General features: G+C 43.3%; 6 protein-coding genes and 2 long non-coding RNA genes across 20 annotated transcripts; 5 read left to right on the plus strand and 3 right to left on the minus strand.

Annotated features, from left to right (window-relative positions):
• The first annotated feature begins 5,803 nt into the window (after window positions 1-5,803).
• TMED10 (transmembrane p24 trafficking protein 10) lies at window positions 5,804-63,501 on the plus strand. The gene is made up of 5 exons (XM_004455178.5): window positions 5,804-10,325; window positions 34,716-34,827; window positions 46,842-46,915; window positions 59,758-59,884; window positions 60,323-63,501. Exons 1-5 carry the CDS (start codon window positions 10,101-10,103, stop codon window positions 60,442-60,444), a joined length of 660 nt encoding a protein of 219 aa, XP_004455235.1. The 5' UTR covers window positions 5,804-10,100; the 3' UTR covers window positions 60,445-63,501.
• Window positions 63,502-67,617: 4,116 nt separating this feature from the next.
• Window positions 67,618-109,743, plus strand: NEK9 (NIMA related kinase 9). 3 transcript variants are annotated; one of them, XR_002796224.3, is made up of 23 exons: window positions 67,845-68,233; window positions 70,453-70,630; window positions 72,488-72,543; window positions 75,310-75,380; window positions 76,284-76,389; window positions 78,208-78,339; window positions 80,419-80,529; window positions 81,347-81,411; window positions 84,271-84,321; window positions 84,735-84,927; window positions 87,795-87,939; window positions 88,579-88,779; window positions 88,967-89,013; window positions 90,500-90,655; window positions 92,054-92,162; window positions 92,651-92,812; window positions 96,489-96,659; window positions 97,469-97,528; window positions 100,202-100,392; window positions 101,492-101,653; window positions 102,895-103,104; window positions 105,775-106,037; window positions 109,345-109,743. XR_002796224.3 is itself a non-coding variant. In XM_004455177.5 (22 exons), the coding sequence occupies exons 1-22, from the start codon at window positions 68,015-68,017 to the stop codon at window positions 105,895-105,897; spliced, it is 2,919 nt and encodes a 972-aa protein (XP_004455234.1). In that variant the 5' UTR covers window positions 67,618-68,014; the 3' UTR covers window positions 105,898-108,413. The 3 variants fall into 3 exon arrangements, 1 of the variants encoding a protein (XP_004455234.1); XR_011648301.1 differs by having other exon boundaries at window positions 109,485-109,743; XM_004455177.5 differs by lacking the exon at window positions 109,345-109,743 and having other exon boundaries at window positions 67,618-68,233; window positions 105,775-108,413.
• A 1,337-nt stretch (window positions 109,744-111,080) lies between these two features.
• Window positions 111,081-118,373, minus strand: ZC2HC1C (zinc finger C2HC-type containing 1C). The gene is made up of 3 exons (XM_004455176.4): window positions 118,265-118,373; window positions 116,075-117,422; window positions 111,081-111,449 (listed from the first exon to the last, which is right to left on the minus strand). The coding sequence occupies exons 2-3, from the start codon at window positions 117,401-117,403 to the stop codon at window positions 111,186-111,188; spliced, it is 1,593 nt and encodes a 530-aa protein (XP_004455233.1). The 5' UTR covers window positions 117,404-117,422; window positions 118,265-118,373; the 3' UTR covers window positions 111,081-111,185.
• Window positions 118,374-138,600: 20,227 nt separating this feature from the next.
• MLH3 (mutL homolog 3) lies at window positions 138,601-174,990 on the plus strand. Of its 3 annotated transcripts, XM_004455169.4 has the most exons (13): window positions 138,609-138,728; window positions 140,112-143,462; window positions 151,988-152,086; window positions 152,766-152,851; window positions 153,569-153,673; window positions 154,769-154,841; window positions 158,933-159,004; window positions 161,171-161,282; window positions 162,255-162,414; window positions 170,449-170,472; window positions 170,576-170,654; window positions 173,010-173,161; window positions 174,571-174,990. In XM_004455169.4, the coding sequence occupies exons 2-13, from the start codon at window positions 140,174-140,176 to the stop codon at window positions 174,691-174,693; spliced, it is 4,374 nt and encodes a 1,457-aa protein (XP_004455226.1). In that variant the 5' UTR covers window positions 138,609-138,728; window positions 140,112-140,173; the 3' UTR covers window positions 174,694-174,990. The 3 variants fall into 3 exon arrangements, with proteins under 3 accessions (XP_004455227.1, XP_004455226.1, XP_004455228.1); XM_004455170.3 differs by lacking the exon at window positions 151,988-152,086 and having other exon boundaries at window positions 138,601-138,728; XM_004455171.4 differs by lacking the exons at window positions 151,988-152,086; window positions 152,766-152,851; window positions 153,569-153,673; window positions 154,769-154,841.
• A 6,960-nt stretch (window positions 174,991-181,950) lies between these two features.
• EIF2B2 (eukaryotic translation initiation factor 2B subunit beta) lies at window positions 181,951-192,804 on the minus strand. The gene is made up of 8 exons (XM_058293063.2): window positions 189,028-192,804; window positions 188,799-188,919; window positions 188,492-188,640; window positions 186,116-186,279; window positions 184,986-185,081; window positions 184,260-184,397; window positions 183,720-183,786; window positions 181,951-182,517 (listed from the first exon to the last, which is right to left on the minus strand). The coding sequence occupies exons 1-8, from the start codon at window positions 189,341-189,343 to the stop codon at window positions 182,360-182,362; spliced, it is 1,209 nt and encodes a 402-aa protein (XP_058149046.1). The 5' UTR covers window positions 189,344-192,804; the 3' UTR covers window positions 181,951-182,359.
• A 3,086-nt stretch (window positions 192,805-195,890) lies between these two features.
• LOC101427695 (uncharacterized) lies at window positions 195,891-207,143 on the minus strand. 2 transcript variants are annotated; one of them, XR_011648302.1, is made up of 7 exons: window positions 207,072-207,143; window positions 203,330-203,542; window positions 202,789-202,909; window positions 199,220-199,328; window positions 198,997-199,117; window positions 198,202-198,437; window positions 195,891-197,553 (listed from the first exon to the last, which is right to left on the minus strand). It is a non-coding gene; the product is annotated as an uncharacterized lncRNA (long non-coding RNA). The 2 variants fall into 2 exon arrangements; XR_188070.3 differs by having other exon boundaries at window positions 202,789-203,542.
• Window positions 207,144-211,887: 4,744 nt separating this feature from the next.
• LOC101427386 (uncharacterized) lies at window positions 211,888-221,982 on the plus strand. The gene is made up of 3 exons (XR_188069.4): window positions 211,888-212,305; window positions 217,317-218,251; window positions 218,978-221,982. It is a non-coding gene; the product is annotated as an uncharacterized lncRNA (long non-coding RNA).
• Window positions 221,983-224,247: 2,265 nt separating this feature from the next.
• PGF (placental growth factor) lies at window positions 224,248-236,879 on the plus strand. Of its 8 annotated transcripts, none has more exons than XM_023587859.3 (8): window positions 224,248-224,410; window positions 225,436-225,539; window positions 226,688-226,730; window positions 230,218-230,414; window positions 231,074-231,150; window positions 233,183-233,212; window positions 233,318-233,380; window positions 233,633-233,898. In XM_023587859.3, exons 1-8 carry the CDS (start codon window positions 224,317-224,319, stop codon window positions 233,715-233,717), a joined length of 693 nt encoding a protein of 230 aa, XP_023443627.2. In that variant the 5' UTR covers window positions 224,248-224,316; the 3' UTR covers window positions 233,718-233,898. The 8 variants fall into 8 exon arrangements, with proteins under 8 accessions (XP_023443627.2, XP_023443629.2, XP_058149047.1 ...); XM_058293064.1 differs by lacking the exon at window positions 233,633-233,898 and adding an exon at window positions 234,580-235,340 and having other exon boundaries at window positions 224,249-224,410; XM_058293065.1 differs by lacking the exon at window positions 233,633-233,898 and adding an exon at window positions 233,989-234,346 and having other exon boundaries at window positions 224,249-224,410.
• Window positions 236,880-249,344: the final 12,465 nt, after the last annotated feature.

The following is a 249,344-nucleotide window of genomic DNA, read 5'->3' on the forward strand; positions in this document are numbered from 1 at the left end:
CCATCTGTCATAGAACCCATGTGAAGATGGAACGAGATAAAGCATGGACTATGCTTAGCATGGTGCCCGGAAGAGATTCAGTAATATTAGCAATAATTGATCAAGGAAAGTTTCTGGAAGGGAAGGATCTAGGAATATAGTGAAAAAGTAGCCCATTGCCAACCCGTTCTATTTTTACTATACATAATTTACTGAGGGCTTGCTGTGTGCCAGACACTGTTCGAAGTGTTTCACATGCTTTATTTCATCTAATCCTTACCACAACCGTACAAAAGTAGGTGCATTTACATGAGGAAGCAGAGATACAGAGAGTTTGGGTAACTTGCCTGAAGTCAAACACTGGTAGGTAGCAGAACTGGGTTTGAACTCAGGCATTCTGACTCCAGGGCCCACAAACTTAAATTCTGCTTCCCATTAGCTTCAATAAATTTAAGATATGTAGGGATACAGTTGAGAATCAGTTATGGAAGTCACATACGACATGGTAGTTCTCAAACTTCAGATACATAACAATCTACCCAGGGAGATGATTTAAAATGCACACTTCTGGACCCCATTCTTAAAGAGTCTGACTCATTGGCAACAGTGGCACTAGGCAGTGTGGGGGACAGAAATTTGTACTTCTAACCAGCACCTTAGGTGATTCTGAGGCAGGTGGTCTAGAGGTAGGGGGAGAAGAAATGGACAGTACATGAATGACTAGATGGCATGGCAGGAAGTGTTCATGACCAAAAAAGTGGCACAGTTAGAATGCTGGAGTCGTCTAGGATGGCAATCATATCTGGGTGGTAGGAAGTGGCAAGGCCTCCCAGACAAGGGAGGATTTGACCTGGGCTTTAAGGATGGGTAGGATTTTGTATATTCCTCTACCCTTCTCCATTTGGAGGTTGTATTGGCATAAATTGTGTCCCCCCAAAAAGATATGCCCACATCCTAACACCCTGGGACCTGTGAATGGGACCTTATTTGGAAAAAGCACCTCTGTAGATGGAACTAAATTAAGGATCTTGAGATCATCCTCAATTATCCTCAAGGGCCCAGAATCCAATGACAAGTTGAAGAGACACATGGAGGAAAGACAAGGAGAGAAGAGGAGGCCATGTGAAAACAGAGGCAGAGATTAAAGTGAGCAGCCACAAACCAAGAAATGTCTGGAGGTACCAGAAGCTGAAGAGGCAAGGTAAGCTTCCCTAGCGCTTTAGGAACAAGCAAGTCCCTGTCAACACATTGATTTCACATTTCTAGCCTTCAAACTAAGAGAGAATAAATTTCTGATATTCTAAGCCACCAGTTATGTGTTGATTCGTTTCAGCACCCACAGGACATTAATACAGAGGCTGTCATACTGGTCCCACCATTTGCCTGGGGAGGTCTTTGTGATTAGACACTGAGCTGCAGAGGTCAAAGGCTCAGCTGTGCGTGCCTAATCCCCAACCAGGACACCAGACACTGAAAGAGGGTGATGAGGCACAGTGGTTAATGATGGAGAGTTCTTGCCTTTGTGAACTTGTTACTTTTCCACTTCTCTTTGGAAGCATGCTTTTGAGCAGCCAAACAAACAAAGCCTCTCTCCTTAGTCTCAGGCTTGTGGATGCTTTGGCTGTTAAAGCTCATCTAGTTAAGGCTTCACGTTTTCCAAAGGAGGAAGCTGAGCCTTAGAAAGGGTAAATATCAGCCCAAGGTTACCCAGTGAGTTGAGGGCAGGGCAGGGCAGAGCCAGAACCCCTGTATCTTTTGATGCCCACCCAGCTCATAGTTCGTAATTTGGACTTGCCATGTATCTCTGGTCGTTGTAAGGTTATTTTAATTTCATTCCCAGGAGTTGATCTCTAATGGTTTTGCTTGATGGTTTTCTTGTCCCTGACCAACATGTGGGTAGTGGCTTTTGACCTCTGGCTTAGAGACTCTGATGGTCCTCTTCCCCATAGCTGGGTCTTCTCTTTTAGGAGGCAGGTTGAGCTGTCTTCGGAAGCTGCCATCCAAAATGCAGAAGTTGGCCATCTGTAGAACTGACACGGGTTGTGGTCTGTGAGACACCAAATCTTGGAGAAGTATCTCTTTAGAAAGATTATTAATACTTCCTTTGTCCACGTGCCATGATGACTTTCTGCAAGGGAGAAGAAAAAGGCTCCCTCATGTGCTTGCAGAGAGCAGAGAGCTTCCTCCTCATCTGAAGCCTTCGCTTCCCTTTCCTACTTCTTTGCTAACCCCTGAGCTGGTAGCATGTGGCCAGCACAGGAATGAACCTTGTCCTTAAGCTGATGTTCCAACTACTCTACTTACCCAGACTTATTTCACGTTATGTTGTGGTAGAAAGGGCAGCAGTGCTTCAGCAGGAGAGAAAGAGATGTAAATCAAACTGAGAAATCTTTACTGAGAGCCTGCTACTTGAAAAGTTAGGTGCTGAAGTAGGAATGGGCAAGGGTTAGCTTGGAGCATTAGTTTTCAATCTTGCTCACTGGATCATCTGGGGAGTTTGAAAAAATCCCAGTGCCCAGATTGTTCCCCATACCAATTAAAACAATGTTTGAAGTTAAGAGCCACACATTAGTATTTTTTAAAGATCCCCAGATGATTCTAATGTGCAGCAAAGTTAGGGAGCCACTTATGATACTATTCCCAGGCACTTGGTTTCCAGGGTCTGGGTTGGATCCTAGGTGAATCGGGCATTGGTAGTTTTTAAAAAGCTACTCAGGTGATTCTTGTGTGCAGAGGCTATTCAAGCAGATAATAAAGGGAAAATATGCATTCAGGCAATATCAAGGTGCCTTCAGCTGGTGCTCTTTTCTCATCTGTATTATCTGTCTCTCTCACAGGATAGAGTTTTTGTTGAAGTATGGATGAATTTTGGTGTATTTCAGAGAGAGCCAGTGATGGTGACCACCAGATACTGACCACTCAATGGCCTGGCAAGAAAAAATGCACCAGAGAGGAAACCAAAACTTCCTCAGAACTGGGGTGAAGTCCTAAAACAGTGCAGTTCTCCACTATAGGTCACCAAGCCCTAAGGCCTTAGAGTACTTTCGAAGTAAGTCCAAGCTTTCTGTGGATCTGCATGAGCTCAGGCTTCAGGCATGGCTCTGTCCAGTTACGGAGCAGAGCTAATAGTTAGGGATAGATGCCATTTGGTCCTCCAGTAACTTTGGAGGGGCTTAACTCTGGAGCCACTTCAAGAGTACTTTTCCCCATTTCTTCCTTTCTCAATGCTTTTTTTTCTTCTTTGTAGCATGTGGGTACAAATCCATCTTTCTTTTTTTTTTTTTTAAGATTTATTTTTATTTATTTAATTCCCCTCCCCTCCCCCGGTTGTCTGTTTTCTGTGTCTTTTTGCTGCGTCTTGTTTCTTTGTCCGCTTCTGTTGTCCTCAGCGGTACGGGAAGTGTGGGCGGCGCCATTCCTCGGCAGGCTGCTCCCTCCTTCCGCTGGGCGGCTCTCCTTATGGGTGCACTCCTTGTGCATGGGTGCACTCCTTGCGCGTGGGGCTCCCCTACGCGGGGGACACCCCTGTGTAGCACGGCACTCCTTGCGCGCATCAGCACTGAGCATGGGCCAGCTGCACACGGGTCAAGGAGGCCCGGGGCTTGAACCGCGGACCTCCCATGTGGTAGACGGACGCCCTAACCACTGGGCCAAAGTCCGTTTCCCCAAATCCATCTTTCTTGCCTGACTCTCCTCCTTTCTCACCTACAGTCCTATCTTTACAATTCTGTCTTCCATTTTGTCCCTTGTGTCCTCCATTTCGGCTAGCACAGGGGACCCACTTTCCATTTTTATCTCATTTCTGCCTTGGGATTCTGTCTTCCTAGCCTCCAGGACTTCATCTCTGCAAAGGGCTCTGGGACAGGTTTCACTGTAAGCAAACAGTGCTTGTGGGGCAGAGACCACCTCCCTTCTCCTAGTCCTTTTCAACTTTGGTTTGTTCTCAAGGTATGTGGGCAGTGGTCATGGTTCATGTGATAGTTCTTAAATCTTCTGAAACTTGTTCTTTTGGGACCCATTCTGTATCTTTTGCTTGATGCATCTTTAAAATCCTTTCTAATAAAATTGTTGTTAAATCCAGACTTCTGAGTGATCTCAGCCACAGATATCACTAGAACTTTGATCCTGGCTATTAGGACTTACAGGCTTTAGCATAAACCACAGGGTCCTGATAGTTTATCTTGTCAATGTTCTATAGACAATATTGATGAAGGGCATTGATTGCCATAGGTCGTTGGGGAGGGGTTCAGGTTTCCCATCTAGGAAGATGAAAATTTAGCACCATGGAAATCCGAAAAGATAAATCCTGTATTTCTAAGCAGAGTTAAGGGGAGGTGCTAGTGGATGTTACAAATTTCAACATTAACATTTTAATGGATGTTCTGAAAGACTTAAATTCACTTTTATGCCACAAAAACTGTATTCTAAATATAAGTGAAAGAAGAGAAAGACTACCCAAGAATCTACAACTTCTTAGTAGAATGGGAACTAAATACAAACACCAAGTTTTATCAAATATACTGACAATTAGATCAGATAACTGGTCTGTAGTTAGGAATTCTTTTTTCTGTTCTTAGCTCTAACACACTAACTCATTTTATGGCTTGAGGCAAGTCATTTAACAGCTTTGGACCTCAGTTTCTCCATCTGAAAAGTGGCGATCAAAATATTTACTGGGGGAAGCAGATGTGGCTCAAGCAGTTGGGTGCCTGCCTACTACATTGAAGGTCCCAGATTTGGTTCCCTGTGCTTCCTAAAAAAAAAAACAAAAACGAGCAGATATAGAGAGCACATAATGAGCAGTGAGTGCTAACAATGAAGGGGGGAGAAATAAATAAATCTTAAAAAAAACTGTACTAGTTGAAGGCACTAGCATTTATTGAGCAACTGCTCTGAGTTCATGTCCTAGGTACATTATATAAGATAAATTATTTCATTCATTTATTCAACAATTATTTGGTAAGCATCCACTAAGTGCAGGATTTTGTGCCTGGCCCCAAGGATACATCAGGCAAAAAAAAAAAGGCCCTGTTCTCCTGGAGCTTAAATTCCAGTGGGGTGGGGCAGTAAACAGAAAAATAAATACACAAGATACTCTCAAATAGTGATGAATGCCATGTAGATATTAAAACTAGATAATGTGAAAGGAAGTGGCCTGGGGAAGGAATTAGGTGGATGGGGTAGGCTCTCTAGGTGACACTGGAGTTGAGACCTCAATGACAGAAGTGCATGTGATAAGATCTGGGGAAGAAAGCTCTGGCTACATAGCAAAGGCAAAGGCCCTGATGCAGGTTAAAGTTTGAACTGTTTGGAAGGCCAAGGTAGCTGCAGAAGAACAAATGGGTGGGGTGGGGAAGATGGGAGGTTCAAGGAAGTGATCACTAGGTAAAATAAGATTAGAGAGGTAGGCAGGAGCCAGATCATGACAGCTTTTTGGACCACTGTAAGGTGTTTGGGTTTTGTTCCAAATGCAGCTAGAGCAAGGGTATACCATGTTCTGATTTTTTTTTTTTAAGGCGGTACCAGAGATTGAACCTGGGACCTCATAGATGGGAAGCAGGTGCTCAACCACTAAGCTATACGCACTTCCCACCTTTTTCTTTACTTTTTTTGTTTTTAAAGTACCTTGGGTGTACTGAGGAGCATGTTTATACTGGGGCAAGAAAGGAAGCAGAGGTAGGAGACTGCTGTCTAGGTGAGAGAAGAAAACTTTTCCTGTAAAGGGTCAGAAAGAAATATTTTAAGCTTTGTGATACCCACATAAGATCTCTGTTACAGGTTCTTCCTCCTCTCCTTCCTTCTTCCCTTCCCTTCCCTCTTTTTTTTTTCCCCTTCTTCTTAAGAACCTTCAAAATGTAAAAACCATTCTTATCTCTTGAACGATGCAAAAACAGGGAGCTGCAAGCTAGTGTTTTTTTTTTTAAGGTTTATTTCTCCACACCACCCCCATTATTTTGCATTCACTGTCTGCTCCCTGTGCGTTCTTCTGCGTTTGCTCGTCTTCTCTTTAGGCAGCACTGGGTACTGATCTGAGTGGGAGAGAGGTGCTCAATCTCTTGCACCACCTCAGCTCCCTGGTCTGCTGCCTCTCTCATTGTCTCTCCTCTGTGTGACTTTTTGTTTTGTCATCTTGCTGTGCCAGCTGTGTGTGCAGGCCAGATCTTCACACAGGCTAGAACTTTGTTCCAGCCAGTACTCCGCATGGGCTAGCTCTTCGCTCAGGCCAGCTTGCCACTTGGGTGAGCTAGCCCTTCACCAGGAGGCCCCGGAAATTGAACCCTGGACCAACTATATGGCACACGGGAGCCCAATTGCTTGAGCCACATCTGTTTCCTGCAAGCTAGTTTTGGCCTGCCTAGCTGGGCAGTTTACCAACGGCATTGTCAGCCAAAGGGGTGCTGATGCAAAATATCAGAAATTGGTTGGCTTTTATAAAGGGTATTTATTTGGGGTAGGAGCATATAGATTTCAGGCCACAAAGCATAAGTTACTTCCGTTACCAAAGTCTATTTCCACGTGTCGGAGTAAGATGGCTGCCAACATCTGACAGGGTTCAGGCTTCCTGGGTTCCTCTTTTCCCAGGTCTCCTTTCTGGGCTTAGGGTTCCTCTCTTCCCAGGGTTCCAGCTTCAGCATCAAAACTCCAATATTAAGAATTCTCAAAGCTGTTCTTTGACATACCTTTTATCTGTGAATTCCCACTCACTAAAGGGTGAGGACTCAATGCCTTACTGGCACAAGAGGTTTACATAATTAATCAAGTAAAACTATGAATCTGATATAATCTCATATGCCCAGAGGAAAAGATCAGTTTACAGACATAATCCAATATTTATTTTTGGAATTCATCCGTAATATCAAACTGCTACAATAACCTGGCTTAGAGAGAATTAGAAACTGATTAACATATATTTAGGACTTGGACAGATAAGACTTGCTAACGAACTAGCTCTGTGTGGGGAGGAGGAAAGAGAAAGAGGAAACAAGTACGGCAGGTGGTGCCATTTACTGAAATGGGATGAAGCAGATTTGGGAGTTGGGGAAGAGGGGAAATCAAGAGTTAAGTATGAGTTGTCTATCAGTCACCCAAGTGGAGATGCCCAGTAGGGAGCTCAATATAGACTCTGGAACTTAGGGGAGAGGTCACAGCTAGAGATACACGTTTGGGAGTTATCACCCTATGGATGGCATTTTAAGTCACAGGACTGGATGAGATCACCTACAGAACAGTGCAGAGGCTCTGGGACCAGGTCCTGGGAAAACTCCAGCATATAGAGGACCCATAAAAGTGACACCCACCCCCCCACGAATCACTACATGGGTCAAAGCATATGGCACATGACAGATATTGCTAAATTGCCTTCCAAAATAGTCTTTCGTATCTTCACAGAACACATCTAGTTTTAGCTATTTAAATATACCTTGAATGGAAGTATACACATGAATGGGCAGAGGCACTGGATTTAGGAATCCTTGACTGCTTTTGCACTGGAGCTGGGGAGCCTCAAGCCACACTAGGGGGTTTGGCTGGTTAAACAACGTGTCAGGAGAGGGCCCAAGGACTCCGAGTCACAGAATTGCCTAGGAAGCTTGTTACAAATGCAGATTTTTAACAAGAACTTCTGATGCACTATCTGGGGCCAGTTGTGTTTTAAATATACTCCCTCTTAGACAAACAGTTGAGGAACATGTGGCTTAGGCTGAAGGGTATTCCTTGTGACATCTCTTTATCTCCAGTACTTAAGGAATCTAAGGTGAGTCTGGCTGGGGAATTTTCAGGATGATGGGAATTCAGAGGATTGCAGGACCTCTAGTTGTTAGTCACTTTCCATTTATTCTTCAATTCAGAATAAGGCCTTTCTTGCATATGGATGTGAACTGCTACTTTCTTTAATGCAGACACAGTTTAGAAGTTTCAGTTCCCTAATCTATCTCATCTTCCCGCCCTGCTTCCACAATATAGAACGGAGATTTTGTTTTCTGTGTCCTTATATAGGACATTTTCCCAATTGAAAAAAAAAGGTATGCAAGTTGTTGGTGAAACCAAAATAATACCTACATTTAGATACATTATTTGTAAAAATAGTTAAGGAACAATGGAAGGAACTTGCCTTTAGGCATTCTGCAAGGAGCTAAGGAACCAGTCTTGCATTTACTGAAATAGTATTTATGTGCCAGGCACTATCTTAAGTTCTGAAGATAAAGCAGTGAACAAAATAGACAAAAATTCCTGCCCCCACAAAACAGGACATCTTAGGGAGACAGATGCTAAGGAGAGTGCTAAGGAGAAATATTTACCAAGAAGGGGACAGAAAGAGTTGGGGTCTGAGTACATAAGTGGTAATATAAAACAAAAGAGGGCTTGAGAGCTGTGACATAGAAAAGTAACTCAACTTCTGAGTCTCAGTTTCATCTTAAAATAAGAAATAATAGCCCCTTCCTGCAGAAGGCCAAGAATCTTAGAACTAATTCTGTCGCTTTTAAGCTATTGGACTTTGAGTATTAAAGTTCTTTACCTTCTCAGAACCTCAGTTTCCTCATCTGAAAAACAGAGCTTGCCCAGCCTATTTCACATGGTTTTGAAAATGTTAAATCATTAATATACGTAAAACATTTGAGAACTGTTATATAAATGTTAAGAAATTTAAAGAAAAAAACACACAGGAAAGCAAATATCTTGTTAAAGGTCAGAAGAGCTTCAGAACTGAAAGTAAACAATGAAATTAGATAACCATGTGTACAGATTCTCTGCATTGGCAGGGAAAAGGCCAATGCAAACTATCAGGATGTACTAAGTAGACAAGCAATCTTATCTTAGATTAGGAACAATCAAATGTTCCTAAGTGGACACCTCATAAAATAATTATTATATGGTATTTGTCAAGTTTTAAAATGCTTTACAGCTTATGTTTGTGGTTTTGTTGGTGGGACTTTAGTTCCAGGAAGAAAAAAACAACAACTAGATGGACGAAAAGGAGTTATAAATATAAAACAATCATTTAATTACTAAGGGCAGATAGTCTATCTTCTGGGTATTTCTGTAGATGCCCAATAAATATTAATCAAAATAAATGATTCCAAATACAGGCTGGTGTATTCCTCATTCGTTTTCACATATTAACTCTTCAGTCCCTAATATATGATAGCATCCTAACTGTGGTTTATTAAATCAATAAATGTGCTGATATGCATGCAGGGTATTGGCACACAGTAGGTACTCAATACGTATTTGTTAAATGAATGCATAAATGATTACTGTGCGATTTTGCTTAGTATAGACTAGCCAATTTAATCCCTAAAGTGTCTGCGTACAAATATCCCCCTCTCCTGACAACACTTATCTGTTAAACTCGTATTGTCTCTCTCTCAGGCTGAAGTAAAACACAATTCAAACTTAGTTTCAATATAACCTGGCAGGGTTAGAGATGTTTGCTAAACAAGTAAAATTCACATCCAGAAAGCGAAACAATTACTCCAGGCCAAATACCCGTCTCAGAGAACTGAACTGGACTACTGCCTAGCTCACATTCACCAGGTGACCTCAACACCTTCTTCTTTGCGGTACTGGCCTCCACTCGCCCAATAGCCAAGTTAGAATCTTTCCGCTCGGGTTCCCGGAGTTCTCAAGCGCTGTCACCAAAGCGTCAAGATGCAGAGGTAGTTGCAAAATGCCCCAATCCCAGGAGGTACAACTTCAGTCTTCATCTTGCGCGCTTGGCTGGGGCGGGCCCAGCGAAGGGACTTGTGGCCGTTCCCTATTGGAGCTTGGTTGCTTTGGTATCACCGACCTTAAAAGTCACGGGTACAGCTTCCGGAAGTTAAAGGATAATTACTTCCAGGGATGCCCATACTTGCTATGGCTGGTTCAGAAGTAACTCAGTTCCACAAAACCAAACTTTTGTATTAAAATTTCCACGAAGTCACTTTTAACCACTTTAACTTGTAGTTCTGAGCGGTACCACATCCTTTCCCCCCCTTTCATAAGATTCGCCATGTACTTTTCTTCTATTTGCCAGTCTCCAAAATGACGCCGACGGCCTTAGCGGGTCAGAGGTCAGTCACGTGGGCCCACCCGGTTCCGGCGCGGTTGAGGCCGTGGGTGGTTATCGAGTCTCCGACACCATGTCTGGTTTGTCTAGCCCTTTAGCCCAGCGTGGCCCTTGCCCGCTGGCGTTGCTACTCTTGCTCCTGCTCGTCCCCAGCTCGGTCCTCGCCATCTCCTTTCATCTTCCCGTTAACTCCCGCAAGTGCCTCCGCGAGGAAATCCACAAGGACCTGCTAGTGACGGGAGCGTACGAGATAACCGACCAGTCTGGGGGCGCTGGCGGCCTGCGCACCCACCTCAAGGTGCGGCACCGGGCGGCGCGGGGCGGGTCGGGAAGACCGCAGATGTAGGCCAGGGGAGGCTCGGGATCTAGAGGGTTCGGGCAGGCCCAGGCCCGGCGGGTGCGCAGGCCTCGCGGGATCGCGAAGGGCTTGTGGTCGAGACCGCCCCCTCACCCCACTGGTTGCGGTGCGCGGGGCGGGGCTGGGCGCCAAAGCCTGGGAACTCGTGGAAAGGCCTCAGCGCCTAACGGGGGTGGCGACAGCCGATGTGGGGTGATCTCGGCTTTTTCGGTCGTTGTCAGGGTCCTCTACTTGTTTTGGTCTCAAGTACTATGAGAGGTAACTTGGTTCTCCAAGAAAGTCTTTGGATGTTGAGTATTTGTGGGAAGCTGCAGGAAAGTGATGGAAACATTAAAGCTTAGTGTGAGCGATAAAACCTGTTATTTATTGAGCATCTGCTGTATGTGAGGGCCTGTGCTACTTTACATACATTACCGATTAAGTCTTAAACTATCCTTCGAAGTAGGTACTGTTAGTTCCATTGTACACCCGAGAAACCTGAGACTCAGGTAAAATAAACTGATAAGCATCAGAAGTGGAATTAATTTTTAGTTTGAGAGTTCAGTATGTTGAGGGGAATGTGCTGGAATATTCTCTCCTTGCCTTAATTTGTAATTCCTGTGATTGATTAAAGTCGATTATTGGTCACAAAATGGTCTCAGTCTCTAGTTCTTTCCCGTTGGTACCCCAGAGTCTGGACTTAGCTGCTGAGTTTTGCATCTGCTACACTTTTGGATAGTGACAACTGCTACCATAATGCCAGTTTGGTCCCATTTGCAGTTAGGGTGGACTGCTCTTTGGAATATTAAAATAAACAAGGTTTGATTGATTTTAGGTAATTTTATTTATGCATAAGCATGGTGGTGTGCATGTTGTTTCCTTCCTCCCTCCCTTTCTTCCACTAAATAGAGGGAAACATTTTTACTTTTTAATAGAGCTTCAGGTATAATCAGACCATAGCCTATGTTTAAGGTATTGGAACCTAGTAGTGGAGGAACAATTTAATAGATATAATTTGTTTCTACTTTATTCATGAGATAATAGGCACTTTTTAGAGCTATTGCCTAATGAGCCATACTTTATTATTCTCTTCAGCTGTCAAACTTTTGTCTCCCCAAGAAAGCGATGATGGCATGATTTTAGGGACTTACAGAAAACATTTTTGGGGTCATGTTTCTGGCTCTTTAAAGGATGTAGTGCATAGAATAAGAGAATTTGAGCGATGAAACAGGCTTTATAGATTATTTAATCCTATCTTATCTCCAGCGTTGCTCCCTCTGATTTGTTCTTACATTTTAAAATCCTTCAAAAGTTTTTCTGATAAAGTTTAAATTTCACAACATATGGGCCACCCTGAACAAAACCCTAAACGCATTTATTTCTATTTTATATCATAATTACTTACATTCATGCCTTGTCAGTATAGTGAGGACTAGAATTATTTTCATAGTCATGTTTTTCAGAGTGCCAAGCACACTGCCTTGCTTCTAGTAAACACTCAATAAATATAAAAACCATAATGTAGCAGGGCCATATGGGAATTACACCTGGATACAAGGCTACTGAAGGAACCACAAAAGCAGCAATTTGTGCATCTATATATTAATATAGCATTTTGCCATCAGTTGCTTTTCCCGTGTCTACTCTCTTCTCATCCTACCAGGCTTAATTTGACTACTCCTGGGATTTGAAACCCAAATGCCAGGTAGTTAGCAAATGAATGAATTGGGCCAGAAATAAGAAACGGCATGAGTAATAATAAATGGGGGGTAATTGGAAGTAGTGGAGACTGTTAATTTGAAGTGGCCAGTAATCAGCTCTTAATGAGGCTTGCCATGCAAGCATGTAGGCCTTTGTTTCCATTTCTGATGTTTCAAATGTAATCAGAAATCCAGAGTTTGATGTTAAAACTTCTGATTTTTTAAATGTCACCAATTCAAATTGGTTTTGGCATTGGTTTGTTTTCAATTTTGTGGAGACTGTTTGACCCCACCATACCAGATTCAACAATTTTTGGGGTCTTAAAATACTGGCTTCATCTTAACTGCTCCTCCCTCTCACTTTTTCAGGATCGTTTTAAAGTAAATCCCAGATTAAATGGTATGCCAGTCCTATATATTTACGCATGCATCTGTTTAAAAATGTGACCATAACCGCAATACTATCTAGATCACACCTCACAAAATTAACACTAATTCCTTAGTATGGAATACCCAGTCCATGTTCAGATTTCCCCTAGTACTGTCCAAGAATGATCTATTTAACATTAATTAATTGTATATCTCAAGTCTCTTTAATTTAGAGCAGTCTACTATTCCTCTTCCTTTTTTTAAAAAAGATTTCTTTTTTATTTATTTCTTTCCTGTCCCTGCCAGTTGTCTGCTCTCCATGTCCATTCACTGTGTGTTCTGTGTCCGCTTGTATTCTTGAAAGTGGCACCAGGAATCTGTGTCTCTTTTTGCTGCATTATCTTGCTGCATCAGCTCTCCCTGTGTGCAGCGCCACTCCTGGGCAGGCTGAACTTTCTTTGGCACATGGCGGCTCTCCTGACGGGGGGCGTACTCCTTGTGGGTGGGGCTCCCCAAGGCAGGGGACACCCCTGCGTGGCACAGCACTCCTTGTGCGCGTCAGTGCTGCATGTAGACCAACTCACCACATGGGTCAGGAGGCCCTGGGTTTGAACCCTGGACTTCCCATGTGGTAGGCAGACGTTCTATCCATTGAGCCAAGTCCGCTTCCCTTCCTCTTTTAATGCTTTTAGTTGTATTGTTGGAGTCAGTTGCCATTAAAGAATGTCCTGCATTTTGGATTTGTCTGCTTCTTCCAGTTATCTCCCCCATATTTATTATAAAAGGAGTCAGCAATAAAGATGTAATTAGATTCAAGTTATCTTTCTAGAGAGGGTGCTTCCTAGGCGGTGCTTTGTATTTCACGTGGCATCACAGCAGGAGCATACCATACTTGCAGCACCTTAGTGCTGCTAAGCTTGATGGGTGGATTTGGGAGTGCGTTAGTTTCCTACTGCTATAACAGATTTAGTGGCTTAAAACAACCTTTATTTTGTAGTTCTGGAGGTCAGAAGTCCTAAAATCAAGGTTTCAGCAGGCCTGTGTTCCTTCTGGAGGCTTTAGGGTAGAATCGGTTCCCTTGCCTTTTCCAGCTTCTAAAGGCCACTTAAATTCCTTGACTTGTGGCTCTTCCCGCCATCTTCAAAGCCAGTAGTTCCTCTAAATAAATAAGTAAAAATTTTTCCAAAAGGGGAGTGGGTGTAGCTCAGTGGTTGATTGCTTGCTTCCCTTGTATGAGGTCCTGGGTTCAGTCCCTGGTACCTCCTCTAAATAAATAAATAAAGCCAGGAGCATAGCCATCTTCATTTCTTTCTCTCTCTCTCTTTCTTTCTTACCTCTGTTCCCATCATTACATCTGCTTCCCTCTTTCCCATACAAGGATGCTTTTGATTACACTGGGTTTGGATAATCTCACCATCTTGAGGGTCTTAATTTATTCACACCTGCACAGTCCCTTTTGCCATGTAAGTGAACATATTTACAGGTTCTGGGAATTAGAATGTAGACATCTTTGGGGGACCATTATTCTGCCCAGAAGCAGCCTAAAGCCTCCAATGTAATACTTCCCCTTACTCTTTCACTTATGACTTGATCATAATAATACCATTATTTCATTAAGGTTCTAAGATGATGATTTTCTTATTCTGTTATCCCTTCCTTATTTATTAGCTGGAATTATTCTGTAAAGAATTCATCAGTTAAGGCCATTTAGTTAACCTAAAGTACAATTTACAATTCATGCTGGAAAGAAAAACCTTTACAATTCATATAAAAATTCATTCCTTTTAATTGACAATTTTCAGAGGTAGGAATTGTTGCCCTTGTCATTTCCAGTGTTGTCCAAAGGTTTTGTTATCTTTTTAAGAATTTCAGTGAATCCAGTTTTTCTTGTTTAGAGTCACTATGTTCCAATCAGTTGCATTCGTCCTTCACCTCCTCCATATTGCCACCTCTATCGTTTTGACACAGTTCCATTAGCCTTTTTTAAAAAAATTTATTTTATTTTATTCTTTCCCTGCCTTGCCACCTGTGCTCGCTGTCTGCTCTCTTTATTTGCTGCGTGTTCTTCTGTGTCTGCTTGTCTACTCATCTTCTCTTTAGGAGGCACTGGGAACTGATCCTGGGACTTCTGATGTGGGAGAGAGGTACTCTATCGCTCCTGCTCGCCTTCACTAGAAGGCCTCAGGAGCTGAACCCAGGACCCCCCATATGGTAGATGGGAGCCAAGTCACTTGAGCCATGTCCACCTCCCTCCATTAGCCTTTGATAGCTTCCTTGTTTTCTGGCACAAGAAGATGTCCTGGGCTCATCTTGTGTATGTCTACTTCCTGACCTGGAAGCAGTTCTTCCTCTAAGGGGTTCTGGTTCTTTTTGTGGGAGTGGTATTTAGAAACCACAAGCTGGGCATAATTTTTAAAAATGTAATATACTGTGCAGCCCACAGAACATATTGTGAGATAAAGCCATCCCTTAACATAATTTGCAACCTTTTTCATAGTTTCTATTTAGTGTCTGCTAAATGGCAGATGAATGCACAGCTGTGTGATTATACCAAATACCATTGATTGTATACTTTGGGTGAATTGTATGCCTTCTTAATATGTATCAGTAAAATTGATTTGTTTTCTTTAAAAAAAAAACACGTTTAAAAAGTACATACCTGGTGCTGGGGTTTAGTGTATACTCAGGGGACCTGAATCTCTGGACAGACCATGTGATAGCCAGGCCCTGAGCTTCAACAGACTTGCAACTCCTACACTCTGGTTTATTGGACTTGCCCCACTCAGCTAACATGGAGGTGAAGAAGGTCAACCACCACACCGGGGAGCCAAGAGTGCCTACAACTGAAAGCAGGAGAATTGCATCCAGCATCCATGTGGAATCTAAGTCCCCTCTTGATATAGATGTGGAGTGGACACAACCATTCTAAGGTCCATAGGATGGAGGAATAGAGTATGGATTAGAGTAGACTTACGGATATTCTATTCATGAACTATTGTGATTAGTAATTGAAGAAAATGTGGCATTGATGTGGAGAAAGTGGCCATGGTGGCTGCTTGGGGGTAGGGAGTGGGAGGATGAGATGTGATGTGGGGGCATTTTGGGGGGTTGGAGTTGTCCTGGGTGGTGCTGCAGGGACAGTTACCAGACATTGTTTGTCCTCCCATGGCCCACTGGGTGGGGAGAGTGTGGGCTATGGTGTGGACCATTGACCATGAGGTGCAGTGGTGCTCAGAGATATATTTCACCAAGTGCAATGAATGTCTCATGATGATGGAGGAGGTTGTCGTTTTGGGGGGAGGAGAGGGGTGAGGGGGGTAGGGGGTATATGGGGACCTCATATTTTTTTAATGTTACAAAAAAAATAAAAAGTACATACCCACAGTTGTAGGTAGTGATAAGTACTATAATGAAAAATCGAGCACTGAAGGGGTTGGGGAGATATTGATGAGGTAAGATGGTTTTGGTTAGGGAAGGCCTCTCTGAACAGAGGGATTGAAATGATGGAGAGGACTCTGCTGTGAAGATTTCTGCTTCAGGCCTACACTGGAGTTGTATTTTGTGGGGGATTTTTAACTGAGACTTTCCCATAAGTCCCTTTGCTTCTCATTTTATAAAATGAGACTAAAACGGTGCTAAATAGTATCAGATCTAAGGACTTTGCTGCACACAATTGAAGCAGGAAGTATCAGCTCGTTGTTCATAGTGAATATAGACTTTTCCCTATTACTTGTAATCCGGTCTGTAATAAACCTGTTGTACGGACTTTAAACTTTAAATCTCAGTTCTCTTGATTTTGAATTGAAACTTACATTTTCATTAAAACTAGATGATATTCTAATAGTTTAATAGAACCTAGGGCCTCCCCCCCCCCCGTTTTTTTTATTTTTAAGAATGCTTGTTAATAGTTAAAATTTGGGGATAATTTTAGGGGTTGACATGTGTTGCTGCCTTAAGAGTGGTTTATACTTTGAATATGTATTATAGAAGAAGAGTTGTGAGTTATCTTTTTTTTTTAAGATTTATTTATTTATTTCTCTCCCTCCCCCGCACCGGTTGTCTGTTCTCTGTGTCTATTTGCCGCGTCTTCTTAGTCCGCTTCTGCTGTCAGCAGCACTGGAATCTGTGTTTCTTTTGTTTGCGTCATCTTGTTGTGTCAGCTCTCCTTGTGGGAAGCGCTGTTCCTGGGCAGGCTGCACTTTCTTTCCTGCTGGGCGGCTCTCCTTACGCGTGAGGCTCCTCTATGCAGGGACACCCCTGCGTGGCAGGGCACTCCTTGCACGCATCAGCACTGCGCATAGGCCAGCTCCACACGGGACACACGGGTCAAGAAGCCCCGGGGTTTGAACCGCGGACCTCCCATGTGGTAGACGGGCGCCCTAACGGTTGTGAGTTACCATCATCACCACCAGAAAGGGCGGGGGAAAGCCTGATGGTAGTAATCTAAGTTATTTGTATACCTTTTTTCAACTTCTTTCAAATAATCTAATTGGTCTTTTTTTAATGGTCATTTTTGAAGAGTGCTAATACTAATAATTAATTTTGCTAAATGGCAGTTGGGAAATTATTGGCTTATAACTTTTTTTTTCCCCACCAGAAACTTATGAAAGAACAGTGTAAGTGCTATGGTTTTCAGGCGATTTAAGTTGGAACTATTATCTTTCAACTTATTACTGTTGTCTGTGCTGAGGGCTGTACTGTTTTGGAGAGAAGAAAAAGTAGAATGCTTGGAGCTCATCCTCCAAAAGTAGCCATCCTTTTTTATTAATAACTACCCTCTGGGCCCTACTTAGGATAATCTTTTGCTGTTGGGAAAAATTCGGCCCTTGCAAATTTTTTTGATGTGATAGTGGGTTAAAAACAGGTCAATAAATAGATGGTTCAATGGAGAAGGCTAATTGGTACATTAGCATTTTTTTTTTTTTTTAAGATTTATTTCTTATTTATTTAATTCCCCTCCCCTCCCCCGGTTGTCTGTTTTCTGTGTCTTTTTGCTGCGTCTTGTTTCTTGTTTCTTTGTCCGCTTCTGTTGTCGTCAGCGGCACGGGAAGTGTGGGCGGCGCCATTCCTGGGCAGGCTGCTCCCTCCTTCGCGCTGGGCGGCTCTCCTTACAGGGCGCACTCCTTGTGCGTGGGGCTCCCCTACGCGGGGGGACACCCCTGTGTGGCAGGGCACTCCTTGCGCGCATCAGCACTGCGCATGGCCAGCTCCACGCGGGTCAAGGAGGCCCGGGGCTTGAACCGCGGGCCTCCCATGTGGTAGACGGACGCCCTAACCACTGGGCCAAAGTCCGTTTCCCGACATTAGCATTTAATGGTGTTAAAATCTAGTTTCTTTTTGTAGTATATATTTTGTATTATATATATTGTATTGTAATACATATGAAATTTCTAGCTTTAAATTAAAACCTGACCTCAGGTTTCCTTCTCCATAAAAGGTAAAGTACAAAATTTTAAAGATAAAAAGTTAAAAGCACGTGTGACTTTGTTTAAACCTCTTTTCTTATTCATTGAACATCTCCACAGTCTTACCTTTTGAGCTGATCCAGAGAAGGGGGATGCACAGAGATTGCTGTACCGTTGTAATCTTTATGATGACTTCTGAAGACTGAGTCTAGAATCTAGGGAAATGGGAACAAATTTGTAAGATAACCTAGTGAAGTGCTGGGACTTCAATGCTGTTTCTTGAGGGAATTGCTGACTGGTGGTTGATCCCACGCCATTGCCCTGCGTATGCATATATGCAGCCTAGCACGGACAGTAGAGCCCTCTGTGAAGTTGGCCAGCTGGCCACAAACCAGAATTTGGGCTTCCAAACAAGCCTCCGACTTGAGGGAGGTTGATGTCATCTGCTTTATCCTGTGCCTCCAATCTTATTGTTCAGCATAACCGTGTGGGAAATCAAGGGACCAGTTGTTAAGAAAGAACAAGGCTTTGTTTGTGCCAGAAAGGGTCACGCTGAAGGTTTTTACCGTAAATAACTTTGGAGCAGTATGAAAAAAAAAAGTTGATCTGGCTTCACCCCCGCAGTAGTATTGTCAGGGCAGCAACTGTTCTTTCATTCTCATTCTTCTCTCTTCCTCCTTCTCTTTCCCCCCTTTTTATTCCCCCTCAACCCTCTAGTCAAGCATGACGTATTGCCTATATTAAGTTAATGTAGCAAATGCTGATAGAAACAGGAAGAGAACATCTATCTGTTATCATCCCAGTGCCTGGAAATTTTCCGTTTCTACTTTACAACACTTCTATGAAAAGAACCTCCCAGCCTCTTTGGTAATACTTTAGGTTAAGCAATACTTCTGTGCTATGCTATGCCATCACTGAATTATGTTGGAAACTTGAAATTTAGTGTTGTTAAATACTGCTTGTGGCCTCTCTTAGTTTGACTTTGTACTGGGTAAAATCTAGCTGTGATCTTTGATTTCAGGAATGTAGTTATAGATTTGGGATTTGTTCTAGTTTGAAGGATCAGGATAAATTTCATTTTAATCCCATTAAATGTAGCCTTTAGGCTCTTAGCTTACCAGTGTTCTTCATGTTTGAGGTATTGTGGTGCCTTTTGTTTTTTTGTTTGTTTGTTTAATTTTAAGATTTATTTATTTATTTCTCCTCCTCCCTCCATTGTCAGCTCTGTGTGTCCATTCCTGTGTGTTTTTCTGTGTCTGCTTGTATTCTCATTAGGCGGCTCCGGGAACCAATCCTGGGACCTTCCGGAGTGGGAGGGAGGCAATCATTCTCTTGCGCCACCTCAGCTTCCTGTTCTGCTACATGTTACTGTCTCTCCTCCGTGTCTCTTGCTGCGTCATCTTGCTGCACCAGCTCTCCACTGTTGGCCAGCACTCCTGCACAGTGCGGCATTCCTGTGTGGTCCAGCACTCTGTGTGGACCAGCTCACTGCGCGGACCAGCTTGCCCTCACCAGGAGGCCCTGGGCATTGAACTCTGGACCTCCCATTTGGTAGGCGGGAGCCCAACTGCTTGAGCTGCATCTGTTTCCCCAGTGGTGCCTTTTGAAAGGATTTTTAGTAATGGATTACTAGTCTAAAACGATAGCATCTTCAGTGATTTGGTGTTCCTTCTACTTTTTCATATGTTAAAGTTATAGGGCCCTTGACTTAATAGTCACAAGCAAACTCTCAATCAAGTAAATTGTCTAGACCCATACCCCTGATCATTATATACGCACACAGTCCTCTCTTCCCCTTTCCCTGGTGTCTAATGTTATTGGATCCTTCTTATGATTTATTACTTATCAGGTTTAAAACCACATGCTGGAAATGCCAAAGTCATCGCAGACACCTTACTATCTCTTGTCATCAGCTAGAGAGTTCCATTGAATACCTGTTTTGTTAGATATTTTGTATCCCCTCAAGTTTCTAAGTCTTGCTACTGTTTCCTTGAGAATTTAACTGCATATCCTTTTCTCTCTGTTTCCATGCAATAACCATTCAGACCCTAATCATCCCTGGATTTAGTTACTGTAGCCTAATTTATCGTTTGCCGTCCATTGGCTCTGTTAGATTGGAAGTATTGTTAGTGACCTAAATATTTAAGCGATTCTGTGTTATCAGTAACAAACAGTTATCAAAATAATAATTCAATAACATTTATTGAATATGTCAGAGACACTGTTCCAGGTACTTTACCTATATTAAATTTAATCCTCACAATAACCTTATGAAGTAAATACAGTTATTATCCTTATTTTACAATTGAGGCACACTACCACAGAGAGGTTAAGGAACATGCCTAAAGCTTTATAGCTAGTAAGTTGCAGAACTGTGATTTGAACACAAACCAGAGTCTGACTCTAGAACTTTCCATCATAACTGTTAAGCTCTACTGTCTCTCAAATGGAGAAAAGGATCGGTGTTTCTGTTTCAATTCATTCTTGTTGAGTATGTAGTGCTTCCATAAGGGACCTACTGCTTCTGAGTTAGTCATTTAGGAGCTACAAGGTTGGTGGTTATGCTTAAAATAATATGTATTCATTGTATCCTCAGAATTATACTACAGACTGATCACCAACCTAAAGAAGAGGGGCTGCAAGTAGGAGCCTATTTGAAGGAAATTGCATCTTCAAATTTTTACCAGCAACACCAAAGTCACAAGCTGGTTGCTCTGTTGTTACTGTAGCTCCTTCGAAAAGAAGTCTTTTATGTTTGTTTGTTTGTTTGTCTTGATGAACTAAAGGAAACATTCTTAACTGGGAGAATATGGTGGGAATGTGGAGCTGATTCAGCAAATAAAGCTATGTGTGACCTCTGCCAATGGAAAGACTTGCCACTTCCTTGCTTAGCTCCACATGAACTGTTTGCATACATCTATCTCATAAAAAATGGAAGGGCTTGTTTGTTTGCTTGGTTCTGAGTAGGTTAGATTTCTTGAACATCTGGAGATTTTGTTAGTGTGTTTGACTTCATCCTTCTGGGTAGTTTTTTTTTTTAATTGTAAATTTTGGAATTATTTTAGATTTACAGAAAAATTGTGAGGATAGTACAGAGACTTCCCATATAGCCCACACCCAGTTTCTCCATTGTTAACATCTTTTTTTTAAAAAAAGATTTATTTATTTATTTAATTTCCCCCCCTCCCCCGGTTGTCTGTTCTCTGAGTCTATTTGCTGCGTCTTGTTTCTTTGTCCGCTTCTGTTGTCGTCAGCGGTGCCATTCCTGGGCAGGCTGCTCTTTCTTTTCATGCTGGGCGGCTTTCCTCACGGGCGCACTCCTTGCGCGTGGGGCTCCCCCACGCGGGGGACACCCTTGCGTGGCACGGCACTCGTTGCGCGCATCAGCGCTGCGCATGGCCAGCTCCACACGGGTCAAGGAGGCCCGGGGTTTGAACCGCGGACGTCCCATATGGTAGATGGACGCCCTAACCACTGGGCCAAAGTCCGTTTCCCATCCATTGTTAACATCTTACATTAGTGTGGTGCACATTTGTCACAATGAATTAACCAATATCAATATATTATTATTAACTAAAGATCAGACTTTATTCAGATTTCCTTAGTTTTTACTTAATGGCCTTTTTTTAATTCCAGGGTGCCATCTTGGTACTAATTATAGTTGGTCATCATGTTTCCTTGGGCTCCTCTTAACTGTGACAGTATCTTAGATTTTCCTTTGCTGTTTTGAGGTCAGGTATTTTGTAGAATGTTCTTCCATTGGGATTTATCTGTTTTTCTTACGATGAGACTGGGATTATGGGTTTTGGAGAAGAAGTCCACAGAAGTAAAGTGCTGGTCTCTTCAAATCAAGTGTACATACTGTCAATATGAATTAACACTGCTGATGTTAACCTCAGTCACCTGGCTGAGGTAGTGTTTGTCAGGTTTCTCACCAGTAAAATTATGCTTTTTCATCCCATTCCATACTGTACTTTTTGGATGGAAGTCACTGTGCAAAGCCTACACATAAGGAGTGGCGAATCCTCTACCTCCTTGAGGGTAGGAGATTTACACAAATTATTTGGGATTTTTCTGCTCTGGAGAGTTGCCTCTTTTCTCCCATATATTTATTTATACCAATATGGATTCATGGGTATTTATTTTATACTTTTGGGTATATTCCAGTACTATATTTTATTGCTCAAATTGTTCCAGCTTTGGCCATTGGGAGCTCTTTGAGTTGGTTCCTGTGTTCCTTTGACAACCCCCAACCCTTTTTCTTTTTAGCATTTCTTTACCTCTGACCCGATAGTCTGGGTTTACCTTGTATATTTCCTGCCCTAGCCCTAGGATCTGCCATTTCTCCAGGGGAACCCTAGTTCCTTTTTTTGAAACATGGTATTAGAAACCAAGATCTAGGTGGATATTATTATTATTATTATTATTTTAAGATTTATTTTATTTATTTATTTCTCTCCCCATCCCCCTACCCCCCCGCCCCGGTTGTCTGTTCTCTGAGTCTATTTGCTGCGTCTTCTCCATCCGCTCCTTTTTTCTTGTCAGCAGCAAGGGAATCTGTGTTTCTTTCTGTTGCATCATCTTGTTGTGTCAGCTCTCCATGTGTGCGGCACCATTCCTGGGCAGGCTGCACTTTCTCTCGCGCTGGGTGGCTCTCCTTACGGGGCGCACTCCTTGCTCGTGGGGCTCCCCTGCACGGGGGACACCCCTGCATGGGGGACACCCCTGCGTGGCAGGGCACTCCTTGCGCGTATCACCACTGCTCATGGGCCAGCTCCACACGGGTCAAGGAGGCCCGGGGTTTGAACCACAGACCTCCCATGTGGTAGACGGATGCCCTAACCGCTGGGCCAAGTCTGCTTCCCAGTAATATTTTTAAGACATCTTTTTCCAGCACTCTTTTCCCTTTTTAACACAGCTGTGGTTACAGCAAGTGGCCGTAAGTAGCACCATCTTGTTTGTAGCTTGAAAGTAAGTGGTAAGCCTGTGAGCAGCAGAAAGTGGGCTCAGATGAGTAGAGAAGTAGTAATGCTGAGGGGTAGGGCAGAGAACCAGGACACAGGCATTCATCTCGTTCTTTCAGGTTCCATGTCTTCATTAGACCAGGCCATCAATTGTTAGGAAGGCTCACTAAAAGCACTCATTTGAACTTTAATAAGATCATGGTAGAAAATGAGGAGTCTACTATTGGTCACAGTTCTTTTACAAGGACTTTGCTGATAAATTGTTGCCCATGTTTAGTTCCAGGAAAATTGTTTCTGAAGATAAATTTGTGAGATTTCATCAGAAAACAAAATGATGTTTATGTAATCCAAGTTTGTTTCTCTTTTAGCCTTTTTTTTCTTGGCTTCCAGAAAACTTAGAGCCATATTTATTGTACTGATATCATTTGCTTAATTCAAGTTCTTGATAGCACCTAATTTGTTTCTTCCTTCAGATGAACTCTATGCTGTTTTATTCCTAATTGCTGTATTTGCCCAGCATTTTGGCCTCAGCTACTTAAGAGCCTTTTGAAGTAGGCAGGGTATTATCTTGAATGTTTGGTAAAGGAATGGAGACAGGCCTCAGGATAGGATCTATCTACTCAAGAACTTGTTTCTAGCCACTTCCTAGAATGATCCAAGAAAATCCAATTCTAAATGGATTAATTTTTCCAGTGACCTGTATTCTCACTCATTTGACAGTTTCACTGAGTATTCACATATTCTTGACATCAGCTACTCTGTATTTTCAATTATCACATTGCCCCTTGGCTTAAGTTATGAATTTTGGTTTGCTTTTATTCAGAAGGTGTTATCTAAAAACAAATCTTTATTACTTCCCGGTCCTTGGTGATGTATGGAGGAATCTTTAGGCTTGATATTACCTTTGTTTAATTAAAGAACTTTATGATAAATATTAAAAATTATTTTATTATTAAAAGGGAAGAAAAGAATCCTTAAGAGAGTGCTATTTTAGCAGTTATAAACTGCAATTATTTAGTATATTACCAAGATGGTTCTCTGGTAGGGTTCAAGAAGAAAAAACAAAACCTTTCAATTCTTGAGGGTGATCTGTAATCAGAACATTTTAACTAAAGGAAATGAAAAACCATCATTTCAGCCTATTAGACTTTGCCAGCTCTGGTTAATCCCTGAGCTTGGCCCAGTTTCCTATTCCCTAATTTTAGCTACCTGCTTGTTGATATAATTATGCTGGGGTTGGGGGAGGTGGGTATTTTTGAGGGGTAAGGGGGTTGGTAGTGTTTTTTTTTTTGAGGATCAATGGCTTGGCTCCGTAATAGCTACAAAGTTATATGAACTAGACTGCAAAACCTACTGACTTCTAGAAAATTTTAGGATCTGCTCAAATACCCAACAGTCCATGAGCTCACTCAACCCCAAATGTCCATTGTCAGGTTGCCTACCTGTATTTCCATATATCCAAATAAATACCCTAATATAGATGTGCCAGCTAGAGATTATAGGGAGTATAGAAATGTCGAGGCCATGAGGGCCCCATGGGCATTATTGCACACTATTCCTGAAGGTAAATTTCATGGTAAGCAAAGGTAAAGGCTGAAGTGGTAAGTCCTTTGCCTTCTGCCTTTGGTAATGCATTTGCATATTTGCCCTAGAGTGAATCATAAATAGTTTTGTAGATATCAGAGGGAACAAACAAAGTAAGTGGGTCTTCCATGACTGCAATTCTTGGGCATAATGTAGAAGAGGACAATTTAAACTCTTCTGCTCCTTCTGAATACCAATTAGAGGTACGGCTTGTAATGGAGTCTTTCAGAAAAACATGGTAGGCTTCTTAATTCATTTTGCAAAGTAATTAGTGAAGGATTTTTACCAAAGCCTTAATATTTCTGAACTGCACCTAGGCCTCTTTATCATCCAGAGAGGCACCTGTCCTTAGATTAAAAACAAAAAAACCATTGTTTTTGAAGGATTCTTTTTATAATTAACGAATGTAAAGGAGACTGTTATAATATAGTCTTCCAGGAAATAAGGTAGCTGGACAGTGTGTGCCAAATCTTGTAATCCCTAATAAGTTGGGTTGTTTGTCCTAGGCCAGTGACCTGGCCTTTTACCTTGGTTGAGTGTGGAGATGATGAAATCTGTGATGATTATATTCAGTGCTGTACCCTTGATGCTTATTGCCTGCTGTCTTCTACCAGTTTCATTTACATGTAAACATTTCTAGTAACCTGTAATACTTTTCTTCTCCCTTTAGAATTAAACTAGGGAAGCAGATGTGGCTTAAGTGACTGGGCTCCCGCCTACCACATGGGAGGTCCCAGGTTTGGTTCTGGGTACCTTCTAAAAAAGACAGTGATGCAACAGGATGACTCAACAAGAGACAAAAGAAGAAAAACATAATGAGAGACACAACAAAGCAGGGAACAGAGGTGGCTTAAGTTATTAGGCTCCTCCCTTCCTAATTGGAGGTCCCAGGTTCAGTTCCTGGTGCCTCTAAAAAGAAACAAAAGAAGACAGACACAGCAAGTGCAAGCAATAAGGGAGTGTGGAGAGGTAAATAAATGAAATAAATCTTTGAGGGAAAAAAAAAGTACTTAAACAGTTCCTTTATATTTAAAAAAAAAAAAAATGAGTGCAGTGAGCCAATCTGGAAACGTACATTGTCTGCAACTTTATTCATAGGTGGAAAATCCAAATTAAGTTTCTTACATCACCTCTGAATGTGAAAATCTGCCTTCCACCTTTTTGAACTTCCTCTTTACTCTTAAGAATTGTCTTTGTGCCTTGGGGGGCTAGCAGGTAGAGAAGTGAGTATCTAGGTGGATGAACTGATATGGAAGAGAGGAAGAGTGGCACATTTGTAACTGCATATTAGTTTTGGATTGATTAGTTTCCAGACCTTTTTCCCCTATAATATGTATGTATCTAAGGCTCTAAAGTAGTCCTTTGTTATGCTTTTTCTTCTTTTTGATGATTCAGAAAGAGTATCACATGAACAAGAGGTCTTTAGGAACCTTAAGGGGCTAAATTTTCCTCTGTAGATTGTTTAGCTATTGCCGATTTCACGACCTCTACTTTGTAGCCACCTGCTAATCTCTAAAGTGGAGAATGCTGGCAAGTGGATGTGGCTCAACCAATTGGGTGCCCACCTACCACATGGGAGGCCCCAGGTTTGGTACCTAGTACTTCCTAAAGAAGATGAGCAAAACAGCGAGCTGACGCAAGGGTCTGGCACAGTGAGCTGGCACAAGATGACGCAATAATGAGGCACAACAAGGAGACACAATGAGAGGCACAGCAAACAGGGAACAGATGTGGCTCAAGGGACTGGGCATCTCCCTCCCATGGGAGGTCCTGGATTCGGTTCCTGGTGCCTCCTAAATAAGACAAGCAGACACAGAGAGCACACAACAAAGATAGCATAAAAACCAAGGGGTAGGGTTAGAAATAAATAATAAAAATCTTTTTTAAAACCGTGGTGAACAGGCTCTCTGACTTGTACTGATCTAAAGAATCCATCAGATTCTCTGTCTTTCTTGGCACATTCCACTTCTGTCAGACATTGCTCATAAAATAGGGATAACAAAATTGACCTCAATGGGATTGTTGTGAGGATTAACAATTATGTATATAAAGTATATAGCCGGATTCCTTAATCAACCCTTTTTTATTTTTTAAGATTTATTTATTTATTTAATTTCCCCCCCTCCCCTGGTTGTCTGTTCTCTGTGTCTATTTGCTGCGTCTTGTTTCTTTGTCCGCTTCTGTTGTCGTCAGTGGCTCGGGAAGTGTGGGCGGCGCCATTCCTGGGCAGGCTGCACTTTCTTTCGCGCTGGGCGGCTCTCCTTACGGGCGCACTACATTGCGCATGGGGCTCCCCTACGCGAGGGACACCCCTGCGTGGCGCAGCACTCCTTGCGCGCATCAGCGCTGCGCATGGGCCAGCTCCACATGGGTCAAGGAGGCCCGGGGTTTGAACCGCGTACCTCCCATGTGGTAGACGGACGCCCTAACCACTGGGCCAAGTCTGTTTCCCTTAATCAACCCTTATCCTTCCAAACCACTCAGTTTCAGAACCCCAAACCTAGATCAGTTAGTAAATATTCCTTTTTCTTTGCGCTTGCGTCTTGGCTACTACGTGTTGCCAGTAGAAATTTGTGGTTCATCATCTCACCTGAGACTTTAGTGCTGCCATGTAATTTTCCTAAAATGAGATTTTAATCAGCTTTCTTCCTGTCCTGTACAGTGGTCATAAATTGGTGGCCTAGGAGAACTTGGTTCTGTGAACATGTTTTGTTTGGTCTTGAGATGTTTTTTCAAATATTGGGACTAGTTGCAAAAATTTAAAAATAAGGAGATTTTAAATAAAAGTTTAAAGTCTAGCTGCTTTTGAGAAATCGGATGTTCTGAAAACTGGGAGTGCCGTGGCAGTTGCTGTCTTTTCCCTGTCCTCCCAAGTTTGCTGCATTGTCCACCATTCCCTGCATACTTCTACTGGTCTAATTGTTAGATTCACTTGTATTTCTTACTTGATTCCTGTGGGCATTTGCTTTTTGGCCTTGTCCTGTAGGCTCTACCTCCTTCATATATAATCCTTCATATCTGTCACCTTCTCTCCATTCTTCAGACCCATAGCATTTTTCACCCAGAGTACTAGAATAGTGTTCCGTTCCATCTGTCTCTAGTGTTGTCTCTCAATTCTGTCTTCACAGTATATATCAAATTAATTTTTCTAAACTGCATATTGAATCATGTCACTCTCTTGTTTTGAATTCTTTATTGCCTCTATACTTTGTACTTAAGTATAAATTCCTTGGCATGGTGTTGAATTCTACATGATTTTGTCAATATCTCTCCAGCCACTTAATCTTTCTGTTCCTCAATTTTCTCTTCTGGAACATGGGAAAAATAATAGTTCTTAAATATTGGTTATAGTGAGGATTAAATATAAAGCACTTGGGGGAAGCAGACTTGGCCCAGTGGATAGGGCATCTGCCTACTACATGGGAGGTCTGCGATTCAAACCCCGGGCCTCCTTGACCCGTGTGGAGCTGGCCCATGCGCAGTGCTGATGCGTGCAAGGAGTGCCGTGCCACGCAGGGGTGTCCCCCGCATGGGGAGCCCCACACGCAAGGAATGCACCCTGTAAGGAGAGCTGCCCAGCACGAAAGTTCAGCCTGCCCAGGAATGGCACCACACACACGGAGAGCTGACACAACAAGATGATGCAAGAAAAAGAAACAGATTCCTGGTGCCGCTGATGGGGATAGAAGCAGTCACAGAAGAACATGCAGCGAATGGACACAGAAAGCAGAAAATTGGGGGGGGGGGATGGGGAGAGAAATAAGTAAAAAATAAATCTTAAAAAAATAAAGCACTTGGCACATAGTACTCAACACTGTAATTCGGTAAATACTAACTGTTAGTATTCTGATAATGATGTCATGTTTTTTGCTTTTTGCTTTTTGTTTTTTTTCTGGGTCCCAGCATTTCATACTTACTAGCTCTTCTACCTGAAACGTCTTTTTCTTTTTTTTTCTTTTTTTTTAACTTTTTATTGTAGTAATAAATATACAATTTGAAGCTTCCCATTTAACCACATTCAGGTATACAATTCAGTAACATTGATTCTGTTCACAATATTATACTGTCATCATTGATATCCCTACCTCAACTTTTTCATCACCCCATGCAGAAACTCTTCACACCCATTAAGCTATAGCTCTTTCTTCCTACTCCAGCTCCCTACCCTTGGGAACCTATAAACTATTACCTGTTTCTATGAAGTTTTTTTCTAAGTGTTTCATATAAATGAGATCATATAATACTTGTCTTTGTATGTCTGGCTCATTTCACTCAAGGTGTCTTCAGGGTTCATCCATATTGTAGCGTGATTAAAGCCTCATGCCTTTTTATGGCTGAATAATATTCCATTGTATATATATACCACATTTTTTTTATCCATTCACTTGTTGATGCACACTTTGGTTGCTTCCGCCCTTTGGCTATTGTGAATAATGCTGGTAAGAACATTGGTGTACAAATGTCTGAGTCCCTGCTTTCAATTATTTTGCGTAACTACAAAAGGTAGAATCGCTGGGTCATATGGTAATTCTGTTTTCAGTTTTCTGAGGAACTGCCAAACTGACTTCCATAGAAGCTGTACCAGTCTATAGTGCCACCACTCAGAAATAAAAATGCTTTTAATTAATTAGTTTATATGAGGGTGCTTCAATTTCTCTGCTTAAAATTCTACTTATAAAAGGATCCCATTTTAACAAATAACTCTAGAACATTCAGTTTAATGGAATGAAGCCCACTACTGTTTTGCTCCACATTGAGAAATAGCTTATTGTTTTTGGTAATGATATGTACTTTCTGATAAGACAACCGTATATATATGCTAGTGAAGAATCCTGGAATTCAATCTGTTGAATTACCGTATCATTGTGTTGTTTTATATGTGGCCATTCACTTACCAATATATGCCATTCCATCTGTGCTTACAGGCCATCTGTAGGAATGAAACAAATGTTTCAAGTTTTGGAAAACTAAAACTAGCAACCAAGAAGAAAGGAATGATCATTTGTGGAGGCCAGTGACGCCTTTTTTAAGGACAGACTTCTTGTTTATCTCCTAGCTCACTCCCACCCCATTTTACCAGTGATTCAGTTAGCATGAAATTTGCAGGAATAGATCACCAGACTTTCATCTCTGTGCTTGCTTTCTTTTCCTTCTGTCCTTATAGCAGATGTCCCATTTATACCCCCCACTCCTCATCCTGTCAAGATTTGTTTTATGGAAGAAATATGTTCTTATATGTCTTCCTCTTGTAGTATATTCTTTTTTAAAATTTATTTTAATTAATTTATTGAAGTATATCACCCATACATAAACATACATAAACAATAAGTGTATAATAATAGTTGCGAACTTACAAAACAAACATATATAACATTATACAGGACTCTCATAACTCACCCTACCACCAATAACTTGCACTGTTTTTTTTTTTTTAATATATATTAGGCTTCCTTTTTTTAAAAGGCATGACATTTTAAAAATATATTTATTTATTTATTTCTCTCCCCTTCCACCCACCCCAGTTCTCTGTTCTCTGTGTCTGTTTGTTGCGTCGTCTTTGTCCGCTCCTGTTGTTGTCAGCAGCATGGTAATCTGTGTTTCTTTTTGTTGCGTCATCTTGTGTCAGCTCTGTGTGTGCAGCGCCATTCCTGGGCAGGCTTCACTTTCTTCCCCGCTGGGCGGCTCTCCTTACGGGGCACACTCCTTGCACGTGGGGCCTCCCCTATGCGGGGGACACCCCTGCGTGGCAGGGCACTCCTTGTGCACATCAGCACTGCACATGGGCCAGCTCCACACGGGTCAAGGAGGCCCGGGGTTTGAACCACGGACCTGCCATGTGGTAGACGGATGCCCTAACCACTGGGCCAAGTCCACCGCCAACTTGCATTGTTGTTAAACCTTTTTAACTAATGATTAAAGAGCATGTCAGAATATTACTACTAAACAAAGTATTTTTCCTCCAAACCAACCCTATTAATATTATCTTTATATCATTTATGCATGAATATACATAAATAAGTGTATAGTAAAAGTTGTGAACTTACGAAGCCAACATGCATAACATCATACAGGGGTCCCATACATCAACCCTCCACCAACACCTTGCATTGTCGTGAGACAGTTGTTACAAATTATGAAAGAATATTGTTTAAAAATCTTACTACTAATCATAGTCCTTATCTTACATTTGGTGTGTTTTTTCCCCAACCCACCCTATTATTATTTTTAAATATATATATTTTTATGAGAGAAGTTGTAAACTTATAAAACAATCATGCACATGTGCAGAATTCCCAAACAACACCCCTCCATTAACACACCACACTGTGGCGGAACATTTGCTACAGATAAGATAATATCATCTGATTGTTACCATGTCCGTAGTGTACATTTGGCTCACATTTTCTGTACTGCCTTATTACCAACACAATACGTCTTTCGCATACACACAAGAACATTTTATTATTACTGCTAACCACCATCCATAGGTCACTCCAGCTGTTTTTTTCCCATGCTTTTCCACATTCCCAACACCCTGCAGTAGTGATATACATTTGCTCTAGCTCACAAAAGACACTTTTGCATCTGTACCAGCAACCATAATTCTCATCTACCTCTTGGTTTACTATGCTATCCAGTTACTAGATTATTCTCTAGCATTCTGTCAGTTGGCATTTACATACCTAGACTACCATTTCAGCCACATCTGCATTTATAAACTAGCTGTTACTCACTGTGCATTACCATCCTCTCTATGTATTTCCAGACGTTTACAGTAAAGCTAATTAAAATTTCTACATACATTAAACATCAGTAGTTCACTCAGTCTTCCTCTTACCTCCTTTAAGAATCCCGCCACCTACCACCAGGTCTTGAAGATATTTTCCTACAATTTCTTCTAGAAGTTTTATGGTTTTTTTATTTTTAGGTTTTTGATCCATTTTGAGTTAATTTTTGGATCAGGTATGAGGTACGGGTCCTCTTTCCTTCTTTTGGCTATGGATATCCAATTCTTTCAGCACCAATTTTCTGTCCGAGCTATTTGAGTTTGACAGGCTAGTCAAAAGTCACTTGACCATACATGTGAGGGTGTATTTCTGAATCATAAATTTGGTTCCATTGGTCTGTTGTATCTGTCCTCATGCCAGTACCATGCTATTTTTACCCTATAGCTAAGTAATATGATTTAAAGTCTGGAGATGAAAGTTTGCTTTTCCTTTTTATGATGTTTCTGGCTATTCAGGACCCCTTGTCCTTCCAAATAAATTTGATGATCACATTTTCAATTTTTTCTTTAATGCTGGTGGAATTTTTATTGGAATTGCATTAAATCTGTATATCAATTTGAGTAGAATGGACATCTTAATGATATTTAGTCTTCCAATCCATGAACATGGAATGTTCTTCCAGTTCTTTAGGCCTTTTTAAATTTCTTTTAACATTGAGTTGCAGTTTTCTGAATCCAAGTGCTTTACATCGTTGGTTAAGTTTATTTCTGACTATTTGAGTTTTATCTGTCATTTTTTATTTTCATCACTCTTTTTACACTTTTATTTACTTTTATTGATAAATACTCTTCATTTCTAGACTCTCTTCCAGGCCTCTCTCTCCTGTCTTTTCTTTTCAGGCTCTAGCACACCCTTAGTATTTCCTGAAAATCTGGTCTTTTGTTTAGAAATTCTCTCAGTTTGTCTGTGAATATTCTAATCTCACCCTCATTTTTGAAAGACAGTCTTGCTGAATACAAGATTCTTGGCTGGGGAGCAGACATGGCTCAATTGATAAGAGCATCTGCTCACCTTATGGAGGGTCCAGCGTTCGATCCCCAGGGCCTTCTGATCTGTGTGGTAAGGTGGCGCACATATAGTCATGCAGCGTGCAAGGAGTGCCGTGCCTTGCAGGGGCATCTCCACGTAGGGGTACCCCAAGCTCAAGGAGTTTGCCCCGCAAGGAGAGCCTCCCCGCATGAGAAAAGTGCAGTCTGCCTAGGAGTGGCACCGCACACATGGAAAGCTGATGCAAGATGACACAACCAAAAAGAGATTCAGTTTCCCAGCACTGCCAGATAATGCAAGCGGACACAGAAGAAAACACAGCAAATGGACACAGAGAGCAGACAATGGGGGAGGAAGGGGAGAGAAAAAAATAAATCTTAAAAAAAAAAAGATTTTTGGCTGGGAATTTTTCTCTTGTAGTATCTTAAATATATGAGACCATTGTCTTCTTGCCTCCATGGTTTCTGGTGAGAAATCACTTAATCTTGTTGGATATCCCTTATATGTTATGCTTTGCTTTTCTCTTGCTGATCTCAGAATTCTCTGTTTGTCTTTGGCATTTGACATTTTAATGAGTATGTGTCTTAGAGTTGATCTGTTCAGATTTTTTCAGATGGGAGTACTTTGTGCTTCTTGGACATGGGTATCTATGTCCTTCAATAGGGTTGGGAACTTTTTACCATTTTCTCTTCAAATATTCCTTCTTCCCCTTTTTCCTTCTCCTTCTGGGACACCCATGACACATATGTTTGCATGTCTTTTGCTGTCATTTACTTCCCTGAGACCTTGTTCATTTTTTCCATTCTTCATCTTTTCTTTTGTATGTTCACTTTCAGAGGCCATTTCTTCAAGCTCACCAATCCTTTCTTCTGCCTCCTCAAATCTGCCAAGCATGTAGTTGATGCTGTAAGCTGTGGAGGCTCAAGGTGCCCTCATTGTGCCAAGGGCCAATGAAGCTTCTTCCAACTTTCTCCTTTGCCATGGGTAGGGACAGAGTCACAGCTGTGTGGAATAATCCAAGTGCAGGCCCAGACTGTAGTTGCCAGGAGAGACTGCTAAAGCTTCACATTCCTTTCTTCCCTGCCTGTGGTGGGGGTGGAGCTGCAGGTATGAGCAGCAATCTATGCAGTGTGGGTCCAAGACCACAATTGCCCTAGTAGATCTCCAATTTCAGTCTGTGCCAAAGATACCTGCAGTTACCTGGATAGGCTGGTGCAGGGCTGCATGCCGATCTGGGTGAAACAAAGTGGTTCCTGCAGGCACTGAAATTTTCAGTCAGCCTGGCTTCCCCTCAGGCTGGGGGCGGAGTCAGAATGGCAGCTATCAGCCTCTTTCGGACTTGGGCAGATTCATCCCAGCTGTTCCCAGGGTTATATCTTAGCCAGCTGATTCTGCCAATCAGTAGCTGAAATTGACACAGCCAAATGTCTCCTCCTCCCCTCTTTGTGTGAAATGGAGCTTCCAATTCCAGCCACTGAATAGTTCCAGGGGGCAGTTTGTGCTGCCAGAGTAGGACAGTCACCGGCCACCGTGGCTTGGCCAGTAATTTCCCAGAGAGGCTGGCACAGGTCCCCACAGCTTCCCTGCTGGAGGTGGCACCGGGGCCTAGGCTAGAGCTGCAGTCTGACCTGGATTGAAAGAAGCTGGTCCCCACCACCACTGGGATTCTCAGTCCACCCTGCTTCCCCTTGTGTCTGGCGCAGAGTTAAGACGGCAGCTCTCCACCTCTTTCTGACTTGGACAGGCTCAGGCTTTAGCTCTTCTCAGGATTATACTTTGGCCCGCTGAATTTACTTCTCAGTAGCTGAAGTTGGTGCCCAACTATCTTTTCCTCACCTGTTTTTGGGAAGTAGAGCTTTCAGTTTCAGCCACGGAACAGCTTCTGAGGTGGCTTGTGCCTCCAGTGGAGGATGGGCACCAGCCTCCGTGGTGTGGAGTGCTCTACTTATGAGTCTTCTCTGCAGATGGGTGGTCTACTTCTTCCATTTCTTCAAGGATATTGCGGGATGCCCTTCTGGCCTCCTGAAGCCCCCAAACAGGTGCTTCAGCTAGTTCCAGAGAGTTCTGGCTGTTTACTAACTGCCCTGTAGCAGGAGCTGACTCTAAGAGTGCCTTACTCCGCCGCCATCTTGCTGGTTCTCTTGTAGTATATTCTTTTGATGATTGTCCATTTCTATATTTGTGACATGTCCCTTTATGGGAAATGATACTAGTCTACATTCTATTAAGTGTGATTTTGCCAATAAACCCTTTCTATATAACTTGGAACATTGTATTAATTTTTTGGTATTGTAAGACATCCTATAGAAACGACATATTTAGCTTGCAGTGTGGTTAGGCTGTTTGAATGTATGAAAATTGCTGTATTTGGGTTTCATCTTCTAATTCACTTCCTGTCTTGGGGGATGATCAGAACATAGTCATCATAATGAGAAAAATATAAATTGTCTCTTAAGGATGATGTTTCATTCCAGATCTCCAGTTTCTGTAAGCCTCCTTCCTAAATGTCAATTGCTGGCTATTCTTTTTAATTTTTACTTGATTTTTATTTTAGATCACAGATTCTGCTGGCCATATTCTATACTCCAAGGAGGACGCAACTAAGGGGAAATTTGCCTTTACCACTGAAGATTATGACATGTTTGAAGTATGTTTTGAGAGCAAGGGTAAGTCCTATTTTCCCTAGATTAAGCATCATCTCCTGACTCCATAGTACCTGCTGAAATTAGGCAGAGCATGAACTTCTGTCTCTTGGGCCTGAAGGAAGGGGAAATGAGAACTGTGTATTTGCTGAGGCTCATGCACATATAAGTGCAAGTTGGAACTCTTAATTTTGAAATTATTTCAAACACACCAGACGGTTGCAAAAATGATACAAAACCAAAGATAAAACACACACGCAAATGATATTAAACCAAAACAACAAACTCTAAGTAACATTTTCTCCCTCCCTCCCTTCCTTCCTTCTTCTTTCTCTCTTTCTTTCTATATTGATCCATCCATCTTTCTGTCTTCTAAACATGTGAGAGTAGGTTGCATGCATCATGCTCCTTGAAAGCTTAATATGTTCATGTATATATCCTAAGAACAAGGATATTCACTTATGTAACCTGATTGCATAAGATTAGTTATCAAGTTCCAGAAAGTAAACATTAATATAAAAGCATATAATCTATATCCTACTTTTTTCAGTTGTCCCAATAATGTCCTTTTGAGCTTTTTCTCTATTATTAGATCCAGTCCAAGATCATTACTCTTTCTCCTTTTTTTTTCTAATTATGAAAACATATATCAATGTAAACTTTCACCTCTCAGCTACTCTTAAGCATACAACTCAGTGGGACTAATCACATTTACAGTGTTTAGCTACCTTCACCACCGTCCATTACCCACACTTTTCCATCACCTCAAACAGAGATCCTACCCCCATTATGTATTGGCTCCGCATCGCCCCCCTCCCTTTTTATTGCACCTGGTAACTTTATTGTACTTTGTGTCTCTGTGAATTTCTATGTTCTGGTTATTTCATATAAGTGGAATCATACAATATCTGTCCTTTTGTGTCTGACTCATTTCATTCAACATGATATTTTCAAGGTTTATCCCATGTTGTAGTATGCATCAGAACGTTATTCCTTTTATAGCAGAATATTGTTCTATTGAATATATATACCACTTTTTTTTTTGTTTATCCACTCATCCGTTTTTGTACACTTGGGTTGCTTCTACCTTTTGACTATTGTGAATAATGTTGATATGAACATGGATGTACAGATATCTGAGTCCCTGATTTGATATTTGGTTAAATACCTAGGAGTGGGATTGCCAGGTCGTGTGGTAATTTATACATTTAACGTGTTGGCAAACTGCGAAACTGTTTCCCATTGCAGCTGCACTATTTTACATTTCCACCAACAATATACTAGGGTTCCCTTTTCTCTGCATCCTTGTCAACACTTATTTTCTGGTTTTTGTCTGTTTGTTTGTTTTAAATAATAGCCATCCTAGTGGATGTAAAGTAGTATTTCATTGTAGTTTTAATTTGCATTTCTCTGATGGTCAGTGATGCTGAGCATCTTTTCGTGAGTTTATTGGCCATTTGAATATCTTCTTTGGAGAAACGTCTATTCAGATCTTTCACCCATTTTTATATTGGGTATTTGTCTTTTTGTTATTCAGTTGTAGGAATTCTTTATTCTGAATATTTAATCCTTATCAGACACATGGTTCCAAATATTTTCTCCCATTCAGTAGGTTGTCTTTTCACTTTCTTGATAATGTTCTTTGATATACAAAAGTTTAAAATTTTGATGAAGTCTATTTTTCTATTTTTTTCTTTAGTTATTGGTGCTTTTAGTATAAAATCCAAAAATCCATTGCCTACTAGAAAGTCCTGAAGATATCTCCCTATGTTTTCTTCTAAGAGTTTTATAGTATTAGCTCTTATATTTAGTTGTGTTTTTTTTTAAGGATTTTTTTAAAAAATTTATTTCTCTCCCTTTCCCCCACCCCCCCCAGTTGTCTGCTCTCTGTGTCCATTCACTGTGTGTTTTTCTGTGACCGCTTCTGTCCTTATCAGCGGCACCAGGAATCTGTGTTTCTTTTTGTTGCGTCATCTTGTTGTGTCAGCTCTCTGTGTGTGCGGTGCCATTCTTGGGCAAGCTGCACTTTCTCTCACCCTGGGCGGCTCTCCTTACAGAGCGCACTCCTTGCGCGTGGGGCTCCCCTACGCGGGGGACACTCCTGCGTGGCATGGCACTCCTTGCGTGCATCAGCACGACGCATGGGCCAGCTCCACATGGGTCAAGGAGGCCCGGGGTTTGAACTGCGGACCTCCCATCTGGTAGGCAGACGCCCTATCCATTGGGCCAAGTCTGCTTCCCTTATATTTAGTTGTTGATCCATTTTGAATTAATTTTTGTATATGATGAGGGGTAAGGGTCCACCTTCATTCTTTTGCATGTGGACTTCCAGTTGTCCCAGCACTGTTGAGGAGACCTTTATTTCCACATTGAATGGATTTGGCACCTTTATAGAAAAGTGGCCATAGATGTGTGGGTTTATCTTTGGATTCTCAGTTCTATTCCACTGGTTTCTGTATGTCCATCTTTACGCCAGTACCACACTGTTTTAATTGTTGTAGCTTTGTAGTACCTTTTTTTCTTTTTTTTAAGATTTATTTATTCATTCCCCCCGTTGGCTGCTCTCTGTGTCCATTTGCTCTGTGTTCTCCTGTGTCTGCTTGTATTTTCATTAGGTGGCTCTGGGAACTGGTCCTGGGACCTTCTGGAGTGGGAGAGAGGCAGTCATTCTCTTGTACCACCTCAGCTCCCTGATTCACTGCGTCTCTTATTCTCTCTCCTGTGTAGCTGTTTTTTTTGGATCATCTTGCTGCACCAGCACTCCGCATGGGCCAGCTTGCCACACAGGCCAGCATGCCTGCATCAGTATGCCCTGGGCATCAAATCCTGGGCCTCCCTTATGGAAGATGGGTGCCCAATTTCTTGAGCAATATTCGCTTCCCTGTAGTACATTTTGAACTCAGGAAGTGTGAGTCTTCCAACTTTTTTTTTTTTTTTTAATGGAAAGATTAAGAGATTTATTATAGGAATTGACTCATGTGACCATGAGGATCAGCAAATCCGAATTCTGTAGGGCAGGCTGCAAGACTGGAACTCCATGAAGGTGATGTTGAATTCCTCAGGAGAAGCCTCAAGTAGGGAAGTCTGATGAAGGTGACAATTTCCTAGGAGAGGATGGCTGGAGTTCTGTGGCTATGAAAATGTCCAAATCAAGGCATCATTTGGCAATGCTTTCTCCCTGAAGATGGGCTGCTGGTGATCCTGGACTCCTCTGTCACATGGCAAGGAACATGGTGGCATCTGCTGGTCTCTCACTTCTCTTCCAGGTTTTGTGGTTTTCAGCTTCTGGCTTCTGTGGCTTTCTCAAGTCTTTCAACTTTGTTCTTCTTTTTCAAGATTGTTTTGGCTGTTCAGGGCCCCCATTCAGTTTCATATGAATTTGAGGATCATCTTTAACATGTATGCAAAAAGGATTGCTGGAATTTTGATAGGAATTGTATTGAATTCATAGAACACTTTTGGTAGTATTGACATCTTAACAATATTAAGTCTTCCAGTCCCTGAACATGGGATGTTTTTCTATGTATTTGGATCTTTAATTTCTTTCTATAGTGTTTTATAGTTTTCAATATACAAGTCTTTCACCTCATTGGTTAAATTTATTCCTAGGTCTTTTATTCATTTAGATGCTATTGTAGCTAGAATTTTTTATTTTATTTTATTTTATTTAAGTTTCCTTTTCAGATTGTTCATTCTGGTGTATAGAAACCCAGCTGACTTATGTGTGTTTATCTTTTATTGTAAAGTTTTGCTGAACTCAATTACTAGTTCTAGTAGCTTTCTTATGGATTTTTTGGAATTGTTTATATATATATATAGGCTCACACGTCTTAGGAATAGGAATAATTTGACTTCTTTCTTTCCAATTTGGATGCCTTTTATTTCTTTCTTTTGGCAGATTACTCTGGCTAGAATTTCCAGTACAATGTTGAATAACAGTGGTGAAAGTGGGCATCCTTGTGTTGTTCCCGATCTTAGGAGGAAAGCTTTCAATTTCTCACCATTGAGTCGATATATATGTATATATATATTTCTTCACAGATGCCCATGATCATGTTGAGATAGTTACCATCTCTCCTTGTTTTCTGAGTGCTTTTTATCATGAAAGGATTTTAGATTTTGTCGCATGCTTTTTCTATATTGAGATGAGCATGTGATTTTTTTTCTTCACTCTATTTTGTGGTGTATTACATTGGTTGATTTTTTTTATGTTGAGCCACCCTTGCATTCCTGGGATAAGTCCCACTTGATCTTGGTATGTAATCCTTTCGATGTATTGTTGGGTTTGGTTCGCTAGTATTTTGTTGAGGGTTTTTGCATCTATATTCATTAGAGATAATTGGTTTGTAATTTTTTTTTCTTGTGATATCTTTATCTGTCTTTGGTATTAGGGTGCTACTGGCCTCATAAAGTGAATTTGGAACTGTTCCCTCCTCTTAAATTTATTTGGAAAAGTTGAAAAGTATTGGTGTTAATTCTTTGCATGTTTGGTGAAATAAACCCTTGAAGCCATCTTGTTCTGAAATTTTCTTTATTGGGAGACTTTAAGTTACTGATCCAATCTCTATTTGCTAATGGTCTGTTGAAATCTTCTGTTTTTCTTATGTCAATTTAGTTAATTTTTGTGTTTCTAGGAATTTGCCCATTTTATTGATGTTGTTAATTTGTTGGCATTCATTTGTATATAGTATTCTTTCATAATCATTTTTATTTTGTTAGGTCAGTAGTAATGTCTCCCTTTTCATTTCTGATTCTAGTTATTTGTGTCTTTTTTTTCTTTGTTAGTCTAGCTAAAGGTTTGTCAATTTATTGATCATTTCAGAGAATCAACTTTTGGTTTTATTGGTTCTATATTTTTTTCTATTCTTTAATTATTTGTGTGTCCACTCTACTCACATTGGGTTTAGTTTTCTTGTCTTTTTCTCATTCCTCCAGGTGTGAGGTTAAGTTACTGGTTTGAGATCTTTCTTCTTTTTTAGTATAAGCATTTACAGCTTCAAATTTCCCACTGCCTTTTCTGCATCCCATAAATTTTAATAGGTTATGTTTTCCTTTTCATTAGTCCCAATATATTTCCTAATTTCCCTTGTGATTTCCACTCTGAGCCATTGGTTAGTCAGTTTCCACGTATTTGTGAATTTTCCAGGTCTCCTGCCATTGATTTGTAGCTTCATTCCATTGTGGTCAGAGATGATACTTTGAATGATTTCAATCTTTTTAAATTTTTTGAGGGAATTTTCTGTGTGTACTTGGGAAGGATGTAGAAATGGAAATTCTCTCTTCTGTCTGCTGAAATCATCACATCTCCTTTTAAGGCCTTCAGGTGATTGGATGAGACTTCTCTCATTGTTGAAGGCAGTCTCCTCAGTTGATTGTATAAACGATGTAATCAGCCATAGATGCAATCAACTTCCTGATGATTTAAATCCATGAAATATCCTCACTAACAGTCAGGCCAGTGCTTGCTTGACCAAACAACTGGACACCATAATCTGGCCAAACTGACACACGAACTTAACCATCTTTGTCTACTCCTTGTCAGTGTGGTAGTTATACGCATCTCCTTAAACCATAATTAATCTCTCAATAAAAGCATTAACAGTCATATTTTCTTCTGTCTTCAACTGCCCTGCATACAACAAGAAACACACTAATGTTCCCCAGAATGGGGTGCGAATCCTTGGGTAACATTCACTTTTAAACTTCATATCTTATAAAACTAAAATACTGCAACTTGAAGTTAATGCAATTTATGTCATATAAGAGGATAAGATAGGGAAGAAAACAAAGATATTTGCCTTATGTATATATAAAAACATACTCGAAACAAGGAAGAAATATTCATAACCATTATAGTCCTTATTTCTGCACCTGGTCAGTTGGTTGTAGGTCATATTTTTAACTACATTCTTCTACTACCCATTGTATATTCCCTTTACCCTGAGCGAAGATCTCAGCTGGCTGTGGTTATTTGCCTGGGGGAGGGGGATGACCCAAACTTTCATTCCTGAAGTTTCTGGGCTGTTAGATTCCTGAAGTTTCTGGGCCATTAGTAGTCTTGCCTGGATGGGGTTGTTGCAATTTTCCATTGACTTTAATCACAGGGAATGGTAGTACTAAGATAAACCCTAGGGAATCTCCGTATTTCAGGCAATCTCTCCCTTACCTTCATTATGTAGTTGTAATTCTATTTCCCTTGATAGTCAGCATCAGTTACCCCAGCCAATACAGTAATTCACTTCTTTGACTGTTGATTCAGAGGCATGAGGAGCTCAATCAAAGTGGCCAAGTGGAAGTCTTAACTTCCAGTTCATTAGAATCATTGTTTTTTCTCCTGGTGGAACCATTCCTTCTTTTGGAACTAAGAACTGTAGAAGAGCAGAACTTAAGATTGCAGGGACAGGAAGCAAAAATTTTTCTAGTGGATCACTTTGGATAATAGTAAGTGGTGCCACTCCCTTTACCACCCCTTGATTTCTGAACCCATGAATCTGGCTATAGGAGAAACACCACCATAGCGTGGATGCTAATTCATAGCATACACAGCTTCTTGGAAAACATTGCCCCACCCCTGCAAGGTAGTGTCATCCAGTTGGCACTGTAATTGAGTCTTCAAACAGCCATTCCATCATTCTATCAATATAGCTGCTTCAGGATGATGAGGAACATGGTAAGACCAGTGAATTTCATGAGCATGTGCCCATTCTCACACTTCTTTTGCCATGAAGTGGATTTTGTAATCAGAAATAATGCTGTATGGAATACCATGACAGTGAATAAGTCATTCTGTAAGTCCTTGGATGGTAGTTTTGGCAGATACATTGCATGCAGGGAAAGTAAATCCATATCTGGAGTATGTGTCTTTTACAGTTAGAACAAAACACTGCCCCTTCTATGATGGAATCTGTGTTTCTTTTTGTTGTGTCATCTTGTTATGTCAGCTCTCAATGTATGTGGCACCATTCCTGGGCAGGCTGCACTTTCTTTCGCCCTGGGCGGCTCTCCTTACGGGGTGCACTCCTTGCGCACGGGGCTCCCCTATGCGGGGACACCCCTGTGTGGCAGGGCACTCCTTACGCGCATCAGCACTGCGCATGGGCCAGCTCCACTCGGGTCAAGGAGGCCCGAGGTTTGAACCACGGACCTCCCATGTGGTAGGCAGATGCTCTAATCACTGAGCCAAGTCCGCTTCCCCCTCCCCAGGCTTTTTCTGAGCACGTGTCTTGTCCTGTGCATGCATACCTGGCCTTGGTAATTCCCTTATTTGCCCCAAGGAAATAGTGTTTCCTCATGATTCTTCTGGTCCTACACTGTATGTCCCACAGCCAACAATCTCTTGTCTGTCACCACACAAATTGGCAGAGACATCCATGCATCCTAGTAAGTGTACAGGACTTATTCTGCTACCCGGTGGACTGGGCCCAGGGATCCACACTGGGAGTGCAGAGCAGCGGTGAACCAAGCTAGGGAGGGGCGTGGGTGGAGCCAGCAAGGGCTGTGTAAGATTTTCCTGCTATTTGTAATTATCCTTTTTCTTCTTTTGGTGATTTATGGAGCTCTGAGAAAGGTGGTTCTACCAGTTTTTGTTTCTTTAAATCTTCTCTTAGGGGATAGAACCCTGGAATACCTCACTCTGCCGTTGTGGTGACGTTGTGACATACTTGCATTGAATGCTAGAGTTAAATTGATTACAGATGCTAGAAAATAGTGTGTTTACATGCTAATAACGTTTTCTCAGGGATTAGAAATAGGGATTATCTGACAAATAGTGTATGACAAAGTCATAAGCAGTTTTGTTCTCCAGAGAACTTGTTGTTTTTTAGTCCCAATATCTTGCTATTGATTCTTCTGTATGTTTCAAGGTCAAGATCCCATGATAACTTTCAGGCTGATTACATGGCTGAAATGGTGGGTGATTTCTTTTCACTGTTCTTTGACTTCGAGGACACTATACCTGGAAAGCTGTACACATTTATACCTGTTATTTTAGTTGATGCCCTTTTGGGCTGCAAGTCCTAGAAACCTTTTTAAAGATTTAAAGAAAAATGGGAGAGAGCAATTTTGACTCTTTAAACTCATAGGTCCATAATGTGATAGTGGCCTTAGGCATGACTTGATCTGGAGGTTTTAACAGTGGTTAGAATTCTGTGTATTTTTTCGTTTCCTGCTCTCCTCTTGTCTCCATTTGACTTTATCCTCAGGCTCTCTCCATATGGCAGCCAAAGAACTATTGGCAGTTTTAGGCTTATAGGAGGTTCAGAATGTATGATCCTAGTTGAAGAGAAAGTACCTTTTCCAATTGGGCCAGCAGATTCCCAGGAAAATTCCAAGCAGCACATCAACTATGCTTTTGACAGTTAACAAAGAATTGACTCCCTTGATCTAAAGCATGTCAACTTAGTTTAAAAGCTGAAGGAGTTCACCTGGATAAAATAGTAACAAAATAAACAGAATAGTAGGTTTAAGAATAGAAAATTAAAGGGTTTTAATAGTGATTTAATGATTGACATCTTTCTCCCTGCCCCCGCCCTTGCCAGTTCCATGATCTCCCAACAGTATTCTAGACATTTCTACATGGTTACCTCAGACCAAGATGTCTGAGACTTTATTCATGAACTTTTCTTTCACATTAGTCCCTTTTCTTTCATCAGCATTACCACCATCCTTCCAATTACTAAGGCTCACATTTTTGCCTTTTCTAGTTCGTCACCAAGTTATGCCGATACTTCTTTCAAAATATCTCTGTGTCTGTCACCACTCAAATCTGAACTCCAGTCTTTTAAATCATGGAGTATGTTACTAGCCTTCTGTTACTCCTGTTTTTTTTTTTTTAAATTATTTATTTATTTATTTTTTTAAATTACATTATGAAAAATATGAGGTCCCATTCAACCCCACCGCCCCCGCCCCCCACTCCCCCCACAGCAACACTCTCTCCCATCATCATGACACATCCATTGCACCTTACTCCTGTTTTTTGTATATACAAATAATGCTACCAGATTTATCTTCCAAAACACATCTTTCATCCCATCAGTCTCCTTTTCAAAAACTTTCTCTCCTCTATCATGGCAGTAATGTTTCTGTTCTATAGAATGAAACCTAGAAGGTTTCAATGAAACCTAGAGCTAGAAGGGATTTTAGCAACATGTCCTTCAATAATCCAGTGCAGCCTTATCTTCTGCTACTCATTAGCCTTATCTTCTGCTAGTCATTAGGTCTCAGCCAGCCTGTTTTAATCTGCCTTCTAAACATGTTATATTTATTCATTTGCCAGACCACCCTCTTCTTATACATGAGCTGACCTATAGTTCTTTTAGAGTACTTCCTTCAACCATTCTATCCTACTTAATTTTCATTGATTTGCTCATTCAGCAAATATTTATTAAGTGCCTCATATATGCCAGGATATATCAGTGAATAAAACAGAAGTCCCTGCTCTCATGGAGCTTACATTTTCATTGGGAGAGATAGCAAACAAATAAATATGTCTGATATGTATGTCAGATAGTGATGAAAGCTTTGGAGAAAAATAAAGCAAAGGCCTTGAGATACTAAGCATGTCTCAGAAACAGCAAGGAAGTTAGTGTGGCTTTCTGTAAATATTACATCACTTACTGATTGGATTATTTGGGAATTTAATTATATATATATTGCCTTGTATTGTTTAAATGTCTCATATATGTCTTTCTTTCCAAATTATATTTTAAACTCTTTGATGGTAGAAAATGTGTTTTGTTCCCTCTGAATTTCTTATATGCTGATACTGTGTGTGTAGATGATTTGGATATGTATGTATATATATATTTATATATATGCACATACACATGTCCACCCTATTTCTAGTTTCATTTGTGTTCTCTCTCTTTTCTGCCATGGAGACCTGATACCTTGTGGTATTTGGAGGACCTTTTAAAAAATTGTGTATTGGGGAGCTGATGTAGCTGGTGAGTGCTGGCTTCCCACATACAAGATCCCAGGTTGAATCTCTGGCCCTGGCACCTCAAAAAAAAAGTGTATTTATTTGCCAGGCAAATGCAGAGAGAAATTTCCAAAGTCCTTAAAAGAAAGACCCTTTCCAGCTGTGATGTCAGCTAAGGGGATGGGCTTACTGTTCTGTGCAAGAGACTGTATGGTCTGGACTCTGACCAGCCAGAGATTGTGGTTTCACTTGGGATTGAATGATGTGCTGTGGCAAACAGGGAGATGGGGGAAGAGTCTGTCAGGAAGAGGGTATGCTGATCATTTGGACCAAGTGGGGCTGTGAGCTACATGGATTTCACAACTTCTTAAATGAGGAAGGGGAAGCAAAAATTTGCATTGCATCTCTTATGGGCAATGCCATGATCAGTATTACACATCAGATTTGGGAGAAGTGACTTCGGTGGGTACCACTTTTTTGTTTTGTGCTTTGGAGAGTGTTGGTTTAATGCTCAGAAAGACCTTTGAGTCTTGTTTTAGTTTGTCCTTTATCTTACCCATCTTATATCTTTTGTTTTCAAATTCATCTTTCCAGTCTATCCAAAAAAAGTTCTTTACTGTTTTTTGAACTTGCCATTCTCATTTCGTATCTGAGCTTTTCCCGGTTCTTTGCCCTCTGCCAGAATACTTTGCTTCAAGTCCTCCCTTCACATTCTCCTTCAGTGAAGTCTGTTCACAACTAATCTCTTTTCTCTTACCATTGTTCCATATAACTTATATTGTCTGAACCAGTTGTTTTGGCTTAAAGTTTTATACTGCTTTGCATTCTTTTCTTTTTTTTTAAACAATTTTATTGAAATATACCTTACATGCCACAAAAAGTATACAATTCAAAGAGTTTTAGTAAATGTATAGAGATGAACAGCCATCACCATGATCTATTTTAGAACATTTCTCCACCCCAAAGAGTTCTTATTCTTATGCCCATTTACTGCTTTACTTTCTTAATGTAGCTATTATGTATATGTATGAGTTAGATCCCTATTGAATTATTTGAAGGCATAGACTGTACTTCTTAAAAATCTCCACCACAGTTCTAGTACCCAGTGAGTTCTCAATGAATAGTTGCTGAATTGACTTCAGACCATTTCAGAAAACCTTCCATGTCTCTCAGGCAGCAGAGGGTACGTACAGTTCCATCTCCTGCTTAACTCCAGGGCTTAAGTAACACTACTTTTCCCTAAATTTCTAATTTCATGCAGGCAATTTTTTATTTTATAGTTAAGCAAATGCCAGGGGATTGGGGTTGAGCATTTTTTAGAGTCCTTAGAGTCTTTGATTAGAATTAGAATTCCTTTTTAATTAAGCTGAATCAGATTAACTTTTCTAATATGAACATTACTGTGTTGGTCCTACTATCCCAAGTAGGCATTTTCCCTGAGAATTATACTCTTATTATAATTATAAAATATTTTCTTAGGCTGTTCTCTTAAGGTCTTTGTGGAAATAGCCCTATAACCGATTGTTTGCCTGTGAAGTGGGCTTTACATTGATCAAAATGTTTGAATTAAAATGAATGTTAGATAAAACCTATGTTATTTTCAGTACTCATGTTTGTATTAAGTAAATCTAAGCTTCGCATATATCTAAACAGTCCTAATTGAGCATGACCTCAGTTAGATGGGCAACCTTTTCACATGTGGAAATGTGCGTTTTCAACTTAAATTGGCACCCTCTACCTCTTGATCTATATGCAACTGGATTTCAGACTGTTTTGACTTTTGAGTGTTATTTCCTAATCCAATAAGCCTGTTTGTTTTCTCTTCCCCCATTCTATTCTCCTGTAATACCAGCTGCAGTATCTGTGTCCTGCCCACTCGGAGATGTGTGCCAGCAGCATGTTCTTGTTGCTTTCCGGCACTCCACACAGATAGGGGCTTTGTCTGGAATGCTTGTGATTTTAGCCAGAGCCAGGATTTTTCTGCAGCTGAGTAAGAGGAGGAGTTGGGTCTGTTTCCCTCTATTGAGGGGGTAGGGGTTAGGGGGGTGGGGTGGGCGGGTGATTTCCCGGAATTTTAAATATTCCACACAATGAATCTTTTGATTTTTTTTCTCAGGAACAGGGCGGATACCTGACCAACTCGTGACCCTAGACATGAAGCATGGAGTGGAGGCAAAAAATTATGAGGAGGTATGTTCTGCCATATCAGCCAAAGGAGGCAGTAGTGCTGTGCTATGAGGTTTCTCTGACCAAATCAGGCCAGTAGGCTGGGCATTCCCCAGAAGTCCATAATTTTCTCAGCAGTCACATGATAACTACAGTCTTATTGATGCAAAAACAATTATATTAACAGCCCTGAACAATTCAGCCAAAGGACTGAACCAATTGTCCAATGGAAGTGTTGGTGTTATAAAACCCTGAAGCATACTCTATTAGCTCTCTTGAGGCAAAAACCAGGTATATACAATTATAATTTTTTAAAGTTGAAATTCATTTATGTGTTAATGTCCAAGGTTAGGAAAAGTGATTGTTTTTAATTCCTAAGGCCTTTTTTCAGGACTGACAACTATGTATATTTCTAGGAGATAGATTCATTGCTATTTAGACTTAACTTATTCTCTCTTTGAGAAACAATAGTCAAAATTAGATTTTAGTTGAGATAATTTTAGACTCTTAATGAAGAGGACAGAATGGAGGAAAAAACTTTTAAGAGACTAGGTTTGGTGATCGTGAATAGAAATTTAATGCTGACAGAAAATATTACTGCATAGTAAAACTAACTTATTTATTTGGGTAATAGGAAGATGGAGGTGTGCATAGAATAAGGAGAAGGGGAACTGTGGTTTTTCATCTTTGTTATGAGAAACTTTGGGGGCAGCACAGAATGGTTCATCAAATGAAGAGCACCTTTAAAAAACCACAAGAACTATATATAAGACTGGAGGATTGATCTTTACAGAAAGATAAGAGTATTTTTACCCAGCAAAACGGTACCTTTTGGTATGAGGAAGAGGGAGAGAACAGGAAATGTAAATAGCTTTTTAAGAATGTAAACTAAATGAAGGAAGATTGTTTTAGGTCATTTAAGAGAATTTTTTAGGAATGATGGAACTGGAACAGACTTTGTTCATGTTTGATCAGGACTTTGGAAGGGAAATATCTTACAATGGAAGATTATTGGAAGTGACTGCTCATTCTGCAACAGGAAGTAGTAGTAGATCAGTTGCCCCTCTTGAGGTCTTTTCCCCCCTTTTCTTGTTCAAGTATTCAGTTAAATTGCATTATTTGTATGCAAATAAATAGGAGCCAATGAATGGAAATCTAATTCCTAGTAGAGATATAGAATTGTTGTTTGTCCCCAGGGCCTGGGCTAGTTTAACTAAAAGAAATAAAGCAAGAGACCTTCTTTATTTGATGTGTTTAAGAGTAAATTAAAAGAAAAAAAGAGAGTACATTGAAAAAAATTTTTAAGCCTTCATGATTCAGCAGAACTTGAATTATATTTTAAATATATATGGGTTAAAGTGCTATTGTAAGGTATAAAACAATAAAAAAACTTTTTGTGAGGAATAAGATATTAAAAGGTAGAAAAGTAGGTAAAATAATTTTTAGTTTGTGATTACTGCTGCTATATTCTAAACATACATTCATTGAATTCCTGCTATGTGGAATTTGACCTGTTATTACCTTTTTTCCTCCAACATGATGGCTATCATTAAGTGATATCTATTAAATAACAGGGCACCTGGTTCTCTATTAGATACTAGGCAAGGCTTCTTTCCCCTCTAAAACAAATGACATTATTTTGGGTATACATATAGAATGATGTGGACTAAATTATTGTATCACATTTTAGAATCCTAGTACATCTTGGAATTTCCATTGTCTTCAGGCTTCGTTGACATTGGGAGAGGGGCTTTATCTTTCCTGACCTTCTTCTCACCCAAAAGGGGAATCCCTAACAGAAAGGAAACCACGGCTCTTCCTTTGCCTGCTTCCTGCTTCGGATGTCTGGCACGTCCTAAGCCCGTCTTTGCGCACATGGTTACAACATAGCTCAAGCTTCTGCTTCTGAACCAAGAAACTCCTCCCCCTTACTTTTCTTTAACCTCCCCTAAACAGCAGACCAGAATGAGGCAAAAAAGGAGTGGTTATAACACAGGCCGAAGATAAAACCTTTCTCATTCTATGGCTAGACTCCCTTGAATCTTGCTTAGTAGAAAGAGCTGTTAATTGTCTCTGGGCTAATGCAGGTGACAAGAACATGAATAATAGAGCACTTGTTCCCCAGGTAATTACCAGAGAGCACGGAGCATATGTAGAGTTTTTGAGACCTTTAAAGTAATGAAGAACCTTTATCTCCAGAGGATTTGGGTCCCTTGGTTGTCACTGTTAAGATGTGGGAAGATGGCATATTTCTTTAATTTTCTTCAAATACAGCACATCTCTCCTTCAGTTTCTTTTTTTTTAAAGATTTATTTTATTTATTTCTCTTCCCTTCCCCCTGTTTTCTGCTCTTTGTGTTCATTTGCTGTGTGTTCTTCTGGTCTGCTTGCATTCTTGTCATGCGGCACCTGGAAACTCGCTTTTTCGTTGCGTCATTTTGCTGCGTCAGCTCTCCGTGTGTGTGGCGCCACTCCTAGGTGGGCTACGCTTTTGTTGCGTGGGACGCCTCTCCTTGTGGGGTTCACCCCTTGCACATGGGGCACTACTATGTAGGGAATACCCCTACATGGCATGGCACTTTTTGCGCATGGCATCACTGTGCTTGGGCCGGCTTACCACACAGGTCAGAGGCCCTGGGTTTGAACCCTGGACCCTCCATATGGTAGGAGGGTGCTCTTATCAGTTGAGCCACAACCACTTCCCTCTCCTTCACATTTATGGCCTTCATAATTCTGAAATCCTGTTAGGTCCTATAAAATTTAGTTGTAATCATTGTCTTAATAGTTGGGAAGAATACTGCACTGCCTCCCAAATTGTATGGAGGGTTTATTTAGTTAATGGACATGAAATTGCTACATAAAAAAAAAATTGCTATATAAAGAAAAAAGCAAAAGATATTATTTGGAAGACAGAATGCTTGTCATAATGTAAACAAGCATAAAGTCATAATTTGAACTCTTTAAAGAGTAAGAATGCTTATGTTCTCAGAAATAAAGCACGTTTGATTCCCTGTGGGTTTTTTTTGAAAGATTTGTTTATTTATTTCTCCCCCCTCCCCTAGTTGCTTGTACTCACTGTCTGCTCTCTATGTCTGTTGTGTGCTCTCTGTGTCTGCTCCTGGTGGTCACCTGGGACCTCCCATGTGGGAGGGAGGGGCCCAATTGCTTGAGGCACATCCACTCCCTGCTTGTTTTGTCGCTCCTTGTGTTTTCCTCTTTGTGTCTCTTATTTGCGTCATCTTGTTGCGTCATCTTGCCATGCCATGTCATGTCAGCTCACTCTCTTGCTCGTCTTATTTAGGAAGCACCAGGAACCAAACCCAAGGTCTCCCATGTGGTGGGTGGGTCCCCAGCAGCTTGAGCCACATCCACTTCCCCCTTGTGTTGTTTTTTAAGGACCTCTGACCACTATCTTGTTTTTGCCCTTCAGAGGGGGTCATCTTTGTAGAGTCAGTATGTGAATTGAGCTGTTTCTTTTAGTTTGTCTGTCAACTAGGGCAGCTATTTTCAGGGACTTACTGTCTGATCATGCAAATTTTGAGAATAATGGCAATTACTATCCCAAAAGAAGGAGCTACCTCTGACTCTAACTCTTGGAATGTGTATGTGCCTTGCTCTGAATGTCAGCATTTTCACCACTGGTAAAATCCTGCTTTGCCTAGGGATTCCATTAGACTGTCATTTGCTATCTACAGATAAATAAAAAACATAGTTGCCCTGATTAAAGCAACAGCTGAAGACTTTCCAAAAGTTTTGTTTCTCTGAATGCCCTCAGGAAGGAGGAACTCTGATTCCATTAACTAGACCCAAAAACCCCTTTCTGGATGAAAGTTAAATGAAATAACATGAGTAAGGCACCTGACACACAGTTGGTCACTTAGTAGGTTTTAGCTCCCTTCTCCTACCCTTTCTGGAAACTGTCAAATGCCATGAAAGAGTAAATAGAATCTTCACTTAAGTCCAAGATTGACAGCATTATCTGGACTTATTTTTGCACATTCTTGACCTTTCCAGCTTTACATACCCCCACTCCCAGGCACAAGTAGACTTAGATATAGGTCTGTCTTCTTTATCTTGATTTTATTATACTAGATTATTGCTGTACTACTGGAATTCATAGGAGGTGTGGTGGAGAGTAGAGATAACAGATTAACTTACTAAATTTGGTCTTGCCACAAGAAACCCCTCTTCTGGGTGCCAACGCTCCTCTAAGGAAAAGAATCTAAAGATTCTCAGGCTGGATTCACACATTTTTAGGAAACATTTTTTCAGAAAGTTAGCACTTTTCCTTGATAGACTTATATGTAACTCTATGAACTCTTAGGTTCTTCATCATTAAAGGAGTGGAAGGTTTGGAAATGGTTTAAGAAGAGTTTAATTTTACCGATATTTGGAAGATGTCATAGATCTACAGGGAAAGGTTTTATAACTTTAAGCTTTTCCAAGCAATGCCTACCACCACAGATGAGAGTGACAGCTGTTGTGGTAGAGAGGGCTTTCTCCTAGGCAGTAGGCCTCATGAAAATGAATGCTGAGTGAAAATAGATGGTGAGTGCTCTGAACCTACAAGAAGCACTTGCTTCAGGGAAGTAGCAGAACTTAATATCCACCGAGAAATGTGGTTCCTTTGAAGAAGGCATAGAATAGATGGAACGGGTCATTTACAAATATTTACTTACTATGTATCAGGTATATGGGATTATGCAAAGTATACGTTGTTTTAATTTCCTTGAGTTCAGGGGCCAAACTAGTTGTGGGAAATAGTATAGAAATCAAAACAAAAAATATGGAATTGCACAGTCCAGGTGCTATATAGGGCCTTAGGGGAGAGAGGGAGATCTGTGTGGACAAGAATGGTTGAAGAAGTGCTCCGTGGTTAAGGCTTGAAAGATAAGTGGGAGTTGGGTACACTGGGAGTGTGTATGATTTTGAAGTCAGGGATTCCCTTTGGCTCTCGTTTTACAGCAGAGCTTTACAGTTTTGGGGTGCCAAATAAATGCTTTGGTGACTTTGGGTAGGGAGTCAAGAGAGCATGGTGCTACTAGTTTTGGTCTGCCACCTAAAGAGAAGAGAAACTTTATGGAATACTATTTCCTCATTTGTAACATTCTCTGGTTATTTAAAGGCTAAATGCAGCCGATCAGGGAAGTACTACCCCCTAGAGGAGAGTCTTTGGTACACATTGTCATTCACATAGGCTTTAATTTTTATTGTTAACACACCACATCCCATCCTTCCAACCACAGAGAGGAGAAATAGACTAGAATAATGACCTCCCTTTATGAAACATGTATATAATATGCTGTTCTTATAGATATTTTGACCATTAAGACAGATGTTTAGAAGAGCAAGTGAACAATCGGGGGATTTTGATATTGTACTTTATTTTTTAGCTTTTTGTACATACTCTGATGTAAAGTCTTGGTAATATTCACTGAATGCTTAGTGCTGGGCAAGCAAAGAGCATCTTCTTAAGAATACTTAGCAGGAGCGAATGTAGTCAAGTGATTGAGCACCTGCTATCCATGTATAATAAGGTCCTGGGTTCCATCCCCTAGGACCTTAAACAAAAACACAAAACAAATGAAAAAGCCAACTCTCACTGGGGAGCAGATGTAGGTCAGTGGTTCTGTGCCAGCTTCCCATGATATGAGGTCCTGGGTTCAATCCCTGGTACCTCCTTAAAAAAATACTTACTGTAGTTTGCTTTAAAGTTTGGTCTTCACTGCCTGCAAAAATTAGAATAATAGCAATGTGAAATCTAGGAAGTTTTACTAATAAACTAGACAATTTATCCAGATTCTAATATACTTTGTTCATTTCACCTTTTATTCTGGAAAAAAATAGTCTAGTCATATAGTTTTCCTCCTTAAATTTCTAATACCTTCAGAATAAAGTTAGAAGTGAATAGTTTTGTATTCTAATCCCAGCTTCCCCAAACTGTAAGACCTTGGAAAAGTTATTTAACATGTTTGAGCCTTAGTGTCCTCATCTGAAAAATGTAAAGAAAATATTCACCTTACAGGGTTATAGAGGTTTAAATAAGATAAGATATAAAGCACATAGCGGGAAACGGACTTGGCCCAGTGGTTAGGGCATCCGTCTACCACATGGGAGGTCCACGGTTCAAACCCCGGGCCTCCTTGACCCGTGTGGAGCTGGCCCATGCGCAGTGCTGATGCACGCAAGGAGTGCCACACCACGCAGGGGTGTCCCCCGTGTAGGGGAGCCCCATGCGCAAGGAGTGCGCCCCGTAATGAGAGCCGCCCAGTGCGAAAGAAAGTGCAGCCTGCCCAGGAATGGCGCCGCCCACACTTCCTGTGCCGCTGAAGTGCCACTGATGACAAAGAAGTGGACAAAGAAACAAGACAGCAGCAAAGAGACACAGAGAACAGACAACCGGGGGGAGGGGAGGAATTAAAATAAATAAATAAATAAATCTTTAAAAAAAAACACAGGAAGAATTTGTAGTTTTAAAAAATAAATAAAGCACATAGCGCATTCTGGGCACACATTAGTAGGTCTAACTCATTGAACTACCTTCTTCATTCTCTTTCCCTATTTTCTTCAGCCTAACTTTTTAGCTTTATATTCTGTAATTACCCACCACTCTCCCCCAAGCATGTGAGTCTGCTGGAGCATGTGCATAGACACACATAAACCATCTTTATTCTAGTTTTAGCACATCAGACTATTTATGATTAGACTGCTCATGATCTCAAATATGGCCTGTACTTTCCTGCTTCCATGTCTTGATTTACAGATTCCCCTTAGCTTTGAATGTCATTCTTTCATCTCTTTCAACATCTGCCCAATTTAGGAGACTTAGACTGCTTTAAAGCTTCTATTTATCCTTCCAAGTAGAGTTAATCACTTCTTTCTTTCCAGTCTACTTTATTTTTTATTTATTTTTTATATTTTTTTAGGAGGCATTGGGGATTGAACCTGAGACCTCATACATGGGGAGCCACACTAAGCTATACCCGCTGCCCTCTATTCTATGTGTTTTTATTTTTCCTATTTGGTTATGTCATTATCTTTTTCGTGCGCCTCTCCACGCCATGTGGGGGCCTGTGCCTCTCTGCCCAGGATCGTCTTCCATATAGTAAACAGGAGCTCATTTGGTTGAGCCACAGCCACTTCCCTCTCTATTCTACTTTAAACTTGTACCTTAGTTGTAGAATATATTACATAGTGCTGTATGGTATGGCTAGCATTATATGTGAACCTCTCTGTAAGACTTGTTAACAAGTCTTGTTAACATCTTCAGAGCGGAGATCATACCTTATCTTGGTGCCTTGCACATAGTAAGCACTCAAAAAGCATTGTTGCTAGAGTCTTAAAATAGTAAAAACTTTTTATATTTGTTCAAATAACTCTTCATCAAAATCTGTAGCTAATTCTATATTGTAGTGCAAAGCTTTTTTTGTTTTTTCGTTTTTGTGTTTTTTGTGTTTTCTTTTTACAATTGATTGCCCCATTGAGTGGACTTGACTCCTGTGTCAAAAATCACTTGGGGGAGTGGATGTGGCTCATGCAATTGAGTGCCTGCTTTCCACAGGGGATGTCCTGGGTTCGGTTTTCAGTGCCTCCAAAAACAAACAAACAAACAAAACCAATGAGAAAACCAACTCAGGGGAGCCAATGTGGCTCCGTGGTTGAGCCCCACCTACCCACATAAGTCGTCCCAGGTTCAATCTCCGGGCCCTGGTACCTCAAAAAAAAAAAAAAAAAAAAAATCACTTGGTGATGTGTGGGGTTTTTTCTGTGCTCGTGGTTCTGTTCCATTGGTCTGTGTATCTTTTCTTATGTGCCAGTACCACTGACTACTTGACTTGACTTGTGCTTATGTGCTCTCCTCCCCCCACCCCACATCCTCAATATCAGTTTATCAGTTGCTGCTCTTTTCAGGTCTTCTTTATTTGTTTGTCAGTTTTTAATTTGGTATAGTGGAAGACTTTTATTCTTTTCTTTTTACAAGCAAACATTTTTAGAATTAGGAAGTCCCTCCTCTACCTCCCTCTTCCCTTTTTTTTTCTGCACAGAATTACTTTTTTAATACCATTTCATTGCTAAGTCACTTGGTGTTTGAACAGATTTTTTGTTCTTTGATTCCAAATATTCTTTTGATCTTTAGATTAAAACTACAAATATATACATTATTGTTTTGTTTGCCATTAAGTATCCATGGTGTATTAGGTGGTTGAAATGAAAAATTAGTTTTCAATATTGTTCAGTCTCTTGGAGTTTTAAGTTTTCTAGATTGTGAATTAATATTAATATAAAAAATAAAGAGGGAAGTGGATGTGACTCAAGCGATAAGCTTCTTCCTACCATATGGGAGAACCCATGTTCCACCCTTGGGGCCTCCTGGTGAAAAAGAAGAAGAGAAAGTGCCTGCGCGGTGAGCCAGTGCCCACGTGGCGAACTGAGTGCACGTGCGGTGAGCCAAGTACCCACATGGTGAGTTAAGTTCCTGTACAGTGAGCCGAGTGCGCATGTGGGGTGCCTGTGTGGTGAGCTGAGTGCCCACATTGGTGCTCATGTGGTGAGCCAGTGCCTGTGCGGTGTGCCAAGTGCCCGCGCAAGTACCTGCATGGTGAGCCCAGTGCCCACGTAGTGAGCCAGTGCCCTCATGGTGAGCCCAGTGCCCACGCAAGTGAGTCATGCAGCAAGATTATGGCACAACAGAAGAGAGACAAAGGGGAGAGTCAAGGTGAGACACAACAGAGACCAGGAACTGAGGTGACACAATTGACAGGGAACCTCTCTCCACATCAGAGGGCCCCAGGATCGAATCCCAGTGAATCCTAGAAGAGAAGACGAGAAGACAAAAAGAGAAATAGATACAGAAGATCACACGGCAAATGGACACAGCAAAAAAACAACAGAGTGGGGGGGGAGGGGAAGCAAAATAAAATAATGTTTTGTTGTTGTTTTTTTAAAGATAGTAACTAGGCGGGTATGTTTTTTAGGAAATAATATCTTTATCCCATTCACAGAAACCTAAAAATAGTTTGTTAGATGAAGGACAGACTTGAATAGAGATTTTGTTGAAGAAATAAAATAGATTTGGAAGTTAAGAAATGGGCTGTTTGGTTATAAATCAAGGTATAGTGATTGGGATAGGAGCTATACTAGAAAAAAGGTTCAGGGATTTAATGATTAAGTAAAAAATGGCCTATATACAGTATGGAATACTATGCAGGAGTTAAGAATGAGGTGAATCTATAAACAATGACATTTTTGGAAAAATCTTAAGATTACAGTATGATCCCATTTATAAAAGTATTCTTTACATTTTTCTGTGTACATTTATGTACATACATAAGCACAAATAATATATATCTTATAACAATGTCTGAAAAGATATACATCGAGTTTGTAACTATGGTTACCTCTGTAAAAGAATGTGGTGATCCGAGTAAGGGACTGAGGTGCTGTGAAGGTAGACTTTTTGTTTTTATTAGCTTCCTTTCTGAATAGTTTGAATTTTTTTTTTTACCAGGGTAGCATATATATATATATGTTGCTTGTACAACTGAAAATTAAATAGAACACTGGAAAGGAAAGGGAATGGGAATGGGTTTTTTGGGCTATAGTCTAAAAGGCCATCCTCCTCAATACTATATTTATTTTAGCTCCATCGTCCTTTCTTGGGTTTTAGGCCTTTGAGCTATTGCCATTTAATCAGAAAAAGCAGGTTAAAAGTCGTCTTCAAAATAATTTTTTAAAATATTATTTTCAGCTGGCAGAGACACAACCATAAGTTTCACTTCCAGTTCCTTTTGGCAAGTTTCTATTTAGGGAGACTTTCATTTATCTCAAGAATGTCGCTGCCTTTATACTATCTCATTCAGGAAGCTTTGGCGGTAAAAGTATAGAGCAGGAGGAAAGATGTGAAACAGACTGAGGTTCAGCTTGAACACATCATTGCATTAAGGCAGTTATATATTTTCTGTATTAGTCTCTTTTTCCACAGCTCTAAAGAATCAATCGACAGGTATATATTCTAGGTTAATGGCAAAAACTGGCATTTGGTAGATGCCAAAAGCTGGTAGAGTTAGCTCAGTGCATTAGTCATAGGTTAGAGCTTATAGTTACCTTTGTTCTGTTTTGCAACTGTCAGTCACAAGATTGACTTTAGCCAACACTTTTCAAATGGAAGAAACCATGTATTTTGTGAAAGAAAACTTAGGTGAATCATTGCAAATCCATCACATTTGTCCTTTTTTTTTTAATTGGTTGCATAGCATTTATTCCACTGTATGGAAAATATCATGATTTGGTTATGTATTTTAATTATTACTTTTTAAAAACTTTTTTTTTTACTACATTTTTATGTACCTAAATGTAAATTCAGTATATAAATATAAACTCAATTTTTATATCTCTATTTTAACAGCTGTTTCTCATTTTATTTTAAATAACTTTTGTCTATACATGCTCAGTGAAGAACATAGATAAGTAAAGAAGACATAAAAACCACCCTACACTCCTCCTACTCACCCCATGTGTTAACTACTATTAACATTTAACAAAGAACAAGGGGAGTGAATTGGAAAAAAGAAGAGTCTTCCGTAGAACATAATAGAATATAGGGAGGGAAGCAAATGTGGCACAAGCAGTTGGGCGCCTGCCTACCACATGGAGGTCCCGGGTTTGGTTCTTGGTGCCTCCTAGAGAAATCAAGCAAGACAGCGAGCAAGCTGACATGATAGGCTGGCAGTGCAAACTGACGCAACAAGCTGATGCAACAAGGAGACATAATGAGGAAACACAGTGAGAGACACAAGCACAAGCAGGGAGCAGAGGTAGCTCAAGTGGTTGGGTGCCTCCCTCCCATATGGGAGGTCCCATATTCAGTTTCCAGTGCCTCCTAAAAAGAAGACAAGCAGACACAGAGCACACAACAAACAGACACAGAGAGCAAACAGCAAGTGCAAACAACAAGGAGAGGAGGAGAAATAAATTAATTAATCTTAAAAAAATATATAGATAGGTATATATAAAAGAATGTAAGGCAAATAGGGAGTAAAGAAGCAAGTGTAGAAAGAATTACTGAAGAATTCCCTCTGTAGAAAAATTTTAAGAATTGGTATGTAAGAGTTTTAAGAGCTGGAAAACTTGGTATACCCCTATTTTAAAACAAGTCATAATCTAAGATTGATAAGAAAAAATACTTAAAATTATGAAATCCTGGTTCTTGTATGGTGTGCCTTTAGTTATTGGAGATTCTTGGCGATTTCATAGTCATGTATGTAGAGAAAGGCAAACAGTGTTTTTCTCACATCCTTCATTCATCTGCAGACAGGGAGGTTCCTGGAGATTTCTTTTGATTACTGGGCTATGTGATTCCAAAACAAACAAAAAACCTCAGTGTAATTTTTAAAGCATACCTTTGGCTCTTGGAGCTGTATATAAACCTTGAAGCTGTTGTAGGACATAATTGAGCAAACAAATTCGTTAATCTTGTATATTGAGTTATTAATGCTTCTAATGATAAATACTGGGAAGCAGATGTGGCTCAACTGATAGAGCGCTGCCTACCATATACGAGGTCCAGGGTTTGAACCTAGGACCTCCTGGCCTGTGTGGTGAGCTGGCCCACGCATAGTGCTGCTGTGTGCAAGGAGTGCCATGCCATGCAGGGGCACCCCCTGCCTAGGGGAGCCCCACGTGCAAGGAGTGCGCCCCCCAAGGAGAGCTGCCCCGCGTGAAAAAAGCGCATTCCACCCAGGAGTGACACCGCCCACAAGGAGAGCTGATGATGCAACAAAAAGAGACACAGATTCCCGGTGCCGCTGAGAATGCAAGTGGACACAGAAGAACACACAGCGAATGGACACAAGAGAACAGACAACGGGCAGGGGGGAAGGGGAGAGAAATAAATAAAATAAATCTTTTTTTTTTTTTAAAAAAAGGATAAATACTCATTCTTTTGCACTATTGGAAATGCAGTGGGTTTTTTTTTCTGAAACCAGGTTTGGTCAAATATCATGACTCTCACACTTATACTAATGATATTGTTTATTTCTTAGACATGAGTAGAAGGATAAAGTGGATTATAAAGTCAGAAATCATGGGAAAACAATATCTTATTTTACAGTTTACCGTATTATGGTACTTCACAAGTGATTTTCTGCTGCTAAAGTTTCTACATAGGTGCAAGAAAAAAGTTCCTTGCATTTTCTGTCTAGTTGTGACAGCCAATATTGAATGGGAGAATACAGGAAATTCTAAAAACATGGGAAGGGGAAAAAATCTTTGCAACTCAGAAATAAACTTGTAAATAGCGAATAGCCTTTTTACTCCAAAAAAAGTGATTTTAATCGAAGTGAAAGAGATATAAGTTTGATGAAAACTTTTTTTTTTAAAGATTATTTATTTCTCTCCCCTTCCCCCCACCCCGGTTGTCTACTCTCTGTGTCTATTTGCTGCATCGTCTTTGTCTGCTTCTGTTGTTGTCAGCGGGACGGGAATCTGTGTTTCTTTTTGTTGCGTCATCTTGTGTCAGCTCTCCGTGTGTACGGCACCATTCCTGGGCAGGCTGTACTTTCTTTCGCACTGGGCGGCTCTCCTTGCAGGGCACACTCCTTGCACGTGGGGCTCCCCTACACGGGGGACACCCCTGCGTGGCAGGGCACCCCTTGCGCGCATCAGCACTGCGCATGGGCCAGCTCCACATGGGTCAAGGAGGCCCGGGGTTTGAACCACGGACCTCCCATGTGGTAGACGGACGCCCTACCCACTGGGCCAAGTCCGCTGCCTGATGAAAACTTTTGAAAAGACTCCTCTATTGTCGTAGGTCCTTGATCAGCAATTTTTTTTTTCAGGGAATTGGTTCATAATTCTTTTTTTTTACAGATTGCAAAAGTTGAGAAGCTCAAACCTTTAGAAGTAGAGCTGCGACGCCTAGAGGACCTTTCAGAGTCCATCGTTAATGATTTTGCCTACATGAAGAAGCGAGAGGAAGAGATGCGTGATACCAATGGTGAGGGGGAGGTGGTGCTTGTTTTCTCAATAAGTGACTCATAAAGGGGATAGATCTCAAATTTTAAATTCTGGTGTACCCTTTTCTAAGTTTTGTTAAGAGGAGGTGGGGGGTGGGTGAAAGGAAGAAGGGAAATTGCTTGCTTTCACATTGTTGCTCCTAAAAGTAAATAAGCCTAGTTGGATTTTCAAGAGAATAGGAATTTATTCTGTGATAAGTAGTTGACTGTATTCTCAGTTAGTTTATAGCATATCAAATTGATAGTACTAATCTTTGTAATTTTTAATATTTTATATATTGGATTGCAAAAATTAAAATATGTATCTGAAATTCTGCTGTAAGACCTAGGGACAGAGTGAAATTGTCTCTTTTTCCTGTTCATTTTTTAGCCAGCTGAGTCTCACCTCATTACATTTACAATGCTTTTGTTTTCTTTAGAGTCAACAAACACTAGGGTCCTGTACTTCAGCATCTTTTCAATGTTCTGTCTCATTGGACTAGCCACCTGGCAGGTCTTCTACCTGCGTCGCTTCTTCAAGGCCAAGAAGTTGATTGAGTAATGAGGCACATTCCCCTCCCACCTTGTATCTCAGCCAGCAGAACATCGCTGGGATGTGCCTACCGTATGGCACCCTACCAACAGCACCATCAAGGCACGTTGGAGCTTTCTTGCCAGAACTGATCTCTCTCAGGGTGGGGGGACATGGGGTACCACCTAGACCCAACAAGCCAACGAGGGACTTCTTTTCAACTTGGTAGGATTTGGACTGATTTTGCAAAATTGGACTATTAAAAAAAAAGGGGGTAACCTAGATAATGCCAAAGCATTACTGTACTGGGTTTCCTCGTGTGAGCTGTTTGAACCATGTTTTCTTTTCTTCTCCCACCTGCCCACCAGCTTGGGATTCCACTCTAGTCCTTTTACCAAGATTTGTATGACCATGTTGAACTTGTTTCATTCTGATTGTCATCTTTGGGTTTCCTTGTGAAAACACCATTAACTTTCTCTGACCCTTAGCTGAGATGTTTAGGTACCTTGTGATATTCTTTCATAATTTTATGTCTCTTAAAAGGATAAAGGATATGACACTTCATGGATTTGAGGTTTGAACTGTAGATAACTCTAAAAGAAAATTTCATTTTGTTTAGAGAATTAAAATATTTGTGCTCAACTGCTTGAACTTTTTCTTTTTTGTGTTTGTATATTTAGTTCTATGCATTTTTATCACATGTGTAGATTTGTGTAGCTGCCACCACAAGATAAAAACAGCTCCATCACACGATTCCCTTGTGTTAACCCTTTATAGCCATAGCCACCTCCCGCATCACTGGCAGCCAATAATCTTTTCTTCATCACTATAATTTTGTCATTTCAAGAAGTGTGTAACCTTTTGAAATTGGGTTTTTTCTCTCAGCATAATTCCTTTGTGAACCATCAAACTTTTTGCAGGTATCAGTAGTTTGTTCCTTTTTATAACTGAATAGTATTCCATGGTATGGATTTACTACAATTTATTTAATCACCCATTAAAAGATAGCTGGATTGTTTTCACATTTTGGCCATTATGAATAAAGTTGCTGTGAACATTTGTGTACAAGTTTTTATGTAATCATAAATTTTCATTTCTCTGGGATAAATGCCTAAGAGGGCAATTGCTGGGTTATATGATAAGCACATGTTTATTTTTGTAAGAAACTACCCTACTCTTTTCCAGAGTAGCTGTACCATTTTACATTCCCACTAGCAATGTATGAGTGATACAGTTTCTCCACATCCTCACCAGCCTTTGGTATTACTATTTTTTATTTTAGCCATTCTGACAGCTGTGTGCAGTGATAGCTCATTATAGTTTTAATTTGCATTTCCCTTATGGCTAATGATGTTGACATCTTTTCACTTGCTAATTTGCCATCTACATATCCTTTTCAGTGAAATGTCTGTTCATATCTTTTGCCCAGATTGTTCTTTTTAATGTTGAGTTTTGAAAGTTCCTTATACATCTTAGATAGAAGTCTATTTCAGATAAGTGGTTGCTTAAAATTTTAACACAACTTCTACCAAGGAAAAAATAAGTAAAATTTACCTTCGTACATAGCCAGTTACTGACTTAATTCTTGTCCTTATGTGTTCTGTCTAGAGAATTAAGACATATGTGGTATAAAATAGTACATCTGTAAGGATCATGAAAAGAGTAAATACTTGAAATTACATGTTGCAAAAGCAAAACCAAGAGTCACTGTGGAAATGAAAATAAGGTAATTAGAGGTCAATGTTAATGTAAGAGAAAGTGTGGATACAAATGATGATGTTCATAAACAGTTATGAAAATACTGTCACCTGAAACTTGTTCTGCTTCTCTAGAAAGTGGGTAAGACTTATCCTTCCAGTAATCAAAATTTTTGAAAATATTTTTATTAGATAAATTGTAGATTTGCAGAAAATATGGTCCCCCATCCTTGACCCCATTATTAACACCTTACATTAACATGGTACCTTTATTATAGTTGATGAAAGACTATTATTATAATTGTGCTATCTGTAACCTCTTTAACCCTGCCTACTTTTAAAGGGCTTGTCTAATTGCAGTGGTAAGAATGGCAGGACTTAGGTTCTTGCAGCTTGCAGTTAAGAAGAGACATATTAGAATAAACAGAGAACACTGCCATGATGATCTGGTAAAGTACAAAGGTTAGAAGCAGCAGTGAGTTTTATTGTTAAAATCTCAGGCTATTTTGTTAATGTTCTAGTTACTGTGAACCCAGAAACTTTTTTTTCTTCAACTTCTATGAATTCTTGTGTGGCATAAAAGTGGTTCTTTGATTAACTTGTGCAACATTGCCCTCTGCTGTTAAGAATTGATAGGTACTGCTTTTGAGAAACTGGCAGTAGAATCCTTGCCATAGGACAGCAGATATTGAGAATGTCTGTCTGTCACTAAATGACAGAGGATACCTCCAAGTAGGAAAAAGAATGAACACATTTGTGGCTTAAGACCCATATTTAGACGTTTAAAGGTGAAAGTCTATCCTATACCATTAGCCTAATTAAGATGCTCTTTCATAAATTTCTGACTGGTGCCTTTCCCCTTTTTAGGAGCAATGAATGCTATTCCTTTGACTCTGGCCTTCTGTTCTGGCAAAATGTCAAAGAAGATAGGAATGGGGAATATTTTATTTTGTTAGTGTTGTTCCCAAACGCAACTCAAAATTTGAGCTTTGTGACCCTGAAATTTTTTCTTGTCCTTCCCTTTACTCATGCTAAAACTTGGGCATTTGTGCTTTTGTTTTCATTCTGATGATATTTAGATCTTGATTTTTCTAAAAAGTAAATTTGTTTGCCTAAAAGGGCAAGAGCAGATCAGTTTTAAAAATGAGGATGTTACCTGCTTTCCTCCATTTTTAAGCATATTATTCAACATTGTTGTCTATATAAAATAAATGAGGATGATACAGTTTAAGTAAGCTTTGTTATACTCTCCATCATCAAAAACCCTTGTCATGAAGCCATCTTTCTGTTTGTTTAATTGGAAAGAGGCATGTGGGATTTATACAGTTTCGCTTGTAAGGGATTGGGAATTTTTGTGTAAATTTTCTCAAATAAAGGCTAGTAGAAACCATCTTAGATGTGTTTTTTCTTTCACTCTTGAGTAGCTCTTTGCCTGGATTGACAATAATTACTCCATATCCCTCAGTTTTAAAGTATGGCAAATTATACCTGATGAATTAGAGAATAAATATTGTTATCCTTAATTCACTCTAGACTGATAAAGCTTATGTGAGCTAGTAAACTTTTAGTACATAATTATACATCTTCAGAAAAACCCAGTAGATTTTTGTAACTTCTCTGCAGCTTCTTTCATTAAGAAAATTCTCCCTTGCTTTTTTTTTTTTTTTTAAAGCATCCATGTAAAACCCTACCCTGGCAGGTAAAGACCATTTTCTCCTTTTACTTGCAGTTCAACATTTTTCAAAAAGCCTCTTTCAAAGAGTCAACATGAAGTGTTTTGTCCATTTGCTGTCTGATCTCTTAATGACTTCTGTTGCCCCAAAATCGGGTCATAAACATTTATCAGTGAAATCAATAGACTATAAAGTAGTGATTCCCAACATTTGAGTGTAAATTTTTAACATCAAAATGTTTCATTTTTCACAGATGTTTTACTTTTAGAGAAAATAATTCAGTAAAGCTTAAATTTAATTGCCTCAATAGCATCTCCATATATTTGATAAATGGTGGTACATGTTTTTTAAGTTATTTATTCAGTCAACCACAGCATTGTCCCATATAATGTAAGCCCTATGGGTAATTCTAAATTAAAACTTAAAACATTGCAAATGTTTTAAACATTTAAATACCACATTAAAAAAAAAAAGAGGAGAGGTACAATTAATTTTAATAATATATTTAACCCAATATATCCAAAATGTCATTTCAATATATAGTTAAAAATGATTGAGGTATTTTACATGCTCTTTTTCAGATAAAGTCTTTGGAATCTCGTGTTCCTTTTACCACTACAGCAATCTCAATTCAGTCTAGCTACAACTCGTGTATTCGTTAGCCACATATGGCTTGTGACTAACCGTATTAGACAGTACAGATAAAGACTTTGCTTGGACTTTGGTAGATTCATCTTTACAATAATTTTGTGACCCTTGGGGATCTGCCACTCACAAATTGGGAACTTTCGCTGCATAGCGTCCTAACTATATACTTGCTAAAATATAACTGCAAATAATCTGTGTTTGATCAAAGGCACTTTAAAATCAGTTATACCTTTAGAATAAATGTTGAGTATTTCTGAACCTAGTATGAATATTCAGAGGTCAAATATTTAGTTTCAGTTATGTCCAGTATAATGAAGAACTGAGTGTGTTTCTGTCCTGTATTCTCTAAGATGGAGTAGAACATATATCTGTTAAACTTATGATATTAATCCATTATTGCTAGATTCACAGTTTCAGGCTAACCAAGTTACAGAAAACTATCTAGTTCCTCATTGCAGAGCTGCCAGCAAAATGAATTTTGGCTTCAACTGAAACCTACTCAATCTCTCTAATTAATTATGTAATTGTTTTTTCCATTCTTACAATTAAATACTTCTTGAGCACCTATTGTGTTAAATGTGCTGAGGTAAGTTCTGTGAAATATCCAGATAAATAAGCCTACTTAATAAGAGGAGGTAGATGGAGTGGCCTCTATCTGGAGCAATCTCTGTACTTTGTCTAGCCATCTCTAACATAACGTTTTAGATATTTCTTCCTCCAGGAAGCCTTCGCTAATCCAGCAAATATGGCTTGGAAAAGTGCCCTTCCTATATTCCCTTCTAGAATCTTATACTTTCCTTATTTACTTGTAATTGCCCAGTTATTTTTATAGACTGTAAGCTCCATGAAAGTAAGGACCATGTTTTTTTGTTCTCTGTTATAATCTAGTGCATGACACCTGTTCGTACTCAGTGTTTGTTGATTGATTGAATGAAAAATTTTAAATATCTGTACAATCTAGAACTCTGGGATAAAATCAACAAAATACAATTTTTAAAAAAAGATTTATTTATGTATTTCTCTTCCCTCCCCCCCCCCACCCTGGTTATCTGTTCTCTGTGTCAATTTGCTGCGTCTTCTTTGTCCACTTCTGTTGTTCAGGTGGCACGGGAATCTGTGTTTCTTTTTGTTGGGTCATCTTGTTGTGTCAGCTCTCCGTGTGTGCAGCACCATTCCTGGGCAAGCTGCACTTTCTTTTGTGCTGGGCGGCTCTCCTTACGAGGTGCACTCCTTGCGCGTGGGGCTCCCCTACGTGGGGGACACCCCTGCATGGCAGGGCACTCCTTGCGCACATCAGTGCTGCGCATGGGCCAGCTCCACATGGGTCAAGGAGGCCCGGGGTTTGAACCGCGGACCTCCCATGTGGTAGATGGACACCCAAACCACTGGGCCAAGTCTGCCGCCAACAAAATACAATTTAATGGGTTATCAGTCAGTCTTTCATTTAGGTTAAAAAAAAAAAAAAAAGGTTACATACAGGATAATAATCTGATATTAACTGAACAAAATATTTGCATCTCTACTGTAGTGCTAGGCACATTTCTAGGCACTGATATTGTATAGCAGTGAGCAAGAGAGCAAAGTCCAGGCTCTTAAGGAGTTTATAGTCTAGTGAATGGACATAATTTTAAAATTTTAAGAAGATGCCAGTATTTTATAGATAAGCATTATGTAGGAAATGAGAGATGTGATATGGTGGGAGGGCTGTGTTACTTTGGATTGAACTGGATGTGAGAAGAGCTAGAGATTTAGTTAAGTACAAGTGGACCATCATTATGAAGGCTCATAACATTAATAGAAATACTGGATCCAGATCAAAGAAGCCTGTGGTCCCCCTGTATACTCTTATTGAGACTCAATATAGAATATTGTACGGAGTGTTGGGTATTGTGCTTTAAAAGGAACATTCATGAACTGTAGAGGCTGGAGTGTGAACTCATTAGCATTCACACCTCTCACCCCATTCTACTAATTGTCTTCCTCCTACATTTGCTATCTCTATCCACCTAGTTAGAGACCTAGGAGTGAGTCTCCTGGATTCAAATCTACCTCACCAACCATATTTCAACCGATTGCAAAGTTCTAAATGTTCCTCAGATGAATTCATTAAATCTGGACCTCATCTCCATTCATCCTGATTTGTAAGCCTTTTTTGTCCCCCTTAGAATATAAACTGCCTGCCTCCCACTCGGTCTCCAGTCTTTGTCCTCCACATTGTCATCAGAGTTCTCTGTAAAGCATTATTTTGGTTTTATCTGAGATGACCATATTGTTTATTGTCTGAGCTGGGCACTTAATAAAAGAAGGCTCTATTACGCTGGGAAAACAGGTGTAACCTGGGACTTCTCCAGCAAATTAGGACAAATATAGTCACACTAGTCATACACTTCCCTGCTTAAACATTTCCAGTTTTCCACTGTCCTCCGGAAAAGCCAAACTCTGTAAGACAGGTGAGGATCCTCTTACTCCGTATGCACCTTGGGCTCCAACTACATGAACTTTCAACCCCTAATTCCTGCTTTCATGGCTCTGCAGCCAGATTGTTGGGTTTAACGCCCAGTTCCTCTTACTAGCTATGTACCATCCAGCAAGTTACTTAACCTTTCTATATCTGTTTCTTCTGTAAAATGGAAATAATCTGAGGATTAAGTGAGGAAATACGTGGAAACCCTTTGGTATAGTGCCTGGAACACAGCACCTTAAATGTTAGCTGTTATCCCTGTGATGTAGGTCCTATTTATTTTAAAAATGAGCTCGGGCATGTGAAGTTATCCAAGGTAACCTAACTGATGGAATTAGTTTTCTCACTGCATTGCAGTTCTGCCGAGGGCAGGAAGCATTACAGATTGCAAAACACAGTGTCTAGCACCTAGCGCGCAAAAATGTTGCATGAGATCAGATGGTCAAAGATCTGGAAACCACTCAGGTGAATGTTAAGTCTGGAAAAAGGAGAGGGGGAGGTGGTTTCAGGAGAGTACACTTGAAATATTTTTGGAGTTCTATAGGAGAGGAAGATGAAATAACAGGACCCACTGACACGGTGGCAAATTTCGTCTTACTGTAATATTACTATAATTACTTAATAGGTTTCTAAACAAAGAGCGCTGTTCAACGTTGGATGGGGCTGTTTCCCTAGTCACTGCTCTTGCGCTAATGCGGGCACCAGACGAGACGGGACGAGCTCCAGAGCTCGAAAGCATTGTGGGGAGCCGGAGGTGGCCGGGGAGCAGGGGAGGGCGGGGGGCGGTCTACAGACTCTGGACGGTGTCCTGCCGATAACGCCCTAGACCCTACCGGAGCCCTTCGATTCCACGAGGTCGCAACCACGCGTAGGTCTACCCCAGCTCGAGGCCTCATTTTTCCCCTCTGGCAGCAAGCCGCGATGTAGAGCCAGCGAAGGGGGAGAAAACCCAGTCGGGCCGGAAGCACCGAGAACTGCTTCCGGGTTAGAGGGAAGGAGCCACCATGGAACTTCGCGGGACTGCTGGACTGACGGAGCCGCGGGCCGGTGTCTGAAGGGAAGGAGGCGCAGCGCGGCCAACGCCGCCCGCGACTCGCACATCGGTCCTGAAGGCCGCCGCCATGTCGGTGCTGGGCGAGTACGAGCGACACTGCGATTCCATCAACTCGGACTTTGGTAGCGAGTCCGGGGGTGGCGGCGACTCGGGCCCGGTCACCAACGCGGGTTCGGGACCGCGAGTCGGCGGCGGCGCGGCGGAACAGGAGGAGCTCCACTACATCCCCATCCGCGTCCTGGGCCGCGGGGCCTTCGGGGAGGCCACGCTGTACCGCCGCACGGAGGTAGCGGCCTTTGGCTCCCGCAGTCCCCCGGGCCGCCCCAAGCCCGTCCTTCCCGGCCCCGCTCGACAGCCCCTACCAGTGCTGGCTTTCCCCTCTACTTGCACCTCGTCGACACAGAGTGTTTGGGCGCCCGCGGGGTGTAGGTCACAGGGTCGTCTCCGCCACTCTTATCACCTGCACCAGGAATTCGTTCGGTCCTGATTAACCGGGGAACTGAGCAAGTCACTGATCTCACTGAACCGTAGTTTCCCAATCTGTAAAATGGGATTGGTGATAAATTCTTTAAAAATAGTGATAATCTTTATTTTTACGGTTATGTTGAGTACTAAATGAAGGTGCTTTGCAAACTGTAAATTAAAGTGGTATATACGAATGTAAGGTATTGCCAAAACTTACTTCCTCATGTTGTATAGCTCCCCAAGGTCAGGGTGAGAGGGAGGGTATAGCTTCAGAATTCCCATGCGAGTGGCAACGACACTATCTTTCACTTTATCTTTAAATTCAGTTGTCAACACTCAGTTGGAGTTGGTTCTTAAAGATCATTGGGTTGATTGTCATATGTTGGTTTCTTCATCATTGTTGATCCAGCAGTGGTAATGCATGAGACATACTTTATTGGTATATTCAAAGCCACTTGTTCTTAACCTTTTGGGAACAAAGAGCCCTTTAAAAGCCTAATGTAAGCAAAGCAATCTCTACAGCCCCTCCCCATTCCCCTATACCCGCCACCCATATTTACATACATATACATCCCTGAAGAAATCTGTGGCTCACTGAGCCTCAAATTAAGAATGTTATACTGATCTAAAACCCTGCAGTGGGAACTCTACTGCTAGAATAGTTAAACTTTAATGAGAATCTGCTGTGATTGCTGAAGGTCTTATTCTAGGTGAATCATCTGATCTGAAGGATTCTGATATGTGTTCCAAGCCAGCACTACTTTAAGGCTGAAAGACAGGAGTGAGGTCTTTGTAGGAGAATATCTTTGAAGTATTCTTTTTTATTCTAAGTGCCACATTAATATAGGATGTTAGAGTTACTATTATTATTAATATTCTGTTTTCATATTTTGTACTCACAATATGAGAAAGAGGAGATAAGCATCGGTATTTCTGTTTTGTAGTTAGAGAAACTAAAGACAGTGTAGTTAAATGACTTGCCCATTTAAGTTAGAAGTTAACCTTGGACTAGAACTGAAACTCATCTCCTTGTCCTTGCCTTTCCATTATCATGTTGGACTTGATTACTGGGGTTGTTTTAATTAAATTTGATTTCACTTCCTGAAAACTCATGGCATTACCCGTATCACCAAATATTTATTAGATCTGTGGGTTTACAAAGTTTAATTAGAAACATCCCTTTTTCCCAAGCTTATATTTCAATAGGAAGACAAGTTAGCTGTGTTAGTAAACAAATAGCATTTAAGTTATATATGTAAATATATTAAAAAGAATGGGCAAATATCATTTCAGTATATTAGCTCTGACCATTAAGGGAATGGTTTCAGTGAGTCAATGTGAAGTAAAAGTCGTAAGGGTCTTCCCAAAGAAGTTTTAAAGGCTTGGCAGAACCATTCTAAAAGCAGGTTTTTTAGTTAGGGGTGCTCCTGGGATGAGGAGCAGTATCAGGAAAGAATTAGAGTTCTTATAAGAATTAGAGTGAACGTTGGGAGCTAGGCTTTCAAGAATAGAGCAAAGCATGTGATACTTAAAAATGTGAGAGTAGATAAAAAGGTGCATAATGGAGCAAGGTGAGGAAAATGAACTCAGAGCTCTTAGACATAACTTATGCTTATCCAGAATGAGTAAACAGAAGTCTGTGTTTATAAAATTAGAGGCAAGTTCAGTGTTTCTGGCTTACAAGAAGTGGTGGTCAGCTATGGATAACTGCTCTTCAACTCTCTAGTCCAATATTCTAGCCCTGTCGCACTCCCCATCATGTCTAGCAGATTGTTGTGCCCTCATTAGAATCTTCTAAGCTCTACCCTTATTCCATGTTTTTACTTGGAACTGTCATGCAAATTAAGTGGAGCAAGAAATTATGATGCTCAATTGTATGCAAAGCCTTTAAGATCTGTTCATGTTTCTTTTAAAAGAAAAAAGAGAAAGAAACTAGTCTGCCCATCTGGGAAGTTTTCCTACTGGGCTTCTGGATCCAGGTGTAGATTCATTCACTGCCAGGCTAGCGGAAAGCACGATACCTTTGTTACTGTGTTGTAGGATGACTCATTGGTTGTGTGGAAGGAAGTTGATTTGACCCGACTGTCTGAGAAGGAACGTCGTGATGCCTTGAATGAGATTGTTATTCTGGCGTTGCTGCAGCATGACAACATTATTGCCTACTACAATCACTTCATGGACAATACCACCCTGCTGATTGAGCTCGAATACTGTAATGGTAAGGTAGAATTCAGTGGGACCTCCTCCAGGAAGACATTCTTTTTTACCCATACTCACTTTGAGGGAAGAAGAAAAAGAAAGGGCATACACAGTGATGAAAACTTTAAATGGGTTTCTAGAGTTTAGGAAAAATAGTTCAGGCCTTGAAGAGTTTTGAAGCTATATACAAAATAAGGAAAGGGAATTTCCCCTGCATGTTGAAATTTTTCCTTGTGATTATAGTTCCATCTTTACATTATTTCTTTAGTTGGATTTTATATTCATTTTTCAAGATTTTTTCCTCAGGAAATTGCATTAGTTAGGCATTAGAGACATAGTATAACTTGGTACTGTTTGATATAAGAGTTAATGAAATCTTATCGGTGATATTTATATTGGCTTCAAATGAAACGCTGCTGTTTAATAGTGGTCAGAAGATCATAACTGAAAATAATACATAGTAAAGTATGTCCTTTATCTGGTTTCTGATTTCTTTGGTCCATTTTGCTTGTAAGATAGCAGTATAGCCTAGTTGTTAGGAGAATCAACTCTGAACCCATATCCCAAAGCTCCACTACTTTCTACTTCTGTAACTTTGGACAGGAAACTTTACTTCTATGAGCTTCAGTTTCCTCATCTTAAAAGAGTCTGTTAATAGTAGTACTTCCCTCCTAAAGTTGTATTAAATGAATTAATGTGTGCAAAGCCCTTAGCACAGTACTTGATATGTAACAAGTGTTTAATACATACTGTATTATCTTTTGCCCTCCTTCTTGCACAAAGAACACTAAAGCCCTTTCCAGAAGTGCATTCCAAATAGATCCCAGCATATTTCTTCATTTAAATCTCTTAAGAGAATGCTCCAAAACTTAGCTTTCTTGTTAGACTCTTGTATATCATGATTACTTCTGGCTCTGATCAACCCTAAATATAAGAGATTATATTCCAGTTTTTCTAAGTAACAAAAGCCTCAAATAGTAACTTCCTTTGTGGTTAGGAGGAACTAGAACTAGATGATACATTTATTGCAACTTTGAGTTGCTAACTTGCAGGAGAAGACAGTTGTAAAACTTAGCCAGGCTGAAGTGTAAGTTCTAGATTGCAGGTAGGAAGTTACATGAAGCATGATCATTTGTAGGCTACTAATTGATAAAGGGAGGAGAGAAGCAAATTCACACTCATGCAGCAGGAAGAAATTAGTATAGGGAGTAATAATTGGAAATAGTCTAGTGGTATACCCTAAATTATGGGAAAACTTTTCAGTGCAAAGTGGAATGAAAAAAAGTTGATGATATATACCCTTATGTACATAGGGCATATAGGTGTAACTCAAATGTTCTATAGTCACACTGGGAGAGTTACAAAAATGTTGCAGATTCCTTAAAAGGAAGTTCTAGAAAAGAGAATCATCTGACTTTTTAAAAAGACATTAGGTAAAACTTTGTTAATTGGAGTACTATAGGAATGGTGTTTACTCTCATCTTTTCTAAAATATACCATACTTCATGTTTTAGTATTGGGCTTCTTCTGTTGGGGAGGGAATTTTTTTTTTTTTTTTTCGTTTTTTGTTGTTGTTTTTGGTTAGAGAAGTTGTATGCTTAGAGAAATATCATGCATAGAATGTATAAAATACAGAGTTCCCATATACCACCCTATAGGAAGGGGAGTCTTTGAAAAATATTTCTGATACAGACTGAGAGTTGGGAGAGTTTTGTGCCCATGTGAAGAGCCAAGAAAGAAGGTTCCTTTGGAGAGTAAGCAGAATCCTTCATTTCCTTGAGTCACCTGTTAAAACCATTAGGTATAGGATCCAAGCTTTGATCTTGATTAAGCAATTCAAACCTGCCTATAAATAGTCTCTCTCGTTTAATTGCAGGAGGGAACCTGTATGACAAAATCCTTCGTCAGAAGGACAAGTTGTTTGAGGAAGAGGTAATTCTTTTTTTTTTTTTTAAGATTTAATTTTTTTATTTCTCCCTACCCCTATTTGTTTTTAACTTGCTTAGTCTGTTCGTCTTGTTTCTTTAGGAGTTTCTGGGAACCGAACCCAGGACTTCCAATGTGGGAGGGATGTGTCTAATCACTTGAGCCACATCTGCTCCCTGCTTTGTTGTGTCTCTTATTCTGTTTTTCCTCCCCATATCTCTTGTCACGTCATCTTGTTGTATCAGCTTGCCATCCTCTTTTGGAGGCACCAGGAACCTCTACTCCCTGCTTTGTTGTGTCTACCTCTACTCCCTGCTTTGTTGTGTCTCTCATTGTGTTCTCTTCTTGTGTCTCTTGTGTCAGCTTGCTGCGCTGTTGTGTTGTTGTGTCAGCTGCCCGTCACGCCAGCTTGCTGTCTTCTTTGGGAGGTACTGGGACCAAACCCGCGACCTCCCATGTGGTAGGCGGGAGTCCAGTTGCCTGAGCCACATCCACTTCCCTAATTCATATTTCTATGGAAGGAAGCTATTAGGTTTGTGCAAAAGGAATTGCAGTTTCGGACTGTGAATTTTAAATCATTATAACTAGGCTCAAGCACATCTTTATTACTCAAAACAGGAACTATGACAACACATTTTTGTTAATAAGTTTGTTTATTCCTATAGCATAAAAATCCATACCTTGGGATTTGACAAACTCTTGGAAAGTATTTTCTGCATCCTGCTCGTTGTGAAAACGTTTTTCCTACAGAAAGTTGTCAAGATGCTTCAAGAAGTGGTAGTCGGTTGGCAAGAGAGAGGTCAGGTGAATGTGGCAGATGACGCAAAACTTCTGTAGCCTAATTCGTTCAACTTTTGAAGTATTGATTGTGCAGCTTGTAGTTGGGCATTGTCATTAGAAGAATTGGGCCCTTTCTTTTGACGAATGCTGGCTGCAGGCCTTGTAGTTTTTGGTGCATCTTATCAATTTGCTGAGCATACTTCTCAGATGTAATGGTTTCACTGGGATTCAGAAAGCTGTAGTGGATCAGACCAGCAGCAGACCACCAAAAGTGACCATGACCTTTTTTTCTTACAAGTTTGACTTTGGGAAGTGCTTTGGAGCTTCCTCTTGGTCCAGCCACCGAGCTGGTCATTGCCAGTTATCATATAAAATCTGTTTTTCATCGCATGTCACAATCCATTGAGAAATAGTTCATGGTTGTCGCATAGAATAAGAAAAGACAACACTTCAAAACAGCGATTTTTTTGATTTTCAGTCAGTTCATGAGGCATCCGCTTACTGAGCTTTTTCACCTTTCCAATTTGCTTCAAATGCCAAATGACCCTAGAATGGTCGACGTTGAGTTCTTCAGCAACTTCTTGTATAGTTGTAAGAGGATCAGCTTCTATACTTGCTCTCAGTTGGTCATTATCAACTTCCAATGGCCGGCCACTATGCTTCTCATCTTCAAGACTCTCATCTCCTCTGCAAAACTTCTTGAACCACCACTGCACTGTACGATCCTTAGCAGTTCCTGGGCCAAATGCATGGTTGGTGTTGTGAGTTTTCTCCACTGCTTTAAGACCCATTTTGAACTCAAATAAGAAAATTGTTTGAATTTGCTTTCTGTCTAACACTATTTTCATAGTCTGAAATAAATATAAACAGCAAGAAATAAGTCATTAGCAAAAAAAGAGAAATGCACATTACAGTGATGTATCACATAACCATATTTATTTAAGAATGTATTTCAGTATCAAATGGCAAATTTCAATTAATGCAAAAACCACAATTACTTTCGCACCAACCTAATGTTTTATGTTTTTATTCTTGCATTCTAGTTCTGTTTTTACTCTTCCAAATGAAGAGTGTTTTTTTTTTAAAGATTTATTTATTTCTCCCCTCCCCCACCCCCCTGTTGTCTGCTCTCAATCTCCATTTGCTGTGTATTATTCTGTGTTTGCTTGTATTCTCATTAGGCGGCTCTGGGAACCAATCCCGGGATCTTCCAGAGTGGGTGAGAGGCCATTACTCTCTTGTGCCACCTCATCTCCCTGTTCTGCTATATCTGCTTATTCTCTCCTCTTGTTTTCTCTTGTTGTATTATCTTGCTGCACCAGCTCTCCATGTCGACTGGTACTCCTACACGGCACAGCTTTCCCACGTGGGGCGGTATTCCCACATGGGGTGGCACTCCTGTGTGGGGCTGCATTCCCATGTGAGCCGGCATTCTGCGTGGGCCAGCTCACCCTCACTAGGAGGCCCTGGGCATCAAACCCTGGACCTCCTCTATGGTAGATGGGAGCCCAATTGGTTGAACCACATCCATTTCCCTGAAGAGTTTTTTTCCCTTTTGTTCATACTCCCTCCAGGCTCTAATTGTTATTCATAAGAAAGAAAACCTCCAACAAGGAAGCTGTCTATAGCTGCTTCCTCAATGTTTTACTTCCACATTATTCTCTGTGGGCTTTCTTTCCTGGTTCTATAACTGCATACTAGTATGCCCAGTTTGGTATAACTTTGCATTCTTCCTGGGTTTCTTTCCACACGTCTCTTTATCTTACTGTATTTTATGAAGACATCGGAACTGTTTTGTGATGACCTGCTATTTCTTTTTACTCATAACTTTTCTTTGCCTACTCAGCCTACAAACGAGATGTCAAGTCATACTGAATCATAACCTCTGGTTGCAGTTCTTTTGTTTTGTTTATTTACATGTATCTGTGTTTATTTAAATGGAGTTTTTTTGTTTATTTCCAATCCCAAATATATTTAATTTTGTTGCTGCAGATGGTGGTGTGGTACCTATTTCAGATTGTTTCTGCAGTGAGCTGTATCCATAAAGCTGGAATTCTTCATAGGTAATGAGTAAAAGAAAATTTATGGGGTGAATTCCTACCCATCACCAATTCAACCCCACCTGGGTACTTCTTACCAGCATTTATTTTCTTGATTAGTTACTCAAAGCTTTTCCATGAGTATAATTTGGAGAAGAAAGAGTAAGCAATGATGGGTATTATCTTCACTTCCTGAGGTTTAACATGTTTGTCATCTAGAGAGAATCTCCTCAATAGCTAAGAACTTCTCTGTCATTTCTTTAAGACATCTTTTAGAGTTCAGTTAATCCATTGATTCATCAAAAAAGCCTAGAAGCTTCTTCTAGAAGTGGTATTAAGTTGGTTGAAATACACAGGAAATGTTTTTTTCTGAGCTGTAATGTATAATTTATTTTGTTTTACATGAGGTCAGTTCGTTTTAGAAAAGTAGTGAGTGATTTTATTTAGATGATCTAAACAGCTTAGTCATGCTGCTACTGAGATGTGCAGTCTTTTCTCTTGCCTTAGCAAATTATTTGAAATTTTAATTCCAATCAGGTGTTAAAATTGCCTTAATCTCACTTAATCCACTGCAGATTGGTAGTTGAAGAGGATTTGTAACTTATAGAAATTATGGTTACCTGGAACAATATTTTTCTTGTCTGACTCTCTCAACTTTTCCTCATGGCTCTAGTAGTATGTGAGACATTCCTATGCTGTTAAGTCCTGGAGGATGAAGTTAATTTTCTGCCTCCACTCCTATAAATGGTACTTTCATTATTAAAGTACATGTGAAAGTGACCACTGTATGGGACATTTGGTTTCCCAAAAGAGAATCTTAGCAGTGATAACATACTTATTTTTATTCTGCACTAATCCTGGGTAGGGTAGGGAACTGAGATTAAAAAATTGACTGTATGGACCTAATATGCAGCATCTCTTTTTCAGAGATATAAAGACATTAAACATTTTTCTGACCAAGGCAAATCTGATAAAACTTGGAGACTATGGCCTAGCAAAGAAACTTAATTCTGAGTATTCCATGGCTGAGACGGTGAGTATATTATTGTCCTTGTCTTATTTTTTTTTTCTTGTCCTTTTCAGCCCCATGGGGTATAACTGTATCCCCTAAATTTCACACATTTTCCTCAATGTTCTTGTCGTTTCTCCACATTTAAAAAGCAAGTCTTCAGAAGTCTTTTTCCAGGGCTCACTAGCAGGCATTTACTACTATCCACATTATGGCTCTGCCTTCATAGTCCTTTCCAACCCTGACTAGAAACAACTTTTCTAAAAGCAACAAAAGGCTTTACTGTTTATTCCAGCTTAGGCCTTTTAGTAGAATTCACTTTATCTCTTATTCAGTATTTCAGCTTAGGGTGTTGAGCATCTCTTGGTGTGTTTCCTTTGAGTGTTTCTGGTTGAAAGAGAAGCCCTGTATTTCAAACAAAGACTGAAGCCCACAGAATAATCTATTAATATCAGATACACTCTGAACTACAGGGCTCCCTTCTCATCTGAGCTTGAGAAAGACCACTGGTAAAGAGTAGATATAAGTTGATCTTTAGGACAATAATCTCTTCTTTTAGGAATTACGAAACCCAATTATTGCCTTTCTGGTTTCACAATGCTCTGTCCTAAAAAGAAGTTGGAAATGTTAAGTTAATAAAATTCATTTTGTCCTGGTGATGTTTTTTGATATTACCAGGATGTGCCTGCAAACATCTTAGAGACACCAAGGATGTCAATGAACCAAGGTTGGGATTCTCTGTTTCAGGGACTCAGTCTTTTTGGATGGTGGTGGCCAAATTGAACTTTTAAGGAAGCAGTCACATTCTTGTGTGGCTTTTTCCCTTTGAGAAAAATCTCATAAAACCAAGACTTGACTGTATTTTTAGCTAGCTAAATGCAAAGAAGGAATGATAGGAAAATTCAAAATGCCATATAAGCCATCTGAAAATTCCTTTATTTTGCTGATTAAAGAGGGTGCTCCATTTTATTAGAACTGCTGGGGCAATCATTGTTTCTCATCTTGAAAAAGGCCTCACTTCCAGTGAGGACATTTTTATTTGCAACCCCCTCCCTTTTTTTAATGTACATGGGCACACATGCATGCAACGCCCTTGGGATCATTATACTGCTTTAGCATTATGCTGTCAACAGTTCTTAAAGTTTTCAGAATTTCATCTAGCGTCACTTGTGGACTTTACCCAATCATAAAACCCTTCTATGAAGTGAATATATGATTTCTGTATATATTATATCTTGCCCTGGATGTTACTTCATGATTAGGTGGTTTTATCCATTCTGAAATCTTAGTGAGTTTGTAAAGGTCTACAGAGATGCTATATTCCAAACCCATTCTTGAAGTCAGAAGAGCTTTCCAAATTTGAAAGAAATTCCCTAGCTATGCTAGTATAACAAATGTCTAATTGAGCTATTTTAAAAGTTTCATTACTATGTATTTCAGTTAGAATTTTTAACCCTAAATTTGGTTTCCATCTCCCCACTGCCAGTGTTTTGTTTTATTCCCCTTGGTGAACTTTTACCATGTCTTTATCTGTAAGAAATCTTCAGTGGGCCTTAAATACCAAAAGCCTCTGCAATCTAGGAATCAGAGCTATAGAGCCTTCCAAATTACCACAGTGCCTTAACCACAGAGATTGTCTCTTCATAATTGAACTAAGCAATTTGATATGAATACAATTTCTCTCTGTAGTGGTATTATCTTGTAAAAACCATTTTGGGATCTGCTGATGAATGTGTTATGGTTGTTCTCACTAGTTCTGGGAAATTTAATTTAGCCGTTGAAATGTTAACACAGTTGTCTCAGAAGAGAAGTTACTCTTTGATTGTTTTCTTTGTTGTTCAGCTTGTGGGAACCCCATATTATATGTCTCCAGAGCTTTGCCAAGGAGTAAAATACAATTTCAAGTCTGATATCTGGGCAGTAGGCTGTGTCATTTTTGAACTGCTTACGCTGAAGAGGACATTTGATGCTACAGTAAGTTGGTGTATTATCCCTCCATTGTTCTTGCAAATGGTAGAACTTGGTTGAAAGAATCAACCTCATTTATCCTTGAGCAGCTTTTTTCTTGAGCAGAAATCAACTTGTATGCAAAAATACCAATCTGTATTCAAGCCCTGGAACATAGTATGTATATATTCCTCCCCTTGAGATGGCTCCCTCATCTGTTTGCTCATTACTTTTGCTCATTGTTTTTGCTCATTGTTTCTGCATTGTTTTTGCTCGTTGTCTCTTTTTTTCTTTAGGAGGAGGTACCGGGAACTGAACCTGGTACCTCCCATGTGGGAGTCGGGCACTCAACTGCTTGAGCCACATCCACTCCCTGCTCATTTATGTTTTCACTCATTGTCTGCTTGTCTTCTTTAGGAGGCACTAGGAACTGAACCCAGGACCTCCCATGTGGGAGGTCGGTACTCAACTGCTTCAGCCACATCCACTCCCCCAGTAGTATATAATTAAAGGGCTGTGGACCAGACTTCCCTCTGACTTGAATTTCTCATTGAAATCATAATTAAGTAGTTTAAACACTGTACTTGAATGTGTTGATAGCGATTTTAAAACTGGCTCTAGTTTTATTTTGTTTTTGAGGTACTGGGGCTGGGGATTGAGCCTGGGCCCTCATATGTGGGAAGTCGGCACTAAACCACTGAGCCACCTTGGCTCTCCTGAGTTTGTTTGTTTCTTTGTTTTTAGGAGACACAGAAACTGAACCTGGGACCTCCCATATAGGAAGCAGGCAGCCCCTTGAGACACATCCACTCCCCTGTTTCATTTCTTATGCTTCAGCTACATCGTTTTTTAACTAGCTAGGGCAATTTATATAATACCCATTGAAGTGTTTTGATTTGTCTCTTATTAAAGATTGTCATTGTTTTTTGTACAACAAATCCCTCTAAGTCTTTTATCTTTTCTTTCAAATAAAGTAAAGCCTGGTAGAAGGCAGTGTCTCTCAATCCCTCATATCACCTGGGTATCTTGTTAAAATGCCCATTAGGTATAGGTAAATTTGGGTGGGGCCTGATAGTCTGCATTTCTAACAAGCCCCCAGGTGATGCTGATACTGCTACTCCATGGATCACACTTTGAGTAGCAAATGTAGATTCACGTCCAGTTGCCTCTGCAAACTAGATGCAAGAACTTAGGCAAATCACTTCATCTTTTTGATCATCTATTTAACTATCTGTAAAATGGAAATGATCTGCCCCCCTCACAAAGATTCTCTGATAAGGTGTATGAAAAATGCAAGTGTAAGATGATGCAAATTCATTGGGCTTTCATTAGACCTCTTTATTTTTCTAAATCCTCAAGTTTATTCTGTTGTATCTAGTTCTCCTGAGTAATATAGTGAAAGGAAAATATATTTGGAGTCAGATAGCCTTAGGTTGGAATCAGAGCTCCAATTTTTACTATCTGTGTGGTATTGGGCAAGGTACTTTACATCTCAGCCTCATTTTTCTCATGTACAAATTTGTAATAGTAATAACCTCCCTGCATGGTGTTTGCAAGAATTAAAAAAGATGTTTAACATGCCTGGTACATAGTGGTATCTCAATTAAGATGGTGGTGGTAGTATTGTAATTAAGTTGATGATGGTAGTATTGTATTATCACTGTCTTTGTTATTATTCACTGCCTTGAATGTTGTAGCAGCATATAGCCTGGAGAGCCATTATTAGAATAAATGAATTAGGAGGCATATTAGAAGGTAAACACAATACTTGAAGCCAAGAAACAAGACTAATCTTGCCTTCCCTTTTCTTGGGGTTCAGTTGAAGAGTCATTTCATAATATACTCTGAGCATTATTATTGCTGTTGATCACACAGTAATAATTTTAAGCTACACACATTGACCATTTGGCTTAATTCTGATAGCGGCAATGCGTCCCTAACCATTTATTGTTGATATATTCTAATAGTAGTAAAAGAAGTCAGACCTAATGCAAAACTATTGCCACTTCTTTAAAGAATGATCACGAGCATCTCAGAGCCCCTACAGGTAGATTATAACATCATCTTTATATAACCAGGAACAATGCAGTCATCATTTTCTCATAGAATCCACTCAACTTGTGTGTGAAGATTGTACAAGGAATCCGGGCCATGGAAGTTGATTCTAGCCAGTATTCTTTGGAGCTTATCCAAATGGTCCATGCATGTCTTGACCAGGTAGGTGTTACTTATATATTGATTTCAATTTAGTGTTCTCCCTTACAGCCTTAGTGTTTGGAGTATGGCATAACTGAACCTGCACAAAACCACATCCACTCCCCCAAGGTGGGATGTATTTTTGTACCAAGGAGAATAGTCATTGAGAATTCTTGATAGTTACACGCTTCAGCAAAAAAATTCTTATCTAATTCTGCTTTATAAATATTATTTTGTGAAATGTTTTTACCACCTCAGTTGTGCTCCAGTTTTTATGATGATTTATTTCTGTAAGTTAATTTTATAAAATTATGCACAGGGATAATTTAAGGTTCCTAATGTGCAGCATGTATATGATTCTAATATCTCACAGTTGCCTTGTTGTGTATCTCTAGGTCAGTATTCAAAAGTATGGTCCATGAACCACAAGTGTCAAAATCATTGGGGAGGCTGGGCTGGCAGTATACAAGTAAAAATTCAGATTCCTGGGCCCTATCCCAGACCAACTGGATCAGAATCTCTATGTCTCTGTGGATGAAGCCCAGAAATCTACATTTGAAACAGATGGCCCAGGTGATTCTTATGTGCTGAATATATTGAAGTTTGAGAGCCACTGCTCTAACTGATCAAGTGAGGAAGGTGGATTGGAACATCCTCGTTTATGCACTAGTATTGATGATAATGAGTTAATAGACATGGAATGTGACATAAGAAATAAAGGATAATATACAGTGGTCTTTAACTAACCTTCAGCCTTCTAAGGGGAAATAAAGTGCTTCTTTAGATCCCATAGTTCCATTCACCTTAAATGAAAACCATCCCCCTTTTTACTCCTTAGGATCCTGAGCAGAGACCCACTGCAGATGAACTCCTGGATCGTCCCCTTCTTAGGAAACGTAGGAGGTAAAATACAAAGAAATCACTCCATTGTCTTTCTGTAGATAGAGGCTGGAAGGTTGGATCAGAGTACCAGAAAAAGGGTGTTGATTCCTGACTTGGCCACGCCAGTGCTGTTTTTCATCAACATCTCTGCTTTAAACGCTTGCCTGTAGCTCCTGACTTTGACTTTCTTAACCTGTGTTGTGTATTAATGAGACCCAAGAGCTGTTCACACTCTTAAGTTTTAATCTAGAATTAAGGCATTAGACTGGAGTAGTCCAGAGAGAGGGCTCTGGACTCAGATATCCTTAGGTTTGTTTCTAAGTTCTGGCAATGTCTTCATCAAGTTATTTAACATCTCTATTCCTTAGTTTTTTTCTTTCTATAAAAGGAGATAACGTGAAAATTAGGGGAGGTTATACATGTATTTAGCCCAGGGTCTGGTACAAGGTTCTCAACAATTGTTGGATAGTAATGTGAATTTGAATTGGGCCTTTGTTTTTTAGTTCTTTTGTTTAGATAGTAGGTTGAGTGAAGGAGTCCTCTTCAGATACTTTTGCCCATTTCCCAGGGTCAGACTTGGTGGATTCCTGACAGGTTATTTCCTGAGATTTTTTCTGTGTCAGAGATCTCCAGAGGTAGGAAGCTAGTCCTTTATGCCTCACTTAGAGGAGGCTTCAGACCCTCACCTAAAAGAAGAGGTGTTCTTTATCCTTATTAAATTATCTAGTCTGTATTTCATCCTCTTATACTATTTTTGTCTTACTACCTTTCTTCCTCCCCTACCAATTCTTTTCTTTTACATCCTCCACATATTCAAACATTTACTCTGCTCTTTTTTAGGACTTACCTTTTGATATATTAAGTATATACCTAGTTCTTTATCTTTACCATTTGGTCAGTACCTTTATCCTATTATTTAATTTTTTTCTAGTTCTTCTCCAGTTGGTCTTTAGCCAGTATTTTAGTGCCTAGAATTATGTATAATACTCCAGGTACAATACCTTGACCTTCCATTTATGTTCTCTCTGTATTAGGCAGTATCACCTTCTGGAATTGAATAAGCACATTTAAAGTTTTTATCTGGTTTATTTCCTAAAAATATAATTTACTGTTTTAATCCCTTGTTGAAATATTCCCATTGATAATTTTTAATTGAAAATGATATTAAGATCTTATGGATTTACATGCAGTTATTTGAAAAATAAAGGGAAATCCTTTATACACTTTGCAGTTTCCCCTAATGGTAACCTTCTGCAAAACTATAGTATAATACCACAATCAGGATATTGATATTGGCAGAATCCACTAATCTTATTTAGGTTTCCCCAGTTGTACTTATACTCTTGGGTATGAACCTTTTAAAAAGAGATTGTCATACACATGCACACAGCCCTTTTTAAGTATTGCCTGGTTTTTTGTCTTTTATTTTCTTTTTAGGACTGGCAGGGGGATGTGCAAAGTGATGGAAACAAGAGAGATTTTATTTGATAAGACAGAATTTTAGAATGGCAATAAAAAGTAATCTTAATATTTAAGTACCCACTGTAGAGTTTAAAGTCTAATGGTGAATTTGGAGGATATGTTATGTATATAACTAAGTTACAAGGAGGAATGTGATAGTCCTGTAAAGGAAGTAAATACAAAGTATTATCAGTGTTTAAAGGAGGAATGCTTGCATCTGTTTGGAGGGATTAGGGACTTTCTGTAAGATATGAGATTTAGATGGGACTTGAAAAGCAGGTGGTACGAGAAAGAGTTTTTCAGACAGAAAATAGTATAAGCAAAAGCACAGACACAGAAATTTGCAGAAAATATTCAAAAAGCACAAAGTTCTATTTAGTTAGATCATTGTTTCTAGACCTGGGGCTCTCTATAGTAGCACCTCAGGAAACTTTCAAATAATACTATGCCTGGACTACCTCAGGAGCTTGGGTATAATTAACTTAGGCAGGATAAAAACCATGGATGTATGAAAGAGGGAAGGAAGACTACAAAGGTAGGGACAGAATCTTGAATGCCAGGCTAAGGAATTTGTGCTTAATTCAAAAGATAGTAAAGAGGAGCAGGTGTAGCTCAGTGGTTGAATGCGTGCTTTGCATGTATGAGATCCTTGGTTCAATCCCCAGTACCTCCTTAAAAAAAAGAAAAAAGAAAGATAGTCAAGAGCTATTGGAAGTTTATGAGAGGGCAGTTCATGTGATTAGAAACTACTAAAAGTTATTTAGCAATACTAATATCAGTGTTAAATCAGTACAGGACTGATTAAAATGGATTAGGACTCTAGTGAGACTGATTAGGAGGTGCTGTCACAGTGCAGATGGGAAATAAAGCTGCCTGGAACTAAAGTGATGAGATTGTAAAGGAAGAGATAAGTATAAAAGGCACTGTATGGGTAGAATCTGTAGACCTTGAATATGAAGAAAGGGAGAGAGATGAGCCAGAGCTGACTGAGGTTTTAAGCTCAGTTGGCTGGGAAAATGGGGTCCCCAGTTACAGAAACAGGAGTGTCAGAAAGAAAAGCTGGTTTGGGAAAAAGATAATGAGCTCAGGTTTAGAGATTGGGGAGTTTGGGGGGGCTAGATGGAAATATCCAACAGGTACTTAAAAATATATGTCATGGGTTTTTGAGGCTCTGTGTTCCAGCATAGAGCATTTCTTGGAGATAAAAACAAATGGCTCCTTTGTATTTAATGAACTGCCCACATACCTGATACCTGGCATACTTATTTGATTTTAATTGAGATACTTTCCTGAAAGTATTATAATGTTGTAGGAAGCATATGGTTTAAAAGAGGATTAAATCTGAAAGGTATTAAGAGACACCAGTACAATATAGAAACTTATTGTTTCGCTCATATATCTTTGCTTTTCTCTTGGTAGGGAGATGGAGGAAAGAGTCATACTACTTAATGCACCTACAAAGAGACCAAGGTAAAGCTCAAGAAACTCTTGAAAATTAATTTATCTGAAATTACCACCAGGGGGTCTTTCTTGGGTCTGTGCATTATTTGATCCCAGTAGCCTTTAGCATCCTTTCAGAAACCAATATCTGCTTAAACATCAGGTGGTCATTTCTGGGAAGAAGAAAAGTATAATTTTGTCCTCACGGTAAAGTAGACGTTATTACCGTAATGCATTTTGAAAGTGTTAGGGATCATACTGGAATCTGATCTAGAGGCAGGAATTGGAAAGCCTGCTATGATAGAGAGTTGAAGTAAGTTGTCAAGGAAGACTATACTTTCTCATACACAAAGTGAAAGTTTTTTCAGGGAACCAACTGGAAGCATTTTTCCTTGCTAGGATTTTTATGTTAAATGTGTCTTTGTTTTGGGGGTTGTTGGCAGGTCAAGCACTGTGACTGAAACGCCCATTGCTGTAGTAACATCACGAACCAGTGAAGTCTATGTTTGGGGAGGTGGAAAATCCACTCCCCAGAGACTGGATGTCATCAAGAGTGGTTGTAGCGCCCGGCAGGTGTGTGCAGGGAATACCCACTTTGCTGTGGTCACAGTGGAGAAGGAACTATACACCTGGGTGGTAAGTGAGAGCTAAGTACTTTGGACCAGGGTGATAAGCCTGATTGTTTACTGGGCCCAGGATGTTTTAAGCATTTTGTTAGCTGGACTCCTGTGAGCGTGGCAGCATGGCGTGATGGAAAGTAACCTTACGAGAGCAGGGGTTTGTCTGTTCACTGATGTATCCCCAGTGCTTGGTATATATTAGGTCCCCTGTAAATGTTTTTTGTATGAATTAAAGAAAAAAAAGGGAGAGATTGATTTTGAATTCAGCAGCCTGGACTTTCCTGTTTACAACTGGGTGATCTCAGACAAGTCATTTAACTACTCTGTTCTGTTACCATGAGAGCAACTAGTATATGAGAAATTGCTTTTAAGCAGATGAAGCACTATACCATGTCAGAAAAATTCTGAGACTTCCACCAATGACTGAGTGAAGACAGAAAGGTCTGTGTTGGGTAGAATTTTCCTTTAAAATTGATTGATTGATGTTTTTCTCATTGCAAATATATCATATTTATTGTAAAAAAAAAAAATGTGTAAAATACAGAAAAACACAGAGAATTAAAATCAATTATACCACATAGCCATAACTACTATAAACATGTTCCCAGTCTTTTTCTGTATGTGCATATGCATATTTTCTGTGACAAAAAATGAGAAGTGTTATATTGTGCATATTGTTCTCTGGTCTGTTTTTTCACTTCATATTAAGCCCTGTGTATTTTTGCCATTAAGTACTCTTTTTAATTAACATCTGTCAGGGGTCCCCAAGACACCTCCAGGTTCAGGGACTTCTTAGGAGGACTCACAGGACTCAATACATAGTCACATTCATGACTAGATTTATTGCAGGGAAAGGATATAAAGCAAAATTAACAAAGGGAAAAGGCCCATGGGGTGAAATTCAGTGGAATCCGAACTCAAGCTTCTAGGAATCTTCTCCCAGTGGAGTCACACAGGATGTGCTTAATTCCTCCAGCAGTGGGTTATGATGATATATGTGAAATGTTGTCTAACAGAGAAGCTCGTTAGAGACTCAGTGCTCACAGTTTTTACTGGGGGCTGGTTATGTAGGCACCCTCTGCTAGCAAGTACCAAAATTTCAAACTACCAGAAGGAAAACATTCAGCATAAGCCATAATATTTGTACACACCGTTTAGGTACAGTGTGCCACTCTTATCAGGGAATGGTGAGAACCTCTCACACTCTGTTTCCAGATACCAGCTGAGGACCAAGCAGACCTTTCTAAAGATGGCAGTCTCAGGCTGCTATGTTAACTCTTTCCTGATCAACATCTTTAATTTTCCTTTTAAAAGAGCTCTACTGATTCTCTAATCAGCCTTCTCTGTTCTCCACAACTTCTGTAAACCTAGTCATTTCACTACAAACTTCGGATCCTCCCCTCACCTCTTCCTTTACTCTTAAAACTAGTCTCTTTGCCTTCCTCACCTTAAAGTGGGCATCATTGAAATTAGTTCCCTCTGTGATGTTCCATTAGGTTTATATCCACATCCATCTTTTCTTCCTTTTTTACCTTTCTGGTACTAACCTTTCCTGTTCTCCAAGGCCTTCTTAGAGATCTCACTTCATCAGTTATACTTTCTCCCTCTGTATTCTGTCTTTATCTCATTCTGAATGCTAGCTTCTTCCCATTTGCATTTAAATCTGATAGATCCTCTCATTTCTTAAAAGAATACTTCCCTGACCCCATGCTCCTTTTGTTCCCCTCTAGATTCCATTCTGTCTCTCACCTTGAACAAAATTGCCTGTTTGCTATTTCCTTATTTCCCAGTCTCTCCTCATTCACCTACAATGCAGCTTCTATCCCTGCCACTTGATTGAAACTGGACTTGATGAAATAAGCTATAAAATACTAAAGTAAAACAGATACTTTTAAATCCTTACCTTGCTTGCCCTCTTGGCAGCATTTGACAGAGTTGATCACTCCGTCCTTGAGGCTTTGGCTTCCCTGACATCATGTTCTCTTTGCTTTCCTCCTGTCTCTTTGGCTGTGCCTTCTCAGGCTTATTTCAGGTTGCTTTTTCTTTACCTGACCTTGTCTTAGGTTTGGGGTTCTTTTTACTCTTCTTCCTGTCACTGAAGGAGCTCATTCTTTCCAGTAGATTCTGATACTTTCTCCATGAGTACAGGAATTTTGTTTTGTTTTATCTTGTTCAATACTTTATCCCCAGTGTGTTAACAGAGTAGACATTCAGTTATTTATTGAATGAAATAATGAGTGGATGAGTCTCTCTGTTGGAGAGTGATGGCCTGCTATTATTTCCTAAAAACCCACCCCTTAAAGACTAGCCCCTGCAGTTGGGCTACCAGAAATGGAGTGAAACATTTATATAAGGACTTGTGGTTGAGTCATTGAATGGAAAAAAATATTTATCTCTAAAAACTGTTGAAAAGTCATTTAGGGCTATTTTTGGTGCTATGTAGCAGCTTCTTTGATATAGCCAATAATTTATATATAACTGTTCCATGTTTCAAGGAAACTGTGACCAAAATTTGTAGAAGTTCTAATAAAGATTTCCAAAAGAGCATACTCAAATGAGTGTCTAAAAAGAATTTTTCACCATCACCCATAATTTAAATATATAGTTCACCCTAGACTTGAAGGAGAAACACAGAATTGGGGATGTATCAAAGTACTGACGGATATCAATCCTGGATATACTTTATACGTCTTCTTTTTCCTGTGGCAGGAATTTTATACTACCTACCATTAAAAGGTTTAATCCCCTTACACATTATTTTCTAATCCCTAAATTTCTAGTTGACTTTTTCCCTATTGATTTTCTTCCTAAGAAATTATCTTGAGATGAGTTTTTGGCATAAAAAGTTAAAGTAAATCATTACAAATTCTCTTTATTTCACAGAACATGCAAGGAGGTACTAAACTCCACGGTCAACTGGGCCATGGAGATAAAGCTTCCTATCGACAGCCAAAGCACGTGGAAAAGTTGCAAGGCAAAGCTATCCGGCAAGTGTCGTGTGGTGATGATTTCACTGTCTGTGTGACAGGTAAGCCATCATCAGAAAGCATGTAGGTACATTTAATGTGAAGCATTGTGCAGTTCTAGTTTGGATTTTACAACAAAACACAGCATTTAAAGAACCAAAAGACATTGAGCAAGTATACACATTAAAAACAACTTGCCCAATCTGTTATAATATTATGGGGTGATGAGCAAGGAGAAGGTAGGTTGATAACAGAGAAAAAGTGGGATCAGGAGAAATGTGTGAGGTATGTGCCAGTTGGGGAACTTATCAGAAAAAAAAACATCTATTCAGGCTGTATATAGCACTAAATCAGGAATCAAGAGTTGAAATGAAAAAAAAAAAAAAAAAGAGTTGAAATCAATTGGGGTGTTGTCCTTTATCATTTTATGATTCCTTGGTACTCTCTTTTTATATATAAAATAGATAAGGCCCCAATAAAATTTCAAGGGCTTTTAAACATGATACTACTACCACCTTTTATTAAAATTGTTACAGTACATGTGATCTCCTAATAGACTTGCTGTCTGTCCTTTGGACTTCTCTGCTGTCATCATCTCATGTGAGATCATCGACTGGGGTGGCCCTCATTCCAGGGCTGCCCAGCTTTCTGACTGGAGAAAGTCAGTCCTTTGATGGGTTCTGTTTTCCTTCCTTTCACAGATGAGGGTCAACTCTATACCTTTGGATCAGATTATTATGGCTGCATGGGGGTGGACAAGGTTGCTGGTCCTGAAGTGCTAGAACCCATGCAGCTTAACTTCTTTCTCAGCAACCCAGTGGAGCAGGTCTCCTGTGGAGATAATCATGTGGTAGTTTTGACACGAAACAAGGATGTCTATTCTTGGGGCTGTGGTGAATATGGTAGGTGTAGCCTTTTCTCTGTCCACATATGCCCAGTTGTATACAACCTGACTTCATTTCTGTATGCACCTAAACATATCATACAGCCTCTCTTTGAGAAGTGTTAATTCAGTAAAAAGACTCTTATAAAATGTTTTCATTGGGAAGGAGGCACTTATTAAAATGATCTCTTTTATGTGTGTCTCAGGACGACTGGGTTTGGATTCAGAAGAGGATTATTACATGCCACAAAAGGTAAAATCAAAAGCACCTTCTTCCTAAAACCTATCTAGGTCACACAGACTCCATTAATATGTCCTCTTTCCCTGACTGCTCATATCAAGGTATTTCTTTCTGATGTATTTACTGTCTGGGAGACTGGCTATTCTGGGATTCCTGACTTAGCAGTCTATGGTCTTGTCATTTGACTCAGTCATAGAAAGCTGAGAAAGGATATAGCCACTGTGGACACTGAAATCACATTTTACTCAGGGATGAGAGTTAAAGCCAGCACACAGGGGAGTGCATGTGGCTCAAGCAGTTGAGTGCCTCCTTCCCACATGGAGGTCATGGGTTCAGTTCCCAGTGCCTCCTAAAAAACAAACAAACAAAAAAAGCAAAATAAATGAAAAGACCAACTCAGGAGAGCTAATGTGGCTCAGTTGTTGAGCGCCTGCTTCCCACTTAAATAGGTCCTAGGTTCAATCCCTGGCCCCAGTACCTCAAAATAAATAAAAAAATAAAAATAAAGCCAGCACATACAGTGAAAAACTCGCATATATCTAAATATACCCTGGAAGTTTCCTTGAGAAGATACTGGAAAGCATATCTCTTAATCCAGCAACAATTATTTTCCCTCCTGTTTCTTCATTTGAACACCAGATGAAGTAGTTGTTTGTGTTTAGGGGTCATATATAAAACATAATACCCAGTTACCCCCATACTATAAGAGCTGGCACTGTGAGAGGCTCATAGCAGCTGGAACCAGCTAAGGGAAGAGCACCATCAAGTGACCTGTCTTATACCTGTTCAAGCACAGGTTCACTGACTAGTAGGTGGAGGGTCATTGTCTATACAATTACTGTGAACCATTTTTATTTAAATTTTAAAATTTATATATTTATGAGGACCGTTCTCAGTGGGATTCAAGGCTGTTTCTTTTCTCCAAAAAGGCTGTGTTAGAACCACTGGGGTTTGAGGTTTCACATTTTACACACATCCATCTTTGCCCCATTTATCTCCTCCCAATATTCTCAAGCCCTACCTAGTTAGCTGTGGAGGAAAGTGAATGTTTGGAAGTCCTGGCTACCATCTCAGTTATAAAATAAGTGGAGTGGGACCCCACAGGGCTACAGAACTATTTCTACAACTGTCAGGGAGCCTTTTGCCTCAGAGGATGAAATCAAAGAATCGAAGCTTTTTTCCCAACTTTTTCTGAGAAGTCTCCCAAAATAGACTGTTGCTAAAACAAGTGTTGACAGGGGTATCTGTTTAATTGACCTGTAACTACCTTGTTTGATTTTATATTTTAAAGCTTGAGCTTCTTGTTGAAAACAGTAGCCTCTAAGCTTCTGGGCAGATCAGAAGAGAATAGAGCAACCCTTATTTCCCTATAATCTTTCTGAATGCAGCGTGTCACTTTTGAAAGAGTCTGAGGGTTTTTTGATTTGTTTGTTTTGTTTTCTTAATACAAGTTATGTATTGGGGGATTTATTTTCTTCTGATTTTTTTTTTCTTCCAGGTGGATGTTCCCAAGGCCTTGATTATTGTCTCAGTTCAGTGTGGCTGTGATGGGACATTTCTGCTGACCCAGTCAGGCAAAGTGCTGGCCTGTGGACTCAATGAGTTCAACAAACTGGGCCTAAACCAGTGCATGTCTGGGATTATCAACCATGAAGTGAGTTTCCTCTTTGGTATCCTAACCACGTTGCCAGAACTTCTCTAGGTTGGAAATTCTTTTGGAATGTTATTGGTTAGTGATCATGGAATTTTAATTAAGAATAAAGTGATAAGATCGCAGATTATTACATCCAGCAAAAGAACCAGCCTCAAAATAGTACGTACTGTGTGATCCCATTTATATGGCGTTTCAGAATAGGCAAAATTAATCTGTGATGGCAAAAGTCAAAATAGTCGTTTCTTCTTAGAGGAGTGGTATGGGTATTAACTGAGAAGGGGTGGGAGGGATGAGAGTGGTCCATAGCTTGATCTGTGTAATGGTTTTATAAGAATATACATATAGAAAATTTTATCAAGCTATACAATATTTTACAGTGTGTTAGTTACACCTCAGTAAGTGAATTGATTACAAAGAATAAAGGGATAGAATTCAGGTTATACCTTATCATTGAAATAGGTATAAGAAAATTAACATTATGTAAAGGAACATATTTCTATGCATCTTCTCCCCAGAGAGTTTTTTAGATTTATTGCTCCCAAAGCACTGGTCCTGTGCAGACTTATTATATGAAATGACTAGGTTCTTTTTTCCAGGATATCATGAAATATACCACTGATATTAAGTCTTACTCTTCTCTTTGTGTTAGTATGATGAGTTTTTGTCATTTTCTGAAGAATCAAAATTAAGAGACAAAAATTTCCTGTGCCGTGGAAAAGATAAATTAATTTTTAAGCAATCCCTTAAGGCACTGATTCTCATTTGGGGGAGTACCAATTCAGAGCAGAGGCTGGGGAGGCATGTAGTTTAAAAGGGAATATACATAATATCATTACTTAATTTATATTTTATTATAACATAGGATTTGTTGTGATACTTTGTATTTTAAAACTTACATAAGAGGATGTTTTTTTTTGGTGTTTTTTTTTTTTATGTTTATCCAAAGGGAATACGGGTGTTAATTTGAGAAACACTGCCCTATAGATGAAATTTGATCATATTAAACTGGTTGCTTTATATGCTGGAGAAAGTCCTCAGGATTTTAATTTTTTGTCCTGTCCTTGTTAGGTATGCAGAGTGAATAACCAAGACAAATGCCAGTAATTCTATTCTTAAATAAATACATTCTGGGATGGAAAGTTCATGTTTTATATACCCTGATTCCGAATCTAAAACTTTTGTTGTCAGAAAACAACATACACCACTTAAAGTGTCCGATTACATATTGAACTTATTTCTTCTTGTGTTTTGTTGGAGATAGAAAGCTACCTGGTACCTCTTCTTACAGTATGTTGTATTCGAAAGGCCTTTTGGTCACCATGGCTCTTGCCCATTCTTAGTCTGATTATTCCATTTTATATATCATGAGCCTCAGCTTTGTGTTTTACCTTGTTTCAGGCATACCACGAAGTCCCCTACACAACCTCCTTTACCTTGGCTAAACAGTTGTCATTTTATAAGATCCGAACTGTTGCCCCAGGCAAAACTCACACAGCTGCTATTGATGGTGAGTTGATTTATAACTATACACACTACAAACATGTCTAGTAACTCAGTCTCTTTATTTTATCAAGTATTGTCTCTCCTTAACAGTAAATACATCCTTTCCCCTTAGTATTATCTCATTAACAAATTAGGTATTCAACGATGTTTTTGCTGATAATCTTTATAAATGCTTGATAATCCCTTACTGAGATGCCATACCTATAATCTAGAAACCTGTTGCCTGTAACACCTTCTGTAAGTTACAAAGTACCCATTTCCCACATCAAAATGAAATATTGGAGAGAAAATGCTGTATTAAGTCATCTATTGGGTCTAATAAAATAGATGCACTAAATGTACTACCTGCCCTAGATCGGGATTATGTGTATAGCTTTATATTAGTGTTCTTCTAACGCCAAGAAGCTAGTCTTTGGAACTCTTCATTCGATAAGTTTCACTCTGTTCCTTGACCCATTTGTGCCTGGTTATTTATTTTTGCTTCTCTTTCAGAGCGAGGGCGCCTGCTGACCTTTGGCTGCAACAAGTGTGGGCAGCTGGGTGTTGGGAATTATAAGAAGCGTTTAGGAATCAATCTGCTGGGGGGACCCCTAGGTGGGAAGCAAGTGATCAGAGTCTCCTGCGGTGATGAGTTTACCATTGCTGCCACTGATGGTGAGTCTGTACATATCATTTCAAGCTTTCCGACAGATGGCTCTGCTTTAATTCTTGGTTGGGAATGAGGTGGACTGGTTATTTGTATCACTGGATCATACATTTATTTTTTTATTTGTATTAAATTGATGGCAATTGTTATACATATGGAGCTTCATTAGCTTTTCATGTGACCAAATGATGATACTTTTTAAAAAGGATGGCAAGTTAATACTTTTGAGCCCCTACTCTTTTTTTTCATTTTAACTTTAATTTTTTTGGTAAAATTTTTCAAAAATCATTAAATGCTTCTTTAAACACCCTTACCTAGCACAGAGTTGTTTTCAATAAATATTGAGTAAGTGTCTGGAAAGAACAGAATCTGACCTTGATCCTTGGCTGGAGTCAGGTGCTCTGCAGTGATGTCCTTAGGGACTGCAGAGGCTTGAAAGGCTATTTGACCTCTATTTCATGTGTTTCTCAGATTTCTGAGTTGGTGTAATTGATTTTTCTTCTTTCTTTTCTCCCACAGCTTTCTCTTCTCTGCACCATCTTTTTTGCTTCTATCACTTCTCTTCTTTACTGCCATTTTTGCTATCCATAATTCCTCTCCCCCTTTATTCTCGTCCCTTGTCTGTTATCTCTCTTTCTGTATCTTCTGAACTTTTTCTTTTTCTAGCCACCTATTACTTGTGACTGGTGAGCAGCAAGACACATTTCATCTTCTTTTGACTTTTTTTGCTGCCCCTCATGCTCTGAGACGTCTTTTTCTTCCTGTCTATATGCCTGTTGTGTACACATGAAGGGTGCCAGGACAGTGTCAGCTAAGTGATCTGTTACCATATTTAATTAAGTGAACCAGCTTTCAGAGTGGCCCATTACCCCTCGCTATTAGCCCAAAACAGGAAACTTGAAGGAGCAAACCGTTTAGGTCAGACTTAGATAATAGTCTAAGGACAGCATTAGGATACCACTGAGGATTAAATTTAGTGCCCAAGGCTTCAGTAGTACTTTTTGACAGAACCTGAGAGAGGTATGTTTCTTGAACAAAATCTAGGTCCTTCATGAGTTCAACTTCAGATTTGGGAGTTTACAGTTGGATTCTGTAAATGGGCATATACCTTCTGAAGAATGTTCCTTCACTCCCCTGAAGGGTACTTTATAGCCTCATTCATGCAGCAATCATAAACTGAGTTCCTCCTATGCTCTAGGTCTTCTTTAAGCCTCTGGGAATATAGAAATAAGTCTCAGAAAGCTCCTGTTCTCAAGAAACTTAAAATCTGGGAAACGGACTTTGGCCCAGTGGTTAGGGCGTCCGTCTACCATATGGGAGGTCCGCGGTTCAAACCCCGGGCCTCCTTGACCCGTGTGGAGCTGGCCATGCGCAGCGCTGATGCGCGCAAGGAGTGCCATGCCACGCAAGGTGTCCCCCGCGTAGGGGAGCCCCACGCGCAAGGAGTGCGCCCGTGAGGAGAGCCGCCCAGCGTGAAAAGAAAGAGCAGCCTGCCCAGGAATGGCGCCGCCCACACTTCCCGTGCCGCTGACGACAACAGAAGCGGACAAAGAAACAAGACGCAGCAAAATAGACACCAAGAACAGACAACCAGGGGAGGGGGAGGATATTAAATAAATAAATAAATCTTTTAAAAAAAAAAAAAAAAAGAAACTTACAATCTAATAGGGTAGGGAGACATAATATATAAATAATTAGTATAGACAGGTATGCCAAGTGCCACAATAGCAATATCCTAGTCATCTAAACTTTAGAGTCCCCAGGGCACAATCCTCCTATTTCTCCACTTTCTACCTTCACTCATTACCTTAAGTCCCCTCCATATACTGATAGCTCCCCTGACCTCCAGAATTATTTATTCAATAGCTCCTCAATTTGTGTGTCTAAAGGTAGGGTGACTATATAACCCATTTTTCCCAGGTTGATCCTGATTCATGCTTGTTGTCCTGGCCTAAGCATTAATAGCATTAATTTTCATTAAAAAATGTGCTGATCTAGGCAAGAAGTTATGGGTATCTTAAACAAGCTTAATATATGATTTTCTACCCAGATCTGTACCTCATGCATCTCCATACACGTTCTTTACACACCTCCATTGTGCACCTATATCCCATCCATTGGCAAATCCTGTTGCTCTTTCAGAATATATCTAACCATTTCTTACCATCTTCACCACTAAAACTTGTCCAGATCTCTCTATCTCTCATTGGGTTATTGCATTCTCTTCAACTGGTCTCTCTGCTTCTACCTTTGTTCCCCTGCAAAAGTTGGGTGGTAGCCTGAGGGATCGTTTTTAAAAATCTGTGCTTAAAACTTCTAATGTTTTCTTACCTCAGTCTTTAACAATCAAAGTCATTACAATGGCTTACAAGGCCTTATATGACAAAGACCCCAGCTACCGCCTAAGCTCTTCTACTGCTGTTCCCTCCCTTCTCTGCTGCAGGTGTAGGGGCCTCCTTGTTCATGCTATTCATGTTATCTACTGTATTAGTCAGCCAAATCTATTGGTTTTTATAAACTGTATTTATTTGGGATAGAAGCTTATAGTCACAAGTCCATAAAGCGTAGTTACTTCCCTCACCGAAGTCTGTTGCCATGTGTTGGAACAAGATGGCTGCCAGCCTCTGCAAGGGTTCAGCCTCCTCTCCTTCCTCTTCCTCCTAAGGCTCCATGGTCCCAGCTCCTTCAGGCTTTGTCTCTCTCCCTGGGGCCCGATTCTTTCTGGGATCGGCTGCTCTTTTCTTCTCCACAAGGTCAGCTGTAGACTGTCATTCTCTTTCTTTTCCCAGGACCTCTGCCTTGTCTATGGAGCCATCTCTCTTCCTCTGTGTTCTTCTGTGTGTTTACTTCCCAGAGCTCCAGAATCAAAAACTCTCTCCTCTGCCATGTAGTTTTCTCTTTGAGTCCCCACCCCTACTAATGTGGCCCAATCAACACCTTAATCATTATTTCATCAAGTAAAAGTGAAACCTCTGAATTTAGGATAATCTCTTACACCCAGAGGAACAGACCAGTTTACAAACAGCATTCAATATCTAATTTTGGAATTTATAAATATAATACCAAACTGCTATACCTACACAGGGCCTTTGTACTTGCTTGTTCCCTCTGCCTGAAAAGCTTTTCCCCAAGAATCCACATGGCTTTTTCCCTCACTTCAATCAGGTCTCAGCTCAAGAATCAAAAAGTACTTCTCTGACTATCTAAAATAATGACACCCCACCCCACTCTCTTATTCTTATTTCCATTTATCTTTCTTCATCATTTCTTCATAGCATTTCTTGCTCTCTGAAATATTAGATATTTATTTACTTATGTATTATTAGTCTTCTCCATTAGTAATGGAGAAGGGTGGGGATTTTGTTTTGTTAACTGCTCTATCCCTAGCTTCTTGAACAGTGCCTATCATGAAGTAGATGCCCAATAAATATTTGTTGAATGAATGACCACTAAAAGATTGTTGAATGAGGAAGCAAATGAATGAATGAATGGCAGTACAGAGGAGAAGTGTTCATTTCTACCTAAATAGCATCAGGAAAAGGTTAGGCTTTTCATAGGGGAATAAATAGCTTTCCCTTTTTCACAACATAGTAGGAAGTTTTTCTAGCTCTAGGGCGTAAAGATCAAGAGTGGGGAAATCAGTGTCCTATAAAACTATCTGCTGTTTAATTTTCTTTTTTCTAGATAATCACATTTTTGCCTGGGGCAATGGTGGTAATGGCCGCCTGGCAATGACCCCCACTGAGAGACCGCATGGCTCTGATATCTGTACCTCATGGCCTCGGCCTATTTTTGGATCTCTGCATTACGTCCCAGACCTGTCTTGCCGTGGCTGGCACACCATTCTCATTGTTGGTAAGTATTTCATATGTGTGGGGTTGAGGTGGCTTTGACAGGGAATAGAATACCTAAGGTACTGATGGTCACATTCTTAAAAAACTGAAGTATCCTAAAAAAAGAGACTACTTTTCATAAGTCTTGTAATGGTCAGAGATGCCCATTCTTAGTGGTAGGAACAGAGTACTGTCATTTCCTCAGCTTTGTCATCTGCCACCTCTTGACCATTCTCCAACATAGTTCTGGGCACTACCTTTCTCTGCAGGGCATTTGTTACCTACATTTGTTCATTAATAAATTTGTTACCTGCATTGATGCTTTTGAGAGAAACACTCAGTACATGTTTAAAAAGAAATTTTAAATCATAAATCCTTTCTGAATAAAGATTATTTTGTTATGAACTAAATTATAAAGACTTGTGTAATGTAAGGGTTTACAAGTCCATTCTTTTAGATCAGTGGTTCTCAACCTTGGCTACACATTAGAATCCCTAGGGAGCTTTTAAAACTCCCACTGCTCAGACCCTGCTCCTGACCAATTAAATCATAATCTCTGGGGTGGGACCTAGGCATTGTTACTTTTATAAAGCTTCCCAGGTGATTCCAATGAGCAGCCAAAGTGGAGAATTGCTGCTTTAGATAGTGAATATAGTTAGAGTACCTAGTGGTGTTTAGCTAATTATATTGATTATTAATCTCTAAAAAAATAAGTATATTTGGAGTCAAGGACAGCAGTTTTCTCCTAAATTATCTTCCTCTCCTAGTCTTCTCACTTTTCTTGCCTTTATTTGTATACAGTGCTTACCTACTAAATATTTTTCCTCTCAGAGAAAGTGTTGAATTCCAAGACCATCCGTTCCAATAGCAGTGGCTTGTCCATTGGAACTGGTGAGTAGTGATGTCTCAGGTACTAGTGGTTTTCTGAAGTATGAATCTTTGATTTGGATCCCAGGCCGTCTCCAAAACTCAAAGGGAAATAGGGAACTGCATTGAGAAATAAGCTAACAGTGATGAAGTGAGAGGATCATATTTCGGTGGTTTCACAGTATTAGGACTTTAATATTGTGGTCAAAGAGAAGGGTGCATCTTTGTCTCCATGTAAGTGGGAATAATTAAGTGACTTGCTCAACATTGTAATGTGAGTTATGTATTGTCCCTTTCCTTACTATCCTAGGGACTATGTATGGGTTCTCTCTTCCATAGTATTTCCAGAAGTATTCTAGTCTACAAAGATTGTTCTTCAGAACAGGCCTTTGAATTAAAACTTGGCTAAACTTTAAACGTGGTTAGGAAAGTCAGCTGTAAACTCTGGTAATTTTCCATTGACTGCTTGCTTCATGGTTCTCTATTGTTTGGGACCACGCAAGGAGATTGAATCTGTGTTCCTTTGTGGTTTTCTACCAGCTAGAGTCCCTATATGCCTTTGATGGATTCTGATATTTTGTAGAATCAAAATGGATAAAGAACCATAATAGAAACAGATTAATCCCCCCAAAAGGAACAGTTTAAAGTCTGATTTATAGTTGTGGAACTTCAATTTACATATTTATATACATATTTAGACCTCTTATAGGATTGTTTAAATAATCCATTGCTCAGCATCTCTATTTAAGCATATTAATATCTGCCACATATGATAAAATATCTTTTTGCTAAGTACAGTTCTCTCACAACTTTGTTTTGCTCAAACATTATTTAAAGGAAAAACATAGATTAAAGGCAAGTGTCCATTTGTAGGAAAATGCCTGTAAGGATAGTGATTTTGTCTTTTTTATTCACTAGTTTTATCTGCAATTTTTACAATGCTTGACACATGAATACTTAATAAATAAATATTTATTATTTATTGATTGAATGTGTTATAATCACCCAATGGAATATTATACAAGTATGAAAGTGAACAACATCCTCAAATAGTTCCAGAATGTGAAATGTAAAAAGCAAGTTGCAGCAGACTACCTACCTTTTTATAAAGTTCAAAATAAGCAAAATAAATAATTTATTTTTAAGGATATATAGTTTTGGCTTTTCTTTTAAGTTGTTTTTTTTTAAAGAAGAAATGATAAGTGTAAAATTAATCAGAATAGTTACATCTGGGTGGGAGGCCAGTGAGGCAAGGAATTCACAAAACAGATACAGCAATATAAATAATGTTCTGATTCAGCACTCTCCAGTAGATCTTTCTGCAATAAGGAAAATGTTCTATATCCTTGCTGCCCAGTATAGTAGCCACTAGCCACATATGGCTATTGAGTACTTGAAAAATGGTAGTGTAACTGAATTTTCTACTAAAATTTAAATTGCCTCGTGGCTGATGGCTACCCTGTTGGATTGCACAATTCCTGTTCCTTATGTGGTAGATTCACATATGTTTATTTTATTGTTAGTCAAAACTTTCATATGTATCTAATATACTCACATGTATATCTCAAATGTAACATAGTTTAAAGTCCATTTAAAACAAAGATGCAAGCTTCAGAGCTTATTTTGACATCTACAGTGCTACTGCTTCAGTAGGATCACAATATGGCATATATCGGTCCTCCGTCCAGCAGAGCAGGTGATTATAAAGAATCCTTTATAGTTGACCTTAGATTATATCATGCAATTTTTTGACAAATTTACTTTCTTAATTATATTCCCCTTTGACTCATTTAAAATTCAGTTTCATTTCCTGACCACATATCAGCTAGTCTTCATCAAGGTAACTTGGGAAATGCTGTGCAATTTGTAAAGGAACCAGTCATATTTTTCAAATAATATAGTCATCAAAGCATTTAATCCTCATGTGAATGTCGTTTATTTGGCAACTTTGAGGTGTTTGTCTCAAGTGCTAAGAGTTTTTTATGTAAGGTGAATGTCTGTAGAAGGTGCTGGAGTCAGAATGTGTCTGTTAAAGAAGCAGAGTAAGCATGGCTGCTAGTTTCAGTGAACCTTGGTTGGGGTGATTGTTCAGTGATGCTTTACAACATAGAGAATCTACTGTGGATATAGTGATAAGCAAGTTTAAGATACTGATATACAAATATCTTATGTGAAAACTAAAAATTGGGAAGGTGATGTGGCTAAAGCAATTGGGCGCCTACCTCCACATGGGAGAGTCTGGGTTTTATTCCCTTTGCCTCCTGAAGAAGATGAGCAAGACAGTGAACTGATGAGGTAGGCTGGCATGGCAAGCTGATGCAACAACCTGACACAATGAGGAGACAAAAAAGGAAACATGAGAGACACAACAAGCTGGGAGCAGAGGTGGCTCAAGTGATTGGGTGCCTTACTCCCACATGGGAGGTCCTGGGTTCGGTTTCCAGTGCCTCCTAAAAAAAAGAAGAGAAACAGACACAGCAGAGACAGCAAGCGCAAACAATTAGGGGGGCAAGAAATAAATTTTTTATAAAAATAAAATTTTTTAAAAAACTAAAACTTTAGTCCCAATATTTCACTTGCACTATTGCCATTCCACTACATGCAATTCTTGGGAACCTTTCCAGGGGCTAGAGGAGCTATAGGATGGTAAATCTTTCTTGCCATATAACAATGCTTTCTATGCTATGTATCTGACAGTGGTTCAGAGCTCTAGCCCAGGTGGTGGGGAAGAGGAGGAGAGTCAGCAGGAATCTGAAACTCCTGATCCAAGTGGAGGCTTCCGAGGAACAATGGAAGCAGACCGAGGAATGGAAGGTTTAATCAGTCCCACCGAGGCCATGGGGATCAGTAGTGGGGCCAGCAGCTCCTGTCCTGGATGGCTTCGAAAGGTAATTGCTTTGGTAGAAGTACCTTAGATAAATTATCAGACCTTTGCAGGGGCTAGAAAGGAACTGTCAGGATTTCTCAGTTTCCCATGTACTATTAAACTGTCTCTTAGCAGGTATCTGGATTTCTGATTTCTACCTGAGAGTATCACCTCCAATCCTTTTCCTTCCAAGACAAGAAAATAACAAAATGTTCTCGTACTAGTATTACTTAAGTGAATGTGAAGTAATACAACCTTCCTTGAAGGCAGTTTTTCTAGTGCATGTGTGCAAATATTAAGCTTAGAGATTTTGTCCTGTGGTTACTAGAGTGGAATATTGGGGCAATTGGAATGCCTTTAACACTAGGGAAATGTTTATGAATGTTGAGAGGCAGATAGTATAAATGGTAGATATTTTTATTTAAATAAAATATTGCTTACAGCAATATTTTCTGCTATGCAGAAAAGGATGGAATATATTTGAAGTATGATCCCATTCTTTTAGAAACTATGTAATGCATAGAAGAATGTCTACAAGACTATATATTGACAATTTTAACAGTAGTTATTTCCGAGTGATGGACATTATCTTCCTTTGCCTATCTATATTCTCTTATTTTTTATAATGAGCATTTAGTTTGCAAAATTTTAAATTTTTTTGCTAAAGAAAATAAAAAGATCTACAGATTTAAAGTTCTCTTTACAATAAGACTAAACTTGTTAGTTATTTGAGGAGTATAAAAGGAGGAAGCAGCAGAGGACTGTATCTAAAGCTTCAGCTTCAGCCTTTAGCAGCCTAGCCATCTGCCTCACTGCTACCACCTTATCATTTCCCAACTTGATGAATATCCTATGTAGATAAGTGTGTTGAGGAAACACATCAGATACTCCAGATTGTGTTCTTGGATTTGAGTTTGAATTTGCATCAGTTACTCCTCTGAGGAAGGGATAGCTAGTTATCGACAGGTAATGAGGTTAAGTTGTTAACCAGAGTGGTCCTGTTCCACTAGAGGGTGCTGATGGGATGACAGAATGACAGCTTTAGCAAGAGAGCAAAGGGAATGAGGGAAGAAGTAAATTGCTGCAATCAGAACTGATGAGATTCTTTCTTGTCTACGTAGGAGCTGGAAAATGCAGAATACATCCCCATGCCTGACAGCCCCTCTCCCCTGAGTGCAGTGTTTTCAGAATCTGAAAAAGATACTCTGCCTTATGAAGAGCTACAAGGTCTCAAAGTGGCCTCTGAGGCTCCTTTGGAACACAAGCCCCCAGTAGGAGCCTGGGTAACTGAGTTTTTTGCCTTTGAATCAACTAGGTAAATGGTGGGTGCATGCTCTGCCCAAGTCTTCTGGCTTCACTGTCTACTCCTGTGTCTTCACTGGTTTTCTAGCTACCCTGTCTTGACTTATTATACTGTCTATTCCCTAGTGTTTAAAGCCTCTACTTAAGGTTTCTTTGCAAACATATTTACCCTTTCACATTTCTGACAGACTAACACCTTTCTACACCAGACGATTGTCTTTGTTTTCTCTGCCTCAAAAGTACCAAAATAGAAATTCCAAAATTCAAATTCAATTCAGTAAACATGACACTGCTAGGGTGGGTTGGAGACTCTAAATGTAAGTTAGGAATAATGCTTGTTGTAGTCTAGAGACAGAGCAACCAAGTATGCCTAACCTTGATAGAGATAAAATTGTGATAAATAATTTAATAAAATTATAAAATAGTTAATCAAACTTTTTAAATAATGGGCTGCATAGTAATTGTGTAGACTTTGTGGCTCATACAGTCTCATTGGCAACCTCTCAAATCTGCCACTATAGCACAAAAGCAGTTACGTAATGTGTAATGAGTAAATGTGCCAGTTTCAATAAAACTTGATTTACAGAAACAGACAGTAGGTTCGATTTGCCATGGACTATGGTTTACTAACCCCTGCAGAATACAGTAGGAAAAGGGGAAAAAAAGACCCAGGCAGGGATAATTGAAAAGCTTCCCTTAAGAGGTAATAAAACCTTCGAAATTTCCAGGTGAATGTTTTAATTCCTCTGTCAGCCTTCTTGAGTTGTTTTGGCTGTCCTGTTTCACTGAACACCTCTCAAATCTCTTCTAAAGTGTGATGTACTCCATTTCATGAATGGAGTTGATCTTTTGGATCACAGTGTCCTCACTGATCAGAAGGACTTGTTCCAAACCAAATCATGCTTTTCTTCACTTCAGCATTTTAAATGGGGATATCAGTGCACTTTAAAATTTTTCACAAAGTCCCCCAAAATAGATGATTGCTTTTCTGCCTTAGCAGACAGTAACTGAGGCACTAAGAGTTCCTTGGCCCTTTTATATTAGAGCCGGATACTATTGTAATTCCAGGGTTTTTGTTTCACTTGCATATACTTCAGGTATATATGTGGTTAATCTTGTTAATGTTAAAGTAAAATCTGATTATACTTAGAGGACATTTGGACTGGGGAGTATGGCACTTGGGCAGGACCTCCTGCCATCTCTCTCTCTCTCGTTTCTGCAGCCACCTCATCTGAATCCTGCAGGAACATGTGCTGGGAAGGAAACGTCATTGACTCCTACCTGTGCATGCAGCACTCTGCAGGTGGAGGTAGAGCGATTGCAGGGTCTTGTGTTAAAGTGTCTGGCTGAACAACAGAAATTACAGCAAGAAAACCTCCAGATTTTTACCCAACTACAGAAGCTGAACAAGAAATTAGAAGGAGGGCAACAGGTGAGAACATTTAAAGAATAATTCACTTTCTATGTCTGTTTTGAAGATTTACAGAAACAAAACACCAAGGAATGAAATAGGCTTATACCTTTGTAAGTACTTACCTTTTGTTTTTGTTTTTTTGTTTTTTTATTTTTTTAGGAGGTACCAGGGATTGAACCCAGGACCTCGTACATGGGAAACAGGCACTCAACCACTGAGCTACATCTGCTCCCCAATGAGAGCTATTTTTTTCATTTGTTTGTTTTAGGAGGTACCAAAGATCAAACCTGGAACTTTGTACTGGAAAGCAGGTGCTCAACCACTTGAGCTATATCTCTCCCCAGTACTTACTTTTTAATGGCATGACATTTGTATTTAATCCCAGAAGCCTTGGGCCTTTCATTGTATTGAATCACTTTCATCACCTAACTTCCATTATTTTTGTTTTTGTTTGTCCTTTATTATGAAAAATATGTGAACACTCATATATCTACCACCCCTAGATTCAACATGTTGCTGTATTTGCTTCAAATATACATATGTTTTTATATGGTTGATTCTCATCATTGGTGATGTTACCATAAATGCTGTGTTAGCAAATACTGAACTCTTGCTCCTAGGAGAAATAGAAGGTTAGGTTCCTATGACCTTCTAGTCACAATTTCATCTACCAATCAAAACATAACCTTTTTTTAATGTGTGTTTCTCTTTAATGACACCTTAATATATATTGTTGACTTCTTAACACTATAACTCATCCTGAATGAAGCTTATCTAACACACCTATTTTCTGCATAAGGCATAGCACAGCCCTCTTGCACTTAGAATGCTGGACAGCACTTCAGCATTACGCTTGGGGGCCATTTTAAACAACAAAATCAACAAAAAGCACAAAAATGCAGAAAACATGGCACTAAATACACCATGAAAAGTACACTTGTTCACAGTGTGAGAGCAGGAACAAGAAGGCAGAGTACTACCTTGTTTGGCCTTAGCTGGAAAAATGCACAGTGGGCAACTCATATTTTTCATTGCTTTGAGCATGTACATGATTGACTACAGAAGTACCATGAGTAACGCAAATACAGAACTTATGAATGATGAGCATCAACTTTATGTGTATACACTTAAAGTAAATGTGTGTTTGTATACATAAATATTTATTTTGCTGAACCATTTTAAAGTAAATTGGTTTAAATTTACTTCAATCTCTAAATACTTGATTATGCATCTCGTAAAAGAAAGATATCCTCTTGGATAACCACAATACTATTATCATACCTAACAGAATTAACACTAATACTCTTCATTCTCATCTAATACTCAGTTAACATTCAGATTTTCCCAGTTTTCCCATAAAGATATCCCTTATAACTCTTTTTCAGACCAGAATCCGGTCAAGAACCCCACATTACATTTGTTTGTGTTTCTTAAGTCTCCTTTAATCTAGAATAATTTCCTCTACCACCACTCTTTTTAGTATTTTTGACTTGAAGAAACCAGGTCAGTTGTTTAATATATTGGATTTGTCCTGTTTTCTTGGGGAATTGTTTAACTTGTTCTTCTGTCACCCAGTCTTTTCTGTAAGACTTAAGTTAGACCTAAAGAACTTGATTAAAGTCAGGCTACACATTTTGGTACAAATGCTTTACAGGTGATGCTACTTGCATTGTTTTTAAAAAGCCACAGAATTTTGCTCTGTCTAAAGTAAAGAAGGTATAGGGAAATAGGGTTCAACTCTTGGTGTTGCCATTTACCAGCTATATGTGTTTGGACAAATTACTTTGTTTCTCTGAGCTCTGGTTTTTCACCTAGAAGAAGAAAATAATACCTCATATCATTGTTTTAAGAAATAAATGAAATAATGTCTGTAAAAGTACTTTGGAAGGCTGTATACACATTGAGGTAAATATGGGGTGATTAGCAACTGTAAAAGGCAAGAAGATGGTTTTGCCCAGGATTCTCCCAGTTTTAAAACTGAAGTTTCTGCTTTCCAGCAAATCCTGCGGTCCTGGGCAAACCAGGACGGTTGGTTACCCTATCTGCAAAAGAAATGTGATTTTTAGCTAAGGTAGAGGTATGAGCATCTCACAAGACTGTGGCTATAAACCCTAAGAGGAAGGTATTGAAAATATATGGTCCTGGTCTCCTTATTGATGAAAAAATGAAGAGAAAAAAATGCTTAATCATATTCATACTTGACAAAACCAAACCCCCATATTCTTTTTTTTTTTTTTTACCTTTAACATTAATGTAGTACCAACTTTACTTTTGCTGCAAAAACATTACAATGTTAACTATAGTCTATAAATTACATTAGTTATTTTTTCCCATGTATTTAACAACTTGGAGTAGAACATTCCTGTATTTATATTATTAACCACAATCCTCATCTACCTTGACTATGTCATTTAATTTGTGTTCACTCATGTATCTTTCTGAACACTACCAGAACAATTGTGTTAGTTGGAATTAGATGAGATAAAAGTGCCTGGACAGAGCTTTTTAGGAGTAAAGCTTCCATAATTTGTAGAGCTGCCTTTTTTCTGTTATTTAAAAAATAACATTGGATTTATTGGATTTGAAATAAATTTATTGAAAAAGAAAAAATATATAGTCCTGAACTGGCTAGACTGCTCTAACAAGGTGGTCCTTTTGTCAATGTGGATCTGTGTTTTATCTGGACAGGTGGGGATGCATTCCAAAGGAACTCAGACAGCAAAGGAAGAGATGGAAATGGATCCAAAACCTGATTTAGATTCAGATTCTTGGTGCCTCCTGGGAACAGACTCCTGTCGACCCAGCCTCTAGTCTCCTGAGCCTTTATAGCCCGAGGAAACTGGGAACCAAAGAACTTCACAGCACACTTACTGAATGCAGAGAGCAGCTTTCCTGGCTTCGTTCACTCGCAGACAAGAAGTACAAGGCAGAGGCTCTGGAGCACTTTCCGTGTACGTTTGGAGAGTGGCATTGCCTTTTAGATAGGATCTAGGAGTGATTTTATTGTTTTGGAGAATGGAAGGGCCTCTCAGCCCTGGCTTTGTCCTCAGTGACTGCCGTAGCAGCAGCAGTTCTGTACCTCATCTGTTCATCCCACCTTTTGAAGAGGAGACACACACAGTGCTCATCTAAATTGTGCTGGTAGCAGCTGATATCCCATTTATCATTTTCACCATTAATTGGAAACTGCCTTGGGAATTAAATACCAGGCATTGTACCTCTTTGGTGGGAGAAGTGTAAAGCTGGAGTGTGCTGAAACCAGGTTCTGAAACCAGGTTCTGTTCCAAGGTCATCTGCAGAGTGCTGAAGGATTCTGAGCCCTCTCAGGAGCCCCGAGTCCAGGAAAATAAGTCTGTAGAGTCGATCTAGGGCTTGTTTTCAGAAAGTTCAGTTGCTTGAGGAGAAGAGGTAGGCTTAGATTGCTTTTCCTCTGAGGGTTGATGGAAATTTCTTCAGTGAGTAATAGAGAAAGAAAGGCAGAGCCGTCCTTTTTCTCAGTGTTTCAGGCTGTGACCCATGCAAGGTAGGATATCCTAGCTTTGAAAGATACTCTGAGAGATGAGGTGTCTCACAGAGAATTGGGTCAGTAGGACAGTAGGAGTGGCCTTAAGAGAAAATCATGAGAGAGAGGAGGTCTTCCTTTAGCTGCATCTGATATTTTAGAGAAGGCCAAAGTGACTCAGTCTTCTGCCTATGGCAAGGCTTCTTGTGCCTCTGCCTTCATGGTTCTTAAGGTTCCAATGACAGCAGCAGTCCCAACCACTCCCTTTCTGTATGCCTAGTCAGTATTTTCCCCTTTTTGAAGCCATATCATCATAATCAGTGAATCTTGATTTTTCCTACTTGAGTGGCCTGAAGCCAGCACCAAGCCCAAGAGGCCCTGAAGCCTAACACAACAGGTAGAACCTGCTGAGTGAAAAGGATTTGGCTGACAGCTCACTTTTATTCCCACTCTTATTGTGTCTTGTAGATAGGAAAAAGCTAGCTTTGCCAAAGAAAGTGTTCTAAAAGAACAAAACTTCATTGCATAAGTCCTCATCAAGCATCTGATGATTTTACTTAAGGATGGAAGCTTTGTGTTTCCACCTAGGCTTATGAAATGTTACTTTAATATTTTGGGTCCCAGGAGCTGTTTTCATGAGTGCTCATCTCCTACCTCCCTACAAACATGAAATTCTTCTTTCATTTTCCCCAAACCAAAAAAATGAATGCTTGATATCTGTTTAGGGTTGTAGAAGGACCTGTACAATGGAAATTTTGTCATTTCCAAAATTGGTGGTATAAAGGCTGATGTTAGAGGAAAACCCCATGGCTGGGAACAGGCCATGGGATCTTCTTTAGTATGCTGTTCCCAGTGTTTTCTCAATTCTGGGAAGCCTAATACAATAGTACTAATTTAATCACTGAAGCCTTTTCTTGATATAAGGGAAGGTGCCATCCCTGGATTAAGGTTACAAATTCTGGGGACTTGGAGATTTGCTCTAAACCCTAACAGTGGGTTTTAGTTCATCATGTAAATGTAACTTTAATTTTTAAAGGACTGACTGGCCTTTCATGTTCCTGTATTCCTCATACCATCTCAGCATCCCTCAGAGGCAGAGTGATTTTAGGTGTGAATTCTGAGAACTGCTTGTGCCGTGGAACTGAGGGACATGGGCATGTTGCTGAGACTGTATGATAAAAGTGAGCATTGAAGGGGTGAGACTCTGTTCTTGGTGGTTGGGGTGATGATGTTCCTTAGCAGTGGAATCCTGTGGCCATTTTCTTGGGCATGTTCCCTGGGATATCTAGAATTGCTAATAATTTGGCTGAAAATTTAAGTTCTGTGCCTTAGAGACAATTTCCATTTTCCCTGTTGTGCCTGGAACAGCCATATGATTTTTCCCACCAAACAGCTATGCAAACAGAAACCAGTTGAAAGGTGGCAGCAGTATAAGGTCAGGCGGCAGCAGAAGTGCCTTTGAATGGGTTTTTTTGTTGTTGTTAATTCCCTTTCAAATTTTCTCCTATATTTCTTTACGCAGTGTTAGGTGTTTTAAATTTTTCAGTAGTATTGCTTTTGAGTTATATAACCTGCATTACTCCTCTGCTCTGACTTTGTTGCTGAAGAACTAGTTTATTGTTAGCCAAATATTTGAAAGACTGAGGGTGGAGTGGTTTGGCATTTCTGTTTTAAATAAACACTTGAACTCTCAATCAGTACTATGCCTCAGTAAGCCTGCACATGGACCTTAGTCACTAGGTATAAAACACCCAGATCCTAGGCCTTTGTGAATCTTTGATTCAGTGACTCTTTATATAAATAAATAATGTTCATTTAACAGAAACACTGCAAGGAACAGAAATAATCTTTGCTTCTTTCCAATTTCTTATTCTTGCCAGCAGACTCATTTCTACTGCCACAACTCCCTCCTCCACCACCACCACCCAAAAAAAACTTCTAAAATACAGTGCTGAAAGTGCGGAGGAAGGAAAAATGAACCATTGAAAAGAAAGGATCACCACTTCTTGTACTTACCACCTCACCCTCAGTGGGCTTTTCCAAGTAATAAGGCCAGTTTAGGTTTATAAAGCCATTTTCTCTCAGAGAAATTAAATTGTATTTGGTCTCTGAGACGTGGTAGATCCAAGTTAAAACTGCTATTAGAAGGCTGAGCATTTCACTAAAGTTTAAGCAAAAACTGCCTTAAACTTATTTCATTGTTTTGCCTTATATTCAAAAACAAACGAACAGATCAGGAGTGAGGATGTATTTTAGATAAATTCATTCAAATGAGTATCTATAGTCTATCTGTTTATTTGTGAGGAGTGATAAATTGATGAGCAATAGCAAATGTTGGCTAAAAGATGCTGCCTTAAATATAAAACTCCATTGCTGTTAGGAAATATTACCTCAGCATGTCCCATGAGGTTTTTCCTTCCCCATTGCTTTATCTTTTGAACTTTAAAAATATATGAAGTTTACTTGCAGAAAAGGTTCTTGGATAAAGGATATGGACATTAACAAGCGGAATGTATTCCCTTTGTGCTACCCAGAAAGAGGCTTAGAAAAAGGGTTCTTACCCTTTCCCAAAGACTTGATCAAGCTAAACTTCAAAGCCAAGTAGACAGCCCTAATATAATCAAGGCTTAAATATGTAGAGATCAAAGGTTTACTAAGGCATTGCCTATTGTTTTATTTCTCTAGTAACATAAGAACGAGTATTTCCATGTGTCTATAGAAAGCACTCCCCCATGCGACATATATTCTCCCTGCAGGTCCTGGATATCTAAAGATCCCAAACCCAAGCAGAGAAGGTAAATAAGGGAAGCAGCCCAGACCACCGGACTGTGATGAACTGGAATGTTCTGGTTTTGTTGGAAGGAACAACTGATTCTGAACCCCTTCCTATCTGCAGGCTTGCTGGTCCAGTGTTCCCAGAGCTTCCCGTTTTTCAAGAGATGTTCCACATCCCAATTTTTTAAATGCTGGATCATATTTTTAATGCTGTGACAGTCAAAATACATGTGGAGAAAAGCAGTCCACAGGCTGCTCCTTTGTGACCCTGGCCACAATTCATCCTTGCCATCTATTGTTTTTACCATCAAGTGTGTAACTCATTAAACTTGCCTGGAGAATGTACATATTGGATTAAATATCCAGTGTGTCTATGTGGAGTCATCAGTGGTTTCTTTAAGGCTAAAACCTCCATTATATACCTCTTTTCCTTTGGAATAATCAAAAAGCACAAAGTAATTCAGTATGTGCTATTATATATATATATATATATATATATATATATATATTTTTTTTTTTCCCTTCCCCCAGCCTAGTGCCCCAAAGTTTCACTGCTAAAGCCTTAAATTCACATTCTAAATCTAATCTGTTAGTTCAGCTACTCAGGAGAAGCTGTAGCCTGGTATAAGAGACTTGCCATTCAGTGTTCAGTAAAACAAGATGTTGTATGCCCAGCTGAAGTTGGGTGGGTTTTTTCAAGTATTTTAAACTAACAATTTGAGTAATGCTCTTAGGACAGATATCCTATCAGTATTTCTCATCTGTTGTGCTAGGTTCATTCCTATTTAAACTGATATTATCCCCTTCAAACATTATCCGTTTCCCATTCAACACATCTCGAACTCAGCCATCTTTTTGAGTTTAAATCCCCAAAACCCATTCATTGAGGGCCTGATTATAAAGGTTGCTTCCACTAGGCACTATTCTACACAAAGGAAATTAAAAAGATCTGGTCCCTTTCCCTTTAGTTTACTCTCTAAATTAGAAGTTTACTGTGGAATGATCAGGGACATGTGACACTGTATAATGTCTCAGCTTGCTTTGATGGTAGATTTTGCTGCTTCATTTTAAACTGCCATTCCGCCAACCTGATTTGAAAGCAGAATGCTAACATTAGCTGAAACTGAGGTTTCTTTCTTTTTGACATATGAAACCTATCAGAAAAGAACAACTACAGAGAAGTATAGAGTGCTTTCCCACCATCCCTTCCCTGTAGAGTACATCAAGATGATGTTTCCTTTAGTAAGCAGTACACCACAGGGAAGATTCAGGACATACTAGCACTCTAACCTTACATACTTTTATTGGCTGTTGGCCAGACCATGCCCCAGGAAGGCTGAGGATAGACTTCCATTAATAATGCCTTAAAGCAAAATCTTATCATTTAGAAGAGATGCCATCTGGGCAACCCCAATCCTCAGACACCAACTCATCATAATAAGCCAACTTGAAAGAGCAAGAAGAGTTCATGGGGAACCACAAACAAACATGCAGAGGCAGTGGCAAGGAAAAACAATCAAATGCACACACTTAGTAGTACAAACCGTATCAGGTTTGTGAGGATAAAGCTTTAATGTAACCTGCTCACTACAGTGTCTTCACTCATCAGTTCTGAGGGAAATAAGGCACACCAGCCTTAGGTGGTAATTTAGTGGGAAGCTGAACCTTCTTCCTCCTGCTGCTTAGCAGTGGGTTTCTCACTGATTTCAGCTCTGCAAGATGTAAAATCTTCCACTTCTGCTTTGCATTAAATTCCTCCTATTTACTGCTGAAGAGAGGCAGAGCTTTCTGAACTACCCGAGGTTTCCACTTTTGTACAAGCTCAGCTGTAATGCTTCCTTGGAGGTGGAGGACGGTTCTTGATGGTCTTACATTTGGGAATGTGCCGTTCAGCCACTTTGGGAGCAAAATGGCGGCTACAGTGAGGACACTGAATATAGTCTGGGTTTTCTGCAGGCAGGATCGGGGGCAAATCTGAGGGGTTTCCACCTTTGGCAATTACCTGCTGGACCTCTCGCGCCTGACGGAGGGTCCGGATAAAAGATTCATGCTTCTGTCGCCAGTTGCTCTTTTGAGGAGGTTCAGCCTGTAACACAGAAGGAAAACTGATCATTCACCTTGATGTTTATCTCATCTCCTTCTTAAATCCCCATAAGAAAGTCAGTAAGGAAATAATTGAAAGGGTGTTAACCCACAGGTCAAAGAGAACAGTAATAATTGACTTGCCAGTGGAGGCATTTAAACAAAAAACCTACCAGAGAGGCAAGCCATTTTTGCCCAGTACAACCCCTGAGAGGTTCAATGCTTGGAAGTACCAAGTTGTGGAAAGGGGGAATTACAGGGCTGAAAGCAAGTTCAGAGCTCCCGTCCCACCTTGCACATCCAAGTGACTAACAACCCCAACACCATCATAGGAGAACAGGTGTTTGCTTATTCTCTGTAGAAATTAAAACTGACAGCTTTCAGACTTAGGAAATCCAGGCACAATGGAGAGCAGGGTTAACCTTGGGATTGGAATTGGGGATTAAGTAAAAGTCTACATACCAAAGTGAACTGTCAGCCTCCTTCCTCCCAGAGTACCAAGTAGAATACTAAGCCTCTTAGAAGATTGAAGCGTTCTCTTCTGGATGCACTGAGCAGTCCAGAGAAAAATCTTTCAAAAACTGACTCAGGGCTCCCCAATTAAAGGCCCACTATTTGATAACCCTAATATGAAGGCCCCTAGTAAACAAGCCCCACCTAAGCTTAATATGAATGAACAGCCAAGAATCACCAAATATTTGAAGAAAGCTCCAACAAGAAAGAGACCAAAACAAGTACAATAACAAAACCTCATAGCAGAAGAAAACTTTGTTGTTTTCACCAAAAAAAAAAAAAAATCAACAAAGGAGTATTAAAAGAGATTGTGTCAACAAGAATATATGATGAAAAAGGAACAACCAGAAAGAACTATTACAAGTTTAAATTTTTAGAGCTAAAAATAAAAATTAAATAGAAATGTAAAGTAATATAAAGAAAATATTTTCAGAGTGTGAAAAAAGAGATCAAGACAAAAAGTAGGTAAGATTAGAAAATTAAAAAATCAATTCAGGACATCCAACATCTATCTGATTAATAGAAGTCCTAAAAAGAACAGAAACTTAAGGAAATTATTGAAGAAAGAATATAATAAAAATTCCTAGAACTGAAGGTTACACAATCTTAAGATTGAACTGGCCACTACACCAAGTAGCCAAAATAATCATTAAAATTTCAGAATAAAGAGGAAAAAAACTAACAGCTTTCATATAAAGGAACAGGAATCAAAACAGCATCAGATTTCTCAACAACAAAGTAAATGCTAGTGGGAAAATTCCTTAAAAGTTCTTACAGAAAATAATTTTCCATCTAGAATTCTATTCCCTGCCAAATCATCAATCAAACATGAGGCTTGAGTGATTGAAATATAGGTATTTTCAGTTATTCAAAGGCAAGAAAATATACCGCTCATGTATCTTTCTTAGGAAGCTTCAGCAAAGCAAGAAGTAAAGCGAGAAAAAAACATGGAATGCTGGAAACAGGAATTCAAGACAGAAGAGAAGGAAAGAAAGTTCCAAGACAGCAGGTCTTCACCTGGCCTAAAGGAAAACCAATCCTCCAGACTGGAGCAAGAAGAAAAGAGCTGTGCAGGAAATGGATGTGGCTCAAGCAATTGGGCTTCTGCCTTCCACAAGGGAGGTTCCAGGTTCAGTTCCTGGTGCCTCCTGGGGAAGGCGAGCTGGCGCAACAGGCAGGCGCTGTGAACTGATGCAACAAGATGACGTAACAAAGAGACACAAAAAGGAAAGGCAATGAGAGACATGGCAAACCAGGGAGCTGAGGTGGCTCAAGCCAGTGAGCGCTTCTCTCCCACATGGAAAATTACAGGTTCGGTTCCCACTGCCTCCTAAAGAGAAGATGAGCAGACAGAGCAGACAGTGACCTCAAACAACAGAGAGCAGGCAGTGTCCTCAAACAGCAAGGGGGGTAGAGAATAAATAAATAAATTTTAAAAACGAACAACAAAAAAAAAAACTGTGGAGGGAGGTTTCCAGAATTTTAAAAAAAATTTTTTTAAGAAACTGATAGGTTATGGGAGGTGTTTGAGCATTTACAAAAATATTAACGAGTGTCTGGCATCAGATGGATCATTTAAAGGAAAAAATAGGGTAGAATATGTAGAAAATTAAATGGAAACAAGCATCACTTATTAACTCCAGGTGCTTGTGGGCAGGGGCAGAATTGGTTCACTCATCAGTGACCAAAATTTACGTGGTCATTAAAGTGTAAAAGCTGACTACTGATTTAACTCAAAAATGGTGATTCATCTACTAAGGGCAGGAAAGTAATGGAGAGGGGATTTGAAAGAGCTTAATCCACATAAGAGGAAGTCAACAGATAATGTGCAAACTTGAGAAATCATGAAAACAAGCCTAATATTTAGAAATATGGGGATGCATACCAGAAGAATTATGTACCAGAACTGAAGCTTGATTTAGGGGCCAGAGAGGGAGAGGAGGCAGGATACTACTCATTTGCATTTCAGGTCACTTAGTACTGTGTGATTTGTTTTTAAAGTGCACGCATATATTATTTAGGTTAAAATAAAATTAATTTTAAAAAGAAAAAAGGAGGGGGAGGAGCTGCTTGGTGATTTGACATCATTAATAATAGAAAGAGCGGCATATATTACCTGAGAATCAAAATGTTAAAGACTGGCATCTAGGAACCTTTAAAATAAATGAATGAGGGAAAAGTTCCTCAAGTGTAAGCTACCTATTCTTTCATCATTCTATTGATATTTTACTCAGTTCATATTTCTTTAGTACAAAGCATTGTGCAAAATACAAAAAGGAGTAAAATGTGATCCCTACCCTTAAATGCTTACAGTCCAATAGAGATAAGAGGTCTGAGTCTGCTTAAGATGAAAGGACACAAGGCATATTATCAGTTCTTATGAGTCCAGTAGAATGACAGTGAAAGAGGGGTGGGTGTAACTCAGTGGTTGAGTGCCTGCTTCCCATGTATAAGGTCCCAGGTTCAATCCCCAGTACCTCCTTAAAAACAAATAAATAAAAATTAAAAATTAAAGAAGAATGACAGGGAGACCAATCCACTCAGTTTCCACAGGTACAAAGCTTTGGAATAAGATTAGGAACATTCCAAGATGGAAGGTGCATCTCAATCCAGGTCATTTCTGTGTTGGTATCCTCAATGCAACACATTGCCCTGAATAAATTTCCACAAGCTGGGGGATGTCTGATCTCAGAAACCTAATTCTTTTTCTTCATAGCTACTGTATTTAGGGATTTAAAAAAACAAAATTCGTCTAGGTTCTGACAAAAAATAAACTTCTAGAGTGGGACAGAGATTCCCTAGTGGATTACTTGCTTGACCAGAAAGAAAACAGGAAAGAACAGGCACTGGCAGTCATTATTTGCAAGTGCAAAAGTGTTGACTTCTTGTTGGAACTTAGATTTCAGGTAGATTATCCCTGAACACAGAAGAGACTTCCTTATGGTGCGCTCCTAAACCTTACCAAAAGAAAGAACTCCAACTGCAAAATACTTCTCCTAACAGTTGTCACATACATATGAGTTTTTAAAGGCGCCAGGATTATGCACATAAAATGAAGAGTCTTGACAGACAAGGGGTTTGAATGCAGCAGAGATTAGGTTGGAAAAAAATGAAAACAAAACAATGCTCTCATGTTTTGCTAGAATATTAGCACTAGATGGGGCCTTTGCAATCATATGGTCTAGGCTTTCCCAAACTCTGATTATTTGCATACTATCTTTACCTTACCTCCCTTATTATTAATTGCTTAATATTCTTTTTTAAGTTTATGATCCCTGGAAAGCAAGGGCCTACTATGATGTTATATTTTTCTAAGTCACACTAAAACTATTAAAATTAAAAATGTTCATCAGTGTACCACTCTTTGAGAAATACTTATTTTACAAGCCAAGTTACATAACCAACAGAAAGGTGGACTTAATTATAAGATAATCTCCAGATCTGACTGTCCAAATGTGACTGTGAGGTTTTCCTTCTAAACACGATATGTACATATCTTGTAGCCCTTACTTTTTGCAACCTACTTTGAAGCTAATGGTATTTTGCAAGATAACTGAATTTAAAATAAGACCTTTACCTTCAATGTGTTTACACTCCAAATGGGAAGAAAAAAAATTCTAAACCTATTTGTGTTTCACGTATTTACTAAAACTGAGCTAATTTTGAAAGTGTAGACAAGGTTGTAGAAGTGCTTATCACATCCTAATCTATTAGGAAGGTTGCAGAGTGCATTGCAAAGAGCAAGGAGTTCTCAGGATGGTGAAATGCTGTGTAATAATTTTTATTTTTTAAGTCTAAATTGGAATCATTCAGACTCAGATTTATATGCTGACTCGGCCATTTAAAGCTGTTTATGGCTGTATGCAAATCACTTAACCTCTCTGAGCCTTGGTTTTTAAATGGATGAAATTAAAGATAAGATCCTCAGAAGGTTGTTGTGAGAATCATATGAAAATCTCCCAACACAGTGACTGGCACATAGTGGTGATCAGTAAATGTTCCTTCTTACCTTCTTCCTACATGACACATGAATTTTTTCTAAAAAAAATTGGTGAGGTTATGACAGGCCCTGGTAAAGAGCACCACCCAAAGTCAAATCCATAAGGCTCTGGTTACCTTGACGGAGGTTGGTCCCTTCCAGTTCAGGTACTGTTCTAGTTCTGTGCCCTTAGCCCGGGCTCTGGAGGAGTCAAATACTTTCCTCTTGGAACCCTGCATCTTACTACAGGCATTGGAGTGTCTCTCCAGTCTTAGCAAGAGAAACTTGCGCCCACAGTGGCTGCACTCTCCAAGTTCTTGCTCTTCAGTAGAACGGTGGGAGCCTGAGGAATCTGGTGCCCTGGCCAGGCTGGAATTGCTGGTAGACCCCTGAAAAACACGTCCTGGCACTTCTGGAGATGGAGAAAACTTCTCCAGTGATGGCCCTGAGCCTTGGTCTTGGGTTCTGTTATTGTTTGCCACCAGTCTTTCCCTTTTAAACCTCTGTATTCTGTAATCAGAGAACTGGAATGAACTAGACTTTTCTTGAGACTGTCCCCAAGTTCTGTCCTCTCTCCTGTCTCTGCCGAACAACTCCTCAGATCCAAATTCTGGTGAGAAGAGAGATTTGTATGTGGTGTTGCTGTGATTACCTTGACCTATCCTCCTGGAGAGTACCATTCTCTGCAGCATTCTGTTTTCATTTTCCTTGGCCTGTTCCTTTTCTTTCTGAATCCTTCTGAGTTCCTCCTCCGTCTTTTTCAGCTTTTCCCTCAAGAGGGTCTCCTTTCTTCGGATTTCCCCATCTAAGCTCTCCCCTGCAGCTTCTAGTCTTTGGATCTGCATCCACTTAGTCCTGTCAGGGTTTGTCATGGCCCTCTCCCCCTGCACGCCAGCAAGAACAGGATCAACCACAGATGAATTCTCCCAATTCCTCAAACCAAAGCTGCTGTAGGAAAACTCTCTTGGCTCAGAAGAGACATTCTGGTCCACATCAGAGCCAGCCTCACGGGTACTACGAGATTTCCGGTGGAACACAGGTTTCAGTGGGTATGCCCGATCTACCCCAACTCGCTTCTTTGTAAAGGGGATGCCATCTTGGTTATTTACCTTGCGATAAAGCGATTGAGGACCTGACGAGTAAAACAAACCCCTTCCTTGGCTCTGGGGTTCACTTCCTGAAACTTGCTGGCTGATTCCAGCACAGTGGGGATAGGAGTAGCTCCGGGCTTTTGTGAAGGTGTTGTTGCATTTGGAATGGGTGTAGAGATTATCCAGCATCAACTCTTTGTTACTCAAAAGCTTCTGCTGGAAATTGTCCTTCCAGTTCCCCACGGAGGACCTCTGGGAAGAGTTACCTTGTACATAAGGGTTTTGCTTGGCTGGGTGCAGCCCTGGAGTTTCCGTTTTATTGTATGGGAGCATAACGCCCATAGGCAGATGTGGCACGGACTGGAGACCATCCATTCAGGGCCTGGACAGAAGCCTAGGGGAGAGTTAAACCAGATATATTCACTGGCAATGCTGAAGGAAACCGTTTCTACCTTTCATTCAATAAGCATTCTAATTATGTGTCCAGCACAGAGGGGGCAGGGGGAAGGGAAGAGAAATAAATAAGTTTTAAAAATAAAACAAAATAAAAATTATTACGTGTCCAGTCAGTGTGATACCCCAGAAGATAGAAAAACCAACGTGATACAAGTGTTCCTTCCACTAGCTTTCCTTCCCCCTCCCCCCACCCCCGACCCTGGCCATGTAGTGACTGCTCCAGGAAACACAGTATACTCGGAAGAGCATTGGACTTAAAGTCAGGTTTTAGGCTTGTGACACAGGATAAGTGACTTCTCCTTGCTGACTCCTACCAGTTTCTTCTCCTGTAAACTGAGGCATTCACTGCCTTAGGGACCTTAGTTCGCCCCGGCCAGCCCCACCATCTTACAAGTGAGAAAACTGCGGCCCAGAGCTAAGTGTCTGGCACAATGAGCTATCGGGGTTCCCTCCTGCTTGGAGGCGTGCTTGATTCCAGAGAGCACAGAGGGACTCAGGACCTGCAGCCGGCGCCTGGCTGTCAATCCCTCATCCAAGGACTGCCCGCATTGCAGGTGGTGGAAGGCCTGTAACCTGAGAGGCGGGAGCCACCTGACTGCTGCCACCGCCGGGTTTAGAGCCGGAACGCGAAAGTCACATTCTGTCCTGGAGGGTCAACCCTGGCGCCCCAACTGGGGACTCCGCCTTTTGAGGGACTCCACCTCGCTCCCATGACCCTCGGGGTCGGGGCCTCGGGAGGGCAACACGTTGACCCCCTGTCTCCCCCGCCCTTCTGCGTACCTGAGGCTCTCGGGGATTGCTCCTGCTCAGGGGAAACCCCAGGACCTAGTTTTCCCGACCAGACCCCCACCACCCGAAGGCGCCGCGCAGGCGCTCTCCGCTGTTCTCTGTTTTTCCCGTTGCCTGGAGACGGGATCTCGCGGCGCTCCGAGCCCCGCCTCTCGCCGCGAACTCGGCCTGGAAACGCGCGCAGGCGCAGTCCGCTCACGTTCTCAGCGGCGAGGGGAGGGCGGGGCAATCTGAGTGTCCCCTGACCCAGTGATCGGCCTGCTCTTCAACTCCGTCCAGCTCTGCTCTAGGGGAGCAAGAGAGAGGACGAGAGAGGCTTTTCTAAGTTTCTATCAAAGAAGAACTTGTGTTTTTCTGAGAACGATGCTCCCAGACCCTGGGATGTGCTCTTCTCTGGCGAAGGGCGGAGCCCCCAGAAGTGCCCTCCAGTCACTCTGTCGCCGGATGCCGGTGTCCACCCCCTTGGGAGGAGCGGGCCTGCTGATAGGTTTTCTTAGCGCACTCGGCTGTTTTGTGCAGGCCCCAGGTATGGCTATCTTACTGTCTCTCCGTGCTTTTCCTTTCCGACAGGTTGGAGTTTGCTGTCAAATGTTAGCAACTCGGCTAGGGTTTGCTAAGAAGTTATCTTTTCAGGGTAGTTTTTGTGGCCAAACTAATTATTTTGATATTCCAATGTTTTCCTCTCATGTGGTAATTCTGGCTTTCTCTTCTTAGAGACCAGGAATGACTCAAACAAATGTAATGATAATAAAGTAAACTGCCAGATCGAAATTAATCAGTATAACCTGGTTTCAACACTAAATGATACTGTATAAATTCTTAACATCAGAAGAGTTTGTCTTCCTCACGCTTCAGTTCCCTTGTGTCATCTGTTTGGAACAGGCATCTTTCTTTTTTCTTGTAACCACTCAAAACGTTCATGCACATGGAAAATAATGCGTCTACACTCCACTCTTTGGTGTTACTTCTTCAACATGTTGTAGTACAGCCTTTACATGTTGGAAAGAAATTCCTTGGTGGGCCTTCCAGGAGAATCCTGTAAATCCTTGTATTTGTTCCCTGTAGATTTCTACTGCCCTTTCCATATATTCAGTTCCAGATATTTTCCACTCTTCTCACCATCCCAGTCATCTCAGGATCAGGCCTTCCTGCCTGTCATCAACTCCCGCAGCTTCCCTCCACTCTGGCAGAATTTCCCAGCATCTTGGCGTCCTTCCTTCTTGTTTCTGAGAAAGAAGGGCCGCTCTCTTTCCATGTGCTCTCTTGAATTAATAATTTTTAGTATCTTCCTGGACTTGACTCCATCATTTTACCCTTCCATCTTGTTAACTTCAAGTTGTACCTGCCCACATACTTCTCCTTGGTTTTAAAACATGCTTTATTTTTACGTGCAAAACCAAACCTTATTTTCCTTGACCTGCCACCCCTCATGTTAGGGTCCCATTCATTTCTCCTCTCCTTCACAAAACCTCGTGTTAGGAAATGCTACATTTGCTGTTCCTACTTCCTCATCTCCCCTTCATTGTCCAGTCCATCATAATCTAGCTTCCACCTTTTCCACTTTAATTGCAAGACCACAAGTTATTTCTGATGACCAAAGACAAAAGCTTCTATTTCTTCAGCTTTCTAATTTGACATTATTTATCCCTTTGGAAATCTCTCCTCACTTGCCTCTTTGCCTCTTGATTTCTTCTTCCATGTCCTCTCTCCGTCTTCTTCCAGATTTCTGGTATTTCTTTCCCACCCTCCCTAAATTTTAGGTATTCTCCAAAGCCCTCTTATTTCCCAGTATTCACTTCCTTAATGATCTCAATCAAATGCTGAGATTTCAGCTGTCACCTCTGTCTAAATTATAATATCCACCTCTAGCCCTGGTTTCTTTCCTTAGTTCCAGACTCAAAATTCTACCTGTCCATTTGGCATCTCCACATAAATGTTCCTCAGGAACCTCAAATTCAACATGACAGAAAACAAAACAAACTCTTGTTCATCTCTCCATTCTCTAATCTACTTCTCCCATGTTCCTGCTCATGGGAGACAGCTTCAATCATTTTCCATTCCTCCCTCCTCCTCATCTGTCCCTTTAACTGATCAGCAGATTCTGTTGAATTTACCTCTGCAGTGTCTCTGATATGTGACCCTTCTTTTACATTTCTACTGCCTTAGCTGAGTTTTTCTTCACATCTCATCTCACCTGACTGCTATTTTTGCCTTAAACATCTGGCACCCTCCCCCTGAAAGCCTCTCTTTCATGCTGCTGCCAGATTAATCTTCCTAAATACTTCTGATTCTACCAGTGACTTCTTCTTACAGAAACTAGTAATTCAGCATGGGCTTCCTACCTCCCAGAGTAGGGCCCCCTAATTTTCCAGCTCTGCCTTTTAATAAACCCAATGGTTCTCAACCCCGGCTGCACTTTAATACTACCTGGAAAGCAGTATCTGGGGTGAGGCATGGAAATCCATATTTTTCAAGTTTCCCCAAAGGTCCTAATGTGCAGCTAGGGTTGAGAATCCCTGGTCTAGCCACAAGTGAATGACTGAATTCTCTCACCTCAGTGGTAAATAAGTTTGCAGTCCTATAGAAAAAAAAAAGAAAAAAAAACTGGTTTAAAAATGGATTTTAGAGAAAGAAATGCCACTAGCCAGGTACTCGTTTCGTAGTATTCTTGAATATTGCCAAGCACAACATTCAGTCCAGGCCCCTTCCAGCATTAATGTTTTCTGATTCTTTAGGATCTGGATCCTCACTCTGTGTGGAGAACTAGTGGAATGATGGATCTCCATGGTCACCATTGCAAACCCATCTCTGCAAAAGCGTGGCCAAATCTGCCAACATAGCATATTCACATAAGAAGGGATATGTTATGAAGGGAGGTAATGTATGCAAGCAATTTGAAGAGAAAGAAAACAGTTTTCCTTCACAGTATTAATCATAAGGGTAGCTGAGTGAGTCCATATGCCCATATCCTAACCCAAAACTCCCGGGGATAATTCCCTTTTCCTAAAATAAATTCATGCAGTTTGGTCATTTCACTTTGATTGACTGAGACTCAATTGTGATTCTGTAGTACCTTGAGTTATTCACCTCCTCACCCTCTTTCTTCCTTCCTTCCTTTCTTTCTACTTTCCTTCCTCCATTCTTCTTTCTTCTTTTTAGGCAAGTGCTATTTGGAATTTTCTTAGTAAGGTAGATTCTTGTGGGCAGCTTCCAGAAACACACAAAGGAGAGATAACCTCCACTGGACCCTCCTATACATTTCTCTCTTCTGCTTCCAATTGCAGATTTAGGCATAACCCCAAATTTTGGGAGAACCGAAAGAATAAGTCAGGGCAGAAAGGTTGTATGGATCCTATTTAATTTATTTGTTTAAGATGTTTAATGTTCCTTTGTTTCCTGCCTGCAGACTTTAAACCCCTGCAGCCCAGGGCTCCTGTCTGCTTTGTTCAGTGGGGTATGCCAAGCACCTCAAGGTTCTAACAGGGCCTGGCAAACCTGTCAGCCCTCAGTGAAGTCTTATTGAATGCTTAGATGTATCCTAAGTGCTCCTTCGTCCATGTCTTTCTCACAAGAAATGAGAAAAGGGGTGCGTTTGGTGACTGAAGTGGGGCGAAGGCTCGAGCTGTGAAATCCGAGCCTGGACAGATCCCTGTGTCTAGGCTCGCTCGCGCTCCTGAGAATACGGCGTCCTGAAGTCCCACCCTCTGGGCCGAGCCTGCCATCTCTGATTGGCTGGGTGGAGGTGATGGGCAGGAGAGACAACGAAGGCAGAGCCGCGCTGAAAGCTTGCGAGCGTGGCGGGCGCCGCGGCTAGGGGAGCCGTTGGCGCGGTCGTTGGCCAGGGGGTCCTGGCGGGCCTGTGAGGAAGCCGAGGAGGGTGAGCCCGGGACGGGGCCCCGGGGCGTGCCCGCACTAAAGTATTAGGAGAAGGGGTTCTGACGGCCGTGGGGAAGCCGAGTCCGTGGGCAGGGGAAGGGATGGGGAGCGAGCTGGACCGGGATGAGTGGAAGGAGGTGATGGGGCAGCAGGTTACTGTCTCAAAAGGAGCCTCTCTGGAGAGCGGAGACCCGAGGCTCCCAGGTGTTTTCTCGTTGCTTCACACACATGCTCTTAAACATACCCACTCTCTCTTCGCAGATCGGGGCCTAGAGGTCGGGGAGAGGCCGCAAATGGTTAAGGATGAAGAAGTGTGGGTGCGGCCTTTTCTGCGTTAGGATTCGGGGGACCTGGAATATAGTCCTTTACTTTTCTGCTTTCCTGGTCTCCGACAGGTTCGAGCATGGCAGAAGGGGACACCCTGATATCAGTGGATTATGAAATTTTTGGAAAGGTGCAAGGGGTGTTTTTCCGCAAGTACACTCAGGTATGTGGCCTTTAGGCTTTGGGGACATACCGGACTCTGAGCATGGGAACAAGAGACAAATTTCTGACAAATGTGAACTAGAAGCTGGTTATTTGGTGGCTGCATGACAAGGAGGTAGTTGGTAGAACAGTGGGTATAAAACTGCTTTGCAATGGGTAAAACGCTGTGTAAATGGAAGATTCTGCAGTTACTACTGTTAGTCTTTTTCTAACAGTGGTTCCTGAGGATCTAGATACACATATTATTTGCCTTTCTCTTCCCAGGCCGAATAGAGAGGTTCCTTAGTTCTCTATAATGGCTTCATCAAACCAAATCACATTTCTTGTGGAAAAGCTAACATTGATGGAAGAGATGGCATTTAGGTGAATTGATGACATTTATGTAATTTATGTAATTGCTTCCTCTGTAGCTGCTGCATTCTTCCAGATCCCTTTACCCCAGTTCTCTCAATATCTCCCATTTCTCCACTTAATTCCTTTCTATTTTTAGCTTTGAAAGAACAATTATCTTTCCCAGCTTCGCTTTTCTAATGGAAAGATACTTCCATTATCTTGTGTTCTAGGATAGGTAATGGCAATACTGCTTGTGATGTCTCCTATTCCTACTTGAGTATTAGGGAGTAGTTGAGGGGAGGAACATATTATTGGCAGCCTCTACCTCTGCTTTCATATCACTGATCTTCCCTCAACATGCACACACAAATGCAATCTCAATTTCCCTTCTGCCGTCTGTAGGGGGGATATTGGGCCATTATTACTTTCCCAATGTATCAATAAATCCTCAATTTGAGGATTTTCCCAATAACTTCAGTTTTTCCAATAACTTGCAAATAGTTTCCTATTTCATACTCACATATGAAGTGCCTGTTAGAAAAGTTATTGAAAGTCATAGCAATGCCTATGTTCTCTTTAGCTTTGTTACCAAGTATGCTATTAACTTCATGTGATTTAGTAAATGTGGGTGACAGCTTCAAAGATAAAGTGGTAGAAGGAAAAGGACCAGACCGTGGTAGTACAGCCCCTCTTCCTCTTACCAATTTAGAGAGAGAATAAAAGAATGCAGAAGAAATATTGATTTGGAAAACTGCAAGGAAAATGTCATTTTTTCCTTAGACTTATAGCTTATTCTTTAATGTTTATAATCATTTAAATATATATGTCCATTTTAACAATTGCTTTGTTTTGCTACAGTCTGTTTGTAAGTTGATATAATTCAGCCTCAATTAAATTCCATCACTCCCAGAAGAGCAGTGAATGAGGGAATGACTTTTCTTTTATTTAGAATATAATTAACATACCTTAAAATTCCCTTTTTTAAAACATACAGTTCAGTGGTTCTTAACGTCTTCATAAAGTTGTGCACTATCTGATTCCAGAACATTTTCATCCTCCCAAAAAGAAACCCCATATTAATAGTCACTCCTCATTCCCACCCTGCCTCACCCTGCCCCTACTTTGTTTCTCTATGGATTCATCTATTCTGGATGTTTAATATAAATGGAATCACTCAACATAAATCTTTTACTTAATGTAATGTTTTCAGGGCTCATGCATATTATAGTATTCCTTTTTATGGCTGAAAAATATCCCATTGAATGGATATACCCCATTTCTTTATCTGTTCACCAAATGGTGAACATTTCGGCTGTTTGCATAGATAATGTTTTCAGTTCTCCTGGGTATATATAACTGGGAGTGGATTGCTGGATCATACAATAATTCTATGATTAACTTTTAAGGAATTGCCAAACTGTTTTCCAAAGCACAGCACCATTTTACATTCCCACCAACAGTGTGTGAGGGTTCCAATTTCCAGATTCTCACCAACACTTGTTATAGTCTTTTTTTATCATTGCCATCCTAGCGGGTGTGAAGTGGTACCTCGTTTGTTTGTTTTTTAAGAGAAGATATAATTTTATAGAAAAATCATGCAGAAAATACAGAGTTCTTAATACTCGCCCCCCCCCATTAAGACCTTGCATTAGTAGGGTGATACATTTGTTAAAATTGATGAAAGAATATTATTATAATTGTACTATTAACTATAACCCATGGTTTACATTAAGGTTCCCTGTTTGTGTTGTATAGTCCTATGGTGTATTGGTCAGCTAAGGGGTGCTGATGCAAAATACCAGAAATTGGTTGGTTTTTATAAAGTCTTATTTATTTGGGTAGGAGCTTACAGACACTGGGCTGTAAAGTGTAAGTTACTTTTCTCACCAAAGTCTGTTTTCACGTGTTGGAGCAAGATGGCTGCCGATGTCTGTGAGGGTTCATGCTTCCTGGGTTCCTCTGGAATTAGCGCCTCTGTTTTCTCCACAAGGCCAGCTGTAGACTCTCAGGCAAATGGCTCTGTCTTTCTCCCTGGGGCTCCAGCTTAAGACTTCAACAATCAAACTCCAACATTAAAGGCCCTCAACTCTGTCCTTTGCCATGCCTTTTATCTGCGAGTCCCCACCCACCAAGGGGCAAGGACTCAACACCCTACTGACACAAGACGTTTACTTGATTAAGTAATCAAGTAAATCTCTGAATCCAATATAATCTCATATGCCCAGAGGAAAAAACCAGTTGACGAACATAATCCAATCTTTCCTTTTGGAATTCATCAATAATATCAAACTGCTGCATATGCTTTTTTAAAAAAATTGTTATTCTTGTAATATATGCTCAAATATATAATTCAGTGTTGTTAAATACTTTCACAACATTGTGAACACCACCACCATCCATCAAAACTTTTCCATCACCCTAAGAAGAAACTCCGTACAAAAATTAACCATTAACTCCCCATTGCCTATTCCCACCCTGGCCCTGGTAACCTCTATGCTAGTTTCTGACTCAGTGAATATGCTTATTCTAATCATTTCATATCACCAAGATCATACAATATTTGTTCTTTTGTGTTTGGCTTATTTTGCTCATCATGATGTTCTTCAGGGTTCATCTATATTATTACATGTATCAGAAATTCATTTCTCTTTTGTGGCTACATAATATTCCATTGCATGGTTATACCATATTTTGCTTATTAATTGACGCACACTTGGGTTGCTTCCATCTTTTGGCAATTGTGAATAATACTGCTATGAACACTGATGTGCAAGTATATGTTCAAGTCACTGCTTTCAGTTATTTGGGGTATATACCTGTAAGTGGGATTGATGGATCATATGATAATTTTATTCTTAATTTTCTGAGGAAATGCTAAACTACCTTCCACAGTGGTTGCACCATTTTACATGCCCAATAGCAGTGAATGAGTGTTCCTATTTATTCACATCCTCTCCAGCACTGGTAATTTTCTGGGTTTTTTTAGAGCTATAAATTTCCCTCTCAGCCCTGCCTTTGCTGTATCCCATAAGTTTTGATAAATTGTGTTCTCATTTTCATTTGTCTCAAGATATTTACTAATTTTTCTTACAATTTCTTTTTTGACCAACTGATTGTTTTGAAGTGTGTTCTTCAGCCTCCACACATTTGCAAATTTTCTCCTTTCTCATCTATTATTGATTTCCAGCTTCATTCTATTATGATCTGGGAAGGTGCTTTGTATAACTTCTATCTTTTTATATTTATTGAGACCCAGCATGTGGTCTGTCCTGGAGAAAGATCTGTGGGCACTTGAGAAGAATGTATAACCCACTGATTTGGGAATGCAATGTTCAATATATGTCTGTTAGTTCTAGCTTGTTTATCATAATGTTCAGGTTCTCTATTTCCTTGCTGATCTTCTGTCTAGTTGTTCTATCTAATGATGTACGTGGTGTGTTGACGTCTCCAATGATTATTGTAGAAATGTCTGTTTCTCTCTTCAGTTTTGCCAGAGTTTGCTTCCTGTATTTTGGAGTAACCTAGTTAGGTGCATAGATATTTCTTCCTGGTGGATTGTCCCTTTTATTAATATATAATGGCCTTCTGCATCTGTAAGCTTTTTGCAGTTAAAGTCCATTTTGTCTGATATTAGTATAGCTACCCCAGGTCTGTTTTGTTTACCATTTGCTTGGAATATCTTTTTTTTTTTTTTTGAGTGGAATATCTTTTACTAAACTTTTTTTAAAAAATATTTATTTTATTTATTTCTCCCCTCCACCCCTGTTCCTGCTGTTGTCTGCTCTCTGTGTCTATTCGCTGTGTGTTCTTCTATGTCTGCTTGTATTCTCATTAGATGGCTTCAGGAACCAATCCTGGGACCTTCTGGAGTGGGAGAGAGGCAATTATTCTCCTGCGCCGCCTCACCTCCCTGTTCTGCTATGTCTTTTTTTTTTTTTTGCTTTAATTTTTTATTTATTTCTCTCCCCTCACCCCCCATTTGTCTGCTCTCTGTGTCCATTCACTGTGTGTTCTTCTGTATCCTCTTGTATTCTTCTCAGCAGCACCAGGAATCTGTGTCTCTTTTTGTTGCATCATTTTGCTGCATCAGCTCTGCATGTGTGCAGTGCCACTCCTGGGCAGGCTGCGCTTTTTTTTGCACGGGTCAGCTCTCGTTACAGGCGCACTCCTTGTGCGTGGGGCTCCCCTATGTGGGGGACACCCCCGCATGGCACGGTACTCCTTGTGTGCGTCAGCACTGCACATGGGCCAGCTCACCACACAGGTGGATTTGAACCCTGGATTTGAACCCTGGGCCTCCCATGTGGTAAGCAGATGCTCTATCAGTTGAGCCAAATCTGCTTCCCTGCTATGTCTTCTTATTTTCTCTCTTCTGTGTCTCTTGTTGCATCATCTTGCTGTGCTAGCCCTCCACATTGTCCAGCACTCCTGTGTGGGGCAGCTTTCCGGAGCTGGTTGGCATTCCCACACAGAGCGACATGCCTGCATGTGCAGCGGCATCCCTGTGTGGGCCAGCTCACCATGTGGGCCAGCTTGCCTTCACCAGGAGGCCCTGGGCATTGAACCCTGGACCTTCTATATGGTAGATGGGAGCCCAATTGGTTGAGCCACATCTGTTTCCGTACCAACCTTTCACTTTCAGCCAATTTTTATCCCTGGGTCTAAGGAGAGTCTCTTGTCAGCAGCATATGGATGACTCAAGTTTTTTTATCCATTCTGTCAGGGAGTTTAATCCATTCACATTCAGTGATATTACTGTAAATGCATTATTTAGTTCCACCATTTTTTTCTTTGGTTTTCATATGTCATATCTTATTTTCGTCTGTCTTTTTACTCTTCTGGTATCCTTTCTATTTTTAATTCTATACTCTCCTGCAAGCCTCTCTCTCCTTTTTCTTTCATTCTGTAAGGCTTCCTTAATATTTCCTGCAAAGGTATTCTTTTTTATGAACTCTCTTAGTTTCTGTTTGTGAATATTTTAAACTCACCTTCCTGTTTGCTGGATAAAGAATTCTCAACTGGCAGTTTTTCTCTTTCAGTATCCTAATTGTACCATACCACTGACTTCTCATTTCAGTGGTTTCTGATGAGAAATCTTTACTAAGTCTTAGTGGGTGTCCCTTGTATATGATGGTTTGCTTCTCCCTTGCTGCTCTCAGAATTTTCAGTAGTCCATCTCAGTCCTACTCTTATCTCCTTTAAGAATCTACCACTACCACCAGGTCTTGAAGATATTTTCCTACAATTTCTTCTAGAAGTTTTATGATTCTTGCTTTTATTTTTAGGTATTTGATCCATTTTGAGTTAATTTTTGGGTAAGGTATGAGATACAGGTCCTCTTTTCCTTCTTTTGGCTGTGGGTATCCAATTCTTTCAGCACCATTTGTTGAATGGACTGTTCTGCCCGAGCTGTGTGGGTTTGACAGGCTAGTAAAAAGCACTTGACCATACTTGTGAGGGTCTCTTTCTAAACCATAAATTTGGTTCTCCTGGTCTGTTGTGTCTGTCTTTATGCCAGTACCATGCTGTTTTTACCACTATACCTAGATAATATGATATGAAATCTGGAGATGAGGGTTACTAGAGTATTTATTCTGGTGAAGTTTTCCTCTTTAGTTTAGGGCATCCTGCCCTTTCTCCCTTGCTGGTTGTGTAGTAGGAGGCAAGGTTGTAATTGGTACTATAAGCTGTGGAGGCTCAAGCTGCCCTCATTGCACCAGGGACCAATGAAGCTTCTCCCAACTTTCTCCTTTGCCAGGGGTACGGACAGAGTCATAGCTGTGTGGAATAATCCAAGTTGTGCAGGCCTAGACTGATGAAGCTTCACACCCCTTTCTCCCCTGCCTGGGACAGGGATGGCGCTGCAGGTGTGGGCAGCAATCTATGCAGTGCGGGTTCAAGATGACTGCAGTTGCCCTGGTAGACTTCCAATTTTCAGTCTGTGCCAGTCAGTGGTACCTTTAGTTACCTGGATAGGCTGGCACAGGGCCCGCCAGCCTCTTCCCTGCCAAAGGCGGGACTGAAGCCTAGTCTAGGGCTGCAGTCCAATCTGGGTAAAAGAAACTGGTTCCTACTGTCACTGTGATTTTTGGTCCTTGCTTCCCCTCAGGCTGGGGGCAGAGTCAAAATGATGGCCACCAGCCCTCTTTCCGACTTGGGCAGATTCATACCCCAGCTGTTCCCAGGGTTATATCTTAGCCAGCTGAGTCTGCCAATCAGTAGCCGAAACTGGCAGCCATCCGTCTCTTCCTCCCCTGTTTTTGGGAAATGGAGCTTCCAGTTCCAGCCGCAGAACAGCTCCCAAGGCAGCTTGTGCCTCCAGTGTAGGATGGGCACCAGCCTCCACAGCTTGGCCAGTAATTTCCCAGAGAGGCTGGCACAGGTCCCCCCAGTTTCCTCCCGCTGGAGGTAGGGCTGGGGACTAGGCTAGAGCTGCAATCTGATCTGGATGGAAAGAAGCTGGTCCCCACCAGCACTGTGATTTTCAGTCTGCCCCACTTCCCCTCATGCCAGAGTTAAGATGGTGGCTACTAGCCTCTTTCCAACTTGGACAGGCTCGAACTTTAACTGTTCTCAGAATTACACTTTAGCCTGCTGTATTTACTCATCAGTAGCTGAAATTGGTGCCCAACCCTCTCTTCCTCCCCCATTTTTGAGAAGTGGAGCTTTCAATTCCAGCCACAGAACAGCTTCCAAGGCAGCTTGTACCTCCAGTGGAGGATGAGCACCGGCCTCTGTGATGTGGAGCGCTCTACTTATGAGTCTTCTCTGCAGATGGGCAGTCTCCTCCTTCCATTCCTTCAAATATGTTGCAGGATGCTCTTCTGACCTCCTAGAGCTCCCAAATAGGTGCTTCAGCTAGTCCCACAAAGCTCTGGGTGTTTACTACCTGCCCTGTAGCAGGAGCTGACTCTAGGAACTCCTTACTCTACCGCCATCTTGTTGGTTTACTTTTAGTTTCCTCACATGCACTTCTTTGGTATGCCAGCAGATGGCACTCTTTGACAGCCCTCTCAGTTGAATGCCTGGTCAGAGTGTGTTTGCGCCAACAGGGACTGGGTCAGTGTGACAGAGGTTCCTGCCTGGAGGCTAAGAGCCTCATAATTCAAACTTTCTCAGAGGCAGTTGTCCAACTTTTGTTGGCAGCCCCTTCCCTTTTCCCAGGTGAGAAATAATTCCATTCCCCTCTGGGTCCTCAACAACCAGTTTCAATCAGTAGAGATGGAGATTGAGAGGGTCATATCTCTTTAACTGCTTGCCAGCTCCCAACGCAAGCAGTGGCACAGCTCCCCCTTACCTGGAAGAGCTCCTGGGACACAGCAGACCAAACTCGTGAGTCAAAAGCTGAGTCAGCCTTACACTGCGTTCCTCTCTGTTCCCGTTCCTGGTGAGGAGGATTCCTGGGGCCCCCTTTTTTCTGGAGCTGCCCGGCCCGAGGCCAGAGAATTTAAAAGTGTCTATTGGGTAGGGGAGAGTGCTGGCATTTGCATTTACAGCTTTTTAACTCAGTTTTGTGGTTATGGTTCTTTTCCTTTGCCCTTCTCTCCTCTAGGTGGTGTCCAACCTTTCCCTGGTGTCCTAAATCCCAGAAGATTTTTTCCAGGCCGTTTTGCCTGTCCTTTATCTACTTTTCTGGAAGAGAAGAGAGTCCTGTGTCTTTCTAGTCTGCCATCTTCCCGAAAGTCCCTAAATATACTTTATATATCTTCTTTGGAGAAATGTTTATTCAAATCCTTTGCCCATTTTTAAAATTTGAGTTACTTGGCCTTTTATTGTAGACTTGTAAGAATTCTTTATGTATTCTTGATACTAGATCCTTATCAATTATATGATTTACAAATATTTTTTCCCATTCTGAGGGTTGTCTTTTTACTTTCTGATAGCAGCCTTTGAAATGCAAAATTTAAAAATTTTCATGAAGTGCGATTTATCTGACTTCTCTTTTGTTACTTGTGCTTTCATCCTTACATCTAAGAAAGCTTTGCCTAATCCAGGGTCATGAAAGTTCATGCCTATGTTTTCTTCTAAGAATTCTGCAGTTTTAGCTCTTATATTTAGGTCTTTGATCTAGTTTGTTAATATATGGGGAAAATGGATTTGGTCCAATGGATAGGGCATCCGCCTACCACATGGTAGGTCTAAGGTTCAAACCCAGGACCCCTGACCATGTCATGAGCTAGCCCAGGTGCAGTGCTGATGCACGCAAGGAGTGCCGTGCCACCCAGGGGTGTCCCCCATGTAAGGGAGCCCCGTGCGCAAGAAGTGAGCCCCATAAGGAGAGCTGCCCAGCATGAAAAAAGTGCAGCCTGCCGAGGAATGGCGCCACACACACGGAGAGCTGATGCAGCAAGAAGACGCATAAAAAAGAGACACGCATTTCAAGTGCCGCTGATAAGAATACCGGCGAACATAGAAGAACATGCAGCTAATGGACACAGAGAGCAGATACCTGGGGTCCCCGGGGAGGCGGTGGGGGCTGGGAAGGGGAGAGAAATAAAAAATAAATCTTAAAAAAAAATTTTTTTAATATATGATGTGGGGAGGGCTCCACCTTTACACTTTTGCATGTGGATACCCAGTTGTCTGAACGCCGTTCGTTGAAAAGAATATTTTTTTCCCCTTTGAATTGTCTTAATGCCCTTGCCAAAAATCCTTTGACCATAAAGGTAAGGTTTTATTTCTGGACCCTCAATTCTGTTCCTTTGATCTATATGACTTTTCTTTTCGCCAGTACCGAATTGTCCTGGTTATTGTAGCTTTGTTGTACATTTTGAAATCAGGAAGGATAACTCCTCCAACGTTGTTCTTTTTCAAGATTACCTGACTATTCTGGGTTCCTTGTGTTTCCACGTAAATTTTAGGATGAGTTGGTAAATTTCTGCAAAAAGAAAAAAGGCAGCTGGGATTTTTATAGTGGTTGCACAGAATCCATACATCAGTTTTGGAAGTATTGCCATCGTCACAGTATCAAGTCTTCCAATCCATGAACACGAGATACCATTTCATTTATTTAAGTCTTCTTTAATTTCCTTCAGTTATGTTTTACAGTTTTTGATGTATAAGTCTTGTGCTTCTTTTTTAAGTTTACTCCTAAATATGTTATTATTTTTTATACTATTGTAACAGGAATTGTTTTCTTTCATTTTTGGATGTTCATTGCTAGTGTATTTAGAAATATAATTGATTTTTGTACATTGATCCTGTAACCTTACTATGCTTGTTTATCAGCACTATTAGTTTTTGTTTGTTTGTTTGTTTTGGTGTATTCTATAACAAGATCTATACACAAGATGATGTCATCTGCAAATAGAAGTTTGCTTCTTCCTTTCCTGTCTGAATGCCTTTTACTTCTTTTTCCCTGCCCTGGCTAGAACCTCCAGTATAATATAATGTTGACTAGAAATAGTAAGAGTGGACATCTTTGTCTTGTTCTTGATCTTACAGGAAAAAGCTTTCAGGCTTTCACAGTTAAGTATGATGTTAGCTGTGGGGTTTTTGTGTTTTTTTAAAATGTATTTTAAATTTATTTTTTAAAGATAGCTGCATTTTTTTAAAAAAGATTTATTTACTTATTTACTTATTTCTCTCCCCTTCCCTCCCTCCACCCCAATTTCTGTTCTCTCTGTCTGTTTGCTGCATCTTCTTTGTCCGCTTCTGTTGTTGTCTGCGGCACGGGAATCTGTGTTTCTTTTTGTTGCATCATCTTGTTGTGTCAGCTCTCCATGTGTGCGGCGCCATTCCTGGGCAGGCTGCACTTTCTTTCGCGCTGGGCGGCTCACCTTATGGGGTGCACTCCTTGCACGTGGGGCTCCCCTACGTGGGGGACACCCCTGCATGGCAAGGCACTCCTTGTGTGTATCAGCACTGCGCAAGGGCTAGCTCCACATGGGTCAAGGAGGCCCGGAGTTTGAACAGTGGACCTCCCATGTGGTAGATGGACACCCTAACCACTGGACCAAGTCTGCCACCTGCATTTTTTTATAGATGCTCTTTAACAGGTTGAGGAAGTCCTTCTATTGCTAGTTTGTTGAAGGCTTTTTTTTTTTTTTTAAGATTTATTTATTTATTTAATTTCCCCCCCTCCCCTGGTTGTCTGTTCTTGGTGTCTATTTGCTGCGTCTTGTTTCTTTGTCCGCTTCTGTTGTCAGCGGTACGGGAAGTGTGGGCAGTGCCATTCCTGGGCAGGCTGCACTTTCTTTTCACGCTGGGCGGCATTCCTCACGGGCGCACTCCTTGCGCGTGGGGCTCCCCCACGCGGGGGGCACCCTTGCGTGGCACGGCACTCCTTGCGCGCATCAGCACTGCGCATGGCCAGCTCCACACGGGTCAAGGAGGCCCTAACCACTGGGCCAAAGTCCGTTTCCCGAAGGCTTTTTTTAAAAAATTAATTATAGGGAAGCGTATTTGGCTCAAAGGTTAGAGCATCTGCCTACCACATGGGAGACCCAGGGTTTAAACCCAGGGCCTCCTGACCCATGTGGTGAGCTGGCCCATGCACAGTGCTGATGCGTACAAGGCGTGCTGTGCTACCCAGGAGTGTCCCCCATGTAGGGGAGCTCCACGCGCAAGGAGCACATCCGGTAAGGAGAGCCGCCCCACGCGAAAAAAGTACAGCCTGCCCAGGAGTGGCGCTGCACACACAGAGAGCTGACGCAGCAAGATGATGCAACCAAAAGAGACACAGATTCCTGGTGCCGCTGACAAGAATACAAGTGGGGAAGTGGAGTTGGCCCGGTGGATAGGGCATCCGTTTAACACATGGAACATCCGCAGTTCAAACACCGGATCTCCTTGACCCATGTGGAGCTGGCCCACGCGCAAGGAGTGTGCCCTGTAAGGAGAGCCGCCCAGCGCGAAAGAAAATGCAGCCTGCCCAGGAATGGCGCAGCACACATGGAGAGCTGACACAGCAAGATGACGCAACAAAAAGAGACATGGATTCCGTGCTGCTGACAACAGCAGAAGCAGACAAAAAGAAGAAAACGCAGCAAATGGACACAGAGAACAGACAACTGGGGTGGGGCGGGGGAGGGGGGGAAGAGGACAGAAATAAATAAAATCTTAAAAAAAAAAAGAATACAGTGGACACAGAGAACACACAGTGAATGAACACAGAGCAGACAAGTGGCGGAGGGGGGGTGGGAAGAGGAGAGAAATAAATTAAAAATCTTAAAAAAAATTATACTGTTGGATTTTGTCAAGTGCTTTTTCTGTTTCTATTGAGATGCTCATGCAGTTTTGGTTTTATTTATTAATATAGGGCATTATATTAAGTTTCATATTTTGGACCAACCTTGATTACTAGGATATATTCCCAATTGGTTAGAGTGTATAATCCATTTTTTATGTTGCTGGATTCCATTTGCTAGTATTTTGCTGAAGATATTTGCATCTATATTCACACGGGGTATTTCTTGTGTCTTCATCTGGTTTTGGTATGAGGGTAATACTGGCCTCATAGAATGAGTTGAGAAGTATTCCTCTTCTGTTTTTCAGAAAAGTTTGTGAAGGATTGGTAAAAGATTCTTTAAATGTTTAGTAGATTTCACAGTGAATCCATCTGGTCCTAGGACTTGCTTGTGGGGAGTTTTTTCTTATTATTAGTTTAATCTCTATTTGTTATAGGTCTCTATAGATTTTCTATTTCTTCTTGATTTAGTTTAGGTAATTTGTGTCTTTCTAGGAATCTGTCCGTCTTAGCTAAGTTATCTAATTTGTTGGCATACTATTGGTCATAGTATTCTCTTAAAATCCTTTTTATTTTTCTAAAAGTTTCTTTCAGTTCTGATTTTGTAATTTGTCTTGTCAATTTTTTTTATTTTTAAATATTATTTTTGGTCAGCTAGTTAACAGTCTGTCAACTTTGTTGATCTTTTCAAAGAGTCTACTATTGACTTCACTAATTTTATTTTTTATTCTCCTTTTTTTTTTTTTTCATTTATTTCTACTCTAATCTGTATTTCTGTCTTGCTTTGAGTTTAGTTTGCTTTTCTTTTTCTAGTTTCTTAGGTGGAAGAATAGGTTATTCATTTGAGGGGACTTTCTTTTTAGATTGCACCTAAACCTAGTGATTATATTTCCTAAAATGTTGCCATATGTCTGTCTAAGCAGAAACATGGTTAAGAGGAAGAATTAGCTTTTTGGAATTTTCTTGGGAAAAGTACTGTTTGCTTGTTTAGATAGATATTCAAAACTAGTATGAGTCAACAACATTATGCTTTCATTTGAGACATAAGAACAGAATCAAGTACATAAATAAAACCTCTAAGGAAATTCCCTTTCTCAATACTGGTCAAAATTTAAGTGTTTGGTTTACTCTCATGGGTTCAGATAAATCACATGGCAATTTAAACATTTATTTTACTGTTAGAGTTTCATATTCAAAATTTGGGACAGTCATTCTTATAACTAGTTACCTTTTATGGTAATTCTAAAGAACTAGGGATAGCCAACTCCTCTAGGTTAATTTGTGGGTTGTTTTTTTTTTAAAGATTTATTTATTTTTTTATTTCTCTCCCTTTCCCTGCCCCCCCCCCCCCCCGCCAGTTGTCCGCTCTCTGTGTCCATTTGCTGTGTGTTCTTCTGTGTCCGCTTGTATTCTTGTCAGCAGCACTGGGAATTTGTGTCTCTTTTGGTTGCATCATCTTGCTGCGTCAACTCTCCGTGTGTGCAGCGCCACTCCTGGGCAGGCTGTACTTTTTTCGCATGGGGTAGCTCTCCTTATGGGGTGCGCTCCTTGCACTTGGAGCTCCCCTATACGGGAGATACCCCTGCTTGGCACGGCACTCCTTGCACACATCAGCACTGTGCGTGGTCCAGCTCACCACACAGGTCAGGAGGCCCTGGGTTTGAACCCTGGGCCTCCCATGTGGTAGGTGGACGCTCTATCCGTTGAACCAAATCCGCTTCCCTCCTCTAGATTAATTTGAAGCATTAAGGTAGTCTTCCTCAAAATCCAAGCTCTGTACTCTTCTTTCATGCCATCTTCTTTGGTACTTAACGTGAATGCTGTAGGTATATCCTATTTTTCTTCATTCCTTAATTTCTTCTGTATCCTTTAAACTCATTTATTTGGCTAGAATCTTTCATTCATTACACAAACATGTCTCTGCTTTGAACATAACTGATTTGATGGATACTTCAGTTCCTCATCAAACATGGTTGTGCTGTGCATAACATTTTCTTTGGCCATCTCCAGCAATTTCCCACATTTACTAGGTCACTGCTCTGGCATTTGGACATGCAATCATGTTAACTCCCATTTTCTTTTGTAATCCAACCTCCTTGTCTATTTAGATAGACTACTTTAACAATCAGTAACTTTTATATTCTCCTAATTGTGTATTTATAGAAAAATAAAATGAACAAAAACACTGTTACCTTTCCTAAATTTTCAGTCTCGCCATAGCTTAATGACTGAAAACAACATTGAGAAAGCTTAGAAAAGAACCACTAAAATGATTAGATGGTCTCATTCAGTCTTAAAGGAATTGTGGTTATTTGAAGGAAAAGAACAAAATTGAGAGAAAATCTAAGAGTTATATATATATAGTCTTATGAAAGTTTGGTGTTCAGGAGCTGTTTTCCTTCTCCCGGAGGATGACAGAAAGTGGGCTTTGGATACAACATAAAGGCATTAGGTTAGTTTCTCTACAATAAAACCAATGGATTGAGTTGCCCAGGAAATTGTGAAATAGTTTCTAATGGTTTTTGAAGATATGATAGATACATTCATCTGGATCTGTTTAGGTGTGGTCCTGGTTAAAGATGAAGGGAAGGATCAGATAACTTCATACTTTCTCTATTCAATAGACCCAATAGATTCTTGATTAGGACAAAGGAAAATAAGCAAGATACAGCTCATTATCCTGAAAACAGTCAGCCTTAGAGGATCATTTTGAATGCATCTGTTTTGGGCTTAAGTCTTTAGCACTTATCCAAGTTCACTATATAGTGAAAAATTCTAGTGCCTGGGTAGAGGAAGGAATGGGGTCTAGTAGCCAACAATTCATGCTAAGATCAGCCATGAGATCCCCCTCACTGTCTTTCTGTTTTGACTGTTCTGGACAATATCAGATTCGTTTCAGTGGCTTGATTCTAGGCCAAGGTTCTGGCAACAGATTGTAGTCTTTGTTTTGTTCATTCTCACTGAAGCTCTCTGTTTCTTTCCCTTAGGCTGAGGGTAAAAAGCTGGGATTGGTAGGCTGGGTCCAGAACACTGACCGGGGCACAGTTCAAGGACAACTGCAAGGTCCCACCTCCAAAGTGCGTCATATGCAAGAATGGCTTGAGACAAGAGGAAGTCCCAAATCACACATCGACAGAGCAAACTTCAACAATGAAAAAGTCATCTTAAAGTTGGATTATTCAGATTTCCAAATTGTAAAATAATGGCATTAATTTAAATTTCTAAGACACTCTGTAGCTTTGTTTTTTATTATCAAATAGAGAAACTATTCTGTATTCAATATTAGAATGTCAGTAAGTTATTTTAGTATCAGATATTTGAATGTTACTGTATAGTATGTGTATGATTGAAGGATTACGATTATACACATAATTCTAATTAATAAAAACACATTAGAATCTTCTGTTTAGGGAACTTTTTTATCTTCAGTGAACTCCTTTCTTTTTGGGCAAAATAGGATGTATTTATTCAGTAAGTACCTGTGGAAAGAGGATTTTGAGGAAACTTAGAGAGGTCTGAAGGAAAGAAAAAGTAGTTACTTTGAATCATTTCTTTAAATGAGTCCCATTCCATACCTAATAAAAATAAATACCACAAGTTCAATTTGTCAGCTGCTCAAATTATGTTTTGGACTATTTACTTTTGCTTTCTGGAGCTTTTGCTCTCATTCCTTTCTTCTTGGTAAGGGAGTCACATAAAGCAATAATCAGGATTTTGCCTTATCAGCCTTAGAAGCCTCCTAATTTGGTTTGGTCAGTCATTAAACAGATATAGATATATAGATATATATGTAGATATATCAAACACTTACTGGATTTCACAAATTTGTATTTAAGTTCCACCTTTTTTAAAAGATAAGATTTCAATGAAAAATAGGAGGCAAAAGGTGAGAAATTAGTAATTTCAAAACATCTGTCTTCAGAGTGTTCTTGGAGTTCCATTCCAAGAGTGGCATTGGGAAGATACCAAAAAATCGGTGACAGAAGTCTTAGGGTCCTCATCTGTAAATTAAGAGCATTTAGCTAGATAGTTCTAGATTATTCCTCAGTCTCTTCCAGCCCTAATACTAAAAGATATTAGAAATGAGTCTGGATTTACTCATTTCATTCACTGAATACCTACCCATGCCAGGCACTGTTCTTTGCCATGGAGATAGAGAGTAAGCAAAGTGTACAAAATCTCCGGCTCCACCTTCTTTTAGCTTACATTCTAGTGGGAGAAGACAGGCAATAAAGCAAGTTAACTATATAGTGAAGTATATGGTAGTCCATGCAAAGGAGAAAAAAACGGGGAAAGGGAAAATATGAAAAACATAAAAACAAAAGTAAAAACTACTAAAAACGGCCTTTCACATCACTCCAAAAGGGCATAAGAAGTGAAAACTGGAAGTATGAATGTGATCTTCCAACAGACAAGTTTGCAACTTGGCACCACCTGGTGCGCATGCGCACTGGGGTGTCCCCAACGTTGCGCATGCTCCTGGGCTTGCGCGTGCACGGGCCTCGAGAGCCGGTGTGCGTGCGTCCGGCGGGCAAGGCGGTTGGTATCCGAGTTGGTGAAGTGCCGATCGAGGTGACTTGGGGAAAAGCACGCGGCGGAAGGATGGTCCTGGGAATTCTAGCACCAGAAGGGTCGTAGTGACTGCTGCGGGCCAGCTTCTCGGACCCCGCAAGGGCTCCGTGCGGCCTCCCTTCTAAGCGAACGCCCACGTTAGGGCGCGCCCGAGTTTAGGGCTGCGAGTTGCCGGGGATGGGGGCGGGCGGAGAGAGGGGGTGGGGCGGAGCTGGAAGCTGGGTCTGCCCCCGGAGCCGTTTGACCTGCGCGTGGGGCTTGCTCAGTCCTGAACCCGGACGGAGCTGTCACGGTTGTCTTAGGGTTTTGACCCTGAAAGGACTGGGATGTAATCAGAAAATCGTTGCGTTGGGTTTACATCAGCCGGGATTCTTATTAAAGCTGTACCCCTCCTTGGCTGCCGGCTACAAAGTTCATTAGAAATCGTTGGGCCTTGAATTATAGCCCTGATTTTCTTGAGCTTGAAAATCCAGCCCTGTACCACCTGATAGAGGTACAGCTCAGGCTGATCTCTTATCTACGAAGAGGGAAGGAGGGCCTTTAATTACACTAGAATTTTTTTAACTTGCAAAAGACCTTAAAATCAAATCCAGCAACCGTCACATTATTATTACTAGACAGTCTGTGGCCGTGGAAGCATCTGGAAAGACCAAAAGAGTATTAATAATAATGACCTAAAAACTTTTTTCAAAGTAATATCATGTACAAAGTTTCAAAATCAAATGGTTCAGAAAGTCTTATAATGAAAAGGAAATTTCCTGCCCCATCCCTTCCCATTCCCAGCCTTTTCCCCCTGAGAATTACACAAACTGCATTTAACCAATTATAATAATAAATTCTAAATATCCATCTCTCCTTGATACAAGTTTGATTTTTTAAACAATTTCCTCCTGTTGCTTCACTTTCCATATTACAATGGTAACACTCCATTATAAGTTTTTTTCTAAGTCATGGTTATTGTGTAATGTATAAATATTATGAAACTAGCTTGGAAACTTTTTCATGAATAATATCTAGCTAATGTCTCTTAGCTGAATTTAGTTAGGGCATCTGTTTTTGGTGAAGTAGTTAGAATTCTGAATACTGTCTTTATAGGTCAACTTCAAGTGTGATTATGATTTCCCTTTAGGGCATGTGGGATTTAGAAAGGAGCAGTGAAAATTATGAAATTACAAATGCTACTTTGGATATTAAATCAGTTGCACCAAAAATGAGTTGTGTGGTCTGCCTAGAGATCAGAGCTATACATTTTTGTTATGTGTTACAAGTTGGTTTTATTAATTTCATTTGCATCAAATGATATTTCTTCATAATGCTTGAGAAAAATAGGTAGTCCTATGTAACTGAAGCTTTGATGGTGTTTGTGTGTTTTTCCTCCCATAGGCAATTATTTCCAGTCAGAAAAGGAATCCACCGCCTGGCATTCTCACCAGTTTATACTTGCCATGATCAAGTGCTTGTCAGATGAAGTACAAGCCAAATTGCGTTCTGGTTTGGCCATAAGTTCCTTAGGCCAATGCGTTGAGGAACTTGCCCTCAACAGTATTGATGCTGAAGCAAAATGTGTGGCTGTCAGGGTGAATATGGAAACCTTCCAAATTCAAGTGATAGACAATGGGTTTGGGATGGGGAATGATGATGTAGACAAGGTGGGAAATCGTTATTTCACCAGTAAATGCAGCTCCATACAGGACTTGGAGAACCCAAACTTTTATGGTTTCCGAGGAGAAGCCTTGGCAAGTATAGCTGACATGGCCAGTGCTTTGGAAATTTCATCCAAGAAAAACAGAACAATGAAAACTTTTGTGAAACTGTTTCAGAATGGAAAAGCCCTGAAAGCTTGTGAAGCTGATTTGACTAGACCAAGTGCTGGGACAACAGTAACAGTGTATAACCTATTTTACCAGCTACCTGTAAGGAGGAAATGCATGGATCCTCGACTGGAATTTGAGAAGGTTAGGCAGAGAGTAGAAGCTCTCTCACTTATGCACCCCTCCATTTCTTTCTCATTGCGAAATGATGTTTCTGGTTCCATGGTTCTTCAACTTCCTAAAACCAAAGACATATGTTCCCGGTTTTGTCAAATTTATGGACTTGGTAGATCCCAGAAGTTAAGAGAAATAAAATTTAAACATAAGGAGTTTGAGCTTAGTGGATATATCAGCTCTGAAGCACATTACAATAAAAATATGCAGTTTTTATTTGTAAACAGAAGACTGGTTTTAAGGACAAAGTTGCATAAACTCATTGACTTTTTATTAAGGAAAGAAAGTATTATATGCAAGCCAAGGAATGGTTCTGCTAGTAGGCAAATGAACTCAAGTCCTCGCCATAGGTCTAATCCAGAACTTTATGGGATATATGTTATCAATGTGAAGTGCCAATTCTGTGAGTATGATGTATGCATGGAACCAGCAAAAACTCTAATTGAGTTTCAAAACTGGGATACTCTTTTGTTTTGCATTCAGGAAGGAGTGAAAATGTTTTTAAAGCAAGAAAAATTATTTGTGGAAATCTCAGGTGAGGATATTAAGGAATTTAGTGAAGATAATGACTTTAATTTATTTGGTGCTGCTTTTCAGAAGCTTGTGTCCTCTGAGGAGAAATGTGACCAGGTCAGTTTTAAGGAAGCATGTCATAATATTTTGGATTCCTATGAAATGTTTAATTTGCAATCAAAAGCTGTGAAAAGAAAAGCTACTACAGAAAATACAAACACACAGAATTCTAGAGGTTCAGAAGATGTCAGAAAAAAAACAAATGATTCCTTTTTGTCTACCTATAAACAAGATGGCCCAGGCCATACTAGAATGATGGAGTCATCTTTACAAAACAAAGATAGCTCTTGCTCAGAGTCAAGTATTCTAGAACAAGAGACAGTTGAAGCATCAGAATCAGAAGAAAATGAAAAACATAAAAAAACTTGCTTGGAAATGAACTCTTCAGAAAATCTCTGTAGAACTAGTTCAGAAATGTTTGCAAGCCCTTTTCAAGCACCAAATCATTTTGAGGCTCATGGGGAAGGTCTAGAAATGCAGAACGTAAGTACTATTAATGGTATGGCTGCCAATATCCTGAAAAGTAATAGAATTCAGAATCAACTAGAGAGAATTAAAGATGCTACCGAAATGGAATGCCAACCTCTGCCTTTTGAGACAATATTGAGAGCACATGATGCTCAGAAAGAAGAGAAAAGAGAAAAAGAATCTGGCAATTGTAGAAAAAAAAGTATTTTTAGTTATGGACAAGTTAAGTTATGTTCCACTGGCTTTATAACTCATGTGGTACAAAACAAGCAAACTGAATCAACTGAAACAGAACCTTCATTTACAACTGGTGTTCGACCTGGTCCTGTGAGTGCCAAAGAATCATTTGGAAATAGAACATGCCATTCACTTGAGATGCCAAACATGAAAGATTTAACCAGTACTTTAAGTGGAGAATCTGCTCAAATGCCCAACAAAAAATTTTCCAGAACAAATATGAGATGTGGGCTAGAGAACAAGCCTACTGCAACCTATAAAAGTTTTGCTGTTTTTCAGGAAAGTAGTGAAAAATCATATACAGGTTGCTTATTATTTGATACATCTTCCTCTTTTCCTTGGTTTAGACATGTTTCAAATGACGGTAAGAAAGCAGATAAATTGATTGATTCCTCCAAACCCACAGCTCTTAAGAAGCTAAGCTTGAATTCACAGCTAGGATCTTTAGAGAAGTTTAAGAGGCAATATGGGAAGGTTAAAAATCCTCTGAATACAGAAGGTGAGGAAAATAATTTTGAAATCACTACCAATTTCAGTCCTCTAGTTGAACCTGACATTCCACCGAAAGACAAGAACCATTTAGACAACTCTGATATTTGTGAAATAAGTACTTTGAAACATAATGATTCAAATGGTAATTGTCAGCCAGTAGGTCACATCCTTTTCTCAGAGAGGTTTCCATTCTCCAAGAAAGAAGACTGTTTGGAACCAGACATGCCTTGTTTGAGAGAAAGTCCTGTAACTCCAAAGGAGTTATTTCACTTGAACAGAAAACCTTTGAATGTTGAAAAGTCACCTGAATCACTCTCCTCTAAATTATCCAGAATGAAGGGTTCTGAAAGAGACACTCAAACAATGGAGATAACGAGTCATTTTAACGAACTTCCACAATCAGATTCTAGTAGGAATGATGGTGACTTGTGCAATGGGTTAACTCTAGGTTCTTTTAAGTTATTTAAAAATGAGCATAAAAAAACAGATAGTGCCATCATCCAAATGTCAGACTCTGTGGCACAGCATAATTCCATCAGTAAAGACAAAGAAACATATTCTAACAATAATACAACAGAGAGCTGTGTGATACCAGAAACCCCTTTGGAATTATCCTGTAATAATTCTCCTAAAGTTATCAATAAAGATTCAGGTGTTCTTCCCATACCTTCAGAACAGCAGATAGGAAGCCCTGACTCTCCCAGTCAAATGGTCATGAGTCACAAAGAAGATTCCACAGCTAACCAAAATGGAGCTTGTTTTCAGAGTGAGGAATCTACAGCAGGAGCTTGTTCTCAAAATGAAGAGTCAAACACATGTTCTTTGGATTGGCAGCAGCATTTTGATGTAGCCATGGGAAGAATGGTTTACATCAACAAAATAACTGGACTTAGCACATTCATTGCTCCTACTGAGGATATTCGGGCTGCTTGTACTCAAGACCTGACAACTTTGGCTGTGAGTGTTATACATGAAAATGGTAAGTATTTAGTGTTCACTGGTATTAAATGCTTTTGAAGATGGGTGTAATGTCAAGAAGCAGAATACTCACAGTTCAAAGAGATTATCTCAGCAGATAGAACATTTGAAAATTACTTATAAAACATGTTTTATGGTATATGAGGGTTCTCTAGGTCCAAAACTATTTAAATCTAGGAATACTATCAAAAACTGGTACAGGATGGAAGTGCATGTATATGTGTGTACATGGATGTTTATATGTAAGAGTGAGGGTGAGATAATCAAATTTTAATAAAAATGGTACTAATAGCTAGGAAGATCACAGTGTTTCCCTACCCTTCTTTCCCCTCCCTCCCAAACACACAAATATACTCTTTTAGGAATTTATCTTTAAAGGCACCTTTAGTACTAATGATATTCTTATAAAGTTGCCCTCTGTAGCAGCTCCCAGGTAAGGGCCAGAATGATCCTGCAGTCATCCTAAGATTTCCCAGTAGAATCTATGTCTCAGTATAGTACTCTATTTATGAATTTTTTACTTTCAGAAAGGACTTGACTAATTTTTTTTTTGGAATATAGGTTATGTACTTGCATAAGTTAGTCTTCAAATGCACTTTATTACAATACATATGCTAATCGCCTTGATCTGCTTGTGGTGGAAGTAGCTATTTTTTTTTTTTTAAGATTTATTTATTTCTCTCCCCTTCCCCCACCACCCCGGTTGTCTGTTCTCTGTGTCTATTTGCTGCATCTTGTTTCTTTATCTGCTTCTGTTGTTGTCAGCGGCACGGGAATCTGTGTTTCTTTTAGTTGGGTCATCTTGTGTCGGCTCTCTGTGTGTGTGGCACCATTCCTGGGCAGGCTGCACTTTATTTCGCGCTGGGCAGCTCTCCTTATGGGGCGCACTCCTTGCGCGTGGGGCTCCCCTACGCAGGGGACACCCCTTCGCAGGGGACACCCCTATGCAGGGGACACCCCTGCGTGGCAGGGCACTCCTTGCACACATCAGCACTGCGCATGGGCCAGCTCCACATGGGTCAAGGAGGCCCGGGGTTTGAGCCGCAGACCTCCCATGTGGTAGATGGATGCCCTTACCACTGGGCCAAGTCTGTCGCCAGAAGTAGCTTTTATTCAGAAAGACAATAATGTGACTTTCACATCATACCACAAGACTGTTTTAGATCCTGTACTAGGACTCTGAGTTCTCAGGTCTCAGGCAGTATTAAAAGTGGTATAGTTTTGGCAGTGTGTTGGGAGCCAAATGTTGGGAGATAGTAAAGCTGATTTCTATCTGGCCATCTGGCTGTAATCTTAATTTTTTTATATATATAATTTTTTAAAAGGTTGTGTTTATTTACTTCTTCCCTCCCCCTTGTTGTTTTCACTTGCTGTGCCTGTTCGTCTTCCTTCTTTCTCTAGGAGGCACTGGGAGCCAAACAAGTGACCTCCTGTGTGGTAGGCGGGAGCCCAGTCATCTGAGCCACATCTGCTTCCCTGTAATCTTGGTTTTGCACCAAGAGGATAACTGTTAAATGTGCCTCAATATTAGAAGACTTACATGCTCTAAAAGGATACATTTTATGAATATAATTGCAAATCAACTTGTAATTTCTCTCTAGGATGAATATTTCTATCAGGAGGCTCTGATTTATGATTAAATAAGACCTTTACTTTTCAATATGTTTTTCAGTTTTTTTCCTGAAAAACCGAAAAAGGTAATCACTGTAGTAACTTCAAACAATTAAATATTAGAAGAAAATCCTTTTTTGTTTTTAATCTTTTGTTTCAGTTCAAATTTGGCTTGTCTTTTTTATTGGTATTAGAGAAGTAGGTGGGTTTACAGAGCAATCATGAATAAAATAAAGGATTCCCATAAAACGTCCTATTTATTAACACCTTGCATTGGAGTGGTACATTTGTTACAGTTGATGAAAACATTTTTATAATTGTACTATTAGCTATAGGCCTTGGTTTACCTTAGGTTTTACTCTGTATTGTGTAGATCTATGGATTTTAAAAAATTTCTACTACCATTTATACAATGAAACATTTTCCCTTTAAACCACCTTCAAATATGTAATTCAATGCTGTTAATTATATTCACAATGTTGTGCTACCAACACCACCATCCACTACTAAAACTTTTCTATCGTCCCAGAAACTCTGTACATTTTAAGCCTTTACTCCCTATTACCTAACCCTAACCTATCCCCTAGTAACCTATATTCTAGATTCTGACTCTATGAGTTTGCTTATTCTAATTATTTCATATCATTGAGATCATAAGTATTTCTTTCGTGTCTTTTCTTTTGTTGCCTATGCTTTGGGCGTAAAGTCTAAGAAACCATTGCATAACACAAGGTCCTAAATATGCTTCCCTACGTTTTCTTCAGGGAGTTTGATAATTAGGTCTTTGATCCATTTTGCATTGATTTTTGCATATGGTGTGAGATAGGGGTCAAATGCAGCTTTTCAAACACGATTTGTTGAGGAAACTCTTATTTCCCAAGGAATTTAGTTGTCTTCTATTCCTACTGGTCTTTGTTCCCTTGTCAAAAATCAGTAGGCCATAAATGTGAGGGTTGATTTCTAAGCTTTCATTTTGATTCCTTTTGTCTATGTCTGTCCTCATGCCAGTGCCATGCTGTTTTGTTTACTGTGGCTTTGTAATAAGTTTTAAGATTGGAAAGTGTGAGTTCTACTTCTTTCTTCTTTTTCAAGATGGCTTTGTCTGTTCAGGACCCCCTTCCATATAAACTTGATGATTGGCTTTTCCATTTTTGCAAAGAAAGTCTTTGAAATTTTTATTTGGGTGGCATTGAATCTGTAAATTACTTTGGGTAGAATTGATATCTTAATACTATTAAGTCTTCCAATTCATGAACATAGAATATCTTTCCATTTATTTAAGTCTTCTTTGATTTCTTTTAGCAACATTCTGTAATTTTCTGAGTACAAGAACTTTACATCTTTGGTTAGATTTATTCCTAGATAGTTGGAATTTTTCCCTTGATTTCTTCTAATGACTATTCATCATTAGTGTATAGAAACACTACTGATTTTGGGGTGTTGATCTTCTACCCCACCACTTTGCTGAATATATTTATTAGCTCTAGGAGATTTGTTGTGGAATTTTCAGGATTCTCTGTGTATAGGATCATGTCATCTGTGAACAGGGATAGTTTTACTTCTTCCTTTCCAATTTGGATGCCTTTTATTTCTTTTTCTTGCCTAATTGCTCTGACTAGAACTTCTAGTACAAAGTTGAATAACAATGATGACAGTGGGCATCCTTGTCTTGTTCCAGATCTTAGAGGGAAAGCTTTCAGTCTTTCACCATTCAGTATGATGTTAACTTTATCATGTTGAGGAAGTTGTTTCTATTCCTAGTTTTCTAAGTGTTTTTATCAAGAAAAGTTGCTGTATTTTGTCATATGCCTTTTCTGTATGTCACTTGATATGATTAGGTTTGTTTTTTCTCTTTGTTCTGTTAATGTAGTATATTTCATTAATTAATTTTCTTATGTTGGACCATCCTTGCATACCTGGATAAATCCCACTTGATCATGATGTATACTTCTTTTAATGTGCTGTTGGATTCATTTTGCTAGTATTTTGTTGAGGATTTGTGCATCTATATTCATAAGAGATATTGGTCTATAATTTTCTTGTGGTGGTTTTATCTGACTTGAATATGAGGGTGATATTGGCCTTGTAGAATGAATGAGGGAATATTCCCTCCTCTTCAAATCTGTGGAAAAGTTTGAGCAGGATTGGTGTTAGTTCTTCTTGGAATGTTTGGTAAAATTCCCCTGTGAAGCCATCTGTTCCTGGCTTTTCTTTTCTTTTTTTTTTTTTAAGATTTATTTATTTATTTCTCTCCCCTTCCCCCCCCACCCCGGTTGTCTGTTCTCTGTGTCTATTTGCTGCGTCTTCTTTGTCCACTTCTGTTGTTGTCAGTGGCACGGGAATCTGTGTTTCTTTTTGTTGTTCTTGTTGTGTCATCTTGTGTCAGCTCTCCGTGTGTGCGGCACCATTCCTGGGCAGGCTGCACTTTCTTTTGTGCTGGGCATGGGGCGCACTCCTTGCGCATGGGTCTCCCCTACGCCGGGGACACCCCTGCATGGCACAGCACTCCTTGTACGCATCAGCACTGCTCATGGGCCAGCTCCACACAGATCAGGGAGGCCTGGGGTTTGAACCAGGGACCTCCCATGTGGTAGATGGACTCCCTAACCCCTGGGCCAAGTCCGCCGCCCCTGGCTTTTCTTATTGGGAGGATTTTGATGGGAGCCCATTTGCCTGAACCACATCCTCTTCCCTCTCCCTCATTTTTGAAAGAAAGTCTCATCAGATATAAGAGTCTTGGTAGGCAATTGTTTTCTTTCAGCACTTTTAAGTATTTCAACCCACTGTTTTCTTGTCTCCATGATTTCTGATGAAAAATTGACATTTAATCTAATTGGAACTCCCTTAAACATAATACATTGCTTTTCTCTTGCAACTTTGAGTTTCAAGCAACTTTTTCCTTGTCCTTTGCATATGATAGTTTGATTAATATGTGATTGGGTATAATTTATCCTGTTTGGTGTTCTTTGGGCTTGCTTCTTAGAAGTGCATATTCACATCTTTTGCTGAGTTTGAGAAGTTTTCTGGCATTATTTCTTTGAATTCTGCTCCTTTCTCTCTTTCTATTTCTGGGACTTCCATAATGCATATATTTGTATGCTTGATGTCTCAGAGGCCTTTTAGGCTGTTTTCACTTTTTATAATTTTTTCTTTCTGTTTCTTAGTCTGACTCATTTCAATTGTTTGGTCTTTGGGTTTGCTGATTCTTTCTTCTGCCAGCTCCAGTCTGCTGTTGAAACCCTCATGGAAATTTTTCATTTCAGTTATGTGGTCTTCAGCTCCAATGGCTGTACAGTTTCTTTTTCAAAATTTCTCCTTTTAAGATTCTCATATTGCCCATTCATTTTTTCCCCCTGATATCCTATAGTTCTTTCTTTGTACTGTCCTTCATCTTCCTGAGCACTGCCAAGATCATTTTTTAAAAGTCTCTGTCTGATGTGTCCACAATCCAGTCTTCTTTGGTGTTTTCTGGATTTTTATCCTCTTCCTTTGGATGAGCCATCATTTCCTGTTTCTTTGTGTTATAATCTTTTGTTGTTCACTGTACATTTTGTTACTTTAAAATGTTAACTGTGGAATTTATTCCCTGACATATCTATTTCTTGAGTTTGTAACTAGCTGGTGATATGACAGATATTCTTGAGTGTCAGCCCTCCTTTCAGGAAACTCCAGCCATGATAAATGCACAGTGCGGGGTTCTTCCTCTTTCCTGGGCCATGTCTTGTCCTGAGCTTGTGCTTGCTAGTGCTTAGGAGTGTCCCTGTTTACAGGAGTTTGAATGCCCCTCCACTTCGCAAGACACAGACCTTCTTCTCCTGGTGTTCCACTGCCAGATTTAAAGCAGGTAAGCCTTTGCCTAGCCTGTCTGCCTCAGTTGTTTCATACACTACTTTTAAATTCTGAGAGTGGTCATGGGAGGGGTTTCCCAAGTCAGTCTTTCCCAGCAGGAACAAGCACAGGGACCACAAAGGGATACCAGCCAGTTCCAGAGGGATGAGGGAGGGGCCAGGACAAGCACACAGCACTTCTTCCATGGCCCCCCAAATTTGTGCTTTCTTGTCTGCCCATCAAATATAGCTCTTCATCTGTCCTGTGCGGCTCTGAGGAATCACGTCTTTTTTTTTTTTTTTTCAATTTTAAAGAAGCTTTAGATGATATAAATGTTAGAACAAAAATATAGGGGATTCCCATATATCCCACCCTCTCCCCCTCCCACACTTTCCCCCATTAACATCTTTCATTAATGTGGTACATTTTTTAACAATTGATGAACACATGTTGAAGTATCGCTACTAATCTTGTACTATATTATATTATAATTACATTATAAATTATATTATAAATTACATTATAATTTATACTTGGCACCACACAATTTTATGGGTTTTGACAAAATGTATAATAGCCTGTATCTGTCATTGCAATATCATGCAGGACAATTCTGTTGTCCCCAAAGTATCCCATGTTACACCTATTATTCCTTCTCCCTCCTCTTAGAACCTCTTGTGACCACTGTGTGCCATCTTTGTCTCTTTTATTGGGTTGGAGCCGGGTCCCCCAGCGATCAAGTAGCTAATAAAAAGCAGAATCAGTGTTTGGCCCATGCCTACTTTGGATCTTGGGGAAGTGGATTTTCATGTCCATATCTGACACCAGCAAGCTTTGCCAGGGACAGGTTCCCTCTGCTGCCTGTTGTGGGAGTGGGAGATGAGTACTGGTAACTGCCCCAGGGAGAGAGCAGTTTATTGGTATTTCCTGTAATTAATCAGCCTCTTCCTTCTACTCTTCTCTGGAAACTAACAGTATTCTTCTGGACTCCAGAGTTCCGAAATAGTTGATTGAAACAGTTCCTGCCAGTTTAATAGTTATTCTGGTAGAGGGACTGGTTCCTGGAGCTTCCTACACCACCATCCTCCCACAGTCCCCCTTTGGCTTTTTAATACTGCTCCTGAGTCTGTCAGATTGCTCTCAAAGACCCATGTGGTTTTCAGTCTATGCAATTTTGTGTCCTGATTTATACTGAATGCTTATCAGAGGTAAAAGTCTGACGTGCTGACCCCTCATCTCCCTGAAATGCAACAGCTTCTCGTATGGTGCCAAAAAATAAAGGAATTACATTAAACTGTGCTATGGTTATTGCTAAAACAAAGGGAGAAATCTTGGCTGCCACATCCAGCATAAACATCTGCTCCTGTTAAATTATTCTAGATTTTTAAAACATCTACTTAACTTTTCTAGATTAGCAAGTCTTGTAGTACATTTTTGAGGATCATATTAACTTATAGGTTCATAATGAAAAAAAGTATTTTTGGTACTGTAACAAGTTCCAGGAAAAGATGACTCCTAAGCACCCTCCATTCACATAGAATGTTTAGGAAATGTCTGATGTATAGCAAGACATTAGGTCATTGTGGACCCATACATAAAAACATTATATAAAATAAATTTTTAAGGGAAGCATATGTGGCTCAAATGATTGGGCTCCCGTCTATCATATGGGGGGGTCCCAGGTTCTGTTTCTGGGGCCTTCTGGTGAAGGCAAGCTGGCCTGCGCCACAGAGAGTTGGCCCACATGGTGGAAAGCTGGCCTACACGGCAAGCCGATGCAACAAAAAAAAGACAGAGGAAAGATGATGAGAGATACAACAAACCAGGGAGATGAGATGGCTCAAGCGATAGAGTGCTTCTCTTCCATAGCAGAGGTGCCAGGATTGGTTCCCGGTGCTTCCTAAAAAGAAGACAAGAAGACAAGCAGACACAGAAAAACATTCAGCAAATGGACACAGAGAACAGACAGTGAGCACAGGTGGCAGAGGGTGGGGGAGAATAAATAAAATTAAAAAAAATAAAAAATTAAGAGGTCAATTGTACTATACAGAAGAGAGGCTATAAAGTTAATTTTAAGGAATGATGCCATGTCCCCAAGCCCTAGCAGTTTTTTTTTTCCAAAATGTGTCAGTCCTTTCTATTATCAGTGACACAACCTTATTTCATTCCAAATTCATGTCTCTGTCTAGTTTTTGTCCAATAGGTTTATCTTTTGAAGTAGTAGTTCCATGTTTTACTTTTGTTCAGGTACTGCCAAATTGAACATTATATCTAAAACTCAAATCGGATTCTCCTTCAGAGAGAAGGGTAGATTGGGCCTAGATTTTACCAGATTTTGGAGTTTGAACTAAGAACTGAGAACCATTCATTCATTCTATTCTATTCATTCTATTCATTTATTCATTCAGTATCTTTTTTATTGTTCATACTGGGCTAGGTACTGCCATATTGCAGATTAACCAATTTTGTTTTTTCAGGAGTTCACAGACTACTAGGGAAGGCAACTATTGAGACATAATTATAGTGAGATAAATGTTATAATGGAGACAAATACTGGGAATAGAAAGACATAAGTTGGAGATTTGGAAAGGCTTTACCAAGCTATGAAGGATGACAAGTCAATACCACTGTCTAACACAGGATCTCTCCACTGCAGCCCTGTTGACATTTTGGGCTGAATTAATTCCTTGTGGGGGCTTCTTCTCTGCATTATAGGATATTTAGCAGCATCCTCGGCCTCTGCTGGAAGCTAGTAACATTTCTCCACCAAGTTGTGACAACCAGAATGTCTCAAGACATTGCCAAATGTCCCCCTGATACAAAAATCCCCCCCCTTTGAGAACTTCTATGACCTGTTCTAGGTCCTCATTTTGTCTGGTAGAGATGGATAATAGGTCTAAGTATTAATTTAGGTTCCTAAATTAGCAGTATAATCTCATTAAAGAACTTCTAACTCTCAATTTAGTGTTTAGTTGTCTGCCTTTTATTTTCAGTCACTTATACAGACAGAGATTTTATGTCATTTGTTTTTAACAGTTTATTTGTATTTTGAGTTCAAATTTCCAGATTTTTCTTTTTTATATTTAGGGTATCAGTACAGGTGTCATCCTTTTAGAAGCGACCTTGTTCTTCCTTTCCTTCCTAGAGCTCGGGATGAGAGGACTGTGATGAGACAGGATAACAGAGGTAGGGGCAATAACAGATTGCCACAACACCTAGTACATGTACCACCTAACTCAAAAAGCAAAGCAAGGATGCATTAATAAGCTTGATCAGTGCCAGCTGTGCCTTACTGGAACCAAGAATTCCCCATGGTCCAGTTTAACAGCAGAACAAAGTAATTCTGTGCATGCATTTAGATCAGAAATTACTTTTCCATTCTTGAAGTCAACACTGGGTGATTATACACAGTCTGTGGTGTTTTATGATTGGGAAAATGTTTCTTATTTTTAACAATTGGAGTTGTATTCCTTATTGCAGTAATTTATCTAAGCAGAACTCTTAGGAAAAAAAGCTACAGACATCTATATATATATATTTTTTTAATTTTATTTGTTTCAAAAAGTAGGTATGGGATATTTTTACCTACTAATTGGAGCCACAGTTTCTTCTGGGTTTGTATTCTGAAATATGTTTTGTACATAGTTAAGAGAAAGAACTATAATGCCAGAATATACAGTCATCAACTCTAGTTTAAATCATAACAGATCGAGATGATTTAGAGATACAGCAAGCACTGAACATTTGTAGACTATTGGAACAGTGTGTCTGATCTTTCATCTTGAGCCTGCACCACTACAAGTAGATGCCATTTACCCTTTTCCCTGAGGCTCTAGATGACAACTTCACCCCTCTTTTGCCCTAGATACTGTGGATGATGCCGCTGGTAGCGAATCACTTCAGTCTTTGTTCTCAGAATGGGACAATCCAGTATTTGCCCGTTTCCCAGAGGTGGGTCTGCAGCAGTTCTCTGTATTTTAAAATTTGAATTTCATTTAAACTGGGTATGGGCAGGAATGACTATACTAAGTTGCCATTTTGAATGGAAATTAAGTTTGTTTATTAATTTATTTGGGAATTAAATATGTAATGCAGAGAGGAGGAATCAAAATTCACAGCATTCCGGGAGATCAGGCATTTTGGGCTAGATGTGTGTTATCAGTTGCATGAATAGTCAATGTGTTTACCACTCTTAGAAGCAAAATATGCAGGTTGGTAATAAAATAAAATTTTAAAAAACTTATCATTAGGTAAAGTAGAGCATCTTCTACTGGAGGAACAACTCCTTATTGGATCTGGGTGTTCTCTCTTCAGCGTGTGTGATCATAGAACGTACTGTGTGTTTTGAAACGAGGGTGCATAACAGATGAGCATTTGATGACTGTTTTCTTCAGTTAAAATGGCTTTCAAGACTTGAACATGTAGTTTAGACAAACTGTTTTGAAACAATATTGGTCTTTGTCAGTAATTTTGTTTAGAAAGAGAAATTACTTATGACTAATAATTCATAGAATCTTTTTAATTTCTATAAGATCCCTGAATTCAGCCCACTTCTATTAGGTTTTATGAAAATGAATGTTTTTAATGTACTTTAAGATCTTTGAAAAAACAGTTCTGCAGACATAAAAAATTAAAAATTTAGAAGATGTTTGTTCTGGGTCTTTTTAGGTTGCTATTGATGTAAGCAGTGGCCAGGCTGAGAGTTTGGCAGTTAAAATTCACAACATCTTGTACCCCTATCGCTTCACCAAAGAAATGATTCATTCAGTGCAGGTAAAAGATTGACTTTGAAATCTCATAAAATATGCATAAGGGCTAAACTAGAATAACTCTTGTGAAATTAGATTTATTCAATGATACAGACCACCTGGTCAAGGTACATGTATTTTTTAAATCCCCTGGAACTTTTATTATCAAAAGAAAAAGCAAAGAACTAATCATTTTAATAATTAATGTCCTTAGTAGTGTGAGCAGGTTTAGAGGGATGAATTATAGATTCAGACTCAGAATTTCAAGGATTGTTAAAGTGTTTCTGCAGAGGATTTACACTGACTTTATATTTGACAGTAATTTGTAAATCAATGAAGTATGCTACAGACATTGTCCTTTTAAAAAGACCCTCTATTATGTGAGGTTACAGGTGACTGGACTTAAAAGACCCCAGGTTGAGGAGTTCCATTAACAAAAGAGACCTGTTCTCTCCTTAGTTTTCTACTTTGTCCTCTATATACCACTCTGGCTGTCTCAGTCTCCTTGTTTTCAGTGTGGAAACAAATTAGGAGGTTGGTCAGGTCTAGATGAACTCCTCACATAGTGACAGCTAACAAGCAAGCAGATGGCATAGAAATAGACTCTGGGGGAGTGGTGTAGACTGTGGGGACCTCGTGTGTCTGGGCAGAGAGCTATCAAGATCTGAAGCTACAGGTGGTGCTTTCATGGACTAGTCTCTCCAAAATTTTTTTCCTTGCTTTTGCATGAATTATTAAGATTTGTATAGGCCCTCTTTGTTAGCATTCTCTGGTCATATTAATAGTTCTCTGGTCATATTACCAATTAATAAGAGTTATTCTATTGGGAAATTTTCAGATCTACTCTTAAGTTTTGTCAGCATATCCCTCTTGAATGTCTTCTAATACCATCCTCTCTTAGTTTGTGTTCCTAGGAAATATTCCTCTTTTATGTCTTCTAATCACTTTATTTGCCCATTCTTCTGTCCTCCCTGATGACTCCCTCAGGTTCATCTGCACTTTACCTCAATCTTAGATACGAAAGCTATAAAGCAAAAGACTCTTAAGTAATCAATAATGTACAGTTTTCTTTCTTTCTATGCAAATAAGCCTTTGTTAATCTTTACTGAATATATGGCAGGTTCTTCAGCAAGTGGATAACAAATTTATTGCCTGTTTAATGAGCACTAAGACTGAAGAGAATGGTGAGGCAGGTAAGAATGGAATTTGTGCTTAATTAATAATCAGATGTCCTTCTCATAGCCTTCTAAGGTTATTTTTTTCTCAGGTTTCACATGTTTAATAAGTTCGCCCTTCAGTTTCTGTTTGCACCACCCAATATTCCTTTGAAATACCAGACAGATGTGGCAGTGGCCAACAGTAAATTTCAGACCTCTCAGAGTTTAAAGTTTAGGTTCTTTGACCATTCTGTATTGCAGTGACACTTGTCCAGAATTGGGGAACTTTAAATGTACCAGTGAAAATAAGTTTGATTCCCTTCAAGGGAAAGAGAGAAAATCACTCCTCAAAATCCAGCAGATCTGGCCAGGAAATCTTTCCTCCATCTCATTTCTTCAGGCTGGTTTTTTGCAGTGGAGCAAGAGGCCCAAACCTCACCTGAGTTATAAGAAACAGACAGTGCTGTTATAAAGGGAATGACCAGGAGCTACTCCTTTACCCCCACGTCCGGTGTATGTGCTTCACAGAAAGACAAAAATAACAAATCCACAAATTACAACAGCTAGATTTACCAAATCCATTCATGCAATGAAGCTGGGGAAGTATTGGATTCCTCTAGGTTCTTGGCTGTGTTGCATAAAAGAATTTAAGAACATGCCAGTTTAGTTAGGCCAGTAAACAGAATATATTGAGAAATGGAGGGAAAGAATAGAGCCGGCTGAGAAATGGGAGAGAAGGATGGAAATATGCACCAGGATTTTTTTTTTAAATTTTCTCTCCCCTTCTCCCTCCCCCCAGTAGTCTGCTCTCTGTGTGTTCTTCTGTGTCTGCTTGTATTCTTGTCAGTGGTACCCGGAATCTGTGTCTCTTTTTGTTGTGTCATTTCTCCGTGTGTGCAGCCCCACTCATGGGCAGGCTGGACTCTTTTTGTGTGGAGTGGCTCTCCTTACAGGGAGCACTTCTTGCACATGGGGCTCCCCTACGCGGGGGACACCCCTGTGTGGCACAGCACTCCTTGCGCACATCAGCACTGCACGTGGGCTAGCTCACTACATGGGCCAGGAGGCCCTGGGTTTGAACCTTGGACCTCCCATGTGGTAGGCGGATGCTCTGTCCATTGAGCCAAATCTGCTTCCCTGCACCAGGATTTGATATGGGCTCCTCTATGCAAAGAGGGCAAGATTCGGCTTGTGGGGTGACCTTGTATGCTATTAATTATTCCTCCCCTTATGAATGTTTAGGGGAGGGGCCCCAGCTGTTTGCTGTTCTGATTGGTTATCCCACTCGTCATTTCCCCAGGATGCCCAATGATGAGGCCCCTTGAGGATATCTGGGGCTTTTCCTTGACCCCAAATAAGATCTTGTTCCAAATGGGGTTCTCGTGGGGTCTTTCTGGTAGCCTCCTTGAGTTTCCAGGCAGGGTTCCAGGGCCACATGTTTCACAGCCATGTTTTTCTGCTAGGTCTTAGACTTATCTTCCCTTTTCCTAAATTAGCCTGCCTCAAATGGTAATGGAAGACATGAAGGGGAGGTAGGAAGATAAATGGCACAGGGAGAAAAGCAACTAGTCAAATCAGTCCGGCATAGGGGCTGACAAATGCTGAGATGTGGACTGAACATTTCTGCTGGGTTTTGTGACAGTGGAGGTCAGAAACTTTAGTTATGACAGCTGTTTCAGAGAAGAGCTGGGGAAGGCTGCTAACAGAGATTGTAAGAAGAGACTCAGATCCGACCTAATGTGGAAGAGAGGGACTGGAAGAGAGTGAGAGTGAGAGGAGGGTGAGAGCCGTGAGCACCGGTGGAAGTGGACCTGCAGGCAAATGCTTCTCAAGTTTGAAAGCAGTTAATGCTCTTTGTATATTAAAATAATCCCTTTTATCTTGTTTACAATGTGTATTTAGTAAATGTCACAATTAGATCAAAGGCAAATTAACCTGAAGTTCTGTCAGAATTATCATAAATATGGAATTGGTCGAGGTCAGATTCCTGTAAGTTTTACTGTCTAGAAAATGACTAGATATTTCTAAAATTTTGATTACCTGGAATTCTTTGTTGTTAAATACCAAAATCCCTATTAATGGCACCTAAGATAGGCTTGGCCACAAAATCTGCAGATGTTTTAAGAAAAAGGTACCTATTTAAATTTCTTTTGGAATTTTTTAATTGTCATTGGATTAATTAGATGCCATCAAAGAGTACTGTTAGATAAATTCATTTTTCTAAAGTCAGAATATAAGTGGTTTTTATTGTAGCTCATGAATACCAAATCAACCTATTCCTATAATTGACTTGCTTTTATTTTGATATTTTGCATATATTTTTTAAATGGACAAATCCTTTCTTAAATTATAGTGAGATTAATGCCATAGATGAAATTTATATTGCAAGTCTCCACCTACAACAAAATACAGTTGTTATGACATCCTAAAGAATAAGGATTCAGTTATTCATTCATCCATTCAATCATTCTATAAGTATTTAGTACTTATTATGTGCCAGGTGCTATGACCTTATGCTGAGGCAAAAACCCCTTCCCTTACCCTTATGAAGCCTCCATATATATGTTGTAATATAAAAAATAAAGCTTCTGACATGATTACTGTTACCTTCAGATATTCTGCTGCATTTGAGAAATAGAAAATGTCATGAATACTGTGTAGACAAAAAGAAACCATTCCTCCAGAGTCAGGTGCCAGCTTGAGGTCCCTGACTCTTGGTAACTGGCTTTAGTTTCGAGTCTGGGGTTACTCTCTCACAGTTCATTATTTATTCCATGGATTTACCCCAATACAGGGTGTTCAGTATTCCCCACAAGCAGCTGCAACTCCCCTGTCCTCAAATGAATTTAAAATTCAGCATTTGGGGGCTGTTCCTATGTTTGTGTTGTCAGAAAAAGTATTTCCTTTTTTTCTTTAAGTCTTAACCTCTCATGCCATAAATTGATGGCATCATAGAATTAATTTTTTTAATATTTTAGTAGAAAAAATGAAAACAGACATTGTTTTATTAAAGATAATTTTTATTTCAGTATAATCCATAAACCTCAACCTTTTAACCAAAAGTAATAAAATTATGAACTTTAAAAAAAAGTATCTATAAGTAGTTCCTTTTTTCAGTATGTTCCTGAGAAAGATAACATGGTTGAAAAAAAAAACAGGTGACAAGTGTACTAATGCAGAACAGTCTCCTGTCAGTGAGAAAGGGACTTCCCTGGAGGTTTGGCTTTTTGGATCAGGACATTCTAGTCCCTGTTGCACTTGAGAGTTTAAAGCAGTCCATCGACTGGTGGTATTAGTATCTTGGCCTTAGAGTTTGTTAGAGTTGCCACATGTTGAATCCCAGATTGAATCAGAATCAATCTGCATTTTAATAAGATCCCCAGGTGACTCATATGCCCATTAAAAATTGAGAAGACTGAGTCTAAAACAGGGCACACAATAGCCTCTGGGCCAAATCCAGCCACTACCTGTTTTTGTATGGCCAGGGTTTTCACATCTTCAAATGGCTGGGGAAAAAAAAATTTCGTGACACAATAACGTTATATTATGTAAATGCATATTTCATTGTCCGTAAATAAAGTTTTATTGGAACATAAGTACATTCAGTCATTCACATGTTGTCTGTAGCTGATTTGTTACAAATGGATGATTGAGTAGTTGTAACAAACTGTATGGCCTACAAAGCCTGAAATATTTACTGTCTGGCCCTTCACATAAAAAGATTGCTGGCCTCTGTTCTAAAGTATAATAGAATTATGTTCTTCATGGGTTCCAGAGTAGCTTGCAAATCAAATTCAGCTGATTATAATAATGTGCTGTTTAATCTTCCTCCATTCATTGTATCAAATTTAAGTTAAGCAAAATAAGTATTTAAATCTTTGCAATGTAGGTCTTTAATCTTGTTTTATAAATGAAACTGAATAAAGAGTTTTTCATCAGGGATAAATTCATTAAAGTTTCCCCCATAATTTCAACATTTTTGGAAATGGAAGGTACAGTTGTTATTGTTCTGTATATTTTCTCTTATGTTTGTGTTTGAACTAACCTTTTTTCTCCTTCATTATAACATGATCTTTTTAGTATCGATCTGAAAATTTGAAGGTCAGTAAACCTTGCTCGTCTTCTAGGTGGAAACCTGTTAGTGTTGGTGGATCAGCATGCTGCCCATGAGCGGGTCCGTTTGGAGCAACTTCTTATTGGTAAGGACCATTCCTTACCGATAGACTAGGATGTATTTGAGACCCCCCCAGCAGAATAGTATACCTGCAAGATTTTCTCACTGTGACTTTATGTAGAAAGATGCATTTTATGTTGAAAAAAATTAAGCAGAAGTTCTCTGGTTTGCCTCCCTTATAACTGATAAGATGTAGAAGTTCACTTTACTGGTTCAAACATTTGGGTCCTATTAACATAGTCAAAGGCATATTTGCTGTGTATTTATCATTAACTGAAAGGTATACAAGGATTGAGCTACTTTATTATAATGTCCAGGACAAAGATATGCTCATCCTAGAACGACTGATGAGGCAGAGACCACCAGCAGCTCAGAAGGCCCCAATATATTATTTTTATTTTTAAATTTAATTTGTGAAGAAACAAAACAACAACAAAAATTAACAAAGAAAAAAGAAAAAAATTTAATTTGTGTTTGAATAGATAGTATTAGCAAATAAGTCAAAGTGTGAAAGGTAGAAAAGAGACTATAATGAAGTCTTTCCTGAGGCAACGGCTTTCATTAATTTTTATGTATCCTTCCAAAGTCAATATGTGCTTTTTTTATCTTTGCTAACCATTTTTCTCTTTATAAGGCAGTGTGTTCTCCCAGTGGTAAAATACCAAGAAAATTTTTTTTAAATCAGTTTTATTGATACATATTAATAAAGCATACAGTCCATCCAAAGTATACAATCAATGGTATTTGGTATAATCACATAGTTATGTATTCATCACTTCAATAATTATTAGGGCATTTTCTTATTCCAATAAAAATAATAAACAAAAAACAGACAAACGCAAAAAATCTCCACCCCTTAATAATCACCTCCCATCTCTCTCTGTTTTTCCTGCCATACACCAGGAAAATCTTTACTCCTATGGCCAGGTAATGAAAAACAATAGTTAGGTGAGGGCTAAGGGCAGGAGTTCTTAACCTTTTTTGTTCCACAGACCCCTTTGCCAGTCAAGTGAAAACCATAGACCCTTTACTCAGTCCACACTATACTGCATATTATTTAATAAATATATCACACTTGCACCAAAACATTCCCACAAATTTTTTTTTTTTTTTTTTTATTCAAGCTCACAGACCCCTTGTTAAGAATCCCTGGCTTAGGGAGATATTTAGTGGACTACAATGGCGGTTATATTACTGCTGTCTTCACTTTTTTTTTTTTTTTTTTAATTAAAAATAAGCCTAAGAATTAGGAAAGTTATGGCCAAAACAGTGTTCAAAAGCTTACTTGTGGGAAACGGATGTGGCTCAACCAATTGGATTCCCAGCTACTTTGTACAGGAGGTCCAGGGTTCAATGCCCAGTGCCTCCTGGTGACAGCAGGCTGGCCCATGCAGCAAGCTGGCCCACGCAGAGTGCCAGCCCATGCAGCAGTGCGGCCCCGCACAGGACAGCCGCCCTGCATGGGAAAGCCGCCCCGTGCAGGAGTGCCGGCTGGCACAGAGAGCTGGCGCAGCAAGATGACGCAACAAGAGACAGAGAGTAGAGAAAAGAAGACGACGTAGCAGAACGGGGGCTGAGGTGGCGCAAGAGAGTAATCACCTCTCTCCCACTCTGGAAGGTCCCAGGATCGGTTCCCAGAGCCACCCAATGAGAATACAAGCAGACACAGAAGAACACACGGCGAGTGTTCACAGAGAACAGGCAGTGTGGGAAAGATAAATAAAATCTTAAAAAAAAAAAAAAAAGCTTACTTGCCACAGGCCCTGGACCATTTGAGACTAGTACTGACTAATTCTCTTTATTGACTGAGAAACCCTTCTGAAGAAATAGGAATGCCTTCTTGAGCCATAGTATAAACCCATTCTATTTCCCCAGTAATCCATATTATTCACCTGTTATTAAAACCACGTTGAGGAAGTATCTTCAGGAACATTGCATTTTTCATTTGAATGTAAGATTTTGGTCTTATATGCCTTACTTTGCAAAGTACTGCTAAAAGGAGTAAACAGGCCGATTATATACTAGTTCAGCTTTAAACATGGAAATCCAAAGCCTAAAACTGAACATGAAACACACAGCTAATTAAGCCCTAGAATAACTAACATGACTTTGCCTTATGATTTTTCATTTTTCATCTGAATCTAGAAGGCTTCACTTCTTGCTCTTACTCCATTAATCTTTCTTCCAATAGATTCCTATGAGAAACAACAGCCACAAGGCTCTGGTCGGAAAAAATTACTGTCTTCCACGATAAGTCCTCCCTTAGAGGTAACAGTGACAGAGGAACAGAGGAGACTCTTATGGTTAGTACCACCTTGAGGATAGGATGTTGACAGTGTGAATTCTCACAGTATATCTGTGAGGGATAAACAAACTGTTCCATTTTTTTCAGATGAGGAAACCTGGGTCAAGAGGGGTCACATGACTTGTCCAAGGTCACAACTATTAAGTGGTGGAGCAGGCATTCAAACACAGGTCTTCTGACTCCAAATGCTCTTCTTCCCACTATATCACAGCTGTTGAGTGTAGGATGGAGTTTCCCTGATAATTTTTTCCAGCAGTTGCTTGGAACACATTTCTTGGAAAAGTTGGTGTTTATGCTGTGCTCTTTCTGAAAGCAAAGTTACTGCAGTAATTGCTTCCATTCTGCTTTCTATAGTCTTAGTTTTCATTACCATAATCATAATGGGAAAGGAGTAAAACTGGGAAGCAAGGATGGAGCAAATCATATGAGTCACAAGATAAGATGTTTTCCCACTTCTGGGCAGCACAAATTATTGGAAACAAAAAAGAGAGAATTTTCTGTTTATTCCAGGTTTGGGAATATGCTATTGCCAATAAATCTTTTTTCCTGGGGCATAATTTATATTAGAGGCAGATCCATGTATTTACATCCTGTTGGTCAGGACTTCTCAGTTCCTAGGGCTGTTAATTACCTCCTTGCTTTAATGCTGATTCAAAACATTCTCAGCCCTTTTTTTTTGTGCCAGGCTCTGTTAAATGCCAACAGCAAGAAGTTAGCAGTTCCTCACTGAAGAGTAAAACTTAGGAACTTAGAAATAAATTGATTCTCTCATGGAAAAGAGAAAATAAATGAAGATTACTGTAATTCAAAAAGGGAAATTTGATAAAATCCTAAACAAACACCCCTAAGTATGAGAAAACCAGAATGACTTTTAAAACTTGTGGCAGCTTTTGAGAAAGTGTGAAGTATTTGGAGCCAATACTGAAATGTGAATGAAGTAATACAGTTGTGTTTGGGGTTATCTCTTTAGGTGTTGCCACAAAAATCTGGAAGATCTGGGCCTTGAATTTATATTTCCAGACACTAGTGATTCTCTGGTCCTTGTGGGAAAAGTACCACTCTGTTTTGTAGAAAGGGAAGCAAATGAACTTCGAAGAGGAAGATCTACTGTGACCAAGAATATTGTGGAGGTAAGATATAGCTTCAGACTTTGAGGAAGTTGCCGAGTGAGAGTAACCTCAGCCTCGGAGTTTGTCGAGGGTTTCTCTGTCTTCATCCTGCACTCAAGAAGCATTTGTGAAACACTTGCTATGTGTCGGGGAAAGGGGCATTTAAATCATTATAGTGCAGTGACATTTGGCTAATAGAAGTATGTTCAAAAGTGCTTTGGGTATGAGGAATGATTTTTTGTGCCCAGGGTGGGTGAAAGTCAAACTGTCACAGATAAGCTTTTTTTTTTTTTTTTTAAAAGAAAGTTTTGAAGAACTCTAGGAGTCAGCCAAGTTCAGAAGATGGGAGAAGGGAATTCTAGACAGTCTTATCAGGACTTGAAAGCGAATCCTGTATCAGGAACTCCTGTAGATATGGCTTGAATTAAGCTATGTGGGGTAGAGGAGCTGGTGTAGCTCAGTGGTTGAGCACTGGCTTCCCGCATATAAGGTCCTGGGTTCAATCCCTGGCCCTGGAACCTCCCCCCAAAACTAAAAAAAATAAAATAAAAATGGTTAAAAGGGAAAATTATGTGAAAAAAAAAGATATGTGGGGTAGTGGTGGGACATGAGTCTAGGTAGGTTGTCAAGGCCAAATCATAAAGGGAGTTAGCATATCCTGCTAAATAGTTTGCATTTCATCATATAGGCAGCCAAAGAAGACTTTTAAGCAGGGGAATAATATATGCTTTAGCATTGCATTTTAAATCAGATTATTATATGTTTATGCTTTTATAAGGGTCTGGCAAGCTACAGCTAGAATGTGGCACTAAAGGTATTGAAGAGGAGGACTATTACTTTTTACTTTTATGTATTTCATTTTTTTTCAAGCATAATTTATTTTGTCTTTACTGCCTTTCTTCCTTTCCTATTTTCTATTAGAGTTGTCTTTATTTTTTCTTTTTTCCTCTAGTGGTTTAGACGTTATATATCTCATTTATGTTTTTTTTTTTTAAGATTTATTTCTCTCCCCTTCCGTCACCGCCCCCCCCATTGTCTGCTCTCTTGTGTGCATTTGCTGTGTTTTCTTCTGTGACTGCTTGCATTCTCAGCAGCACGAGGAATCTGTCTCTTTTTGTTGCGTCATCTTGCTGCATCAGCTCTGTGTGTGTGTGGCGCCATTTCTGGGTGGGCTGCACTTTTTTCGTGTAGGGCGGCTCTCCTTGCGGGGTGCACTCCTTGCACATGGGGCTCCCCTACGCAGGAGACACCCCTGCATGGCATGGCACTCCTTGCACACGGCAGCACTGTGCGTGGGCCAGCTCATCACATGGGTCAGGAGGCCCTGGGTTCGAACTCTGAACCTCCTATATGGTAGGTGGACGCTCTGTCAGTTGAGTCACATCTGCTTCCCTCATTTGTATTCTTTTAGAGGTTAGCTTTGAATTTTAGTATGCATAAAGTTTAAAGGTAATTTGTTCCTCTGTCCTCTTCCAAAACTATAAAAAGTTCATAACCCTTTATTTTCCATCTCCCATCTTCCATGTTACTGTCTAGTATTTTAATTCCACCTTGTTCTTAATCCTGTGCTAGTCAATAATTTTATAGTCAGTGTTTATTTAGATTAACTAGAACATTTACTGGAGTCTGTTTATTATTGCCTCTTGCATCCTCCTTATTCCTACTTTGTTTGGTTTTCTTTTTATTGTAGTAAATCTTTTTAAAAGTTCATTCATAAATTGTCTTTGAAAATATCTATCTTTTGCCTTCACACTTGCATGATTGTCTAGCTAAAATAGAATTCTAAATTACCAGTTATCCCCCAGCATTCTGAAAATATTCCATTACCTTTAACATCTATTTTTGTCATTGAAGTCCACTCTCAGGCTAATTATCAATCCTTTGTAGGTAATCTGATTTTTTTTCTGGTTGTTTTTTAGATTTTTTGTCTTTGTGGTTGTAAATTTTAACTATGGTGTGCCTTAGGATGAATATGGATTTGTTTTCATTTCCTTCTTGGTACTCATCATGCCTCTTCAGTTTGAAAAATATGCAGTCTTTTTTTTTTTTTTTTTTAATTTCTCGGCCTCCCCCCCATTGTCTGCTCTCTTATGTCCATTCGCTGTGTGTTCTTCTGTATCCTCTTGCATTCTAGGCGGCACCTGGAATCTGTGTCTCTTTTTGTTGCGTCATCTTGCTGCGTCAGCTCTCTGTGCGTGTGGCGCCATTCCTGGGTGGGTTGTACTTTTTTTGCGCAGTGTGGCTCAATGCAGGGTGGCTCAATGCGGGGTGCACTCCTTGTGCTTGGGCAAGCTCCCCTACGCGGGGGACACCCCTGCATGGCATGGCACTCCTTGCATAGGGAGCGCTACCATGGGCCAGTTTACCACATGGGTCAGGAGTCCCTGGGTTTGAACCCTGAACCTCCCATGGTAAACAGACGCTCTTATCAGTTGAGCCACATATGCTGCCCATGCAGTCATTATTACTTCAAACATTACTTTTCCCCCATTCTCTGTGTCGTTTCCCGAAAATGCCGTCAGATGCCTGTTGGACTTTGTCTTTCTGTTCTCCATGTCTGGTAACCTCTCTTTTATATTTTCCATTGCTTTCTCTCTGTGATGCTTTCTGGGAAATTTCTCCCTTTGTCTTCTAGTGAATTAAATTCTCTCTTTACTTTTGGGTTATCCACTGAGTTTTTTTGTTTCAATGACTATATTTTTATTCACAGAAATTTTTACTTGCTTCTTTTTCAAATTCATCTGCTCTTTTCCTCATGGTTTCCTGCCTTATCATTATGGTTTCTCCTCCTTATCTATAGCTTTCTTTGTTTGGAGCAGGGGCAGATACACATCAACTCAGTCTACCATTTTTCTAGAAATCTGAATTACTTTAGTACTTTTTAAAAATAAAAATTAGAATATAGTTATAGTGGCTAAATTGATATGGGGAAGATTTGAAGCAGGGAGAGCTTTAATGGCTACTGAACTGGTTCAAATGAGAGATGAAGATTTGCCTAGGGAATTTTCCATTCCCTAGCAGTGGGAATGGAAAACAAGCACATATTTGAGATATAATTTGGGAGATAGAATCTAGAGGACTTGGTGAGCAATAGAATGTAAGGAATAAAGGAGAAAGGAGAAGTATGAGTGATTCTGAGGGTTCTAGCTTAAATGACTAGAAGGATGATGGTGCCATTCATAGAGAGAGGAAATAAAGGAAGATGAGTGCCCCTAGCTTGGGAGTTAGATATTATGTCCAGATGGGGACACAATATGTGCCATTAGGAGGGGGTGTCAGTGGATAGGCAGACTAGCACTTGGAAAGAAGTCAGGGCTGTACCTATTTGAGAGTTAATATTATCTATGTATAATATTAATAGTATCGGAAGCTGGAAAAGGGTGTAGGGGGAGTGAAATTGTCCAGGAAGAATAAGAAAAATTAAAAAGGAAGAGAGAAAGGGTGGAGGCTGTGGAACACCAGCATCCAGGGTGGGGTTAGAAAAGAGGAAATTGTAAGGATGATTGAAAATATTTAGTCAGAGAGGGAGAAGGAAAACCAGGAAAAGGTAATACTTCTGAAACCAGGAGAAGAGATTCAAGGAAGAACAGATTGGTCAACAATGGCCATAAAGTAAGGTCTGAAAAATGTCTGTGGGATTGACTATCACAAGGAAGGACATTAGTTAGTTACCTTGTGGAATCACTTCCTGGGGATGGGAGGGGGTGGGGCAGAAGACAAATTGCAAGGGGTCAGGGATTGAGTGAAAGGAGAGGAAGTGGAGCTAAGTAGACTACTCTTTCCAGAATTTTGCTATATTCAGAAGAAGAGAAATAGAATGACTGCTTAAGGCTAGGAGTGGTTGGGAAGTGTGGGGCAGGACACAAGGCTGAGGGAGGATTTTTGTTTGTTTTAGGATGGAAGAAACCTAAGCATGTCTATAGGTTAAGAGGAAGAAGTAACTAAAGTTGCCAGCTTTCGGATTACCTTAATTTTACCCTTTCCAAAATTACCCCCTTTGATCATACAACCTCTGGTTTGCTTTGGTTTGCTTTGCTTTGCTTTGCTTTGCTTTGCTCTGCTTTGCTTTGCTTTGCTCTGCTTTGCTTTCAGTGGATTTCTTTTTCTCCCAACAGAACTTATTTTCTCCAAGGCTTCTCCTCCAAAGTGTTTTAAATCTAAAAGATAGGATCTGTTAGAATCTTTTATGATAAGTCAATCCCTAAATATTTAACCAGAAAATTCTAATAAAAACTTTTTCTGAAGTGACTTCAAAGAGTACTGTAAGGAGTTTACTTCAAATTGAAACAAAGCTTGTTGTTTCAGAAAAGCTTGATTATTTAAGTCAGGCTGATCAGGAGAGATATTGGTGATTCTGAAAGAAGCTGGAACAGTTTTGGTGTCTTTTTTTTTTTTCATGCTCTGTTTTTTTTTAGTTTTGGTGTCTTGAAGAGGTGGTAGATACTTGAATTCTACCAGACTAAATATCATTAATACATCCTTCTATATAATGTTCTCCCATCTAGCCAGATGAATGAACCTTTTAAACATTAACATATTCAGCATTAATTGAACCATTAAAATGTGAAATGAGAACAGAAAATGAGACCCATCTTCCTCTCACCAGGTTTACAAACTGACATTTTAAAGTCCAGAAACACAAGCACAGGAGAGAAGAGCAAAGGAATTAGGTGTGAGCTCCTTTGTTAGCGGGTTGGATATTATGAGACACCTTTCTGTTTAGGTTGTTTGGGAGAATCTGCAGTTCTAAAAAAAATAAGTTATATAGTATTTACCAACTGCTAATGGCATCTGTGTTCATTTCAAGCTCATGTGTATATGATAGAGGCAGGATAATTTCTTGAATCTGCCTTAAAAAGAATATCTACCATGTTGTAATCTTGGGAAGCTGATTTGTACCTAACCATTTTAGGAGAAAGAAATCTTCATTTTCTTATAAAGGAACTATTAAATGTGTCATATCTTAAAAGTTTTTTTTAACCTACAGATATTAAACAACTTGGCAGCATGAAATAGTGTCTGCTTTAAATTACTCTAAAGTTTTTTATAAATATTAAAATCTGCAGGGATAGAACTATTGAAAAGAATACTCCTGGCAAGCAGACTTGGCCCAATGGATAGGGCGTCTACCTACACATGGGAGGTCTGTGGTTCAAACCCCAGGCCTCCTTTTTTTTTTTTTTCTTTTGTCTTTATTTATTTTTTTAATGTTACATTCAAAAAATATCAGGTCCCCATATACCCCCCACCCCCCTCACCCCACTCCTCCCCCCATAACAACAACCTCCTCCATCATCATGAGACATTCATTGTATTTGGTGAATACATCTCTGAGCACTGTTGCACCTCATGGTCAGTGGTCCACATCATAGCCCACACTCTCCCACAGTCTACCCAGTGGGCCATGGGAAGACATACAATGTCTGGTAACTGTCCCTGCAGCACCACCCAGGACAACTCCAAGTCCCAAAAACGCCCACACATAACATCTCTTCCTCCTACTCCCTACCCCCAGCAGCCACCATGGCCACTTTCTCCACACCAATGCCACATTTTCTTCAATTACTAATCATGATAGTTCATGAACAGAATATCAGTAAGTCCACTCTAATCCACACTCCATTCCTCCATCCTGTGGACCTTAGAATGGTTGTGTCCACTCCACATCTACATCAAGAGGGGGCTTAGACTCCACATGGATGCTGGATGCAATTCTCCTGCTTTCAGTTGTAGGCACTCTTGGCTCCCTGGTGTGGTGGTCGACCCTCCTCCCTCCTCACCTCCATGTTAGCTGAGTGGGGTAAGTCCAATAAACCAGAGTATAGGAGTTGCAAGTCTGTTGAGGCTCAGGGCCTGGCTATCACATGGTTAGTCCAGAGATTCAGGTCCCCTGGGTATACATTAAACCCCAGCACCAACTACATTTCTGGTAAAAGTAAAAGGAGAGACTTTTGGACAAAGATCACATCTGAGCCCAGCTCCATCACACAGAAACACAAACTTCAAAGTAGGGCCAACTGACATGGCACTGAACTCCGTCTGCCATGACCATAGAACCTGTGGGTCTCTGTAGCCCTAAGAAGAACCAATACCTGGGGTTGTATCTACTTTATCTGTCTCTGGGACTTTGCTCAGGTGTGCATAAGGGCAACCCCTCTGATAACCTAGCTTTTTTTGGAGACTCATAGCCATATAAACTCATTTGTCCTTTCCATTTCCCCCTTTTATTCAGGTCAAAAAGCATTTTTAACTCCTGGTATTATATGTAGACAGGGATATTCTGGTGGTCCGAGTTGACCCTTTTATTCAAGGTCATTTTCTAATTACCGGCAGGGGAATCATTAGCTGGTACTTGGTAGTAATCCCTCGGTGCCAGGGACGCTCATCCCCGGGAGTCATGTCCCACACTGGGGGGAAGGCAACACATTTACATGCTGAGTTTGGCTTCGAGACTGGCCACATTTGAGCAACACAGAGGCTCTCAGGAGGTAACTCTTAGGCACCCTGCAGCTCTAGGCCTCGTTCTTATTTCAGGTACACAGGCTCACAAACATAGTCATTAGTATCAAGGGCTCATTATTGGACCTTCCTTCTTTTTTGGTCTTTGCCATTGCACTTGGGGGATTGTTGCTATTCCTTTAGGACCGTGATAGAGCTCCCATAGCTAGGAACTCAGCACTCCCTCAGTTGTTGTTTTTAATTGTAACCACTATGAAAATATCCAAACATTTTTATGTACCCTGTCCCGGGCCTCTTTGACCTGTGTGGAGCTGGCCCATGCACAGTGCTGATGTGTGCAAGGAGTGCCCTGCCACGCAGGGGTGTCCCCCGCATAGGGGAGCCTGACGTGCAAGGAGTGCGCCCTGTAAGGAGAGCCGCCCAGCGCGAAAGAAAGTGCAGCCTGCCCGAGAATGGTGCCGCACACACGGAGAGCTGACACAAGATGACACAACAAAAGGAAACAGATTCCCAGTGCCACTGATAAGGATAGAAGTGGTCCCAGAAGAACACACAGCGCATGGACACAGAGAACAGACAACAGGGGGAAGGGGGGAAGGGGAGAGAAATAAAAAAAATAAAATAAAGAGCACTGTTATCACATACAAAGCTCTTTAAAAAAAGAAAGAGGGAAGCGGACTTGGCCCAGTGGATAGGGCGTCCGTCTACCACATGGGAGGCCTGCGGTTCAAACCCCGGGCCTCCTTGACCCGTGTAGAGCTGGCCCACACTCAGTGCTGATGTGCGCAAGGAGTGCTGTGCCACACAGGGGTGTCCCCTGCATTGGGGAGCCCCACGCACAAGGAGTGCACCCCGTAAGGAGAGCCGCCTGGCGTGAAAGAAAGTGCAGCCTGCCCAGGAATGGCGCCGCACACACGAAGAGCTGACACAACAGATGACGTGACAAAAAGAAACACAGATTCCCCTTCCAGTGACAACAGCAGAAGCGGACAAAGAAGACACAGCAAATGGACACAGAGAACAGATAACTGGGATGGGGGAGAAGGGGAGAGAAATAAAATAAATCTTAAAAAAAAAAAGAAAGAAAAGAAGAGGAGAAACATAACAAAATGCCTTGGAAAATAAGTTTTTTGACCTGAAAGGAATTGTCAAAAACAAAACAAAAAGCCTGTCAGAAATATAGTGACGGTTTCCTTATGACTGTGATCCTTAAGCAAGAGCTGTAACAAGTGCACAGTTGTGTTGATGATTGTGTGTGTGTTCTCAGTTTGTGTCTACCATTACGCTTGTCTGGCTAGGATTTAAATATAAACCAGCAGCCTCTCAGTGAGAAGCCTCCCTGATATTTAGAATCAGTCGAATCATCAAGGCTTCTCCTCCACTTCCTGACCTAATTAATTGTTGGCATTGTGTTGGCATTTCATATTCAAGGTGCCTTACAATAAGTAAATTATTTGTGTCTATGTGCTGCATTGCTCCGTCTTTCTCCCGTAGGTGGCATATTTTAAAGGAGAAAATAGGGATATTTTGTAAACTATCAAAGGACAAGTACAAGATAATGGTAGGTTAATGCCTGTTCTCCATTTTGCTTTGTAGGAATTTATTCGAGAACAAGTAGAGGTAAGCCTTTCTCTTATTTGGAGGTGCATAGAGGCACTACACACAAAAGACTCTGTTGTCCCATTTCCTTGTCCTATTAATAAAGAATGTGTTTATGCATTAGCTACTCCAGACCACAGGAGGTATCCAGGGGACTTTGCCACTGACTGTCCAGAAGGTGCTGGCATCCCAAGCCTGCCACGGTAAGACCCTCAACACACCAGCTTTTTAGTGCCTTCGTACATACACTTAGCAATGGTCGGGGATCAGAGATTATGACAGAAGTAAAGGCACATTTACTGCTCACCTCCTGAAGGGGACAATGTAGATCAAGATTAAAAAGAAAAGAAGAAAAGAAAAAAGAAAAAAAGGGGAAAAAAAGGAGAAAAAAGAAAGAAAAAAAAAGAAACACATGAAAATGAACACTAAAAAAATTACTTTTACAAAGCAAAATACCAACATATATTTGACCATCATACAGACAGGAGATGCATGTTCAATCAAGTTTTCAGTGAGCCAAGGGACATGGATTCATGGGATGGAGGGGAAAGTTCACTCCAGGGAGAGAAAATAGCATGTTCTGTGACCCAAAGGAGAAACCAGTCACTTCTGTAAAAAGCAGTGAAGAGTAGCATGAAATCACATTGGTAAGAAAGAACAAAGGACTAGAAGTTCTCATCAGAACCTTTAGATTTGATAGAAAAGGCATTAGTAAATCATGGAAATTTCTTGACTAGGAAATAAAATGGTATTGGAGTATCTTACTCTAGGGATTACTACAGCTACAGAATCCCTTGCAACTATCATTTGTCCACAAGGGGGGTCTCCAATCCATTGACACAGAAACACACACTCTCATTTTCTCCCTTTCCATCAGCCTCCTCTTCTCTTCTGGCTTAGGAACCATGGTCCATCATTAGTCTGTCTCCTGCAAATATCCTAAACTCCTTTGTCCCTTATCCTATCTTTACTCCTTATAGCTGTTTCAAATTTTTAACATCCCTATCTTCAAAATATTATGTCTGGGGAAGTGGATTTGGCTCAATGGATAGAGCGTCCACCTACCATATGGGAGGACTGTGGTTCAAACCCAGGACCTCCTTGACCTGTGTGGAGCTGGCTCACGCGCAGTGCTGATGCGCACAAGGAGTGCCGTGCCACGCAGGGGTGTCCCCCATGTAGTGGAGCCCCATGTGCAAGGAGTGCGCCCCATAAGGAGAGCTGCCCAGCGTGAAAGAGCCTGCCCAGGAGTGGCACTGCGCACACGGAGAGCTGAGGCAGCAAGATGACGCAACAAAAAGAGACACAGATTCCGGTGCCACTGACAAGAATACAAGCGGACACAGAAGAACACAGTGAATGGACACAGAAAGCAGACAACTGAGGGCAGGGGGAAGGGGAGAGAAAAGAAACAAAAAATGTTACCTCTGTCTGGTTTGATCTGTCTCCATGACCACCTCTCTAGCTCTTACCGCTGTTGAATGCTTAGTCTCCCCACATCTTTTGAGCACTCAGAGGGTTCTTTTTGAAACATCCCTGTGACCCCACCATTCTTCTAACTAAAACTGTTCAGTGACTACCCATTGCTCTTAGCATAGAACTTTTGCACCTTATTGTGGCCCAAGAGTGCCTTCATGACCTGGCCCGTGCCTCCGCTCCAGTTTCCTCTCACCTCACTCTCCACCTGACTCTAAATTCCATCCCTGCTGCCTTGTGTTCCTCCTGTGGGCTCAGTTTCTGTCTTCTGCAGGGTCTTTGCAACTTGCCTTTTCCTCTGTCGGAAATACCTTTCACTTAGCCACATCTTAACCTGTGGTCTCAGCTTAAATATCATTTTGCAGGGGAGCCTTTCCTGGCTTCCTAAAATGGGCTTCGTCTTTCTGTTATGCATTTTTCCATACTCTATATTTTACAGAACTTATATTTGCAATTTAAATTATCATGTAATTCTTTGTCTAATGTTTGTCCCACCAACTAGATTGTGAGTTCCATAAAGGCAAAGAGCATATCTCATTCACTCGCTGCCTGGAACAGCTCCCAGTTCAGAGTATACACATAATAAATGTTTGTTAATGGAGTGAATTACTATGTGCATATAGTAAAGCAGCTTTTGACAGGATGAGAGATTAGATTAGAAAGATCATTATGGAAATAGAAAAAAGCAGCAAAGCAAATGGACAATGTAGGAAACAGAGGTCTTGGTGATGGATTGGCTGTGGACAAAAGATGACTACTCTCACAAACCCATAAGGAGTAAGCAAGAATATTGCTCTTGCCTCTGAGAAACACCCTCAAAGCAAGATCCTAACTAGTTAAGGAATGCCTCCTGCAGGCATTAGAAAGATAAATACTCCGTTAGGAAAAGCTGAGAGACAGAAAGTCAATCTGGAAGTTTTGGTTTCATCTATGGCCATAAGTGCCAATTTCAAGCAATGCTAAAGGCTCATTGGATAACCCTGAGAAACATGTTACTTTTTCCAGATATTTGGCTCTGACCCAGGTCAGCACTGGTTTCCCACTGTCCACACCGTAACTCTTTGGTTTCTCCCTTTTCTTAGGGGCCGTTAAGTTTAACGATGGGCTGAGCCTCGAGGAGTGTTATCGCCTTGTTGAAGCTCTGTCCCGGTGTCAGCTGCCATTCCAGTGTGCCCACGGGAGGCCTTCTATGCTGCCGTTAGCAGACTTAGACCACTTGGAGCAGGAAAAACAGGTACAGTAGTGACTAGCAAATAGGAAGGAGCAAAGTTTTTCATCTCTTTCCAGCTCCTGTCATCCAAATGAAATCTCTCTCAATCCATTCCAAAAGATGAGTTTTTAAAAAAATGTGAATTGGAAGTTCCATATAAAGCCTCACCCGTTTCACATTGAAAATGGAGCTTAGGCTGAACTGTTGAATTATAGGCACATGATGCCTTTGCATTTTTCTGTCTTAACACAGTACAGACACGTATCCTGAACATCTGTTGCCTACTGACTCTAGACTTAGTAAGATGAAGACGTTATTCCTGGAGCCACGGCAAACGCACTATTGGTAAAACATAACCTAAACCTCCAGTTGATTAATGGTATTTGCTGGAATGGTGACCTGAAACCATAGCTAGCCATCTCCAGGGATTTCTAGAGTTATGGTTTAGGGCTCACAAGGCAAGGAATCAGGCTTGGGAGATCCCCACATTATGCTTTGGCCCTGATTACTCAGCAGCTCAAGAACAATGACGTGGATAATGCAATAAAGACACCGTATGGTTTAAATTAAGAACACTTTCTGTCCTTGTTCTAATCTTAAATGAAACAGAACATGAGAGCATAATAGGAATGTCCATGTCGCTGCTTTCCAAAATCATTTCTTTTGCTTACCTTTCATGTTCAGGTTAGCTGTCTAGTCTGTTCTGGCATTGAGTCTTCAGGAATTAATGTTTTCTGACTCATCCAATTGATTATTTACCCCGTTTCACATGACAAAGAAAAAATGAAAAAGGATTTGCCTCTGTTGCCAAAGAGATGGGAAGATAGATTTAAACATTTCAACCCCACTTAATCCTGAGGAAATCTGTAGTCTTTTTTTTTTTTCCTCCCCCACCCCCCTGTTGTCTGCTCTCCGTGTCTATTCCCTGTATGTTCTGTGTCTGCTAGTATTCTCATTAGGCGGCTCTGGGAACCCATTCTGGGACCTTCCGGAGTGAGAGAGAAGTGATCATTCTCTTGCTCCACCTCAGCTCCCTAGTTCACTGTGTCTCACATTGTCTCTTCTCTGTGTCTCTTTTTTGTTGTTTCATCTTGCTGCATCAGCTCTCTGTATGGGTGACACCACTCCTCGGCAGTCTGCACTCCTGCTCCTTGCTCGGGGAGCACCCCTGTGCAGGGAGACACTCCTTGTGCACAGCAGCACTCCATGTGGGCTAGCTCACCACATGGGTCAGGAGGCCCTGAGTGTCAAACTCTGGACCTCCTATATGGTAGGCAGAAGCTCTGTCCATTGAGCCATATCTGCTTCCCTGTTGTCTTTTTGAAACCAGAAATTAGAATTGTATACTGACTGAATAGCCATACTTAGGAAATACCTATATACCATTTGGCTTTTTATATTACTAATTGGAGTTATCCTCTTTCTTCTCATAGAGTAAACCCAATCTTGCTAAACTTCGAAAAATGGCCCAGGCCTGGCGTCTCTTTGGAAAAGCAGAAGGATGTGATACAAAGCAGAGCCTGCAGGCACCCATGCCTCCTTTGGAGCCACAATGAAAACAAAGGTAGTGATCAATCTGCAACCAAAGGGATGCTAACTGCTTGCCTCTAAACAAAGAGCACAAGCAGCAAGTACCAGGATAATCTTGACCGAATCAGCCTGGTACACCTGAGCAACTTCAAGAGGACCTATGGGTCTTTCTCAAGTAGATGATCCCTCTAGGTGTGTAGCCAGATGGAATTCGGGCCTGAAGACAATGCATTCATTCGTTTGCGTCCATGGACACAGGAGTTTGCCATGTAATATTTAATTTTTGTAACTTATTTGGGGATAAAATTTTGATGATTCTCTGATTTGTGTGTGTTTTTGTTTTTTTGTTTCAGTGGACAGGGTGGCAATTTTTTCCCAACCTCAGAATTTGCATTAACATAATTGACCTGATGCTAAACTCTCAGGGATCAAGTTTGCATCCCAAGGCTGTACAGTGTTGCTCTATTAGTCACCTCCTTTCCCTTCTGTCTTCTTTACTTCCCTCTCCTGCTGCTTTACATTCTAAATCTCAGACGTAAAGATTTGTTTCTATACTCTCAATAACCACATTTTCCGAGATCATGCATCAGGCCTTTTGTTAGATTATTTTAGTGAAAAAACTATTGATAAAGAGAAAAAAGGAGAGGGATAGAAAAGAAAAAACTTCTAAGTTTTCCTGATTTTTTGTTTTGTTTTCTTGCCTCTTCAAGAATTCTTTCAGAAACTGACATTTATATCCAAAACCAGTAAAATGGTGTAAGTACTATTAGCTTGATTTTTAAAATAAGACTTTGTAAAGTGCCTCTTTATGTGAAAACAATTGTATCAAATGCAGCATTTTTTCTTTCAGCCTACCCAGATGTGTTCTCATATTTTTTGGGGGGAAACAAGGATGCTTTTGCTCCTTTCAAATTGTGTCTTGGTTTAATTATAGTATAACTACCTAATGGCCTCATAATTTGAGTCCAGGATTGCTCTTTATACAAATACTGGTTATGCCTCTCTCAGTCTTTGTTTCCCCATGTTTTTAGATGACTGGATTTCTGGTTAATATGACTCAATAGACGAAAGTCCCATAGAAAGGGGGAAGAAAGGAGAAAAAAATAAAACACCACCACCAAAAAACAAAACCAACCAGCTGATAATATTAATTGTGACTGGGATCCTGTGCAGTGAAGAAGTCACCATAAGAATCTGCACTTTTATACTTCCTGATCAGCCTGCTCAAATTGGCCTTTAATATCAATGGAATGATTATCCTCATTTTTTAACACAGGAAACAAATCTGTGCTCATGGAAAGGAAGTTCATTTGCCAGCAGCCCTGGAGTGAAACTTACAGGAGCAATGAAGTACTGCATTCATTAGCATATGCCCCAGAGAAGATTCAGGGAAGGCCTTCACTCTTTTTCAAGGGGATCCTTGTAGAGTTATGTAATTGGAGCCCTGAAGAATAGGCACTACTGTCTAAAAATGGTCTTTATTCTTCCCAATACATATAAATGGGTGTTTCATAGACTGGGTGACATGACCTTAGAAAGGAGGGGATTCTCAGGGGGGTTGCAGGGTTATAGGGGGCTCTGCCTTCAGGCCCAGTGGGATGCCATGGCCTCGGGACCTCTGCCTCCACTCCCCAGAGCTGCACGGAGACCAGCTGCCTCGTGAGTGTTGAAGAATCTTGTTAGGGCAGAACAAGTTGTGGGGTTACAAAACAGTGTTACAATACCTCTTATTAGGAAAGATGGGATACAATTTCAGAAGGTTTTGCTGTCATCCCAAGCCACTATTTTCTTGAGAGTAGCAGAGGATTAGAAAAAGTTTGCCATAAATTATGTAACCTGGGTAGCCTGACTCAAGCAATCTAAAAGATAATTATTCTATTTTAAGAATTTATGGGAAACGGACTTTGGCCCAGTGGTTAGGGCGTCTGTCTACCATATGGGAGGTCCGTGGTTCAAACCCCGGGCCTCCTTGACCCGTGTGGAGCTGGCCATGCGCAGCGCTGATGCGCGCAAGGAGTGCCGTGCCACGCAAGGGTGTCCCCCGCGTGGGGGAGCCCCACGTGCAAGGAGTGCGCCCGTGAGGAAAGCCGCCCAGCATGAAAAGAAAGAGCAGCCTGCCCAGGAATGGCGCCGCCCACACTTCCCGTGCCGCTGACGACAACAGAAGCGGACAAAGAAACAAGACGCAGCAAATAGACACCAAGAAGAGACAACCAGGGGAGGGGGGAAATTAAATAAATAAATAAATCTTTAAAAAAAAAAAAAGAATTTATAAACTCAGTAGGATGCATCAACATAAACACAACCTATTATCCAAAAATACCTAAAAATTTGCTTTATTGCCTGTTTGGATTTGTTTTATTTTTTTTAAGTCAGGTGCCATAAAAGCAAACTCATCTTTTGGAATGGATTAAGAGAGATTTCATTTGGATGACAGGAGCTGGAAAGAGATGAAAAACTTTGCTCCTTCCTATTTGTTAGTCATTACTGTACCTGTTTTTCCTGCTCCAAGTGGTCTAAGTCTGCTAACGGCAGCATAGAAGGCCTCCCGTGGGCACACTGGAATGGCAGCTGACACCGGGACAGAGCTTCAACAAGGCGATAACACTCCTCGAGGCTCAGCCCATCGTTAAACTTAACGGCCCCTAAGAAAAGGGAGAAACCAAAGAGTTATGGTGTGTACAGTGGGAAACCAGTGCTGACCTGGGTCAGAGCCAAATATCTGGAAAAAGTAACATGTTTCTCAGGGTTCTCCAATGAGCCTTTAGCATTGCTTGAAATTGGTACTTATGGCCATAGATGAAACCAAGACTATAGATGGTTGTAGGAGCTGGTATTAGAAAAGCTTAAGGCAAAGCTTAAAGTATAGTTTAGAAGGAAGGAGGGGGAAAGGGGAGGGGGGCCAGGACAAGGCCCAGAACCTAGCTGTGGAACCATAAGAGCAGTTGAGAATGGAGAGATTATAGGAGTCAGCAGGGTAAGGAGTGGGTCAGACACTAATGGACTGCTGGGATCTGGGCATAACTGACAGCAAAAAAACCAAAGCCGCCAAAATGGGCGGAGCAGGATGGGCACCTGAAGCCATGCTAGAGATCCGTTTGGGGTTGAGGAAGCCAAGCTAAGTGAGCTGAATAGATGCAGCACACCAGTTCCTAGAGAGTCCTGAGAACCCAGCTCCCTGAAGGTACACGTGAAAGCTGGTTATGAGTATCTGAACGAAGACAAGAGCAACTTCTGGCATAACGAACTGGTCACTCACTACCTGCTTTTCACCCCAAGAGTCACCACATTCCATAAAAACCCTTTACAAAAGCAGAGTAACAAGGAAAACCAACTGATAAGTTTGTTACTCTCAATCTTGCCTATTTTCATCCTTTCTCAGCTGAAGTTGCTTATAAACAACTGAGATGACCAGAAAAAGTAGGCAAGTCCAGAAGAAAGGAAATGAAGAAGTTTGGGAAACCAAAATTCTGAGGGATCTGTACCAAATAAACCTTCTCTGCTCCCTCTTATTTTCTCATTTATTCACTCAGTAACTAGTGAGTCCCTTCTAAATGTACTGAATCAGAAAGTGGGGGGGATTAAAGGAAAAAAGGTTATCCTCTGCTTATGATTTTCAAACCCTTGGATATTTTCACCCCATGCCCATTTGTTACAAGGCACTCAGTCTCATCCAGAAACAACTCATGAAGTTCAGGCATCCTGAACAAAGCCTGTGGGAATCTGAGTCTTACATATTGGATCCCATCAAGCTAGTGAGCTACCGTGACTCAAGCAGCAGTTTGAAGAAGCCACATTTGGCCAGCCTTGCTTGCCTTTACTCTTACAACTTGCTCTTGTTTACTTTATAAGCAAAGGATATCCATTGATGGTTTTAAACAGGTAGTTTATAATGTTTAACATTTCATGACTTTTCTTTTAAATAACTGCAGAGTATTACATGTAATTTTTTTTATTTTTAGGGATCTTGCCAAGTTTTTTGTTTCTTCATTACCAAGTTCTTCTTCTCTAGGAAGACGTGTTTTTTTTAAGATTTATTTTATTTATTTCTCTCCCCTTCTCCCCCATTGTCTGCTCTCTGTGTCCATTCTCTGTGTGTTATTCTGCATCCGCTTGCATTATCAGGCAGCACCAAAAAACTGCATCTTTTTTGTTGTGTCATCTTGCTGCGTCAGCTCTCCGTATGTGTGGCGCCACTTCTGGGTGGACTGTGCTTTTTTCACACAGGGCAGTTCTCCTTGCGGGACACACTCCTTGTGCATGGGGCACCCCTACGCAAGGGCACCTGTGTGGCACGGCACTCCTTGCACGTGGAGCACTGTGCGTGGGCCAGCTTACCACACGGGTCAGGAGGCCCTGGGTATCGAACCCTGGACCTCCTATATGGTAGGTGGATGCTTTATCAGTTGAGCCACATCTGCTTCCCCTTAGGGAGTTCTTAATTCTAAATGTAACATGTCTGAAATGATACTATCGAAAGGATTCTTTAGCAAAGTATTTAATATAAACATTAAGCAATTGTGCAGTTAGAGTCAAACACTGTCTTCCATTTTGCATGTTGTGAAGAAGACTCAAAGTTTAGACTATATAACTTAATTGCTTAGCCTTTGCACAGTAACTTGGAACAGCTATTTGGCAAATGCAAGAATAATTGAAGGTGAAGTAGGCCAGATAAAATACTTCCACCCTACATTTCAGAATGACTTCTTTGTGTTAACCAGGTGCATGTCTGCAGAGGTAGTTTTTGTGAAGACAGGTGGAATGTATGGGGCCTTTACAATAATTACATCACCATCTGGTAATATCTTTATGGCAAAGCCTTTCTGATGTAGTGAGTTCTCCATATGCAGTATTATAGGGTCATGTAGCTCAAGGACAGAACTGTGTGACTGGAGGCCTTCATTAATGCAAAGACTCATGCAATGGACTGCTCTGAGAAATGGTTTTGAAGTACATCTGTGATAATCATATGGATATTGACATTTATTTCTTTGAGGTATCACTTTACATTTGTTTTCCTTGGTAGAGCATTTTTCAAAGATGTCTCTTCTGAGCCTAAATTAGGAATTTGTTCCTTTTTCATGTTCCAAGAATTGTGCTTTCTCTGCCCTTCGCCCAAATTTGAAGATAGTAACCGTGGGAAAAAACATCTTTACAAACTGTACTAAGTTATCAAACTTGGTTTATTTAGCATTTTAGGGAGCCTTTCACATCCATAAACTCCTTTCTATTAATTCTTTCCTAGCTACAACAGTTTTTTCCTGAGTTTAGTGAGTTCTGTCAGAAGGACAGCGAGGCTGTGAGGCAGTAAACAAGGAGCAAGGGACAGCTCAATTTCTCTGTTCAGATCAGGGTCTCCTTTCCAACTTTACCCCTCCTCCAGTAGGAAAAAGGAAGAGAGGGAAATAGACAAATGAGGCATATAAATAGTTTTGTGGGATTTACTTGAGGTCCTAAAGACTCTAAAGAAGAGCATTTTTGCGGTTCTTCTGTTCCAAGCACTCTGAGTTGGCCAAAAGAGACACAGCCTCTACCCTTATAACCTTCAGCCCTGGGTTAGGCCTGGGAAGGATGTTGGTGCTAATTTTAGACACAGTAACTAAGATGTACAAAGCACAAGTATCATAAAGCTTTTGTGAAGCCAGAAATAGATTTAAGTTCCTTGGCTAACTGTGGCTCCTACTCCAAACCACACAATTGTACCCAAGTGGGTTGCTTTAAGAATCGGTGCCTTTGGAGGAGACAATTGCTAGTAATTGGTAGCTATAAGCCATTTCACTGAGAAAGGGAGGGGGTGTCTCAGATACTTTAAGAAATAATTGTCAGACAGAAGCCTGAGTGAGTCAGGCTCTTCTGAGTCAGTGCTTCCTTCCCTCTGTCAGGAAGACAAGAGCCCTATGGCAAAGACCTGTTGATTCCAAATAGGTATCGAAGAGTCCAAGCCTCTCCCTCATAACCTACCTCTGACCAGTGTTTATCAAATCACCTGTTGGAGTCCGAGATGCTTGCAAATCCCCAGTGCCCTCTCCCTTCATCCCAAAGACACTGCCTTTGTGGCAGGCATCCCAGCAGCTTCCTCTGCATTCTCCAGTTGGCCTCGGACCTCTGCTTTGGATCAGCAGTTACCAAATGTGGCAGATTGCCCACATCACCTGGGGAGACTTTTTACTTAAAAACCAAGGTGATACACATAAAAAAATGGGGACGATATGTAAACCTATTAAATAAAATTAGAAAGACGCTCCCCTCGCTTGCCACGGCTTGACATTATTCTTCCAGACTTTTTTCTATGCATGTATAATTTGGTTTTGTTTTAATGAAAATAGGATCATGTTATGCACATTACTCTGCAGCTTGCTTTTTGGCCGACCTGTTTTTAATAAATGTTTCCTTACAAATCTATTCTTCTTTTTCACACAAGGGTCCCAAACTAAATGTCTACAGCAGTTAGAGAGATAAGATAAATGAGTTGCTCTTTTAATGGGCCCAGTAAGAACTGCAGGAAACTGGAGGTTTCCCATCTAATGGAATCAGAAGCTACGCCAGCTACTGCCATTTGGGAATGTGGGCCACAGTTAACCAAATCTCTTGAATTTTCAAGAGAAGCAAGAAATTGTTCTTTAAAAAAAAAATCACATGCAATATCTGGATTTTTAAATATTGATAATTCAAATTAAGTACTGGCTGAACTAGCCAAGTCCAATCCAGGCATTATCCTCAAGCCACCCTTAAACCTCTGTTGCTGCGTCTACACACAGTTCTCCAATGTACACGCCATACTTGTTAAGCCTTTCTCCTACTGCTGGCCACGTGGGTTGTGACAAGACAAATGCAGCATTTAATATTCTTGTATATATCTCTGTGTACTTGTACAAATAATTCTACAAGTATAAGTTACAAATTGCCCTCTAACCAGTTTGTACCGACTTACAGGCATTAGTACATGAGAGGATCCTTTTCTGGAGAGTTTTAAACATACAGATTCCCAGGCGACGCCCTAGAGGTCAGATGCAGTAGGTGGAGCCTGAGAGACTGTGATTGTTGAAGCTCCCCAGGTGATCTGGTGATGAGACAGGTTTAGAACCTCCATCTTAGGGAACCAACAAGTTGTTTGGGGGCCACTTCCAGTGAATTATAAAGGAAACTGTAAATACTCTCGTTTGTGCTTCCATGCTTTAGAAATGTTACCTCAAATTACAGCCCTTTATGAAAACACAAAAGGGCTCTGCTGCTGTTATTCCAAGCATTTCAATCAGAGCAGGACAATAAATAAACCAACTCAGGAGCCTTCAAGTAGCTTTTATTGGCACAGCCTAGGAAAAGGTGTGGTAGCCATTTCTAAGCAAAAATCTCTATCCCTGCAAAGTATTTGGTGTTATGTTTAACACATCACTGAACCAGAAAGTTTAAGTTCCTGAAACAGACACAACCAGGTCACTAAGAGGCTCCAAAATCAATAGGTCAAGCCCTGCTGCTCTGTTAAAGACCTGAAAGGCAAGAAACAGTCCTGGATGTGTGCCCTTGTAAGGGATGATCAAAAAGGCAGGAAATAGTATCACGGTTTTTTTTTTTTTAGGTTGTCTCCAGTTCACTCCCCCATTACAAAGGGGATACATTTCAGCAGTAGTGCTGAAATGTTCTTTCTCTCCATTCTGCTTGTGTAAGTAACTTCTGTTTAGCGTAAGTGGTGGTTTAGAGGACATGATCATCGGGACAGTAGAGCTCACTCATCAAGCGGTAGATGTAGGAAGGTGCATTCCCACCAATGTTGGAAATAAAAAGGGTAATGAGCTCAGGAGGGACGTAGTCAAACACAGGGCAGTGAACGCTGACCTTCTCCAGAATGTCCCCTGAAAGGCAATCACACATGCTGAAGATAAATCTGAACATCCTGCTTTAATAATTGAGTATATAGAGTCTGGGATCAATAACACAGGCATGCAACTACCCCAAGGAAGGGCAGCAACAAAATGCAAACAAAAAGAAAGAACTTCAGATCATGATAATCTCTGCTGAAGGATCCCCAGTACCTTTCAATAGCCCTGAGAATGAAATTCGAATTCTGACATGCACCCTTCAAAATCTGGACCCTCCCTACAGGATTGAATATAATTTGTACCACTCCCTGCCACCCCAGCCCATTACTCTTCAGCCACGTACCCATCTCAGGGCCTTTGAACCATCTTTTCCCTCTGTCTAGAAAACTCTTCCCTTATCTTCACACAGTGGGCTCTTATCACTTGGGACTCAGCTGAAGCTCAAATGCCATCTCAGAAAGACTATTTCTGACTCTAAGATAGTCCCTTAGGCCTGTCTTTCTATCACATCACCTTAATTTATTGTTTTCTTCCGAAAATATCCCATGGTCTGACATTTTCTCATCTGTCTTCCCCCAACAGAATGTAAGCTCTGTGAGAGCAGGGCCTTATCTGTTTTGCTCATTGTTATATCCCCAGTGCCCAGAATAGTGCTGGATGCATAGCGGGTGCTCAATAAATATTTTCTGAAAGAATGAAATGTTTGAGTAAATGGATGAAGTTATTCCACTTCCAAGAAGGACTAAGAACCCTAAGTACTATGCTTTGCTCCCAGAAGATGTTTAAGGCTAGGGTATCTATCATTACTGAGCAAAGCTCCTCCCTTTAGAAGTCAGAGGAAAGGACCTCCAGTATACAAGATATCAAGGCTGGAGGCAGTTTCATACGTAGGCACGTTTCAGAGCCTGCGTCCTTTGTCAGCTACTGCATCACAGGGACTCCCTACCCTACAGCAAGTGGAACTAGAACATTCTCCCCCCTAGATTGTTGCCTGTGTCTTAAATAACACACAAAGCCAAACCCAGCCAATGCCAGTGATCCAACCCACCATGGCCTAACAACTCAGCTCAAATGTACTGGTTTCAGAACAAAATGAACATGGATTAGATCATTGCCCCAAGTACCTTAAGCTGTTAGAGAGAACAGTTACCACAAAAAGTATGATAAAAAGCAAAACTTGACAATGTTCAATCCTATTCACGAGCAAAACAAAACACACACATTAACTTCTGTACCTTCTGTGAAAGACAGGACTTCTTCAGGAGCCACAAACTTATGAAATGAATCTTCTTCATTGGGAAACTAGAAAAGAAAAAGTTAAAAAAAAAAGAGAGAGAGACCTATAGCTTGCTGTTCTCAAAGCTTCTATCTCTAATGAAATGGTGTCTCACTCAGTAGCTGCCTGTGTTCAAACCACAGAGGACAGGTCCTGGAACTATGATGAATAAGACCAATTCTGTGTCCCTAGTTTCAACTTGTTTGGCATTTTCGGAAATGGTCAGGGCAAGTGGGAGTCATGGTAATATAAGCAAAGGGTTCCCAACTATGTATTGTCCTGACATTACAAATTTGACTTCCTAAAGCTGCCAGGCTATAACTAGTATCAATTATTTTTCCTGGATGAAGACTTCTGTGGCTCTTTTCAGCCTCCACTGGATCCGATCCATTGAGTAAATGCAGATAAAGACAGGCCCCCGAGTGAGTGGTAGAAGGCCCCAAGTTTAAGCCTACACTTTGGCTCCCTTCTCTCCATTGGCTATGCGAGACAGACGTACCTGTGGGGAAAGCTTGAACATAGGAGCACAAACAATGAGTGGAGTGGAATGGTGTTTTGCTGCCAGCGCTAGAGTATGAGTTCCTGTCACAGCTCTCAGGGCACCGTTGGCCAGGATGGTCTTTGTGCCAATGATCACCTTTGGAACAGGAAGGAAACTGTGAGCCATCCTGAAGGTAGAGCCTTAAAGGGGCAACTGGGTGCAACAGGCTGAATACTCTGGTCTCAGTTTTTATGTCCTCGGGTGGTGGGGGATTACAGACCAGCAGAGGAAAAGGGGCCCTAGGCTCAGGACCATAGATTCTAGCTTAAACGTGGATTCCCAAGGAAAGAATGAGCATAGTAAAAGGAAATTACAATACCTACTACTCTTAGCCCTGGAATTCTATACTCACACCTCCTGAGAAGTCAGAAGCCCTTTTCATTTGCCATCCACCATTGCCACGTTCACTAAGCATAAGGCAGGAGCCCTCTAGCCAATCCCTAACACACTTAGTTTTAGTTCTACTGCACTCTTTTCAGTGCTTTAACCAAATTTAGAGGATACTCCAATTAAGGAACAAAGAGACAGATAACGGGAAAAGAAATTCAGTTAAATTCAGTTAATAAAGGCTTACTTTCAAAAGGTGGTAGAAACTTTTGTTACTTACAATGGATATTATGGAAGGGGAAAAAGATTGTGGGAGCATAATCTTCATGAATTCAACATAACTCCAAATGCACGCACCTTGTTGACTCTTGACATAACAGCAAAAATGGCAGCATCGGTCATGACAGTTGTCTCAATACCTGCTTTGGACAAATGGACAGCCATTTCATGACCCTGCAACAGGAAGGAAAGGCTGATACAGGGAGAAGGAGTGGGAGAGAGTGAGAGAGTGCTGAAAGGTAACAGATCTGGGGAACTCTTGTGATACCGGGCAGATCCAGAACAGTTTCAAACAGATCACTCATTTTTCTGCCTATCATAAGTTTTCTCTGGTAAGCTGCAGAGAAGCCTGGGAAAGCTAATAAATGTACAATATCCCAAAGCAGCACTATAGCAGCCACAGAACTGGAAATGCTACTTGCTTACGTAACCAAGCAGAGATGACAAGATATCTCCTGGCTCATTATTTTACAATGTCCTGCATCCTTACATATTATTTCCTTTTTTAGACCTATTATTTTCTAAGGGATTGCGTGAGGTCAGAGGAAACATCAGTCATCCTCAAGGTAATTTATCCTACTCTGATTCCTAAAAGGATCAATATTTCTCTTTTCTTGGACCCAACAGCTCCCCCAACTTTCTTAAACCAATGTTTAAGAATTTTCACAGGGAAACGGACTTTGGCCCAGTGGTTAGGGCGTCCGTCTACCACATGGGAGGCCCGCGGTTCAAACCCCGGGCCTCCTTGACCCGTGTGGAGCTGGCCCATGCGCAGTGCTGATGCGCGCAAGGAGTGCCGTGCCACACAGGGGTGTCCCCCCCGTAGGGGAGCCCCACGCGCAAGGAGTGCACCCGTGAGGAGAGCCGCCCAGCGTGAAAAGAAAGAGCAGCCTGCCCAGGAATGGCGCCGCCCACACTTCCTGTGCCGCTGACGACAACAGAAGCGGACAAAGAAACAAGACGCAGCAAATAGACACAGAAAACAGACAACCGGGGGAGGGGAGGGGAATTAAATAAATAAAAATAAATCTTTAAAAAAAAAAAAAAAAAGAATTTTCACAGGATGAACAACTTGAAAATCCCTTTAATGCTTTCACTTTATCCTCTGCGTCTCAACGTCTTGCTTACCAATTCAAAGTTGGCTTAGACCCCCCTTTATTTCCTTTCTCAATTTTCATTTTTCTTAGCAACTCCAGCAGTCCCCCTACCTGGCAGAAAGGAGCACACTCAGCCACAATGACGTGGAATTTCCGCTTCCGGGCAGCCTCTTTGAGGAAGGCCTCTACTGTTCGGGAGTAGCCAATGGTCATGATCACCTCATTGGAGTGGATGTGTGCCAGAGCCTGGGCAGCAATGTTCTCCGTTGTCCCTTCTGCAAAAAGAGCAAGTTTTGTGAGGAAAATATGAAACTGCTATGCTAGCACAAGGAAGGGAGGGCTGCCCACCTAGCAGAGCCTCCTCCCACAGAATAATGGGCCTAAGGCGAAATGTCACAATTTCTTAAAAGCACCCCTCCTCTGGAGTTTGCTATCGCCCACGTTCTCAGCCTGATCTTTATCCCAGCAGGCCCCCAGCTCATCAACCACCCCCATACCAAAACCCCTACCACTACAGTTCAGACGCCAGCAGTCCCCTACAACTGTGTTGTTTTTTTAATTAGGACAGTTCTAAGTTTACAGAAAAATCATGCAGAAAGTACAGAGTTCCCAAGTATACCCTCCTCACACACAGTTTTGCCTATTATTAACATCTCTGCATTGGTGTGGTAACTAATCGATGAAATGGTACTAATTATACTATTAACTATACTTCATAGTTTATGTTAGCGCTCACTCTTTAAAGTGTTGGACAGGTCTGATTTGTTTTTTGTTTTTTTGGTTTTTTTCGTGCTGGGCGGCTCTCCTTACGGGTGCACTCCTTGCACGTGGGGCTCCCCTACGCAGGGGACACCCCTGCATGGCAGGGCACTCCTTGCGCGCGTCAGCACTGCGCATGGCCAGCTCCACACATGGAGCCATGTGGTAGGCGGAAGCTCTATCAGGTGAGCCAAATCCACTTCTCTCTGATTTGTTTCTTTAACATTTTTATTCTGGTAACATATATACGACATAAAATTTTCCATTTTACCCACTTTCAAATACACAATGCCACGGTGTTAATTACTTTCACAATATTGTGGCCACCACTGCCCCCATTCCCTGCCAGTATTTTTCCATCACACCAAACAGACTCTGTACCAACTAAGCACTGACTCCCCATTCCCCACCCCCACCCTGGCCCCTGGTAACCTGTATTCTAGTTTCTGTGTCTATGAATTTGCATATGATAATTTTTTCATATATGTGAGAGCATACAATATTCTGATGCATGTGACAACATGGACAAACCTTGAAGACATCATGTTGAATCTTCATTTCACTGAATGTGATGTCTTCAAGGTTCATCCATGTTATTACATTCATCAGAACTTCATTACTTTTATAGCCGAATAATATTCCATTGTATGTTCTACAACATTTTGTTTATCCATTTATCTGTTGATGGACACTTGGGTTGCTTCCACCTTTTGTCAGTTGTGAATAATGCTGCTGTGAACATCGGTGTGCAAATCCTTACCGTTGATTTTGAAAATAATAAATTCAGACAAGTAATAGTCTAATCTGGGAAATCCTAAAGTACTGAGGATGGGATAGAGCATCCTCCTAAAAGAACACTTCCTCAAAAGGAAGAGTACAAACATATAACGGAATTGTATTTCATAAAAAGGAAAGAAATATTGATATATGCTTTAATTTGGATGAACCTTGAAAACATGTAAGGGAAAGAAGCCAGACACAAAAGGTCACATACTGTATGATCCCTTTTATACAATATATCTCAAATAGGCAGATCCATAAAGACAGAAGGTAGAATAGAGGTTACCAGGGGATGGGAGGAAGGGAGAATAGGGAGTGATTATTTAATGGGTCAGGTGTTTTTAGGGGGTGATTAAAAAGTTTTAAACTAAAGAGTCAGTAGTTGCATAACACTGTGACTACACTAAGCACCACTTTATACACTTTAAAATGGTTTAATTGTATGTTGTGAATTTCACCTCAACTTTAAAAAAATGTGGCCATACCACCTGAGAGTTAGAAAGAGGCCAGAGAAGGAAAATAGGGACGGGATTTGGAAGCAGCATCTTGGGGCACAGATAGAACCCCAGGTTCTTCCTCTCTGGATTGTAATGAATGTCTATCTGCGGGTCTGGGCAACAAAGACAAGGAGGATAGAGGTGGTGTGTGTGTATAACAATTCAGGAAGTTTAGCGCAGGAGGGTCTATCAACCACGGTTTTAGGGAGTTGTTGTTTTTATAATGAAAATAGAGCTCTATCCTAATAGTTCTCTGCCAGCAGTAGATTTGTAACCTATAAAGGACTGGTCTGTACAGAAATCTAGAGAGTTACTTTAGTCCTGCCACCTGTTTCAATGCTGCAAACCAGAGGACTGGTAATCTCTCTCCTGATGGATAATTAACAGAGTCTTCTGTTCTCTCATACGCCAGGGACCTGTCCTGTCCACCCAGGGGTCAGAGGACTCTTACCCAGCTCCACCAGCAGCTCATTAATTGCTTCAATGATGATGGACTGGAGTTGGGCATAATGGAAGCTGAAATCCTCGCTCAGGCCTCCGGAGGTCAAGAGTTTGTGCAGGGACTCCTGCTGATCGCTCTCGTCGCTGTGTCCGTGGAGTCTATGGAGGGAACAAGACCCAAAGAGGGAGATGAGGAGGAGGCGCGGTCAGGCAGGTAAGAGAAGCGGCTCGGCTTCACTAAAGGCTCCAAGCAGGGTGAAGGGCTCGTGCAAAAAGCATCCCTGGGTCCAACTCCGAGGCCCGGACGTGGGCCTGACCTGCCATATTCCTCCCGGATGATCCTGAGCACTCTCCGCACCATGTTGCCCACAGTGGTCTCTGAAGGCTGCGCGGCTGTCATCCTCCGGCCCTCCCGGCGGATCAGCTCCATCAACTCCCCTGCAGTCCAAGAGAGAGTGGGTGAGCAGACAAGGCGCGGTGATTCTCAGCCTTGGGACCGGGAACCGACTAGGGCCGGGGACGCGGGAGGGGCTAGCCTTGCCTCACCCGCGTTGCTCCAGCAGTGGTCCGTGATGATCTGGCGCAGCAGCCCCAAAGTCTCCCGAGCCATATCCTCGGAGCTCCGCCGCCCATCGTCCCGCTTCAGGGCCTCTACGAAACTCTCGATCCTCTCGGTCAACTCCGAGCCCTTCATGGCAGCGCCCGGCACCTCAAAAGCCGCCAACCCGCAGGCAGAAGCTGTACCGGCCAGACGGCAGGGTTTACACTTCCGGGTCGGGTGAGGTCGCTTCCGCTCCGCGAGAACGCGGGTTTGGGAGATCGTAGGCCACGGCCCCCGTCCTCCTGAGCCAATCGGAGACATGGGGTTCGGGTGGTTCTGTAACGGCGAAGGGTCTGCGTGCTGCAGAGGTGGAGAGCCGGAAGTGGCTTTTCCTGGCTCCACAGATGCTAAAGAGAGGCCTGACGAGGGTGGCTAGTTCAGTTGCTATGGAAACAGCTTGTCTTGCCCTCTCCAGCTCACTCCGGACCTGGACGCTATGAGGGTGCGTCCTGGGAGACGCTCCATCGCAGCGCTATTACGGTGCGTGGTACTGGTTAGTTTGTGCATGTGTCTCGGATAGACTTAGCTCCATGTGGGTAGGAACTATATCCTTTTTGTCTTTGCATCTCCAGTGCCTAACACACAGATTGTAAGAGAGAGGAATTAAGGACGAGGAGACTACCCACCAATAAGGAGATTCAAAGTGATAGCTTATATGGGGACAAATAATGTCCTCCGATTTGGACAGATTTCTACAGGGGCTGGGCAGTATAACCTAGTACCCAGAGAACTGTCATTTATTCAAAGCTAACTAGGTGTTAGGCACTTTAATACGAGCTTTACATGAATTGTCTCGTTTAATGCAACCACTCTGGGAGGAAGGTACTCAGTTCTGTTTTACAGATTAGGAAACAGACTCGCAGAATTTAAGCAGTTAGTAAGGGGATGAATTAATACTCAAATCCAGGTCTATCCAAAGCCAGTCTATGTATAAATAATCTCTAATTTCCTTAAGATAAATTCTTAGAAGTGGAATCTTTGGGCACACTAATTATTAAGACTTACTGCAGTTCACAAATTGCCCTTCAAAAAGATTATGTCAGGGGAAGCAGACTTAGCTCAATGGATAGAGTGTCTGCTTACTACATAGGAAGTCCAGGGTTCAAACCCAGGACCTCCCTGATCCATGTGGAGCTGGCCCACGCACAGTGCTGATGCACGGCAAGGAGTGCTGTGCCACACAGGGGTGTCCCCTGTGTAGGGGAGCCCCATGCGCAAGAATTGTGCCCCATAAGGAGAGCCACCCAGCGTGAAAGAAAGTGCAGCCTGCCCAGGAGTGGCAGAGAGCTGATGCAGCAAGATGATGCAACAAAAAGAGACACAGATTCCCGGGCAACTGACAAGAATAGAAGCGGACACAGAAGAACACACAGCGAATGGACACAGAGAGCAAACAACTGGGGGAGTGGAGAGAGAAATAAATAAAAAAATAAATCTTTAAAAAAAAAAGATTACATCAGTACTAAAATCAGACAAAGATAATATGAGGGAAAAAAACAACACTACATAACAATATATCTCATGAATATGGGCACAAAAATTCTCAGTAAATATTGGTCAACCAAATCCGGAATACATAAAATGAGTTATATTGGAAAGTGACTTTAAACCTGGGGATGCAAAGCTGGTTCAATATTTGAAAATCAGTCAGTATAATCCACCATATTAACAATCTAAAGAAGTAAAATCACATGAACATATGAATTGAGGCAGAAAAAAAAAACATTTTTTAAATCCTTGATTAAAAAAAATAATAAACTCAGAAAACTAGGAATAGAAGTGAGCTTCCCCATTCTGATAAAAGGCATATACAAAATCATATACCCAGCATACTTAAAAGGTGAGACTGAATGCTTTCTCTTGATGATCAGGAACAAGGCAAGAGTGCCTACTCTCTCTTTCTCTTTTTTTTGAGGTCCCAGGGCTGGGTACTGAACCCAGAACCTCATATGTGAGAAGCCAGCACTCAACCACTGAGCCACATTGGCTCCCCCTAATCTCTTCTACTCAACATTGTTCTCAAAGTTCTAGCCAGTGCAATAAGGCAAGAAAAAGAAATAAAAGGCATACAGACTGGAAAGATATAAATTGTCTATATGCATAAATGGCATTATTGTCTACATAGAATTAATAAATGAGTTTTAGCAAGTTTGCAAGATACAAGTTCAGCCTGGGAAAATGAAACATTTCTACATATTAGCAATAAACAAAACCAAAATTAAAAACCGAATAGCACCAAAAATCATAAAATATTTGTCAATTTTGTTGTACATTAATTTAAGAATATTTTTGAACTGTATCAATGTATATCCCTGTTACCATGATCTGGCCAGTTTTAGATATTATTCTTTATTCTTCCAGATTTCAAGCCATTAAAAAATATGGAAGCACATCTATTATGAATAGATTTTTGACAAGTGTGCCAAGTTCACTCAGTGGGGAAAAAATAGTCTCTTGAACAAATGGTGCTGGAAAAACTAGATATCCACTTGCAAAAGAATGGAATTGGATTCCTGTATAACATCATATACAAAAATTAACTCAAAATGGATGAACAACCTAAATATGAGCACTAAAATCATAAAGCTTTTAAAAGAAAACATAGGCACAAATCTTCAGGACCTTGTGTTAGATAATGGATTCTTAGCAATAACACTAAAAACACAAGTAACAAAAGAAAGAATAGATAAATTGGACTTCATCAAAATTTAAAACTTTTGTGCCTCAAAGAACATTATAAAGAAAGTAATAGACAACCTACCAAATGGGAGAAAATATTTGTAAATCATGTCTCTGATGAGGGTTTAAGGTGCATAATATATAAAGAATTTCTGTAACTCAACAACAAAAAGACAACCCAATTTAAAAATGGGCAAAGGACTTGAACAGACATTTCTCCAAAGAAGATACACAAATGTTCAATAGTCACATGAAAAGATGCTCACCATTATTAGACATTATAGGAATGCAAATCAAAACCACAATAAGATTCAACGTCACACCCATTATGATGGCTGTTCTTTTTAAAAACAGAAAATAACAAGTGTTAGCAAGGATGAAGAGTAATAGACACCTTGTACGTTACCAGTGGGAATGTAAAATTGTGCAGCCACTGTGGAAAAAAGTTTGGCAGTTCCTCAGCAAGTTAAGCATAGAGCTACCATATGACCTGGTAATTTCACTTCTAGGTTTATACTCAAAAAAGAATTGAAAACAGGTACTCGAATTGATATTTGTACATCTTATTCATAGCAGTATTATTCACAATAGCCAAAAGGTGGAAGCAATTCAAGTGTCCATCAACAGAGAAATGGATAAACAAAATGCGATATATACATATAATGGAATATTATTCAGCTATAAAAAGAAATGAAGTTTTGATGCATATTACAACACGGATGAACCCTGAAGACATCTGGTTGAGTGAAAGAAGTCAGACACAAAAGGACAAATATTTCATGATTTCCCTTATATAAATACCTAGAATAAGTAAATTCATAGAGACAGAAAGTAGATTGTAGGTTACCTGGGGCCGAAGGGGTGATGATGGGAGGTTATTGCTTAATGAGTACAGACTTTCTGATTAGGGTGATGAAAAAGTTTTGATGATGGTGATGGTAATGGTGATGGCAATACAATATGGTTAATGTGATTAACATTTCTGAATCATACATGAAAGTGGTTAAAATGGGAAATTTTGTGTTGTATATATGTTACTATATAAAAAATAATTTTAAAAAGACGAGCAAAAATATAAGGTATCCATTATTTTGTACATAAAAATAAATTTATACAGATGTATATATAAAACATATACGGAAGTTTTGAAGCATGACAACAAAATGAACACCCATGAACCTATCTCTCACATACTCCCAATACCAACACATCATTATGTGTGCTCTTTTCTCTACTCCATTTCCTTGCCTTTCTCCACACCCAGGAATAACCACTAAACCAAATTTTTATTCATAAGCCTTATATTTACAATCCATAAAACAACATATTATTTGGTTTTGCTTGTTTTTAAGCTTTGTATAAATGGTATCATAATTTTCTACAACATGCTTTTTTCACTCAACATTACATTCCTAAAATCCATCCTTGTTGTTATATGTACTTAGTTCTATTATTTGCATTGCTACATAGTACTCCACTGTGTGACTATACCACAATTCATATATTCCTTTTCCTTCAGTAGACATCTCGGTTGCTTTCAGTTTTGGGAGGAGGTGAAGGAATACAAATAATAGCACTATAAATATTCTTGGATGTCTTTTGGCACCACTAGAAGTGGGAGAGTTTTATCATAGGGCATGTGACTGTTCAACTTTACAAATAGTCCTAGTCTTCCACAGTGGTTGAATGAAGGTATACTCCCTCCAGCAGTATGTAAGAGTTCCATCTGATCCACGTCTTTATCAACACTTGGTATTATCACATATCTTATTTTTGGGGAATCAGGTGGGTATAAAAGGATAGCTCATTGTGGTCTTAATTTACATTCTGATTACTAATGAAATTGTTCTCTTTTTTTTTTCACATTTACCAGCCATATATTATTTGTCACATATCTGCTCATGTCTTTTGCCAAGCTTTGTTTTTTTTGTAAATCTTTTTCTCTCATATTTTAGGAGTTCTTTATATATTCTAGATACTAACTGGTTTAGTTTCCTAGCTGCTAAAACAGCCACCATACAATGGATTGACTTAAATAACAGGAATTTATTGGCTCATGGTCTTGAGGTAGAAGTCCAAAATCAAGGTGTCAGCTAGGTGATGCTTTTTCACAGAAGACTGTAGCATTCTGGGGCTGGCTGCTGGAGATCCTTGGCTTTTCTGTTGCTTTGCAGAATGCATGGTGGCATCTTCTCTCTCTTCTGGGTTCCCTTGACCTCCAGCTTCTGGCTGCTCCCTGTGGCTTCTTTCTCCATCTTTCAGTCTGCTTACAAAGGACTTCACTTACCTGATGACAGCCCAACCTGTTTACTGACAGGTTTCCTGCTTTCCTTCTTTTATGAATGCTGGTGTATATGGTCTGCCCATTTTTCTAAGGTGGAACATGGCAGACATTCTAGTTGTCTACCTAATATCCATTTTTTTCCTTCTTCCTTGTTAACAGTACCCTAATTTTGTTTGGTTTTTACCACAGGGAAAAATGACCCTAGCTCATGGGTAAATCCTGATTGGTCTAAGCCAATTAGAGCAATCCCCTTCTCCTTTTCTACAGATTTGTGTAGGTGACCCGTTTTCTAACCAGTTAGATATGAGTGGAGATCTTTTTGGGGCTTCTTAGAAAGATTTTCCTGTTCTTAAGAATGAAACTGAGAAGAATACTTAATCTCATCTATCTTTGGTCTTGGATGTGTTACCTGGAGTTACTGCAACTATCTTGTGACCTTATGGTAAAGTTAACATCCTGATGATAGCAGAGCAGGAAAACAGAAATAACCTGGGCCCTTGATAGCAGTATTTATTGTGTATTTTATGTATAGTAACTCTTTTCATAATCCTATGAGCTACATAATAATCATTTCCATAAGAGAAACCTGGGGCATGAGTAGGCTAAGTACCTTGCACATTTCTCTATAGCTAGTAAGTGGAAGAGCTGAAATTTAAACCTATCATTCTGGCTTCAGAGTCTATGCTGTCATTTTAAGTATGATTCCTTATATTGGAGTTGTCTGAAATTAACAAATCCAGAGTTTGCCCTACCTTTAGACATCTTATTATATGAGATGATAAATTTCTTTATTGTTTGTATCATTTTGAATGGCATTGTCTGTCACTTGCAACCCAAAGCATTTGATATCCAGTATTTGTCTTATTTATTTATTTTTAAGATCTAGTTATATATTAAAGATATCAATTCTTTAACTACAATTTGTTTTGCAATATTAGTATTTTTAGAAACTTTGTCATAATTTTCCTACATTGTTGTGGGAGTATAAACTGAAATAACCTTTCAGTAGAACAATTTGGGGAAAATGTAGCAAAAGATTTTTTCCCTCCTGAGATGGCTCCCTCATCTGACAGTTTGTTGTCTGCTCATTGTCTGCTTGTTGTCTCTGCTCAGTGTGTCCACTCATTGTCTCTGCTCATTCTGTCTGCTCATTATGTCAGCTCATCTCTGTTCATCTTCTTAGGAGGCACTGGGAACTGAACCCAGGACCTCCCATGTAGGAGGCAGGCACGCAACTACTTGAGCCACATCTGCTCCCAAAAGACTTTTTTTTTAAGATTTTATTTATTTATTTCTTCCCCTGCCTTGTTGTCTGATCACTGTTTGCTCTCTTGTGTCCGTTCATTGTGTGCTTGTCTTCTTTTCTTTTAGGAGGTGCCAGGAACCAAACCTGGGACTTCCTTTTGGGAGGGTGGCACCCAATGGCTTGAGCCACCTGCACTCCCACTTGTCATGTCTCTCATTATGTTTCTTTGTTGTGTCTCTTCATTGCACAGCTTGCTACATCAGCTTGCTGCACCAGCCCGTCATGTCAGCTTGCTGTCCTGCCCATCCTCTCCAGGAGGCACTGGGGACCAAGCCCAGGGCCTCCCACGTGGCAGGCAGGCACACAACTGTTTGAGCCATATCTGCTTCCCCTAAAAGACTTTAAAATGTTCCTTCAGGAGAGCAGGTGTAGCTCAGTGGTTTGAGTGCTTGCTTTCCATGTACAAGGTCCTGGGTTCAACCCCCAGTACCTTCCCCTCCCCCCAGAAAAGACATGTTCATTCATAGCTTTGGAACCAGTATGTCCATGTCTAGAAATTTATCCTTAGAAATAATCAGAAATAGGCACAAAGATTGATGCACGATAGTTTTTGCTTTATTATTTATAACACAAAAATCAGAAATAAACCTAAATATTCAAAATTAGGAGGTTGGTGTAAGAAATTATGGTGCATCCATACAATGGAATATGTCTTAGAAGAATATTTAATGACACAGGGAATTCCTAAAAGTGAGGAGCGCTATTAAGTTTAAAAAGCAGATTACACACCGGTAGTGTGGGAAATAGTTTGGCAGTTCCTTTTGAAACTTAAGTGGACTTAACCACCCGACCCAGCAATTGCACTCTTGGTTATTTATCCGAGAGATATTAAAACTTATTTTCACAAAGAAACTTTTACACAAATTTTCATAGCAGCTTTATTGATAATAGCACAAAATTTGTAACTACCTAAGCTTCCTCCAGCAAGTAAATGGTTAAACTATGATCCAGCCATACCATGGGATTCTAGTCAGCATCACAAAGGAGTGAACTATTGAGATCTGCCACAGTTCAGATGGACCTTGAGTAAATTATGCTGGGTGAAAAAAGCTGATCTCAAAAGGGAACATGCTGCCTAATTGCATTTATGTAATGTTCATAAAATAAGATGATTATAGAGATGAGGAATGGACTGTGGTTGCCAGGGGTTAGGAATGGGAGAAAGGGATGAGTGTGGCTTAAAGGAGCCTCACATGGGAGTTTTGTGGTGATGGAACAGTTGAGTATCGTGATTGTCATGGTGGTTACTCAAGGCTACTCATGTGGTAAAATTGCATAGACACACGTGCACAAGTGTGTGCATAACTGGGAACAGCTAAATAAACTCTGTGAATTGTACCATTTTCAATTTCTTGGTTTCCATTTTGTATAATAGTTGTGTAAGATGTTAAATTGGAGAAGGCTGGAACTTCCATGTACCCTTCTTTGCAACCACCTGTGAATCCATAATTATTTCCAAATAGAGAGTTAAACAAGAAAACTTTTGTAAACCAGGCTTTATAAGATAAAAGCATCTATTTAAAAAGAAAATGATAAAGCATTACATTTGGTGGGGATGGTCAATTTGTTAATAAGTCTAGCTATAATGGACTCAATGCTAAAACTGGTCATGAAAGAGACTTTGTTTAAAGTCTGCAATTTTAAAAAGCTGGATGCAAAAACAATATATTTTATCAGACTGCAACTTCATTTTCATTTCTATTTTTAATATATAACATAAATTTATGTATATATATATATACACACATATACCTGCATCTCTCTATATATATCGAGATGTTAACAGCACACCTGTCTCTGGGTAGAATGATTGCAGGTGGGGCAGAAGACCACTCATTGTCCCAATAGCCATTTCTCCCTTCCTCCATAGAGAGTTTTAGCTGGGCAAATAGCCATCCAGGACAGAGACCACATTTTTCAGTCTCCCTAGCAGGTAGACATGGTCATGTGACTACGTTCTCACCAATGGGGTGATGCGGAAGGGTTAGTTGCTGCTTCTGAGAACCTTCCGCAGGAGGTAATTGACGTGACCCTTGGCCTCTTCATGCCTTCCTCCTCCTGCCTGCCTTTCTGCTCCGCAGGCTTCAGGGGTGGAGATGCAGGCCACGCAGGCATGGCTGAGCAGTGAGCTGGCTGGAAGGAGCCGGGCACCCTGAGGCTCCGGGAAGTGGAGCCCCCCATACTGGCTTGGACTTCATGTACCTGAGAGGGAAGTAAACTTCAGTCTTGCTTAAGCCACTGTTACCTTCAAGTTTCTATTACTTGTGGTCACACCCAATCCTAACATTTTTTATTTTCATTTTCCCAGAATTTCTACAATAAACATATACCATTTATAATCATACAAGTTATTGGTAAGAAAAACAAGAAATCTCTCCCTGAGCTTATTTTCTTGACCTGGCGTAGGAGTATGTTGATCAGATCTTTCTGATTTTCCCAAACTGTCCCAATTTCAATCATTCTGGCTAATTATCTACACAATTGATCAAATCACAGTTTCCTGATTTTAATGTGGAAAGTAAGGTGATTATATGATGATAAGCCTCAACCAGGGGGAGGGAGGAGACCAAAAGATAGGGGTCTTTCTCCTCCCTTCTACAGAATCTCCTTTTGACCATAGGATCACTTCCTTTTCCTGAAACCTTTGACTCAACACTTGGGCATTTGAATGCACTACTGTTTTTATCCTTCTCTGATTGTTTTTGTGGATAAGTCATGTCTCTACGCAACTTGAGAACAAGTGCTATTGTAGTAGACACCTGTTGTTTTTGTCTGTCCCGCACCCCTTTTCCGTTGGGAACTGCCCCTCCCCATCCCATGTGATTCGGGTGGAACTGTCAATTCCAATACCTCCTGGTGTTTCCAGTGGCCCCAAGCCGCAGGGGTGGCACACAACCAAGGTCAGTCCACTTCCATGCTAACTGGCTGTGCCATCCTTCCCTGCGGTCTGCTAGATGGACCTGAGAAGAGAGCAGATCCTTCTCCTCGAGATCATCTGCTGGAAGGACAGTGGCTTGGGACTGTCACTGGTTAGCTTTCCTGTGGTGTGGTGTGGGAGGAAGTCAGGTAAATGTTCCAGGAGAGTCCTGGAGTGAGAGAGAAAGAACAAACCTGATGGTTTGTTTAGGCTCTTAGGACCTAGCCATGCCTGAAGGTAGAGCCCCCTTGCACTTCTGAGTAAATTCCCCTTTGGCTTAACCTTCTGGGTCACTGGGGCCCTGACTAAGTTCTTTTTGTCCTTCAAGGAGCCCAACCCTATTCTCAGGCCAGGTATGAATTCAGCAAATACTTATAATTTGAATGAGTCTGCTAAACTAGAAGCTAATCATGGTCTAAATATGGATTTATAGTTTTGTGGAAACTTTTCGAGGAAAAGTCTGACAGACACGGTGGTTCTAGGGCATGAATGGAAACAAAAAATATCACTGCTGTATGGTTATTAGGAGTGAATGTTAACATTTGCTCTTCATGGATCAACATATTCGGTATGTAACAAATATTTATTGAGCACCTTTATACCAAGCACCATAATGCTTATTGGACAACAGCGCCTGTTATGAGGGGAAACTCAATAATGATAAACAGCATCACCCCTTACATATTAGAGAATTTTGCCTTTTGGTTAAAGGCCCTCATATTCCTTACCTCTTTATGAGGTGGGCTGGTTCTGGTCAACAGAGGAATTAGTTCACATTTAATACATCTCTTGTGCCAAGGGAGAATATACCAAGCACATAGTGGGCAAAAACAAATACAGCCTGAGATTCTGAAAAAAAATAACATGGAGACCAAGGCCAGTTATCCTCTTAACTATGAAAGCAGTGGTTGAAACCACTGAGTGGTTCCAAAGCTTGGGTTTGGAACTTACGCAGATCTCAGTTCAGCTCTAGGTCTGCCCCTCACGAGCTGCATGACCGCGTCATGAGTAGAAACAATGGTGACAGCAAGATAACTCACTCCAGTGCCCAGCACTGCACCTGGGGCACACAGAACACTTGATAAATGGTGGTGACCTCAAAGATTTAGAGACACAGAACTTCTATGTGCCTTTATTTTTTTTTTTAAGATTTATTTTTTATTTATTTCTCTCCCCGTTCCCCCCCCCACCCTTCCGCACCAGTTGTCTGTTCTCTCTGTGTCCACTCCTGTGTGTTCTTCTGTGACTGCTTCTATCCTTATCAGCGGCACCGGGATCTGTGTTTCTTTTCTGTTGCTTCATCTTGCTGTGTCAACTCTCCGTGTGTGCAGCGCCATTCTTGGGCAGGCTGCCCTTTGTTTCGCTCTGGGCGGCTCTCCTTATGGGGTGCACTCCTTGCGCGTGGGGCTCCCCTACGCGGGGGACACCCCTGCGTGGCAGGACACTCCTTGCGCGCATCAGCACTGCGCATGGGCCAGCTCCACACGGGTCAAGGAGGCCCGGGATTTGAACCGCGGACCTCCCATGTGGTAGGTGGATGCCCCATCCATTGGGCCAAGGCCACTTCCCTCTATTCGGCTTTAAAGCAGTAGATCTGGACACCCATTACATAAGTGAGATAATTTTTTTTAATCTCCATGAAAGGTGATTTTGATGCACTTAATAAGCATCTGGTTATAATTTTAAAGAGCAGATAATCCAGAGAAAAATAATGCCAGCCTTTGTTTGAATAACTCCTTTCTTTCAAAGACTCATCACTTCTTTTAACAATACCTAAGGCAGGAGACGTTGTGCGTTGGTGCGGCCCATTCGGCAAGCTCGTGTCCGTGTCCGGGGTCTGAGCAGCTTCCTGCGCTCTGGATGCATAAATGCCATTCCACCTCTAACCTGAAGACAGAGGCTGCTGGCCCTCCCAGAGGCCCGAGGCTCTGCTGCTCCCATCTGGCTGCCCTCTGTCCCAGGAACAGTTTCTGTCTCTCCCTGGTTTGATGCCTGTGGCCAGGAACATCCCTAACAACAGACAGCTATTGTCTAACTTCACCGAGTATTTTGATTAACTGGTTCCCAGCCAGAGTGGAAACAAAAGGGGCAATTTCTCAAATGTGCTCTCTAAGTTGTGCAGAAAGTTAGGGGGTGGGGAGAACTGAGCTGACAACTGAGATCAGAAATTCCTTTCCAATCTCAGCCTATTTTACTTCTTGGGTCTTGAGTAATGAGAATCACAGTGTCTTCCACTTATATTATGTCTAAAATTTCCAAGACTCTACCTGGTAAAGGCTAACACCTTTGTTTTACCGTAGAAGAAGCTGGGGCTCGGAGAGGTCAAGTGGCGAGCTAGTGAGGACAGAACTTAGGTTCTAACGCAGGTTTGTGTGTCTCCAGTGACTTCCAGGGCATCTCTGAATTCTACAACATCCACCCGTCTCTGAGGCCTTCAGGTTGGGTGATAGAAGCTCTGGGACCCTATCCCTGTCTCGTGGGTAAGGAGCCCACAGAGATGGGAGCTGACCCTGGGACAGCCCCTGGGGGCTGGGCCCTGGCCTGCTGGGACAAGCACACACCTGAGGGAAGTGCCCAGCTGGGTTTAGAATGCGGCCCCTCCCCTGTGAAAGGAAGACTGTGACAAGACCTCCCGGGCTCACAGGCCTGGCCCGCAGCGGTCGGCTCCACAGAGTCCAGTGGCCGGTTGCACCCCGTGGGAAAGCCTTGGCCCTGGCCCGGCTGGGAGCCACGGTGGTGCCGCCTCCTGCCCACGGCTTGGCTCAGCGGGTTCCCAAGTGGCTCGACTTCCGCCCCTTGTCCCCACCCCCACCCCCCACAGTCCCCAAGGAGGCCACTGCCAGAGTTGGCCCTCAGCCCCAATCCCCACAGGTCTCCCCCAGCCCCTGCCCCACACATCGTGGAGTCAGGCTTCTCCAGGGGGGCGCAGGAAGGGACCCTCCACCTCCCCAACCCACCCCCTGCCCCGACGGCTGCCAGGCCCCATCCCTACTCCTTCCACAGCACACCCGAGGCTCCTCTCTCGGCTGCAATAACAGGGCTCAGGGTATGGGCTGTTGTTTTTGCAGCTGGGATGGGGCGGAGCAGCAACGGGAAGGCGTCGCGGGTACTGACCGTCTGAGAAAGCCGGGAGCCCTCATTCCCACTAGGGCTGGGGCAGCCCCTGCAGGCCAGTGGCTGAGCCATTACTGGGGAGAGGCCCCTGGGCAGGGCCAGGAGTGTGAGGGCTGGCAGAGAAGGAGGCCAGCCTGGAGGAGGGAGAGCCCTTAGGCCGGAGGCCCCTCGGTGGAGCCCCTCCCGCAGCAGGCTGTGGTTCTGACTGCAGCTGGATGGAGGCCCCCTGCCTCTCCCCAGCCCCCGCACACATCTGGGAGATGTTGGAGCAAGCATCCTCAAAACAAACAACAATGACAAATCTCCTTTACTAGGGGGAAAATTGGGGGGCTAAAAAGAAAAAAACAAAGATCACCCATAGTCCTTCCACCCTAAAAATATTCATTACGACCATTCTGATGTATTTTCCCTGTAATCTGTTTTTTTAACATAATTAAGATTAGACTTTGCCCATAGTGCAATATCCTGAATCTTTTATTCAAATGTTGCCGTATCATTAAAATGTTTTCTTAAAAAGTCATTTTTAATGGTTGCCCTTTCATTCTTTATGTGGTTGGATATAGAGGAATACACTTTAACGGATCCCTTATAATTAGATACTGAAGTTTTCCCCCTTTCCTTGTTTTGTGTTTATTTGTTTGCTGTTATAGACAACACCCAGAAGAACATCTTTGTAGAAGTTTTTATGGCCCTGGTGCTGCCTTGCCTGATTTCTGGCATTTCAGCTGATTTCTCAAGGGAGAGAATCCCAGAAGTGGAATTGCTGATCTAAGTGATAAGCGCTCCACTCTCCTTGATAAATATCACCTCAAACATTCCAGAAACATTATTCCCATTGCTCTTCCTCTGAGCAGCGTAGGAAATCCAGAGCATTTTCCCTCCTCCACCGCACATTCAGCAAATTTCTGAGCACCGGTGCTCCCGGCATTGCGAGCCAGGGAGGCCTGTGCTGGGCCTTATCTTTTCCTGGAGAAAAGTGGAGAGGCAACAAGCCTCTGTGACCCAAGGGACACACTGATCTTCCATTCCCCCTGCCTAAGAAGCACTCTGGCCCTGGGGGCTGGCCTGACCAAGTGAAGTGGCAACTTGATGTCCACGGAGCAGAGCAGCTTGGGAGAGAAGCAGCCTGGGCCTGGCACCTACCCAGGGAGGCCTGGGGGCCAGGAAGCCAGTACTGGGGGTGGGGGTGAAGGGACTCCATCCTAGGTGTGGCCACGACAGCCCAAGACCCCTCAGTGACCATCAGCCCACCCCCTGCAGAGGGGTAGCTGTGCAAATGGAGGCCACTAGGGGAGGGTTAACGACAGGCCAGGCCCATCGACTTCTGGAACAAACCCCAGGTAGTAGGTACCCCTTCTCCCACTGTGCCACGAGTGAGCCCCTGAGTCCCACCAGTTATTTGGTACCTTGTTCAAGCACACAGCTGCTGCTCTAGCTCAAGAGCTTTTGCTCTAGACAGTTCCGGTATCCTGCTGCTTCTCATGGGGCTCTGCTACACCCCAGCGCTGGGGACAGGAGACGGGAGAGCTGTGCAACAGAGATGGTTAAAGGGGGTGGGATTTGGCTCTGCCCTCTCTGCCCAGACCTGCCAAATCCTAGGCCAGAGACCCCTGGCTACTGGGAATGAAGAGGGCTCCACCCCCAAGGGGCCTGGCTGGGGTGGGGATTGGGGCCCCCAGGGAGGGGGCAGCCAGGGACCACACTGCACACAAAGAGCCCGATTGTGTTTGACTGTGTTTTGGGAAAATAAGTACCACTAAGTTGTATTGTTTTGGACAATCTGGTGTCCCAGAGATCCCAAGCCAAAGAAAACATTGGGCCGAGGAAAGGGAGCCAAAAACGCTGACGCCTGCAGGTGAAGCTGGCCCTTCCTGGGGTCGGCCTGGGAGCTCCCATGGAATCCCACACTGGGTTCCAGATGCTGAAAGCTGAGAGCAGCCCCCTTACCCACAGCTCCTTGGGGTCCAGGCCAAGGGTTGGGATACTTATCCCTCAGACAGATGGGAGCGGGAAGATCGGAGGCTCCCAGAGCCCCGCACAGCATCCAGGAGGCACCGGCAGGCTCAGATCTGCAGATTCTGCAGGCTCCATTCCTGAGCCTGAGGGACACGCACTGAGACAGCCAGGCTGGGGGCTGGCCAGGCCTCAGCCGCCAGAGCCCTACAAGGCAGAAGAAGGCAGCTAAGTATGAACGGAGCCGGGAGGACTGATCTTTTTTTCTGGAACAGGATTCCCTGTGGGGCTCAGGGCAGAAGTCAGCGAGCTCCAGAGTCCAGGACGTGCCTGTTTGACTGGGCCGAGGTCAAGGGGGCGGCCCACTGGCCTGGCCTCAGCAGCCAAAGCCTACACAGGAAATGCCAGGCAGACCTCAACATCCGGGCATCTAATCGGCTCTGGCTGGCAGGGAGCACTCGCCTCCCCAGACAGCTGCTGGTCGTGCCAGGTGGGAGGGAGCCACGGCGCTGGTGCTCGGGGGGATGCGCAGTCCCCAGGCCTGTGCTTGTGGGCGCTCAGCCCCGGGGCAGGAGGAGCCCGGCCGACACCCAGGAGACCAGCAGGCAGCGAGAGGGAGCCGGGCGTCACCCTGGACGGCCGCCACCGGCTTGTTGTTGGGATCCAGTTTCACGCTCCTTCGAGGAGAGCTGCGAGGGGTCATCCCCTCCACGACGCCGCAGGAACATGCCTGATGGGCAGACAGTTGTTCACGCCGCGCCGCCGCCAGCGTGGTGATTAAAGCCCGCTGTAACTGGCCTCGCCGCCCGGCAGGGCGGGCCCACAGCCGGCAGCCGCCGGGGGCTGCAGAGCAGGGGAGGGGACCGCGCGGGGAACAGCGTGTGCTGAGCTCGTTGCGCTGATCGGATTAGTTTGTGAATCGACACTCAATCCTCCTTAGTGATTTCTCTTCTGGGGCCCTGGCCAGGGCCAGAACTGGGGGGCAGGGGGAGGGGGTTGTGAACGGAGCCGAGCCATCAGCCTTCCCAGGCGCCTTTGAAGCTAGGCCCTGGCGGAGTAAGGGTGGAGGGTCTCCACCCCCACTTTAGCCAAAGCTTGGCCTAGGATCCCTCTGTAGACCCCTCAGGGACTGCTCAGCCCACCCCATGTGGAGAGATTGGCTGTCGCTGGTAGATTCCCGGGGGGGGGCCGGGGGACAGTTGCAGAGGACTCTGCTCTCACAACCATGCGGTGCCCTGCAGAGGGTTTGTCACACGTGTTGGTGAGCAGAATGGATCGATATCACCTTCCTCAGCTGGCTTACATGCCTTGTGGGAGAATCTCTGTGCGCTGCCCCCCACCCCCAAGGTCTGGGGGGCACGTGGGAGCATTTTCCCAGACAATCGAATAGGGTAAGGAGAGCCCTCCAAGGCCACCAGCCCCTGCCCCTGCCTTCGGCTCCCGCGCCCTGCCTCTGCTGGGCATCCCCTTCCCGCACGAGCGTGCACACCCGTGGGTACGTTTATGCCTGCGCCTGGGGAGCGTGCATTTGGCTGCCCGGAAGAGCCCTGGATGTTTTCTTCCTGGCCTGTCCTCTGTTCTCTCAGCTTCCCGAATTCCCTCCCTTGGAGGACCCAGGCAGGGAGGACGAAAGGCTAGATGACTGCAGTGGAGGCTTCGGAAGTTAGGATGTTTTCGGGGCCTGCCCAGCTGATATTTCTGCTGAGGCATGACTGGACATACCTCCGACTGTCTATCCCCTCGCCCCCTCCCTAGCCTTTGCAGGAGCTGGCTCCAGGCTGCTCCGGGCCAGGGCGGATGAGACGCACGCTCCTCTGCCGGGCGCCACGCAGCCGCCAGGAGTGCAGGATGGTGGCCCTCAGGGAGCACCCAGGCCCAGCGGTCAGCACCCACCAGGGGTGTTAGGCAGGAAATGTCCCCTCGAGGCCTGGGGAGGGATCGGCCAGGAAGGAATGTGTATTCCCCTGGCGTGTCCAGGGCTGAAAGGCAATCGCTCCTTCCCAGCTTGGCTTGAAAAGCCCTCTGCGGCCAGCTGCCCAGCCCTGCCCAGCCCAGGCTCCTCTGCAGGAGCACACATGGGCTCAGGGACACTGGAGGAGGGGCACTGCTGCACCCCAAGCAGGGGCTGTACCCCGTCCCTAGCCTGCTCCTCCACCCTCATTTTCCAGGGGCCTCCCCTCCCCCATCTCAACCCTCCCTCGGGTGGTTTCCAGCCTTTCTGCTCCACCATATTCCTTCCAAGGAAGATGCTGGAACTGTGGCAGGGTTAGAACAAGACATGGGTGTACCGTCTGTGGCAACCACTGAGTCATAGTCTTCCTTTTTTTTTCCCCCACAAGGTGTTGGGGCTGGGAATTAAACCTGGACCCTCATGCATGGGGAGCTGGCACTCAATCACTGAGCCACGTCAGCTCACCCGAGTTGGAGTTTTCATTTGTTTGTTTTGTTGTTGTTGTTTTCAGGAGGCACCGGGGACCGAATCCGGGACCTCCCATGTGGGAAGCAGGCGCCCAACCCCTCGAGCCTCATCCACTCCCCAGCTTTCTCATCTTTAAGATGGGAGTGATGGGGGAGCGGATGTAGCGCAAGTGTATGAGGTCCTGGGTTCGGTCCCTGGTACCTCCTAAAACAAACAAATGAAAAAACCAACTCTCATTAAAAAAAAGAATTAGAAAAATAAGGTGGGAGTGAGGAATGAATAACCACATTGTACTCACTGCTGTGGGAGGATATTAACTGTACATTGTTGAGTGAAAATGACCGAATGCATTGAAAAGGGTCTGGAAAGACAGTCAATAAATTGTGGCTAAACATTACTCCTAGAGCAGGAAGGGGGAGAGGACAGAGTAAGGGTGGGGCGGGGCGGGGAGGGTAGGACTTCTTTTTATTGAATATACCTGGCTAGTGCTTGAATTTTATTTCAACAAGTATATGCATACCTCTTCTGTAGTTAAAAAAAAAAAAAAAGAAAAGAAAAAAGGTCAGTACTACTGTACAGGATCGTTGCTAGCTTTAAATGTTACTGTATATTTTTTGAAGGACGGCTCAGCACATGGCTAGCTCAGGACATGCTGTCCTTCTCCCCTGAGGCTACCTCTGACTTGGTTTTCTCTCCCCACTTGTCCACCCTCTGTCCCTGAAGGAGTTAAAACAGCAGCACTTCCGGAGCAGAGTAAAAGGAGTTCCGAGCCCCCCCAAGGCGGCAGGGCCTCCGTGGGCTGTGGGGGGGGTGGCAGGGAGGCAACATTTCCCAGCCCCGCCCCAGTCCCCGCTTGTCCCCTGCGCGGTGGCTGGCCGGCCACTGCCCCCCCTGCTCAGCTGCAGACCTGCTTCCAATTACCCATGAAATCTGAGCTGGAAGAGACCTATTAAAGCCCCATTTAGTTTGATCCCCTTGGGGGCCAGGGATCTTTTCCGGAGACATCCCCCTCCTTGTCCGACTGGGACTCCAAGCCTTTTGGATGTTATCTCCTCCTGGGTCAATATTGTGACAACTCCAGCTGTGACCCAGGCCACCCTGGAGCCAGAGCTGGGCTGGGCCGGGCCTGGCGTCAGGCAGGGGGCCCCAAACCCAGCTCCCTTCCCACCTCAGGGCTCCCAGAGGGGCCCAGGCACCCCCAGCCCCTCCCGCCCTCCTCCTTTTTCCTTCTCTGCGGCCATGGCACGGCCGACCCCCCGCCAGCCTGCGCCCCTTCCCCAGGCTGGTCTGCAGGGCGCCCGAGGGGCGCGGGCCTACCTGGCCGTCCACGGGCAGCTTTTACTGGTAGGGACCATCTTCACTCCATTCCCAGTAGTGCCTGGTACAAGGTTGCATGTTTCATAACACCCGGTTACGTAAGAAATAATAAATAACGGTGATTAATGACCTCCTCCCCTCGTCCCTGCGCTCGCCTGGGTCAGACCTCCCAGAGAAGGCACAGGAGCTCCGGGAGGAGGAGGAGAGCTCAGGGTGCAGGGGCGCCCCCCCCCACACACACGTCCTCCCCAACGTCTCTGCCTGTCCTCTGCTGCGATCCACTCCCCGGGGACCAACAGGAAGCTGCCGGAAAAGGCCCCAAAGTGCTACAGGGATGGGGACTCCAGCGCCGGGTGGCGGGCCTCGGGCACCCCCAGCTTCCACGGACCACCGTGGTTGAGGGGTCGTGCCCGCCCAGGCCGGCGGTCCCCCCTGCCCTCCTGAGGCTCGTCTCCCTGTTTGGGCCTCGGAGCACCTCTCCCGTGGGTGGGAGGCCACGGCCACAGGGCCAGGGCTGAGCTCCCAGGACCAGGCAGAGCTGGGCTGGGGCCTTGGGGGGTGGTCTGCCGGCAGACTCTGTGGCTTCTTTCCCAAAGTCTGGAGCTGCAGGAGGGGAGCGAGGAAGCCACTTTGGGGGCATGGCTGGGGCAGCTGCTTAGAGGTGAGCGAAGGGCAGCTGGAAATGGTGGATAAGAAGGTTCCAGAGAAAGGAGTGGATGGAAGGCTCTTGTGTGCAGTGCACAGAAGCGTGCCTGGCTAATCCTCTCCCCAGACTCCCCTCTGGGCCCCCTCAGAGCTGCAGAGGCCACCAAGCAGAGCCAGGACGGTGGGGGCAGGTGCCTGCGAAGGTCACCCAGGCCAGTCTTCTGTCTCCAACACCTCCTGCAGTCCTATGGGTGGATATGCATCCCAGTCGGATCTTTGCAGACCCAGATTTGGTGGCCTTTGTCAATGGAGGAATCCTTCCAGAAGTCTAGGCTAAACCTTCCTGGCTGCACTTTAAGCCTGTGTCTCGCTGTCCCATCTAGAGTGGATTGGCTTTACCAGTGGTAACCTGTCGCTCCATTCCTCCAAGCTCCCTCCCCAGAGGAAAGCGTGCCATAGAACTGGCATCCCCTGGGCACTCTGTCCCTGTCACCATCCCCGCCCCCACAGCCCGACATACGTAGCCCCTCACAGCACCAGAGACAGACCCTGTTGTCTGCACATCAGGGCAGAGCCATTCTCTCTTGCTGGACCCCACCTGGGCCCTCCGAGTCCTGGTTGCCAGCTTGGTGGGAGGGCAGAGGCGCTGAGGGCTAGAGGCCAGGGGCCAGACCCTGCCACTCACAGCTGCTGGTCGCCACGGCCCGGCAACCTCCCAGGCACGCTTCATTTGTCTCTGTCAAAAGTCAGGATGCAGTGGCAGCCCCTCCTCGATGCCCGCAGAGGTGGGGGGTTGGGGGAGGGCTGACTGGCCACGGCCCTCCCCAGCCCCCCCGGCATGAAGCAGAAGGAAGCACACCAGTTCACAAGCACACACAGATTGGCCTGCATATACAAGCTCACAGTTTCAGTGCACAGGATTACCCGGACAAAGTCACGCACCCACACATGCTTTGGCACGTGTGCCCAGCTTCACACCCATGCACCTCCGTGCTCGCACCCACTTTCACATATGCACTGATGGACGCACTCCCTCCCACACACAGACAGGCTCCCAAGCACATGCTTACTCGTGTCTTTGCATGAACGTGTGTATATACACACATATATAAATATTTATCCACACGCAGTGACACACTCCAACTGCACACATGCAGGGAAATTAATGGGAGGCTGTCAGCTGCCGACCGGTTCAAATTTAGAGAATATGGGAGCTGTGGCAAGGCCACTGGCGGTAGAGTGGGGCAAGAGGGGGAGTGTGGAAGAGGATCCCGGCCCCGCGCCCCCAGCCTCAGGACAGCAGGAGGCCTTTTTGCCACCGGGAGCCCAGCCGGGGAGTGTCAAGATCAGCATGGCTCCTCCGAGGTTTCCTTCCCTCAGGGCCTGCGGTGTGCTTTGTGGTTGCATTTGACAGGGACCTCAAAGGATGGATAGGAGTTGTCGGGAAAGACAGGAAGAGTGACAGACTCGGAACCTGGCAGCTGGGGGAGAGGGGAGCACGTGCTGCTCATTCATGTTGCCCCGTGTTCTCTTGACGACGTGAGCACAGTGTTTATTCCCGACAGTTATGACAAAGTTCCCAGGAATAAGGAGCCACCTCCAGTCTCTCTCCTTCCCCTGGGACGTGCAAAAAGACCTGCCAACAGGGACCGGTGCTACCGGGGGCTGGCTGACCCGACCCCGGGGAAGGAGAGGAACTGCTCCGATGAGTAAGAGCCAGGCGTGAGGTCTCGGGAGGGAGTGGCGCGCCGGGCTCCAGGGCCAGCTGACTGGCCTTCTGGAGGGACCCACTCAGGTCTCCCGGGCAACAGCCGTTTATTTCCCTGCCTGAATAAAGATGGGGGTGGACTTTGACCCATCCCCTCCCCGGGACCCCTCCACCGAAGGCCAGCTTCCCCGCGCCCCCTGACCCACCATCCTGCTGAGGTAGCATAGCCGAGGCCCCGATGCTCCGGGCTCCAACCCCAGCGCGGCCCCATCTCCAGCCTCCGTCTCATCAGAGCAGGAAACACCACATCCCCAGCTGTCTGTCCCAAATCCACCTGGAGCCCAGCCAGCTTGGCCGAAGTCCAGCTGAGGCCAAGCCCGGGAGACACTGCCGGGAAGAGGCAAGGACTGGAGGGAAGTGGCAGGGCAGAAGCTGGGCGCCTGCCGGAAGCCCGATCTGGGGGTTCCTCCCGGCACACGGCGTCCCGCGGAGCCCCGAGGCTCCTGACCCTCCTGAACAGTTCTGAAGAGATCATGGTTGCCATGACAACTGGCCACTGGCCTCCACGCTGATCGCAAAAGGCCTGGCGGCCTGGCCCGGAGCCCCACTGGGGACAGAAGTGGATCTGGTTGGGAACCAGAGTGCCAAACTGCAGACTGAAAGCGAGTCAACAGGCTGACGCAGGGACCCTCAGTCTGGGAATACCTCCCTCCTTCCTTCCCGCCCTCCCAGCCTCCGGCAGCCAACTGCTCGCCTCAGCAGCAACAGCTGCTGCAGCCCCAGGGGCGGCGGCTGGGAAAGGTGAAAGGAGGCTGGGCCGGGCGCCAGGCCCGGGGCTGCCCCCCTCTCCCCAGTTCTGCGAGCAGGCCCCTCTCCCCTCGGCACGGCAGCCCCACTGGCCCCCAGGCCCCCGAGAGGCCCCTCCCTCCCCTCCCCTCCGCTCTGTCCCTCACCCGCTCCGCTCTCAGCGGGAGACACATTTTTTAATTTTTTAAATTTTTATTTGTCTTTTTTTTTTTTTTAAGATGCATAGATCACAAAAAATGTTATATTAAAATATAACAGAGGTTCCCCCATCCCCCCACCCCCACTCCTCCCACATCAACAACCTCTTTCTTCACTGTGACACGCTGGAGACACCTTTCCACCGCCTGGGTGACCGGTGCCCCAGTTCGAGGCACTTCGAGAAACGGGCACTGATGGGGATGCTGGCCCCATTCCAGGCAAATCTGCTCTTTGCCCCTTTTGCCCACCGGAGAGCAGAGCCAGAGAAACGCAGGGTGGCGAGGGGCCGGATGGAGACAGCGGGGAACCCAGCTTTCTGAGAGGGTCCCTGAGGAGGCCGGGGCAGAGGGAAGGGGACACAAATTGACAGCGAGACGAGGCCCAGGCCTGGCGACTTGCGCTGAGCAGAGCCGTGTGAGGGGCCCCGGGGGCGCCGCGGGGGTGGGGCATGCCGCAGTCACGTCTGGGACTAGGCAAGAGGCAGCTGGGGGTGGGGAGGAGCTAAGGGAGCTTTGGGTCAGATGCTCGGGTCTGGCCCTCACAGGCTGTGAGACCTAGAGCAGGCGCCTCCATCTCTCTGTGCCTTGGTTTCCTCTCCCCCGCCCCCCACCCCATTGTCTGCTCTCTGTGTCCTTTTGCTGTGTGCTCTTCTGTGTCTGCTTGCATTCTTGTCAGGTGGCGCCAGCAATCCGTGTCTTTTTTTGTTGTGTCATCTTGTGCATCAGCTCTCCATGTGTGCGGCGCCACTCCTGGGCAGGCTGCGCTTTTTTCACGTAGGGCGGCTCTCCTTGTGTGGGGCAGTGCTGCGCATGGGCCAGCTCACCACACGGACCAGGAGGCCCTGGGTACTGAACCCTGGACCTCCCATCTGGTAGGCGGACACTCTCTCAGTTGAGCCACATCCGCTTCCCCAGTCCCCACTATTCTTGTGAGCCTTAAATAAAATAACCCTTGTGAAGTGTCCAGCACAGTTCCTGACACCTATTTAATCCGTTAGACCATTAATACTCTTATTTTGTGAGCTTCCATTGCCTTATTTGTTGAAGGTGAGATGCTATTTCTTTCCATCCCCGTGGCTACGGGGATTGAGTAGAATGGCACGCGACATGGTAGGCATGCAGTAGGTGTCGGTGCAGGGGTCCCACTCCATGCCCACCTGCTCCAGGCCTGGGCCGACCCTACCTCCCAGCCCCACCCCTTGCTGTGCTGCCGAGAGGCCCCAGGACAGGCCTCGTGCGGAGTCCGGCAACAGGTGGCAGGGCCAGCAGAGCACAGGTGCAGCCTCATAGGGCCGTGGGGGGTGGTCCCGCCTGTTTCCTTCCCACACGGTGCTTCCCCAGCTGCCGGCTGGCCAGGCTCAGCCTGCGGGGGAGGGCTGGGCAGAGGGAGGCAGCAAACGCAGCCACGTGCGGGGGGGGGGCGGTGACTAAGCACCCCGCTTCCTGCCTCCCCCGGCAGCAGCTTCAGCAACAGTGGTCAGCGGCAGCTCACAATGCTCGCTAGGGCAGGAGCTCTGAGGCTGGGCAGGGTCATTTCCCGGAATTGTCCTCGCCACCGGCTCTCCCTGCACACCTGGACGGCCAGCCGGCCTGCCTGCCGAACCACAGGAGCCACAGCCCACCAACACCCTCCTGGGCTCACCAAGCCAGAAGACTGCGACCCTGCTGGGCCCTTGCTCTGGGGCCTGGACACAGCCCCAGGCTGGGGTCAGCAAGAGAGCCAGGCTGGGTCCAAGCTTTGCCTGAGCCCTTGGCATCCTCAGCCAGGCCATCCTGTGAGTGTCCATTGTGTACAGGGCTCTGTACCAGGGCTGGCTCAGGAAACATCTCTCCTGTCTGGTGGACATGGGGTATAAAGGATCCCAGTAGACACACAGGTAAGAGAAATGCACAGTGCCAGTACACATACGGAGAAATGCGCAACTAGATGGGCTATTAATCAAAGAAACACATCCAGAGCCGGCCCTGAGGTGCCGCTTTCACTCGTCTGATTGGCAAAGACGTAAAAGAATAATCTGACTGGGGCCTGCCAGGGTGCAGGGCTATCTATGGTCACCCTCCGGCATTGCGGGGAGGAGTGGGAATTGGGACTTTTCTGTGGGATGATTTGACAATAAGCATCAGCAGCCTTTGACTCAGCCTTTGACACCAGCACAATTAGGTGTAAAGGTGCTCGTTGTGGCATTGTCAGTGTGAAAAAACCTTAGCTACAACCTAAAGGCCCAACCACAGATGGATCTGAAAAGACAAAAATGTTTGATCTGGCCATGCAGGGGTAAATATTTCCTGGTAGTGCAGTCATTAAAAATAATGCTGAACAGCAGCGCTTCTTAAACTTTCATGTGCACAAGATTTACCCAAACAGCTTGTTAAAATGCAGATTCTGATGTAAGAGGCTTGGGGTGGGACCGCATATTCTACCTTTCCAACAAGTTCCCAGCTGATGCTGATGCTGCTGGGATTTGAGCAGCAAAGCTCGGGAAGTTTCATTACTGATATGCAAAGACATTTCTTTCTCAAAGATCATTAAGTGAAGAAAAGCAGGTTACAAAACAATCTGGTGCCATTTTTATATGGAAAACAATAGAAGCAGGCTTAAAAAAAATACCTAGAGGAATATGTTACAAAAGATCAATAGGGGGTTTCTCTGGGTGATGAGATTGGGGTGATTCTCATTTTATTCTTTATGCTAATTTATATATAATTCAATGAATATGTATTACTTGTTCAACTAAAACAAAGTTAGTGTGCTTGTACTGCTAGGCCACACCCCTAGAGCTCCCTTGAAGGGGAAACATTGCTGAGGCTAATTGTAAAAAGTGTGCCTCTTGGCCCGGGAGGCAGCCCCAAGCTGGGGAGGCCTGGCTGGGCAGAGGTCTGGGAACGCGATTTGCTTGACCTGGAGGCCAAACGAGCTACAAAGCATAAGAGGAATCTCCAGATGGTGGGGATAAGACGAGCCATCCACGTGGAGGCAAGCCAGCAACTGAGCTCCCCGGGCCCTGGGCTGCCAACCTGTACGAGCCCTTGACCTCAGGCTCAGGAAAGCCACCCATTCCTGTTCCTTCAGGTGTTCGTTTCCCTTGCCCTTCCTTCCATGGAGTCCCCACTGGGACCAGCATGGCAGTAGCAGTGGAAAGAGAGAGACCCCCAAGGGAAAAGCAAATCCAGTTTCAAGGGCAGCGATCAGACTCCCAGGATGGCTCTCCCAGAAGTTCTTCCAGGGCCAACCTCTGAGGGTCCAGGTTTTGCTTGGGTGGGGCACAAGTTTTCCTTACAAAGTGAATGTTGCATTCTCTTACTTGAGGGCAGGGTGGTTCCAGAGAAGGCGTCAAGCCTTTGCTCAGTATCTGGTGGGGGTAGGCCTGGCTGCCCTCACTGGCTGTGTTTTCTCATCCATAATAGAGAGAAAACCCTCACTTCTGTTTGGGGTATCTTGTAGGGCTGTGAGCTTCAGTTGCTTCAGAAAATCTCTTTGCAGGGTGTGAAAGGACCTACGGAAGCTGAGCAGCTACCTATGCTTTCTGTTCTTGTTCGGAGAGAAGACGCTGTGGCCTCTCCGAGCTGCCCTCTGTGGCGTGGCAGTGGAGGGTCTGCTCCCAGACACCACCCCTCCCTGATCACGGGTGTCGAGATGCCCATTCCTCTATGTCACTGTTCCTCCAGGTACGCACAGCGTCAGAGATGACGTGGGGGCCTGTTGGGGATGACGTTAGCCAGACTCAAACCCAGCCTTGAACAACACTGGATCATGGAGTGAGAAAACTGTCCTCTTTCCAGTCCCCTTTCCGTCCTTCTGAGGAGTCCAGGAGAAAGCCTCCGTCAGGAGCTAAGACGTTTCTAACACCTCACCAGCACTGGCAAAGTTTCCTCTTGAACAAAAAGAGAGCAGGCCTTGGCTCAGAATCTCCACTGGCAACATCTACCTAACATTTAACTGGTTTTTACAGTTGCCATTCTATTTAGGGGAGTGATATCATGCTTCCTTTAAAACTATTTTTCAAATAAGAATATTGAGTCAGTTTAAACAAACAAATGAACAGGGGGTATTTTTTTTATCCCCTCCCTTGCGGTTTTTTGCTTGCTGTCTGCTCTCTGTGTCCGTTCGCTGCGCGCTCTTCTGCGTTGTTGCTTGTCTACCTTTTTGTTGCGTCACCTTGCTGAGTCGGCTCTCCGGGGCACTTGCGGGCTGGGCAGCGCTCTGCAGCGTGCAGGCGAGCCTGCCTTCACAAGGAGGCCCCGGGACGTGAACCCAGGGCCTCCCATATGGTAGACGGGAGCCCAGCTGACTGAGCCACAGCCGCTTCCCTACAGGTGGTATTTTGAGATGGCAAAAATCATGAATGTGGCCCATGGTTCCTGGAGATTTGTGGTTCCCTTGAGAGACGCAGGCATCCCTGCGATAGTGGTACCTCTGGTTGCCTCTTCGGGAGCTTGTCCCCTCCCCCCCCTTGCTGCTTTCACCAGCTCTGTATCTTAACGACATTTCTTCCTGTTACTGCTGGGTTTTGGGCTCCTTGAGGGCCAAGAATGTGTCTTGGGCCTCAGACCCTCCCCCGCTGCTCAGCACAGGGCCTGGCCCCCAGGAGGTGCATCTTAGAAGCACTAAGAGACCTGAGGTCTGAGGATGGGCTCTGTGCCAGGAGACAGTTCTGGTTCTGACCCCTACCCTTACCAGCTGTGTGACCCTAACAAGTCCCTTAACCTCTCTGATCTCTGTCTCTTCCCTCGACTGCCTGACAGGATGTTTTCAGCACACAGTATGTGAAAGGGGTTTGAAATCAATAAACTCAGAAAGGATTAGTAGTATTATTATTCGTTGAACCATGAAGCCTGTGTCACCCAAAACCTTTCCGGTCCAGACAACCATGGTGAAGAGGAGGCTGGAGGGAGGGGTGGGGTGGGGGTAGGCGGTGGCATGAGAAGTGATGAGGGGCGGGGGTGGCTGGAAAGGCGGAGCGCCCCTCCTTCACAATCGGATCTAGGTCTGGGGTGACCTGGAATCTGCCCTCTGCCTCTTGTGCTCCTCAGCTCTACCTAGCACAGAAAGTGCGGTCTTTGGAGTCACGTGACCAGGGTTCGCCTTCCAGCTCTGTCACTTGTTGGCTGCGTGACCTGAGGCAAGTTTCTTAACTTCTCTGTGCCTCATTATGCTCATCACTAAAATTGCTCAAATGGGGCTGAGGAGCCAGGACTGCTGTGCGGATGAATGAGATCACACACGTATCCATGAGGCCTGGAACACGAGAAGTGCTCAGTAAAGATTCCAGGGAACTCCTCCAGCTTCCAGTCACGGAAGTGACTCAAGGTACATGAGGTCATCTGGAGCGCTTGATTCATGGCCTGGCAGACTTGGCCTCCTCGAAGCTTTCCTCACCTGAAGCTAGATCTGGAAAGTTAGCGCTCACCACTGCAGACACCAGCCTCCCACACAGCTCTGCCTCACGCCCACCTCCGCCTCCTTGCACCCAAGCCAGGAGCCGATCCTGCCCCTGAGAGCCTCCTGGGTGGTGGGATGCTCCCAGATGAGGGGCACGGGAGACGGGGGAGAGGAGGATCTTTGCAGAAGGAGCCAAGAGGTCCTTCTGTGTAGAGGAGCCTGGGCCCAGGGGCCCGCTGGAGGGCTGTCTGCTGAGGGCTGCGCTAGACTTTCTGTCTCCTCTACCCCTGGGACTCCAACCATAAGAGGAACCGAGCTGGCTCCCCTCTGCACCTCTTGCCCCCAACACAGTTTCCTTCCTGTGATCTCTGGGGGAAGATGAGCGTTGGGGGGAGAGGGATGTAGGAGGCTGGTTCAGCTCAGCTCCACTTAACATCTGCAACCTTAACAGTGGCCTCCCTTTTCCTGCTTCAAACTGGGAGGGGATGGGAGAACCCCAGTTCTTCCCAGGAACAGTGATATGACTCACTCCTCGGGAGAAGCCGTGGAAAAAGGCAGCCTTCTTTCTGTGCATCTAAGAAGGAAGCGTGGAATTCATTTTCTCACCTTCATAAGGCAAGATGTGGAACAGCATGCGTGTTAACAGAAAACACCAAAATGATGGTGATTTAAACAAGATGGAAGTTTATTTCCCTCTCACATACAATAATTCTGAATATAAGCAGGCCACGGCTGGTGGAGTGATTCCACCAAGTTTTCAGGAATCCAGTTTCTCTCCAGCACATCCTCAGGGTCCAAGATGATTGTGAGAGCTCCTGCCATCACATTTGAATTCCAGGCCAAAGTTTGGTGGAGAGGGAAGAAGACAGACATGTCCCTCCTTTAAGAGGTCAAACCCAACATGTTCACTGACACCCAAAACTGTAAGTGGCCCTAAGGGGAAAGGCGGAGATTGGCCAGAACTTAGTCACATGGCCATAGCCAGTTCCAAAGAAGGCTGGGGAATGAACTAACTCTTTTATCTGGGTGACATGAGGCCTCTCCCATCTCTCTTCACAGCCACTGTTCTGACTCAGGTCACTCTCAGCTCTGCCATAACCTGAGATGTGGCCTTCTGCCTCCAGGCATAACCTTCCACCTGCCCACAGCTGCATCTCTACAATGCACATCTGGCCTCTGCTCAAGAACTTGAAATGGCTCCCCCCGGCCCTTGGAATAAATGAGAAACCCTCAACATGGCCTTCAAAGCTCTTCCCAGGCTGACACCAGCCTGCCCTTCCAGCACGGCCCCTCCCCAGCAGCGCCTGTGGGCCAGCTCCACCGGTTTCCTCCATGTTCCTCAAATCACCCATATCCTGTCACACCCTCGACTAAAAATGCCCTTTTTTTTTTTAGGAGGTTCCAGGGATTGAACTCAAGATCTCATACATGGGAAGAAGGTGCTCAACCACTGAGCTACATCCACTCCCCAATTGTTGTTTTCATTTGTTTATTTCTTTTATTTTTAGGAGGTACTGAGGATCAAACCCGGGACCTTATACGTGAAAAGCAGGCGCTCAACCTAAAATGCTCTTTTAATGCTGCCCAAGCTTTATCTTCCCCATATGAAGTCTCTCTTGAGCCCTTTCCTGCTCCCTCCAGGGACCTTCCCGGAAGTGTCCGGGGCCCTCAAGAGGACAGGCCATCTGCAGTGTTCAGAGCTGCTCACCCACCGGCCACCACGAGTCAGAGGGTCTCTCGAGGGTTTAGTTTTGCAGAGACTGTTAAGACAGCGATAAGCCTTTACTGCTGGACTGGAAGCCCCCTGTGAGCCACTGAGATCATCCTGGTGTCCCCAGCACCGAGGCCAGGGCCTGGCGCTGAGTAGGACAGAATGAATGACGGACACACAGAAGACTGGTTCCCTCTCCCCCCACCCCCAATTAGCTCAGGCCATCCCGGCCAGAGGTCAGCAATCTTCACATCAGGGGTCAACTCAGCCTGCCACCAGTCCCTCTGAAACACGGATGCCAAGTTAAGTTGCCCAGGGCATGACACGCAAGAGCTGACATGAAAATGGAACAGAGACAGGCCCTCACGGAGATCCCCCCCAGGCCCCGCCATTCCAGTGAGGAGCTGTTTGGTCTATTCTGTCTCCGCTGACCTCCGGGCCGTACCAGAGATGATGACGACGCCATTCCTGACAAGAACCAAAGCCACGGCCACCCTCCTGCCGGGGTCTCGGGACCAGGGTGAGCATGGCCTCTCCTGCCTGGCACAGACGCCAGGCCCTTCGCCCACTGCCAGCTCCAGGGCACCAAGGGACAGCCTTCGGGGCCAGACCGGCTGCTTCCTCAGACTCCGCAGTCCCTGGCAGCGTGTCCCGAGGATGAGGGGTGGGCGCGTCTTATGGTTGCTGCTTCCTCAGCCTTGAGGCCTCAAACCGCCGCCCGCAGTTGCTCAGGTGAGTCCTCCAGTCCCACCCAGAAGGCACTTCTCCCCTTTTGTTCCTTGGGCGGGGGTGGTGAGGTGGGGGGCCCCTGATAAAGACCCTTGTCACACTGCCTCGGAGACAGGCTGGGGCATTAAGGATCTTCCGTAAGAGGCCTCAGGCCCGGGCTCTAGGGCCCGTCGCAGAATCTTCCGGCCAGACCTGGGTGCCCCCTCCCCCGCCCCGGTGCCCCCGTGGCTCTTTGCACCTTGACTGTGTTTCTGTGGATGCCAGTCCATGACTGGTTTTCTGTGACCTGGGAGCGCCTGTTTCCTTAAGTGCCTGGCATGGAGAAGGAGCCGGGGGATGCTCTCTTCCCTCCCATCCTCTCCCCAGTTCCCTGCTCTACAGAGAAAGGGGGTCTCAAGCTGGGCCCCACCCCTTAGGGGACAGAGGAGTGACTCAGAAGGCAGGGTCTGCCAGAGGGCTCAGTAGAGGACACCCGGCCCACCTCCATCCCCCCTCCTAGTCAGTGAAACTATCGGGTACTAACAACGCGCCAGGGACGGTGCTACACGATGGGCTCCCACCGTCTCCTTGAAGCCACACAGCCAGCCTCTGAGATGGGCTTAGAAAGGTGGAAAGACTTGCCCAAGGTCACGGCTAGTGAAGGGCAGGCTCTTCTCCCCCCGCCCCCCCCTCCCCCGGTGCGGGCTGCTGGCACAGCTTCGGCCGGTCCTTGTCCATCCCTCCCCTCAGCTACCTGCTGGCCGTGGGACCTCGTGAGAGCCATCACCTCTGAGCTTCCTCTCCCTCATCAGAAGCCTGGGAACAACACCGCTTCCTTTGAAGGTCATGGGGAGACGCTCACATACCGCGTTGTAAAGCACCTCGCACGGAGCCTGGCACATGGTAGGTGCCCGTGGGCAGGAGCTGCCACCCCCTCACCCCTCAGGCCTCCCAGCAGAGGGGCTCGGGGAGGCAGTGACCGGCGGTGCCCGTGCGGAGATGAGAGCAGAGCCCTCCAGCTGTCGGCAGAGGCGCGCAGCCCCGGGCCATCGGTGGGCTCTCGGGTTCTCAGAAAGCCTGTTCCACATCACAGCCGATTAGTTACAAATGGCTTCCTCTCCTCCTGTATCACTTACAGCCCAGAGAATGGGGTGATTGTTCCTGAGGGGGGAGCTCTCCCCCGGCCCCTCTCGCCAGAGCGGCTGAGAGCCGCAGCGGGGAGGGGTGGAGGGGCTGGGAGGGGGAGTGCTGCGGTCACAGGAAGGAAGGGTGTGGAGGGGCTCAGGCAGTGGGAAGGGACCAGCTGAGCGTCCACTCCTGGTGAGCAGCAGGCCGGCAGGGACGAGGCTCGAGAGCGGCTTGAGCTGTGACAGCAGGAAGAGAAGCAGGCACCAGCTCAGGAGCCCGATTCCTCAACAGCAGCTTGCCATGTGGGGGGGATTGCCCCCTATTGGGTAGCTGGCACACAGCAGGCGCCAGGCCTCTGGATTTCATGAGACTTTGGACACCACTGGGATCCAGACAAACGCCCTCCCTCAGGACAGCTGTGACTGGCTGGCCCTCTGGCCCCATTTTCAATAAAGCGGGGCTGTCAAGGCTGGGGTCTGGAAGAGCCTGGAAGGGGATCTGGTCAGAGAGGCTGGCTGGACCCAAAGTGCTGGCTGCGGCACCCGCAGCCCACCTTTCCCTTGGTGGTCCTTAACTTTGCTGAGTGAGACCCCTCCATTAAAGCAAATGGCCAAGCATGCACGGAGTCCCCCTTTGTCATTCCTCTGAGCACAGCTGAGACCAGCTGGCATTTTTCACAAAGGATTTTACTAAATACTAAGGGAAAACAAAAGGGAAATAATTACAGAAAACACAAAAAACCCAGCCCTGGCCGCCAAGTTCCCAAAGTACAGGTTTCCAATCCTTTGGTGATGACACGTCACCCCAAAGGGCTGGGACAGTGCTGCGGGCACCTTGCCTGGCCCCCCTTGTTCCCAGCTCTCGTGGCAGGCGCCATCTTGTTCCCCGCCTCTGGGAACCACTTGGTCACTCACGGGCTCTTCTCCTAGTTGCTTTCCAGTTTGGCCCCACCCTGGGCCTCCCACGAGGTTCCAGCCCAAGGCATGAGCCTTGCCCCTGGGGGCTGGTGGAGCTGTGGTGACCAGACCAGGGCATGATTACACAGTAGCAGGAGATTGCTTTCCCACACCCACTCCCACCAGAGAGGCCCACCCAAATTGAAAGGTCTTCAGAATGGGGGCTCAGAGGGCTACTCCTGAGGAGTGAAGAACATTTGAATGAGAAGTGGGCAGACTTGGGATATTTTTCCTGCGGGAAGAAGAACAAGTGCTCTGAGGGTTAACCCAACCCAACCAATATCAAATAAGCACCTATCATGTGCCAGGCACTGAGCAAGCAGCTAGGGATACAAAGGTCAACCAGAGACTCAGCTTCTGCTTTTTAGAGCTTACAGTCTTTGAGGAAGACAGACAAGCAACTCAGCAATTTTGACTCCAAGGGAAGGGCCAAGTGCTATGATGGAGGAGCCGTTGAGTCAAGGTGCTGTGGGAACCTGGATGAAGGCATCTTGCCCATTGTGGGTGGCCAGGGAGACCTGGCCTGGAAGAAATGCCTGGAGAGAGGGAGTCAGACTTGGGGTTGAGGCTGGGGTGGGCCCACAGGAAATCTCAGCTCAGGAGACGAAAGGCAGAGGAGACTACCGAAGCTTCTTGCTGGTGGCTTTGGGCAGCCATTGGCTACAAAGCATGCCCAGACTATAAGGTAAAAAGCCTCTGACCCCAAATTGCCTTCTGTTGTTCTCCTTGCCAGCCAAGAAGGGGGAGATTTCCATCCTTGGCCCCTGCACTTCTCCCCCACCTTTGGCCATATGCAGGTCTGGGCTCAGGGGCAGGGGCAGAGGGAGAGTGTGTTTACCCAGGGCCACCGAGACATCTCTCCAGTGGTCCGAATTGGGCAATAGTTCAGATGGTGAGGACAATGAAGAGGCTAGGTCAAAATGGGAAAATGAGTCAAGAAGCCAAAAGCCAGGCAGTTAGGATGGGTTGGGGAAGGTGTTTTGGGATGAAGACCATGACTAACACAAGGTATGGGAGGTGTGGGTTTGTGGGTGGCCTCAGAGCCAGGGGCCAACCTGATGGCCTGAGGGAACCGTGCAACACAGGACCCCATGGCTGCTCTGGGCCCATGCCTGGTGACTTGTCAAAACCCAAATGGTGTTTCTATGGCCCACACCTTCGTGTGGATCTGCACTTGCCTGCCTGCCTGCCAGAGGGTCGGCCCCAGCCCTGGGACTGGGGTTCTTCCTCCTACACATCAACCATTCAAAGTTTGTCCAGCCAGATGAAGACTCAGAAAAGGTTCGAGACGCTGGTGCTGGCTTCAAGATGCAATCTGGTTTGGAGCTGGGGCTCATGCTCCACGGAAAGAGCCTCGGAGAAACATCTAGGCTTGATCCCCAACTCTGGTCCTTACTTTTCTCATCTTCAAAATGGGAATAATTAAAACCTACCTCATAAGGTCCTTGGGGGAATTCAACAAGTTGAAGTGTTTAAAGCACCACGCTTGGCTCACAATAGGTGCTCAGTAAATGTTAGTTCTCTCTCTGAAACAACAGCAAACAATATCTGTATTAGTCAGGCAAAGGGCTGCTGATGCAAAATACCAGAAATTGGTTGGTTTTAATAAAGGGCATTTATTTGGGGTAGGAGCCTACAGATACCAGGCCATAAAGTATAAGTTACTTCCCTCACCAAAGTCTGTTTTCATTTGTTGGAGAAAGACGGCAGCCGATGGCTATGAGGGTTCAGGCTTCCTGGGTTCCTCCCTTCCAGGGTCTTGCTTTTGTTTGGGTTCAAAGTTCCTTTCTTCCTGGGGCTGGCTTCTCTTTCTTCTGTGAGCTTATTTCCCTGGACTCCAGATTAAATCTTCAGCCTCAAACTCCAACATCAGAAAACCCTTCAACTCTGTTCTTTGTCATGCCTTTTATCTATGAGTCCCCACCCCTTGGTGGGGACACAATGCCCTAATGACGTGGCCCAATCAAAGCCCTAATCATAACTTAACCATGCCCAGGTACAGACCAGATCACAAACAATCCATTATCTGTTTTTGGAATTCATAACCATACCAAACTGCTACAATAGCCTCGATAAACAGTTAAGTGTTGAATTGTGGACACTTATCTTGCCATCCCCTTAGCACCAACATCTATTCAGAAGGCTTCAGTGATAGCTGAGGACTCTTCCCCTGGATGGTGATAGCAAGAGGGACTCCCTGTGTGTGTGAGTGAGACAGAACAAATGCCTTCGGCTCTTGCTCCTTTACAACTGGCAGAAGCATTCAGTTCTTCATCTTCTATCTCGTGTCCGTGCTGGCGAGGTTTCTGCTCTGACTCTAGTGGTTTTATTTCTTGTAATTAGAATCAAAAGTTGAATTAGAAATCATGCCCAACAGCTAATTTTTCTTGCATGCCAAATGCTTCTTCATCAGTCCTCCCACAGCCCTGGGAGATAAGTACAGCTAGTGCTCCCATTTGGCAGATGGGAAAACCAGGGCTTGGAGAAGCTAGTCAGCGATAGAGCCACAGTACCAGGGGGCAGGGCCGCTGAACCCCTGCCCTGGGCTGTGTGTAAGCAAGAATCCCCTTCTATCAGGACAAGCGATCAGAACTTTGGAGTCTAGTTTGTTTCTGCCACCCAGCCTCCCCTAACTAACTCATCTCACAACCCAGAAGCTGTGTTCAGAAAAACGGAGGCACAGTTTGCAGGACCCAAGGAAATGAGCTCACTCTGGGAGAGCAGAAAGCGAGCTGTGGCATCCCCAGCCATCTGCACCCACCCCCCATGAACATAAACATGGAGGGATCCTCCGGGCCACAACCCCAGACTGTGGGGCAGTGCCTGGGACATAGGAGGGCCCAAGCAATATGTGTCGAAAGAAACAGAGAGAAAGGGAGGAAGGAAGGAAGGGAGGGAGGGAGGACGAATACAAACATATACATACACAATATATAATTCCCACACATACAGTTACAGGCAAATATACCTCGTTACTTATGTGCTCAAAAATTCATCTATAGACAAGAATGTGCAATGCAAATACTTAATTACACACACTTAGGCACAATATACCCCCACGCCCACTTATACAGATCCAAATCCAAAATAAAGACATACACAAACGTATATATACAACAGACACGTTATGAGCAAACATGTATGATCCAGAGATCCACAAACACACCTCCCCTCACCCTCACATACCTTCCACCACGGCCTACGGCCCCTGGAAGGAGTCTGTCTGCCCCAGGCACCCTGGCCTGTTGGAGCCTGTCAGAATGTTCTTTGCAGCCCCCGCTGAGCCAGCCAGCTAGCGACTGGCCTTAGCTCCTGGGCCTCCCAGCTCAGGCTCGGCGCCAGCCAGGAAGGGAGGCAGCGTCTCTGGCAGCCCCCACGTGGGTGGGCAGGCAGCGGACGCAGGGGTCACAGGGGTCAGAGCTGGGGCTGCCCTGCTCCTGGCTGGAATGTGAGCTGCAGGGGCCACCTCCCAGGCTTCCCCCCTCCTCTGAAGCCATCCGCCAGCCCCAGACCCAGGCCAACTCCGTGACCCTGAAACCTGCCAGGGAGCCAGGGAGCTGGGCACAGAGGGTGGCAAGGCAACAGGAGAGGGACCCTGAAGGCACTCACAAATGCACACGGAGATGCACAGTCACACACAAAGAAGGCTGTCCAGAGAAAAAGACACACACGCAGAGTCACAGGCAGGCAAACACACTCATATTCCCACTGAAATACACATTCGGACACACGTCCCAACACACCCTGCAACACAGCAGACACATGTACGTACACACACACAATCCACAACCTTACCAAGTTTGCAAGAGACCAGACCCACACACAGAGCAACATGTACAGGGGACACCTGCTGCCACTCAGACCACACAGCAACCCGGACTCAGCCCACGTGGGCTTTCACAGTCACACATAAATGCACACGCGCACACAGAGACACGTATCTGCAGGCCCCTGCTGCACTGGAGAATTTCCTCCTGCTCCTGGGACCAGGCCGCTCACCGGCGCATGTGCGGGCCCTGCCGAGAGGGCCTGAGTGGACAGCCGCCCAAGGAAGAGTGGACAGCCGCCCAAGGACGAAAGGAGAGCTGGAGCCCAGCAGGTGCCCCGAGGGTGGCCCTACTCTCTGGGTGCCTGACAGGAGGGTGGCTTACGGGGAAGAGAGACGGGGAGCCCAGTGGCTTGGGTTTCATCTCTGCCAGTTCCTTGGACCCATGTGCTTTTCCAGGGTGCATGTGTCTGTACAATACATACGGGCAAGGCCCTGGGCCTCAGTGTCTCAGTCAGTAAAATGGGGTTACTGATCCTTTCTCTCCCGAAGATTGTGGGGATGACCTAAGGTGCCACTCCGAAGAAAGGCCAGACCAAGGTGCAGCCTCCCGAGGGGTGGGGGTGGGGTGGCCGCAGCCCCTCGCGAGGGCCGCCAAGGTCGTGAGCCTTCTCCCCAGGCACCGGGCTCCTCACCTGGATCCCCCCTCAAGGGGGCTGGCCCCGAAGAGCTCGGGCCGGGCGGAGGCCCCTCTGCCCTGGCCCTAGGCTCCGAGCGGCCCCCGGGTGGAGGACGCGGCCGCGGCTGGGCCCTGGCGCCCCGGGGACGCCGTAGGTCCTCGGGGCGAGGCGCCCCTCCACGCGCCGCGAGGCCGCCGGCTCCGCCCTGGCCGCGGCCTCTTCCCGGGGCTCCCGGGCCCGGCGGCGCGCGGCCGCCGTCTCGGGGTGGGCGGGGCGCCTCGGGAGCTCCGCCCCTATTCCCAGTCCCTGAAACCCAGTCGCCTGCAAGCTCCACTCCCAGAAGGGAGCCGCTGTCTGAGGAGGAAACTGCATCTTCGGCCCCCTGTCCAGCCACGAGAAGACCTGGGGTGGCCCTGGGCGCCCACCGGACCCTCCCCAGGGGCCCGCCTGCCCCACACCGTCCCGCCCCCCGCGGGGCCGCTGCCCAGCAGGCTCCCGGGGCTCAGCTTCACCTGCGGGCTCCCGACTCCCCAGGGCTTCCAGAGGATGCTCGGGCCACCGGCCGGGGCCTCGGGGCAGCAGGGAGGGGGGCAGTGAGCCCCCCGTTCAGCTCTTCTCAATCCCCTGCTCCTGTGCGGGGGGCCCCCCCAGAGGGACGAGCATGCTGGTTTTCCCTAGGAGCCGGCCGGCTCGGGACGTCTGAAAGGGTGCCTGCCATGAGGCTCTTCACTTGCTTCCTGCAGCTTCTGGCCGGGCTGGCGCTGCCTGCCGTTCCCCCCCAGGTAAGAACGGCCCCCACCCCAAGCCCGCCGCCCCTGAGCTTCCCACCTCCCGCACTCTAAGCAGGGGGCTCTGAACTCAGACCCACTCTTGGGAGCAGCAGCTCCAAGGAGTCCGAACTCAGTCCAGGGGCCAGGCTGGACCAGGGTCCCCTGGGAGGGGGCCTCAGGCTGGACTGCTCCCCACTCTAGCTCCTGGGGGCGGGGGTGGGGAGCCACAGGGAAGGGAGGGAGGTTTCCTGTCTGGCCCCTGGAGCCCTGGTGGCTTTGCTAAAAGCATCTGTCCACTAATCCCAGGCCCATCCCTGGCCTTGTGGTCTGGGTCGAGACCCTGTGACCAGCCAGGCACCCCCGGGACCTCTGACCTGGCCTGGTGCAGGGGTTCGCAGGGGGAGGGGGAGCAGTCAAAGAGGTGGGCAGTGGGGAGCCTGGGCCCTGCCCCCACCAGGGCTCAGGGCTGAGCAGAGGACTTCTGGGTGGGCTAGGGGCGAGACAAGGGGTCTGGCTGTGCTCGCTCTCCTGGGTGGGTGGCCGGAGGTCTTGAGTGCGGGGCATGGGGAAGTGAGCAGGGCCCTTTTCCCAGGAGCTGGGTGAGTCTGGCCAGGAGCCAGCTTGGGCAGTGAAATCCTGACAAAGCCAATAAGCTCCCTTCCCACTCGCTATCCTGCTGCCTGGGAGTCCCTAGCCCCAGCCCCGCAGCTGGGTGGGCTGGGCAGCTTCCCAGGTGCCCAGGAGCCCTGCCTGGTAGAGCTGGAAAGAGGTGTCATGTTACAGGCAGCACCAGCCCCTGGCGACACCCACTCGGGGCTCCTCAGTTCCCACCAGCTGATTGCCTCCCCCTGGGCTCTGGCATTTGGCCAAGGCGGGCCATATAGGGCCTGCAGGGCTGGACTGCCGGCCCGCAGAATTGCAAGATCTTTGGGACCCAGAAGGTAAAGGGCATCTCAAAGCCTCCAGCCTCCCCTCCCTTTCCCCAGATATGGGTGGAACTCACCCAGGGTCCAGTGGGATTTTAGTTGCATCTAGAAAGAGGCAGATCTGAGACAAGGCGGAGAGAGAGAATTTGTGGAGCAGGTGGGAAGGGGCTCAGTGGAGCAGAACACAGAGCCCCAAGGTGCCCCTGCCTCATCTCTGTACCTTTCTGTCCACAGCAGTGGGCCTTATCTGCTGGGAACAGCTCATCAGAGGTGGAAGGTAAGCCCGATTGGCTGAGGTGCAGAGGATGGGAAGGGATTGACCTAAAGGGTGGATGCCGGTTGATAATAAGTTGGGGAGAGTCTACAACTGAGACATCCTGGCTGATGAAGTCGGCAGAACCCAAGAGATCCCCCACTGTGATCAAAAAGCCTGGACTAGATGATTTCCTGGGCCAAGATCACCCAGCACACAGAGCACACAGGGCCAGGGCCAGAATTCCCAGGATTCCACTGACCAGCTCAGGGCCCCTTCCCTAGCATGATATGAGGCAGGCAGAAGGGGCCATGGAGGGCAGGGTGGGCAGGGGGTGCCAGGGGCTAGACTGGGGATCTGGGAGCTGGACAAAATGGGCAAGCAGTCAAGAGAGTCAGGGAGGGACAGCAGACCTTCCCAGCAGCCCAGCCCTGGCAGAGCTGCAGGGTTCTGACCAGGCCGCTTCATTGATTACAAACAGACAGAACATGAGTCGTACTCTCCCTGGCCCTTTCATTCCCCGCCCCGGTTGCATCAAGAGGGAATCTTCAAAGGGCGAAGAGACGTTTGCCAAAGAGACATACATGCAAGAAAGCAGGAGGCCCATGCCAGGCCCCCTGCCTCGCTCCTCCCTCCCTGTCTCTTGAAACGTGCAATGCAGCCACACACCACTGCTGAAGCTTCCCACGGTGCCGTGGGAGCGGTGGCGTGTAGAGACGTGCACACGCACGCGCGTGGTAGCTGCCCGGGAGCTGGGAACACCCTCTGCCAGCCGGCTGCCCGTTCACCGCCTGCCTGCCTGGCAGCCAGCCTCTCCAGGGCCCAGCCATTCTCGGCCGCCTGAGTCCCTGGCCCCTTTGCCACTCCAGCAGGTCGGGGAGGTAGCTGCACTTGACTTCCCTGTCCATCCCCACCCTGGCGTGCCCTTTGGGACTGGCATGATGGCACGGTCTCTGGGATCTGGGAGGGACCCATCCCCCAACAATGCGCCATGTCCTTGTTGATGCTTTTAGTGTAATTCAGCTACCAAAGAAGGCTGAGCCTCAGTTTCCTCATCTGTATAATGGGAGTATTAGACCACATGCTATCTAAGTTTCCACAGATTATAGGATTCTGTGACTCCCAGGAACTAGGGCAAGGAGTCTTGTAAATGTAGATTCCCTGATCAATCAGAGGAAGTACAATGAGCTTTGGACCCCATATATCAAAACTGAAAACGGTTCCCCTCCGCTAACACCAGAGCAAGAGACGGCACCGTCTGTGTTGAGGAGGAAGTTTGTCTGGGCATGGATGTTGATTTTTATTATTTACGGTAATAATTTGGGGCACTTAGTGTAATTCCCTGCTGACCACAAGGCTGGCAACTAGGAAGGCATTAGTATTCTCCCACAGTTTATAGATAAAGCCCCTGAGGCTCCGAGAGCCCTCGGCAGGGTTGTTGCCTGAAGTCTCAGCCCTCTCCCAACCCCACCCCACGTAGTGTCTGTGACAGAGCAGGAGTGTGCAGCCCCAGGCAACTAGCGGCCCGGTGGCTGAGCTGGCATAAGCAGGGTGTCCCTTAGCAGGCTCGCTGTGTGCCCCACTGGTGACCTGGAGAGGACACCTGCTGGTCTTGGGCAGGTGGCCAGCAGCTCTGCCGGGCCCTGTGGCCTCTCCCCAGCAGCTTGTTCTCAGGGTCAGACGTTTCCCTTCTTGGGTCCTATCCCTCCTGGGTGGCAGGCGACTGGGGCCAGGTGGGAGGCTGGTCCGCAGGGCTGGGAAGAGAGCTGAGGGCCCGCTCTGGCCCCGGAGTGGCCCTTGGGGATGGCCGGCGCTGGCCAGGCGCCTGACAGGGCACGGCCTCCCTCTCCTTCCGCCCCGCCCCCGCCGCTGGAGCAGGTCTGGGGCCACAGGAAGTGCTCTCAGGAGCAGCTGAGCAGAGCTCTTTCCTGAGGGGCTCGGCCCACATCTGGGGGCAGTCTCCGTGCTCCCTCAGCCCGGCCCCTCGCCCAGCCCCCTTTCTGTCTCCCACATGCCCAGAGGGGCCTCCAGGGAGGACGGAGCGCCCTCTTTCCCAGTGGCTGCCAGGCAAACCAGGCCCCGGCCCACCTCCCTTCAGCCCTCCCCCAACCCTGTCTGGCCCGGGAAGTGGCGGATTCCAGGATTCCAGGGTTCTGGAGCCTGGGTCCTGCTGACGCATGGTGTGGGGGTGGGGGTGAGAAGAGGAAATCCCTCCCGCTGCTGCCAAGGCTGGCTGGCTCTGCTTCGCCCAGCCCTGAGAGCCCAGCTGCGTGGGGGTCTGTTTGCGGGGTGGTCAGCGGCTGGTTCCTGGGCAGGGGCCTGTGGCACTTTGGCGGCTGGCTAGTCCTCTGCTCTAATTTACATTTTCCAAGGAGGAGATTAAGTGCTCACGGTCCCATCGTGCTCATGAAGCTTTCGGACTAAAACCCGCAAGCTTGTAGAATCAACGAGAGGCAGGTGTTCCTTTGGCCCCATATTGCAAAATAGGCCGTCTTTGGGCTGCAGAGCCACCTTTGTGGGAGATGCCTGGTTTCCCCTGGACCGCCTCCCAGCCCTAGTGCCCCCCTAGAAGTGCAGGGCTGAATGGAGCAGCAGACCTCCAGCCAAGGGCTGGAGAGAGATCTTTTGAGAGATTCCAGATCAGCCCCCAGAAGTGTCCATTCATGACCACCAGGACATTGTGGGGTCCTCAGTGACCACGCATCCAGTCAACCAGTACTTAGCCTGTGTTTACTGGGCGCCTGGGTCCCTATCCCCAAGGAGCCTTGATTCAGTTGTAACAGAGATAAAAGCCACCAATGACCGAGATAAGGTGAGCTCTTGGGGCCAAGTTGTGCTCAAGGGAGGGACATCTGTTCAAACTGGAAGAGCTGGAGAAGGCTTTAGAGAGGAGGTGGGGAGGGGGCCTTGAGAAGAGGGTGGTAAGATTTGAAGAGAAATGAGAAGCAAGGGAAGAGCATTGCTGGCAAATGGGCCACAAAGGGCACAAGCCCAAAGGTGGGAATTCAGACTGTTAGGACCGACATGGAGAAGAGGTTTGGGGCTATCATTGGTGAGAGCTTGGTGAGACAGGCCATTGGGAGCTATGGACAGGTTTTGATCTGAGGCCTAAAGGGAAGACCAGCCCTGCCTGGGGGATGGCCTGGTTTCTGCAAGTTGCCCCTAGCCTACGGTAGCACCAGGGAGGACCTGAGAAAGAAAGATCCAGAAAGAGCCATACTCCTCGGAGGGATCAGTGCAGACTGCAGTGCCTGAGCTGAGAACAGAGCAGAGCTCGGGACACAGAAATCCTGCTCCACTGGGATTTCCATCCAGCAGATGAGTGAGCCCCCCCACCACTGGGGGTCTCATCAGGAGTTCAGTGCGGGAAGAGCTCCGACCTGGGTGGGGGCTTCCTGGAGGAGGGGGTGTGGGCTGACCCTTAACGGCCTTTCAGGGACTGGGGAGCCGAGCCCAGGGCTTTGTGGCATTCGTCCCTCCTGGCTTGACCCAGCCTCTGTGCTTCTCGCAGTGGTGCCCTTCCAGGAGGTGTGGGGCCGCAGCTACTGCCGGGTCCTGGAGAGGCTGGTGGACATCGTGTCTGAGTACCCCAGCGAGGTGGAGCACATGTTCAGCCCCTCCTGCGTCTCCCTGATGCGCTGCACCGGCTGCTGCGGCGATGAGAATCTGCTCTGTGTGCCCGTGGAGACGGCCAACATCACCATGCAGGTAGGGACAGCCTCCCGCTCGCACCCTAGGGCCACCGAGCCTGCCCAAGAGAGGGAGCCAGAGACAGGAGGGAGACTGGACCCTGACTCCCAGGCCGGGCGCCCAGTGCCCAGCCCCTCATTCCCGAGCCCCCTCGTCTCCACTGCCCCAGTTTTTTCAGGTTCTGGCTTAGCCCTAGTCCAAGACCCAGGATATCTGAAAATGCTGAAACTGAAAAGAAATCTGCTGCTCTTAAAGAAGTCCTTGTTTATACTTGGGAGGGGGCGTTCGGTGGCCTCTTGGCAAGCTTTGCACCTCCAAGTAATGGCAGGGCTTCGCGGGCGTCTGCGTCATTCCTTCAAGGCGGGGGTTATCCCCATTTGACACATGAGGAAGTTCACATTCAGAGACCTTACTGTAATTGCTCGGGGCCATTCAACAGGTGGAAGAGCCACGTTTTGAACGTTCCCTCTCCAAAGCACAGGCGCCTTGTCACCCTTGCTATGCTGGGACCCCGGGGAGGGAGAGGGAGATGCACAGGGCAGCGGTTTGCCCCTGCTCAAGGCAGAATGAGGGCATGTAGTCCAAAGGCCGCTGGGAAATGGGGAGTCGGCTCCCCCTGCAAGGAGGCAAACCCCGGGCTGCCCCAGCTCCGGACATCGATCTTCCTCCTCCCGCAGCTCCTGAAGATCCGCTCTGGGGACCCGCCCTCCTACGTGGAGATGAGCTTCTCCCAGCACACCCGCTGCGAGTGCAGGTAGGTCTGAGCAGCCTCTGCGATGAAGGATCCGGGGGGGCCCCGGGTGGAGGCTGGGGTGCCCATCCCTGCTACAGGCCACACTTCCTTCCCAGCTGAGTGGGACCAGGGAAACCAAGGCATCCGGTGGCAACTGCCTTGCATTGTGTGCCCCCAACCCAGCCAGACTTGCCTGAGGCGGTGGTCCCAGAGAGATGACTGGGGAGGGGGGGGAGCCTGGGACCCACCCCCCAGACTTACAGGGGCTGGGGGATGTCCTTCCCACTCTTCCGAGGTAGAAGGCAGCTTGCCCCGGGCCCCTGCAAGAGGCCCCAAGAGGCAAAGCCGGTGCAAGTCTGGACTTGGTGGTGGAGCAGACTGTGCTCACAGGAGGGGCAACTTGGACTGAGAAGCAGAAGGATGGGAGGAGGGGCAGGAGGAGGCGCGGGGGTTCCCTCCGAGTCGCAGCCCCCGTCCCTGCCCCCCAGAGCCTCTGACCAGCACCGGCCTTGCCACCGGTGCCCAGGGGACAGTGGCATTAGTGACAAGGAGCAGCGAACGTGGCACTGCCAGGCAGGTTCAGAGAAGCAAGTCATGAGCTGAGGTGTTGCCCCTGACCTCTGGGCTTTGGAGGCAGGAATGGGTCCTGCGGTCCCCTCCTGGGCGGGTGGTCGGGGGAGGACTAACTAACTACCCCCTTCCCCTCCCCCCCACTAGGCACTTGAACAGGTTTTCTCATTTATCCGACAAATACTTTACTGAGTGCCTACCATATGCCAGGCACTGTCCTAGGTGCTTGGGGTACAGTGATGAGCAAGACAGAAAAGGTCCCTGCTCTCATACCCACCCTGGGTGGCAGGTCCTAGTGCCCCCCAATTTATAGATGAGGAAACCGAGGGTTGTGTGATTTGCCACAGCTAGTGCGTGTGAGAGGAGGGATTTGAACCTCAGCCTGTCTGACCGCTAAGCCTGTCCTTTTTCATTCTACCTCTCCGGTCATTACCACATTCTTCAAGAGCCCCACTACAGTCCGGGGTTGGCCCCACCTAGTGTCCAGGGATCTGGCTGCCCCTTTGGGGCATTAATCCAGGCTCTAGGCCCTTCCCACGGCACCCTATAAACCAGAGCTAATAAGGAATCCTCCCAGGCTTAGTGCTGGGTAGTAACTTTGGCCTCCGACATCACCTTTGCCCTCACAGCTACTCAGTTTTCAAGGCAGAGAAGGAGACTGAGGCTCCAAGAGTGTCTCTGACTTGCCCAAGAGGGCAGAGACATGACAAGTACAGCCCCAAGTGACCCTGGGACCCCACCCTGGCTCCCCAGGGAGGCAGCCTCCTAGGGCAGCATTCCCTGATCCCAAGCTGACTCTTAACCGTGGCTGCCCCACACCTCCACCCACTCTTCTCAGGGAAGGCTTAGGCCCTGTCCTCTTCCAACAGACCCAGCAGCAAGGACAACTTTCTTCTCTCTTCTGGGCCAACAGCCACTGCCCTGGGAGGTAGAGCCAGGCCTGGTGCCTGGGGGTGTTCGGGTTCACCTGCCCTCACCCCGCCCCTTACGCACGCCCCCTGCTGTCGCCTGCAGCACCACACAGCCCCCAGGGAGGGGAGCAGGGTGGGCATCGTGCCCTGACGGGCAGCCTTAGCTGGCAGCAGCCACCCCCTTGGCCCTGGCCTGGCCCATCATTTACCATCCTCGAGGAAACTCCCAGAATGCAGCCTGGAAGTCAAGGCGGGAGGCACAAGGGCAGGAAGTGAACAGAGAAAGGCCCAGTAGAGCAGCCCATTCAGAAGTCCCCAGATTTGGTGCCAAGAGGCTGAGGAGCGTAAAGTGTTTGGAATTCACTGCCTGTCTTGGTGGGGCGGCCAGAGCCAAGGGTGGGAGCCCGAGGCCCTCACTCCCTGTCTAGCTCCATGCTACCCCCTAGTGGCCCCAGCGCCAAATGCAGGACCAGGACTCTGGGATGGCTGAGGGGAGGAGAGGGGGTGGCAGGGAACGCCCACTTACCGCTTTCCTGGTTCTCCCTTGCCCCTTTCTCTGTCTGTTTTCCCAGGCCTCTGAGGGAGAAGATGAAGCCAGAAAGGTAAGTGGCCTGGCTGGGGCTCGGGGCTGCTCTCGGGCCTGCCAGCCTCTGTCCCAGCATGGGGTCCCCCGGCCACCCTGTCCTGACGCTTTTGGCTTATTGCAGGAGGAGACCCAAGGGCAGGGGGAAGAGGAAGAGAGAGAAGCAGAGACCCACAGACTGCCACCTGTGAGTGCGCGGGGGGCAGGGATGGCACGGAGGCTGGGCCAGCGGGGAGCCCCACCCTGCCGGCAGGGGCAGTGGTCGGGGAGGGGGAAAGGACAGGCTCAGGGCAGGCTTGGGAGCTAGAGCAGGGAGCTGCACCTCCTAGGGGTCCTAGGGCCCAGGAAGCCTCAGGGGACGGTGGCTCTTGTCCCAGCGTCTGTGTGGCCTTGAGCAAGTCAGTTCACCTTCTGGAGCCTAGTTTTTCTCTCTGGGTAGAATGAGGGGCCAAGGGATCCTCCAAGCTGCTGATCATTCCACAGACATTTACGGAGCCTCTCCCGTGTGCCCGGTACCTCACTGACCAAAACAAACAAGACCCCCGCTCTCGTGATGCTCAGATTCTGGTGATGACAATTCCAGCGGCTGAAAAGTTATTAGGGCCACTTCCTAGTGGCCTTGGGGGAAGGCCCAACCTACAGCGGCCCCCAGGCCACGATTTTTGTCCCCAGGGGATCCTTGAGGGGTCCCTCACATCCTTGTCCCCTCAGATGTTACCTGCCCATCTTACCAGAAAAGGAAAGACCCAAATCCGTGATGGCAAATCCTCAAAATAAAATACTTGGATTGCACAGTAGATCAGTCACATCGTGGGCTCACCTGCAGGGCCGAAGTCTCCTCCCAGCTCTGAGACTTCAAGAAATCATTTAGAGCCAAGGAAATGGAGCTGGCCCAAGTCCTGACCTCCCAGCCTCACCCCTCCAGGAACTGAGACATGCCCCCCCCAATCTACTACCCCCGCACCCCGGCCCAAGCACTGATTTGAGCAAAGACCTCAAGGCAGGGCCCCAACCCAGGCCGCGCAGCCTCCATCTCCCCCGACAGCAGTCTTCAAACAGTTTATTCGGGAATCTCTGAAAAGAATTTCAAAAAATCATGTGTCCCCTAGCTCATTTTAAAGTTGGCATTAAACTCCTTCATCATAACTGTAAATAGTTGCAAAGGATTTCATTTCGGCATATTATAAATATTAATATTTTAATATAAAACTATTGTATAATTGTTCAGATGTATTCAAATGGAAACTATATGCATATGCCAGCCTAATTTAAAATCTTACCATCATCCTTTTTTTTTTTAAATGAACAACAGAAAAATTCACATAAACACCCTTTTTTTACTAGCTGCATATTTATATTGCTTCTTTCCTTTTTTTTTTTTTTGAGGTGCCGGACATCAGCTTCCCTGAGTTGGGTTTTTTGGTTTGTTTTGCTTGTTGTTTGTTTTTGTTCGTATCAGGAGGCACTGGGGATCGAACCTGGGACCTCCCGTGTGGGAGGTGGGCACTCAACTGTTTGAGCCTCATCCCCTCCTACTTCTATTCCTTCTTGAGCTTGTATTTCCCTTTCATTCCCCCTACAGAATTTCAGCCTAATGTATTATATTTTTTAATGTTCAAAAGCTTTTCATGATCTCTGCCACAAAAATGGTATGTAAATTTGAATTATTTTATATTTCCTATGAACATAAAGCTCAAGGTCAAAATGTCTCCTGGAATGAATTGTCAAAACACTTATTAGTAGTGATCAAAACAGCACAATACATCATGTTTTAATCAACGTCAAAAAGCAAATCTTATTGGAAATACCCCTCAATGAGATGGATGCGGCTACTTCTTTTCAATTAGCTAATGTATCCGTTAATGAATTGTTACTTCCTGCCAGACTCAGTCAGGACTGAACATTAATTCTATTTCTATGTATCATTTTGTATAGATAAAAGGGCTGAGAAAAATTGTTCACATAAGTAAATGAAACTGGAGGGAGTTTTTATCAATATCACTCATCTACTTAAACCTTTTCCAAGTTATTTGCCAGAAACCTTATAGTGATCTGCTAACGAAAATTATTTTTAATGATGTATTAGCTGACAGTTGGGTTAAGTTGTTGTTCAATTTGCTGAAAGCAAAGACTCGGAAACCACCTGACTTGCAAATGGTCTGGTTGTCATTAGCCATGTTTCCTTTCTCAACACCCAGCCAATGTCTCAGATTGTTCTTTTGTTTTGTGTCCCCAAATATTTTCACCTTGGGGCAAAGCACTGTAGCAGGGCTTGGAACTGGAAAGATGCATTCCCTTCCTTCTAGAAGGAGAAGGGAAACCGTGGAATGGGGCAGACGGGGCAGGAGACCCCAGGCAGGCGTGCTCTCGCGCGAACAATTTTAAGACAGAGTACTTATGGAGGCTGCCGACTGGTTTCTTTAAAACAACCTTTGCATACGTCTGGGGGTACATGTACCCTGTTTGAAGGCTGCTGTCCCGGAGTTACCAGAGGTATTATATCACAGAGCCAGACTGGGTTCAAATCCTGGCTCTGCCACTGGCTAGCTGTTGGCCTTGGGGCCTTTTCTTACCCTCTCTGAGCTCAGTTTCCTCATCTCTGAATGGAGGACGATAACCGTGCCTCCCTCGTGGGACGTTGTTAAAGGTGAACGAGACAGGGCTGGGCACCGGGCTGGGCCCTGGGTAGGTGCTAGGTGAAGGCAAGCTCCCAGCTTCTGATTGGCCTCGGTGCAAGCAGGCATCCAGTAGTGCTGCATCCTCCTCGTGCTCCCTGCCCAAGCTTCCCCTCTGCGTCTGTGCCCCTCCCATCAGAGGGGACCCCTGCCCTCGGCAGTGTGCTGATACCCCCGTCTATGCTTGATCTCTGGCAGGTGCGGCCACGCTGTGCCCCGGAGGTAACCAGCCCCTCGGAGAGGCCCCACCCGGCTCGTGTATTTATTATCGTCACTCTCAGTTACCTCCCTGCTGGCACCTGCCCTCTATTTATTAGCCAACTGTATCCCTGCTGAATGACTCGCCCCTTCCTAGACGAGGGGCGGGGAGGGACAAGACCCTCAGGAATCCAGTGCCTTAAACAGAACGCGAGAGAAGGAAAAAAGGCGGCCGCAGACCCGTGGGTGCTTCAGTTTGGGAAGAAGCAAGACGCGAGGGCGAGTGAGAGGCAAGGCAGGGCCCAGAGGCTCCGAGTCTCCAGGGAGCTGGAGAGGGAAGGAGGGGGCCCCGAGGCCTGTTCTCGGGCTTTGGGCTCTGCACGGACAAGCTGCCCTTGCTCGGGGGGCTCCTGGCCAAGAAGAGGGTGGAGGCAAGCAGGGTGCAGGTGGCCTGGCCAGCTTCTCTTCCTGGCAGCAGCTCAGCACCCTGGAGAGCAGAATGTTCAGCACTGGGACCGCAGCGGTTGCCTGGGAACCTTTGTACTCCTTGCCCCACTATGGTCTCCCCTCACGTCTTGCCACCTGCTTGCGCTGGGACATTGTTCATTCCAGCCAAGCACCACCATCCTGCTTCTCGGGGGGACACAGGCACAGAGTGGGTCCTCAGCTGAAGGGGACAGGGCTGCCAGGGAGAAGGCTTGTGCGTCCCAGCCTCCTGGCGTACGGCAAGGGGAGCAGGTTCCCCGAGGCCCCAGCGGGGCCGTCTGACTGTCAGCCGGATTCTCTTGAATAAAGTATTCTAGTCCAGAAACAGCTCACCCAGTGGCGTGTGTCTGTCTGCTGGGGCAGTGGGCGACAGCAGAAAATGGAGGCAGGACGGATAAAAGCACCACGGGGGAAGCGGAAAGGGCACAATGACTTGTCTGAGCCTCAGTCTTCAAGTCTGAAAAATGGGGCTGGTAGTAGCACCCACCTCCTCGGGTTGGGAGGAAGGGCTCTATCGTGCACAGCAACATGTTAGCTTCCTCCATCCTTCCTCCTTTTGACAACTGGGGAAACTGAGACCCAGAAAGGCAAAGTGACTTCCCGAGACCTGATAGAGTCAAGAGCCCTGAACTCGAGTCGGAGGCCTGAGGCTTGTCTCTGACTCACCAAGTGAGAGTGACCCTGGCTTTCCCCCTGCTTCAGGCTTTCTTCTCTAGCAGGTTTGGCTCGATGGCCCCTCTGGCCTTGACACGCTCAGGTTCTGCCAGTCCCCCACAGCAGCCTGGGGGGGGTCATCTTCCCAGCCACTTTAGGCAAAACCCTGGGTCCACCCTTCCCCTACTCAGGAGCTCTCAAGAGGTAGTCACGGGCCCAAAGTTGGGGCGGGGCCTGGCCCCAGCCACCCATGATACCACCAAAGTCAAGAGCACAGTTCCCTCCCCTCCTCCCAGGGCTGCCCCGCACGCAGCCCACTGCCCAGTTCTCCGGACCCTGGGTGAGTCGAGGCGCCCGGACTCCTGAGACCCTCCAGGAGAAGACCTGGCCTGGGCCCCAAGAGCCTGAACTGCAATACCTCCAGCCTGCTGGGGCTGCCCCGTTTCCTCCCCCCGTTTTATGCCCCGTCTTCTTCTGCCTTCTTCCTTAACCTTGGGATGGAGAAAGCACTCTAGTCTTTTTTTTTTTTTCAGTTGAAACTATTTACTATCAGCCTCCCGACGACCTCTGACCCACGTGGCACGTGCGCTTTTTTATGCGGCATGTGTTGTGGGGGAGGAGAGTTCCCGGCCCTGTCCTCTGCCCCACCTCCTCCTTTGAGGCTGCTCAGCACAAGCCCAGAGGGGACCCGGCCTTGGGCAGTGGATGGTCCAATGGGTGGGGTGGCCCTGCTGAGGCAGCTGCCTTGATGACCTGTTTACCGAGGCCTGGAGTCCCCTGGAGGACACTTCTGGTCAGAATGTGCTTCTGGCTGGCCATCACGGAGGGCGGATCACAGAGGGCCAGCCCCAGGGGACACTCACTTCACAGAAGAAGCACACTTTCTCTCTTGCTTCTCCACTCTGGCTGCAGCTGTTCCACGCTGAGAGTATTGCCTTTCACCGACTGAGAGCTGAGAAGAGCACCCCTCCCCTGGCCGGGCCTCTGGTCCAGCCCCCCTGTAGTATCTCCCAGGCTCTCAGCTCCACGGGGTCACCCAGATGGAGATGAGCCTCCCCACCCAGGCCAGTAACCCCTGCAGAGAACTGTTTAGAGACCAGGGTTGCTCCCAGAGGCCAGAAGCAAAAATCCCCACCCACAGCCAGGGGCCTCACAGTCAGATGGGTAGGAAAGGAGCTGGCTGGCCCATCTGACCATGTGGACTGCCCGTTCAGATAATTTAGGCCCCAAAAGGCCCTTTTCATGCATTCATCTTGTATTTGTGGTGTACCCATCACCTAGACACAGCCCTCGTCACTAAGGTTCCGTGGAGAACACAGCACGCAAGGGCCCTCCTGCTCTCACCAACCTCACACTCAAGTGACGAATCAGACCCTGATTGTACCTTACAGGATATTGGGTGGGTCTTTTCTGATGCTCGAATTGGTAACTCCACGCAGAACTAAAGAAAAAGGGGTCTTGAGGAACCCCATATTCTAAAAAGAAAAAGAAACTCTTGGGACCAGACCCATCTGTTTCCAGGATTTATTAACAGGTGGTGAAAGCAATTCTGCTACCCCCAAACATCACCCCAGCACTTCCCTCCTTAGTCTCCATTAGCAGAACCAGAGAGGGGGGCGGGGAGAGATGGGTTCACTGGAACCCTAGGTCGTTGACTCCCTCCCACTCCTCTCCCTGCTGCTGGATATTTGCCATTCAGATTGGCCATGTGCCATGTCTGAATGGGGAGTTGGAAGAGGGGGTGGAGAACTGAAGAGTGAAAGGACAGAGAATAGGGCTTCTTTGGAGGTATCTAGCGGGGTCAGATAGACTTGGTAGGAGGCAATGGCCATGAGCTGCCTAGCCCTTGCTCTCCTGAGAGGGAGGCCTGAAGGTGAGGAGACCCCATGGGTGTGGGTTGTAGGGTTGGGGCAGGAGCTGAGTGGGGATGTCAGATATAGGGCTGGAGAGGATCTCCCACTGCGCGGAATGATGCTGCGGGTGGCCCTGAGGGCACTCCCCAAGAAAGTTGGCGTCTGGATGCCCATTATGCCAGGTAAGTTCATCTCCAGAGAAGATGTGGCCACAGCTGAGAGGGACTTTGCCCCAAACTCTCCTTTCTGACCCCAGGTAAAAGCAGAGAAAGAGACTGGGGAAAGGAAAGGGAGGAGCAATGCAAGGGCAGCCCATGCCTGGGGGAGGGAAAGGGGTTAATCTTAACCCTTCAAAAAATGAAAGTGATGGGAATGTTAGAAGATCTGCCCAAGATGCAGATAAGGGACCAGAAAAGGAGAATCAGCATAGTTCATCTAAAAGCAATGATGGGAGAGAAATACCAGGTCATGTTTATGCCCCACTGATTGTTCAATAAGCCAGTTACACATGTAAACAAATAAATCAATAAGGAAATGCCAAACAGTGGTTTTGGTATATTAAAGATGGCCTTAAATTCTTTGATACTCCTTCACTCAAAAGGTGGAGTCTATTTTCTCTCCCTTTGAATAAAATCTGCTTTGATCAATATAGCATGGGAGAAGGGACTGGTTTTCACGAGAACATGCTGAGCTGCCATGTAAGAAGGCCAGCTACCCTGAGGCTACCATGCTGGAAGGAGGCCAAAGCCATATTGAGATGTGGAAAAAGAGAGAGAGAGAGATGCCTAGCCAGCCTCCAGCTGTTCCCCTGTTAAAGTCATCTCACCCACAGTGCCTGGATGGATTTCATGACCCACAGAATGATACAGATATAATAATAAGCTGTTTGGGGCAGGTTGTTACTCAGCAATAGGTAGCCAGAACAGAAAACAAGGCGCGGTCATGAGATAGTGTCTGGGATAAGTTGCCCTAGACTAAGAGATCACAGAAGGTCTCTGTGGAGAAGACACTGATGGTGACGTGAAAAGGACAAAGAGCTAGTCATGTGAAGAGCAGGTGTAGGAGCGCTCCAAACAGGGGACACAGCTGAGACGAAGGCCCAGAAGGCATCCCAGTATGGTTGGGGCATGATGGGCAAGTGAGGAAAAGATATGAGGTGTGCTGTTACAGGTAGGTGGGGCCAGGCCACAAAGGGCTTCACAACTAGGAAAGGAGTTTGGATTGTGTTATAATATGAAAGAAAACCATTGAAGGGTTCCAAGCAGGAGAGTGAAATGAACTTTCATACATAGTTGAAAGATCATTCTGCCTGGCATGTGGAGAATGGACTCTAGGGGCGCAAGACCACGATGGTCTAAATACCACTTAGGAGGATGGCAAATTCTGGCAAGCAGTTATGGTGGCTTGATCTAGGAACAGTGCTGGGGATAGAGAGAAGTAGATTGTTTGTCTTAATTATGCATAAAGGCTGTTACCCTGATCATTCATTCATTCATGAGCATTTTGGGGTCTGCTAAGACCAGGCACTTTGTAGGAGACATATGCGATGGGGAAAAATACATTAGCATGTGGATCTTTCCAGTTTCCACGCCTGCTAAAGAAAATTCTATTCTGCAAGAAATGAAGAGAATAAGGAGAGAGGTCTTAACTGGAGAGGCTAAATTGATCTACCTAAGAACGAAGGAAGAGAAGACAAGGAAAGGGAAGGAAGCAAAAGGCCTCAGGGCTGGGGCTAGAAAAAGGATTTGGTTGCAGAGGCTGATGACACAAAACCATCTGGGGAGGTAAAACAGAGCTTTGGAGAAATGCTGCTACACTTCCCAAATGGTGAAGGCTCTAATGTTCTTTGAGAGATGATCACTCAATAAGACAGTAGGCAGAGGCTGAGCCCAGTGGAGCACCTGGATTAATAAGGGATGAATAAGACACAGTATAGTCACAGTACAATCAAGGAGTCAAATCCACACTGGTAATAGAAAGCAAGGAGGACACACAGCTTATACAAAATACAGATGAAGTGCTACTAGAGAAATCTTAGGAAAGAGAAATGACTTACACCCAGGGAAAATCAGGGATGGCCCTTCTTGGTTGGTTGGTGGCATTTGCTGCAACTTGAGGAAGAGATAAGATTTGGGTTTGGGGATATGGGTGGAATGGAGGCAACTGATTAGCAAAGACCCAGAGGTGAACACCCTTAGCAGTACGGGGAATTTTAAATGGTTCCATTTGGCGGGTGCTCACGGTGCATGAGGTAAAGTGTGATGGACAAGGCTTACAGGCAGGGCCCAGGGCGCCATGCTAGGAGTTAGGCTGCTGTGCTAGGGATGCTTTGTTAGGAATGGGAGGCAGCGACCTTTGTAAAAGGAGTGCGACATGATCACGGAATTCAGGACTGAAAGAAAATTTACATGTCATCTGTTTCAACCTCCTTATTTTATTAATGAAGAGACTGAGACCCACGCTTGTTCACAGCCATGTAAGTTAAGGGAGCCAGAGTTTTTAATTTACCTGTGAGTAAGGGAAAGGGAACTGAATCCAGGTCTGACTCCAAGACCTGGTCTCCTCATCTCCTCCTCCGGATGGAAAGAAGAGGGGAAGGAAATGGGGTCTGCACCAAGCCCTAAAAGCAGCCCAGGCCATCTGTGAGGTGAGTCGGGTGGGTCTGCAGAACAGGCCCCTTCACACACTCTGGCGGGAAATCCAGACTCCAGACAGGGCGGTGACAGGACGGAGCGGTGGTGTGGAGAGATGGCTGCCCCAGAGCCCAGCAGCTGTTTTCCCAGCGACGCCTGGCCCTTCCCTTTCCTGAGGGAAGCCCGAGTGCTCCCCCTCCCCTGACATCGGCGGTGACTGAGGTAGACGAGGGCCAGGCTCCTGCTACCCGTCTGTGGGCCCCGCTTCAGAGACCAGGAGGCTCCAGGCCAAAAGATGGTGTGTTCCTAGGCCCAGCGCTAACGCTGTTACCATGGAAACCACCAGGCAGGCCAGGCTTCCTCACAGAGTTGGGCCCATGCCCTGTTCCTCTCCTAGTGAGGGTGTTATCTGGGCGACAATGGGGAGAGGGTCCTGCTGCCACCCTGGCCTCCCATGGAGCCCATCGAGAATCAGCTCCTCGGCAAGGCCGCTCCCAGCCCCAAAGACTCAGAGCCCTCCCCCTTCTTCTCTCTCCTCTAAGCCCCCTCCTCTCACCCACCCACCCGTCAGCCCAGGCCACCCATGAGTTCCCAAGCGGGCCACGCGGTAACAGGACCCGCTGTGCTCACACAGTCCAGACAGAGCCGGTTGTTTACAGACAAGTGACCGCCTGACGCCCTGGCGGGGTCTGAGGTTTAGATTGTAACGGTGATATCCTTCCCTTGTTGAGCTCTTTATTCCTCTCAAAGCTCTCTCTGCCTCAGTCTTTTCCTGGAGCCTGTAAAGCCCTCTCACTTGAAAGACAAGCTGGAAGGCAGTCCTGAGAGGGTGAGAAATCTGCCCCAGTAATTTCAGCCGCAGCATCTTGCGAGGCCAGCGGGCTGACAGCTGGATGCAGCTGCGGGCGCGGAGGGGCAGGCGCGGGGCCAGAGCTGAGGGCGTCCAGGCTCTGATTCACTTACGGCCCCAGGGGTACAGCAGGGCCAGGCCTAGGGGGTCATGATGACATCCCAGAGCTGTCCTCTAGGACCAAGTGGAAACACAACTGGTCACCAGAGGTGGGAGGGGATGGGGACAGGCAGGGACTCTCCCCTTGCCAAGTCCCCCAAGTTCAAACCCAGGAGACTCCAGGTGCGGTTGGGATCCTTCTTGAGAAACCAGCCCCGGCCAGTCGAGATGAGCGCTAGCAGGAAAGGCTACACAAGGGCTGTTCTGCTGAGACCCTTCATCTTCTGATATGTGTAGATTTCCCTGCCTGTTCTGTGGCTATGGTAACAAGTAACCTGAGAACCAGTTTTAAGTCTATTTAATGCACCCTTGGTCACTTGCTTCAGTAACCACTATTAGATCAACCAATATCTAAACACTCGGAAGGTCCACCGACCGCTGCACTCCTTGCTTCCCAAAACCCGATATGAGAGCAGCTCTCTGGCTCAGAAAGACTGCGCCTTGCAAGGCTCTTCCTTGCTTAAGTGAGCAATAAGTTCAGCCTTTCGTATCAGATATGAGTGGTTCTGTCTTATTTGACACCTCCCCCCCCAAAAAAATCTATTTCATAATTGATCAAAAATTCTTCCAAAGTCCAGAGAATGAGCAATGCATTGTTTTTTGTTTGTTTGTTTTTTTAACTTTGGTACAAAGTTGCCCTAGGCTGGAACCAAAAGCCCCTTCCCCTGGTCTCCCTCTTTCCTCTTTATCCCGTCATGGGAGAGTGACCGTGGTGGAGCATCACGTGTCCCTGCAGGGAGCAGCTACAACACAAATAAACCTCTCTTTTTCAGAAAGTGGGTCACTCTCCTTGCCGTAATTTTTATTACATTGTATTAAGTCAGAAGACTCCACCACCACTAAAAATGAGGACAGGGAAGACAGGAGACACACCGCCACATTTACTTGATTTCTGATACCACAATGAGACCATGACATACTTATTATTTTATAACCTGCTTTTTTTTTTTTTTTTTTTAAAGATTTATTTATTTATTTAATTTCCCCCCCTCCCCTGGTTGTCTGTTCTCGGTGTCTATTTGCTGCGTCTTGTTTCTTTGTCCGCTTCTGTTGTCGTCAGCAGCACGGGAAGTGTGGGCGGCGCCATTCCTGGGCAGGCTGCTCTTTCTTTTCGCGCTGGGCGGCTTTCCTCACGGGCGCACTCCTTGCGCGTGGGGCTCCCCCACGCGGGGGACACCCTTGCGTGGCACGGCACTCCTTGCGCACATCAGCGCTGCGCGTGGCCAGCTCCACACGGGTCAAGGAGGCCCGGGGTTTGAACCGCGGACCTCCCATATGGTAGACGGACGCCCTAACCACTGGGCCAAAGTCCGTTTCCCATAACCTGCTTTTTAAACTTAATATACTGTGGACATTTTCCCATGACATTAGATATTCTTCTACTATATGATTTTTAAAAAAATATACATCAGATGGTTATTTTAAAATTTTCACTTTAAAGGCAAGACCCAAATCAAAACCTCTGAACTTACAGTGTTTGACCTAAAAGAAAGGAAGAATGGTTGTAATTTAAAATAGTCTCAATAAAGCAAATAGTCTTATGAGTATTAATGGGTGATACTAAAACAGGATAAAGTATACACATCTTACTTTGTTCTTAATTTGAAGTTGCCAGTAAAATCAGTTGCAAATATTTACTCAGAATGATGCTACTATGAAGGTCGTACTCTCAAAAACGGATAATGGCTATTCAAAATTAAATTTATGGAATCTCTAGAAAATGGGTTTAATTGGAACCCACAGGCAGATTTGTCACATTCATTTTTTAAAGTCTTAGAAGGCCACTGTTTGTTTTTTTTTTAAGATTTATTTTATTTATTTCCTCCCCTCCCCCGCCTCCATTGTCTGCTCTCTGTGTCCATTCACTGTGTGTGTCCATTGCCATTTGCATTCTTGTCAGGCAGCACGGGAAATCTGTGCCCTTTTTGTTGCATCATCTTGCTGCATGAGCTCTCCGTGTGTGCAGCGCCACTCCTGGGTGGGCTGCACTCTTCACTCAGGGCGACTCTCCTTGCAAGCCTCAATCCTTGCACATGAGGCACCCCTAGCAGGGGCCACCCCTGCATGGGCACTCCTTGTGTGCAGCAGCACCACGTGTGAGCCAGCTCACCACATGGGCCAGGAGGCCCTGGGTATTGAACCCTGAACCTTCTATATGGTAGGCAGACACTCTGTCATTTGAGCCACATCCACTTAGAAGGCCACTGTTTTAATATAAATTAGTTTTGAAATTATCTCTGTTTAGTGTTTTTAACTGTCACATGGCCATAAAACAAAGAACCAAATAATTTTCAATGATCACAGGTACAATTTAGACAAAAATTCTCAAGTGTCAGTACTTTTAATGTTGCGTACATCAAATTATAGTAAGAAGACAACTATAAACAAGATGCAGTCACTCTATTTTCATTAACAGCACAACTGTATTAGAGTAAACTAAGTTTATATTCCACCATCAAGTGTGATCCCTCATTGTTTCACTTAATCCAATAGTCTCATCATTATCCCTCAAAATATCCAGTGAAAGGTTTGAGCTCAGAAGAAATGAAAGCCGGTGAGCCTGCTGCACTGCCTTGAATTCCATCTGTCACTTTAGTGGAGCAAACAGATGCTGGATGTTTTTCAGTATGGAAAAATTCATTTTATCTTGGTTGAGCTGGAAACTCTTTTCTGATTCAAGAGTTCATTTTTCACACAAGGAAAACCTTTCCAAAGAAGAGCTTTGACTTTCAAAAGGGCCACTTGCTGAAAGTTCAGGAACTGGAATGCTGTCCATTAGCTGAGACCCAAGTCCTCTGGCATTCATCTGCAGTCGCTGTCCCTGTCACTTCTCAGTCCCATTACAGAGCTGGCCTGCCGCTCACCTCTGTTTCCTTCACTAAGATTTCTAAGTACTGGGTTGCATTGCATCATTTGGCTATTCCATCATTGATTAATCAATGTATTCTTGAATATTTCGGCTCTCTTTTTTATTGTTGTTATAATAAACAATGCTGTGATGAACTTTCTTGGGGGTGTATCTTTTGTGAGCAGAAGTCTCCCCATCATAAAAATAACAGCAAAAATCAAGCCCATCTCTCGACTGCACAGCTCCCTCCAGGTGTCTCCCTATCACTGGTCTTCTGCTTCCCATCCACAGCTTGCAAAAGAGCAGTCCATACTTTTGGACTCTGTCTTGGCGTTTGCACCTACCACCTAACACAACCCTTGCTAGAGGACACCGGGGACTTCCAAGGTGCTGATCTGCATTCGTCCTACTCAGCAGCATTCTTTACTCTTAGAATCAAAGTCACAGTCCTTTGCTCAGTCCAAAGACCCCTGCCTCCCCTCCTGCCATGCTCCCTCTCACTTGAAGCTCCTGTACACTTGTCTTTTCTCAGTTCTTAGATTGTGTGGTGGCCCCTCAGGACCTTTGCTCTTACGATTTCCTCTGCCAAGAAATCCCTTCCTCCCTTGGGCTGCCCCGCCCGCCCCCACCTTGCCGATTAATAGTACACACTCGTCACCCACAGCTCAGCTCCAAGGCACTTCCTCAGGAAAGCCTTCCAGACACCCTCCCCACCAGATTGCGGCTGGGCCACCCTTGGGGCCCTACGAAGCACAGCCTACTTCCTTGTAGCACTCATGACTACATCAGAAAGAAAACAATTCCATGATTTCAGCAGTTCTTTTGTCATGTTTAAAAATGAAATCTAACATCACGAAGAACGTATCGGTATACCTTATTCTTTAAAATGTAGATCAGGGATGGGGGGTATACGGGAACCTCTTATGTTTTTTATAATGTAACCTTTTTTCATGATGTATGTATCTTCAAAAAAATACAATTTACAAAAACGATGGGGGTGGGGGTGTGGGGGTGGGTGATATGGGAACCTCATGTTTTTTTAATGTAACGTTCTATGGGATCTACTAACTTTAATTTTAAAAGTTTTATTATAAAAAGATAAAATAAATAAGTAAAATAAAATGTAGACCAACAGGTATTGTAAAGTTCTGCTTGATCACTGCCTGCTCCCTCCCCACCACCATGGCCAGGTCCCTTCCTCCTCTCCCGGGAGAAAACCACTGTCAGGAGCATGGTGGGGTCCACGGCTTGTGCTCTGGAGCCAAACTGCTAGGATTAGAATTCTAGTACTCCCGCTTCCTAGCAATGTAACCTTAAGTAGGTTACTTACCCTCTCTGAGCCTTTGTTTTATCATCTTTAAAGAATTAATAACAGTAACTAGTGGTGTAGTTTAAAGAATTAAATAAGATGTTCCATGTTAATGCTTGAAGTGGTATTGTGCTCAGAGTCGGTACGTAATAGATGGCAGCTATTACTCTGATTCCAATACTCACAAAGCATAGATAGTATTGTTTTGTGTGGTATTTCTAAAAATATAAATGGCATCCTATTGTAGGTAGCATTTGGGAATTGAATGTTTTTACTCAACAATATGCTTTTGAGATCTGTACATGTTAATACATATAATTTTCTTTTTCTTTTTAAAAATAATTTATTGAAGTATATCATTCAGACATGAACATACAGAAACAATAAGTGTATAGTAAAAGTTGTGAACTTAGAAAACAAACATACATAACATCACGCAGGGCTCCCATATAGCACCCCACCACAGATAACTTGCATTGTTGTGAAACATTTATAACAAATTATGAAAGAGCATTGTCAAAGTATTACTACTAATTCTAGTCCATATCTTACATTTGGTGTATTTTTCCCCAAGCCCACTCTATTATTTTTTTTTGGTTCATAAGCACATAATTTATCTAACATGTACAATCAATGGCATTTGGTATAATCACAGAGCTGTGCATTTTTCATTTCAATCAATATTAGTGCATTTTCATTACTCCAAAAAAAGAGGAAAAGAAAACAAAAAAAACCCAAACCACTATCATACCCATATGTTAGCACTACTAATTACAAATCTTATGATGTGCTTTCACCACTTCTATTCATTTCCAAACATTTCCAAACAACTTTCTACCAATTCTGCACAGATTAAACCTCAGCTTTCCATCCTCTAGCCACATTATATTCTCTGGTTTGTTCATTATATTTAGTTTATAATAGCAAAATCATGCAATATTTGTCCCTTTGTGCCTGGCTTGCCTCACTCAACATCATGTCCTCCAGGCTCATCTGTGTTGTCATAAACTCACGGCTTCATTTCTTCTAACAGCTGAATAATATTCCATTGTGTGTATATAGCACAGTTTGTTTATCCATTCATCAGTTGATGGTCACCCAGGTTGTTTCCATCCTTTGGTAATTATGAATAAATAATGTCACCATGATCATCGGTGTGCAGACGTCTGTTCGTGTCACTGCTCTCAGTTCTTCTGGGTATATACCTTGCACTGGTATTGCCAGGCCACATGGTAGATCTAGATTTAACTTCCTTAGGAACCACCAAACAGACTTTGACGGGGGCAGTACCATTCTACATTCCCACTATCAGTGGCTAAGCGTTCCTATCTCTCCACATCCTCTCCAAACTTGTGTATTCTGTGTTTTTTTAAAATAGTGGCCATTCTAGTAGGTATGAAATTGTAGCTTTGATTCACATTTTCCTAACAGCCAGTGATATTGAAAATTTTTAATGCATTTTTTTCATCACTTGTGTGTTTTTTTTAGAAAAATGTCTATTCAGGTTTTTTGCCCATTTTTTACTTGGTTAATTTGTCTTTTTTGTTGTTGAGTTGTAGGGTCTCTTCATTTATTTTTTAAGATTTTTTAAAAAAGATTTATTTATTTATTTATTTCTCTCCCCTTCACCCCCACCCTCACCCCCACCCTGGTTGCTGCGTCTTCTTTGTCTGCTTCTGTTGTTGTCAGCAGCACGGGAATCTGTGTTTCTTTTTGTTGCGTCATCTTGTCGTGTTAGCTCTCCGTGTGTGTGGCACCATTCCTGGGCAGGCTGCACTTTCTTTCGCGATGGATGGGTCTCCTTACGGGGCGCACTCCTTGCACGTGGGGCTCCCCTATGTGGGGGACACCCCTGCGTGGCAGGGCACTCTTTGCATGCCTCAGCACTGTGCATGGGCCAGCTCCACACGGGTCAAGGAGGCCCGGGGTTTGAACTGCAGACCTCCCATGTGGTAGATGGACGCCCTAACCACTGGGCCAAGTCCGCCACCAAGATTTATTTTTTTAATTTTTTAATTTATTTCTCTCCCCTTTTCCCTGCCTTCCCCCATTGTCTGCTCTCTGTGTCCATTTGCTGTGTGTTCTTCTGTGTCTGCTTGCATTCTTGTCAGTGGCACTGGGAATTTGTGTCTCTTTGTTGTGTCAACTTGCTGGGTCAGCTCTCCCTGTGTATGGCGCCACTCCTGGGCAGGCTGTGTTTTTTTTTTTTATGCAGGGCAGCTCTCCTTGCAGGGCGCACTCCTGGCAAATGGGACTCCCCTACACGGGGGACACGCCTGTGTGGAATGGCACTCCTTGCACACATCAGCACTGCTTGTGGGCCAGCTCACCACATGGGTCAGGAGGCCCTGGGTTTGAACCCTGGACCTCCCATAAGGTAGGTGGACGCTCTATCAGTTGAGCCAAATCCACTCCCCTGTAGGGTCTCTTTATATATTGTGAATATTGGACTTTTGACAGGTGTGATTTCCAAATATTTTCTTTCA

The sequence above is a fragment of the Dasypus novemcinctus genome, chromosome 3 (assembly GCF_030445035.2).
Source record: "Dasypus novemcinctus isolate mDasNov1 chromosome 3, mDasNov1.1.hap2, whole genome shotgun sequence".
Taxonomy (NCBI): domain Eukaryota; kingdom Metazoa; phylum Chordata; class Mammalia; order Cingulata; family Dasypodidae; genus Dasypus; species Dasypus novemcinctus.

Coding starts and splice junctions, on each gene's coding strand:
- TMED10 (XM_004455178.5), top strand. CDS start 10,101: ATGTCTGGTTTGTCTAGCCCTTTAGCCCAGCGTGGCCCTTGCCCGCTG. Junction 34,828..46,841: donor AGTATGTTTTGAGAGCAAGG/GTAAGTCCTATT, acceptor TTTTTTTCTCAG/GAACAGGGCGGATACCTGAC. Junction 46,916..59,757: donor AGGCAAAAAATTATGAGGAG/GTATGTTCTGCC, acceptor TTTTTTTTACAG/ATTGCAAAAGTTGAGAAGCT.
- NEK9 (XM_004455177.5), top strand. CDS start 68,015: ATGTCGGTGCTGGGCGAGTACGAGCGACACTGCGATTCCATCAACTCG. Junction 72,544..75,309: donor ACAAGTTGTTTGAGGAAGAG/GTAATTCTTTTT, acceptor TTGTTGCTGCAG/ATGGTGGTGTGGTACCTATT. Junction 100,393..101,491: donor GTCCTGGATGGCTTCGAAAG/GTAATTGCTTTG, acceptor TTGTCTACGTAG/GAGCTGGAAAATGCAGAATA.
- ZC2HC1C (XM_004455176.4), bottom strand. CDS start 117,403: ATGGATGGTCTCCAGTCCGTGCCACATCTGCCTATGGGCGTTATGCTC. Junction 111,450..116,074: donor AGGGACCAACCTCCGTCAAG/GTAACCAGAGCC, acceptor TCTGTGTTACAG/GCTGAACCTCCTCAAAAGAG.
- MLH3 (XM_004455169.4), top strand. CDS start 140,174: ATGATCAAGTGCTTGTCAGATGAAGTACAAGCCAAATTGCGTTCTGGT. Junction 143,463..151,987: donor GAGTGTTATACATGAAAATG/GTAAGTATTTAG, acceptor TTTTATATTTAG/GGTATCAGTACAGGTGTCAT. Junction 161,283..162,254: donor GAACAGAGGAGACTCTTATG/GTTAGTACCACC, acceptor TTATCTCTTTAG/GTGTTGCCACAAAAATCTGG.
- EIF2B2 (XM_058293063.2), bottom strand. CDS start 189,343: ATGTCTCCGATTGGCTCAGGAGGACGGGGGCCGTGGCCTACGATCTCC. Junction 184,398..184,985: donor TTATGTCAAGAGTCAACAAG/GTGCGTGCATTT, acceptor CCTGTTCCAAAG/GTGATCATTGGCACAAAGAC. Junction 182,518..183,719: donor AGTCCTGTCTTTCACAGAAG/GTACAGAAGTTA, acceptor ATTGCCTTTCAG/GGGACATTCTGGAGAAGGTC.
- PGF (XM_058293064.1), top strand. CDS start 224,317: ATGTGCGGGCCCTGCCGAGAGGGCCTGAGTGGACAGCCGCCCAAGGAA. Junction 231,151..233,182: donor CACACCCGCTGCGAGTGCAG/GTAGGTCTGAGC, acceptor CTGTTTTCCCAG/GCCTCTGAGGGAGAAGATGA. Junction 233,381..234,579: donor AGACCCACAGACTGCCACCT/GTGAGTGCGCGG, acceptor TTTTTTTTTGAG/GTGCCGGACATCAGCTTCCC.